We start from the raw sequence: 288,358 nt of genomic DNA, 5'->3' as shown, positions 1-288,358 counted from the left end.
ACTGCATATTCTTGGGTCCTCTGTGAAATATTAGTTGACTGTCTATGTAAGGGGGTTATTTCTGGGCTCTCCATTGTGTTCCATCGGTCTGCCTATTTTTTTTTAACGTTTATTTATTTTTGAGACAGAGAGAGAGAGCATGAACAGGGGAGGGTCAGAGAAAGAGGGAGACACAGAATCTGAAAAAGGCTCCAGGCTCTGAGCTGTCAGCACAGAGCCCAACGCGGGGCTTGAACTCACGGACCATGAGATCATGACCTGAGCCGAAGTCGGACGCTTAACCGACTGAGCCACCCAGGCGCCCCATGCCTGTCTATTTTTAAGCCAGTGCCATACTGTTTGATTGCTATAGTTTTGGAGTAGAATTTGAAATCAGAAAATGTGATGCTTTTAGCTTTGTTTTTTCTCAGGACTGCTTTGGCTCTTTGGGGTCTTTTGTGGTTTCATCCGAATTTTAGGATCGCCTTTTCTATTTCTGCAAAAAATGCCCTTGGAATTTTGAGAGTAATGGCATGCAAACTGTAGAGATCTTTGGGTAGTATGGACATTTTAACAATATTAATTCTTCTGAAGTATGGACATGATATATGCTTCCATTTGTTTGTGACTTCAGTTCCTTTCATCAGAGTCTTACAGTTTTCAGGGTATAGAACTTTCACTTACTTGCTTAAATGTATTCCTGGTATTTAACTGTTTTTGATGCTAATGTGAATGGACCTGTTTTCTTTATTTCCTTTATAGATATTTCATTTTTAGTGTGTAGAAACACAACTGATTTCTGTATGCTGATGTTTATATCATATAATTTTACTGAATTTAGTTGGTTAGTTTATCAGTTTTTTGGTTGACTCTTTAGGACTTTTCTCCATATAATTTCATATCATCTGCAAATAAAGACCATTTTACTTCTTCCTTTTTTATCTGAGTGATATTTATTTCTTTATCTTGCCTGATTGTTCTAACAAAGACTTCCAATACTATGTTGATGAAGAATGGCAAGAGTGGGCCTCCTTTTCTTGTTTCTGATCTTAAAGGAAAAGCTTTTAGCTTTCCCACCATTGAGTAAGATGTTAGCTGTGGGCTTCTCAATTATGATCTTTATTGTGTTGAGCTATGTTTTGTTTTGTTTTTAAACCAAATCTGTTGTGAGTTTTTATCATGACAGAATGTTGTATTTTTGTTGAATGCTTTTTCTGACTTTATTGAGATGGTCATATAATTTTTGTCATTCATTGTATTTATGTGACATATGACATTTATTAAGTGGAGTATTGCTTTGCATCCCAGGAATAAATCTCATGTGAACATAGTGTAAGATACTTTTGACACGCTGTTGAATTTGCTAAGATCTTGTTGGAAATTTTACATCTAGATTCATTAGGGATATGGGTCTAGATATGGGTCTAGGTATTGGTAACAGTTTTTCAGATAAGACTTTAAAAACACAAACAACAAAGAAACAAAGAAATGTGTATATTTATTGCAGATAAATATGTGGGACTACATCAAACGAAAATGCTTCTGCACAGCAAAAGAAACAATCAACAAATGAAAAAAAAAACAAAAACAAAAACCTAAGGAATGGGAGAAAATACCTGATAAAGAGTTAATGTCCAAATACGAAAAGAATTCATACATAATGATAAAAGCAAACAATCTGACTTAAAAATGGGCAAAGGAACTGAATAGATGTTTTTCCAAAGAACACATGCAAATGGCCAACAAGTACATGAAAACATAGCTCCTCATCAGGGAAATACAAATCCAAACCACAATGAGATTTCACCTCACATGTTAGAACGGCTGTCATTGAAAAGACAAGAGATGATAATTGTTGACAAAGATGTGAAGAAAAGGAAACCCTTATTCAGGGTTGGGGGAATATAAACTAGTTCAACAATTCTGTTTTATAAAAACAGTTTGGAGTTCCCTCAGAAAATTAAAAATAGAACTACCATATAGTTCAGCAATGCCAACACTGGGTATATATTCAAAGGAAATTAAAAACAAGATATCAGAGAAATATCTATCCTCCCATATTTATTGCAGCATTAGTTACAATAGCCAAGATATGGAAACAACCTAAATGGTAATCAATGAATAAATGGATAAAGAAGATATGAAATATATGTATACACACAATGGAGTAGAATATTATTCAGCCATGAGAATGAATGAAATCCCACCATTTGCAACAACAGGGACGCACCTTCAGACCATTATGCCAAGTCAGAGAGAGACAAATAACCTATGATCTCACTTATCTGTAGAATCTACAAAAATCCAAACTCATAGGAGCAGGAGGTAGAATAGTAGTTACCAGGGTGTAGAGGGTCACAGAAATGGGGAGATGTCGATCAAATAGTATAGACATCTGGTTAGAAGGTGAATAAGGTCTGAATAGCTAATGTACAGCCTTGTGATTATAGACAACAACACTGTTCTCTGCCCTTGTTTATGCTAAGTTAGTACATCTTAAATGTTCTCACCACAGAAAATAAAGGGTAGCCATATGACACGATGGGGGTATTAGCTTATACAACGGTGGTAACCGTATGGCAATATATACATACATCAAATCAACACACTGTACACCTTAAAGTTACACCATGTTGTATGTCGATTGTATGTCAATAAAGCTGAAAAATATTTTAATATTTTTTTAAAGCAACTGAGACTTTTTTTTTCTTTCTCATAAAAGCCTTGTCACTTTCTAGAATTCTTTTAGGTGTGTGTGGGTCTTATTCTTTCTGATGGATTTTAAAGCTATGCTCATGCAACCTATTTGGCTGGTTTAAACATAGGGATGAGAACAATGGTCTTTTGAGATATCAGCGTGTAAACCAGAAGCACCTATAATGATTTTTAAGTCTTTTTAGCAACCTCTGGCACCTAATATGCAATGCTATAAAGTAGGCACTCAATAAATGTTTGCTGAATAAATATGGATAAGAAAGCAAATTTATTCCATGTTACATTAGAGTGCAGCAGGACCAGAAACAAGGACTGAAGTTATAGGGAGGTAAATTTTGGGTCAATATAAAAATGTAATGTTTAGGAAATACAGCTAACTAAAAGTCAAGCAGGCTTACATGTGCGGTAATCATTTCCAAGTTATTCCAAATGTTTAACAAAGATTTTAGGGTATAAGCAGAGCTACATGGACTGCCTGAATGCTCATCTTTCTTTGTTTTTCTTTGTTTTTTTAAAGCGAGTATGAGCAGGAAAAGGGTAGAGACAAAGAGAGAGAGGGAGAGAGAAAAATCCCAAGCAGGACCCATGCTGTCAGCACAGAGCCCCACATGGAGCTCGAACCCACCACTGTGAAATCATGACCTGAGCCAAAATCAAGAGTCAGACACTTAACCTGCTGAGCCACCCACAAGCCCCTACATGCTTATGTTTACATGATTCGTTAGGTCTTTATAACTTAATAATTGTATATTATTGCAAGAGAGCAAGTTTTATATTTGGTTTTTTTTTTATTTTTTTTTTACATTTATTTATTTTTGAGAGACAGAGAGAGACAGAACACAAGTGGGGGAGGAGCAGAGAGAGACGGAGACAGAGAATCTGAAGCAGGCTCCAGATTCCCAGCTGTCAGCACAGAGCCCGACGTGGGGCTCAAACTCACAAACCGCGAGATCATGACCTGAGCCGAAGTCGGAGGCTTAACCCACTGAGCCACCCAAGCATCCCCTTTTTTTAATTTTTGTTTTCACATTTATTTACTTTTGAGAGACAGAGAGAGACAGGAGAGCAAGTTTTACATTTGTAAACCATGTAAAAGGGACTAAACCTTTGCACACATCAAACAGATGTACAAAGAAGATGTACCTTCTAAATTTTTCAGAATCTTTTTTTTTTGAACCGGCTCCTATACCTTAGAGCAGCTGGAACAAAAACAAACGATAACATTGTTCACTTGTCCAATCAATATTATCTTAATTCCCAAGGGCTTTAATAGGCCCTGGAAGGATTTTCTGTCTCCTGTTTAAGCGCTCTGTCATTCAGATCCCCCAACTGCTTGATCTTCCCCTTCAAATCCGGACGATAGCATTCAGGCTGGCCTCTGTCACCTCTCTCTTGTGCTACAATTGTATTTTGAGGTGTCTGGATTCTCACCCGCACAGGTGTGAATGGTTTTGTGTGGCGTTTGGGGTACATTGTAGAACAAAGTGGAAACTTCTGTCTTACCTGAACCGTGGCCTCTTTGTCTAACGCCACACTTTCTCTGGTCTATCAGCCTTCTCAACTTCCGCTAGGCTCTGTGTCCACCCTGGGATGCCCGATGAGCCAGAGGCTCATCTGCAGACTAATCTATCCACTCATCCATTCAGGATTTTATTTTTGAAGTGGCTCCTGGGAAGGCTTGACTTAGGGCCTTTGCAGGTTTTATCGCTGCCAGTCCTTGCCCAAGTTTGAGGTTTCCTCCAACAAAAGAAAAGTGAGGACCACAGGTTTGACACTCAGCCCTCAGACCCCATGTATGGCTATCTCTTCTTCCGCCTTTGTTGGAAGGAACAGCCTTCTGTCATGTGGGAAATGATGCAATGGTGGCCTCTGAGTACATGGTGAGGTAAGTTATACTCAAGCCATGGAACAGGAAGGCTCACAGACCAAATTGAAATGAGTGATGCCCGTAGCGTATTTGATTTAGAACACAAAGCGAGACCCACGTGGAAAGAAACACAGTAGCATTACCTGGATTCTGGGTTATGCAGTGTCCACAACTCTACTGCGTAAATGTTCCACCAGGACGGGTGTGCTTAGAGCAGCGTTGAGGTGCCACAAGAGATGATAACAGACAGGAGTCACCGGGCGGCAACACAAACACCTACTCTGTCGGAGCAAGACCTTAGGGGCAGCTCTGTGTGGTCAGAGCGCAGAGCTATAGTTTGCTGATGGTCTACTGAGTCGCCATGGCCTTTTCCCTGAGTGTCTCAAAAAGGGGACACTTAGAGTCACGTGGGTATCACCACTCGGTTCTGGTTTGAGCTTTTATCCATATGAACTGCCTCATGAACCTCATGTGTATCTAGTACATCATAAATAGTTACTGTTTACTTTGTCTTTCCATCTCTTTCTATCTTCGTTCACACACATCAGTTTCACTTATTTAATAATTGCGTGACATGAGCAAGGGTATATAACTTAAGGGAACATTAAAATACATGCTTATTGGGACACTTGGGTGGCTCAGTCAGTTAAGCGTCTGACTTTGGCTCAGGTCACGAGCGTCTGACTTTGGCTCACGGCTCACGAGTTCGAGCCCCGCATCCGGCTCTGTGCTGACAGCTCAGAGCCTAGAGTTTGCTTCAGATTCTGTGTGCGTGTGTCTCTCTCTGCCCCTCTCCCGCTCACGCTCTGTCTGTCTCTCTCTCAAAAATAAAGTCACATGCTCCACCAGCTGAGCCAGCCAGATACCCCATATGTTTATTATTTTAAAACATCCTTATTAATGAACTCTTTTAAAACATCCATTGCATTCATTATCTGTTGTCAGAAATAAACAAACGAGTAATTAATTTACTCAGTTAATGTTTAGTATGGGCCTGCTTAGCTTCTGACACTGTACTTGAGCATGTAAAATGCAAGTGAACTGGACTGTTTCTTAACTCCTGTTTCGTGACCTTTAAACAGTGCCAGTACCTGCAAAAATGCTCCCCAGTTACATCGATGATCCACCGAATTGAACTGATAACCTTCAACTTTCTAAATATCACAATCTGCTCTTAAAGGAGTATTAGACATGACTTTGGTCCTCAAGGAGTTTTAAAAAAGGCGTATTTATTCTTTCTTTCATTCACCTATCCTCAAGACTATAATCAGGCATTGCATAGATTATAGTTTGTAAAAAAATCTTTATTTGAATTCTGAATGGATTCTTAAATTAGGCAGTATTGGTGGGGTAGGGATCTGGGATATCAATGTAGAGGAGACAATTCTTAGAATTTTTAAAGGCGCAAAATCTGAGCACAATGGGTGTACTACGCTCAAAGTATGTATGATAGATAGTCACCTTCTCAACTAACCAGTTCTCTCTCTTTAATTGTGCATGCAAGTTTTGGAAAGAAGAAGTCGTGCCCAAGAAGCCAAACAATTTATCTGCAAAAAACTAAAATAAAAGGGCAAAACAAAAGAAGGAAGGAAGAAGAGAGAAAAGAAAGAAGGAAGGAGAGAAAGAGAGAACAAAACAAAACAAAACAAAACACGTATCTGAGATGATGCATTATAGCCAGCCGGGACGCATGAAATACCAGAAATAGCCATTTCTACCATGGTGGAAACCTATCAGCTTACAAAGATGTCATACTTCCATTACCTGCCACATGAGCAAATTTGGATAAATTCTTCACCCCTATTTCCCAGCTATCTTGTTGACTTTTCTGCTTCTGGTTTTACTTGCTATCATTCTTTTTCGCATTAACATTTTTCATTAAAAAAAAAAAACCCACAATTTTCCACCACAGATAATTTCCATGAAGTTTTAAGGGTTGTAAATTTCCTAATGATATGTATTGCAGGGTCTTAACCTTTTCATATAAGTGGTTTCAAACCACAACACTCTTCTTGCAGCCATGTAGGTGTCTTCTGTAACTTCATCAATACATCCTTATTTGATGAAAACAACCAATCAGATCTTGTCTGTTTTTCACGGTCTTTGGATTTTTTGGTTTGATCAGCTTTCTCCTGGGTTCCTGGAAATGCCAGTTACGTAAGGAAGCCTGCCATGCTTTTAACGTAAGATTTTATTGCCTGTTGGTGTGGACATCTGTCCTGCTGCTACATCTATGCAGCCGTTGCATTGCAAGTCCATTCTGTGTCTTACTCTTGTTGAATGATCTTCAAACGGTGCCAATACTTATACAGATGTTCTCTAGTGACGTCGATGATCCACTGACTTGAATTGAGGCCTTAAACTTGGCTAAATATCACAATCTGCTCTTAAAGGGATAAAACTAGTAACTAAGCGACTAGCGGACGGCTGTTGGATTTGCACAATGGTAGCTCATGTTGATGGGTAGAAAAGATACCTAGCCTTTGACAAGTCAGACACACTCAGAGCCTCCTACTTCGCCTCCACGATAATAACCGTACACTCTTCCTAATAGTCTCTGGCTCAGTGAGCTTTGCAATCCAACGGGGTTCGGAACACGAAGTCATTTAGAAGCCACTAAAAACTTCAGTGGCTGACCAGTTAAACAGAAGTTTGATTTTTAGGAAATTCTGCCTTCCTTGAGATAATATATGGAAAGAAATGGGCATTCAATATTTATGCTCACTTTTGAAAATTACTGTGAAATGATATACAGTCCTACAGTAATCCCAAAGTAAGACAGGAGCAAAGGGACACAGAGAGTCTCGTGCATGTAAATCCTATTTTAAGCTGGGGTACTGGGATTGCTTATATATGCCAATAAAATCTCCACATGTAAGCTGAGGAAGCTCTTGGCTGTTATAAAATGTAAATCCTCTCTTAAGAAAACAACTGATTTGAAGTGCATTTCTATCTGTGGATCATGCTGTCAGGATTTTAGTGTTCTAATAACCCAGTTCTAATGAGTTCTTATGATTTATTCAATAAGGACTAAAGGTCTTTTATATAATTGTTACCTTGCTGGCTAATACCGAAGGAAAAGTTACATAATTCTACGTAGATATATTATTTAGTTCACGTCTTTGAATAATCAAAACAATTAATCATAATTTCTTATCAAATAAGTCACCACTGTCAATATTACTTTTATTCCTTAAGGCTGGAAATCTCTGCTTAAAATTTGCCAGAAAAAATTCTGTGAAGTATAAACTCTCTTCAGGTAAATAAAAGTCATTTTAACTGTAAAGAATTGTCAGGTGAGGGACACCTGGGTGGCTCAGGTGGTTAAGCATCTGACCGGCTCAGGTCATGGTCTTGTGGTTTGAGAGTTCGAGCCCCATGCCAGGCCCTGTGCTGTCAGCTGGAGCCCAGAGCCTGCTTCGGTTTCTGTCTTTCTGTCTCTCGCTGCCCCTACCATACTCGCAGTCTGTCTCTCTCTCAAAAATAAATAAAATAAAATAAAATTAATTAATAAAATAAAAAATAAATAAAATAAATAAAATTTTTTAATAAATTAAAAATTATGAATTTGAAATTTTTTTTTCAAAAATAGATAAAATAAATAAAATAAAATAAAATAAATAAATTAAAAATTTTTTTTTTAGAAATAAGTGAATGAAGTCAATAGTTACAGATTCCATTTTGTTCAGGGAATTATGTAAATGGATAAAGAGAGGGAATTCAGCCCTGAATATTAGTATTACCCTTTTTAAATTTTTATCTGATTTTATTTTATTTTTATGGTTTTTTGATTGTCAAATGAAGTTAAGTGACCTTTTGTCCATATCTGCTAGAATAAATAAGGATGCCCATACTTCTTATTGGTTCCTCTGACTGCGATGAGACAGTCACTCACATTGATATAGTCAGTGTAAGGCGGACCATTGGGTTAAGGGGACATCGAACTTAAAATTCATGTCACTGGGAGTGTCGGTACCACCTTAAGAAGTTAAAGTACTCGTGAAATTTCTGTGATTTGGATTTGATGTGTGTAGTACCATTGTCATTTTCTCCTACGTTCTCCCCTTCGCTGGGATCATGCTTCTAACACGGTGTCTGGACTTTCTCAAATACATTTACTCGGCCAACATCTACAGTACTTCTCTATGCCAACCACTGAAATTAGCATCGGAGACACAGGTGAATATGTTAACTAGACTTTATTGCAGTGATCACTTAACAAGGTATAAAATATAGAATCACGATACTGTACACCTGAACCTGACATAACGTTACATGTCAATGATACCACAATAAAACAATTTCTGTGGAAATGTTTAGAAGTTAATAGGTGCTTGAAAATTGAATAACTTCAGTCGCTGATGAGACATTGAAGCATTTTGTTCGTCGGTAATCGGTGGAAGGGAGGCTGTTTGGAGTTATGCTTACGTATTTCTGCACCCTGATGTATGAAGGAGTCATACATGTAATTTCATGTGTAATTTCACAGGTAATTACATGTGTCAGTCATGTAATTTTCTCTGGCTTCCGTGCTATTTCAGGCCATAAATTCCTGTACTGTTTTCTTAGAGGTTGTTTAAAACAGTTCTATGATTTGTTATGTAATTCATACAGAAGAATATGTACAGAATGTATATCATCTATGAAGCATATCAATAGTATCTATAATACTTTTACGTATACATAAAAACTTGCCACTGGATTTAAATTAGACTATTACCCATATAGAGAGCTGTTCCTAATACTACATTTTTATTCTGTATTTATGCAACCCTTCCCTGATTATATAACAACATCCAAGTATTTTAAAGTTCCTGTTATTATTTCTTCCTTGATGAAGCAGTTGAATTTTATGTAAGTTGTATTTTAATAAAGCTATTAAGAAACAAGACATGAAAAACAAGGTGAAATCAAGGTTATTAATAATTTTGTTGAATTTCTCAGATCTTTATCAGGTTTCTGTAGGCAAGACCTATGTCTTGCATAATTGACAGGATAGTTTTGAAACTCCAAGTATGGTGCTATGTTTTTAAACTTATCCCTATGTTCTATAAATTTTTCCTTTATATATTTTAAAAGTATTTTCAGGTGCATATATTTTTCTGGTGTGTGGAGTATTTTCTCACATGGTGACAATATTCTCTACTGCAAAAACTATTCTGTCTTAAAGTCTATCTATTCTGACATAAATATTGTTCTCCCGATTTTCTTTTGGCTAGTGTTTTCCACGTTTTCCCCACATTTTTCAATCGTACAGTGGCATTATATTTTAAATGTATTTCTTATGACTAACATAGCACAGAGCTGTTTTTGAATCCAATCTGTTTTGAAGTACATAAATACATGTTTCAGTTTATCAGTTTAAATATAGTTTACATATTTAATTATTATATATATTTATTTTATATATTTAATTATATAAATATGTCAATATTTAAATAAGCATAACATATTTTAATACCTAAATAAATACACATTGAATACAGTCAGACTTTTCAGTTTTATTTGTGCTTCCCTTCTATTCTGTTTTTTTCTTTCTTTTCTCTCTCATTTTGTTTATATTTTCTTAATCTCTTGCTTAGTTTGATTCCTTTTCCTCCTTCTATCCCACTAATATATCAGATAAAAAATCTATTTCTAGTCATTTATTATTAATTTTTGAAAACTGATTACACTTCCTTAGCTATACTTAACTTATCAGAGCCTATAATGAATTTGGTCTTAATTTTTTTTTTTTTTTTTTTTTTTTTTTAATGTTTTTTATTTTTTATTTTTGGGACAGAGAGAGACAGAGCATGAACGGGGGAGGGCAGAGAGAGAGGGAGACACAGAATCGGAAACAGGCTCCAGGCTCCGAGCCATCAGCCCAGAGCCTGACGCGGGGCTCGAACTCACGGACCGCGAGATCGTGACCTGGCTGAAGTCGGACGCTTAACCGACTGCGCCACCCAGGCGCCCCTGAATTTGGTCTTAAAACACCTTGCCCCATCTCTCGCACCATGAAAAAAATGTAGAGACTTTTTGATACTTAAGATCATGTATTCAACTTAAATCCCATTTTCGTCTATTTAATTCTCTCATTTGTGGGAGGGAATCTACTGTAGGCTGTTCTTGTTTAGTTTAACATACATTTCTACTAACTTATTTGCTCATCATTCCTTCTTGTATTTCATTCCTCCTACCCTAGGTCATTTTTATTCCTGTGAAATTATTTCCTTTGAGAGCAAGTTTTGTAAAGGCATTTGGTAGTAACCTGTTCATTTTAGTTTCATCTGAAAATGTCTTTGTTATGTCGCTTGTAAGACAATACACAAAGTATTCCCGTGTGTCAACGTAAAGTCAATATTAAGTTTCTTTGCCTGTTTTCCACTCATGAAATAGCTGTGGGATTGTGTCTTCACTATCTCCTCTGCTAGCTGCTTATAACTTTACCAGAGTAAACTTGTTTGCATTTTATATATTGGTGGGTTTCATAAAACTATTCCCCTGCTACCAAATACCTACTTTATAACCCAAGGAAGTAATTTTGGAGGTCAATTCTTATTTTTCTTAAAGATTGTATTTTTAAGTAATCTCTACATTCAACATAGGGCTCAAACTCACAACCCCGAAATCAAGAGTCACATGTTTCACCAACTGAGCCAGCCAGTCTCCCATGTCAGTTCTTATTTTTAAATAAAATGAGTATTCTGAAAGCCTCGTAGGAATATGTTACTAAAATGTCATCTATCTTGGATGTCTGATATTATAATCTTTAGGATTTTATCACCCTATCTAAAGAAAATTAACTGACCAAACTGTGCATAACACAAGTGATGTATCTCTTAGAAAGAAAAGTCTTTGTTAATTGTAGTCCTAATGGCAAGCTTTGAGAAAGTTTCTCATCTTACACATGGTTTTGTTTATTTCATTTTCCGTGTATGCACTAAACTTTTTATAGTTCGTCATAAAACACGTAAGGTTTATTTTGAGACTGAAATGGATAATCAATTACAAATGATAGACACAGGTGTCTGCTAAGTGATCAGTATGATGGTTCTTCCTTTCTTGGGTTCAGAACCAATGGATTTGTTTTTCTTCACTGAATTTATTATTTCTTTAGATCAGGATTACTATTGGTAAATGAAACTAAAAATTCTCACTGTGGATTTATAGTCAAGACTATGTTTTTAATGTTTGTTTTTGAGAGAGAGATAAAGAGACAGAGTGTCAGCGGGGAGGGGCAGAGAGAGAGAGGGAGACACAGAATCCGAAGCAGGCTCTGGGCTCCGAGCTGTCAGCACAGAGCCCGACGTGGGGCTCGAACTCACGACCTGCGAGATGATGACCTGAGCTGAAGTCAGACGTTTAAACGACTGGGCCACCCAGTCGCCCCAAGACTATTTTTAAAGTCTCCTTTCTAAGCCCAAAACTTCAGTCAGATGAAATCAGGAAAACCTTGAGTCAAATAAATAGTTTCTGTCTTCTATTTTTTCTGTGATAAAATAATGGCGTCCATCATCCTACCTCTCATTTTACAAGGTGCAAGGTCGGAAAGGCTGTTATAAATCTAGTAGTCTAAACGCTTCAATCTTTGGGAAGGAAAGGTAGTCCCAGATTAGTGATGCAGAAGAATGAGAGGTAGCAAAGCTCATTAACTTGTTTGTTAGTCAAGAAGAGAACCCATTTGGTGCCTGGATCTTTCTCTCTCTCAAAAATAAACATTTAGGGGCGCTTGGGAGGCTCAATCAGTTAAGCGTCTGACTTCAGCTCAGGTCATGATCTCACGGTTGGTGGGTTCGAGCCCCGCATGGGGCTCTGTGCTGACAGCTCAGAGCCCGGAGCCTGCTTTGGATTCTGTGTCTCCCTCTCTCTCTGCCCCTTCCCCCTCGCACTCTGTCTCTCTCAAAAGTAAACATTAAAAAAAAATTTTTTTTAAAGAAGATAACTCATTTTTTTTTCCATGACGCAGACTTGTTTCTTTTTGCTTCAGGAGCCACAAAACAAGCAACAGTCTTAGCTTATCGATGGATGGAAAATAGCTAACATTTACCATGTCACTGAATTCTCAGAATACTCCTATGAAATATTTACTATTGTTATCCTGATTCTGTAAGTAAGCACATTGGGGCACAGAAAGGTTGATTAAGTAACTCACCCAGAGCTACATAGTTTTGGTGAATGGCATGGCTGCAAACCCATTAGTCAGACCCAGAAAACCGCTCTCAACCAACGCCAAATATGCCTACTTCCTGGATCGTTTAGTCAAAGGGAAAGCAAATTTTGAGGAAAAATTCTTGGTTTTAAGTCAGGTGAATATTCACTTTGGGTTGAATTTTTCTTTTCCTGGTGAAAGAGTGAAAACGCGAAAGAGTGAAAAGTGGGCTTTTGTTCTGGAGAAGTCCTGAGAAAGAGTTAAGTAGATGGAGGCTGAGATTTCATCCAGGTGGCTGGATTGGAAAAAACCTAACTATTCTTCCATATATTCAGCTAGAAGGGCGCAAATGTGGACCCAAGAAATAACGATAGAAAACAAAGAGAAAGAGAAAACTCTCCACAGAAAAGCTCCAGGGAGATAGAAGAATTCAGCAAAAAGAATTTGCTCCTCAAATGCAATGTGATCCAAACTGGGGAGCTTGACTCATATTTGCTTCCAGGTCACTGAGAGGAGGCACTACAAGTTTCAGGGATTTTAAAAAATTACACTGAGTCCTGGATTCTTATCAAAGAACATGTTAAAATATCTTGGTGATTCCTAGAGGTGATGAGTCTTTAACTGATTTTAACTGTATTTGCTAAAGGCACACAGCGAAATGGACTGCGCTTTAATAAAGGGCTTAAGAAAAAAAAAATCATTGAATTTGGGGCAACACCAAGTGAATTCTACCAATAGTTCTGCCAACAAATATGCCTGTAAGCAAATTATAGGAAAACACTGACGGTGTTTGGCTTGAGCAGGGTCTCAAACTAGGAGCCACATCAAATCCACCAGCAAAGATGGTTCATCGGGGCAGCGTAGGGTTTTTAAAGATTAGATCTGATTTGTCCTTGGGCAGACCCGGCACGTCAGTAGACTGTGGCACCAGCACTCCCAAGTGGTTTGTGCTCTCTGCCGTTCCTGGCCCCTGATGCCGTGCGGATTTCTCACCTCTGGTTTAAGCGTGAGATTTGTTCAAGAGGATAGCGACAGGGGCACTGAGACTTGGCAAAGTTGTAGAAGAAATCCACTCCTAATCAAATACGACCACTACAATTAATGAAGTGGATGGAGTCATCGGCTCTAATTCTCCCCTCCCAGCAACTGTGCTCTCTGCCAGGAAATGCCTTAGTGACATCCCTCTGTGAGTCATGTCTCGGCCTCCCGTGTTCGAGGTTGGGCACAAGACTTGCCTTCCCAGATAGAATGAGACAGTGGTGACGGTGTGTTAATGCTAAGCCTCGGCCTCCAGAGGCCTTGTGTGTTTTTGCTTGCTCTCTTGTGTTTCTGCCATAACCATGGTATCAGGATGTTTGGGCTAATCACTGGGCTTCGGAGGAGACAGTACACAAATGAATATGCATGATGAACATGCATTTAAAAAATATTCACATGTTCAAAATCGCTAGAAAAATCAAACTGTGCAAATTACATCCCTGAAAGATCATATGTTGCATATCAAATTAGGAATTAAAAAAATACTGTGTGCTCCGTGTGCTTAGTTTTGGGATGTGGGAGCAAAGATAGGGTGTTAATACACGTTTTTGTAGGTTTGTGGATTACCTCCACCTTTCCGGAAAACAATTCGGAATATAGTGTCAGAGACATTCAAAATATTCCTAAGAATTTTTTACCTTAATAATTCTACATTGAAGAATTTTGCCTTAAAATAGAATTGTGCAGACCCAAAGTACACAGATCTTCATAGCTTTTCACAGCTTTGTTTATAATAGCAAAACATCAGAAATCACAGTAGGTAACTGAACTTAAATGATGACCCAAAAATATAATTGGATTCTATAAAGTCATTAAGAATATTGTTACAGACGTACATGTCCTGACTTAGAAAGAAATAGAGAAGAATTGGATAAATTGCCAAAGAAAGAAAGTTACAGAACCATATCTAGATAATTATATCTCTCTTTTGTGCAAAACTATTCAAATATACTTTAGATAAAAGTTAAAAGTCTATGCCACAAATGTAAAACAAGTAATATAAATTTTATCATCCATGCCTATCTGTACTTTGCAGTTTTTTATAAGTATATTTTTACTCGTGTAATTAAAAATTAAATAACAAAATGGGGTGCCTGTGTGGCTCGGTCAGTTTAGTGTCCAAATCTTGATTTGGGCACAGGTCATGACCCCAGGGTCATGGAATGGAGCCCCAGTTGGGCTCCATACTGAGCATGGAGACTGCTTAAGATTTTCTCTCTCTCTCTTTCTCTCCTCCTCTCCCCCTCTCCTCCATCTGCTCTCTCTCTCTCTCTCTCTCTCTCTCTCTCAAATAAAGAAAATTAATTAAAAAATTAAATAACAAAGGCACCCCTCTCCCCCACTTAACATGGCTGATTCAATATTTTAGAGAAGCTAAAAAACAGATCACACCTGTTCTTTGGCTGTAAATTAAATCTTGAATTGTATTTCTACTCTTTTATCCTGTGTCCAAAGTCTCTCCTCCTTGGTGGTTACTTCTGCTCCTGATCCTACTCTATTTTAGGTTTAACATGAACAGTCAAGGGATCCTTGGGTTTTGGTTTTCCCTCCTGCCTTCACTGCCGAAATATAAAAAGGTAAAAAATAAAATGTGGATTTTCAAAATTCACCTTTATAATCACAATAAAAATTTTTACTTCTTATTTTCATTTTTCTAAATATTCATATTACAAATCTTCCTAAATTATCTGTATTATACTTATAATAATTTCATTGTCTACAAAGGATAGACTTAGAAAGATCATACATTTGGGGTGCCTGGGTGGCTCAGTTGGTTAAGCATCTGACTTCAGCTCAGGTCTCCGACTTCAGCTCAGGTCATGATCTCGCCGTTTATGAGTTTGAGCCCCGCGTGGGGTTCTGTGCTGACAGCTCGGAGCCCGGAGCCTGCTTTGGATTCTGTGTCTCCCTCTCTCTCTGCTCCTCCCTGACTCACACTCTGGCTCTCTCTCTCTCAAAAATAAATAAACATCAAAAAAAGGGGAAAAAAAGAAAGATTATCTATTCAACAATAAATATTTGTTAGTTTTAATCACTGCAACACCCCTCACAGTTCAAAACATGGCTATGTTGGTGGCTCCTCACATGGAAAAAAATCTGTAGAATTAGGGGGGAAAATGAATGTTGAACATTTATTGAGTGTTTAGCTCTCTTACTGACTGTTGCTAACGTTAAGAAATGAAGGTAGGCAACCTGACTTTGCTAATGACCTTGAAAATATGGAAATTAATTTCATGCTTGTATTTCTCTTTCTAATAAGTGGCATCCAGACAAAAGTTTTTAGCATCATCTGGCCCAACCACTGGAAGGAATCTTAGGCTAGAATACCAGGACAAATCAAATGTGAAGTCAGTAATTTTCTCATCACTCATGGCTGCTGTGAAATGCAGTCAATGTCTAATCTTCTGTTAACTACAACTGTGTGCCAATTCCCTTAGTGCTCTGCTAAATATAGAATTTTACTTATTTTGATTTGGGGTCTTTTTTGTGATAATCTTTATCAGTTTTATCTTTTCTTTCAAACTATTCATACTTACTTCCATTGCTCAACCAACAAAAGGATTTCTTTGAAGAGAAATCCTCAGTCATTGAGCTCAGAAACAATTCCTCTCCCTATTTCCAGGAATCCAAGTACAGATTGAATCTAGCTCTTCTGATAGCTTTAGTTTGGTTTTATTTTTTCCGTAGTTCTCAGAAGAAAATAAACTTTAAATGTTGAACTTACTAAAATAATTATACATAAATTAGAAAATAGTGATTTCTGAGTCTCTTTAAGAATATCTTTATTTCTCTTTTTAATCTCCACACCCAACATGGGGCTTGAACTCACGACTCTGAGATCAAGAGTCACATAGTCTACTGACTGAGCCAGCCAGGTGCCCCTATTTCCATTTTTTAAACCACCAAAATAAAAACATAGGAAAATATACATAGGAATAAAACACACGTAGGAATAAAAGCCATTTCAAGGACCCAGATAGGCTTCTCTCTAATACTTAATAATGGAGATGTAGATATTTATCTAAGGAATAGAAACTTCATTATTTCTTTATAAGAATCTAAGTTTAAGTTAAGAACTTGTAAGTTATTAACATTTTTCCAAGAAGGTCTTGGGAAATATGAACCAGATAGTTTAAGAAAGCATCAAATATAACTAGACTTTAATGTGTTTTTCCACAGAAAGGGACTTCTTTCTTCTCAAAGTTGAATTGATATTATAAATTGAATTATTTTATTTTGCCAACGAAAAGTAATTGTAGACTCATTCTAGTTACATGACTATCATCATTTAAATAGCTGTATGACTTTTGAGTTATTAACGTCTGCAATTCCACGTGTCCAGTCATGAAAGGAGGTTAAATATTACCTCAAGTATGCATTCCCTCAGATATTCGTTTGTTCTGCTCTCATTCAAAAGTCATTTTGGAGTCTGCGTTCATGACAGAGCCTGGAAATACAGCCACAAACAAGTAAGGCATTGTGTCTGCTTCCTCAAGCTTCCCTGCTGATAGGAAAATCCAATCCTGAAGACAATTGTCAAAGAATATTAATGGTAGAGTTAGATCGAGGTGCCGTGGAGCGCTGTGGAAGGTCAACCCACTCACTGTCCAAGGGAGGTTTCCCAGAAATACCAGCGTTAGGACCTAAGGTAGGAGCAGTTCTAACTGGTGCTGAAAAATCAATAGTAGCTCCTATGAACTCTTCTAAAACAATTAACTGTATGGACAAGCACAGTCTAAGTGAAGGGGACCACGTGGTGTAAAATCACGAACATGGGCACAGAATGAAAAGACAGGAAGGGAAATATTAAAAAAATTTTTTTTTAATCTTTATTTTTGAGAGAGAGAGAGAGAGAGCGCAAGCAGGGGCGGGGGCAGAGAGAGAAGGAGACACAGAATTCAAAGCAGGCTCCAGGCTCTGAGCTGTCAGCATAGAGCCTGATGTGGGGCTCGAACTCATGAACCGGGAGATCATGGCCTGAGCCCACGTCGGACGCTTAACTGACTGAGCCACCCAGGGGCCCCTGGAATATTTTTAAGATACACCAATTCCACCTTTTGTCCTCTTCATTTATACCTTAGAGTACTGTTGACTCTGGACATCTGTGTCTGATCTTGAAAGATATTGAGGTTAGTAGGGGAACAACACTGGCAGTTTTCTAAAAGGCAAATTGATAGTATTCAAATTGTGTATGTATGTATATATATGTGTAATCGAGCATGTCCATTCTTGGAATCAATCTTCAACAGGTGCTCATATATATATAAACAGAAATTTATGCTCAGTAACAGCAAATATTGGGATAAAACTCAACAATGGGAGAATAAAAATAAATACATTTTCACAATATACAAAGTTAGAAATGTAACGCTCAGAAAGTTTGTGTAAGTAGTGAAAAGACATCTCAAGTGGGATACGACAAAGCTTTTCTACACTGATTATGTATTATTTGAATAGTAAGAAAATTAATATAATGTGCTCTTTTAAAATTTTTATTTTTAAGATACCTATACATCACTTGAATCAGATCATTCTGTAGGGTTGGGAGCCATCTCCACCTCGCTAATATTCTAATCTATTGAAAACCTTTAATTTACAGCATCTCATTGAGTTTACTTCCCAAGCTTGAGAAAAAAAAAAAAAAAAGGCCACACTGGTAGCTTCTAAAGTGGTAGAAATCCGTAGAATTGGAGGGGAAAGGAAATGCTGAAGATTTATTGAGTATTTATTTAACACTCTGGAAGATACAAAGCTCAGCGATGTACATCTATGATCTGGTTTAATCCCTTGCAACAACAACAGCACCACAAGCAAGGTGATATGAAGCCTCTTCGTATATCGGACAGGCTGACGTTCAGAGAAATCAAGCGACCGTCCCAAGGTAAGGGGGCGAGTCTGTGACGGGGCTGGAGTTCAAAACCAGGATGCTTGAAACTGCAGCCCGAGCTATTACCAAGTTGAACTGACGCTATGATGACACTCATCTTGGTGATGCAGAAACTGAGGTTCTTAATCCTGAAGAAACGGAGCTCCTGCGTCCAAACTGTAATGCCATACATCTCTTAAAGCTCCTGCTGATTTTCAAATCGATGTGTTCTGAGGCTAAATCTCATGGTTTTGCCCACTACCTTACGTCTATGTGCTTGAGATGCAATGTCTTTTCAGTGACCGGCAATCGCTGAATTTTCAAAAATAAGTAAAGTGCAAGGGACGGCCTGAGGGTAGCAATGTTCCTGGCGATTTCCCTGTCGTCCTTCCTAACTCCATAACTTGAACAAATAAATATGCTCTGTGGTTGGTGTGGCCGGAAGCTCTGGGAGCCTGGTGTCATTCATTTCAACTTAGTGCAAGCCCTTGACGGATTTCTTCTTGAGACCCTCCTGTGTTACCTCCAGGGCTACAAGGTGGTATCACCATGGGCTCTGGACCTTCCTCGCCTTCAGATTCTTGGGTCGAATGTCAGCCGTTTAAAATATATATCTGGTCTGATTTGATGACAAAATACGTGAAAATATATTTTAAACAAATAAAAACTCAACTGGTATCCCAGGTAGTTAATTAGAAATGAAGCACCGACAGTAACAAAGACATTATCTGCCCATTTCTCAATTGTCTTCTGATCCACTTTACCTGGAAAATAAAGCTTCTGCGTAGAAAGGTAACGATAACAGACTACATCTGATAAATAAAAATAAGGAGTTTCCTCCGCTCGTTGAAACGGGGCCATCCACAGCTCATCACTGAGGTGGAAACCAATCATCTCTCAGCCTACAGTAATGTCATGATATTATAACTGTGATCCACTCAACGGTCTTCTGCAGGCAATTTTTTTTTTAATTTTTTAATGCTTATTTATTTTTGAGAGAGAGAGAGAGCATGAGCAGGAGAGGGGCAGAGAGAGAGGGAGACACAGTATACATGTGAACTGGTGTTTACCTCTGCCACGGTATGAGAAACAAATTAAAAGCATCATTGCAATTTGTGTTTGTGGAGGAAGATTACTCAGAAAACAAGCTGACTTTACAGGACTTTAAAAAACTATGTGGCAGGTATTTATAGCGTTGTGCTAGCAACAAAGTATTTTCATTTCCTCATTCAGGCACGTGTGGAATTTCTTTTGGAAATTCTTTTGGAATAGTCCTCCCTTAGTCCACGATTTGAACCTTAATAGTATTTATTTGTAAATATTGCACAAATCAAAATTTTCCTTTCTGATTCTCCTTTCTTTTTACTCATCCCAAATTTCAAAATAGTTCAGCTTCAAAATAGCTTCTTTTTGTTGTTTTTTTAAAACTTGTAGGCTGTGTTCTATATGCGGCTTGTTCTGTATTAAACGTGTATACTGTGTTCCAAATGGAGCTTTTTCTGGAATATTTCTGTATGTAGTCTCTGCTCTGGGATCCGCTTATCTGCCTCATTAATTTCCCTTTTTCTGTTAGATCACATTCATTATCATACCCACGGGCTCCAGCATTTCCCATCATAAAAAATAGACCTGGACTCCAGTGTTCTCCTCCCAAGAGCCCATTCCTTATTCACAGAGAAATTCAGAATTCACTTCCTTCCCTTTCTGTTCTCTCTTGCATTCTTCCCTCTCCCTCTTCTTCTTCACTACACCGATGTTCTCCTCATGGCTATCAAAGTCCGTGAGCCTTACAATTAAGGTATATATATCCATTATTCGCGTTGGACACGGGATCCCAGCAGCGTCGGCCATAAAGGCCAATCCCTCTTTCACGATACACTCCTTGGCTTCTGTGAAAGCACCCTTTCTTGGTTTTCCTCCTCCCTCTCCTTAGCGAATGTCTTGTCTCAAAATATGTGTTACATACTTAATATTTGCTTCGTTAAGGGTTTTTTGGTGAGGTTTTTATCTTGTTTTTTTTCATTTGGAACAAATTCATCTCTTTCTTCATTTTGCTTGGCTGCATGAATTAGACAAAAAAGCCATATACCACATTCTTGAAAGGGTGGGTGGCCCCCAGGGGCGTCTGGCTGGCTCAGTTGGTAGAGCATGCTACTCTGGATCTTGGGATTGTGGGTTCCAGCCCCACACTGGGAGTAGAGATTACTTTATAAAACTGAAAGAGTGGCCTCCTATAGGAGAGGAGACTTGCCATTCAGCCTAGACTTAGCACTTGGCTCTTCTCAACCCTTTGTGATTGTCTAAGCAGCGGTCTGATGAAGTTGCTTCCAGATTATCTCTACTCTCAGGCAAAAGACCCCAAACCCAAACAACCCCCTCCAGGCAGTAAGGACTGCCTTGAGCCAGCAAGACCCTGCCCATTACAAAGACCAAGTTGACCTTCAATGCCTACCAGCAAGTCTGCTCTGACCTTTGCCTCACGCTTTCCTTTAACCTGGAAGTATTTTCCGCACTTTGGTAGACCCTCTTTGACATGTTACTCCACCGTTTTCCAGTGTTGGCCTCACTGAAATAAATTCCTTTCTTAACTAATCAGTGCTTGCTTCTCTGCCTTTCGATTTGGCTGAACCAAAGGGCTGAACCCCAGAGCCCTGAGCTCCAGCTCCAGCAGGCTTTTAAGGGCTCTTTCTCTGTTGTCCTGAGGAACCCACAAGAGTAAGGCCACTGGCCACCAGAGCCTGGCGCGATGGAGGTGTGTGGGGGGGGGGGGGGGAGGGGGGGCAACCACAAACAGCAGGGTTTCAGAAAAGTGTATAAGCTCTTTTCTGGGAGGCAGGGGTGAGCTGGAGCCAGGCAGAGGGGGGGCGCCAGGCTCCGCAGCACCCTGTTCCCAGACAGTGCCTCCTGGATCAGGAGTCCTGTGCCAAACTGGAAGCCTGCCTCTCCCCCATCAAGGCTTGAGAACAAGAGATCCTGGGGGAAGGGGGAGGGGCCTGTTTCAGTCTGCTATGTGTTCCTTGCAGGGTGGCGGTCGCTTAGAACTGCCCCTCTGCTTGTTACAGTCCTGGGGGGAACCAGGCCGGAGATCGAGGGCTACCCTTGGAGGCAGCCAAGAACCATGAACAGGAGTTGCGAGCTGCATGTGCAAACTCACCTCGGGAGACCCTCAGCTCCGGGGTAGGCTGGCTGGGAGGGGAGGGGAGGGGAGGCCTTGCCTGCGCAGAACGACGTGGGGGAGCACACACCCGGCGCCCCAGAGGAAGAAAAAGGACGGAACTCTAGGCTAGAGCAAGGAAGGGGAGATGCGAACACAGGGCCCACGAGCCAGCGGGCAGAAGACGGGTGCTCAACTAGGTGCCTGCCTCTCGGGCTGGTATGAAGATGAGAAAAGGAGCCAGGGTTGCAGAAGGAGGTGCGGGTCTGCAGGGCCCCCCCTCTGCGCTGCACCCCCGCAGGTGAGTACGTGTGTGGTGGGAGCCCCTTTCCAGCCACCTCTCGGTTTCTTACAGTCTCCTGTGTCTGGTAGAACACCGCCCCAGGGGTTTTCAAAGCTAGATGGTTGGGGGCTCTTCTCTCAGGTACAGGCCTCAAAAGTTGGGGTGTCCGATGAGGGGTTCAGCCCCTTCCCTCATCGGGGAGAAGCTCCGGGTTTTGAGTTCCCTCCGGATTGCAGGCGGCGGGCTGTGCAGGGAGCGGAGTTCACGTGGAGAGAGTGTCCCAGCCTTTGCCACCTGCTTCGGTGTGGTTTTCCGCTCACTCAACTGATGTGCGGTTTTGCTCAGCTAGCATTTACAGTCTCTCTCTCTTTATTTTTTTTTTTTTCCAGGGGGAGCTCTTCCATTTGTGGCACACACTTGGTGTGCCCCTGGGAGAAGGTGAGCCTGGGACCCTCCTGCATCACCACCTTGATCTGGAGCCCCCCCCCCCCCAAAATTTCCTAGTTGTGTTGTCTCCAGGGCTCTGGCATAGATCCCCTATTGTCTCTATATTTTTTCTTGCCTCATGGCCTTAAATACCACGTGAAGAGGCTTCCTACTCCTCAATCTGTATTTCCATCTCTGACCACTTCTCTGAGTTCCAGACATAATTCCTCAACTACTTTCGTGAAAACTGTAGGTTCTTGTCTGTTAAACATCACAGACATCCTTACCGGTTACCAAACTGAACTCTTGTGTCTACAACCTTCCTGAATATTTTCTGCCTCTTTTTATTTATTTACTTACTTATTTATTAATTTTTTTTTAAGTTTATTCATTTATTTTGAGAGAGACAGAGAAAGCATGAGTGGGGAGGGGCAGAGAAAGAAAGAGAGAGTATTTCAAGCTGCCAGCACAGAGCTGGGTGTGGGGCTCAAACCCACGAACTGTGAGAGCATGACCTGAACCCAAACCAAGAGTTGGGATGCTTAACAGAGTGGGATGCTTAACTGACTGAGCCACCCAGGCACCCCTCTACCTCATTTGGCTAAACAACACCATTTACTACTGAGTTTCTCAAGCCAGAATAGTTCCCACGAATGCCTTTAGGAAGAATGAAATTTGTCTCCATAATAAGTCCCAGAGTCTCCGTTTGTCTACTCTTTCTGTTCCGTTGTTACCACTCTAGTCCAAGTCTTCCCACCTCCAGTAAGCTTTTGCAAATCCCACAATTGGCCATCCACATCCACCGATGACCTCCCCCCAGCTTATTATTCATACAGCAACCACATGAGCTTTTTAATAACAAAATTCAGAACATGCCATTTTCTAACTTAAATCCCTTTGCTGGCTTCCCATATCCTTAGGATAAAACAGAGTTCTGACAAGGCATGTCAAAATCTGCCTTTCTCCCTGTATCTGCTACCACACTCTATACTTTTCCTGCTCTCCATTCACACAGACTTCCTTTGAGGTAACTACGATACTTTAAATATCCCATCTGAAAATCTCCCCCACTCCTAATTACTCTCTATCACGTCATTGTGTTTATTTCCTTCAGATCGCTCATTTACTGCACTTTATAATTACGTTGTGTGTGTTTTACTTAGGGATCTTCTAATAGGAAGAGGCATTTATATTCTGGATTCCACCAGACAAGGGACTTTGCCATACTTCAACTATTTTTTCTCACCACCTAGAAAAGTGCCTGACATATTGTAGGTGTTCAGTAAATATTCATTGAGCCAACAATAAGGCCACTTTTATTCCATTTTGTTTAACTGTAAATGTATCCATTCACGAGTACTAAATGAAAACTTATGTGCTGCATTTGGTAAGAAACTAATATCACTCGGCATCTAGAACAGAGGTCAGCCTACTATAGGTTGAAGGCCAAATTCTACCTGCTGCCTGTTTTTACAAATAAAGTTTTATTGGAACACAGCCCTACCTATTCATTTACCTAGTCATTGTCTGTGCCTATTTGTGCTGTGAAGTTAGAGTTGAGTAGTTGTATCAGAGACTGTCTTTCTCGGCTTGGGAACGCTGAAAGATTTGCTCCCTGGTCCTTTACAGGAAAAGTTTATTGACCTCTGCTCGAAAAAGATCCCAGTGTGATCATTGCTTCAGTAGAAAATCTTTAGTTAGGTTTTCTTTTTTAAAATTTTTTTTTATTTTTTCTTTTTGAGAGACAGAGCATGAGCAGGGGAGGGGCAGAAAGAGAGGGAGACACAGAATCCCAAGCAGGCTCCGGGCTCCCAGCTGTCAGCACAGAGCCCGACGCAGGGCTCGAACTCATGACCAGTGAGATCATGACCTGAGCTGAAGTCGGACGCTCAACCAACTGAGCCACCCAGGTGCCCCTAGTTGGGTTTTCAGAACTAACAATCAAGCAAAGAATTTTAAAGACAGCATAATGCATCCTATACAGGATCAAGATCAGTGCCCATTCTTCACCTCCCCATATGTATAGTCCTGAGTCTTCTGGAGTTTTCGTCTAGGCTTATCCGTTAACACTTGACAACCACCAGGCCCTAAATGTTTTCTAAGTTCAGTCTCATCATCTGTGAGGTAAGCAGGATAGCATTTGCTTTGACTAACTGAGCGCTCGTGAGGAGAGAGTGAAGAGTCCCACACAATGGCTGGGTTTTGATCTTGACTTCATCTTTCCGATGGCTCCTTCCTAGCGCCGTCCTAAACGGTTCCTTCTCTCTGCTTCACTTCTGGGGGATGCTATTTTGATTACAGGTTATGATCATGACTTGTGCAGTTAGACTGTCTGGATTTAAGTTGCATATAAGAGTTTAAAAAATCATTTTTATTAAGACATGATTCACAGATAACGTTGGATAAGCTTTGGGTGCAAAACATTGATCTGACATTTTTATGTTGTGATGTGATCGCTATTGTAGCATCAGCGGACAATCACATCTCAGAGTTATCATTTCTTCCACTGGCAGGAAAAATTGGGATCTAGTCTCTTACCACGTTTAATGTCTATAATCCAAGTTTATTGTCTGTTATCACCGTACCATGTACAGATCTCGAGAACTTATTTATTTACTGGTTGCAGACATTGATAAGTTCATTTTTTTCAAGTCTTAGTAAAATGAGGAAATAACAGCTAATGTTCATATCAAGGTTACTGTGAGTCAGGTGGTGCTTTAAGCCCTTTAGATACATTCATTTGTTTAATACTCTTAGCCACACAAGTCAGGGTTATTATTATTCACATCCCATTTCATAGATGATCACATTGAGGCACCAAGAAAGTTTAAAAACTTGTCCAACATTACGGACGCAATAAATCAAAGAGCTGAGATTTGAACCCAGTCCTCGGGCTTCGCTTTTTATCTTCACGTAAAATTCTGGTTGGGATGAAGGAAACGATGAAAAATTCTTGGCCGTGCTTACATTAGAAGGCATGCCATAAATGCTACTTATTATTTTATACAATCTTCTGTAGGCTATTCTGAATTGAAAATGTCCCATCCTATTCTTCCAGAATTACTTTGATTATTTCTGAATAAATTAAGTTGAGATGAATATATTTAGTTGATCCATTTGCATGATACCATTTAAATAGCCGCAAACTCACCTTTAATTTTTATGTGTGTGTGACGTCATGCCCTCTAGGAAAAGACCCTAACATCCAGGTAAGCCAGATTTCTTCGCAGCCCCTCTCTCTTCAGCCTGGGTAACCAAAACAAAGTAAAAAATTCCTTCTAATTTTAATCTTAAACCTATCTGTCCCTACGATGTCTGCAACACATAATAGGCCAGGAATTAAAATCTGGGAAGAATAAAGTGAGGTGAGGTGTTCTCAACTTGTGTCTTTCAACTCCTTATTTTCTTTTAATGAGTAAATGTGTTCCCCAATAACAAATGTACCGTTGTGGCAGGACAGGCCAGATCTTCACCGAATCCTCAAGGAAGCCCCATGACGCACAAACACGAAACCAAACACGAAAGTACCTGGCTTATGTAACGACTGCACAACAACTTGTCCTCACAATGTAATAACATGGAGGAGGCAAAACAATTTGAAAAATCTTTTGACCAGGCTGAATTCGGGGTTTCAATTCCATCCCTTTGCTGAAAATGTGAAAATCTGACTTTTTGCGTAGTTCTGGCATCATCACTGCCAGCACAGGGATGGCACAGGCTTTACTGGGGAGAAAACTGAGGACACACAGAGAGACAATGAATGCATATGTTTTGAAATGTTTCCCAATTATGCCTCTGCACTTTTTGACAGAACATGTTCTGGATCGCTGAGAGTAATACGTTGCAAGCTAGATATAAAACATGGTGCATTGTAGAAAAAAAAGATTCATCTTTTCCGGTTCCCTCTTCCACAAAATGGGACTTATGGAGAAGTGGAAGATGATGTCTCATCTGTGCAGAGAGCTGGGGCTCCCGAATGCCTCGGAAGAAAGCTTACCACAGCCCACGTAATGGGATGCTAGTGGAAAAAATGTCTTTAAGTTGAAAGATACAATAGGACGTATATGGTGGGCGTATTGCACGAGCTCGGGGACAGAGACCAGGATGAGCAAGGTGTACTCGGAAGAATTTGAGGTTTGCTTCCTAAAGGAGAGATTGAACACCGACTGGTAGCAGGAGATACTGTCGAATGAGTGGATTGGGGACCGAAAGCACAGAGCTTTGGATACAGATTTAAGAATGTTAGAGTTAAGTGGGAACTGTTAGATATTTCTCTCGTAATACGTTATTATGGCGAAGACTGCAGCATTTTAAAACACTTGACACTAAGCACAATGTGTTACTCATTTTGTTCAAAGACATAATTGCAGCCCAAAGGAACCATGGATTTTTGTGTTTTTCTTTGAGCCTGTAGGGGGCTCCAGTATCACTGCATTATTAAGTAGATTGGCCATTGTCTGGAGTTTTGGTTTCCGGACCTTTTTTATACTTGTCTTAGTTTGCTCAGTCGTGGCAAAATACCCGAGACTGGGTGGTTCAAACAACCGAATGATCGTTTCTTTGTTCTCACACTTCTGGGAACAGGAAGTTTGTGATCAGGGCACCAGCGTGGTCAGGTTCTTGTAAGGGTTTTCTTTTTGGCTTGGAGATGCTACCTTCTCCAGATGTCCTCACATGGCCTTTCTTTGCTCGGTGTGTGTGTGTGTGTGTGTGTGTGTGTGTGTGGAGAGAGAGAGAGAGAGAGAGAGAGGAGTGAGAAGAAAGAGGAGAGAAAGAGAGAGATCTCTTCTTATAAGGCCACCAAGGTCACCAATCCTATCAAATTAGGACCTCAATCTTATGATCTCCTTTAACCTTAATTACCTCTTAAACGCCTTCCCACCAAATAGAATCACTTTGGGGCTTCGTCTCCAACATACGAATTTAGCAGAAACACAATTCAGTATGTGGAGATACTCTTCAGAATTATTGAGGATCTCAAAGAGCTTTTGTTCATTGGGTTATATTCGTTGATACTTAGTATGATAGAAATTAAAACTAAGGAATTTTTAAAACAATACGCAGCGTGCATTCCATTAGCTGTCTAGAAAACTACACTTTATACTTACGGGAGAGTAGAGTGACAAAAGCAAAGAGCACTTTAGTATTGTTATGAAAATAGTTCTGCCCTCACAGATGCCCTAGAAGGCTCTCAAGGATTCACAGGCATCCCAAACAAACTTTGAAAATAACTCACATAGAAGACATTTGAGCTGCCTAGATATTTTTAAATAAGCAATTCTTCCAAAAAGAAGCATATATATATATTATATATATATATATATATATATATATATATATATAATCTATCATCTATCATCTAAATGTAATACATATATTGGAAGTTATATCAAAATCTGAAGATCTCCTTTTTTGCTCCAAAGTTAGGATAACACACAGAAATTGCAGGGCTACACACCCCCACTTCCTGCCACCAGCATTTGAATACCCAAACCCAAAGACAGTTACAAGCTTTCATTCTTATCTGTATGACAATATACTCTTCTTTTAAAAAATCAACTTCATGGCTGTGCTCAGGGGCCAGACAAAAGATAGGCAGATATTGATTTTCCCAGGAATGACAGAGGGCTCATATTTTCCTTTTCTTATTTTACATCAAAACCTTGTCATTCTTAAGGCACTCTGCACACACACACACACACACACACACACACACACACCCCATCTTGATCTTCAAAGATAGCAAAGCATTCACTGAAACTATTTTAATAGGGAAAGACCATTGCAGTGTTGAATTCCAAATTCTTAACAGCACTGCATTCTGTAATAGCTCATTTTTTTCTAGCACTGGCTGTGAGTATTTTGCCACCAAAGATTTGGCCTTTTCATCTTTTAGTTTTATATTCTCTCTGAATTTCTTCCAATATCACCAGTTGAAATGCTTGGGGCAGACCTTCATTCTAGAATATTGTTCTCTTCTTAGACATCGATGTTTTAAATAATTATAAAAACCACCGCAAAGTTAGTGCCAAACCAGTGAAAAAAAGGTCTGTCAGCAATTTTGCATGCAGGAAGAGTATATACTCAATTTACACATCAGAGTTTTAATATTATGTTGACTTTAAAACCGAATAAAACATAAAGTTTACATTTTGACAATTTGAGTCAAAATTAATCTAAACAAAATGCCTGAAGTGATGGTGATTTACTAAATAAATAGCAGGACTTGGGTCGGAGAAAGACTAATTCTCAGCATTAAAAGAGCCTCAAATATTTCTATTCCCCCTCTTAAGCAGATGTTAAGATGAATGGGCCGGCTCCCCCCAGTCTACTTTATGATCATGTCCTTAAGAAATGATTCCTTCCATGTGCTCAATATTTGAATAACGTTAAGAAGAATTTGCCACCTTCAGAAAGGCATTACCAATGGGAACTGCAGACACTCGGTAATAAGATGACAAATCATTTCATTGAAGCAAGATTTTCCTACGTGTGTGTGTGTCTTATTTAAGAGGTCAGGACACAGAGCTGGTGTCGTCAGAGGGGCAGGGTTAGTAATCGTGTAATCAAAGTCACATGTTTTTTAAAGTTTGGAGTGCACTGAATAGTGTATGCGTTGATTTAAGTCAGTTAAGTTTATGTGTGAAGTTCTCTTTTCCTTTAGAAAAGAGAAAGGCATGAAGAAAACGGGTAACTTCTCTACGGTCTTTGTGGTTGGAGGATGTAAAAGAGATCATGCTTGGTATCAGCTTTCTTTAGTTCTCTCAATCCAATCTTGCTTTTCTCCTTCTGCCTAATTACTCTAGGAAAAATATCCAGTTTTTTCTCCCTTTTTTTTTTAATTTTTAATGTTTATTTATTTTTGAGAGAGACAGAGACAGAATGCGAGTGGGTTGGGACAGAGAGAGAGGGAGACACAGAATCCGAAACAGGCTCCAGGCTCCGAGCTGTCAGCACAGAGCCCGATGCAGGGCTCGAACTCACAGACCGTGAGATCACGACCTGAGCCGAAGTCGGACACTCAACCGACTGAGCCACCCAGGCGCCCCTTTTTCTCCCTTTTAATATCTACTCTGGCTGGCAGAGAATATGAAGATATAAGGGTGAGTGAAAAGCTCGCTGGTTCTTCTGGCTCACATTAGAATATTTAGAAAGTTAGAGAAATCTTAAAAGTCTACCTCACCCAGATCTCTTCCACGTTGGGAGGCCAATTAATGTATTGGGTTCTGTTATGTCCTATTGGGCAATGTTCTGAACCCCGGAATGTCATTCTGAAGCATTATTTTTAATGACAGAATGAGGAAAATAAATAAACACAGAGTCATTTGCCCCTTGGTTGCAAACGGATATCGAGTTCGGAGAGATCTGATGTATCAATAGAAGAAGGCAGTTCTGAATGCTAAATCAAATTACACCTTTTCCTGTTGGGATTTTAACATCTGCCTCCGTGTAGATTGATTAGAATAAAGCAACCATCAGAGGCCCTTTGTGTTTGACTGGGCGAAACAACTGACGAGTGGCCATCAGATTACCCACAGAGGGGCAGCTGTGAGATGGGGTTTGACAGCTGACTTCATTATAATTCGTGGGCTGCAGACTGCAATGGATTTGTCCTTTAATTGAGCTGGGCCAGCAAACTGCCCAGAGAGGAAATAGGAGGGAAATGGTTGGATGCTGATAACACAACAGAGGACCTAGCAGGTCAATCCCACTCTAGGACAGAACAGACAGTATCAGGACAACCCTGGAAAGCAATGTTTGGAATGGAGAGGGTTCCAATGGCTTTAACTGAAATTGCCCTACCTGGCCTTTTGGAAGGTCTGCAAAAGTCCTTTTATCCATCAGGGATCTTTTTCCCCCCTTAGCAGGCAATTTCCAAAATATGTGCCTATTGCTTCCTTTGTCACGTGCTCGTGAATGCTGTCTACCAAGAAAAGTGTCTTCAAAAGTGTATGAACAACGATGTGTAAAGAAGGAAAGAAGGTTTGCTACGGTTTGCAAGATTCTGGAGGGGTTTCTCATAAAACATTTTTTTTTTTTTTGCAGATTGTCAAATTATTGTGATTTACCATGATTCAGCATATATATATATATATATATATATATATATATATATATATACATATATATTCAGGAACATAAAATAGTATATGGTCAAACATTCCTAAGTGAAATCCTGCCATCTGAACCATCAAAGCCAATTGGATTTAATAAAACACAGAGGCCAAAATAATCCACCATTTCAAATTAAAAGAAAGACAACTGACAACTGCATACATTGTGAAAATGTTATCGATTTTTGCTTTGGGAAAATATTGGTAATAGCCTTTGGCATTTAAATATATGTGCTTCTGTGATTTGTCTTCATTTGCTTCTGGTAGGTTTTCTTCTGTTCACAATAAGGAGCCAACGTGAAATAATTACTAAAAAATTCACACTGGTCATAAATAAAATAATACACACTGTTCAATGTCACCGTCACAAATGCTTTTTGCAAATGTTTCCCTTTACGTTATCATCGCTTTACTTTATACAGTGGAACTGTATAGTGGGACTTCTTTATTTACAATTATAGGGTTAATTGAATAAATCAATGGGTGGCATTATTACCATGTTTTTTATTGCTGTGTTCAGCTTCCTCTCCCACAAAATTTTTTGCGAGTCCGTTGCAAGAAGAAAACTCTTTACATTATTATCATGGTTCAATCTTCCTGTTCGTGAATGCCCAACCAGAAGTGTACAGCAGTTAACAAGCAATCAAAAGAAAATCTAGAAAAATGATACTTTGATAATTGCTTTTAGAATCATAGAATTTTAGGTACTCAAATATTTAATGGTCATTTACTCAAATAACTCATTTCTCTCTGGCGGTAAAAATCAATGTGGAGATGGGGTGACTCCTCTTAGGACTTACGACCTAGTAACAGAGATTTTCTGAATAGAAGAAGGTGAGATCTGGTTTATTGAGGCCCGTAGCTGGACGTTACTGTCAGACCCTTCACAGAATGTCAATACTTAACTCATGAAGGACATTTCCTCAATATGTATAATGGGTAAGTATAGAGGTTAACTCCTATATACTTTACAACATAAACTCCTAAGAGCGAATGTCTACTATTCTTCACAGAAAATTTATACTATTATAAAGGTAGGCAATGGTAACCTTCTAATTTTACAAATGAGGAAACTGAGGCACAGAGCGATTTTTTTTTTTTAAAGTGACTTGCCCAATCTCTTTGTGGCTGTTTCATTTGTAAAATTAGGAGGCTAATATTATCTACCTTTATAATATTACAAATTCTGTGTGTGTGTGTGTGTGTGTGTGTGTGTGTGTACGCGATGATTAACACATGTAAAAGCATTAGAACAAATAGAAAGTCGGGCACCTCGGTGGCTCAGTTGTTTGATTATCCAACTTCGTCTCAAGTCATGATCTCATGGTTCATGAGTTTGAGCCCCGCAACTCCGCATCTGGCTCACCGCTGTCAGCACAGAGGCTGCTTCGGCTCATCTGTCCCCCTCTCTCTGCCCCTCCTCCACTTGCTCTCTCTCAAAAATAAATGGACATTAAAAAAAATCTTAAAGAACAAATATAAAGTAAGCCTCATATTAAAGCAAGTGTTAACTATGGCCCACCCTTCTTTCTCTCAATTAGCCTCATTGTATTTTTTGCATGCTAATGTATTAAATATAAAGAAGTGAATAATACATGAATGCTTTTTTATGAAAATAGCATCTAGTGATAAAATTTACAAAATTATCGACCTGTATTTCTTGAGCCAATAACCATTCCAGAAATAAACATTCCAGCCCTATAACCAGTTCTAAAGGCAATTTCTGATTTATTCTCCATGAGATTTTGCCTCATTGGTGTGCCCTTTCCTTGAAATGGTTTCCGCAGTTATGGAGACATTGACCTCCAGAGGGGGGAAAAATGGGGAAAATCAGCCAGGCTGATAAAGCTGTATCTCTATATGACCATGGGAAATTATTCCCAGTGAAGAAAACCTGGATCTATTTTACACCCTTATTTGAATCATGTCCATGGCTTTCAGACCCTATCTTATTTTTTGCCACCTGTAATCTGGTCTTCCTAGATTTCTTCAACCAAATGCTAATTACTTGTAAACAATCCTTAAAACACATTTCTCAGGATTCCCAAACTAACTAAAAATTGGCAGTATGAGAGACATGGGATTGGCATCACTTTATAAAATAGTGATGAATGGGGGCGCCTGGGTCGCTCCGTTGGTTGAGTGTCTGACTCTACATTTTGACTCAGGTCATGATTTCACCTTTCTGAGTTCGAGCCCCACGTTGGGCTCAGTGCTGACAGCACAGAACCTGCTTGGGATTCTCTCTCTCTCTGCCCCTCTTCTCCTTTCTCTCTCTCAAAGTAAATAAGTAAACATTAAAAAAAAGAGATTTAAAAAATAAAATAAAATAGTGATGAATAACATTAACCCCCCAAAATAATTCTTTAAATCGTTCTGTCCCTGTCCCTGAAACACACAGTCTAGTAATCTCCTAAAAGGCCTCCCATAATAGGTCACAGAATAATAATATGTTATGTCCTCAATATGATAATTTGCATGCAACAAAATTCAGCACATGCATAATAAGTTTCTGTATGTTTTTCCACAAACTATAAAGCAGCAGTGGGCATTTTTAGAAAGTAAATGTGTCCATTACACAATGGCCACTAAATTAGGTTATATATATGCCATGCACTAGAATTCCTTACCAAATAAGATAATGGAAACTAATAGAGTTATTGACCACCAACCACATTTGCTTCATTGTGCACACTAAATCTCTTATGGATAGAGAGTGCCACTTTAGATGTTACACGATTTGTGTTCATATGGAGGAAAAGATAGAAATTAAAATCAAGATTTTATATGCTCTGGGTCCCAACTCTCTCATCATTGTCTAAAATTTGAATTGCTAAATAAAGTCAACTAATTATAAACTTTCTCTAAAACTTACAGTGTGAAAAACCCAAGTCTTGCATTTGTTATCTCCATGGGTTTGTCTAGTGTCTGTGACTTGGAAATCATGTTTCCTTTGTTAGGTCAAGGCTTATTCCCTCAAATCAGACATAAACATTATATACAAGAACCATAGAGGTTCTCTTTCTTATTCTGAATCCAGGCATTCAAATGAGTAGTTTACAAGGTTCATTTGGGGAAATCACACTTAAAGTTTGGAGGTTCTGTTTTAGCTTTATTTGAAGGACGTCTGTGAATCAGATACTCATATTCACGTTTGTTGCTAAGGGTGAGGTTTGGGTATGGAAAGGACGTCTTTAGGAATAGCACACCTTGGTCCTTCAGAGTGGTTGCATTTTAATCTTCAGAAAGATCTACGGGACTGATACATCGACAGTACCCGTTGACATACAAAAAGGAGATCACTGAATCTGACTGAAGATTAATTCAGCCTCCCTTACTCAGGAACCATCAGTGAAGGACCCGAGATCAGGAGATGAGGTGTAAAGAAGAAAGATATGGAAGAAGGAGGTCAATTCAATCCAAATTTATACAGTTAACTAAATAGGAAGACTTTCTTGGACTGAGAGAAAAGAGAGATTGAAAGACTAAAAAGTCCAACTTTATAAAACTATGCTTTTAACAAAAACATCAGATAAACTGTTTTAGCCTTGGGGGATTTAAATTTTATCTCATTCTGTTGGATTTCTCCTTTACCTCTGTTGTAGAATGATCATTATTTTATCTCTAATAGAAGTATTTAAGGCTATAATTTCCCTCAGCACTTATTAATCTGTACCTAACAAATTTTCATATCCTGCATCATTATTAATATTCAGCATGAAATGTTGTTTATTTCATTTGTGATTTCTTCTTTGACCCTTAGATTATTTAAAAGTTGTGTTTTTTTTGTTTTTTTTTTTTTTACATTTATTCATTTTTGATAGAGAGAGACAGAGTGAGAGCATGGGAGGGGCAGAGGGAGAGGCAGACACAGAATCTGAAGCAGACTACAGGCTCTGTGCTGACAGCCCAGAGCCAGATGTGGGGCTCGAACTCATGGACTGCAAGATCATGACCTGAGCTGAAGTAGGACACTCAACTGACTGAGCCACCTAGGAACCCTTGGATTATTTTAAAATATATTGTTTAGTTTGAAAATATTTGTGATTCTCATAGATATCTTTTTTTTTTTAATTTATAATTACACCCCCTTGTGAGCAGAGAACATACTCTGCATAATTTAAATTTTAAATGTGTTGGGGCTTGCTTTATAGCCCTACATAATGTCTGTCTTGGTGAACATAACATATGCTCATGGAAAGAATATGTTTTCTCTGGGGCGCCTGGGTGGCTCAGTCGGTTAAGCATCTGACTTCAGCTCAGGTCATGATCTCACAGTCCATGGGTTCGAGACCCATGTCGGGCTCTGTGCTGACAGCTAAGAGCCTGGAGCCTGCTTCAGATTCTGTGTCTCCCTCTCTCTCTGCCCCTCCCCTGCTCATGCTCTGTCTCTCTCTGTCTCAAAAATAAATAAAAACATTAAAAATTTAAAAAAATTTTCTCCTGTTGTTAGGTGCAGTGTTCTTTTTTTTTTTTAAGTTTATTTATTTTGAGAGGAGGGGAGGGAGAGACAGAGAGAAGGGGGGAGAGAATACCAAAAAAGGTTCCACACTCAGTGCAGAGCCCGATCCAGGGTTCAATCCCATGATCGTGAGACCATGACCTGCACTGAAATCAAGAGTTGGCACTTAACTGACTGAGCCACCCAGGTGCCCCACATTTATTCTTAAAGGACAACTTTTCTGAATATAGTATTTAGTTTTTTTGTTAATTACTTTCAAGATACTGTTCACCGTTTTCTCATCTATAGATTTTCTGATGAGAAATCCATGTTAATTCCAACTGTTTTTCTGTAGGTAATGTGGTGCTTTTCTTTGTCTGCTTTTGAGATTTCTCTTTCTTCAGCATTTGGTGTTTCAACTATAAGGTGACCTTGGCTTGGTTTTCTTCATATTTATCCTACTTGATGTTTGCAAAATTTCATGAATCTTTAAATTTACATATTTCATTAAATCGGAAAGAGGTTGAACATTATTTCTTCAAATAAATTGTCTTCTTGATTGTCTCTTGTCCTTTTCTGAGACTCCAATTACATGTTTGTTGGATTTTTTGATGTAGTTCCACACTTTTGAGCTCTCTTCTTTTTTCTCCTTTTTATTCTGTTTTTTTTTTCTCTCTGTTCAAGTTTACTGACTTTCTCTCACTCATATTATGTAGGAATTTTTTAAATTTCAGATATTGTGTATCACACTCATTTATTTCTTTTCCTAATTTCTGTTCCTTTCTGCTTCCTATCTATTCTTTGTGAGCATACTTTCCCTTATGTGCTTGAATATTGTTATAATTGCTATTAAGAATAGCAATTGTCTGCTACTTGTAACATATGGCTTGTCTTGGGATTGTCTTTTCCATTCAGAATGGGTCTTCATATGTATAGTGATTTTGGATTGTATTTTGAGCATTATTACTGTGGAAGCCGACTCTGTTTTATTCATTTTAAAACATTTAAAATTTTGCTGTTATTTTTGTTTGTTTTAACAGGGAATTAACTTGTAGAAATTAAACTCCAAATTCTGCATCCTAAATCTCAGTATAGGTTAGTCTATTTATCCTTTGCTGATGATTATCAGGAGCATGTATGGTTCAGGAGAAAAACAAATTTGGGCAGAATTGATACAAAAAATTTCGGCATTTTTTTCTACTTCTTACTTTCATTGGATGCCCCTCACTTTTAAGCAGATGTTAAGTGCCTCAGATTTTGTTCCCTAATTCTAATTCTTCAAGGCACAACAATCTTAGGTTTTCTACAAAAAATTAGTTGCCATGTGTGCAGATAACTTTGACTGAATGCCTTAGGAATACAAAATCATCAAAAGTATACTTTTTCTTCTATATTTTCGCTCCTGAAAGTATCTGTTGTATATTTTTAGTGTCATTGTTTATTTTTAAAAATTCGTGTGAAGAGAGTAAAAAGAAATAAAGTCATGAGGATGTAATATACAACATGGAGACTGTAGTTACGAACACTGTATTGTATCGTAAAGTTAATAAGAGAATAGGTCTTAAAAGTTCTCATCACAAGGAAGAAAAAATTCTCTACACAGTATCAGATGTTAACTAGACTTACTGTGGTGATCGTTTCACAGTATACGCAAATATCGAATCACTATGTTTTACGCCTGAAACAAATATATGTTAATTATAGCTGAATATTTTTTTAAACAAAAATGTTATTTTATTTTTTCTTTTAAATTTTTATTTAAATTCCAGCTAGGTAACATACAGTGTAATATTAGCTTTAGGTGTACAATATAGTGATTCAGCACTTACACATAACCCCTAGTGCTCATTACAAGTGCTCTCCTTAATCCCCTTCACCTATTTCACCCATCCCCCCACCCACCTCCCCTCTGGTAACCATTGATTTGTTCTCTACAGTTGAGAATCTCTTGGTTTGCCTCTCTCTTTTTTCCCCTTATGATTGTTTGTTTTGTTTCTTTAATTGCACATATGAACGAGATCATGTGGTCTTTGGTTTTCTGTAACTGACATGTTGCACTTAGCATTATACTTTCTAGCTCCAACCACATCATTGCAAATGGCAACATTTCATTCTTTTTGATGTCTGAGGAATATTCTATTACACACACACACACACACACACACACACACACACACACACGTATGCATACACATCACATCTTTATCCATTCATGAGTTGATGGACATTTGAGCTCTTTCCATAATTTGACTATTGTTGATAACGCTTCTACAAACATCAGGGTGCAAGTATCACTTCAAACTAGTATTTTGTATTCGTCTGATAAATGCCTAGTAGTACAATTGCTGGATAGTAGGGTAGTACTATTTTTAACTTTCTGAGGAAACTCCATACTATTTTTCAGAGTGGCTGCACCAGTTTGCCTTCCCATCAACAGTGTAAGAGGGGTGCCCTTTCTCTGCATCCTTGAGAATATCTGCTGTTTTGTGTTCTTGATTTTAGCCATTATGACAGGTGTGAGGTAATATCTCCTTGTAATTTTGATCTGTACTTCCCTGATGATGAGTGATGTTGAGCATCTTTTAATGTGTCTGTTGGCCATATATATATCTTCTTTGGAAAAATGTCTATTTGTGTGTTCTGCTCATTTTTAACTGAAATATTTGTTTTTTTGGATGTTGAGTTTGAGAAGTTTTTGTACATTTTGGATACTAACCCTGTATGAGATATGTCATTTGCAAATATCTTCTCCCATTCTCTAGGTTGCCTTTTACTGTTTTGATTGTTTCCTTTACTGTGTAGAAGCTTTTTATTTTGATAAAGTCTCAATAGTTTATTTTTGCTTTTGTTTCTCTTGTCTCAGAAGCATATCTAGTAAGAAGTCACTATGGCTGATCTAAAAGAGGTTAGTGCCTGTGTTCTCCTCTGGGATTTTAATGGCTTCCTGTCTCACATTTAGGTCTTTCATCCATTTTGAATTTATTTTTGTGAATGGTGTAAGAAACTGGTTGAATTTCATTCTTTTGTATGTTGCTGTCCAGTGTTCCCAACACTATGTGTTGAAAAGACTGGTTTTTTTTCCCATTAGATATTTTTTCCTGTTTTGTCAAAGATTAAATGACCATGTAGTTGTGGGTTCATTGCTGGGTTTTCTATTCTGTTCCATCGATGTACGTGTCTCTTTTTGTGCCAGTCCATACTGTCTTGATCACTAAAGCTTTGTAATATAACTTGAAGTCCAGAATTGTAGATGCTTCCAACTTTGCTTTTTCATCTTTAAGGTTTCTTTGGCTATTCAGGGTCTTTTGTGGTTCCATACACATTTTAGGATTGTTTGTTCTAGCGTTGTGAAAAATGCTGGTGGTGTTTTCATAGCAATTGCATTAAATGTGTAGATAGTTTTGTTTTATTTCTTCTCTAATCTTAATTATTTCTCTCCTCCTGCTAGGTTTAGGCTTCATTTGTTGTTCTTTTTCTAGCTCCTTTAGGTGTAAGGTTTGGTTGTGTATTTGAGATTTTTTTTGTTTCTTGAGTAAGGCCTACATTGCTATATATTTTCCTCTTACAATTCCTTTTCCTGCATCAGAAATGGTTTGGACCATTTTTTCTTGTTGTCATTTGTTTCCATGTATTTTTAAATTTCTTTTTCGATTTCCTGGTTGACTCATTAATTGTTTAGTAGCATGTTGTTTAACCTTCATTTATTTGTGGTATTTCAATTTTTTTTTCTTATAGTTGACATTGAGAATCATAGAATTGTGGTCAGAAAATATGTATGGTATGATCTTGATCTTTTTTGTACTTGTTGAGGGCTGATTTGTGACCCAGTATGTTGTCTGTTCTGGAGAATGTCCCATGTGCACTTGAAAATAATGTGTATTCTGCTGCTTTAAGATGAAATGTTCTGAATATGTTAAGTTCATCTGGTCCCATGTGTCATTCAAAACCATTGTTTCCTTGTTGATTTTATGCTTATATGATCTGTACATTGATGTAAATGGGGTGTTAAGGTCACCATACTATTGTTGAATTATTATTGTCAATGAGTTCTTTTGTTTTTGTTATTAATTGTTTTATGTGTTATAATAGTTAGATCTTCTTGTTGGATTGTCCCCTCTATTATGATATTGTGCCCTTCTTCATCTCTTGTTACAGCCTTTTGTTTAAAGTCTAGTTTGTACGATATAAGTATTCCTACCCCAGCTTTCTTTTGACATCCATTGGCATGATAAGTCCTTCTCCATCCCCTCACTCTCAACCTGCAGGTGCCTTTAGGTCTAAAATGAGTCTCTTATAGGTAGCATTTAAATGGGTCTTGCTTTTTTTTTTTATCTTTTCTGACACCCTATGTCTTTTTATTGAAGTGTTTAGTTCATTTACATTAAGAGTAATTATTGATAGATATGCATTGACTGCCACTTTATTACTTGTGTAGTGATTGTTTCTGGAGAGTTTTCCACTCAAAGTATCCTCCTTAATATTTCTTGCAGGGCTGGTTTAGTAGTCATGAACTCCTTTAGTTTTTGTTTGTCTGGGAAACTCTTTATCTCTCCTTCTATTCTGAATGATAGCCTTGCTGAATAGAGTGTTCTTGGTTTCAGAATTGGCTTCCCAGTCAGCTCGTTGAATATATCATGCCACTCCCTTCTGTCTTGCCAAGTTTCTGTTGAGAAATCAGCAGCTACCCTTATAGGTCTTCCCTTGTAACTTATGGACTTTGGTCTTGCTGATTTTAAGATTTTTTTTCTTTATCACTGTATTTTGCAAATTTAATTACAAATTGCAGGGCTTCTTGGTGTTCTCCTGCTTTTGTTGGTTTTGATGGGAGTTCTTTGTGCCTCCTGAATTTGGATGTCCATTTCCTTGCCCAGATTAGGGGAGTTTTCAGCTATTATTTCCTCAAATACATGTTCTAGCCCTTTGTATCTTTCTTCTTCTTCCATAACTCCTCTAATATGAATGTTATTATGTTTGACGGAGTCACTGAGTTCCCTAAGTCTGTTCTCACGTGCCATAATTCTACTTGTCTCTTTTGTTCAGCATCATTATTTTCCATTATTCTGTCTTCTTTATCCTTTATTTGTCCCTCCGCTTCTTCTAGCCTTGTGTTCATGGCAACCAGCCTGCTTCTAATCTGTTATTGCATTTTTCATTCCTGACTGATTCTTTTTTAACTCTTATTTCTGTCATAAGGGCCTTTTTGAAGTCCTCCATTCTTTTCTCAAGCCCAGTGAATATCCTTATGATCTTTGCTTTAAATTCTCCATCAGGCATGCTACTTATGTCTGTTTCACTTAGATCTCTGGCTGTGACCTTATCTCGTTCTTGCATTTGGGATGAATTCCTCTGTCCTTGCATTTTGTCTAAGTCTCTGCCTTCTTCTGTGTGTTGGAAAAGCCTCTTATGTTTCCTGCTCCTGAGAGTAATGGCTCTATGGAGAAGAGATCATATAGTATCCAAGGCACGGTGGTTCAGGAACTGTATCTGGTATGCCCTGCATGTGGTCTGCTGTTGTGTTTTGTCTGCTGTATCTTTTAGGTCAGTTATCTGCAGAGCCTCTCCTTGCTTGCATTGGGCGGTGTTTGGTAGTTGGCCAGAATGTGGTGAGTTTTAACTAGGTGTGCTCTGGTCTGCTTGTTAAATGAGAGCTGATACTATTTCCAAAAGAACTGAAGCCCTGCAGAACTCTCTGGTGGCCATGGGTTTGTGCTGGTCTTCTATGGGAGGGGCCTATTGGCCTGGGATTGAGGCAAGCTTGATGGAGAAGTGCAGTCCTGCCAGAGAGCAAGTGGTGGGACTTGGTGTGAGCAGCTTAGGCAGGCAGTGTAGACACTGTGCTGCTTCCTACTCACTGAAGCTGAGGGGCGGGGGAGGGGATTGGCACCAGCCAGCTTCTTTGTCCCTGGAGAGGTGTCTCCCTGAATGCTACCTTGAAGGCATGCATTCCAAGGGGAGCAAATAATCTCCCCCACTGTGTGCCTCAGGGGCTCCTCATGTCTGTTGTTGCAAGCCATCTGCCCCCGGGCCGTTTGCCTGCCTACTCACCCAGAGTAGGGCAATGCTCTCCAGGCTCTATCCCAGCCAAGCCCTCAGACCTTTAAAACTCCAGTCTTTAAGCCCTGCTGGTTGCAAGAACTCACTAAAATCAGCCCCTCTCATTTTCCCAGCCCATGGCTTTGGGGAGATGTTCTTGTGCTTTTCCTCGTGTGCTCCTCTATCTGTCACCTTTCTCTGTGACCATGGCTCCCTCCTCTCCACAGCATCTGCAATTTGAGATCATTTTCTCCTCCAAACCATGCCTCCAAACTTCCTAACTTCCTCCGTGTGGCCTCTTCTCTTCCTTTAGTTGTGGAGCTTGTTTTGTTAGTGTTCAGGTTGATTTCTGGAGTATTTAGAATGATTTGAGAGTTACCTATCAAATGGGATGAGATGAGTCTAGGGTCCTCCTACTCCTCTACCCTCCTTCTTTCCTTCCTCTTAATTAAAACAAAAATTTAAATGTATTGAGAGTTTATAGCTCTTATCTGCAGTAGGATTATGTCCTTTAGAAATTACTTGGTTATAGCAGAAGTGGAAGAGTGATCAGTGTTTCTTGAAACACAAGAAGCTCCAACTACCCAAGATTATTTGATCTTTTTTGGGCTGGTTACCTAAATGCTTACATGATGCTTAGTTATCTTTTTCCCAAATGTCTGTCAATAAATGGAGCCTGAGAAAGAAAGTCATTCTGAGGCAGTAGCCATGCTGTAGCCACATGCAAATATTTAAGGAACCCAAGAAGGTGCAGTGTATACCCTTGCTATAATTTTAATAATGAAGAACTCTTTAGGAATATGAGCAACGAAGTAGGAGAATTTAATGTTTAAGGGTATTTCTGAATTAAACTCCTTCTCCCCATTCACCTAAATTGGTCAATACTGCATAGAAAGTATGATAAATCTTCCTTACATTAAGATTGGACTGCCATTAAGAATACAATTTGAGCCACATTTTCAGATAGTAGTGATGCTTCTGAGCCCATGATTCATAGCACCTTACTTAGCAATCTCATCGATAATAGAATTTACAGAACAGATTACTAAACTAGAGGCTGAACACATCGCCACAGGAAAATAAAAAGGATAAACGGGATTGGGGGTTGGGTTGCTCAGTGGGTTAAGCACCCAACTCTTGATTTCGGCTCAGGTCATCTCAGGGTTTATGGGATCAAGCCCAGCGTCAGACAGATCCTACTTGGGATTGCTCCTCTCTTTCTGCATCCCCCCCCCACCCCCAGCTCATTCTCTCTCCCCCTCTCTCTTTCCTTCAAAATAAATAAATAAATTTTTTAAAAAGGGAGAAATGGGGCAAAATGAATTAATTTCAAAACTAAGATATTATTAAATACATAGAAAAATAAATGTTTATGGACAAATATAAGTATGTAAGCCATCTTGCTCTAAAATGCTTTTCGAGTATATAAGCTACCCGACACTCAGGACGGGACTAAGGAAAAGTAGAGATGTGTTTTATCCCACAAAAGGTAACAAAATTTATGCAGTAATGGAAACAATATTTGGAGTTTAAGGGAAGTGTGTGTGTGTATGCTCTTGTGTACGTGTGCACAAGTTTGTCGTTGAATGTTTTTAAAGCAAGAATTCTAGTAGAAAGGGTATCTAACTACCGTCATTCTTTTATGTGGCTTCTTCCCTATTCATGTAATTCTAATTTATCAATCCTGCTGAGAAGCTTAAAGAGCAAGGTTTAGTTTCTTCCTGAATATAATTTTCATTTTTACTGTTTAATCCAATATGAATTTTTATTAGACTTGCTGAATTTTAACACTAGTTTCTTTGCAATATCCTAATGAATTTTTGTCACTGTGGGGCACTTTATATTGCTATCAGATTAGTAGGGGGAGCACATGTTAGTTATTAGACTTCCTATAAATAATGTATATTCACTTACGTGGTACCAGTCCATACTGAAAATTGTTTCTTAAGGAACATAGAAGTTACCAAGTTAAAGAGTAAGAGAAATCAAGTTGACAAAGAGAGAACGTGCTGAATTTTCGAGGCTAGGTTAAGAATGTCTGCTAAATGTCAATATTCACTCCTGGTGACGATTTCTATTACACTTTGATATATAAATACTGAACTTTATATTCAAAAGCTAGTCAGTTGGAGAGGATTTTATGAAAGCTGTAGTAGAAAGACACTTGGCCAAGCTGCCCAACAACTTAATTCTCTGGGTTTTATTTTATATAAATCAACTAAATGTGGCAAAAATGACAAAGCCCAATGCTGGTTAGAGTTAGAGATTTCTCACTGAGCATCAGCAAGGTATAAATTATAACTTTATGATGGGAAATTAGTCAAAATAAAGGTAATATCATAAAAAAATTATAAAGTCCTTAAATACAGCAATTCTGCCTCTACTAACAAGCATTTCTTTGCTTAACCCAAGGAAATAATTAAAAACATGATGAAGCATTAGATACAAAGACGAATGTCAATTATGGCAAAAGAATTAAATGACAAAAGAATTAAAATTCTTCCATTGTGACTTTTGTTGAGATCAAGGCACTCCACCACCAGGAGGGCCACCTGGATACACAAGGTCTGAGGAAGGAGCAGGCAGGGTGGGAGTCTATGGAAGGACATTTGGGCCCTGTCGCATAGCCCTTTGCTCAACTGGAGTTTTTTATTTTGTCTTTGTTGTTGGAAAACATAGGTTAAGTCACTTGTTATTTGGAAAACTATAGGAAAAGGTCACCGCAGTAACTGGTACTAATGGAAATTTATTTCTATAATTTCTTTTGCAGGATTTTGAGTATTTTCAAGATTATGAATAGTAACTTATTTGTGCGTGTTCAAAATGTGTGAAGAAATCATTTTACCAAATCATTTTACTACAAATGTCAAGTATAAAGATGCATAAAATCGGAAAGCTTATGTAATGTGCTCTTGAATAACTAGCAAATAATTTTCCTCCTGGAGAAAAGTTAGGAATGAACCTAAAAGATTGCACAGAAATCTGATACATATGCCGTTTTTCTCAAGCCATTGAAAGCTGAATGGTTGTAAACTCAGGGTCATCTGTCTGATAGTAAGCTATGTACATTTTTTGCCTGGAGTTGTGCAATGAGGAAAGCCCTCCACCGACATCTGTTTTGAAGAATCTGTAGCTATTCATTTATTTCATTATCCTTTTAGCAAAACCAGAGCATTTCAGAGCTATTCAAGTCACGGCTTTCAATACATTACCAAGCCATGATTTAAGCTCTGCTACAAGCCCATATATTTGAGGGGGGAGAAAAAAACCAATGGGGAAATCATTGGCTCGGGTCCTCCAGTTGAGATCATGGTTAGAGGTGTGACAGTTGCCAGAAACCTCGGAAAAACATCACATATTCTCACATCACTCCACCCTTCACCACAAGAAAAAATAAGGCAATATGAGGCTAATATCTTTCCACCTTTCCCAAAAGTCAGGGCGTTAACGGCCACTCTGTGTGGACTAGATTGTTAAGTTTTGTGTCCGAATGCACAAAGAAACGGCATAGGTCACAGGTGAGATACAACATCCTGCAATCCACTGTAAAAATCGATTTTTCACGTGGCATTCTCCTTGTACTAAGGTTGACCGTTATTAAACACAAAAATATCCTGACATGTAACTGCCAAGATACTTACAACCATATCCTTGAGGAAACTGGAGTGCATGATTTCTCTCGAGGTCAAAACTTGAAGTAGAATTAAATATAAAGTCTCTTGCTCCAAGATAATTTAGTTTGTTGCCCTAATTTACTGTGCTGGTTTAACATTTGAATAGACTTTGGAAAATATTCTTCTTCTTCTTCTTCTGACTGATTTGGAAGACAGAGGTAGAGAATCAGATTAAACATTACAACCATTGCTTTAAAATACACTCCCGTTCTGCTCTGATGATATCTAATTATTTTATTATTTCTAATAACATAAAAAGTACCCATAAACCACTTCCCAAACCAGTGGCCAAAATTGTTTGATTATTTGTTTGTTTGTTTGTTTATATTTTTAGGAGCTAATATCTTAAAAGTAAAATACAGCTAACCAGTGACCTCTCACAATGTGTAACTCTCACACTCTCTCTACAGGGGTAAATAAATATCATCCCAAATATATACTTGTCCTTTTCTTGCTTTCACTTTTTGAGCAGCTTTATTGAGATATAATTGATACAAAATAAACTGCAAATGTGTTTTTCCAGCTTTACTGAGATGTAATTGGCATAAAACATTGTATAAGTTTACGGTGTACAACATGATTTCACATATGTATATATTGGTATACACAATGTAACACAATAAGATTATTTCACATCCATCACTTCCCATAGTTATAATTTTTTTCTTGTATTGAGAGCTTTTAGGATCTACTCTCTTAGCAACTTCCAAATAAACGGTGTACTGATGTCTGTGCACCAATGTGTTTGGTCTGTGATCCATCTTGATATACCTTTTCTATGATGTGAAGTACAGACCAAGATTCATTATTAAATTGGGTATCCAGTTGTTCTGGCACCATTTAGAAAAGCTTATTCTTTCTCCCCTGAATTAAATTTGAAATTTGGTCAAAAATCAACTCACCGTATACATTTGGATTCATTTCTGGAACTCTCCATTCTATTCTATTGGTTTATTTGTCTATCCCAGTGACAAAACTACGTCTTCGTGATTGGTCTAGTTTTGTAGTCAGACTTGAAATCAGAAAGTCGTTTTGATTCCATTAACATCTTTGCATTTCCACCTGAAACATATAATCAGCCTGTTATTTCCAAAAACAGCCCTGCCAATGCTTTCAATTGGATTGCCCTAACCTATAGAGATCTATTCAGAAGAATTTACAACTTACCACTCTTGAATTCTCCTGCCCACGAACACAGTGCTCCATTTATTTAACTCCATTTATTTACCTCTTTTCGTAAGAGTTTTAAACTTTCTTTTTAAGAAAAACGTTATTGAAGTGTGGTTGACGTACAATATTATAGTAGTTTCAGGTGCATAACGTACTGACTCAACAATTCCTATGTGTTGCCCAGTTGTTCACCATGATAAGTGTACTTACCATCTGTTACCATACAGTGTTATTACAATATTACTAACTTTATTCCTTATGCTGTACTTTTCATCGCCAGTACGTATTGAATTTATAACTGGAAGCTCGTGCATCTTAATTCCCTTCACCTGTTGCGCCATCACCTTGCTCCACACCTCCCGTTTGGCAACCCCTAGTTTGCTCTCTGTATTTATGAGTCTGTTTCTGTGTTTATTTTGTGTTGTCTTGTTTTGATTTTTAGATTTCACTTAGGAGTGAAATCATATGGCATTGGTCTTTCTCTATCTGGTTTATTTTACTTAATAACCTCTAGATCCATCTATGTTGCCACAAATGGCAAGATTTCATTCTATTTTATAGGCAAGTAATATATTCCATCGTGTATGTGTACAGCTACATCTATGTCTATATCTATCTATCTATATATCTCACATTTTCCTTATCCATTTGTCTACCAATGGACACTTAGATTGCTGCCACGTCATGGCTATTGTAAATAATGCTGCAATGAACATAGAGGTGCATCTATCTTTTCAAATTAGTGTTTTTGTTTCTTTTGCGTAAATACTCAGTAGTGGAATTACTGGGTCACTTTTAATTTTTTGAGGGTTAGCTTTTAAACTTTCTTAACAATGTTTTGTAACTTTCACACTTTGTTTCCAGACTTCTTCCAAAGTATTTAATATTTTTGTTGTTATTTTAAATGGTGTTTTTTATTCAACTTCCAATTTATTGTTATTACTCTTCTTGATCTTAGGGAGAAAGCATTTAGTATTTCTCTGTTATAGATGATGTTAGCTGCAGGGTTTTCATAGATACCTTTTATCAGGTTGGAAACGCTCCCTTATATTTCTAGTTTTCAGAGAGTTTTTATCCAGTGTGGATATTAAATTTTGTAACATGGGTTGTTGTTTTGTTTTTGTTTTTTTCTTGCATCTATTGCAAAGACCAGATGGATTTTTTTGAGTCTGTTAATACAGTGAATTATATTGACTTATTGTCCACATGTTAGATCAACCCCATATTTCTGAGATAAACCCCACTTGATGTTACTGTATTATCCTCTCTCTTTGTATCTAATTCCATTTGCAAAAATTTTGTTAAGAGTGGATACTATAGTTTTCTCATGACATCTCTCATTTTGCTAATATTATTTCTTCTTTAAATACTTGGTAAAACACAATGTTGGATCGATTTGGGCTTGGAATTTTCTGTGGGAAGGTTTAGCCACATATGCAATTTATCTAATAGATCCAGGGCTATTCAGATTATCTGATTCATCTTGAATGCGCTTTGGTTGTTTGTGTCTTTCAAGATATGTGTTCATTTCCTCCAAATTGTCATGTTTATTTCCATTAAATTATTCAGAATATTCCCTTATTTTAATATTTTTAGAATCTATAGCAATATCAGTTTTCTCATTCCTGATATTGGTAATTTTTATCTTTTTTCCCTGATAAATCTGGCTAGAAATTTACCATTTTTATTTATTTTCTACAATAGCTTTTGTTTTCTCTTTTTTTTTCTATTTCTCTTTTATTGGTTTTATTGATTTTTTGCTATCACTTCTGTTTAGGTTCAATTTGCTTCTATTTTTCTATTTATGGAAGCTGGAAACTTAGGTAATTGTCTTGACACCTTTTTTTTTCTAACATAGGCATTTTGTGCTATAAAATTCCCCTTTAATATTGCCTTAGTGGTATTCAACGTGTTTTGATATGTTGTGTTTTCATTTTCATTCAGTTCAAAGTACTTTTAGCTTTTCATATCTTCTTCGGCTCATGACTTATTTAGAGCCATATTCTTCAGTTTCCAGTTATTTAGGGAATGTTTCAGTATCTTTTTGTTATTTATTTCTGATACTATTCCATTGTCTTTGGAGAAAATACTTTGTATGACTTGAATCATGTTAGATATTTTGAGATTTGTTTTGTGACCCAGAATATTATCTTTAAGATAAATATTCAGTGTTCATTTGAAAATAATGTGCACTTTTTGTAGTTAGGTAGAATATTCTATAATAATCTATAATCTATTGAAATTTCTGATCATATTTTCAGATGTGTCTATTTCTTCTTGCATTTCCATCAGCTTTTGCTTTATATATTTTGAAGGTTTATTATTAGCTTTATAAGCATTTAGAATTTTTATGCCTTCCTTTTTTAAAAATTTAAAAAAATTTTTTTCAATGTTTATTTATTTTTGAGACAGAGAGAGACAGAGCGTGAGCAGGGGAGGGGCAGAGAGAGAAGGAGACAGAGAATCAGAAGCAGGCTCCAGGCTCTGAGCTGTCAGTACAGAGCCTGACATGGGTTTCAAACTCACAGACCACGAGATCATGACCTGAGCTGAAGTCGGTCACTCAACCAACTGGGCCACCCCGGCGCCCCCCTTTTTTTAATGTTTATTTATTTTTGAGAGACAGACAGACAGAGAGAGAGAGCACGAGGGAGGAAAAGCAGAGATAGGGGGAGAGACAGAATCCGAAGCAAGCTCCAGACTGTGAGCTGTCAGCACAAAGCCTGAAGCAGGGCTCAAACCCATAAGCCAGGAGATCATGACCTGAGTTAAAGTTGGATGCTTAACTGACTGAGCCACCCAGGTGCCCCTAGAATTTTTGTCTTCTTGATGAACTGACCCCTTGATCTTTAAGAAATAAACTTCTTTGATAATATTCTTTTTTTTTATGAAATCCACTTTGTTTGACATTGATGTAGCCCTTCCAGCTTTCTTTGATTAAAATTAGGATGGCGTATATTTTTTCATTTTTAAACATTAACTCATTTGTCTTTAATTTAAACTGTGCTTCTTATACGCACCATGTGTTGGGGTCACTAAATTATCTAATCTGACAATATCTTCCTTCTAAATGGGATAATCATACCATTTGTTTTTTATTTAATTTGAATACAATGGTTTTTAATTAAACTTTTTATTTTGAGGTATTGTAGAGTTACATTCACTTATAAGAAATAATATAGGGAAATACTCATGCCCTTTACTAAATTTCCTCCAGCAGAATCACCTTGCAAAATTATGACTTAATATCACAAACAAGATATGATACCAGTATACTTAATATACACAACATTTCCATCAGCACAAAGAAGTTCCTTCCTACCTTTTACAGCCCCAACCACTTTCCTTCCACCTCTTCCTTAACCACCGTCAATCACTTACCTAACTGTTCTTTTCTCTAATTCCATAATTTCAAGATTGTTGTATAAATTCAACTGCATGCTATCTTTTGGGACTGGCTTTTTTTTGCAACCCAATTATTTGGAAATTCATCTATGCCATTGTCTCAATCAATAGTCCATTCATTATTACTGTTTCATGATAGTCCATAGCAGAGCTGTAGTACAGTTTGTGTAACTATTCACTCATCGAGGACATCTGGTTTATTTCCAGTTACTAATAAAGAGTGGCTTCCAGACAGCAATGAGGGATCCAGTTTCTATGCACCTCTGTTCGCAGTTGATGTCGTGACTATGTTTTATTTTAGCTAGTGTGATATTTGTGTAGGGAGAGCTCACTGTGGTTTTAATTTGCATTTCCCGAATAAGTAATGATGTTGAACATCTTATCGTGTGTTTATTTGTCACCTGTACGTCTTTTTTTTTAGTTGTGTCTTTTCAAATCTTTTCGATTTGATTTGATTTGATGGTGAAATCACTATTAGTTTCTTTTGCCAAGAGTCTATTTGGATTGTCTTATTTTACAATTGAGTTTTAGGAGATCTTTATATATTGTAGCTAGCGGTGTCAACATTCACATAATTTGAAAATATCTCTTCTCACTCTGTTCCCTTCATTTTGATCTTCTTCATGGTCTTCTTTGCAGAGAAAAAAAATTTTCAATTGTAATGAGTTCCAGTTGATCTTTTTTTTTTCTCTTTTATGGATCGTGCTTTTTATGTCAAGTCTAAGAATTCCTTGCCTAACCCAAGATCCTGAAGATTATCTCCTGTATTTTTTTTGAAAAGTTTTGTAGTTTTACATATTACATTTACTTCTATATCCATTTTGAGCTAATCTTTGTAAGGTGTCATTTTTTGCCTGTGAATGTACAACTGCTCTAGCACCATTTATTAAAAAGACAATATATCCTCCAATGAATTACTTTTGTCTCTTTGTGACATATTTGTGGACATATTTGTTGGACATATTTGTGTGAATTTCATGGGTTTTCTATTCAGTTCTATTTATCCATGTAGAGATCCTTCTGCCAATATTATGCTACCTTTACAAGTATGTGTACATAACAAGTCATAAAGTTGAATAGACTGGTTCCTCCCACTGGTTCTTCTGTTTCAAAATTATTTTAACCATTTTAATTCCTTTGCCTTTTCATATAAATTTTAGAATAACATTGTTTATATGTATAAAATATCATGTTGATATTTGACAGAAATTATGTTAAATCTGTATATTGACTTGAGAGCGATTAACATCTTTACTATGTTGAGACCTTTAATCCATGAACGTAGTACATCTCTCTACATCTTCAAACTCTTTCAGAAATGTTTGGGGCGCCTGGGTGGCGCAGTCGGTTAAGCGTCCGACTTCAGCCAGGTCACGATCTCACGGTCTGTGAGTTCGAGCCCCACGTCAGGCTCTGGGCTGATGGCTCAGAGCCTGGAGCCTGTTTCCGATTCTGTGTCTCCCTCTCTCTCTGTCCCTCCCCCGTTCATGCTCTGTCTCTCTCTGTCCCAAAAAATAAAATAAACGTTGAAAAAAAAAATTTTTTAAAAAAAGAAATGTTTGTAATTTTTAGCATGCAGGTCCTGCATATATTTTATTAGATGTGCAACTAAATGTTGCATTGTTGAGTGATTATATATGGTACTGTATTATTAATTTTGGTGTCCATGTGGTTATTCTTAGTGCTATAGAAATACAATTGATTTATGTATAGAAATACAGTAGACGACGGGGCGCCTGGGTGGCGCAGTCGGTTAAGCGGCCGACTTCAGCCAGGTCACGATCTCGCGGTCCGTGAGTTCGAGCCCCGCGTCGGGCTCTGTGCTGACAGCTCGGAGCCTGGAGCCTGTTTCGGATTCTGTGTCTCCCTCTCTCTCTGCCCCTCCCCCGTTCATGCTTTGTCTCTCTCTGTCCCAAAAATAAATAAAAAACGTTGAAAAAAAAAAATTTAAATAAAAAAAAAAAAAAAAAAAAAGAAATACAGTAGACGATCTATCTTAGTACATCTTCTATGAACACTTGAAAATAAACTGTATTCTGCAGTTGTTTGGAGAAATGTCTGTAAATTTTGATTAGATAAAGTTAGATGATGGCATTATTGATTTCTTCTATATCTTTGCAGAATTTCTGTCTGGATGCACAAGAGGGAGAAGTGCTGAAAAATCTGACTATATTTATGAACTTGGCTATTATTTTATTTCTATCAGTCAGTTTTTGCCTTACATATTCTGCAACTGTGGCTGCATGCACATTAAACATTTCTATATGCTTTTTAGTGGTTTGTTTATTTATCATAGTATAATGTCTCACTTTGTCTCCAGTGAACTTCTGTGCTCTGAACTTTACCTTATATTAATATGAATACTCCTCCTTTCCTTTGACTAGTGTCTGCCTGATGTATCTTTTTCCATTCTTTTACTTTCAAACCACCTATGTCATTATATTTTAGGTGAGCCTTTTGCAAATAGCATATAGTTGGCTCATGTTTTTTATTCCATCCTGCCAATGTTGGTCTATGTATTGATGTATCTAGGTCATTTACATGTAATGTAATTATTGATATGTCAGGGCTTAAGTCTGCCATTTTATTTTTACTTTTCTTTTCTCTTTATTTTCTCTATTTTTTTGTTTCTCTGTTTCTTTGTTTCTGCCTTATTATCAGTTACTTGAACATTGTTTAGAGTTCTACTTTGATTTATTTATAGTGTTTTTCAATATATATGTCCACATACCTATTTTTAGTGGTGGGCTATGGGTGTTAAGTTACATGTACGTAACCTATCCTCATCTACTTGTACAATCACTTTACCAGCTTGAGTGAAGGTAGTAACCTTGCTTTCCTTCTTGTCCCTTTACGATTTTCTTAAATATTTTCACTACATATGGTTAGAATTATATCAGACAGTGTTATATGTGCTTAACTTGTAAACCATAATTTTTGGATTACTTGAGAATGAGAACATATTGCATTTATACATAGTTTTACTCTTCTTGTTGCCACTTCTTCTTTCCTGTTGTTACGAAATTCCTTTTTAATCATTACTTTCTGTTTAGAAAACTTCATTTAGTCATTATTTTTAGGGTTCAGATGCTGTTGACGAATTCACTTATTTTTATTCACCTGAGAATATTTTACTTTCTGCCTTATTCTTAAAGAATATTTGCATCAGATAAAGGGATGTTGGTTGACAGATTTTTCTTTTAGCATTTCAAAACCATTGTGTCACTTTCTTCCGGACTCCATTGTTTTCTGATGAATAATCTTCCTGAATTCTAATTGTTTTCCCTCATTGGTAAAGCTTTCCATTTTCAATATTTTTTTTTTGTCTTTAGCTTTCAGATGTTTGATTATGATGTGCTTTGATGCGCAATTCTTTAGATTTTCTTTTGGGATTCCTTAAGCTTCTTGAATTTCTAAGTTTATGTATTTTGCTACATTTGAGACATTTTCAACCATTATTACCTGTAGTATTTTTTAATCCCCACCTCCCTACCCTAGACACCACCCATCTTTCTCCTGTCCTTTTGGGACTCTGATGACACAAATGTTAGATTTTGTTGTTGTTGTAATATTCTCACAAGTCCTTGAGGCTCTGTCTTTTGTTTATTTGGTTTTTGGTCATAAAAAAATTCTCACCGTTGTTTAGATGGGTAATCTCTATTGTTGTATTTTTCAGTTTACAGATTCCTTCTTCTCTCCTCTCTATTCTGCTAGTGATCTACTGAGTTTTTCATTTTGATTTTCACATTTTTCTGTTCTAAAATTTCCATTTGGTTCTTCTTTATATCCTAATTTCTGTGCTAAGACTTTTATTTCCATTTGTTTTAGGAGTTGAAGTACATTAGAGGGGCTGCTTCAAAATATCAGATAATTCCAACAATCTCTTATTTCAATGCTGACATCTATTGTTTCTTTTCAATCCACTCGAGATCTTGCAGGTTCTTAGTATGAGAAGTGATTTTCAATCAAAACCTAGATATTTATGTGTAATTTAATGATGCTCTGAATGTGATTTAAACCTGCTATTGTAGCTGGTTTCCTCTAACACTGTTCCAGCAGGGGATCGGAGGTTATCACCTTGTTTCTGCCATTTGAGGATAGGATTCCAGGTTCTCAACTCAGCCTCTATTGACATCTGAGAAATGGAAGTTCCTTCTTATCGTTGAGTGAGAATGGGAGTCACAGCTTCCCACTAGACTCCCTTGATGCTACTTTAGCTGGGAGGAATAGCAGTGCCTGGTTATTACTCCCACTCTCACGTGGTCTCTACTGATACCACATAAGAATTAGCCTTGTTACTGCTGGGTGTTGGGCAAATCCTGACACTCTCTTAGGCCTCCCCTGACAGAAAGCCAGCAGGAAAGGTGAAATACTTCATACTTACAGGTAGCGGTAAGAGTTCAAGCTTCCATGTGTTCTCTACTGTCACCTGAAGGAGGGGGCAAGTCCCAGCTCCTCACTGGCACTTCTCTAACACTACACTGGCAGCAGTGTTGGAGTGCTGCCCCATCACAGCCAACGCGGATGGAAGTCTAGATGCCCCACTCAACTTCGCTGGTGTCGGTAGGGAAGGGGCCATATTTTTCCGTCGTGTTTGATTGGAATAGAGCAGTTATCGTCTCAAAGTTTTCTGTCTTAATCAACTGCCCATTTTCTGGTGCTTTGATGAGAGACTGTGAGCTTCTGAGGGGTTTACATTTCTGCATGCAATGACATTTCAAGATTGCCAGCTCCTTCGGTTCCAAGTCTGGCACATAGAAGGCCAAAATAAAATAAATAAATTTAAAAAATATATAAAAACAGGAAACTCAGATGATGTCAGTCTTCATATCTTGAGGGCCCCATCTGGTTTTCTTACTTCCCACTTTCTAGAGTCCTCGTATATTTGTTCTAAATACAACGTCCAGAGTTTTTAGTTGTACTTAGTGAGAGGACTAAGAAAAAGTACCCTAATCCATTTTCCAGGGAGCAAAAGTCCTAGGTCCACTTATTTTTAAGGTTATTATTCATATATTTGGGTTAAAATCTGCCATCTACATTTTTTTTCATATCCCATGTGTCCTTTGTTCTTTTTTCTCTTGTCTGCCTCCTTTTGAATTAACTGTGTATATTTTATGATTCTCATTAAGTTGCTTTTTAAAAATCTTATTAATTATAATTTTTCTTAGGTCATTTTAGTGCATACCTTACAGTAACCTAACCTATTGTCTAACTTCAAGTGATAATATAATATTTTAAAAATACTTTAAGAACTTTACAATAATATACTTCCATTTCTCCCTTTCTAATCTTTGGGCTAGTGTTTTCACATAATTTAATACTCTGTATGTCATAAATCTGACAGTAGAGTTCATTATTTTTCCTTTAAACAGTCATTTACCTTTTAATGAATTTTATATGTCACGTGTTCAAAAAGCATGTGAAATTCGGTCATAATATTTGCTTTAGTGTCCTGGTCTATTAATCAGTGTCATTTCTGGGTCAATTTCAGTTGGTTGGGGATTTTTGTTTTTTGGTTTTGTGTGTGTTTTCCTACATCTTTACATGTCCTTAATTAGATATCAGACATTTTGGATTTTGCATTACTGAGTGCAGTATAGATTCACATTTTACAAATATTATTGAGTTTGTTTAGAGACATGCTTAAGTTATTTGTAAATAGTTTGATCTTTTTGGGTTTTGTTTTTAAGTGTTGCTAACTGTTCACAGAGCTCCATTTCCTAACATTTATTTTTCTCCATTAGTGAGGCAAGAGGCTTCAGGGTGTTAGAACTAATGACCCCTGAGTTATAAGATTTTCCATTCTGGCAGGTTTGGCACTTTGTCCTCTAATTCTTTCAGTTAAGTGTTTTTCTGAGCTTGGGTAGTTTTCTCACATGCATGTTATGATCAGTTCTTGACGGAATACTCAAAGGAGATCCCTGGAATTCTCTCTCTGGGCATCTCTCTTCTCTACTGTGTTCTGCTCTATGACATTGAGACTTCTTGGCTTCAGTATACTCCCACATCCACCTGTTCAACTCAGGGAAATGCCTAGGCTCTGAGTTTTTCCTTTGTACACCACGACTTAGAAACTGAGAGGGCTTTAAGGACAATTGTAGTGCTCACTTTGTTTTCTATCTCTGATACTCAACATTTTAATGTCATTATAACACTGTGATATCTTATTTGTATTTGTTATTGTTGCTGTTTTTTTTGGACAGAAGGTGAATCTATTGTTTGTTTCTCCATCTTGACTTAAAATTTCTTGATTTCCTTTTATATGTTTTCTCTTTTAAATAATGTCCTCACATATGCCTAAAGAGTATATATAACCATGTTAGAAGTTTTGTGTTTTTTTTTAATTTATTTTGAGAAAGGGAGCAAGTGTGAGCAGGGGAGGGACAGAAAGAGAAGAGAAGAAGAAAGGAAGAAGAGAAGGAAGGAAGAGAGAGAATCTCAAGCAGGGGCTCAACATCATGAACTGTGAGATTATGAATTTAGCCCAAATCAAGAGTCAGTCGCTTAAAGGACTGAGCTACCCAGGCATCCCTAGAAGTTGATTTTTAACTTTATAAGAAGTATCCTATTGTAAATATTTTCACACTCTTATTTTTCACTTAATTTCATATTGCTAAAACTAATTTATGTCATTGAATTTTATGTGTTTTGACTATGGCATAATACTCCATTGTTTTAATATTTTTAGCTGATTCATATACATTTCTTTTGATTGACATTTGGTGTTTGTGAGGGATAATCTTAGGGATTACCCAGGTTTACACCAATGGGTTAACAAGGCATAAAGAATTACAAAGCCATAAAATGCTCACACCCGAGTTTGGGTAAACCAGATTGGCACCCCAAGAATAGGGTGGTGCAAAGGCACCCTGAGAATAGGGAGGCACAAATGTGCCAGGAATAGGGAGGTGCAAAGGCACCCCAAAATAAATAGGGGGTGCAGAGTCCCCAGAATCGAGAGGGAGGGGCAAACGCCTAAAACAGGAATGGTGCAAAGGCCCCCAATACACAGGTATATGAAATAAACAATATTAGAAATTCAGGGAGGAAGACCCCCAATTTAGTACTATGGCAGAAAAGCTGCTTTCACAGGAGGATAGGGACAAGTTAGGTACATTGGTGAATTGGACTATGGACCGCTGCACTGCAGGCAAAGCAGCCCAGAGTGGAGATGGTTAACAAAAGAAAAGGTGCCTTGTTAATTTCCCCATCTGTCTCATCCCCTAAACTAGCTAAGGTAAAACAGAGGTGCTGCCTCATGTCCACTGTAAACAACCTTCCTCCTGACTGCCGGCACCCAGATTTTGTTTTGTATTAACCCAAATCCCAAACACTGTATATCTTCAAGACCCCCTTTCCCTTACATCCACAAGTTAATGTTCACAGATTCATTGTCCCTTTGTGCACATCCATCAGCATGTTTGTAAGTCTTGTGATCCTAATAAAAACAGGGCAAGGACCCTTATTCAGGGGTCTTGCCTTTTCCCAGACATTAGCCATCTCTCTTTCAATCCTGAGTCCCTTTTTTTTGCTAGACAAGAGAGAACTTTAGACCCAGAGTCTACGACAGGTATTTATTTCTATTTTGAGAATTACTTTTCTGAAATGTTTATAAATATTTCCTGCTATGCATATGCAAGATGTTCTTTTATACGTATGCCTAAAAATTAAAGTGCCCGTGGAGTACATGCGTCTTTAGATGTGGGAGATAATGTCAGTCACATTCCAAAGTGAGTGCAAAGCTTTACACTTCCAATAGCAAGTGTAAGAGATCTCATGGACACACATCTCCAGCATTTTGTGTTGTCACACTTTTTAATTTTTAGCAAATGAAATGGCATTTCATTTTGGTTTTGATTTACATTTCACTGACTTATAGAAGGATCAACCTACTAAACATATTTTCTATTCTTTATTTCTCAAATTATTTTTGTTTTTAAATGTCTCAGTATATTTTATTATTTTATTTATACAAGTGTTTCATAACTCTTGTTAGATTCTTAGATATTTGTTATCCTTGGATGCTACTGTAAGTATATCTTTTTATTTTCATCATGTTTCATTCGTGTGTTCCTAGTGTTTATACTCTGTTTTTTCTATTAAATATATTTTCTTCAATTTTTATATAAATTTTACACCCATCTGCATTGTACATGAAGTTTTCAACTTTCTTTTATGCATTTCCCTTACTTGACTCTTGGTTTTCCAATAATTGCAATTATTTGAACATAACTTTTAGTACCTCAGAAGATCTTTTGCAAACATAGTTCTTGGCCTCTAAGTGCTCAGCTATTTGCTAGAAAGTGAAAAAAATAACTTCTGTGGTAATATTGCCTTTAATGGCTGTCAATTCTTCAAAATATCTGTTTCATCATACTAAATATAACTTAGTGGTATACATGCATCTTGGATACAAGGAAGAGTGCTTTCTTATGCATGTAGTAAACCTCCCATATCTGATAATTCAGTTTTTCTCTGAGCAGAAATATATTGGTGTTGAATACTGTTAGTTTGGCCTAGGAAGCCCACCATAATGAAGATTTCTGTAACCAGAAAAATAATGAAGTCATTGAGTAGTGACTAAGTCACCAATAGCTATTGGGTCAAGGAAGTAGATGCGGGGCATGCACAGAGACACGTCTTTAATCATGCATTTATTTTTAATTCATATACTCATTCTATTCCATGAAGATTGATTGAGTTCCTCTTGTTTGCCCAGAAGTGTGACAGAATGTGAAGTATATGAAAGACGCCCAAGTCTTGCTCTCCTACCGGTGCCACTAAGTTTATGACTGGGCTTCATAGCAGATTCAACAGAGATTACCTTGTGTTCTTTAATCAGTGAGAGACATATTTAACATAGAAATTCAAAATTTTTTAAAGAATAATACATATTATGAGTGTGGCAGTAATACAGATTTTTAAAACTGAAGGTGATTTGAAACTATCTCACCCAACTCCTTTATTTTATTGGTTGTATGACTTGATAAAATTCAGATGGTCCAAAAAAAATAGTCTTGACAGTTAGGCTGCCTGGGTACAATCTGAGACTTCATCCTTCATTTTCAGTAGTTCCTTAGACAATGGATTTAATTGTCAGTTACATCTCTAAGCCTCAATGTCCTTTTCTACAAAATAGGGATATAATTTTAGTAGGACTGAGTAAGTGGAATGCATCACAGGACCTAAGACATAGTAAGCAAGCATCACTTACAAACAATAAACAATAACATGAAGATTTGAACCCACTGACTCATCCTCAAGGGAAGAAACTGATGCTAAATCCCTGGTGTGTATGAGGCAATAATCATAATCTACATAGTGTAAGGTGTGCCAGATTTTATTATTGTTCCCCAATACTTGCTCTCCCTTCTTGTGAGAGAATTATACCTTCCTGAGACCTGGAAGTCGGATGCGGCCATATTACTTGCTTTGGCTTAGGAACCGGACATATACCATTTTCTACCAGAAGCCTTAAGAGTAATTGTCTAAGTTACTCCTTTTCTTTTTCTTTCCCCATAAGGCCAGCATAACCCTGTAAAGGTAGAGCTTATGGCTCCAGAACAAAGAATTTGTGGAGCAGAATCTCAACTAACCCATGACGGATGGATATGTATTGTGGTCGAGGAACGAACTACTGCTGTTATAAACTATTGAATTTTCAGGGTCTCCAGTACCACAGAAATAACCTTTGTTACTACAGAATAATCTAGAAACCTGATCAATGCAGTGAACTACATATGTTCTCTGTGCATTGTCTTGTTACTTATTTCCATGGCAGCAATATGTACAAAACCTGCCAAATCTATAGTTGAATGTTATGCGTTTATTTGGCAATTTTATTTGTAAAGTGTTAATCTTCTTTCTGGATGCAAGGGAAAATATGAATGAGTAAATTTTTTTTTTCAGTTTTCATCCCAGATGTTTGGCAACAAACAGACAGAATAGAATGTTAATGGTTTTGAAATGAAATTAGGCCAGAATGTTAGTTTCATCGGAAAAAACATTGCTTTTTAAAATGGGAAGAATAAGAATTGTATTTCTGATGGTAGCCTCTCATGCATTTATTCAGAAGCTTCTTATTTGTCATCTGGTCTGAGGACAGGTTCATTCAGCTCAGCTCAAGCAAAGTTGCCCGGGCTGTGGACGGATTGGTGACTGCAGGGTGGCCCGCTGACAGTGAAGCTTCTTGTACTCCCGCTTTTAGGTAATTTGGCCTTAAAACTACCTGGGGTATTGTCTGTCGGGGAATTGCCCTCGGCAGGCCCCTGGGAGAAGAACCATTAGGGAAGAAAATAAGGTTCCGCAAGAAATTGCGGGGCCTTACGTTTAGCCCTCGCCATTCCCTATGGAGACTCCTCTTCTTACAGGAAGGATAGCCTCATACGTTTGCCAGCAAATAGGGCCTGTAAAAGAGAGACATATGGATTTGAAAGCCCCACTCCGGCAACTAAGGAGTGTATCTCTGGGCACAGGTGACTTCAACCCCTAGGCCCACCTGGCCCCCCGGAGGCATTCCAGATGATGACTGAACCTAGTCGGTTAAGCTACAGAATGGTTCAGTGGTTCCTATGTGCATTGTCTCTCTGAGAATGTATGAGGCATGGGTTTCTAAGGCTTTTTCAGCCCCTTTCTGGCACCTCGGACGGAGGCAAACACATTGTTCTTCTGGCCTCATGTGGTTAAGAGGTCATGTCCCTGTAACTGTTCCACTTGAGGTGTTGAGAAATGGAGGGCCTTTCACGAGAACAGCAAAGCAAATGCTTTGTAGATTATAGATAAACGCAGATGCATAATGGAATAATGTAAGAAATTAATCTATAATCAAAGGGTATGCGGGAAAGTTAGGGGGAAATCACCATGTTATTTCTTAAAGGTCGTTTATACATAGGAACATTTTCAAAATTAGGTGATGTTAGAAAAACATAGTTGACGTACGCTACAAGGAAATCACTAGCATATATAATGCCGCATTTACTGCAATAAATCAGCCAGTTCAACACATTGCTGTTGTCTGTGTCCATTTTTATTTTAGCTTTTTATTTTAATTTTTTATTTTTTTTTCGTTTTGTTTTATTTTCACTTTTTCGCCGACGCCGTTCATCCTTCGGGAACCCCTGAACCTGCTGGAGCTGGACTCCGGCACAAAGTCAAGTAAATGGGTTAAAAAAAATACTAGTCACATAATAATAGCCAATCAAAATACAGGTTTTGAGGCTTTTAGATCACTGTGTATTATTAAATTCAAAAGAGCATGATGAGTAGATTATTGTGAAAATTCCTTAAAACTAAGAATATTATAAAATCACTTAATAGAAAATAGTGATCATCAGAACCAAATAAATTCCTTCTTATTGTCCAGCAAAAGTAAGCTTTTATAAAACAATATCGTTAGGCTGTCTGCTTTGTTCTATTTTATTTTATTTTTTTGATAATGCATCCGAGGGGGGGATGCAACGGACTAGACAGGGAGAGAACCAATGGGGACTTGAAATGCCATGGTGGAATCATGTTTCTTAAATTTCTGTGTTGTGTTAGGTAGATAGCTATTAAATGCCTCTTATACCTATTTTCATCTCTTCTATATTTAAAAGCATTTTAAAGAGGAGAAATCCAGTAAGTTGAAAAATGGAGAATATCTGTTTGATTTTTGACGTGTGAATTGTGAGTGACAGTGTTGCAGGAGTTGCTTCAGGGAATTGATGAGAGGCAGCCGGACTGGAGACAGGTGGGAAAAGGGCAGAACTGATCAAATGAAGAAACGGTGTGTTAGCGACTTTTTCAAGAAAAGAGATATGGTAGTAAATGGAGAGGATGTGCATTAGCAAAAAGTGGTCATTTGACCTCAGTTTGTAAAAAAGGAAGGATTGGCATGTTTACAGTGGAAAGGAGGACCAGTTGAGAGGAAAAGACACAGAGAGGAAGGATGCCCAGTAGAGAAAGGTCCTTGAGAAGACAGTAAGAGCAGAATCCCTACTATACACAGATGAATTTGCCTTGAATTGGAGAAATAAACAGCCCCTTCATTGTAACAGGAAGTAAGAAGAAAAGAATGTGATTTTTTTCCCCCAGAAAACCAGGAGACAGATGCTTATTTTCTGAATTAGGGAAATAGCAAAGACAGTGGAAAAAGTGTGTGCAATCAAGACAAATTTGGTAAATACTAATATGACTCTGTTGCTGCTTAAGTTTTTTTTTTTTGTCTGTGTTTTGTTTTGTTTTGTTTTTTGTTTTTGTTTGTGTGTGTGTGTTTTTCTGGGATTTTTTTTTTTTTTTTTTTTTTTTGGTGAAGGGGAAGAGTGTGCATGAATACAGAAGAATACAGGAATAGCTAGACTTCTGGCTTGAGTAGATGGATGGATTATAGTGCTGTTTGTTATCACTGAGATCAAGGAAAATGGCAGATTAGAAACCAGTCTCAACTAAGGATCAGACCTGCACAAAAATTCTCTCAGAAGCATAGCTCGGAACAAGCACTTTGTGGGTACTACCTAGCCAGTGCAGTGGAATAGTAAAAAGAAACAAACAACAGGAGTTAGGAGACCTGGATTATTTTCTTCCGGTGGCACCATTACATCACGTTGACCTGAGCCCACCTCTGGTGAACTCATTGCCTTTATTAGACCATGTCCATTGCTGGTCCTTCATGATATTTCAATGAGCCCTACTGAGAAACCGTGTTTGAGAACGTCTTCAAAAATCCAAGTGTCAAGGTTTTCCTTCGAGAAGGTTATCGTGATTTTTGGTTTAAACCTGGTTATAACAAGATAGTGGTAAAAAAAATCAATTGTTTTTGGAGCACAGCTTTGAGATTTATATAATTTTAGTATTCGCTCCATCTCCTGATAAAAATGTGTTGAGCATGGACCATGTGCAAAGCACAGTTTTGAAAATTTAGCACAAGTAAGTGAAGACCCTCCTGCCATAAAAAAAAAAAAAAAATCGGTACCTTCAGGAGGCTTATTTTCTGGTGAGAGGAAGAAAGTAATGAGCAGTAAACCTAATACATCAGTGATGAATAAAAATAGGATAGAATGTTTGAAGGGGACAAGTACCACAGAAAGATACAAGGAGCAATGAAAGGGAGGTCAGACGTGATGAGCAGCTATGTTGTAATTAAAACAGGATTATCAGCACGGGCAACACTGAGGCAGTAACAGTGAGCAAAGGATGAGGGGTTAGCCATTCAGATGTTCGAGAGAAAAGGGAGCAGCTGGGGAAAGTCCTTGGCATAGAGAGGAACAGCAGGGTGGCCGGATGGGAGAGACCCCGGGGAGAGCGGTGGGCGATGAGATGATGGAGAGAAAGATGTGACAGTTCATTGGCTTCCTCTCTTGCGTGAGATGGGGTGTGTGTGTTGGGGGGGGGGGGGGAGGGGCGGATGGTGGGTCTGAGCAGTGTAGACCCAGAAGTCAGCTCTAAATAATTGGAGTTTGAGAGGTCAAGTAGATATTCCAGAGAACCGGCAGCAAGGATGGTGCCGTCCATCTTCCACCTGAGGGAATTCCTCCTTTCGATAGAAGACCCAGGACGGTGCATCTGCGCAGAACGTGCTACATATTTAACGATGGGTCAATATTCAAATTCTTGATATTCTACCAAAGTTGTTCTTATTTGTTTGAATGCATTATTATGGAATAGCTTAGCGTATCCAAAAAGCTAACTCCGATGGAATGGAAATAGGTTAGAATACCCCAAAAACAGATTTAGTTAAGCTCTTTCAAAATGCTCAAAGCGCTTGATCCTTGGTAGAAGAACCTCTCTATATTTTTTAAATGTAATCGAGATTTGAATGTTGCTCTGAAATCTAGCATCGCTCCCCGTGCCAAATTCCCTTGCTTTCTATATCGCAAATTTCTAAAATAATTATTCTGTCATTTTGCGGTCAAGACGAACATTTCAGTGTGTCATAATATAATCATAAAGCAGTGAAAGACTAGGCCTGTCCCATGTTCCTCTTATTCTGTAAGTAGGTTTCGGTTATTCCTGATGAGGAGATTAATTCCACATATTCAAGTCAGTAATGATTGCCAGACAGGTTTATGGCATGGAAATGCTTACAGACCATTCAGGGACCTTGATTGTAGAGTGATATGAAATATATTTGCAATATTTTCTCTCCGTTATTTTTATATGCTAGGCTTATAGACCTGTAAATAAAAGTGGCAGATTTCCCAAAAGAATTAAATTTCAGCTTATGAGTTTATTTTATGGAGCCTCTATTCTACCTGTGTAAGTTCTTCGAGTGGTTACACAGGCAAATATAAAGCAACATCCGATTCTGTTTTATTAGTGTGTTTTACAACAATTCTGCAGATACACAAGCTTCAGAGATCATAAACACCCAAGGTCTTGAAGACTTTACCTTCCTATAAAGTGCTTTTTGAAAAGTGGTACTGCCTTCCAACCTATAAATACATTGCTACCCTTGAGGGAGCAAAGATTTATCTCTTCTCAATTTACAAGTAAATCCATTGTTAACCCACCTCACCTCTTCACCAATAAAGGGCTGATTTATGATCAGCGGTCAATGAGTCCATCTGAAGTGGTTTTTACAAAGGCTAAGGGAAAAAAAAAGTATGAGAAAACCTAGTAAATTGTGCACCATTTAATGTAGATAAAATGAAGTGAGCTGTATTATACTGCGTAGCATTAATCCTGTAAGCACCTGACTGTTGTTTGTTCTATTTTCACGCTGGGAATAATGATGCCAGCCAGTCACCATTCCTCCAATGGAACATGGTTCATGGTGCTTGGGAACTGTGGGTCTGTCACAATTGTGTCTTAGATAATCCTGATGAATTCCTCTTTACAAAAAATTGTCACTTGCCTATTGTGTCTTGCGTTTCCTGCCAAATAATTTTGGCATCCATTTCATTGTTTACATGAATATATTATTCCACGATAAAGAGTAACCAAGAAAAAACCCCCAAACAGGCGCCTGGGTGGCTCAGTCGGTTGAGCATCCGACTCTTGGTTTCAGCACAGGTCATGGTCTCAAGGGTTCGTGAGTTCAAACCTTGCATTGGGCTCTGTGCTGATAGCTCAGAGCCTCCTTGGGATTCTCTCTCTCCCTCTCTCTCTGCCCCTCCCCACTTCCACTCTCTCTCTCTCTCCATCTCTCTCAAAATACATAAATAAACTTTAAAAAATAAAACCAAAACAAAGAGCACATTATATGTTTATAAATAAAAAATGTTAGAACGATAGATTGAAATAGGGATGGTTCTTACGGCTAACAGAAGAGCGTTTTTGAGAATAGAAAGAGTGGTATATGGAGTTAAGGGTTGCATCTCAAACACACCACAATTCTTTTTTAAAATGCACTTTCCCTGGGGTGTATAGCATGCTTGAGTTTTCTTAAAACATATCTTCTGGGGTGCAAACCTCCTAAGAGATCCTTCATTCTTCCTCTTTCTTAGAGGATGAGCAGCCAAACATCCACTAAGAGGATCTCTGTGTGACCTTATTACCTCATGGTCAATGGATCTCAAATTTGAGCCCCAGGATAGATCCCAGTGAGCACTACCTCTTTCCAGTGTCGTGGGGTTAAAACAAAACAAAACAAAACAAAACAAAACAAAAAACACTGAGGAATACTGCATGCTGAGTCCTCTTCTTGAAGGTTTGTAAATCACATGAACATTAAAGGGCTCTGGGGTGCCTGGGCGGTTCAATGGGTTAAGTGGCCACCTCTTGGTTTTGGCTCAGGTCATGATCTCACTGTTGGTGAGTCTGAATCCCACATCAGGCTCCATGCTGACAGTACAGAGCCTGCTTGGGATTCTATCTCTGTCTCTGTCTCTCTCTCTCTCACCCTTTCTCTCTGCCCCTCCCCTGCTTCTGCGCGCTCTCTCTCTCTCAAAATAAACAAATAAATAAACTTAGAAAAAAGCACTCATGCTTTGAGCATTCCTACTATAGGGAATCCCCACTGCATGGGGCAACCTTTCTCAAATATATCTCATCATCGATTTTTGTTGCTGTCAAGTTGAAATAAAATTCACTCACACACTGGTGATGTTAACCAAATCCCACTACTCTGGAAACGAGGAAACAGACCAGGAAAGGTAAATGATATGAACGTGACATCTCAGACTGTGTCACAGTCTACACTAGAGCTGGGAATGGTGGGCTACCAGTTAGGGGCAACTTGGGGGGTTTTGCTAAAGCTCTTGTGAAGGGGTTGAGCTGGGAATCATATAGGGAAACATACAGGGAAACAGAAGAACATGTCCGTTTTAAGAAACAGACTGCTGAGTATTTTAAGAAACAAATAATATATTTTTACTGTTAATGTTTTATTGTTGGGCATGTATCACCTCATTTACCTACCTCTATCAGACAAGAAAGTGTTATACTGTGAACTATCCAGAAACATGATCCTTCTTCTTTAAACTTGGAAAAATTAAGTTGTAGTTTCCTATATTAGTCGGCTCCAGCTGCCATGATGAAATACCACAGGCTGAGTGGCTTCAACAACAGACATTTATTTTCTCGAAGCTCCAGAGGCTGTAAGTTTAAGATCAAGGCACTGACAAGGTTGGTTTCTGATAAAACTTCTCTTCCTTCCTCGATTGTGGATGGCTGCCTGCCTGCTGGGACCTCACATGGCCTTTCCTCTGTGCTCTTCCTCTGCTTGAAAGGACCCCAGCCCCAGCCCTATTGAATTAGGATCTCATCCTTTTACATTTAATCCTAATGACCTCTTTAAAGATCTTCTCTCCAAATATAGTCAGCCTGGGGATTAAGTCCTCACCATGTGAATTTTGAGGGGACACAATCCAGACTAACACATTCTCGTCCATATTTTTAAATTGTCTGCTATCAGTGTTGTTTCAGAAAGCATTCCTATTTCATGCTTGTTCTCTCAGTTTGCCCCAGGTTAGCCTTTTCTTTCTGGTCCCTACACTTACCAACACATACCTTATAACTGAAAATCTCTAAAGTTTTGGGAATTGACCCAAGAACAGTCTTGCTTTCCATTACCTTCAACCTTCATAGCCTTATTTTCCAGCACACACTGATCTCTCCCCAGGCTCTCAGCTCCGGAGTCCTGCTTCAAGGCTGGGGCTGCTGTCCTTGGCATTTTTGGCAAGCCCCCTGTAGAGCCTGCCTAGGGTCTTGCTGCAATAATCAGGTCAACAGTTGTTTTCTGGAGTGGGCCCCTGGGCCACCTCCCACCTGGGTGATCAAATTTTTTGTTTGTACCAGCACGTTAGGAGTATCAATCTGTTCAGTCTTTCTTTAGAACAGTGTAATCTATTGCATCAAGGAAGAAATAAGCATAGTTGCATCGTGATCACTTCTAAGACTCTGCTAGTTCATCCAGGGCTCCATGCATGGTGTGAGTTCCAGGGAACATTGATTGTGCTTCCCATTCACTGTGGCCAAAGAAAGAAAATATGTGATAAACAGACCAACCAAGAAGTCAGTTGTATTTGATTACTTTCATAACAACCTTGACATTGCGCATCATGACTATGTAATTAAAGTAACTAACATCTCCATATTGTTTTCAGTTGTGCCTTTTTTATTGCTTCCTGGAACAATGTTGCAAAGCAAGAAGCAGAGGTAGGTAGTTCTATAACTTGGCTGGGATCACACAGCTATTAAGTGGTTGAACCAAAGGTAAACCTAATTGACTTCAGCTGAAATTCAATAATTAATGCATCCAACATTGACTGCATGCCAGACCTCGGTAGGATATGGTGAGCAAAGAGGCACCAATTCTGCCCTTGAGAAGAATCAGGTGATAGAGACACACAGACATTCATATGGCAATTAAAAACAGATTTTAAAATTGCAGCCCTGAGAAGTGATGCTTGGAGGGACAGACACTGTAATAATAACAAGTCATAAGAGGGGCTCCATCCCATGAAAGGGATTACAGATAGTAACATTCCATATGTTTCAAATAAGCCGGGCTATGTCCTATCTGGAAATGTCACTAGCCATTCAATCCCACTGTTTGTGGTGCCAAATAATCCATCAACCTAACTGATATACCAGGATCACCTTCCTTTTTGATTACCACAAGGTTAGATTAAGATAGATAGATATAGATAGATATAGATATAGATATAGATAGATAGATATAGATAAAGCTCGGTAATTTTTGCTATCAAACATCTATTTCAGACAGAGCTTAGAAAACAGATAACCGATATTCTACCCTGTCTCCCCTAGCCTCAGGTGGAAAGACAGGTACATTTGCATGTGACCAGTAGGGCTATCTACCAGGTTCTTATTGGCCACAGAAATCAGGAAAAGGCATAGAATTAAGGTTGCACAGAGGACCAAAGCAGTTAAGTAGGAGAAGAGCATTCATTCACTGAAGCGGGCGAGAATGGAGCATGAGGTTAGATAGGTAGATAGATGATAGATAGATGGATAGATAAGTGATGGATGAATAGATAGATAGATGATAGATGGAAAGATGATGGATGGATAGATAGGTAGATAGATGATAGAGAGATGATAGATAGATAGATAGATAGATAGATAGATAGATAGAAGATAGATGATGGATAGATAGATGATAGAGAGATAGAAAGATAGATGATAGATAGATAGATAGATAGATAGATAGATAATGATGGATAGATAGATGATAGATGGATAGATAGATGATGGATAGATAGATAGATAGATAGATAGATAATGGATAGATGATGGATGGATAGATAGATGATAGATGGATAGATAGATGATGGATGGATGGATAGATAGATGATAGATGGATAGATAGATGATGGAGGAATGGATAGATAGATGATAGATGGATAGATAGATAGATAGATGATTGATAGATAGATAGATAGATAGATAGAGAAGGTATCAATTTGAGGCAGAGAAGAGAGACAAAACAGGATACTACTATGAAGATTCTTGGAAATATTTTTTCCTCTATAGGAAATACCATTTCCAGGACAGTTAATCATAACATTCACCTAATTTCCAAAAACCTATTTATGTTTGAAGCATATTTTGATTTTTTATTAAGTAGTACCCCTTTGTCTCAATCTAAGAATCTAAGAAGTATTTTCTAAGTCCAGACAATGACCTTCAATAGTCAGATGTTGATGTCTGGTATTAACGTTACAGAATGTGTGTGTGAGTGTGCAGGCCATCAGCCTTAGACAGTGCAAGACACGACATAAACTTGGCCATAGTAACTCATTATCAAAAGCTAGATGTAGGAAAGCCTGGGTGGTTCATTCAGTTAGGCAGCCGACTCTTGGTTTCAGCTCATGATCTTGAGGTTTGTGAGTTCGAGCCCCGCATCAGGGTCTGGGCTCGCAGCTGGAGCCTGCTTTGGATCCTCTGTCTCCCTCTCTCTACCCCTCCCCCACATGCTTGTGCTCTCTCTCTCTCTCTCTCAAAAAGTAAATAAATGTTAAAAAAAATTAAAAAGCTAGATCTAAAGATTACACCCATCTTGAATATCTTTATATTCAATACACTTTAGGGAATAATATTCCTCAATTCATCATTCTAATATTGTACCACTTTTATTTCCTTTATAACTGTTTTCTTTTTTTTTTTTTTTTTTTTTTTAATTTTTTTTTTTCAACTTTTTTTATTTATTTTTGGGACAGAGAGAGACAGAGCATGAACGGGGGAGGGGCAGAGAGAGTAGGAGACACAGAATCGGAAACAGGCTCCAGGCTCCGAGCCATCAGCCCAGAGCCGGACGCGGGGCTCGAACTCACGGACCGCGAGATCGTGACCTGGCTGAAGTCGGACGCTTAACCGACTGCGCCACCCAGGCGCCCCATATAACTGTTTTCTTAAAATGTCAAGAGGTACCTCATTGGTATGTGGTTATAACGTTCGAAATTTAATATTTATTTATTGTCTCTACATCATTCACATTTATAGAAATATCAGTAATATCGGGGTTTTATCTTTTTAAGAAAAGTCTTAGTTTATTTGATTTTCTTGCAATTTACTCAGGGACATATCTACTATTTTCTTTCAGACACAGTTCTATGTTCAATAATTTTTTTATGATTGTTTGGTAGAAGAATCATCAGTATATTTCTTTATAATTACTTTATACTTAGTTCATAATTACTTTAAACTTACCTTTTGAAGCCTTCCAGTCAATGCAATATTCAATACTTAACTGTGTGCCATCTATTAATCTAGTAATGTAATTCAGCAACATGGTGACTTTTTCTCCCTTTTAAAGGAGATTTATTTTGTCTTGCCATAGAAGAAATCAGAAAGATTAAAAGCCCATGCATGCAAGCAAGTAGTTACCAGAAAAGCTTTTTATGATACATGATTGTAACATGCCAGAAGAAAATTGCATTGAAAATGATGTAGTCTAACTAATAAGAAATACATTTGAAATTGAAAATTAAATATACTTTTGCATATCCTGATATGCTACTTGAGTTGCCTCATTTGCATGCAAATAAGGGTTCAATAACTATTTTAATTGCTATATTCTCCCAAAAGCAAGGAGAGAAGATTCAAAATATATGTATTATTTTGTATGGGAAAGAATGTTAATATTCACCAAATAATTACCTAATTTACATAGTGATTAGACTCATCTGCAATAAAGTATTTTTATAAATATACAGAGGGAACATTAGACGTTGTGAAATTTGACAAGTGAAATCACAAGCAAATCTAATAAGGAAAATTATATGCAGGTGAAAGACTCCTAGTACATTATTTTTAATATAACTTTATTACTAATGTCAGAATAATAAGTCAAATCCTTAAGCATTTGGTGCATCATATTTGGTAGGTGAGAGGAGAAAAGCAAATATAATATAGTTAAAAAAATATTGAACATGATCAAACACATCTGAAAGAGAAGAATTCCTCAGGGAAGAATTTCCACCTACATAATTTCAAGTGAAGTAATCTATTTTCTAATTAGCAAGGAAAAAATCCCCTGTATATGACCTTGAATTCTAAAATATTAGCTCAGAGGGAATATTTACAATCCAAAGGCTCAGATGCATAATGAAAATACGGACATGACTTTTACTGTTGTTAAGGTTCTTTTTAAATCATTCTTAGGCATAATCAGCCTATGTTGACTGACATTTATAGTATGGAAATTGGCTAGAATACAAATGCAATGGCGTTTGAAATTAGAAAACATTACTGAGGAGACAGGTTAAATATTTGTGGCGTTCAAAGCCATTTTTCTTGGTAGAACATATACTCTTGCTCATTTTGATCAAGCTTATATTCTAAATGAGTTTTGCATATTGAAATTATTTTAGCTCTCCAATGTTACTTCCTTTGTCATTTTCTATGTCGCTGCTAGTCATTTCAGAGAAATGCATTTTTCAGCTCTCAACATTTTCAGTGTGATAAAGGAGGGAAAACTTTAGGATTTAAACGAGGCGAATTGGTCAGATTCGGAGATAGGTGCTAAGTGAACCACCAGCTGCTTGAATCAATGAGTGAACAAACTGACCCTCCTGATTGTAAACAGTCTATTCACTGATTTGTTTGTGGGCTTATAGCGATCTAGAAACGTTAATTACAAGGTGAAGAGCAAGGCCAGGCAGGGAATATCAAGAATGAGGAGACCTGATGAAAACTTCTAGTTCACAGCCTTTTTTCTCCACAATGTGGGACACGATAGAGATTTCTGGCTTCTGGGAGAATAGTGAGGTACTGTATACACAGAGTTGGAAACTAAAATTATAAGGGAGAGGATGCCACCAGAAAATGTATCTACATTCTGGAGTGAGCCAATGATGACTCCTTCATTCATTCATTATCTGATCCTAGAAAATTACCACTCAGAAGTTCAGGTTCATGTAAAATGAGAATGAAAATACTTTCAGGGTTATTGGGAAGATTCAATACGATTGTTAGCGTAAAGTCTGTAGATCATGGCCAGTTTAAATTTTTTTTAATGTTTATTTATTTTTGAGAGAGAGAGAGTGAGACAGAGTATGAGTGGGGGAGGGCCAGAGACAGGGAGACACAGAATCAGAAGCAGGTTCCAGGCTCTGAGCTGTCAGCACAGAGCCCGATGTGGGGCTCAAACTCACGGACCATGAGATCATGACCTGAGCTGAAGTCGGATGCCCAACTGACTGAGCCACCCAGGCGCCCTGATCATGGCCAGTTTAATAAGTAATGGCAAGTTATGTGTGTTATAGATGGTTCAGGAACATAGATTTCTGCAATATTTCCCTCTTAGGCAACTGACTCTCCTTATCCTTTGAGATACAAGATTCTGCATCTGTGATGGTTTCTTTAAAATTTTTTTAACGTTTATTTATTTTTGAGAGAGAGAGAGACAGAATGCGAGCGGGGGAGGGGCAGAGAGAGACAGAGACACAGAATTCGAAGCAGGCTCCAGGCTCTGAACTGTCAGCACAGAGCCCGACGTGGGGCCCGAACTCATGAACCCTGAGATCGTGACCTGAGCTGCAGTCGGGACGCTTAACCGACTGAGCCACCCAGCTGCCACATATGTGATGGTTTCTATGGTATGTTTAAGAGAGCTGACACTTAACATCCACAAGAGCATAGATCAATCATGTGTGCATTTTGAAATAGAAAACTAATGGGATCATGGGAAATAAAACTCTGTATGATTATAATTTATTGTACATGCTACAAAACGTATATTAATCTAAATGTTCATTCGTAGGTTGTCATTGTCCGTGAACTTGATACTCTTGGTATAAAGTTTTATTGTACCCGACACATAGTGGCAGGTGAAATTTATACACAATTCTACAAGGCTTTCGTAACCTTGATATCAAAACCAAAATAGTACATTGCAGGCCAAACAAAATATTGGCAAGATGAGGGGCACCTGGGTGGCGCAGTCGGTTAAGCGTCCGACTTCAGCCAGGTCACGATCTCGCGGTCCGTGAGTTCGAGCCCCGCGTCGGGCTCTGGGCCGATGGCTCGGAGCCTGGAGCCTGTTTCCGATTCTGTGTCTCCCTCTCTCTCTGCCCCTCCCCCGTTCATGCTCTGTCTCTCTCTGTCCCAAAAATAAATTAAAAATGTTGAAAAAAAAAATTAAAAACAAAACAAAACAAAATATTGGCAAGATGAAATCTAGCAACATATATATTGTGAGCAAGTTGAGTTTGTCCAAAGAATGCAAGGGGGTGGGTGAGGGAGCCTTAGAAAATCCATAAATCCTACTCTCAGTATTAAAAGATTAAAGGAGAAAACACGCAGATGCCTGAAAAGCATCTGATACTATTTCGCACTCATTTGCAATTCAAATTCTTTGCACACCAACATTAAAAGGGGATTTTCTTAACCGAATCACTGGTGTCTATATAAAAACCTCAGTAAAGAAGGAACCACTCCAAATAGAGTGTTAAGATAATTGTTTATTTTAGAAGACTACATTTTGAAAGGCCTGTTTATTCTTTATGTTGCGTGTGTCATGAAACCCGGAGCAAATGTCATAAATTGTGTGTGCTACGGAATCATAATCTCTGTCAAGGGGATGTTGCCTGACCCCTGTCTAACTTAATGAGATGAATTCAATTAAAGGAGAAGGAAGCTAATCTATCCCTGTGCTAGCAGTCAGTGTAAAAAACAAAAAGGACCGTTGTTTCATGCACTTATGTTGATGCCCGTGCTGCGATCTTGCACCTCAATTATTCCTGCTGTCAAGGTGGATGATATTGCTTTAGCCCTTGGTATTCCGAATGCAGCGGGAGAAGAGGCCGCACCAGCGTCACACGGGAGCTTATTAAATATTGAGACTCTCAAGCCGACTCCACCCTCGACCCTCTGAATCCGAGTCTGCATTTTAACAAGGTCCCAGGGCGTTTCTCCGCACGGCGTAAAGCAGGAGAAATGCCGTCTAGGCCCCCAATCGTCCCGAATTTGACTCTTGGCATAGACCATGTGATATTTGGCAGTTTTTGTTTGTTTTACCTGAAGGTGTGGGAATATGTCGGCATAACGGTAATATTGATAATAACGGATAACGATATTGAACTGGCCGCGGCCCTGTCCTAAGCAATTTCGGTGCATTTACTCCTTTTGTTTTCCCAACCTTCCCTGGGAGTTGCAGGACTCCAAGGTACAGAAGAGGAAACACACAGACTTCAGTTCCCTGCCCCAGATGAAAGCGGGTAAGACCAGGTCAGTTTGGGAGCCAGACTCCCTGTCTTGCCCTGTTAAACTCTCCCAGGCTATTTCTGATAAGAAACCGCTTTCACGAAGAATGCCAAAATGCTGGCCACGGCGCAGGATAGAGGTGAAAGGTCAGCGGAAACCATCATCCTATTCTATAACGCGAGGTCCACTGGAAAGACAGTGCAAGCCACAGGAGTCGTTGTAAATTTTCTGGTAGCCGAATCAGAAGAAGAAGTAAGGAACAGGTGGAGTTCATTTCAGTCATATATTTTATTTCACCTACCATGTAAAAACAAGAAACTTATCATTTTAACATAGTGAACAGTAACATTCATTTAAGGAATATTTTATCTGTTTTATACTTTGCCTTTGAAATTGGTGTATATGAATTTTATTTTATTTTAAGTTTGTTGATTTTGAGAGAGACAAAGAGAGAGAGAGAGAGAGAGAGAGAGAGAGGGGAGGGGCAGAGAGAGAATGAGAGGGAATCCCAAGCAGGCTCCATGCTGTCAGCGCAAAGTCTGACATGAGGCTCGAACTCATGAACCGTGAGATCATGACCTGAGCTGAAATCCAGAGTCAGTGGCTTAACCGACGTAGCCACACAGTGCCTGAAGTTGTATATTTTAAAGTGACAGCTTTAAAACATACATGTTACTCTGACCAGCCACAGCTCCAGTGCTCAGGGTCACCTGGGGCTAACGGCTACCATATTTGGCCCATCGGGCAGCTTGTTCTAAAGGCTCTGAGCACCTGAAATAAAAAAGCTTGCATGTTAATAAGGAACAGCAGATCAATAAGTATGTCTAATATCAGAGGAACTGTCTGTAACACACACCAGCACTCTCTTTCCTTCTGGGCTTTGTGCAAACTTATCATTCCTGCTTTTACTTTTAAAACAAATTGGGGTGAAGGGGCGCCTGGGTGGGTCAGTCAGTTAAGCGTCCGACTTCAACTCAGGTCATGATCTGAGTTCATGCCCTGCGTGGGGCTCTGTGCTGATGGCTCAGAGCCTGGAGCCTGCTTCAGATTCTGTGTCTCCTCCTTTCTGCCCCTCCCACGCTCATGCTCTCTCTCTGTCTCTCAATAATAAATACACGTTAAAAACAATTTAAAACAAATTTGGGTGAGGGGCACCTGGGTGGCTCAGCTGGTTGATCCAACTTTGGCTCAGGTCATGATCTGGCAGTTGGTGAGTTCGAGCCCTACATCGGGCCCTGTGCTGACAGCTCAGAGCCTGGAGCCTGCTTCAGATTCCGTGTCTCCCTCTCTCTCTGCCCCTCCCCTGCTTGCTCTCTGTCTCTCTGTCTCTCTCTCTTGAAAATAAATAAAGATTTAAAAAATTTTAATAATAAAATAAAATAAATTGGGACAAAATAACATGCTGTGTGATTCTGTGTTTTTAATGTGGAATTTATGACGAGCTTCATTCCATCACACATTATTTTAAGAAATGATCTTAACAATTGCCTAATAATCTTGTGTGATTGTCAACCATTTTTATTTTTTTAACTTTATTTACTTATTTATTGAGAAAGAAACAGCATGAGCAGGTGGGGGGCAGAGACAGGGAGAGACAGAATCCCAGGGAGGCTCCAAGCTCAGCACAGAGCCTGATGTCGGGCTTGATCTCAGGAAACCGTGAGATCATGACCTGAGGCAAAACCAAGCATGGGACGCTTAATGGTCGGAGCTACCCAGGCGGCCTGATTTTTGACCATTTTTAGAAGAAATGATCTGAGTTTTAGCATTTGGTTTATTTTTTTCTCGATATCAAAAATTACATGATGAAGTCCTGATACCCAAATCTTGGTACCCATGTCTGACTAAACACACACATTTGGAATGGCCTCCATAATATGACAGAATTGCTTTCCAGAAAGAGATTATTAATGGTACCCATCAAACGTGTCCTTTATCCCTCTAACACTACCAAACTTTAGAAAACATCTTTGCCACTTTAAGAGACGGTATATAGTTTTTAAATTAGTGGTTTTTTGTTACAGTTTAGGAAAGTGTGTGTGTGTGTGTGTGTGTGTGCACGCATGCACACGTACATGCACCTGTGTGTTTTACAGACTCTCTGCTTCTTATGCATTTCTTGTTTTTGACCTGGGACAAATTCTTTACATATCGAGGGAATTAACTATTTTTCGATCAAATATGTTGCATATATTTCCTAGCTTGAAGAAAGATATTGAGATGACCTTCGGTATTTACAGTTACACAGTTATAGCTACCAATATTTTCCATCGGTGTGCCCCTTCACTTTTATCTTTACACAGGATCCTTTCCTTCTCAAATTAAAGACGAATCTACATTCCCTTCCTACTGCTTCACGGTTTTTCCCCCATATTTAATGTCTCAACCCATATGGAATTTATTTTTTTTCCAAAGTATGTAAATGAAGTGTAACTTTAATTTTTAAAAAATTACCAGCTCTTTCCACCAAGTATCTTAATATTTGTTGATTGCAGAATTTTTAGGTGTGTGGAATTAGGTATCTCGTTCACCTAAAAAAAACAATTATTTTATTTTCTTAGAAAGTTTTGAGCTAGGTTTTGCATAAGACCAGCGTAAGTCTTTTCCTAAATCAGTCCCAAATGATGTGAGAAGTGTGACGTTTAGAATTAACACAGTATTTCCTGTGCGTGGTCAGTGACCCAACAAGTACAGCAGCAGGTGGGCAGGGAGGAAGCCCAGCGAAAGGTAAGTGCTGTGACAGTGTTTCCTTGTGCTGGAACATTTGTCTATGCTGGCCCAGTGCCTTTTTTTTTTTTAATTCCCTGGCATGTCTTTCTTCATCCACAGCCAGCCCTGGTAATAATCACCATGTTTGCCTGGGATGAAGAGCCACATCAGGGGTTGCCTGGGTGGCTCAGTGGATTGAGTGTCCCACTTGCGCTCAGGTCATGATTTCCAGGTTCATGAGTTCAAGCCCCGCGTCAGGCTCCGTGCTGACAGTCCAGAGCCTAGAGCCTACTTCGGATTCTGTATTTCCCTCTCTCACTGCCCTCCCCCACTTGTGCTCTCTCTCTCTCTCTCTCTCTCTCTCTCTCAAAAATAAATAAATATTATAATAAAGAACCACATTAGCTGTAAACATGCAAATAATATCTGCATAATCTTCAGGCTTGACCTAGAACCAGAATCACTTTCTGGTCCCTAAAGGGACCCAGATGCACTCACTCAGATCTCTTGATTTTCCCATGTCCCCCAAGCCACATGCTTCCCCTAACCTTTCTCTCATTCTCTTTCTCACTCTCACACACACACGCACACACACACAAGCATGCACACACATATCTCACGCCCTCAGAAATACCAGTAGCGTTCTGCCAGGTTTCCTCCCTTTCCTTTCCGGTATGCATGCCCTTCCCGTGAGAAGAGTCACATCCCAGTCCTGAAATTTGCTCTATCTTTAATAAAGTGGATCCAGCAGAAATGCTTTAAACTTCCTGGTATTTGGATTTTTCTCTTCTCTCATTTCAAACATTTTTTTCTTTCTATTTTTTATATTCAATTGGTGCATTTCTTTGGAAATCTGAAAGTGAGCAAGTAAAACACCCGTTACATAGTCATCATATCGTTAACCGAAAGAGAGAATATCGCTGATATACGAAGCGTATTGTTAATGCATAACTATTTAGCATTGGCTTGTGCTAAATGCACGCGTGTCCGAAAACAGAATGTGCCCGAAACCCACATTTGGGTGGTTTTGTGGTGGTCTTTCAATAGCATCGAAAGAGCCGATACATTTGGGTATTATTTCATTTGCCATCAACAAGATCTTCAGCATAGAGAACAGAGTTAATGGATGGAAACTCTTGCTTGCACGCATGGAAGACGCAGACTTTCCCTGTCAGTGGCCATGCACTTGGCACGTATTTTTCAGCAAGGTGATATAAACCTCCGTTGAAAAAGTTGGTTGATGGAATACCATCTGATTTTATCGAGAGCATAATGAAGAGAAAAACCACATTCCTTCTGGTGCCATCCCTGGGGTATCCTGCACACCTCTCTTCCAATAATTGTGTATGGCAATAAGAAGCCGGGGGCTCTTTGAGGTCACTGGTTCCCCCTCACTGCATCTGTAGGTAAGCAATCTGAGAATTACTGAGACTGAACGCAAGCCACGGTGACGGCAAGACTGAGGCCCATATCGATCCAGTAGGAACATGACTGCTGTCAGGTTCAGGCAGAATGCATCCTGTGCCTGGTGGGAGAGTTCTTCCCACGGAAAGGGAATTAATTCTTCTCTCCAATGAAACACTTGAGACTGAAGTATACACACTCACAAAGGAGTCTAATAGAACCTAGAACATAGAAAAGAAATAGCTTTCTTCTCTCTTTTTCTTTTTCATTCATTCATTCATTCATTCATTCGTTGTTTTGGTAGGTCCTGCCTGGCAACACATTACACTGAAGCTCTCTTGGTCTTTCTGAATTTCCTTCGGCCTATCTGGGCATTTTTATTTTCTAATCGGTGTATTCACATTTGAAACTCTGGTTTAAAAGCCTTCAGTTAAAACAGAAAGAGGCAGATTCATTTGGTGTATATGAAGTAGGCAGTAATTGCATTGGAAAACCCCAAAACACACAAACCAGAACCAGCTGTAACCAAACATGTGTGGAAAGCAGCGCACAGAATTTTCCATGGCCTGCAGCAGCAATGTTATACAAATAGTCCCCGAGGTGTCTCAGCAGCTCCACACACAGTGGAAAGAAATTAGATAATGTTAAAGACTTGCCAGATGGATATTCAATCAGTTGTGTGTAAAATTCTCTCTGTAAATTGAATATTGAAGGCATAGCTACACTGAACTTATAAAATTAGCGTCTTTGTTTTCTAGCACGGTTCCCTGAAGTGAATGGGCTGCACTAAGAATACCAAGGACACAGTAAGTGTTATGTAAGTTTATAGGACACATGAAAACAAGCATCAGGGATAACCCAGAAACAATTGGCCAAAAGCACGTGGAGAGTAGATTACGAGAACATGCACAAACGAAGAATAATTTGCAGGGCTCTTGGTTCAAGATTTGAGATAACAAATTGCCGTTTTAATAAGAAACAGACTTTTTGTTTAAATCACTGCCTTTTGGAGAATGCTGTAACTTTCTTAGAACACAGCCGTATCTTGCTGTCCATATAGAAAACTCCTAAACTATATGTTCCTTGTCCCACTAAGTCCTGACCTTTCTATTTTATTAAGTCCCTTTCTAATCAGACTTCATAATAACCTGGGTAAACACCTATTACCCATGCTCACTAATATAGATCAGGCCCAGTCTGTGCCCAGTCTCTTCCATAGCTACTTCAAACCTCAGCGATCTCCTGTCAAAAGTCCCCTACCATAGGAATAATACTGGCTTTCATCAGGCAGTAGGTGAATATTTATTGACAAGCAAGTCGGAAGGACTACCATTCATGGATGTTCATGCTAGGAAAGACAAAAGGTGTTAGATCCAAACACATTGAGATAGGAGTGCTGAATCAAAACCACTACAGTGTAGGACATGAAGACTTCACTAATTATAGCAAAAAATCAGGATGGCCATGCATCCCCATTTGCTCTGGGTGACTCCAGTTTATACCTGTTGTTCCTGTATGTTACCAATGGTACCCTTTACTCTCCAAGTTGTTTCTATTTGGATGATAAATAAGATGGCCACTTTACCAATGCTTTTTGAGCATTTACTACATGACTGGTAATATTCTGAATGCTCTGTGAATTAACTTCTTTGAACTACACAACAGCATTATAAGATGTTCAGTAAAATTATTTTGTTTTTCAAGTGAGGAAACAGAAGCCCAAGGATTATCTTTCAAAAGACCACATAACTATGGAAGTTAAAGCAGCTGTAAAGGACACCCGTTGGAGAATTAGAATGGGTTTTGCTGAATTCTAACAAAATTTTTGAGAATAAAGTTAAAATTAATGTTAAATATTTATGAAGGGGGTTAGAGAGTCCTTGGAGAATTCTCCCCTTAGACTTAAGCAGGTCTAAATATTTAAACAAATAGCACTTAGTGTTTTCTAAACAAAGGCATCTGTGATACTCCCACAGGAAGACCACAGATACTTGCTGAGGGAGATGGGAGGTTGGGAGCTGAAGCAGGAAGAGATTCAGCTACTAATAAGATGGCCTCTAGAGCCCATCAACACAAACGTCACTGCTTGTTTGCATACTGGAGAGTGTCATGCAGATCTTCAGAATTCCACAGGTATTTGGATTTTTGGAAGTGTTCAGAGTAGGGTCGAAGTGGAAGCTTAAAAATGTAATTGCTTTGGAGTAATTTATCTTATTAAAAGCAATGTTAAGATCCATTCCCTTCTGGGTGGCTGTGAACTGAAATGAATCTAGTGGCCAGCTGTAAGATATTAACAGTGATGGTATTCCTCTAGGATGTAGAATTGGCTCCACTGAATCTACTCATGGGAGGTGTGCTCCTAGGTGTTCAGTAAATTCTTTATGGATGATTTTTGAAAGTAAGAAAATTTACATATGCTCATATCTGTGAATAATCTTGCCCTATTAAATGCACCTTAGGAAATAAAAATTCAGTTCAATTTTAATGAGTAGTACATTGGGAATGAATTCATTCATTCAGTCTATATAGTCTATAGTATTTGATCTTTTGGGGACCCAAGACCATGACTATTCTGTTCAAGTGTGTTCTTGTCCTTTGGGTCTATAATTTTCCAGATCATAACCCTTAATCTATTACATAAAGTTTTTAATCTTTCATATTGAGTATATTCAGAGTTTATGCATCATCATTTCTTTTCTCAGGAAGTTTTGTTTTGCTTCTAGAATGGTCTGTGAATTGTTAGATGCCTGCTTTGCATGGTGCCTTGGGAATGATTTCATGTGTCCTTCCTTGATGCTGCAAATCCACATGTTTCTTACCTCAATACTGTATGTCTATCTTTTGTTATTTGGCCTGATAAATCTGTGTTCTACTTCTGGAAGTAAAATGGAGGTAGACTTCACAATTTTGGGAATAGAGTAATTTCTTGAAGAGGGCAAAAACTAAAAATGGATTCCCCTAATGGTGAGAACATAAAGGTCATTGTATTTTGTCTCTAATAGCATAGATGTTTAACACGTTCACGCAAATTCAAGAACACTTACAACAATGTCATCTTAATTAGTGATTACTTTCTCTTCTGTGATGCATTGTGTTTGCAGAGGGGCATTTATATATAGCAACTAAAGCATTCTATTTATTAGCACTTGACATTTTTATTGTTAAGTATCATTATACTTATTTTTTAACACATAGAGTGACAATAATGTGCTTGCTCTCATCTCTAAAATCAGTAGCACACTTCTTATTTCTTCACTTCTTAATGTGAAGATAGACACAAAGTACAGTACTTTGTATTAGACATCATTGTCAAGTCAGCACCTAGTACTCCAATACTCCTGCAGGTATCATTTCTCATTCATACAGTATATATGCTTTAGGGAAAGTGGGTTCCACGCTCAGCCCCAGAGGTGTATCCTGATTATTCCAAGCAATTAGATTGTGAACAATCTAATATCCCTGGCCAACAGAGTAGGTTCAGCTGATGACATTGACATAGCCATTAGGACTTCTATTTGACGCTGAGAATGGAGATACTTTTGAGATAATTTGAGATATCCTAACAGATACAGTCTTAGTGTCCTTGTTACACTAACTACTTATAAGTAAGTTATATAAAACTAATTAAATTTATATAAAATTGAAATAAATTTAGAATTTATGATTCATATTTATTTTAAATTAGTAGTTTATATAAGATTAAATTTAAAAATAAATACTATATATATATATATATATATATACACACACACATATACACACATACACATATATAGACATATATATTCCCGAACTGGTAATAATATTACTTCCTAAAACCTACTGCTAAAGGACGAAAAACCCAAAGTACTTTCAGAGAATTTTATACTTTATGGTAGCTACTACAGCTCTGTAGCCTTTCTTCTAAAGGACTGTTGACTAATACAGGACTTTCTCCCTTAGCAACTTTCTAGACAATGGCACAGGGCCATGGAGCCCAGGCAGAAATCAGGAGTCTAACTAAGCTAACTCTACTTAAGCTAAGCTGGCAGAACTGTGGAAGTCCATTGTTCCAATGGAACTATGGGGAGCAGGGCAATGTCTATGTGGAACTACCCTTTGGGTCTTTGAGGCCTAGATTAGTTTGCAAAGTCTAACAGAAATCAGAGGCTGTGCAACTGGAATTGAAATGAAATATCTGAAGTCACACAGTGCTAGGACTTCTTAGAATGTTCCATCTCATCAGAGGAGAAATGCCACACTGAGCATGCTGGGCATTCAGTGAAGCTCCCAGGGGCAGTTAACTTTATAACTATGTACTTCTTAGAGTAGGTCTATAACATAAGACTAAAGACAATAAAGACAGACATGGCCAAAGAAGGTATAAAACCCAGCCTGACTGGGTTGAGAAAATCCATTAATAATTTAACTGTTTATTTAAAAAAAAAAAAGTCAACCCCTAGAAATGAAGACAACATATTCCAGATTCCTTATAGTTTAATGTCTACAAGATCTCATGCAAAAGAAAAAAAATACTTGAAATGTAAAGAAGCTGGAAAATATGGCCACCAATCAAGGCAAAAAACATTTAATAAACACAGACCCTAAAACGATGCAGAATTTGAAATTAATGGAAAAATGCTACAAAACAGCTATTATAAATTTTTAGAGGATTTAAATAAAAAGGTGAACAGAAGCAAACAAATGACAAAGCTCAGTATACAACTATAAACTGTTAAAAAAAAAAGAATCAAACAGGAATTCTAGAACTGAAAAATATACATCTGGCATGAAAAATTCACTGAATAGGTTTAATATAAAATTGGAAATGTCAAAAGAAAGGGGTATTTGCGTGAAAAAACAAATTATTCAACCTGAAGAAAAATATTACAGAACGTCAATGGAACCTCAGTGATGTATAGAACTACTTCAGCAGTATAATATATATGTATTTGAAATCTCCAAAAATAAGGAGAATGGTGTGTGTGTGTGTGTGTGTGTGTGTCTTTATATAAACATCAGCCTAGAGATCCAAGAATCTCTGCAAACCCAAGAAGAAAAGTACAGAGAAAAATCAGTCAAGTTGTTGAAAATCAAAGGTAAAGAGAAAATGTTAAAAGCAGCCATAGGTAAAAAGACACGTAACATATATATAGGAATAGCAATATGAATGATGGTTAATTTCTTAATAACTGCGAAGCCCAGAAGATGATGAAAAAACATCTTAAAAGTACTGACAGGGAAATAAAAGAATGATGTCAATCCAGAATTCTATATCCAATATTTTCTAATGCACAAAAGCTGAAAGAACTTATCACCTACAATATTGCACTGAAAGAAATACTAAAAGAAACATGTTACACTGAAACAAAGTGATACTACCTGGAAGCTTAAATGTTTAAGGAAAAAGAATATTGGAAGTGGCAAATATAATGGTAAATATAAAACTATATCTCATTTCTTTTTAAAAAAATTTTTTTCATGTCTATTAATTTTTGAGAGAGAGATAGAGTGTGAACAGGGGACAAGCAGAGACATAGGGAGACAGAATCTGAGGCAGGCTCCAGGCTCCGAGCCATCAGCACAGAGCCCGACACGGGGCTTGAACCCACAAGCCGTGAGATCATGACCTGAGCCGAAGTCAGACGCTCAACTCACTGAGCCACTCAGGCGTCCCACCTATATCTCATTTCTGTTGCTAATGTTTAGAAATGACAACTGACGGTTTATATAAAATCTATTCAAAAATAGATTGAAAATTAAAGGAAAAAAGAAAAAAATACAATACAAATAGTGAGCATGAACACTCTGAAATGGTTATATTACTTTCAGATGAAGTAAACATCAGTAGAAAGAATATAATCAGAAGCAAAGTGGAATAATTCATAATGATAAAAGGACTAATTTATTAATGAGCCAAAGCAACCATAAATATGTATGCAGCTAACCATAGCATTTAAATATATAAAGAAAAAGCAGAGGTAAAGGGTGAAATAAATCTGTAATCGTAGATGGAGATTTTAAGACCCTACTTCAATAATTTACAGAAAAAGTAATTTATAGATAAAAATATATAAAGATTTAAATGATGATACTATACTATACAAATGATACTATAAACTAAGTTGACCTAATTTACATTTATAGAATATTGTACCTAGTAACACTCAAATATGCATTTGCTTCCTTGTGGAACATTTAACATGATAAAAAAATATGCTGGTTCATAAAATAGCTCTCAATAATTTTCAAAATATTTCAATCTTACAAAACATGTTCTCTTACCTTTACAGAATTAAAATAGAAATCAGGGGTGCCTGGGTGGCTCAGTCAGTTAAGCGTCCAACTCTAGGTTTCAGCCAAGGTCATGATTTCATGGTTCATGAGAACCATGTCAGGCTGTGCTCTGTGCTGACAGTGCTAGGCCTGCTTGGGATTCTCTCTCTCCCTCTCTCCTCTCTCTCTCTGCCCCTCCCCACTTACATGCATGCCGTCTCTCTTTCTCAAAATAAATAAACTTAAAAAAATAGAAATCAATAAAAAAAAATAGAAATAAGACATCTGGAAAAACCCCAATACTGGGAAATTAGACAACACAAGTCTAAATAACTCATGAGTAAATGGAGAAATCACACAGGACCTTATACAGTATTTCACACTGGATGATAAAGAAAATGCTTTCACATCAAAATTAGTGGAATGACATTATAGTAATGCTTACAGAGAAATTTATAGGTTTAAATATCTGTATTCAAAAAGAAGAAAAGTTCACAAAAATGATATAATATTTTTATCTTGGAAAGCTACCTAAAGGAAAGCAAATTTAGTCCAAAATATGTACATGAAAAGAAATGATACAGAGTAGAAGCCAATGAAATAGAAGACAGAAAAATAACAGAGAAAAAATAATGAAGCCAGAGTTTTTCAATCCTGAATTCTATATATACATTTTCTGATGCACAAAAGCTGAAGGAAATTATCACCAATAAGATGGCACTAAAAGGAATACTGTAGGCAGTCTTTTAAAAGTCTTTCCAAAAAGAGTGATAAAAGGGATAACTCCAAGCAATAGTTTCTTTAAGTTTTTATTTAAATTCCAGGTAGTTAACATACACTATAATGCTAGTTTCTGGTATACAATACATACAACATCCAGTGCTCATCATGACAAGTGCATTCCTTAATCACTATCACCTGTTTCCCCCGTCCCCCCACCCACCTTCCCTCTGTAACCATAAGTGTGTTCTCTATAGTTAAAAGTCAGTTTCTTGGTTTGCCTCTCTCTTTTTTTCCCCCATGATCATTTGTTTTGTTTCTTCAATTCCACATACGAGTGAGATCATGTATTTTTCTCTGACTGAACATTTTGCTCAGCATTATATTCTCCAGCTCCATCCATGTCATTGCAAATGGCAAGATTTCATTCTTTTTGATGGCTGAGTAATATCCCATTATATATATATATATATATATATATATATATATATACACACCTATATATATATATGTGTGTGTGTGTGTGTATGTGTGTGTGTGTATATATATATATATATATATATATGCATGCCATATCTTCTTTATCGATTCATGAGCTCGTGGACATTTGGGGTCTTTCCATAATTTGGCTATTATTGATAATGCTGCTATAAACATCAAACGATAGTTTTTATTTTAAAAAAATGGCATGAAAGAACAAATTACCAGTGTCAAGATTAAAAGAGAGAATATCTGGCTTCCGATTTTATAGTTGTTACAGAATAATAAGGTACTATTAGGAACACCCATTTAAAACTAAATATGATGGGGTGCCTGGGTGGCTCAGTCGGTTAAGCATCTTACTTCCACTCAGGTGATGATCTCACTGATCATGTGTTCAAGGTTTGTGTCAGGCTCTGTGCTGACAGCTCAGAGCCTGGAGCCTTCTTAGGATTCTGTCTCCCTCTCTCTCTCTGACCCTCTCCCACTTGCACTCTGTCTGTCTGTCTCTCTCTCTCAAAAATAAATAAATATTAAAAAAATTTAAACTAAATATGACAATTTAATTAAAATTAAGAAATTCCTTGGAAAATGCAACTTGGTGAAACTGACACTGTAAGAAATAGAAAGTCCTAATAACCCTGTATCTATTAAGGAAATTGAATTGAAATTATCAAAGAGGTTCCCAGGAAGAAAATTCCAAACTCATTTTTATGGGTAAATTCCAGCAAACAGTTGAGGAAGAAATAAGATGGAACATACCCAAAGAGTTGCACAAAACAAAGGAGAAAAAATAAAAACAAAAAATATTTCCCATATCATTTCATGAGATCAGCATACCCCAATACCAAAACCTGATCAAGACAATGTAAGAAAAAGAAAAATTACAAACAAATATCTCTCTCTCTATTAATATATTTGAAGAGGTTACCTTGAAACTCCTCTTCCATGTTTGAAGGATAAAGTCAATCAATACAGTTACTACTCTTACAAGGACCTTAGGACTCTTTCTGAATTTGAGATTGTCTTGTGAAAGTTCACGTTTAGTGCTTGGTGAAAATTAACACTCTGACAAATGAATATTATGGTAGTTATTGTTTGTTGTCAGAAGTTTAAACTAAGACTGGAACAGAGATATCTGGCTGGGAATGTTCTCTGAGCATGGCTTCATGAATGTAGGGCTCAGTTCCTCATGTAGGTGACAGTGGCATTTGTGGGTCGGGGGTACGGTGCCAGATGGAATTCACTGCACACAGGTGACACTGGCTTGCTTTCTGACACATACACTAACGTCTTTCAGAACATGCCTGACTCACTCCATCCTAACATCTCTGAACTAGCGAGCCACTCCGAAGGGATGTTGTACTCACACAGTTCCATGTGACCTGCTCCTTATCCATCACTCAGCTGTCAGCTACCCATCATCAATGCAGACATGCTCTCCTGACACCCTGCCTGGAACCATGGTTTCTCATCCCAGCATACCCTCTTTCAAGTTGCTATTTCTATTTTGCTTTTTATAGAACTTTAGAATGTTTTATTTCTTTTAGAGAATGTCACCTCTACCGAGAGTCCTCCCAACATGACCCTTCCAAGGGAGGTCTTCAGTCACTCTGAGATCAGACTACTTCATATTCTGTAGAACCTACCAAGATTAAAAGGTATTTATGTATTTTTTGTTTGTTTGTTTGTTTGTTTCCCTTGTTATTGCAATGTAAGTTCTTTGAGAGAGAGACTTGGGTATTTTTTTTCTCTTTAATTAATGTATACCCAGTGGATTGAAGAGTGTCTTGAACATTGTAGATCCAAAATTAATACCTCCTAAATGACTGAATGTATGGAAGTGAAACCTGCTGGAAATATAAGTTGAAACATAAAGTTTGGAAATATAAAGTTGAAAGAGAAAATTAGAAGTCTGGTTAGGTAGGGTAATACTTGAGTCTTTTAAAAAACCTTCGCTCAAAAAAAAAGGTTTATTAGTTATCATTGTCTCCAAGGTAAAGTCCTTGAAGGGTAACAAAAGTTTTTTTATTTTTTAAAAGACCTCTGTGAAAGTCAAAAGTTCTCAGGCTTGGGAACATCTTTAACAGCAAATAATTTAATGTGAGTTAATCAACACAAACAGAAAATTTGGCAAGCAGCTAAAAGAGGTTATGTGTGATCCCAGCAGAGGGAAACATAGCCAAACTGGGAACACAGGAAAATACCTAATAGAGAAGCTTTAAAAATTTTTTCCCAGGGCTAATCATGAAAGAATATGATTAAATCTAGCGACATTCAAATTTTATTGAAACAACTGAAGCCTTTTTCCCTCAATCCTTAAAACTACTGTATTATGCAATGACAGTTTCTTAAAATGAAAAAAGATCAATCCCACAAATTTTTTAAAAAATCAATTATCCAATGGGAAAGAGATGGATTATCATTGATTGCATCCTGCCTGTGGTAGAGATGATGGATGACCGCAGTCATGGCATTGATCTTTGGGAACAGGCTTACACCAGTCTTGCATGGCTTATTATAGAGCCACCCACTCAGACGATGCATAGATATACCAAAAAAGACCACATTTTGCATTCTACCAGCGTCTTTCAACTATTCTTTTGTTCATATAACTTCGATACCATGGTCCTAAATTCAAGCATTGTTACTTGCCTTAGGCATTTTTTTCCAGATACAATGACTGTAAAGAACTTCTGGACAGACCCGTGCAGTAACAGCATAAGAGAGCAGCCATATAAATGACCCTCTGACAGTCACTGTGGTTTGTTCCTAAGTGAAGTGCTGAGAGCTCATCTTGTAACTCAGACAAATCCTTCACATTTTCAAATAACCAGGAAATGTGTGAAATATTACAGGTTTATTCCAACCTGCAGCATTTCGAGATGATAAACATTTCCCGTTCAGTTTCCATTTACATACTCTATGAAATATATATGTCTATGTTTTATCAATAGTGACTTGTTAGTTAAGTGGAATGTATTGTGACTCCAAGAAGGCTATTTTTATTTAAATTTATTTAAATGGTACATTCTTTGCGGAAAGGCATCTCAACTTCAGCCTCACGTGCTGTTCCAAGAATCACATGAACTCAGGCCTGGTAACAAGAGCCATTTCAGATTCTACAATGCATCCACTGTTCTTTGGTTGTGTACTGAATACGGCACTGAAGCCACATTGCCCCTTCCTTTTATCACGGCCTGACTGGGTGATGAGCAAGGCGGCCAAATGCACATTTACAGAGATGCTGGGTGCCACCATGTTAACCTTTGGGGTGCCAGTTAAAAATGGACAAATAGGATCTTGGCTTCATCCTCGTGTGTTGCTGTTTACACAAAATACTCAGGGGGAGAAAATGTTGGTGAGGAAGCAGAGGAGAAGAAGTAAGAAATAGATCTTTGTCTCACATTAACCTAAGTCAATTTGACCGTTCAGCATATCAGGTTTTTATTTTCGTAGAAGTTGGTAAATCCAGGGTTAAAAGAAGGAAGAAAGTACATTATTTTTTTTAACATTTATTTATTTTTGAGACAGGGAGAGACAGAGCATGAATGGGGGAGGGTCAGAGAGAGAGAGGGAGACACAGAATCTGAAACAGTCTCCAGGCTCTGAGCTGTCAGCACAGAGCCCGATGCAGGGCTTGAACTCACGGTCCGCGAGATCATGACCTGAGCCAAAGACGGACGCTTAACCGACTGAGCCACCCAGGCCCCCCAAAAGTACATTATTTTTTAAAAAAGGAGCTCTCATAACAAATTTTACCCAATGCAGTAACATGTATTAGCAAGCAAGTACAGAATAGTCATTCAAACTGGTCTGTACTTTGGGCAAACCCTTTGCCCTCAGCGCCTGGAACGAATGGCCATTCTTCAGACACAATGCAAACAATTAACAATAACTAATAACCGACTGACATAGATTTGTGTTAACTAGCACATATATTTAACGCTTGTATTTGATATATGTTGATAGTGACATGTTTGATACTCAAGTCTCTTAACAAAAAGTTACCACATAGATATAATGCTTTCAAACTGAAAAGTTTCATTTGGGGGAATAACAACTTAGCCAGAAGTCACCACCTATATTGTGAGAAGTATTCTAAAATAAAAAGAAGCAGAAGTGAACTTCTTCAAGACTGTGAATGTCTTCACATTTTTTTCTGTGTGACAGTGGGAACGCAGCTTACCATCCCATTTTGTGAGACTAAACAAAATTAACCCTAAATGACAACATGGGAAAGTGGAAGGTAGGACAAGATTCTAGTGCCAGCCATTATTTGGAATTGTATACGAATCATATACGAAGTTCCGGAAATTTGAGGAAAAAAAAATACTTGCATAAGTATAAACTGACCTGCCAGATTTTTGGCAGTTAGAAGGTAGGTTAATGGATCATGTATGTGAACCTATTTTTATGGAAACATAGTTGTAATAAACTAACCACCCAAGCAAACAGATCTGGACTAAGGGAGAGGACAGGGAGCAAACAAACATTCACTGAATGGCTGTTTCAGGCACAGTATTAACTGTACTCACATTACACCCTCTCCTTCATCACTTGGTGGGGCGTAATTATTGTCATGTTGATGGATGATGAGTCATCATGACTCATGGTTGACAGAGCTCCTTGTAAGTATCAATGGATTGTATGGCAAAACTAAGTTCAAAAACTTTTGACATTGGGGTGTGAAACATCTGGGTTTCTTCCCTAAAACACGACTTTTTTTTCACTTTACATCATATAAGTGCAATTGCTCCCCAGCTCTGAAACGGTTGAAATGTTGCCAAATTGCCATTTCTTTTCCTAGAAGGTTTGCTGTGCCTTTTTTTTTTTTTCTTTCCTAGGCGCCATCTGGTCATTTTGTCATGTTTACATTATTTTTGTCTCCTTGGAGACTACTGAAACGGTGTGCTTGTGAAAATGGGTACTCCCTTTTCTTTGACCCAGGACGGCTGAGTGTAAGGTTGCCATCATGGCTACACGGAAACCCCGTGCCCATCTAGGCGCCGAGGTCATGATAGAACTCAGAGTGTGGAGCACCTGCCTTCAAGGAGCTTACGTTTGCCTGGGAATTAAGCCAACTTTTTTTTCTGGGCGAGCAACAGTTGAGGCTAAACAATGTAGACTTAGAATTGATCCCTTTCATTTTAGAAAGCTGCTTCTAGCTCTTTACTCATAAGACCACCTGGAAGCCTAGAGACTCTGTATTGTAGTTGACATTGGCCACCAAAGCCTTGCTACTAGAGCAGGTTGGGGAGGGCTGATGTTTACCAACATACAGCAAGCTTTGTAATGGGCTTGTGGGGAGAAATAAAGATTGGCAACCTTGCTGCTCTGACCCACTCCTCCCTTTTAAAATATTGATACTTGTTCTGAAGTCACTTATCACCCTCTGTTGTGGCTAATTGGAAGCACTTGGTCCCACTGCTAGCTTCTTGCTGTGATAAATATTTAATCACAGAGGGGAAAGTGCCTTTTTGAGAACATACATGGGTCTATGGCTCTTGAAAACAGAATAAAGGGCACCATTACCTGGAAGGAGCCTTCACTCCCTCGTCCCGGGTTGAGAAAGGTCCACCTAATTACCTCTGCTGAGAAACAGCAGTCTCTTCACTGACTGTCTGACATTTAGACATTTCTCCCCTCAACTCTTCCCGTTGGTGTGAAAAGGAACTGAATACAAAACGAAAGTCCACTTTGCTAGCAAATTTTTTACCCATCACAAAGTTAGGCCACGGATATGTGGTATGTCACTCTAACCGTGTCATTTTTCTCTCCAATTAAAAATAATGGATGCTATTGGCCTGTCAGGCTGCCCAGTATTCCTATAGGGAGAAAATTAGTTGGTATCTCCACAGTGCCATTGTCCACTAATTTGAAGTTCAAGGTCTGACTGCACTCCACCTCATGTCTCTCCACGTCTCAGAATGTCGCTGAGAATTCGTACTTCCCATGGGAAGGGGTCTGACAGGCACTGTTACAGCCGAACCCGTTTTTCCTGGACCAGTTTTCATGCAAACTGGGAGTGAGAAAAGATGATCACATCGTTCAGTTACTCAACTGTATCTCCTGGAAGAAAGTCTTCTGAGTCTGTCAGTAGTTGCCTCATCCCTGGGATGTTAATATATTGTAGTGGCCAATTTTCTGTGACAATTGCGCTTTGAGAACAACAACAAAAAAAAACCCAAGAAACTCTTAATATGTCAGGTAGTAGAAGAGAATAAAGGATATACAGCCACCACTGGTCAAAGGGAGCAAAGCATTGTGCTTGTGGATATGTTCTCTTTGTGTTTCGATTTCGCCAATATGAAGAAGAATAAATAAGTTGTCCCTCCTCTTTAGGCAAGTTGGGCTGCTGATTGTTAATAGAATAAATGCTAACAATCTCAATGTTGGATATAAATAATTGCAGAGGTGCAAAAACATTTAAGCCAGAAGTAAATGTTAATAGTTAAAAAACATTTTATTCTTCTTCAATTACATCTACTCAGCCTCAGGGCCTTCTCTTTGAAAGACTACTGTTGCCAAGAGAAGCAACTTCCCTTGAAGGGAATCACGTTCTGTGTTTTAACTATGGCCAATATTAACTCCCGTTTGAAAACTACCCCTCTATACCCATCTATAATGACGGCAAACTATATGTAAAAGGAAGAATGTATTACAATCAAAAACATTAAAGGGATAGAACTTGAATCATTTCAAGACACAATCATTAACCCCAAACTTAGCAGTATTCCAATGACTAAAATAGTACAACGAGGATAGAGCATTCTGAATGGGACACAGCTATCTGTGCCCAGCTAAATACACTAAGTTTCTCAAGTTCATGTCATGTAATATTTTCCAATTATTCTCCTTCAGAAATTTGTTGAGGTGTCTCCAGGATATGAGCTATAATGATTTCAGATACATAGCATGGATAAAGACATTTTTCTTATTCTGAAGGGCTCCTCACAATTATTGTAATGAGTACCTAGCCTGGCATTTTACTTTGTCTGATCGTAAGTTAATTTTCATTTTTCATAAGTATAGATGATTTTTCTTGGGTGTTACATATTTTATTGAGTGACTTATGGAATTTCCCCAAAGAAGAATATAAATATCCCCCTATAAGAGCTAAGATTTAAGGGGCACCATGGTGGCTCAGTCGTTAAGCATCTGACTCTTGATTTGGGCTCAGGTCATGATCTCACGGTTCATGGGTTCGAGCTCCACATTGGGCTCTGTGCTGACAGCATGGATCCTGCTTGGGATTCTCTCTCTTTCTCCTTCCCTCTCTGCCCCTCCCCCACTCACACTGTCTCTCTCTCTCTCTCTCTCTGAAAATAAATTTAAAAAATTAAAATATACACACATACACATATATATGTGTGTATATTATATATGTGTATGTGTGTGTATATATATATATATATATATATATATATATAATCTAATTGTAAGTTAGGAGAGCCTTAACCTTATAAATTAGAGGCTTCCTACCTCAACTGACACCCCTAAGAAAATATTGGAAAAATTTGTCAAATCCTTAGAACATGATAGTTTAGAAGATAATTCCATTTTGGATTCATCTTTTATACTAGTTTTAACAGACTAGAGAAATTATCTGTGTGACAAAAAAAATCAAGTGACTCTTCACAGAAAGCAGTGGGATATTTTTGTTCATGAGTTCCATAAATGCACATCAATTAATTTAATATATCTAGGGGTAGGATCTGGAGGAAGAGAGTACAATAACTCTGTGTCATAATAACTAATTTCTGTGTCTAATTTTACAGAGTACCTTGAGACCCAGTTAAGAGAAGGGTCTTGCAGAGCGTTTGTTCCCTTATTCTCAGCCCCACAGTTTTTGGACTATACCTGCATTTCTCCTTTAATGGAAGAAGAGAAATAAACTACAGAATTTCTGGGTAGAAATAAACCTTGATTTTAATTGTGATTAAAGACCCAGGCTATGGAAGCCATGAATTAAAAATGAGTTTTTAGTGTATTAATACTGTAAGAAATCCGACAATGACACAGACAACATTAACCAAAATGCCGTAATATCATTCAATCCCTAATGATGACAGTTGAATTAGGACACAGTACTTTGTTTGGGTTCCACAGTTGACCAATGGAGTGACCCCAAGAGAGAAGAATGAACGTGATTAATTGCTGAATTTTTTCTCATCTTTTAGGAAAACGCTTTCGACTCTATTAAGCCTGGAGAGGACAAAAGTATTGTTAGGGGATTGTGATTACTTAAGAAAATTTCATGTGTAAAAAGCAAGATGATTCAGAAGTGATAGTGTGACGTATCACTATTAAGACCATAGCAAGAACTGGGTTTGAGTGGATCAGAGGCATTTAGGTTAGACGTAACAAAGCACAGTGTTAGGGATTGCTACACAGCTTCACATTGGTATGAAAAATGTCTTCCCAGGAGAATTGGAAGACACAAAAGGGGAAAAAGGCAATATCTGTCTAGACCATTAATGTAGATGTCTACCTAAAGAGAGGTTTGTGAATTCAGAATTCCTTTCCGGTCCTAGAATTCAGATTACCAGTGACTAAAAATGCAAAATCTCCAGGCTAAACACATCTCTGTTGAGACTTTACATATTTAAGCCAGGAGCAATAAATCATATGTAGACTCCTATACAAAGTCATTTAACTCAAAAATAGAAACAGAGTGATCTCCACTGTTTCATAAATTGGTTGAAACAAAAACGGAAAAGAATTTACGTGAGAGATAGTTACAAGGAAGATGACTTATGACAAATAAATGCAGATTCGTATGAGACGCACGCATGCACACATTCAGGAGATAGATTTGTAACAAAGAAAGCGTTTGGGGTGGCATCTAATCTTATTTTAGTTAAATGGGATACTGAGGTACATTTTTCTATTTTGCAAAAGGAAAAGCTTATTAAAATAAGAACTTTGGAATGAGATTCTAATTTTTTTAGATTAAAATAAAGTTAGATCATATTTTATAGGATATCAATCTGTTGCCATAGTTAACACTGCAAAGGGGCATAGAAGTAGAAAATCTTCAAGGACACAGTTCTTTGATGATATGAAGCTTTTTTAAGCTAATTTAGTACTTTGTTTCCTCTCTCTCCTCTCCCACCATGACACCACTACCCCAATCTGTCCAACACCCCCTTCCAATAGAGTAGGGCACAATTATGCAAAAATATTACAGAACGGAACTACAGGAAATGTGTGTCGCTTTCCTGTTGTTGCTGTAAGAAATCACCACAACCTTACTAGCTTAGCTTAAATCGTGATGGATTTGTTGGCTTACGGTTTTGGAAGTCAGAAGTCTGAAATCAGTCTCACGGGGTTAAAATCAAGGTGCACCAAGGGTGCATTCTTTTCTGGAGGCTCTGGGAAGAATCCGTTTTCTGGCTTTTTCCACCTTTGAGAGCCTGTCCGCATTCCTTGGCTTATGACCCCTTCCCAAGCCAGCCATAGTGGGCTGGGTTCTTCTCACATCGTTTTACTCTGACCTTTCTTTCTGCCTCCCTATTCCACTGTTTATCATCACACTACTCTTATGATTGCTTTCAGCCCACCTGGATAAGTCCAGGATAACCTATCATTTCATGGATGGTGATTAGAAATCATAATTCTGTTTGAAATCCTAAAAGCACTCTGTAATGTGGCCTAACATATTCTTGGGTTCAGGGAAACAGTGGTTCCCTTTGGTCAGGGGGAAGAAGGGCGGTATTCCACCTACCACAGTCAAAATGGCCATTGCGCACACACATACACACTCATGCAGGAAATTGAATCACGGTACCTACAGAGAAACTTGGAGACTCCCCTTTGCCTCAACTTTAGATAAAATAAGGGCTCTTTTCTGTAAAACTTTCTTTGCATCAAAACGAGGGCTGCTGAGTTGCATTTTAGCCATGAGGTCCCTCACCTCACGGTCATTCTCTGAATGATATACCCAAAGTGAAGGAAAAGAGGAAATTTATACGCATCCTGAAGAGGACCCTTTTGTGAACACTGTTTTTTTCCTTTTCTTGACTGACTTTGAAATTCACTAGGAAGATGATGTGGGGGATATGGAGGGTATGGAAGAAATCCCCAACATGTAATCTCATTGTAAAAGGGAAGTACTTCTGTGTTATTCAACATGCTATGGATCTTTTATACGTGAGGTTAAAGAGCAAGCGTATCACTGAATTGTTTTATAGAACATGCTCAGAAATGCAAAGAAATCAAGAAGAAAGGCATCTGCGTGTAATTAAAGTACTAGGCAATGTCACTAAAGAGGTAGTCTTTGTGTGAGCAAATGACCGAGAACTTGATTCATGGGAAGAGAACTATAAAGAAATAAATATTTTTGGTGGGCATAAAAATAGCTGATCTACGTTCACATTGTGGTTTTCTTGTTTGTTTCACGGGCGATTCCTCGGGATTCCCACCCAGACCCCATGTAAATGAAAAGGAAATGCTCTTTAAATATCTTTGAAAAGACTTCCACCCCTTTGTAGTTGCCTTGTAGTTGATCAGCGTGTGGTGTCACATGTAGTGGTGTGAAATGTATACCTTTTGTATAGGTCATGTGTCACATCTAATTCCAGATAATCTGGGAAAGGTAAACTCAGTGTTCCTGATTCACTAGACAGAGAGGGTGTGACCAAATATTAAGATAGTGATGGTTTTATCCATAAGTTATTAAAAATGACTTGAATGAGTGCAATAGAATGTCGTGCTGAGTAATAATTATTCTTTCTATCATGAAATCAGAACATCCCAGTTAGTACCACTCTTTAGTATCCAGTTCTAGCATTCTTTAAATATTTTTAAATGTTTATTTTTGAGAGAGAGAGAGCAGGGGAGGGGCAGAGAGAGAGGGAGACACGGAATCTAATGCAGGCTCCAGGCTCTGAGCTGTCAGCACAGAGCCCAATGCGGGGCTGGAATTCACAAAACGTGAGATCATGACCTGAGCCGAGTCAGACGCTTAACCGACTGAGCCACCCAGGGTGCCCCCAGTATTCCTAAATCTGTATGCAGACAATTGTCAGTTTCCTTTCAAGATTCTTTATAGCAATCAAGAACATTTTGAATGCTTTATAAAATCAAATAAATTCATGATCAGAACTTTTTTCCATGCCCAAAGAAAGATACAGATATGCTAAATGGCTTAGAATAACTCTCCTTTTAACCTCCAGAGGAGTTGATATTTCTAAAACTGTCCACAGTAGTGTCCCTTCCCACATCTGTTCACCTTCTTGTTGAAATATATTGAAGGGGCACCTGGGTGGCTCAGTTGGTTAAGCATCCTGCTCTTGATTTTGGCTCAGATCATGATCTCAAGGTTTGTGAGGTCAGGCTCTGTGCTGACAGAGTGGAGCCTGCTTGGAATTCTCTCCCTTCCTCTCTCTCTCTCTGTCTCTTCCATGTTTGTTCCCCTCCCCCTACTGTCTCTTTCTCTCTCTCTCTCTCCCTCAAAAATAAATAAACCTAAAAAATGTTTTAAATGAATATATTCAGTATGTATGTAAGATGCAGATTGTTTTTTAATGTATGTTCTTTATGAGAGGAATAAAAAGGCAAGGTTTAAAGTGATTTTGAGGGGCGCCTGGGTGGCGCAGTCGGTTAAGCGTCCGACTTCAGCCAGGTCACGATCTCGCGGTCCGTGAGTTCGAGCCCCGCGTCAGGCTCTGGGCAGATGGCTCGGAGCCTGGAGCCTGTTTCCGATTCTGTGTCTCCCTCTCTCTCTGCCCCTCCCCCGTTCATGCTCTGTCTCTCTCTGTCCCAAAAATAAATTAAAAATGTTGAAAAAAAAATTTTTTTAAAATAAAAAAAAAAATAAAGTGATTTTGATGTACAAGCTAAGAAACACAATTACAAAAGCCACATATCCACACGGTGAATCGTAATTTTTGTGCCCAGTTTATTTTTCTATGTGTAAAGTTTCAGTCCTAGAACGAACAGTAAAATCTGGCAAACAGTATACATACTCACATTAATCCCACAGACTCATCTAACGACATGGTCTCATGTGAGGAATTGATGTCAGTGCTGTTTTCATGGGGAAAGTATTTGGGCAGCATGGACTATTAGGAACATAGCAAAGCATAGCACGCTTGTGTTCATATAATTTCGTGTGCTTCCTTTAACATATAATGAAAATATCTTGGCATTTAAATCTAAGACAGATTGATAAAAGTATTAAGAGTGCCTTAAAAGAGTTATTTAAGATTTAGCATCTGCTTATGCTTCAGAGTGAAGTCTGTACTCAGAAGTTTCCTGCATTTCCTGAAAGGGGGGGGGGGCTTGCATTTCCCGAATATATCCCGCCATCTAAACAAAACACCTACCTTGTTTTCAGAAAAGATCTATCAAACAGTAGTGAAGATTAGTAAAGGGCTAAGACAAATCCCATATGCCTTATTTTTTTTTATTGCCAATTACTCATTACTTTCTTACCCTTGAAATAAATTGAGGATACAATTAAAGAGACTACGTGGCTTTGATCTTGTCCACCTCACTCATTATTTTGTGTTGGGAGGAGCACATTAGACATTTGTTACCTAGGTGAGGTCTGGTCCATTAGAGGGGGCCCGTCTCAACCAGAGAGGCTACAGACTTGGAGTTATGCCATCCGCCATTCCATTGGAAAGAAAAGGAGGTGGTGGGAAGCAAATATAGCCTAACTCTTGCTTAAGAAACTGTTTGATTGTGTGTGTGTGCGTGTGTGCATGTGCCTGTGTGTGTGTGTGCTTGTGTGTGGCAGTAAGACTCATGGTCCAGCTTTCAAAAGTCACTTTGGTTGGTAAGTTCCATCTACTGAATTTGGGCTGCACTCCCACTGCTCAAATGTGTTTATTGGGCACCTAGAGAAATAACAGGAACAGTATTGCCAGTTTCTAGTTTGCAGATCCTGGGGGGCAGGGAAAGTGAAGGAAATGAAGGGGAGATGGGCAAAAACACGGACACAGTGTCAGCTTTTAATGTATCTTGAAGTGCAAACAATGAATATGGATAATTGGGTCACTTACACAACCTGAGTAGATGCCTCATAACTTACCGGCATAACTTAATGAGTACAATAGAATGTCACGCTGAGTAATAATTATTCTTTCTATCATGAAAGCAGTCTCTGCTAAAATAAAGGGGAAAAAATTGTCCTGAGGAGTTAAACTAACAAATGCCTGTACCCTCCAAGCCATGTTTGCACTGGACAGCTTTGCCCATCAACCTTCAGCCGTCAGAACAAAATTACCACTAGCTGAGGATTGCTTTTTCATTGAAATACAGGAAGGGCTGCTTTTAACACATCATATCTTTCCTGAAATGTGTTTCCTGGAAGGCTGCCTTACATATGCAAACTTGGGGTTAAAAACCAGGTAATTGAGATGGAAAACTATATGCATACATGCATTAATGATACCCACAAATTGCATGCGTACGTTACTGTTGAATTTCCAAATTGAATTAAATATTTCAAATTTCAGTAACAAAAATGTTATACCTGTTGGATTTTATTCCTTTATTTAGTCATCTGTCTATCATCCATAGCTCTCTATCTCAGCTCTCTGATGCTCACTCGATACTAGACTGGAGGTTTCTTTGCTTTCAACTAAATTAATTTATGAATTAATATCATAAGTCATGGTTGAGCTTTGTGACCATCTTGCAAGATCGTTATTTTCTGACTTACAAGGAAACTGAGACCCAAGGAAGACCCCGCAGGGAGGAGTAAGCCCCATGACAGGAAAGCTCGCTCCAAGACATGTTGAAAGCTGTCTGCCTTCTGCAAGGGGGAGTTTTGCTTGAGCCAAAGAAATGAAAAGGTAACTTTCTTCATCAATTTACCTAGACTTCAATCCTCTCAGGGCAAGTTGACTATCTCATTAGTCCAGATTAGGTTTCTTATAAAATCAAAATTCACAGGACAGTTGCCAACCAGTTCCTATTTATGTTGTGATAGGACAATCTGGCCTAAGAGGCTTATTATATAAAAGCACTACATTGATGGGGTGCCTGGGTGGCTCAGTCGGTTGAGCATCTGACCTCAGCTCAGGTCCTAATCTCACGGTTTGTGGGTTCGAGCCCCGAGTGGGGCTCTGTGCTGACAGCTTAGAGCCTGGAGCCTGCTTTGGATTCTGTGTCTCCACCCACCCACCCCCAACCCCACCCCCAACCCCGTCCCGTGTCTCTGCCCCTCCCCTGCTGGTGCTCTCTCTCTCTCTCTCTCTCTCTCTCTCTCAGAAATAAATATTTTTTAAAAAGTCCTACATTGTTGAAATACATTTATTTATTTATTTATTTATTCATTTTTGAAATTTATTTTTCGTAAGTAAACCCTATGCCCAATGTGGGACTTGAACTCATGACTCCAAGATCAAGAGTCACATGCTTTACCGACTGAGCCAGCCAGGCACCTCTGTTAAAATACATTGATTAAATAGATTTTTTTCCCTCCTTCTCTGAGTGGAGAAAAATGATGTACCATCAGTATCGACGTGCTTTCACTCTACTATTATTCCTGGACCACCTTGAAAGGAAGATGCAGTAAAGGTCCATTTGTTATGTGCCTACAACAATAGATAGATTTGAATGGCTTTTCTCTCTATCCCTGCATTTGCAGCAGATTTCTTATTGTCTGATGTAACGTGATATACACAAGCAAAGGGCAAAATTCCCAACGTGGTTTATCTTTTTACTGAAACAGGGGCGTGAAGGAGTATTATGTTTTATTACTTGTCTCGCTTTCTTGTTTTGATACGCTTCATTATAAATGGTGACCTATTGTTCATCGTCAGCTGGCTTTTAATCTTAACCCAGAGAAAAAAGCAGCAGTCATGTGTACGCCTTATCAGAATCACTGAGCCAATTCAACTGGAATTTCTAAGACATTTGCCTATTTCCATATTGTGTCCTGTATTAATTGGTTTTACTGAATCTTTATTATATATAGGTCAACTATAGGAAAACAAATATTCTAGAAACAAATCATTTCCCAGAGAATCAATTAGGGCATCTTTATGACTCTTTCATTAAAATTATTCCTATTCTTAAAACCAAGCAACATAAATGACCAAATAGGACACCTCAGTGCAATCGTTCTCTCATGCTAACCTCTGACTGCCAATTTTCCTCTAAGAACTTCTGATTGGTTTAGTATTATTAAACTCACATTTAGTTTAAATCAAAATAGGCCAAGTAGAGCTTGACAAACATTTAAATGACATTGATTAATAAAAATTTTTCCTGTGCCTTAGGCAAAAGTCTTTTGTTTTTAAGGATACGTTCTTGAACTTCAATTATTCTGCTCAATTTTGATTGTGGAGGAGAAAGCAGGAGTAATGGTATTAGCAAAACAGCAGACTGTATCTACCGCTGAATCCTCTGACAGTGGGTTTGCTTATATAAATAAGTCCAGACATGCTGGGCTCAGGGGGATCACCGCCCACAAGTGATCAGTCTTCAAGTGGGAAGAGCTGACAAAAAAATGCCAACCTCTCTCCCTCTTTGTTAAATCAATATTCTTGAGTAGAAAGTGAAAACTCCACTGATCTGCCTAGGAAAAACTCTGCAGCAAAAGCTTAGCAGTTGAAAATGATGAAGTATGGCTTTGCCACATTCACACACCCATGCATTTTTCATTTTCAAGGGATCATAAAATGCAGTTTGTGATTTTCAGCAACTGGCACTGGGAATTTATTCACGTGTACTGCATACATTGATATATAGGAAGCAAAAACTAGTTTGAAAAACACTGACCAAAACACCATATTACAATACTTCTTATACCACAAACTAAATGTCTTCAAACATCACATTCACTATTGGCTTCAAAGAAGGATAAAACCAAAGCTATTCACATTAGCGTAAAAATGAGTATATACTTGCTTGATTGGGGTCTCTCTGGTCAAACAGATTACTCAGCCTTGTGTGCCAGGCACCCAGAGGGGAGGACAGATTAAATGTCTGTGTTTTGGATCAGTTAAGGGGGTGGGGGTATGGGGGCTAAAAACTACTACAGTCTCAGGAAAAGTGGTCAAAAGTGATTAAAGACCTAACAGGCAGGAAATCAAGAGCAATTATCAAGGAACCAAAACAAAAAGAGCTCCAGTCCAGAAAGCAGACAATGAAACAAGAGACCAGAGGTCAAGTCCAGGCCACAACAAACGGGGTTCCGGGCATCTACTGCACAAGAGAGCCATTCACTTTGTAGACACAGAGTGATTTTGTGTGGCAGTGGGGGCAGAACATGGAGATTCTGAGCCTTCCAACCAAGCGCTAGAATGGAAGGAGAGAAACACGTCTTGCACAAACCTGCGCTGATACTCACGGTCACACACACACACATGTGCACATATGGGAGAAGACGCTCACACATTCTCACTAGTACTTGCAGGGGCATGGCTGTGCCCTGTCTGGTCACACACCCTTCTTGTTCCCGGCTGACATCTATCCACCACTCCCCAAAGCCACTCCACTGGCAAAGGCAGAGTAGGACCAGAAGTATCCTACTATCCATGTCTTGCCCAGCCTGATATCCAAGGTTGATGAGCAGGTAAGATCACTTGTGAGATTGTGAGAAGCCTGGGTGGCTGCCTGTAGGGTTGAAAGTGACCCCAGCACAGAGCTGTTGAGGGTAATCCATAATATACTAACTTAAAAATATTCTGTTTGGGGAAGGAGTATCTTAAGATTGATTATATGAGCTAGCAAATACTTGGGTCAAGTTCATGGTCTCTATATCCAAGAAGAAGCCAGAGAGCCACATGCAAATAGAACAGTGATGGTAATGGAGTATTTGTCATTCATTGCCAGGAGCAGCTGAGATGTGAAAATCCTTTCCTTAAGGGCTTTGTGTCTGTATGCTACATAACTCTGGCTATTTGTTTTAATTTTTGTTTTCTTTTCTGTTCTATAGATGTGTTCCCTTTTATCCCCAGGGCTTTGGCACATAGCCTACCTTCTACTTGGAAACTTCTCTCATCTACCTCTCTTCACTTCTCCACAGAGATCCTTTCCTTCTTACTAAACACTTAAACATCCAATAGCTTCAGCTCAAGCACCCTGTTCCTGAAGCAAACCTCTCTGACAGGTCCAGTAGAGGTCTGGGTCCTTTCTTATGAGACCATAAAGTTCTGTTCCTTTCTTTCTCATCAATTTGTAGCCATATGTGCATTGAGTGGGATGTTCATGATTGAAATTATAGAGGGGTTGCAATTATTGATAATAACAAAGGTAAGATCATGAGGATGAGTGGATGTGGGTGAGTGAAGGGTAAGATATTTGGAAGTCAAAGAGTAAAAGGCCAGCCTACAGCAAGAGTCATCTCTATGGGTATTCGAAACACTGAGAAGTATGATGGCAATAGGTGGACAGAGAGATAATGAGTTGGGAGCTCAACTCTTCAAGGACCGAAGTGCAGTAACTTGAAGAGAAGTGTGTGTCTGTAAAATAAGGAAGTGGCTGCTATTGTGTGATGAAAGGAGTCCAACGTGGATGACTTCACGGAAGAGAGAGAAAAGATGGTCTAAAATTGACAACAAGCAACGATAAAGGCACTTGCCCCACCAACCTGTGGGGTGTGGAGGCCCCAGAGTGATGAGGAGTTTGGGAGATAAACCATGAGAAGGTAGTACGGAAAGCAGTGTCATGAGGAGAAAGTCAGATTTCGTTTATAGCAAGAAGACCAAGTGAACGTGATGATATGGGGGATTTTACTAATAACTGACTTAGGATTATAGAAGCTTAGAGAATTGGGTTCACAGGTTGGAGCATGGTGAGAGAAGTGGTCAGGGCTTCTTTGGGTGACTACCAGGAGCAGGACAAGGTACAATGAGATTAATCCTGGATGATCCTCACAATCCTAAAGCTGTAAATTCAAGGGGAGGGAGAACTCTAGGACCTGCCCTGGAGCAGGAAGACTTCTCACACACCCACCTGGCTTCTGCTAATGGAAGTAAGGGTTTCAGAAAGAAGTAGTCATACTTTGAACATGGGGACAGTCTCAATCCCTGCCAATGGTGGTCTGCAGAGATCCCACTGCAGTACGTGCAAATACATGAGTGACCCACAGAGTGGGTAAGAGGCCTTGTTAGGGGTCATAGATTCGTTCTTACTTCTTGCTGCAGGAAGCTTTCAGAAAGGTGAACATAGATAATGGAATCATTACTACTCTGTTCTACATTCTGGTGGCTCCATGGGTGACTTCATGGGTTTCTCAAGCCCTTTTTCTGTCCTTAAGGCTAAGGCCTAGATTGAATTGGCCAAACTTTATCCCAGGGTAAGAAGCTCCATTTCTCCTTTATCCACAGAAATTCTTCCTTAGTCTGACCGTTGCACACCTGCCCTATTGTTTATCTGCTGCTCACCATTAAGCCTGTCCTATCATTGGGAGACCCACTCTTACACCATGAGTAGCTTCCACGTAGATTCTCTATCTGAACTCTCTTTTGTTTATTTCTCAAATCTTTGTCTTGCTTTGTAATGAAACAGTGCTATTTAAGAAGGTGGGCTCCCAACTGGTTCTTACTTCCTCCCAATGGATGTCAGATTGGATCCATCAAAGCTCTCAATATCCCAATGAACATAGAGAGTAGCAGATTTTATATTCCCTGTCCTACTGAAGTCAACCTGGCCATGACTAGTTGTGATGCAAAATATGATATTTTACCTAATCAGTCACATGACTTTTCTCTAAACATAGCATACATCACTGCTTGGAGCAAGCAACACAATCCATTGTTTTCGTGATAAAGTTTACCAAAAGCAAACAAATGAGCAGCAGCAACACCCATGGGGTTATTTTTATAAGGATACTTATTTTCAGTATGATTTTTGTCTTTCTATTGATGGCTCATTTCCCAGTAGTGTTTTGTTGAACTTAGGGAAGAAATAAAATATTCCTTGTTTAATTTTTTTAATGTTTATTTATTTTTGAGAGAGAGAGAGATTGGGAGAGGGACAGAGAGAGAGAAGGAGACACAGAATCCGAAGCAGGCTCCAGGCTCCGAGATGTCAGCACAGAGCCTGACTCGGGACTCGAACTCACAAGCAGCGACATCACAACCCTAGCAGAAGTCCGACCCTCCAGAGTGTCTGCACCAGTTTGCATTCCCACCAACAGTGCAAGAGGGTTCCCGTTTCTCCACATCCTCGCCAGCATCTATAGTCTCCTGATTTGTTCATTTCAGCCACTCTGACTAGGGTGAGGTGGTATCTCAGTATGGTTTTGATTTGTATTTCCCTGATAAGGAGTGACATTGAGCATCAGTGTGGAGGTTCCTCAAAAAATTAAAAATAGATCTACCCTATGACCCAGCAATAGCCCTGCTAGGAATTTACCCAAGGGATACAGGAGTGCTGATGCATAGAGGCACTTGTACCCCAATGTTTAGAGCAGCACTTTCAACAATAGCCAAATTGTGGAAAGAGCCTAAATGTCCATCAACTGATGAACGGATAAAGAAATTGTGGTTTATATACACAATGGAATACTACTTGGCAATGAGAAAGAATGAAATACGGCCTTTTGTAGCAATGTGGATGGAACTGGAGAGTGTTATGCCAAGTGAAACAAGTCATACAGAGAAAGACAGATACCATACGGTTTCACTCTTATGTGGATCCTGAGAAACTTAACAGAAGACCATGGGGGAGGGGAAGGAAAAAGAAAAAGAGAGGGAGGGAGCCAAACCATAAGAGACTCTTAAAAACTGAGAATAAACTGACGGTTGATGGGGGGTGGGTGATGGACATTGAAGAGGAAACCTGTTGGGATGAGCACTGGGTGTTGTATGGAAACCAATTTGACGATAAATTTCATATTTAAAAAATAAATAAATAATAATAAAAAAAAGAAGTCCAACCCTCAACCAACTGAGCCATCCAGGCGCCCCAGAATAAAATATCTCTAATTTCTAATCTTAATTTTTGAAAACATCTTGAGCTGTTCTCGTTGCTTCCTTGCATTCATGACTTCAAGCCGTGTGCTCTGGTAGGAGATTTTACCACATGTGGCTATCAACAGCTTGCCATAATCTGTGTGTTGAAATTTTATAAATCAACCTTATATAATATTTACTAAATCTGGAATAGAAGCAAATACTATTTACATGGCTTTTTTTTTTTTTTTTTTTTTTTTTTTTAATTCTTGGCCATAACCTTCTGGCATTACCAAGCCTGTGGGAGATGGGTCCTTAAGGAAGTTCAAGAGCACCACTTTTAATTTTCCCTAATTTTCCCAAATAGCTAAATTGAGCATCTAATATGAGAAACACTAAATATAAAGAAAAAAGAAAAAAGAAAGAAAAGAAAAGCTTATTCTGTGAGTGTTGTAGATAAATCAAGAAGGGATCAAAACTGCCTTCACTGCTATTGTTCAGCCAAGTCTGGCCCCAGGAGTTTGTTTTCCAGAGACCAGCCACGCTCCTGCTCTAGATGAAAGTGAGAGAGGGGCACCTGGGGGGCTCAGTCAGTTAAGCCTCCGACTTCAGCTCAGGTCATGAAGCTGTTGACAGCTCGGAGCCTGGAACCTGCTTCAGATTCTGTGTCTCCCCCTGTCTCTGTCTCTCCCCCGCTCACACGTTCTCTTTCTCTCTCGCTCGCTCTCTCTCTGAGGAAAAAATAAACATTAAAATTTTTTTTTTAATTAAACAAAGGAAAGTGGTTGATAAAGAATGTGGCATTATGGGTCTATCTAAATTATGACTAAGTTCTTTTTCTCCCTCATTGTTTTCTGCTTGGGATGGGAAAGAGATGTCTAGATTTCCACAGAGAACAGGGTGAACATAAAAATAAATGAACAAGTATAGCATGTGGTAAATGTTATAAAGGCAAGTTGAACAGACGCTTACCTGAAGAAGTGATGTCAGAACAGAGACCTGAAGATTAACAAAAACTAAACCGGAGAAAAGACGTGCAAACGACCTAAACAAAAGTAGAAGGAAGTATGGCATAATGAAGGAAAGGAGAAAGTTTGACTAGAGAAAAGAAAGAATAAAGAGTGTTAATAACCACACCGTGCAGTGCCTCACAGGCTATTTGTCATTCATGGAGGAGGCGGGAGAAGCCAAGTAGGCTTTTGGTCAGGAGTCGGTGGGAGACCGGTGACATGATGAGATTTGACTTTGACAAGATTCTTCTGGCAGTAGGATGGAAAGAGGGCCACTCAGTGAGGAGGCCACTGTATGATTTAGAAGAGGGATGATGCTGGCTTGGAGGAGGAAATAAAAATTCGTGTAGAGATTAGAGACGTTGTATGTTGTTGGTCGGTTGGATGATGAGTGTAGTAAATGGCCCTGGCAAGATGCTTCCATCCGCCTGAATGGCTGGTGGTGGCATTTAATAGGATAAGGTACCTGGGGGAGGAACGGACTGGGTGGATGTGGGAGGACAGGCAACAAATTTAGTGTAGACGTGTTAATAATTTGAAGCACCTCTACGGAGATACTGAGCATGTAGTGAAATCACACTCAGATTTCAGAAAGTAGGCCTGGACTTACAATAAATATTTGTGAATCATTGTCAGATACATGATGATTGAATCTGTGGAGGTGAATAAAATTGTCCAGGGAGGCATAAAATGAGCAGTGAAGGGGCCCGGAGTGGATCTTTGGGTAACTCCTACAGGTGAAACCCTTTCCCTCCTCCACTTCCACTCTTTCTCCGCTGTGCGTGCATGTACACACACGAGCACACCCATGCACACACACATGCATGAGCACACGTGCACACACACACATGCGTGCACCCACACGCACATGCATGCCTAACTTCAAAAGAAGGGCTCAGTGCTAACATTTCCATCAGTCCCAACGTTTTTCCATCTGAAGTGGGGCTATTGACTGTCAATATATATTTTTTTAATGCTTATTTATTTTTGAGAGAGAGAGAGAGACAGAGTGTGAGCGGGGGAGGGGCAGAGAGAAAGGGAGACAGAATCTGAAGCAGGCTCCAGGCTCTGAGTAAGCTGTCAGCACAGAGCCTGACGCGGGGCTCGAACTCACAAACTCTGAGATCATGACCGGAGCTGAAGTCAGACGCATAACCGACTGAGCCACCCAGGGGCCCCAGACTGTCAATATATTTTTAAGGCCGAATCATTCTGGCTGGAGCAAAATAATTCTAATCCATTTAATCAAATCATTGTTAAAATGCTGTTTTCCTTTCTCCAATATGATCCAATTAAAATAATGTTTAGGGGTAAATTTCCGTTAGAAAAATCATAAGATTTGCAACCTATTTTCCCATGGTGGTGAAGGAACGCCTTCAGAATATAGTAAAGGGAAGTCATCCCTTCTTTAAGGTAGTGGTTCATCCCTTGGAAAACTTTTAGTGCTGTTGTTTATTTTTGTCTCAATTAATTTTAGGCAACTCCCTAAACTCTATAGCATCTGATGCTGAGCAGGCTTTGAGAAAATACTAAAAATCTCCTGAGTTAGTTTTTATATTTTTAAAGGAGGAAAGGGCTCCTGGGTGGCTTAGCTCGTTAAGAGTCTGACTCCTGGTTTCAACTCAGGTCACTATGCCACGGTTTGTGGGATAAAGCCCTGCATCGGGCTCTGTGCTGACAGCGGGAGCCTGCCTGGGATTCTCCCTCTATCTCTGCCCCTCCCCCACTCTTGCTTTCCCACCCTCTCAGCATTAAGAAAATAAACTCAAAAAGAAAGACAATCACTTATTCATCTATTCAACAAATGTTTATTGTCTGCTAGGTACCAGACATTGTTATAGGTTCTGAAAATATACAATTTTTAAAATGAAGAAAAAGAGAGAAACATGATTTTAACGTTTATGGGGCACAGTGAGGGAGACATAAGTGTATGAAAGAATTATGCATATAAATGTTAAATTAAAACTATGGTAAGAGCTATATACAACGGGAAATTACTGGGTGCTATGGAAGGATTTACTAGTAGTTCTGGGAATGGTGGGAAAATGTTCATGGGGACGTCATAATTCTATGCGTTTTGAAGTAAGACTAAGAGGTCTCCAGGGTGAAGAGATGGGGTGAGGACTAGAGAGAGGAAGGAAGGGCCCCCAGCAGGTAGATTTTTGTGTGGTAATGAGAGTTTGGCTCTTCATCTTAGGTGCAATGACAAGCTTTTAAAGCCACATCTTCTTTTTTTTTTTTTTTTTTTTTTTCAACGCTTTTTATTTATTTTTGGGACAGAGAGAGACAGAGCATGAACGGGGGAGGGGCAGAGAGAGAGGGACACACAGAATCGGAAACAGGCTCCAGGCTCCGAGCCATCAGCCCAGAGCCCGACGTGGGGCTCGAACTCACGGACCGCCAGATCGTGACCTGGCTGAAGTCGGACGCTTAACCGACTGCACCACCCAGGCGCCCCTAAAGCCACATCTTCTTAAGTGGCACTCTGAGATACTTAAAAATGTGCTCACGAGAATTAAAATTTATACACGTAAAGATCTACTTATTTATAAGTAGAAATGGTAAAATACTTCTTGCCTTTTGATTGTCCAGCAAATGGATATAGGGTATGTCTATGATCAACCCCACCCCTCACCCCCAAAGGCCACGGTGGCCTACCTCCGGAAAACCAATGTGGAGTGGAGGCCTCCCGGGGAACTCATGTGATTTTAAAAGGCATACAAACCACATTTTGAAAAAAATAAAATGCAGGGGCGCCTGGGTGGCGCAGTCGGTTAAGCGTCCGACTTCAGCCAGGTCACGATCTCGCGGTCCGTGAGTTCGAGCCCCGCGTCAGGCTCTGGGCTGATGGCTCGGAGCCTGGAGCCTGTTTCCGATTCTGTGTCTCCCTCTCTCTCTGCCCCTCCCCCGTTCATGCTCTGTCTCTCTCTGTCCCAAAAATAAATAAAAAAACGTTGGAAAAAAAAATTTTTTTTAAATAAAAAAAAAAAAAAAGAAAAAAATAAAATGCAAGCTTTACTTCTTAAGATGTAGAACTTTTTTAAACTCTGTTAGCCTCATACCTTCAGGCAGGAAGGAAGAAATGCGATATTGGCAAAAAAATCCACCAGAGTTGGCTAGGAATGATGTGTTTCTGGCACTCTGAGATACTTAACACCTTTCAGAATAGAGGGAAAAAGTGCTTTGAAAACGTTTCAGCAGAGCACACATGGAGAATATTCTTGATCAAGACAGGCTGTCAGCATCGTGCTTTACCACTGCCATGCTCCCACCCAATTCCATCACGAAATATACTGTGTTATTCTCTCTGATGGGGTCAAAAGTCTAAGAACTGGTTCTGGATTCTGCCCTATCTCAAGGAAATGGACTTGCAAATGGCGTAGGAAAGGATTTTCTTTCAAAAGCAAACAGACAGGCAGGTATGTTTGGTGTTTAATTGCACAGTAAAGAGGGTCGTGCATCAGCAATCTCCCGAAACATACACACGAGTTTAAACAATAGGTTCAAGCGAAATAAAATGTTTCTCTTACTTCAGTCAAGCTCCCGGTACTTCTCTTAGAGAACTATTCCGCGACATTTTGCTCCAATAATAGTTTGACCTCTTGATTGTCTTGTGATTTATTATCAACAGATGGACACCTTAACGCGAAGGGTCAGAAATGCAATCTAGTGCGTTGGAGTTCATTGATCGAACTGGGCCACGTTTGCTGAAATTATTTGTCCAGAGGGTGGTAGACAGCGCTTCAAATTTGATCTGATAGATTCAGCCCAATCTTTAATGGCAAGCGTTTGGAAAATGATAAACACATGGGAGGAATCAAATAAGACTGGACACAACTTGCGTCTGTTTCGGTGAACAGTTGTGATTTACAGTGAAAAGAATGTTGGCCACGGAATCAGCACATCTGGATGTGAATTTGAAGTCTGGTTCACTTCTTAGATGCTTAATGTTAACCAACTCACTTAACCTCTCTGAGCTTCAGTACTCCCTATTGTAGAGTGGTGTAACAACACCTATCTCAGAGTGGTTTGGGGACGATTACATTGCTTTCGGGTATTAAAGTGCCCAGCAAGAACCTGGGGAGCAGTAAGCTTTCAGTGACTGGTTGCGGAATCAAAATTGAATGACTTCAACCTTAGCATTGGGAAGTGTGAATTTTTTCTGGATGAACTAAGACATTGTTTTGCGAAAGGTGAGGGGCACAGGGCTGAGGAGGGTGGCCAAACAACGTGATAGAGTGTTTGTAGAATGCTGGCTCTCTCAGGGTAAGATGAGCCTTTCCCAGTTCATACCTCGGGTTCTCAGTGTCATAGTGGGATACTCAGAGCCCAAGGAGTTTCTCTAAACTCATGAAACTATTTGTTCCAATAACCCTGAGATGAGTTTTTCTGGAAAAGAGAAAAAAATTGCTGTTCCAAAGTTTAATCAAATGAATTCCAATCTCACTAACAGTGACTGAATGCTTGCTATGTATAAGGAATATGCTAAAAATGAATATATATGTCAATAAATGTTTAACATACTGCTGTACAGTGCGAAGAATAAAGTACATGCTAAAATGGAACCTTCAATAAAGTTTCATTTGCTCATTGAGATAAGGAATTTAAGAGAAAGGTAGATGGATTTTTTTGGATAGTATTATATTTGAAGAGCAGAGGTTCACATATATGGAGATGTTTAAAAGCATCTAGAACTGAGAGTTGGAGCAAGTGAGCAGAGTCCTAACATCACAGCAAAGAGCTGTCCTAAGCAGACTTCTTAATGTGTCTTTTGGTGCCTTCTGCTTCCTCTTTTCACTGTTTTTTATCCTTTTTATCTTTTCTCTTGTCACCTACAAATTCTCGACAGCCAACACTTGGCATTTGTATCCTGCCCTGATCCCTCTAATCAGAAAGGAAACACATTCAATAAGGCCAATTAGATTGGAGCTACTCCCCCACCCCACCCCAGAAGACTGGCAGTCCATAAGAGGAATTATTAGAATAGAAAATGAAATGAAACCATATTCCATAAATTTTTCCTAAACTCAGGGGTTTTGAGTGAAGAACATGTGGGGGGTTGGTGAAGATCCCAGGAAGGGACTGTAACACTTTCCGCCATGCCACTGTTGGTAACTGGCTGCTTCTCCAGGAATAACCTGGCCCTGGGCTTTTTTCAAGAGATGGCTGCTAAAAGGGACTGGCTTCCTCAGAGGGGAGGTGAGAGTCAAAGGGCAAATGAAGCCATTAAATGCAAAAAAAAAAAAAAATTAAAAACATTTAAAAAAAGTGCTTCTACTATTTTTTACTAGCAAGATTCCAGGTTGACTTGGCCGCCATCGTTGTGAATAGGGTTTTCACAAGAGGGTTGGAACGTAGCTGGTGTCCTTGGCCCTATTAGAGCTAATGGAAGGCTGTGTTTGGGGAGTTGAGGGGACAGACGGGATGCAGGCGGAGAAGCCCTTCTGAATGCTAATCCAAATTTGGTCACAGAACCCCTGACAGAAAAAATTCTTACATTTCTTTGATAACAGGTTGAGATTCAAACAGGCCTTCATTTCCTGCCCTTCACTGCAGTATCCATGCACTTCGTTAAGGCACTGCCATTTTTTTTTCCCCTCCAGAGATGACTGCTTTTCAGTTCTGGGTGAAGTGACAGCTAAATATAATGGGGCATAAATCAGTCTGCAAACATCTGCTCCAGGGGCCTTTGGAAGGAAGGGGAGGAAGTGTACATACATATGCAGGCTCTCTGTAGCAAGACTGAATTTACTGAGATGCTCCCCACATCCTTTCGGGCCCAGGATATGAAAAAACTTCTACCGTGAAACGGGGAAACCTGAGTATTCAGGCCTTCAAATCTTTGCAGCAGGAAGCATTGCATTGCAGTTTTCCATGAAGTTTCTTAGTAGAAGAGGTAATATTGTGTGTTTGAGTGAAAGAAGGTAACGTAAAGCGTATGTTAAGAGTAATATTTAACATAAGAATACATTATTAAAAATCCATTAAAAAATAAACGTGGTTCTTCGAAGGAAAAATGTTACGGGAAAATGCATGACTGCAGCCCATACTTAAAACTCAAATGCCAACATTTATGTTTTCTTCCTCCTGTTTTTCTTCTCTCTGTCTGAAAAGAAGACAATGAAGGAGGTTTCAAAACTGCAAACCTCACAAAACGTTCACGATTATTTTTCAGGGACGCCACTAAAAATAATGTGCATCTAGTTTCTATCTCCCTGGATCAGCATCTGCTAAAAAATATTCAGTCTGCAAGCGTTAGAGACTTTCTGTCGGAGTTACTGAAAATAAATGCTAATACATGGGGAAATTGAAAACATGTTAGAATATGAAGGTAATACATTTTAACCCATGCTCTTCTGGTGTGCTGAACTTACATGAGTGGGCTCATATTTTTATATACTGCAAGTATAAAAGCCCTCAGTGTGTTCGCTAGGAAATATGGAGGCAATTCAAGAGCGTGCTTTGCTGCAAGCATGGATTTTATATGTTTGTCTCCCTAAGTCTCGCCAATAGGTTATAAACCTTAAGACAAATTTGCAATAGAATTTTTTGTCTTTACTAGAAAATCCAACTGGAAAAACTGTTGGCTGGTAGACAGGGTTTGGGTATTGCCCGATCTTTGGGTTGAGATAAGTTTGGAGTACCTACCTCTGATTATTTATTTTAAAATAAGAAGTATACAGTGTTATAAAGAAGAGACAGTAAAAGCCCTTCAGGCTACGCATAATAAGCCAAGAGCAAAGAAGTGTTCCTCATCCCTGAATTGGGTGAAGCATGCCTATGTTACCATTATAACGTCCACACCATCTTGTGGACGTAGAATCCAACAGAAGCACAGATGTAGGGGAGACACCTGAGTTCTAATCCAATGCTGTCAGATCCTGAGGAAGTCACTAATTCTCTGATTCCTCAAATTTAAAACTTACACGCATGACTTCTGTGATTTTAACCGTGCTACAATATGTGATGTCCTGATCCAGTGTGGACCATCGGTAGCTATTAGCTGTTGTCGCCTGGTTAGAAATTATAATTATGTGAAGTGACGGATGTGTTACCTAACCTTATTGTGGTAATCGTTTCACACTACACACATGTATCAAGTCCTCATGACAACATGTACCTTAAACATACACAATGGTATATGTCAATTATATCTCAATAAAGCCGGAGAAAAATAAAAATAACTAACTAACTAACTAAATAAACAAACTGGTTTCACGTTTACAATAGTTGGTCATACTTCCCCTCAAGGCAGAAAAAGGAAATAGTTCAAGAAGTAAATATCGAGTACCTGCTACGTGTTAGAGAATGTGCAAGATACCAGGAAGATAATTGTGAAGGAGAAGGGGAAGGGGGAGAGGAAAAGGGAGGAGGAAGAGGAGAAGGAGGAGGAGGAGAAGGGGGAGGGGAGAGGAGGAAAGGGGAAAGGGGAGGAAGAGGAGGAGGAGTAACATTAATTTAAGACTTGTAGGTACTGATCTCGGTATTCCACGTGTGTTAAGTCCTTGCCCTCCAGGAACTTGCATTTTGGTGGCATACAGATGAGAACATGAGCAGATGTGGTACACTATGGTGAGGACCAAGAGAGGGTTTGCTCAAGGGCATAGGGGTCATATTTCCTTGACAGTTAATCAGAACTTGGGAGGAGCTAGAAGATTTCTGAGAGAAGATGGCATCAGTGAGAACTACTTATGGGGGTAGGAGATGCCCTCACCTTCTGAACTTCTCAATGGTAGGATAAAAGCCTTAGCATTAGAAGCAGATTGCATACCGGCCACCTTTGCGATGGCTTCTCTGCCCCACTGGCTTTGATCTTGACCATGACTTGCTTTGGCCAATAGAATGTGAGCGGTTTTGCTATGAACACAGACTTGAAATACGCTTATGTGATTTGGTTTGTCTCTAGAATTTCTGCCATCTACCATGATGTAAATGTGTCCAAAGCAGCTCAGGGTGACTGCATGTGGAAAAGTCCAGAACCTGACCTGATGTAGAGCTATCCCATTCAACTCAGACCTGTCCACAGAACAAACAAACAAACAAACAAACACATGCTATTCATTAGAAACCATGGAGATATGGGGGCACCTGGGGGGGCTCGGTCGGTTAAGCGTCTGACTCTTGATTTCAGCTCAGGTCATGATCTCACAGTTCATGAGACAGAGCCCTGCATCAGGCTCCATGCTGACAGCATGAAGTCTGCTTGGGAATCTCTCTCTCCCTCTTTCTCTGTCCCTACCCTACCCACTCTCTATCCCTCTCTCTCTCTCCCAAAATAAATAAAAGAAACCATAAAGATTTGGAGAGTTGTTTATTATGTATTTTTTTTTTTTGCAGGAAGAAGGCTGATGAATACAATATAGTTCCAAACAGATACTCTTTATTGTTTTAATTTCTTTAGGAGCCAGGCTAAGTGTTACATCCGAGAAGAGCAAAGCCTAGTTCTAATGGTGGCTGGGTCACAGCTTAGATATTTTACTTAGAAGTTTAGAAGTCCCTGGACTAAACACTCCTTAGCAGTGGTCCCGTTATGTGACGTTATTAACACCAGCTGTAAGAAGTATACGTTTTGGAGTCCGCCTTCCTTGAATAGGACCTTAATTCTGCCACTTCTGCATCAAGCAAAGCTGAGCAAATTACCTGACTTCTCCTGATTTGAGTTTCTTCTCTTTTTCTTCATTTGCATACAGCAAGAGCAGTTTCTTTATAAGATAACAAGGATTATGATAGTGTAGATACAGTGCTTTGTGCAGTTTTGGGCAAACAGTAAATTGTCTACAAATTAAGTAGGCATTACTACATGATGATGGCTTTTCTACTCCCGCCTTAAGGGAAATTTTCAGAATGTTTTATCCAACCTTCTTCTTCAGCCCATTATGTTTCTTGTGATATTTTTGCACCGTTATGGCTTTTTAGGATCCCTGAGATGGTGGTACCTAGAAGAGTGCCGGGATTCCCACCCTTTAATTTCGTAAAGACCTAGAAATCCTTGACAACTTAAACTAGCTTTTAATAAGCAATGCTAAAATAAAATAACAGTTGGATACGCTTGAGAAGACCATGCTCTCAGATTTTTGGCTTCTTGCTACTTTAGATACCTCTACAAAGAAGAAAAGTGGTTGTAGCTTTCTCTAAAGGAATATTTCCCCCCTGGAAAATATACTCTTTTATTGCATAGCAGCATTTAATTCCCAAAATGTCAGAGGGAAATACTGTTAGCTCACTTGGCCCACCAGAAGGAACTATTTTGTCTAATATCAGGTATCTTAGTGATCAAGGCTTTTTATTAATGTATATTCTTAGACAGCCACATGTAACCACCACGTGGCAAGGTTATGTTTCAGAAACATGGCTGTCTTATAATAAAGATGTTTCCTTCATGAGGTAATGCTCCTGAAATATATGCTGGGTAATCCATGATCCACTAAATCCATGAGGTAATGGGTCTGAAATACGTGCCATAAACCACAGAAATTTTCTGATGGGAACACTGGATTTGGATTTTTCTATTTCCCTGAATGTCGGGGCAGTCAGGATGACTAAACACTGGTTTTTCTCCATGTTTCCTCTTTTCTTTCTCAAAGACAGACAAAGTTACAACTACCCATCATTTCAGAAGGACAAGTGATTTATAAAAAAATCTTCCTGCAAAGAAAGGAAGAACAATGTGACAGTTTGAAATGTAGCAAAGTACATTGTGACCATTCCCCTTCCCAACATGCACACATTTAAACCATTAATATGGCTTCTTTTTTTTTCTGTTAATTAAGTTACAGAAATGAGATAAAATCTTCACTTTGAAGGAAAATGCATTAGTATAAAGTCAAGACCAATTGATTTCAAAATGAAGATATCTTTCCTTAGAGTTACCACACCCCTTGCCAGTGGATACCCCTCTGGAGGCACAAAACTGAAGCTACTTTAAACACAAGTATGTAAACATGTATGCACATATACTTCAAAAATCTTTGTAACCAACTGGTTCAAACCCTTCTTCTTGCAGATGATGAGACAATTTTTTAATGCCATCTGTGGTGGTTTTAAAATATATCCTTAATTTTTTATAAGCTTCCCTCAAAAGATAGAGTCTAATTACTCTGTCCTTGAGAGAAAGACAGAATCGGAGACTTACCTCTGAAGAACAGAATGTAGGGGTGCCCAGGTAGCTTATTGGTTGAGCATCCAACTCTTGATTTCAGCTCAGGTCATGATCCCATGATTCATGAGTTTGAGCCCCGCATTGGGCTCTGCACTGATAGTGTGGAGCCTTCTTGGGATTCTCTCTCTCCCTCTCTCTTTACCCTTCCCCCACTCTTTCTCTCTCTCCCTATCTCTGTCTATCAAAAATAAATAAACTTAAAAAAAAAGGAAAGGACAGAATGTAACCAAAATAATAGCACATGGCTTGCAAGACTAGGTCATAAATGGCATTGCAGTTTGCTCCTTGCTTGCTTTTGGATTGCTTTCTCTGGGAGAAATCAACTGCTATGTCGGTATCCATGGAAAGCCAGTAGAGTGTGGCAGGCAGCATTCTAAGATGGTCCCCAAGCTTCCCACCTGCTGGTATACACATCCTGTAATGCCCCCGCCTTGAGTGTGGACAGGACATAAGAATATGACTTTATATTGGGGCTCCTGGGTGGCTTAGTTGGTTAAGCATCCGACTTCAGCTCAGGTCATGATCTCACGGTCTGTGGGTTCAAGCCCCGCGTCGGGCTCTGTGCTGATAGCTCAGAGCCTGGAGCCTGCTTCAGATTCTGTGTCTCCCTCCTTCTCTGTCCCTCCCCTGCTCACACTCTGTCTCTCTCTCAAACTATATATCAACATTAAAAAAATTAAATATGCTATACAGAATAGGTAGGCGGACAGTCACTCCCATGATTAGGTTATTTAGGACCGTCATAGCAGACTGGAGAGATTCTCCCAGCACCTTAGAAGAAGTTATTTGCCATACTATGCAAAGGCCATGGGGCTAGGACCTGAGGACAGACTCTAGGAGCTCTGGGAGATGCTGGCCAACATCCAGGGAGAAGATGAATGAAGGAACTTCATCCCTATAGCCACCAGCAGCTGGAACTGGCAAACAACCTGTATGAGCTTGGAGAAGGACTCTGAGCTCAAGGTGAGAACCAGTTAGCCCGGCTAACATCTCAATTTCAGGCTCAGAAAAGAACCTGAACGGAAGACCCCATTTAACTTGTACCCTGCCTCTTTACTCATGGAAACTGTGACAGAATACATTTGTGTTGATTTAAGCCATTAAATTTGAGGCGATTTGTTACAGAGCACTAGAAAACAAAGACAGAAGGAAACTGAGGCCTCCCACCAATAACTGACATCATGTGAACAAACCATCTTGGAAGCACATCCTCCAACACCAGTCGAGCACTCAAGACTGAAACTCTGGCTGACAGATTAAGTGGAACCTCACGAGAGGCCCAAAGCTAGAACCACCCAGCTAGGCTGTTCATGAATCATGTTTTTAAAATATTTTGTGCTCCTTTGACATCTTGAGGGGCCTAGCTTGCTGGGGAGAGACTATTTCTCTCAGAGCTAGCTAATTTCTAGAGATAACAAACAACTCGCGTGTCATCACAAACTCATTGCATATGCAACTGACCCATCCTGAGTCTATACCACTCGCCACCTCCTTTGTGTAACTCTTATATGCCAAGCCAGTATTTCTTTGCCTTAAATCAATCCAGGGCAACTAAAGACCACCCCTATAGCCCAGAGCCCACTGATATTATTCTGGTAGCCAATTCTAAGCTGTATCCTCTGTCCTCCTTGTGTTTCCTGCAGAAAGAAAGGGTTTGCTTTCTCCTTTTCTCTTTTCTGCCTTCTGCCTGAATCTGTGCTTCCCCATGCAACCCTGCATGGTGTGGCATACCTCCTTTCTCTGAAGAAATGTAAGTAATACATTATTCATTCTTTCAATAGCATTAACCTCTCCATATTGTCACTCCATCATCTCCATAAATTAAAATCCCCTGGGTATTTTTTAACACAGCTGCTCCCTAATTTCTGATCCACAAAACCCATGTGAGGTAATCAATATTTACTTCTATTTTAAGCTGCTAAGAATTGGAGTAATTTGTTACTCAGCAGTAGATGACTAATACACCATCTTTGCTTGTATTCACCGCCAGGGCCAGAGAAGTGGGTCTAGGTTCTTGATTCTCCTGCACGTAGGTTGAAGTAGCAAAAACAGCACAGACTCTGAACTCAGACTTCAATTCAAATAAAAACTGCTGCTTGGGGCACCTGGGTGGCTCAGTCGGTTAAGCTTCTGACTTCAGCTCAGGTCAGGATCCCAGGGTTCATAAGTTCGAGACCCATGTCAGGCTCTGTGCTGACAGCTCAAAGCCTGGAGCCTGCTTTGGATTCTGTGTCTCCCTCTCTTTCTCTCTCTGCCCTTCTACACTCGCACTCTGTCTCTCTGTCTCTCTCTCTCTTATCTTTCTCTCTCTCAAAAATAAAATAAACATTAAAAACAAACAAACAAATAAATAAATAAATAAATAAATAAATAAATAGATACTGCTGCCTATGTTATTCTTGAGTTTGGTCAAGTCCCCTTAATATCACCGAGGCACAATTTCCTCAATTTTAAAATTGAAATAATACCTACCTCATCAGTATTTTGTGAGATTTTTGATAACTGACCAAGACAATGCTTATAAAAAACCAAAGGGTTTTTCATGGCATTGACATTCAATATATATTAGGGTTTTTTTTTTCTTAATGTCTCCATTGTCATTCAAACACAGTGAATAATCAATTGCTCATACAAAGAAATTGTCAGCCCTAAGATCCCTGGGAAAATCTCTGTATAAGCAACTAACATTTGAAGATAATGGTGAAGGACCATGCTTGGAATCAGAACAGGGAAAATAACAAGACTTCAACGTGCAAATGAACAATAAGAGAAATCACCATCACATCTTGAAAAGTTTCAGTGTCCCGTTGAGTACCTTCCACAATCTTGGGTTGCTGAAGTGAAAGGAGCCACTTTGTTCAGATAGAGCTGGAGCATCATGCCAGATCATCACCATTCTGGAAAAGAGGTGGAACGTTGTGCTCTTGTTTGCACATCTCTTATCCATTGCTAAAACCTCCATCCCTATCTTCCTATCTTCTCAGTGACCTACTTTGTCTTGAGACATATCATGTAATTAAAAAAAAAAGGGTCAATGCCAGTTAGCTTACTTATGCATCCCCTTCTCTAATAAATCATGTCAACAAGCTATATCAAAGATGACTCTCAAGGAGTTTATACCTAGTTGAGGTGAAAGCTATAGAAAAGTAAAAATAAAAACCATGAGATAGACAACTAGAACTCTACGGTGATGATGAAGTCCCAGATGGGTGCTCTAGACTGGGTAGTTTGAAATGAGAGAGTCTCCAAACTCTTAGTGAATTTTGATACTTATCCTTTCTTCAATACTGGAAATATGGAAGGGAAACTCCCTACACTATACACAAAATACATTTTTCTCTTTTATAGTTCGTGCTATCAAAGGGATTTTTATCTAAGCAAACGCAATAAAGAAGGTTTGTTATATGTATTCTAGAAGTTTTATAGTTTTGAATTTGATGTTTAGGCCTAAAATCCATTTTGACTTATTTTTTAAATTGGGGATAAAGTAAGTATAAATAGCCAATTGTTCTAACATCTTTTGTTGAAAAGGTATCCCTTCCTTATTGATTTACTTGGGTAACATTGCAAAAAATCAAAGGACCATGTGTGCATTTATGTTGGAAGTACCTATTCTGTCTGATTGACCTGTATGTCTACTTTATGTCAATGCCAGAGGGAGTTGCTTACAGTAACTTTATCATTAGTTCTGAAATCAAGTAGTGCGAGACATCCAATTTTGCTCTTCTCATTACAACTTATTTTGGCTCTTCTCTGTCCTTTGTATGATCATGTAATTTTAAGAAAAATCATCAATGGATACAAAAATTATGTGTCAATGTTGATTGGGATATATATATATAAAGGATATATATATATATATCCTTTATATATATATATTTATATATTTATATATATATCCTTTATCCTTTGATATATATTTGGAATATATATAAATATATATAATATATATAATATATATAATATAATATAATGTAATATATAATATATATAATATATATTATATATTATATAAATATATATATATTTATATATATATATATATATATAATATATATATATCCTTTATCCTTTGATATATATTTGGAATGTAAAATACAAGTATTGGACATGTTTGCTTGTGGTTTTGTTTGTTTGTTTATGTATTCATTTATTTGAGAGAGAGTGCAAGCAGGGGAGAGAGAGAAAGAATCTTAAGCAGGCTTCACTCTCAGCATAGAGCCATGGCCCTGGGATCTTAACCTAAGTGGAAATCAAGAGTTGGACGCTCAATTGACTGAGCCACCCAGGAGCCCCAAGTCATTGTGTATGTTTTTAAAGCAATTCCTACATTTTCACATTATAATGTTATTATAAATGTTCTTTTTAATTTTAATCTCCAAATTTTTCATTTCTTGTCTGTAGAGTTGCAATTTAATTTTATATAGAGAGTTTGTATCCTATGACATAAACTCACTTGTTAGATCTAGTAGCTTTTGTTTGATAGATAATCATATTCTTTGAAAAAAATAGCTTAGTTTCTTCTTTAAAATCTGTATGTTTTTTATTTTATCTTCCTCTCTTGCCACTTTCCCACTCTTTGGGGTAAAACATACCTTTGAGAATGATGTTAGCTATAGACTTTTCATAGATTCCCTTCCCAGGTAAGAAAATTCCTAGTATGGGGATCCTGGGTGGCTTAGTCTTCTGAACATCCAACTTTATTTTGGCTCAGGTCATGATCCCAGTGTTCTGAGGTGGAACCCTCCATGCTCAGCATGGAGCCTGCTTAAGATTTATGTTGAGTGAAATAAGTCAGTCAGAGAAGGACAGATATTCTGTTTTCACTCGTGTGTGGATCTTGAGAAACTTAACAGAAGGCCATGGGGGAAGGGACAAAAAATGGTTATAAACAGAAAAGGAGGGAGGCAAACCATAAGAGACTCTTAAATACAGAGAACAAACTGAAGGTAGATGGGGGAGGGGGTGGGTGTTGGGAGAGGGGGGAAATGGGTGATGGGCACTGAGGAGAGCACTTCTTGGGATGAGCACTGGGTCCTGTACATAGGCGATGAACCACAGGAATCTACCCCCAAAACCAAGAGCACACTTTACACACTGTATGTTAGCTAATTTGACAATAAATTATATACATATGAGAGCAAAACTGGAATCCAGAGAGGTTAAGGCACTACTCCAAGGATACACAGTCAGGAAATGCCAAGCTGAGAGGAAGGACCGGGTCTGCTGATTTCCAGCCTGACTCCTTCCTGTACCACTTTACCATGATGGCTATTTTTATGTGTTGTCTGGCCATGAGGGGCTTAGATTAAATATTATTCTCGGTGTATCTGTGAGGTGTTTCCAGATGAGATTAGTATTTAAACTGGTGAACTCAGTAAAGCAGATTACCTTTCCCTTGTGAATGGGCCTCATCTAATCCACTGAGGGCCTTGAATAGAACAAAAGCTGGACTCACCCCTTCTCATCTGGGGGCTTCATCTGGGACAACCTTCTCTTGCCCTCACCCCTCCTGGCTCTCAGGCCTTTGGACCCTTACTGGTCCCCATCCTCAGTGCCCCCTGGCTCTCAGGACTTTGGATTTGGACTAATTACACTATTGGTTTTCCTGGGTCTCCAGTTTGCAGAGGCAGATCATGAGAATTCTCAGCCTCAGTACTGCATGAGCCATTTCCTTATGAAAAATAAATATATATTTATATTTATATTTATATTTATAAAAAAAGTTTCTCTCCTTCTCTCTCTTTCCCCCACTTGTGCTTTCTCTCTCTCTCTCTCTCTAATAAAAAAATAATTAAAAAGTAAAAAGGAGAAATTTCCTAGTATGGACGTTGAAGTTTATCAAAGCCTTTTTGCATATTATTGAAATAATCATATGATTTTTACTTTTAGTCTCTTGATATGGTGAAGTACATTGGTTGATTTTTTTCTAATATTGAACAAACTTCGTGCTCCTGAGATGAACTCCATTTGATAATTTTATATTGTCATTCTATTATATTTTTCTGATTATATTTCATTAAAAATCTTCTTTATGCCTGAGAGACATCCATATTTTTATTGTAATATCTTTGCCTGATTTTATCAGTGTAATGCTGGCTCATTAAATAACTTGAGAAATGTTCTCTTTCCCTATCTCCTCTTCCTCCTCCCCCTCCTCCTCCTCTTCCCCCTCCTCTTCCTCCTTCCCCTTCCTCTTATTCTCCTTCTCCTTCTTCCATAGTTTGTTTAGAAGTAGTGTTGTTTGCTCATAATTTTCTTTTTGTAGGAATTACCAGTGAAGCCACTGTCCCTGGATTTTTTTTTTGTAGGAGTCATTTGTTTGTTTGGATTATCAGTTACATTTCTTTAGTAGCTATAGGACTATTCAGGTTGTTTCTTTTCGGATTAAATTTGGTAGTTCATTTCTTTTTAGGAATTTGCCCATTTTGTCTAAGTTATTAAATTTTTTGTCATAAATTTGTTCATAATACTCCCTTACTGCCCTCTTAATGTTTGTAAAATGTAGAGTGATATCTTTCATTCATTTCTGATATTGGTAATTTTTATCTTCACTCTTTATCCCTTGAGCTATCTGACCAGAAGTTGATCAGGTACATGGATGATCTTTTTTAAGAATTAATTTTACTTTCGGGGAGCCTGGGTGGCTAAGTCAGTTAAGTCTCCGACTTCAGCTCATGTTGTGATCTCACAGTTCGTGAGTTCGAGCCCCGCATCGGGCTCTGTGCTGACAGCTCGGAGCCCAGAGCCTGCTTCACATTCTGTGTCTCCCTCTCTCTCCGCCCCTCCCCTGCTCGTGCTCTGTCTCTCTTTCTGTCTCTCTCTCTCTGTCTCTGTCTCTGTCTCTCTCTCTCAAAAATTAATAAGCGTTAAAAAGTAATTTAAAAAAAGAATTAATTTTACTTTCATTGACTTTTTTGCTGTCTTGGTCTAGAAAACAGAAGTTTCTATTTGATTAATTTCTCATTTTATCCTAATTATTTGCTCTCTTCTGCTTGTTTGAGTTCAATTTGTTCATTTATTTCTAGCTTTAAGGTAGAATCTTAGATAATTAGTTTTAGGCCATTATTTTCTGTCCTATAGAAACACTTTATGAAATAAATTTCTCTCAAAATACTGCATTAACTTCATCCCATAAATGTCTATATATTTTATTTTTATCTTCATTTGGCCTAAAATCTTTCTTAATTACCCTTCTTTGACCCTTGGGTTATTTAAATATATAACCTTGGGTTGTTTGAATTATAGGATTGCAAAATATTAGGATTTTCTAGGTATATTTTCTTTTTTTTAATGTTTTTTTTAACGTTTATTTATTTTTGAGACAGAGAGAGACACAGCATGAACGGGGGGAGGGTCAGAGAGAGAGGGAGACACAGAATCAGAAGCAGGCTCCAGGTTCTGAGCTGTCAGCACAGAGCCTGATGCGGGGCTCGAATTCACAGACTGTGAGATCACGACCTGAGCCGAAGTCGGACGCTTAACCTACTGAGCCACCCAGGCGCCCCTCTACGTATCTTTTCTATCGTTGATTTCTAATATAATTCCACTGTGATCAGAAACATGTTTGTGTTTGTGTGACTACCATCTTTTTAAATACATAAAACTTATTTTGTGGCCAAATATATGGTCTTAGAGAATATTTTGTACGCACTTGAAATGTATGCTTCTTTTTAGTGAGTGTTAGCGTTTGAATTTTAGTTTTTGAGACAACCATTCATTTCCCCATCCTTGTGCTGATTCAAATGTTAAAAGGAAATGGATTGAAATGGGGAATTGGGGGGACAAAAGAATCCTATGGGTTTAAAATTGGAGATGATATATTGTTTTAAAATAAAAGTCACTGGATGCATTAAAAGGACAATCCCTGGCTAAAAGTTAGGAGGGTCAATAGGATATTTTTTTATCCCCAAATATGGTAGGGGAGAGAAATGTATGAAAGATGGCTTGGTGGAAAGGCATTGGAAATTGTCACCAATAAGATATAAGAGTAATTTTATTAGACACTATATTAGTTTTGGATTGGTGCCATAGTATGTCATGATACGTTTGGTTTAAAACAACACAAATGTGGGGTGCCTGGGTTGGTTAAGCATCTGACTCTTGATTTCAGCTCAAGTCATGATCTCACGGTGGGATCCAGCCCCACGTTGGGCAGCATGGAGCCTGCTTGGGATTCTCTCTCCCTCTCTCTCTGCCCCTCCCCTGCTTGTGCCTGCACTCTCTCCCAAAAATAAAATAAATATGCATTAAAACAACACAAATGTATTCTCTTACAGTTCTGTAGGTTAAAAGTCTAACCTGGGTCTTAACTGGGTGAAAACCAAAGCGTTAGCAGGGCTCTGTTACTTTCTGGGGAATATTCTTCCTTGCCAGCCATCGAGGAGCCACCACATTCCTTGGTTTGTGGCTCCCTGCCTCCGTCTTCCAGGCCAACAGCATTGCATATCTTTGATGATTTTTCCGTAGTCACATGTCCTTCTGACCACAGTCAGGAAAGATTCTCCACTTTCACAGATGCATATGATTATATTGGGACTATTCAAATAATCCAGGATAATCTCACCACCTCAAGATTCTTAACTTATTTACATCTGCAAGGTGTCCTTGCCACCTTATTCACAGCTGCCATGGATCAGGAAGTGGACATCTTTGGGGGAGCCATTATTCTATCCACCACATACTTTTCTCTATATATTTTTTCACAATATATAGTGTTTCTAAATGGTGCTTCTACACTGGTTCTTGTCAAATCCCCGCCTCCTTGCAGGAATGCAAAAACCAGTTAAGCAAATGAGTTTCTTTGGATTGTAAATATGATGCCAAAGCATGCGATGTGACACCTTGGAATGAATCCTAGGTCCTTGTGACACAGGGCTCTTGTGCAAGCAAAGGAGGGGCCTGTGATCCAGCAGAGCAGTGCTGTTACAGACACGCTGGGGAAATACAGCTGGGTTACTCTAAAGCCTGCCCACACTCAGTCAACAAGAGGCTCCTTCCTGATCCGTTCTGGTTGACCCCCTGTTTCTGTAGCTATCCTTATTTTCTCCCCTCCTCCCAAGAAGCATCCAGCAATAGGGGAGGGAAATGAGAAGTGAAATGTCTCGAGAGTCACAGTGAAGCGGACTAGTACACGGCACTTTTAATCTTTCACAATGTACTTATTCTGCTTTGGAATGCTTTCTAAATGTGGGAAGACTGGTGAAAATCTGCTACAACTTTTTATTCTTTACACACCTCCATAATCTGCCAAGATTCACTAATTCATGTCCATGTGGGTGAGCACATATTTCTTAACTGAGATTTTGTATTTTTCTTCTGAGGATGGAGTGAGTACAGTGTTGTAATTCATGGAAAATACATGAATAGCCTTCTAAATGAGCATCTTTTAATGCAACTCTAATGGAGATCTTCGGAAAATAATTTACTCCCCACAGTTTCTTCATATCATTTATGCATTTGGACTCACCACCTTTCCTTACATTAAAATAATTACAAGTGTTCATAAAACCTAGAACGCATGTGTTACAACAGAATCTGTCGTTTGCTGTGTACTAGAGCAAAGTATGTTTGCTGGGATATGCATAGCTTGGGGACTCTGTTTCTACTCCTAAGGGCAATGCTGGCTATGTGCAACTAGAAATACAAACCAGTGGCTTGCTGCCTCCTGTGGTCCTGTGTGTCCAAGGAATGCCACTTCAACTGCCAGTCTCCATCTGGCTTCTCAATTAGAGCCCAACAGGACAACTGGTTTTCTGCCGTTCTGTGATAAGGTAATCGGTTACCTGCTTCTATCCATCAAAACTTGATTTCATAGTGGTATGATATGATTTCTGTTAATACTTGCTTACATACATACTGGCTATTTATGTCTGTAATTTTTATTCCTCATGCCCACCCCATATCCCCTAACAAATGTTTATAACAAATCTCTGAATTATCAAAAGCTGTGCCCTTTACAAACAGAATTGTTTTCAGATTCGGATTGTGAGAGAAAACCAGATGGTTTAATAATCACAATGCTGGGGGGCTCCTGGGTGGCTCAGTTGGCTCAGTCAAGTCCAACTTCAGCTCAGGTCATGATCTCGTGACTTGTGAGTTCGAGCCCCGCGTCAGGCTTTGTGCTGACAGCTCAGCCTGCTTTGGAGTCTGTGTCTCCCTCTCTCTCCGCCCTTCCCCCCACTCACATTCTGTCTCTCAAAAATGAATAAACGTTAAAATTTTTTTTAAAAATCACAGTGCTGAAAAGACATTATCAGGATACAATATAATTTGCATTCCTGTGGTTAACACCATAGATAATTAGAAGCTACATTTGTAAAAAGCTAACTAACCAGTTGACAATGAACCTTGTTCTGTAAGCTTGTTGAGACCCACGCTGTATTTAAAGAAACAGAAGTTTGAGAGCTATTTGCAAAAATTCAAACCAGTCATAATTAAAATTATTGGAGAACCAACGTTTGATATTCTAGCTCTTTACTACAGTTCCTCGGTATAAATAATAGAATGGATATAAGGTGGTATTATCTGCTTTTCCACCCCTAGGCCTTTTGAGGGAAATTGTGATCTCAAGGGCATGGCTATCAGGTGGGAATAGAGAGAGGAAGAAAAGTTGTTGGCACATGCTTCATCTATTTTAAACCAATCCAAACAAGTAAGGTGACATGTGCCTAAATATGTCTTCCCCTCTTTTTCCCAACTTATTCTCAAAGAAAAAGAAATGATCTATCTTTAATCTATCTATCTATCTATCTATCTATCTATCTACCTATCTATCTCCTATCTCTAGGTCTATATCTAGATATAGATCTGATGTTATAGTATCTAAATATAAAGGGATAAATTAGGAATAGACAGATAATTAGATGCAAGTGATAGATGACAGATGGATAGATAGATAGATAGATAGAACATAGAATAAACACAGACACATACACCCTACTTTTCTTATACAATTAATTATCCTACTTATGGGGCATGTCTAGGTTAGATGAATGTATATATACATAAGTGTATTAAATGTGCATTTTTAGGGCAAAAAAAGAATATTGCATTTCTGTAGTTAAAATATATTTCTGAGTAATAAAATGAGTTAGACATCTCAGTCTAACTCATTAGACTGAGTTAGACATCTCAGTCATGGAAAGCCAAGCATCTCACTCCTGATGGCTACTCACTGGAATGTGATGGGAGTCAATCCAGCATAGAAATGTTTGTCATGATTTCAATTAATTTCACTGTCTAGTTAGTGTCTCTGCATTGACAAAATACCACCAGAACTCAGGAGTCCAACAGCACCGGTTTTTTTACAATGGTTTTGAAGGATGGATAACATTGCTTAATACAGAAGCGTACCTGGAAATAATTGCATGCAGCTTTGAATCCATAAGAAACAAGGACAAAATATAAGCAATAAATTGGGGTAGATGAACTGCTGAGAGCCATCTCCAGAGGGCAATACAAATAAAAAGACGGAAAAGCTCCCTGAAAATTATGACAGAATCAGGGCGAAATGCAGATTTTATAAAACGATTTGGTAAAAATAATCTAATGGCATGCATATACACACACAGATAGAATGTGTCTATAAAGTAATGAAACCCATTTAACTAATTTCGCATACAAATGTGGTCCCATTCAGATGCTGTAAATTGGACACTGTCAATTTTCCAGTGGAAAGTTATGGCACCTATCTATAAACAGGCACTTTTTATATTGACTTGGCCATAAAGGATGTTGACTTGCTCTACTTCCTGGTTTCAAATGGAACAATTATGTATTTTCCAGTCAAGCTTAAAATAGGCCACACTGAAAGTTTAATGAGATTTCTTCTCATGAGGAACTTCTTCCTAAAGACTTCAAGGCCACTTTTCTAAGCAACGAACAGGAACTATTCTTTACACCCAGACATTCAGATTCATTTTCTCAATAAATCCATCATCCAGATGTTCTTCTCCACATGAGGCCAAATATTTGGATGCTGCTTTTATTTTTAATGCTTCACATCAAATATGTAAACCTTTTCAAACAATAGTGTGTGGACATACATTGTAAGCCTTATGTGGTTTAAGTAGACCTCTGGCTTTTCTTCCCTCAAGTGAAGTTTGAGCATTGCTGATATGCAGTTCATTTGAATATTATGGCAACCTGTGGAAATTGACTTTTCCCTGAAGAAAATGGCATGAGCCTATATCTTGAGTGATTTCCTTCTGGGTAAATGGCAAAGACAACATCCTTGGCAAATCTAACACAAGAAAGCCATGGTCAATCAGCTATGATTCTATTTAGGAAGTGTGGAATTGAAGCATTTTGAAAACTAATGCCTGCAAAGAAAGAATCAGATGATTTGGCAAATGAACAATATCCTCTAAATTTTCTTCTAAACTAATCATGATGTTTACCATCAGTTAGATTTTCAGAAGAGTTTTTCCCGCATTTGCTTATGGATATCCATCCCGAAGTCAAAGGTCACCAAATACCATTGGCCATCACTGTGGTACTTGCTTTTATTCAGTTTGTCCATTTTTTCTAACCTTTGCTTTGGAAAAATACTATATGTTTTAGAAGCAGGATACAGTTATTATCAATAAGTTGGGAATATATCAACTCAGGCAGTGTTAGTCAAGGGTTGTACCTTTCCAGTGATACAGGAATCCTCAAGAGAGGGCACAAAGCAACTTGAGGATGCATCTGGGAAGGGAGACAGAGAACTCTTTCTTCTTTAAGTATGAACTTGGCTAACCATTAAAAGTACCAGCAATTTTGGTCAAAGCTTTCAATCACATCAGTCATACATGGTCTGGAAATTAGTTCAAGCAGTAATGCCCCAAGTCTGTGGACTGTTTCCTGATGCACTTACCATCCCATTAGTAACCCCAAGCATTAGTGTAATTAAACCAGAATCGATATCGCTATAAACCATGGGGAATACACATTATTACTCGTCTCATGGTTTAAATCTTGGATCCATCATTTGCTAGCTGTGTGGTCTTGCTCAAACTGCTACCCTTCACTGTGCTTCAGTGTCCTCATCTGTAAAATGGGTGACATACTGCCAATTTGACTAAAAGGACTAAGTAAGATAACAGCTAGTCACTAGGATCCAGTACAATCTGCCCCCATACTACATGGCAAGCACATAGCAGCTACAAAACCTGAAGTCCTCTCATTTAATGTTACTCAAGAGTCTTCAATGGCTCACCATTATTTTTAGAGTGAAAGGAAAAGTCTTCAAAATGGCCCCAATGATCCTGTCTGTCCTCATTGCTGATCCGTTATCCCTTTGTCTTCCTTTTCTACAACCCATTCCTGGCTCAGTCTACTCAAGACACACAGTTCTCCTTGATTCTTCACAAACATCATAGCCATACCCATGCCTCAGGAACTCTGCACTGTCTGTTCCCCTGCACAGAGTAATTTTCCTCTGCACCGTCACATAATCACTTCTTCACCTTCAACTCTTGGCTCTGCCGTCACCTTCCCAGTGTGGCTCCATTTAAAATGACAAACTCATCCTGAGCCCTCTTTGTTCTCTTTATCCTTTTCTTTTTGTTTCTCTGGTACCCGATACTCAATTTGACATGCTATATGATCAATTTGTAATATTTATAATTTGCTACGTTCCCCCCAACTGGAATGTTGACTCATGAAGGTGGATTTTGTCGTTGTTGTTGGCTTTGTTCAATAATTCATCCGTCACGCCTAGAATAGTGCTTGGCATAACATAGGTACTCAAAAAAATACCTGACAAATGAATGGATAATGAATAAATGGTAGTGAATTTTTGTGTTATTATTTGGCCAAATTTACCTTTGTCTGACTTGGTTCACTGCCACCTCCTCTACCTTTCATTCTGTTCCAGGCTGTAGCATATGGCAGGTTAATCATTCTTCCCAAGGAGCTACAGCCTGGTCAAGAGTGCAGGCAGCCTCCAGCTACCTTGGAACATAATCATTCCCCATTTCTCCTCATTTGCAAACTAGCCACCCAGCAGTATGCCTTCAAGTGAGCACCCAAGAGCCTCCAAAGAACACTGCTTTCTTTGTCTTGCTGTGGGGGATAAAAGTCCTCAAGCAAACTCAATCTTGCCAAGTGCCACAATTCCACTCCATTTCATGCCCTGCAATACAAAGTCAGCTCAGGATCCATTTGTCAGCCATAGCTGATGGCGCCTTGGTCCCCGTGGTTTTCCAGACACTGTGACCATTGGTTGTGGGTAAAGCCTACGATGGACTACGTCCAGCTTAACTGCTGTTGTCGAGAAGAAGCACACACATTGACACAAAATGCTCCCAAACACGTTTGGATGTGCGAATCATGTTGAAGGATGGAATAAACAGTGAAGTGTTTAAAGATTACTTTCTCTTAAACAAAAGTCTGCAGTTTAACTCTCTCCTCTTTCCTTGTTCTATTAATACAAGGAGTATAAATTAGGTAGAGGGAGATGACAGACAGTCTCAGACAGAAAATGTGAACAACAGTTGCTTTGTTTTCATTTGGGCAAACAAGATGAGAGAAGTTCATACCAGAGCCTGGGAGGGACACGTATCGCTGCTGGAGAATGACTTACAATAGTTGAATAAACTTCTTTGGGATTAAAAAAAATAAATGTGCACAAAACCTACATAGTTCTACTCTTAGCTAAAATTGAAGAGTAAATAAAAACACCGCACCCGGCAACTGGGTTGGAAAGCATGCTTCCGTAAGTTAACACTTTACCAAGTTTAAAATCACAGAAGACAACACGGCTGTGTATGAATAACACTACAAAAAATGATTCCAATCGGATAATCCCTGTAAGTAGGTGGGAATACGAGTAAGCATAATATAGGTGGGGCTCAGTGATTGCCATGCCGACTTGGTGACTCATTCGTGATAGAAAATTTTTCTTCAGCTTCCTCGATTCAGCACTGTGCTAAACTTTGGAGGAAAATGTGGAGAAAATAGTTCTTACCTTCAGGGAAGTCATGGTTGAATGTGGGAGAAAAAACATGAAATATGATTTGCCTTATGTGGTTATGGTCAATGGCAAGGTAGTTTCTGAATATTAAGGGGACATAGAAAGACACTGGGGGTGCCAATCTCAAATGGGAAGGGCATGCATGGTACTTATTTCCAAGGGGATGTGACAGGTCAGGAGAATCTTGAGGAATGCCTCAATGAGAGGTAACTAGATGGAAAAGGAATTGAGTGGGAGAAGATACGATTAGCAAAAGGGGGATCTTGAGCTCAGCATGAGGACAAGAAACGGTATGCTGTAGATATACTTAAGGGGCAAGAGGCAGGCATTAGATTGCAGAAGGTTTTCTCTGCTATCCTAAGGAGTTTGGGCTTGCTATGGAGAACTACTAAGAGAACACCTGCAAGGAAAGACACCACTTACTTTTCCCAAAACTAATACCTCTGGCAATACAGAGTATGTCTCAAAATTCAAGCAAGTGGGCAGATGATAGTTTAATTCATTGAGGCAGAGAAATAAAAGGAGAATTCTTCTGAGTGGGTGGCCGATTGGGACAAGTTGATGCTGAATTTAGTTTGAGATATGCTGAGCTTAAATACTCAAGGAAGTGTTTATGACCATGGGAAAAGATAGAGTTTGAACTTGAGAGAGATCAGAACTTGAGAAGGACAGTTGAGATCAGGAAGCTCTTCGTGAGAGCACATCTAACCTCTGGATACATTCCCTATTTCCTGTCTTCCCTTCATAGAAAAACAAACAAACAAACAAACAAACCATGAAGGCAAAGGCTTTACTTGTTTATTTCTGGATGCTCTGCACCTGGAGCTCTGCCTGGATCACAGTGGGCACATAGGAAATATTTTTTGCAAAGCCTTATTACTTAGAATTGTAGGGGAAGGAGCTGTGTTTGGATAAGATCACTTCATATTTGGAGTGGAAATGAGAGAGGACAGAGAGTGAAATTCTAAGTCAAACACTGGGTGAATGATGTCATTTGATTCTGAGAAAGAAGCCTCAGGGAATCTGGAGATGTTTGTATTGCCCAAGACAATGGAAGAGACTGTGGAAAACCATGTTAAAAGTCACAGAGCACTAGGAAGGAATTTATGAATGACCAGCCTTATGGAGAGATCTAGAATGGGGATGCATAGGTGGAAGAGAGCCAGAGTGCTGAGAACTGAGGAATTTAAGTGAAGTGTGAGTATCATTACTCTTCTCAGATACTTGAGGTGGAAAAGGAGCAAAAAATGGCCACCCAGAACAATGACGGCCCCGATATATTGGAAGGGACAGTTTTACGTCCATGTATTTATTAGGGGCTGGTCAATAACTGTTGAGCAGAGGATTTGTAGTGAAGAAGAGACTGATCATAGAAGACAGAGGGAACTGGAAGAAGAAAACCTACAAGGGGTATAAGACCAGGTTATCTTGTTGCAAGCTATATCCTGAATTCCCTGCAAGCACTGACTAGACAGAACAGTGCATGAATCCTTATTAAGCAAGTCAATATATAACAATAAAATCAATGAGTATACAGGGCCCGGATCTGGAAACAGGTAGCTTTGAATGGGAGGTGGGCTGGTCTGTGTCTCTGCCTTACTTCTTCCAGGTAAACACGGCTTCCCTCCTACACACATTTGTTCTTTTCTGGGTATGTAGGGGCTAATGGTTTTGGGGCCCTGATCTCCTTTCCTTCTCCTAAACTCATACCTTTGTGGTTCTTCTCTCCTTACATAAAACACACACCCGTGTCCACTCACCCCTCCTCCAACTAAGCTCGTCAGTTCCCCCTGGCTCTTTCATGCCTTGCATCACTGATTTTATCCCACTTCCCTGTGTACATCCTTGGGCTCTAGGAGACAGACCACCCTCTTGCCAAACCCATCCACACCCTGCTTGGCTTCCCTATCCCATTTCTGAGCATGGTATGGATTCTTTGAGATTCCTAGGCAACGCTTTCTGTTGTTTTGCAATCAAACCTGTTCCCTACCTCTTGTAAAACTTATGTGAAAACCTCACCTCCCTTATGAAGTTATCAAAGACCCCTCACAAAAAACCCACTCAGTGGTTTAACTCATCTGCTGTTTTTATGACTGAATTGACTTCCAATTGTTTTCCATGGAGACGAGCAGATCCTATGACATTTACTAGCATACATCCTCCTCGAGGGCACACCTGGGACCACTGATCATTTTCCTGAACACATGCTGGTCCTTCTTTTTCTCCTACTCATATGGATGTGACTAAGAGCTATGCTGTGGAGACAGCACTAAATCATCAAAAAATAAATTTCGCAAACTCCAACATAGTGAGCAGTAAAAAAATATTTTTTTTAAAAAATCATGCCCGTACTTCAGACCCTATGAATAGATTAGAGCACAATTAGGTCAGATTTTAGGACTCTAAAGGACAGAAAACTTTATTCTGCATGGCTGTAGCCTGAAGCCTAAATTTGGACTCGCCATCTTATTTGTATGGATTTCTAACAATATGTGTATATAGACAAGGTGTCTCCTCACTAAATTCATCACCAATACCAGAATAGCAATTCAAAGCTTATGCCTTGTTATTGATGGGAATGCAGTGTAGGTAAGTTGATTTACCTTGCATAAATTATACTAATTGTTCCTTATTGCATAAAATATTACCTTAAGATACAGACATTTAACGGGTTTTTTTTTTTTTTTTTTGGAAATTGTCTTGCATCATTTCTGTGGATCAGGTACCTGGGAGCAATTTAGCTGGTGATTCTGTCTTGGGGTGTATTGCACGGGCCTCTGGAGCAAACACAGCTCAGTGTCTTTCCTATTTAGCCTGAGATCACATGCCATCATTTCTGCAATATTTTAGTGTTTGCTCAAGTCAGCTCTATTCATTATGGGAGGGGACTCCACAAAGCCATCAATGCCAGGACCCGAGGATCACTGGAAGTCCAAAGCTTTGTAGAACTAATATAAAAAGGAACTATCTATATGCATATAAAGGCATATCATATATTAAAACATTTTTAGATTCTGTGTTCATATATCTGGTTTTCTACTAGTATCCCTCTTCTAACAAAGATGCCCTGTTTACTTCACAATTATTTACGCTCTCATTAGACTAGTGCCTGCTCTATAATTAGTGCTCAACAGAGATTTACAGATAATAAAGAGAGACGTTGATATATATATTTTTTGGCATGCATTTTTTTTTAGATTTGCTTTTAAATGTTTCAGGGAGAGCTAAAAGTCCAGATTGGCTTTCACTTCAGCCAAGTTAGCTGGCTGTGTTTGCTCCAAATGCCTGTGCCTGATTTCAAGGGCATAATGGATAATGCACAGGTTTTCAGTCTTCTTCCAAGAAAACCAGAACCCCCCACTGGGATGCGGAGAGCAGATGTGTAGTCTTGACACTGGGGACTGTGTTGTATGTCTGGATTAGATGTTCATTAAGGGAAAGTGGTGTGGATGAGCTTTATACTCAGGATTTACCACTAATGCTTTCCAGACCTACAGGAACCTCCTCTACTCTTTTTCCTCCACTAACCTAACAGACTTAAAAACAGCTTGGGAAGTCTGAGGGTATCATCTATGCAGGAATTTGTCAACTAATCCAACTGACTTGAAGCAAAAGAATGGCCTAATAACACCTTGTTCGTGTCCCATGGGTTCATCTGCCTTGATCAGATATGTAATGTGGAAAAATGGGTGCAAACACATTGGGGCAGGTCGGCACTACCCCAGCCCCGCTCCATCCAGTGACATTGTGCTGAAATGGGCTGGTTAGGACTTGGGGCCCAGAGGCATGTCATTGAATGCATCCACATCTCTGCTGCTTCCTTGCCTTGTGAAAATAAAGAGATGACGGCTGACACATCTTTAGAACTCTTGTGACAAATGGCTAATAAAAACCCAAGCAAAAGCCTTCGATAAATATAAAACAGCACTAGATGGAACACACTCTGACCTGATGATACGGTCTAACAGACACAAATGCTTTCAGACACAAATGCATTTCAGTTTTTGACAAGGTCCTCTCTGACACTGAGGCCTGAGTAACGGCATCTTCAAACAATCCATTCTGTGGTGGGCACTCTTTCGACATATCCGTACCCACCTTTCCACTTATTGTGTGGCAAGACCAGTGTTGTTTGATTGGGTCAGGGTGCATAGTGCCAGTGCCAATGACCCATGGTCAGTCAGGTAACCAAAAATGACACGTGGAAAATAGGTTAATGACTGGTTGACTTTGGTCCTAATCCCCTTCTACTCTACCCTCTTGGTCTCTTTTGATTTCTGCTTTGTGAATAATGATATTCTGGATTTGTCTAGTGGAGATTACTGGCTTTCAACCACAATGTTTTCCAGACTATTTTTTTTTAATTTTTTTAAATGTTTTATTTGTTCTTGAGAGAGAGAGAGAGAGAGAGAGAGCATGAGCGAGGGAGGGGCAGAACGAGAGAGGGACACAGAAACTGAAGCAGGCTCCAGGCTCCAAGCTGGAGCCCGATATGGGGCTGGAACTCACAAGCCGTGAGATCGTGACCTGAGCAGAAGTCAGACGCTCGATTGACTGAGCCACCCAGGTGCCCCCAGACTGTTCTGTTTAAAAGGAACCCTGTGCGCTGTTGGTGGGAAGGTAAATTGGTACAGCCACTGTGGAAAACCGTATGGAGGTTTTTCAAAAAATTTAAAAAAAAAATGCCATATGATCCAAAAATTCCACTATTGGGTATTAACATAGGAAAAACAAAAACACTAAGTCAAAAAGATATATGCATCCTTATATTTATTGAAGCTTTATTTCCAATAGCTAAATTATGAAAGCAACGTAAGTGTCCATCAATAGATGAATAGATAAGGAAAACATGTCATATATACACAATGGAATATTACAGAGCCATAAAAAAGGATGAGATCTTGCCATTTGAGGCAACATAGATGGACCCAGAGGGTATTATGCTAAGTGAAATAAGTCAGACTGAGAAAGACAACTACCATATGATTCTACTTATAAGTAGAACGTAGAAAATGAACACACAAAAATCAGAATCAGCACTATAAATACAGAGAACAAACTGATGCTTGCCAGCGGAGACGGTGGGGGAGATGGGCAAAATGGGGGAAGCAGAGAGGGAGATACAGGTCTCCAGCTATTGAATGAGTAAGTCATAGGAAGAAAAAGCATAGCATGAGGAATAGAGTCAATGATATCATAATAGCGATGTAATGGGACAGATGTACTTGCAGTGAGTTTAAGATAATGTAGAAACTTGTCAAATCACTAAGTTGTACACCTGAAACTAATGCAACATTGTGTGTCTATTATTCAAATTGAACAAACAAATATAAACAAAAAAAAAATGAAACGAAAATACATAAAAGGCAATTGTCTACCCCCCGTAAACGAGGGCAGGTTTGTGGGGTGAAGATGTCAAAAGATCTTCTATTGGGGAAGCAGAATGGAGGTGGGAGGCTGTAATCATATTTGATTGTGTAACATCCTAAATCTTGCTTATAAATATGTTTTTTGACAACATACTCTTAGTCGATTGAAATTCATTTTTTTCTGGGGCACCTGGGTGGCTCAGTCGGTTGGGCGTCCGACTTCGGCTCAGGTCATGATCTCACGGTCCGTGAGTTCAAGCCCCGCGTCAGGCTCTGTGCTGACTGCTCAGAGCCTGGAGCCTGTTTCAGATTCTGTGTCTTCCTCTCTCTCTGACCCTCCCCCATTCATGCTCTGTCTCTTTCTGTCTCAAAAATAAATAAACGTTAAAAAAATCTTTAAAAAAAAAAAGAAATTCATTTTTTTCTGAAGGGCTGGAAGAGGGTTAGGAAAGTTGGAAAGAATTATGTTAAATCTGCTATAATAAATAGAAATTTTCTGGAAAGTAGCCCAGAAACATGGAAGGACATCAGAATTGTAATTCCAGTTTTGTCAACTCCTAACTGGGTAGAATGGACATGTGGTTTATCACTCTAACTTCATAGAGAAGAAAAATGAGACATAAATATTAATATCTACCTGTGTATGTGGATTAAGTGAGATAAATGTGGGTCTCTATTTTGAATATTTTGAGGTCAGCAATGGATTAGGGCTTTTAAAAAAATTAAAAGGGCTTATCTAAATGTGTGATTAAAATTTTTTCAGGGGTATATAGTATGGTATTTACAGCAAGTTAAGAATGTATTTAAAATTGATTCTTAATCATATTTTCATTCTTTTAAACTTGTTCTGCCTCATTTTCTCTGTGATAATAACTATAATTATATCCATTCCTCATTATAAAGCTGCTCCTTTTTCTTCCTTGACATCCTGCCTTCATTGACTAATGAGGGTGAGGCTATCCCTCAGGTTATTTATAAAATTCAGGAGATTGCAGAGGAAGGTTATGTGCAGGCTGCATTATATGCAGTACTCCAGTTTTCTTACCACAAAATAAATTTACCAAAATTTGCATCTGTAACATAAGCTAAGCACTGATTTCTACATCTGTGAGCTTCTAAATAATCAAGTCAAAGCTGTCCCGTCAAACTTTGGCCAACGATTCAACATTGTCTTACCTTGAAACACCAAGATAAATTGTACCGTTCTTCTCTCTTCCAGTCCCTAAGGCTTTTCAGTTACTACTGGCCTGTTTTTTTTCCTGCCCCTCTTCCTTCCTTCTTATCTCACGTCTGGAGTCCTCACTAGAGATTTCAGATGGACAACCTTCCACTTATGGTCTAGCTGTTCATAGTTAAAATTCATTTTTTCATAAAAGGAGAAGTCTAGACGATTATTTGGAATTTTAGGGCTCTGGGGAAGGGGACTTATGGAGAAAATGACTTTTCATATTTGCTTATAGATAAATAATCATGTGTCTATAGTCAATAGAGATCATCCATATGCAATTCATCTTTGTCTTCACTTGATCTTAGCCAAAAGGCTGAGAAGTGATAATTCATCTTTTTCTTATGTATTGCCTGTTAAGAACGACCTTGTGTTTCTTGACACATTTTAAAGTGAATGATTTTATAAGGCTGCTTCCGTAGTCCTCCATTGTTTTACCAAGTTTGGCATTTTCTCTCTCTCTTATAATCTAACCCTTTCCTTTATTTGAAGTAATTGTCCGGTTGATACACAACTATTTATGTTGGCTACTTAATTATTTCAAAGGGAAGGAAATTTTCATGTGCAATGATCTTTTTATATATCTCCTATAGACTCAAAATGCATCCCACTCTTACTCCATTCCTTAGCTCATATCACCTCCCTACTCTCACCCCCTGCCCCCCCCACCAGCTTAGTGAGTACACTGACATTATAGTATTCCTTTTCAGTCTGTATCTTGTATTGCAATTGTGTGTTTTTCTAGTCTATTGTCTATAGTCACAGTGAATTCACTGGGGGCGTGGACCCCGCCTTATTCAACCCTGTTTCCAGTACGCAGCAATGTGAGTGACCCCAACTAGTTCAAGAAATATTTGTTGATTATAAAGAGATGCCAGCTACCAACCATGTAATGCTCATTTACATTCAAAGGTAGTTTTGTTTACTGTCATTACTGCTTTTGCCTAATCTCACATTTTGTCAGTTCGTTTCTAACAACATCAACAAAAAAAGTGAAAATCAACACATCCATCTTTAGGCCAACACCCACAATTTAGAAGGAATCTCACCTGATAGTTCCTTTTTTTTATTCAAAATGTTTATTTCTGTATGATTTACTGCTTTTCCCAAAGAAATCTGTGAACATCGACTCATCATATTTCTATGCTGTTATCTTTAAGATACTCTTTAAATTCCAGCAACTAATCTTGGTGGAAACCAATTAAGTTACATCCAAAACATTCTAAAACCCTATCATTTGAAAGTATCTTGGAGTTCATCTAATCTGTTTTATTTTTAATGGATAATGAAGCTTATGTAGATTGATTGACATTTATGCACCTGGGAAAGACAGGTGGAATGTTCGCTCATTCCATACATTCCAAGTTGAAGGTATGGAAAGAAACAAGAACACACTTGAGTTTTCAGAACTGAGTTCATGTTTACAAGCCTAAGAAGTCTGGCCCACAGTATGATTTAAAGGGGACATATTAGTTTGTTTCTGGTTCACACAAGTTGGATGTGTTTGCCAGAGGCTTTTCTCCATTCTGGGCTTCAATCCCACGTGCATCCTCCGGCATGGACATGGCCATGTAAGCAGCTGTGTGGGTGGTATACCAGCTCTTAATCACCTTGGACCAAAACAACACACATCATTTTTGTTTTCCTTATTTGGCTAAAACTAGGCCTATGGGCCTGCCATACTTGACTCTAGCCGGTCTCTACCAAGTTATTCCTCCTGACCACCACACATTCAGAGAGTCTTCTTATACATGGAGTAGATTGACCTCTCTCTAAAGAAGCCAACTCGAATACCACCCAGTCTCTTCATCCAGTGCAAAGGGCAGAGCCACTAATTGGGCCCATCAAGGAGAAAGGGGCCAGAAATGGAAATACGTTGACAATCTCTCCAGATTGTCTTAAGTATGCTACAATAGTGCCTTTCATGATCAAAACACTGTAGTAGGTGGTAAACCAAAATTTTATACATCATGATTCACTTATATGTAGTGACTAAAAATGAAGAACACACACACACACACACACACACAAACCATGGCACCACTTTTTCCATAATTTCTCATAGAAAATATCAGTATTCTTGGTTCATACCCTTAGAAGGACCCGCTACAGTCAGTCAAGATTTGACATCCACTGAGTGAGCATCTTTGGTTTGCTTAACTTTTACTTTTTTATTGTTTTCAGTAAAAACTAAGTGTGCATTTTTAGGAACTAGAACAAAGCAAGGTCCCTGCATCTTCCCCTTTTAAGTGCTGCTGTGTAAAATACAAGGATGACAGAGCAGAGGTAGACTTAAAATTCAGACCATTCCTGGGGAAGCTGGGTGGCCCAGTCAATTAAGCATCCGACTTTGGCTCAGGCCATGATCTCTTGGTTTTTGGGTTCAAGCCCTGCATCAGGATCTGTGCTGTCAGAGAGGAGTCTGCTTCAGATCCTCTGTCTCCCTCTCTCTGCCCCTTCCCCACACACTCTCTCTGTCTCTCTCTCAAAAATAAATAATAAATAAACATTGAAAAATTAAGATCTTTCCTGTGAAGGCTGAACTAATACAATTGTGCAAAGTAGCCTGAAAATAATTTGTTGCATGGTTTTTGCTTTCCTTCTCCTTCAATGAGATCCTCTTGATACATAAAACCCCAGGCTGCAAATTGCAGTGAAAGTGGCCTTATAGCAGTGCATGTTTTAAGGTTTATCTTCTCTGAGTAAGACAAGATCTTTGAGACTGAGTAAACATGGTTATCCGTGGACTATTTCTACTCTGACATTTGACTAAAACATAGGCTCCAGCCAATTAACAAAGTTCAGCTATACAATAACAGGATTAGAGAAATGATTACGGGGCCATCTGACACCTCTTAAGGAAAACAGCAGCTATTAACCCAAACCCATCACTTAAAACTTTTCTAGGAATAACATGTATCAGCAAATAGCTCATTCTGAACTTTCAGTCTGATACTTTCTTGTTGAAGGCATAAACTATATCTTTAAATGTAAATAGGACCCCAACATTGATTTGAGATGCTGCTTAGTCAATTAACTAAGGTGGCCATGAATGGCTTTGTATGCAACCCAGGAAAATTTATTTTCTTTCTGTGCCTTTTTTTTTTTAGTGGACCAAATCCAGCCTCAAATATGGATCTATACTTTGCAGCAGCCAGTGTAAACAAAGAAATGGTTTAGTTGGTGCATATAAATTAAGGAGGAAGGGAGGGAAGGAAGGAAGGAAGGAACAAATGAAAATAGGTGAGAGGGAAAGAAAAGAAAAGAAAAGGGAAGGGAAGGGAAGGGAATACCAGTTTTCTCAGTCCTAAAGTATTTCCTAGAACTGAAAACTGAAAGAAATTTCTCCCATGGGGGCACCTAATACAAGGGAAATGGATTAAATCTTTTAAAACTTATTGACAATAAATGTGACATTAAACATCCAATAGCTTTTTCTTTTAATGTGTCGTGATTATCATTATTAAATCTCATAATGTCCCATAATCCATTTATTCAACAACCACTGGTTGCATATATAATCAGCAGTCAGTATGAAGGGACAAACGGTGAATGGAACACACTGTCCCTAACTTCAGGGTGTTCACAGCTTGGTGAAGATATGGAAATGTAGGCAACTAAGCCCTATGATTGGAGAAGCCAATCCAAGAGGTCAAAGGGAGAGAGCAGTGGTGGGAAGCATCTTCTAAGCCTCCAGTTAGACCTACGGAGTCCCCATGGGAGAACACCATGGCCATTCGGAACAGGGGCCAGGAGAAAAGCTAAGAGATGAGATTGAGATGTAAGCAGATAGTTAGATTAGGAAAAACTGTGTTAAGGAATCGGGCCTTCCTCATGGGGACAGTGAACCCAAATGAAATTTAATAAAAGTAATGCTGTGACTTAAGGAAAAAGAAAAAGGAAAAAAAAAAGAAAGAAAGGAAAGAAGGAAGAGAAACCCGCCACCACAACACTGAACTCCAACCATGCTATTGTGATGACCTTTAATGAAACAAAATCTTCATGAAGTGCCACTGGGGCAGAAGAATTTAATGCTTGTTGCATGTGACCCATTACCAGTCCTTAATAGAGCGGTTGGTTCCTACTCCAGGGGAGACTGGATGACAAAGGACACAGCCAGAGTCCCTTGCAGGCTTGTGTCTCTTACAATAGGCGCACACCCTCCCATCATGCCACATGCCATGTTTCCAGCATGGTTGCAGAAGCAACTGTGGGAAAAATGCACCACGGACCAAGAGCATCTGTCGGTCTTGTGACTTGTGCTTATTGCAGACTCCTGTTTTCTGCCTTCCAGGGAGGCAAGACAGTTCTCTGTATCAGAATTAAAACAACAGCTCTACACAGTGTCAGCAAGTTTTTTGTTTTTTGTTTTTGTTGTAGCTATGTCTTCAGTGAACTGAGGACAGAGCGTTTTGCTTTCCTTGGGAAAAATAGCCCTGGAAATTTCCCTTTCTGTGCCTCAAGAGAAAGGAAAAATGCACATGTTCTGTATGCAAGCCTCACTCTTTCCAAAGATGCACCACGTTTCCCCCACATAGCGGCCTCACCCCCTGCCCAGACGTATCCATTCGCTAGAGACGGCTCTCTCTTAAAGCTGGAATTCAATTTCTTTACCCAATGAAAAATTAAAATACTTAAGTAATAACATTCAGTAACATTGTCTGCTATCTGATAATGCACAGAAGTGGGGCAATTATGCTTCGCCTCGGGTGGCTGATGAGGCCACTTCAAATTTCAGGCATTATCTAATAATACCCTTGCCTGTATCCAAGTGCATCGTTATAATTATTAGCCATAAAGAAAGTACGGTGCACGTATGGGGGAAATAGCTTTAATTATTTAATTTGATGATACGACAACACAGCCTTGCCATTGCCATCCTTGCAAATTCACATCCTGCCCCAAACACACGGCACCTCCCCAGCTTGGTACCTCTCTGCATGGGTTCTAGTTTAAAGTCTGGGAAACCATATAATTATCACTTCAAATGAAGAGGGCTTCAGAGCGCGACTGCTATCAAGGGTGTATTAAAATAAAAGTGAAAACATACTGAGGGACCAGGGAGAGGATTGTGATGTGTTGGGCAGTAGAACAGCCTCGGGGGATTTCCACGCTCCCATGAATCACAGAATCTCTAATTCAGCAGTTTTCTTTTCTTTTAGAGACCCAGCTGTTCACAGATAAGTTAATTTCTCTTTTGGTGGATACATCCTTGGGGGGAAGTCATCCTTACTAAGGTGGACATGTGTGCTAAAGAGAACATGTAGTAATGTGAAAGCACTTGACTTTGAAACCGGTGAGCATGGTTCCAACCCAACCACAATCCCAATGACCTCATAAGTCACAAGGTTTTAGAGTATTTCATTAGAATGCTGAATTTCCAAATATGGTCTGTCCCACAGATGTGTGAGGATAAGCTATTTGACTCAAGCACAGGGACTGGAAAGAACAAAGGTATGCATGTGAATCAGAGAAAAGGTGAACTTACAGGGTGTAATTGTTGTCTTCCATTATCTGCCACGTTGTCAAAAGGGAACCGGGGTTTGATTTATTGGTCTTCCTTGCTCCAGTGGGCAAACTATCTCCAAGAGGTAAAAAGATACTGAGAAGCAAATTTTCCCTCAATATAAGACTTATTTTTTATTTTTTAGTTGGAATCCTGTGACGACCATTTGTCATAAATATTTTGTAGGGAAGTTTTCTGCCCTGGGAGGGGAAGTTGCTTAGAACATCTATGGGGTCCCTTCCAATTCTACACAGTCCAAATTTCATAGAACAGGTAAGGGACAAAGAGAAGCCTATTAGTAAATTTAAATCTATTTCATTGAAACGGGTCTCTGAAATTAACCCAACTTTCCCCATCTTTACCTCCACTTGCCACACCGTCCACTACACGCCCCACTAATGGTTTCCCGTGGCACAAGTCCAAGATAGAGTAATCATGTTTGTTTGATGACTAGACATCCTTTATGCCTTGAGGATCAGCTCTAACAGTCAAACAAACTGAATTAGTGCCTAATGCCGAAACCAGAGCACTCTCTGGACTTGAGAGAGTGGTCCAAATCACCAATATTGCCAGCCTGATTGGTGTCTCCCTAGAGGAAAAAAATCACTTTGTGTTATTTCAGTTGATTATGAAAAGCTTGAGGGGATATAATTGACTGGAAGGACAGTGGATTTAGAATGCATGTTGAGGTTCTTGGGTAGCATGAATCTGCAAATAGTATACACAGAGGCCATAAACTGACACATGTTTCTCCCTCCTAAAAGCAAATGTTTTGATTTGAGTTGATTTGCATTTGGGGTAAGCAGAGTTGAAACAGAGATGAAAGTCTGAGCTGTTTGGAAATAAGGAACTAAGTCTGATCTGAATTTTGTAAATTAATGTAAATCAGCCCTGTAGAGAGAATAATTTAGTGTTATTTATTTGTCCTGTTCATAGCCCAGCTAGGGCTTATGCCAACATAACGTTGCCAACACCACGTTACTTTATGAAATCTCCCTACATTACGCTCCCTCCTAGACCTGGAGGACATGAACTTCTCTCTGGGAATGTGACATTGTGGGGAAAACCTGACCTTAAGGGGTCCTCTTGCTGTTAACTATTTATTAGAAGGAGGAAATACAAGACCCGTTGGTTGTCTGTGAGTCCAATACATGAAGACCAAATGCACACTAGAAGTAAAGGAGAAAGGATGAGAGGAAGCCATACGTGAACCATTTCTACTTAATAATAGAGTTTCAGGCAGACTTTACGATGCAATCCTAATATAGGGATTAATGATTTATGAGGTGACAGTATTGAATGATATCCCTTTCTCTACTCTTTTTGAGTACTTTCCAAGTTCCAGTAACCCTAGCATCAACTGACTTCCTAAATAATGAAGATCACATAGGCAGGAATTATATTATCATGGCTATTCTTGCAGTAAGATGAATATTTAAGAGAAATTTCGCATATAAGACTTTAATTATTGTTCTCCTTAGTATGGAATCACCAATTTCTAGAAGAGCATCACATGTTATTTCTTGGTACAGCCTCAGTATGTCACTGCTATTAAAAATGGTGGGATTCCATTTGAATCGGTTCTAAATTAGTCTGAAATTCTTATCAAAATGAAATACAGTGCTTAATAATCAACTCTTGGTTCCCATTTTCATCACAGGTAGCTCTGAATGTCGCACCCTACCAACATTCTGCCATATATTTTGGAACATATCTTCTTTCAATTACCACTCCATAAATTTACCAACTATTCAGAACTTAAGAAGATCTGCTTTGTTTTGTCTATCTCTATGCTAATCTGAATAATTTATTTTTTTTTAAAGGGGGGGCAAAAAATTAAGTCAGAATAATTTATCTATGCATCGCATTCACCCATAATATGCTGCTTCTTAATTTCTAACCCAACATTTGTCTTTAACGAAGAAGAACACATATATTCCATCACCAGATTCAGTTAGCTTTGTGTTTTTTCTTTATCCCCATCTATTTACGAATAAACGTTATTCTCCATTCATCCTCATATTCAATTAATTGGACAAATCTGAAGACCTACTAAAAATTCTTATTTGACTTGAAAGAGTGAGAGATCAGAAGAAATAGGAGAGATGTAGTGAAAAGGGAATGAGTAAAGTTTTTAGCAACGCTCTTGTCTCTTTAAGCCCCGTGAAATATTTATTCTAAGTACCTAGGATTGCTAAACAATTATGAATATCATTTGATTATCTCCACTGGTGGTAGAAGCCAAACTCCAAATTGCCTCAATCCCTTTCTCATTTTATGAAATCGGGGATCATTCATCAATTCACATTCAGGGGTTAATGGAATCATAGGATACTATTTTCATTGCCTTTTAAAAATTCAGATTTTTCATAGCATAGCCTTCTTGATTCTCCTTCTTAAGAAAGAGTATTAAAATTGGAACCTGTTAAAGACATCTTAGTTAATTTTAGCCATCAGTTGGAATTCAGGTATCAAGTTACCAGTAAGTGATCTCTTATGTTCATATGCAACCTGCAATGTAGTTTCAATTTGGTCGTCATACAATCCTCCCATGTCTGTGTATTTGGACAGCTGAAATGTCAAAATCTTTTAGATGATCAACCAACAAGGGAGAGAGTTTTGAAACTATGACCTGACATTTCAAAGGATACTGCAACAGCATAATAATCCTAATCATTCAAATAATCATCAATAATACATATTGAATATAAACAAAGAATTTAAAAAATTCAAATACACCTAGAACAAAGACATCATGCCTAAGCCATAATCCATATGTTTTCAGAGACATAAGGATAAAATCATAGCTCTTTCTCATCTAAAATGGTTAATGCTCTTGAAGTAAAGAGATATTCAGGGCTGTTTATCAGATTTAAAAAACAAACTAACTAAAGTTGCTCTGAAATGTGACCAGTCTCCCATGTTTTGTTTTGAGAAGTTCTCTGATAAAAAGAAATCAATTAGATCAGTAAATGAAACTGTTGCCTGGACTCTGAAGAAATATATCATAGTAAAGAAATTGCAGACTTTTTTTTCTTCTTCTTAATTAGTTGGTTATCTGAAGACAAGTGTTATTGCCAATAAGGAATTTCTTGAAACAGGTTCTTGAAAGAGAAGCAGTCTGAATTTTTCATTGTTTCATTTTTTGTTTATTTGTTTGTTTGCTTTGTTTTTTTTAAAGAAGGACCTCCAGCAAAGGCAAATATTTTCATTGGATCCCTTTTCATGTCACACATTCTTGGGCCCCATGTTCCTCCCTGTCTGCAGCCCATAACCCTCATTCCCATTTCTTGACCATGTCTTGAGTAGAGAAGAAGAGAGGTGGGAAGAAAACAAGTCATTTATGTAGATGGGCAGATGCTTTGAAAAGGCTGAAGAGAGGAGTATGAAGTTCATTTTCCAGGGCAGTTCCTGAAAGATGGGGTGCCGTTCTAGCCAACGAGTAGTTGACTAATAGTGACATTGGAGAGGCAGTTGTGACTTGCGAGGGAAGAAGATGGGAAAAGACACTTTGGATACTGCAATGCTCTGTAACATCCCTTGGATACTGTTCAAGAGAGTCAAGGAATTTTTTTTTTGACATTACTTTTTTAACTGTTGGACTGTGTTATCTGAATGTGATACAGAGAGAAAAATGGTAGAGTATCATTTACTAGCATGATTAGCATTACAATTATAAAAGAAGATCCCCATAATGTCTATCTTCTAGCAAATCCATAGCTCATTTGTCATATGTCACAGCTCTTAGTGGCTAATAGAATGCTTTGTATTGTATGTTATAGAATTGCTTGGTTTTCCCTCAGAATTTTGTTTAGTTTTTTAAAATACCTTGAAAAATGTCTTGTACATTATGTTCAATAATTATCTACTACTCCATATTTTAAGTCTGTTTTTTTTATGAGAAAGCTGAAAAAGGGACACGTATAGACCTCAGTGAGTCCTTACTTCTAACTACTAAAATGACTTACATACACTCCATCCATTTATATAAAAGGAAAGATAAAAGCCATCTCATTTGTTTATGGGCTTTTGTTTGTTGTTTTGTTTTGTTTTGGTCCTTATCCATGGTGTTTTTCTTTTTAAAGTCAAATTTTAAGGAAAAAAAAACAATGACATATCCTCTGTCATTTTACAAAATACATATGTTTGTCTGTTCAAATTAAATTAAATAAACAGGCATCTATTGGATGTATCTAATGCATATGCAATAATATTCTGGATGGTGCTTGGTTGTAGGAAATATACATTCTCAGCAAATACTGTATTTTTTTGGAAAATAGCCCACTTAAAATGAGAGGTTTTATGATCCTTTACATTTTACATCAGATCCATTATTTGTGGTTTGTTATATGTGCAAGACTATAAATTTCTGAGGAATATGAATATATGTATATGCACATATATGTATAATTTATATATTACATATGTATAGATACATACTTGTGTATAATCTAATAATTACATACATGCATATCTATATATATGTCTTTTAAAGATATATATCTGTATATATAAGATTTGAACATAGTATTGAAAACTAACACTTTTAAAAAACCTTTAAATGAAATAGCTGTGAGAATCTGTGCTGTTAAACTGTTTTTAGTTTACCAGGTGCTCATCTGCATAAATTGGGATAAAACAAATGTCTTGATCTGACATGTTTATTTCATTCAAGCAGGTCTAATAATTAAGTGGTGAAAGCTTAGAACCATTTGGTTTACTCTATTTACTTTCTGTTCTTTAAAGTTTGACACTGTCCTTCAACTAAATGAGAGTTCTATTGAAATTATCTTTCTTCTAAGATATACTGGCATCTTAAAAGCTCACTTCACAAGAAAAGTTTTGATTGCTGTGTTTTTGTTTTTGTTTTAGTTTCAGCAACTATATAAAGAATACTCTCCATGATTGAGATGAATTAAGCCATAATTGTCCTTGGCTTTCATGTCTTGGTAAAACCACAGAATCAAATGCCTGGAGATTTTCCTAGACCTTAGTTTGTGTTTCTCTCCATTTTACAAAGGACATCAAGGGCAACCGCACAAATTAGTTGAAAACCAAGAAATAGTAAGTTTAGAGGGTACCTGGAATTGCTGACAGAAAGTGAAAATATCAGGAGCAACCGGGTGACTCAGTCGATTGAACATCTGACTCTTGATTTCAGCTCAGGTCATGATCCCAGGTTCATGGGATTGGGCCTCATGTTGTGCTCCTGGTTGGGTGTGGAGCCTGCTTAAGATTCTCTCTCTCTCTCTCTCTCTCTCTCTCTCTCTCTCTCCGTCCCTCCTTTTCCTCTGCCCCTCTTCCCCACTCATGCTCTCCCTCTCTAAAATAATAAAAAGAAAAAATAAATTAAAAAAAATTTTTTAATGAAAATATCTGCCATCTGTATTTTTGTATAATGCTAAATGTCGACAAGTCTATCACGAACGGGAGTGATAATCAATGAAATTATCGAACATTGGTTAAGTGCTCACTGGATTTTCTTAAACATATGGATATTCGATATTATATAAGCATGTAATATACTTTCTACCTGAATAGATTGGAGTTCAGCAATTAAGCCTTATATTGTTACACTTTCCACTGATATCACTGCATTGAATGTACTTCAGGGCTAATGTTCTAAGAGGATCTCAGTTAAAAATTGCAATTATAAATTCATTTGAGAGGACTTTTAAAGTGGCTTTCAAACTACTGAAATACATGTCCAAACATTTTAGCTCTTGGTTACCCTCATCATACTCCTTGCCACCTGGATTAAACATAAAATTTCCGGTGTGCCTGGGTGGCTCAGTCAGTTAAGCATCTGACTTTGGCTCAGGTCATGGTCTCACAGTCCGTGGGTTCAAGCCCCATGTCAGGCTCTGTGCTGACAGCTCAGAGCCTGGAGCGTGTTTCAGATTCTGTGTCTCTGTCACTCTCTGCCCCTCCCTGCTTGCTCTCTCTTTCTCTCTTTCTCAAAAATAAATAAACTTAAAAAAACACATAAAATTTCATTAGTACACAGACATAAGACTCTGGCATGAAGCTGTTACCCTAGTTTTTTCTAGTGCTACATTAACATATAAAATGATAGAAATAAATTCTTATTTTTTTAAAGTTTTATTTATTTATTTTAAAAGAGAGAGCACAAGTGAAGGAGGGGCAGAGAGAAAGTAAGAGAGAGAGAGAGAGAGAGAGAGAGAAAGAAAGAGAGAGAGAATATCAAGCAAGGATTTTTTGCTGGGAGCTTAGAGCCTGACCCCGGGCTTGATTTCGGGAAGCACAAGAAGCCTGAGATCATAACCCAAGCAGACCCAAGAGTTGGATGCTTAACCCACCGAGCCACCAGATGCCTGCGTGGCTCAGTCAGTTAAGTGGTTAAGCCTCTGACTCTTGCTTTCTGCTCAGGTCATGATATTCAGGCTTCATGAGACTGAGCCCCAAGTCAGGATTTTTTTTCTCCCTCTCTCTCTGCCCCTCCCCTGCCTCTCTCTCTCAAAAACAAATAAATAAACTTTAAAAAAATACACTTAGTCGTGAGATCTATTGTTTGGTGCTAAATAATAATTTTAAACAAATTTTTGAGTTTTTAACCCACTCTTTTTGTATCAGGTAAATAATTTTTAGAAGGATGAAATTTTTAATGCATCATGAGGATTAAATTATAAATTAAATAATGATAATAGTTGGAATTGATATGACATTAACTTCATTGGTCAAAATATATCACTCTTTTTTTAATAATTGCACAAACTTCAAGGGTCTGTGTTCTAAACGCCCATGCAAATAACGTAGATATTAATATATTAATAGGTGAGTTTGAGTTTTTTGAGAGAGAAGGGGGGCAGAGAGAGAATTAACCCACTTGGTATAGCATGTAAGTTTGAAAGTTTAAAACCAGTGTTTTCATTTATCCACCAGGATTTGACGCATATAGTCACGAGGGCGCATTCCTGGTTTCTATATGTTGACCTATCATCAGGGCAGGTGCAAAAGACTAATCTGAATTTCATCTTGGTGTTTGGTTTCCTGGCAGAATGTCTCTGTGATGTCTGCCAGGCTACACAGAGTGTTCCTTAGGGAGCGTTGTACCTGTTATGGGCAGAATTGTGTTCCTCACCCCCCTCCAAATTCATATGTTGAAGTCCAAACCCCCCATGTCTCAGAATGTGACTGTATTTGGAGATGGAATGTTTACAGTGGTAATTAAGTTGAAATGAGGTCCCCAGGTTGGGCCTGAATCCAGTCTGACTGATGTCCTGATAAGAAGAGATTCAGAAACAGATATAGAGAGAGAAGGGGACATAGGGAGGAGAGAAAGGCCATCTACAAGCCAAGGAAGAAATCAATCCTACCTACACTTTGATCTTGGACTTCTGGCCTCCAGAATTGGAAGAAAACAGATTTGGGTTGTTTAAACCATCCCATCTGGTACTTTATGACAGCAGCTTAGCAAACTAATAGAGTATCAATTCCAAATTTAAACCAAGGCAGGCAGGAGTGTGCAGGAAAAGGGCAGAATCTTAATAAAATCATCACTACGACTTATGTTCTTCTGAGAATCAACACGAATAGTTACTTTTCTTCTTTGTTTATGCTATACTTGCTCTATAATAGTGTGCTGAATAGGTAAAGATAAGCCTGATCAAGGATTTCCAGTTATTGCTCCTGAAGTATTCATATCCTTGAATACTAAGCTTTTGGTATTTTCCATAGAGTTAGAAATGTCCTGATATTGATTACTTTGTACCACTATAGCTTCAAAGCTTGGAAGACGTTTAATATAATGATTTTTTTTCATGCTCTAAAAAGGAATACCTGCCATGAAATCAAAGGAAGACATTGATTTATGCTCTGAGAACAATGAATTGAAAATTGAATAAAGACAAGGGAAAATAAAATTTCCTAGACCAAGAACAAATGGAAATTGATTCAATTTCCTGAAAAGAAATCACCTCTTTGAGTAGTCAAAGCATTACAATCTCGCTGACTACCAGGAAAGGACAAATTAGAATCAGAAGAATCTGTGAGTATGCAGGCTCCAAATTACTCTAGTATCTTTCTGGTAAATTTCCCCATTTTACACAAAACATGACGTAACATTTCGGGGAATCGTGATTTTTCCAACAGTAAAGTATAATGATATTAAAATATTTTCCTTGCCCTGCCTTTTAAAGAAAGATTAAATTATATTCTATCTTGCAGGCATAGGCAACACATGCATTTCTGATAGTGGTGCTTGAAACATATGGGCATTCAGCTGTCTGTAGTTTTCCTGATGACTTCTGACTCCCCTTACATACACTTCATTCCCAGAGCCATGGACTGGAATCTTTGGGCAGTGAGAGAGGGGGATGGTCACAAGGAAGGGATAGATTTCTTGCCAGCATAGGACTGACCCTAAGCAACACTTAGGGTGACAACAACCTGGAAGCCTGCCAACTATAAGAAAGAGACAAGGGAAGCTCAAGAAGAAACTAATATTTAAATACTCTGTTCTGAAGAATTGTGTGGCAGACTTGGAACCAAAGTGTAGCATATGAAAATCCTGATGGCTTGAACTCTTTAAGTCTCACCTTGGAGGAAAATTGCACAGAGAAGCTGCACAGGACTTAGCATAGAACAAAATAAATTTAAGTGTCGGCATCAGGTATGTGGTGTAATTTAAGACAGAATAAGGCAGATGTTGGGAAATAGACACCTGTTTCTATTTGAAGGCCACCTCTAAACTCTTTGTTTTAGGGCTGAGAAATTCCCCCCTAAGGGGAATGGTTAGTCTCAAATCAATCATTTTAGGCGGGAAAGAAGGGACGTCAGCTTGAAGTGGTGGCTAGGAGGGTTGTCTCTTTGGCTAGCTGCACTGGTCTCCACTTTCTATATTTTCTTTTTATTTATTTTGAGAGAGAGCAAGTGCGGGAGGGGCAAAGAAAGAGAAGGAGAAAGAAAATCCCAAGCAGGCTCCATGCTCAGCACCAAGCCCGATGTGGGGCTTGAACTCATGAAGGGTGAGCTCATGACTTGAGCCAAGATCAAGAGTCAGACGCTTAACCAACTGAGCCACCCAGGTGCCCCTATAGCTATGTCTTAGTTTCTTCAAGTCAAAGGTCTTTCCTGCTTTCTCTGTTCTATTGCTTTGTTCTTCTTAGTTTCACTTAATTTAGATTGAAGGCATCATTAATCCAGATTATATTTGGAAGGATATCTCTGATCAATCAAAATTTCATTTTCCCCCATAATTTTGAGGGGATAATGTTTCTGTTATTTCTCAAGTATTTCTTAACGCCATTTTGTCTTCTGATTGCCTGAGAGTTTTGTTTGCTTAGTCTCACAGGATATTCTCAGAAGGTCAATTTGGATCTATAAATGCTCACTTAGTATTTACAAAATAGAAAGCCTGGGGCACCTGGGTGGCTCAGTCGGTTAAGTGTCCGACTTCAACTCAGGTCACGATCTCGCGGTCTGTGAGTTCGAGCCCCGTGTCGGGCTCTGGGCTGATGGCTCAGAGCCTGGAGCCTGCTTCCGATTCTGTGTCTCCCTCTCTCTCTGACCCTCCCCCGTTCATGCCCTGTCTCTCTCTGTCTCAAAAATAAATAAACGTTAAAAAAATTAAAAAAAAAAAACAAAACAGAAAGCCTGAATTTTTTTTTAATTAAAAAGGTAAGAAATGAGAAATCTATATGGAAATGGATAGAAGTATAAACATAACTGCTAAGTCTTCCCTCAGTCACATAAAGTGGCTATGTTCCCAAGGAGTTCAGATATTAAATGTAGTCCCTTCTTCCTCACTTCCGAACAGGTGCTTAAAGTCCGTGCCATCACACCCTTGAAAATTGAACATTGCCTTGAGCATTTCCTCTGACAGGAGCACATTTCTCCTAGGTTGTCCATTTCAATGTCAGGAAGTTCGGGAGGACAGCAAGTTCTCAGTATTGAAATAAGCCATGTCTCCTGGTCCTCATTCTGTAAGCCACACTAGCCTGGCTCCTGTCCTCACATCCCCCCAAATTGGCCACTTGTGACGTTTATGACCATACATCCAGTGCTCTGACGCCAGGATTACCTTATTCTGTCAGCAGCATTTGACCCAGTTGGCATTCTTGACTTCTGGAAGTTTCTGTGTTTTTCCCTCTTGCTATGCCACTTTCCCCTGGACGTTTGCCCACATCTCTGGGCATTGCTTCTGTCTCCTTTGCCAACGTAGCTACCTCACTTCCAAAAGAAAAAAAAAAGTATAATTTCCAGAAATTCTTTGTACCAGACAAAATAGGTCCCTAAATGCTAATGTTTTCACTTAGAAAAGCATCTAGTGTTGGGCCTGTGACATTCAAGGCACTTGATAAATTGGAACGATTCACTCTTCTACTTTGAAGGGTGACAGTAATTAGGATAAATTTTCTTTTGTTTTTGAATAAAAAATGAAATGTCAGCAAAAAATATTAACCAATGATCTCATTCTCCGTGTTTGTTATTGAACTCCATTGCGTGGTATTTACTATTTGCAAAATTTGGAAGCATTTATTTTAGCTAACTGATGGTATAAGAAGTGCCTTAGTGATGGTTAATGATTTCAACGGATTCAGAATACATGAACTTAACCCTTTTTTTCTCAGTTTTCAATTATGTTCCCACCTTAACCTGTAGTAATTCACAAGGAAACAAATCCTTCCATGATGAAGGAAAACTGTACATGTTTTATAATCCACAAATGTGGCCAGGTTTCCTTTAATGGGTTATATGTCTTGAGGAGATAGCTTGAGGCAAAGTGTGTGAAAGATTTAAAGGTAAAGCAAATTCCCTTGTCCTTTTCTTTAATAAACACCATCACGATTGACCTTTAAAGCTGATAAAGCTATAAGGAGAGACAGGAGCATATGCGATATTCTGCCAGACCTATTCGAATGAATTTAACAGATGGCCAAGGCAGGGATTCTTTCTTTATCCAAAGAAATTTCAAGTTGATTTCAACTTCTGTGCCAATAGTTTGTAATATCAAGGTTTTTCTGGCAAAATACATCGAAACAGGAAGTTCACCGGAAAAAAGAAGGCGCTTTTCGTCTGCTGGTGTGAGAGAGGGTTTGAGATCATGAGGACAATGGTTTCCAGGGGACCAGGAGGCCAGTTCTGTGCCGTGCCTGAGGACTCAGCCCCACGTTACCCACAAAGGGGTGGGAAGGAGGTCGCTTTTCACTTGACCTCAACAGTTTTGATTGGTTACGTTGTTATTTAGTCTGTGAAATTGTTCAACCTAATCTTTCCTGACTCTTATAATCATCTCGAGTGCTAATGATCTTCCGATGATTCTCCTGCCTTTGGAAATCGTATACGGATCACAAGGTGCACGCTCTCAAAGATGATCTAACGCTATTCGGTCTGCTCTTAATTATAAATAGTTCTTTCTAAATTTACTACAGCTATAAACATCATATACTGATATATACATATACAGCCTCTCTCTTATATGCCATGCACATTTATATTCGTAGTTTTAGAGTCACATATGCCACTAATTTCACTCCCAGATGTCTCTCTGCCGTATCTCTTCTGTACTTACCATCTAAACTATTTGAAGCCTTTCATATACACCTGGGTGTGAATGAATTGCACACAAGGCTCCCTGAGAAACCCTGGAAGGCAGAAAGTTTCTCTGCTCTTCCTTCAGTATCGTCGTTTTGGAATCTTTCAGCTCTGGGTAAAGTGTCCCTCAGCATCGCCAAATGAAAAGCTGAAATCCAGCACAAAGAACATTCATCGCCCTTAACTATTTTTATTAATGTTTTTCCATTATTGCCTTCCTATTGTCTGTATGTTTTAATACTTGCTGGTGGTAACCATTTGGAAGTGATTTGCAGAGGTGACATTTCACCTCTAAATAGTTTCTCGTGCATTTCCGGAGAGTGAAGACATTTCCGTATGTGACCACAATGAAGTACAACACATGTGATCATTAAAACTAATTTAATTATACCTACTTTAGTCTATAATGTTGAGCCATGACATGAAATTTTTGAAGAGTTCTGGCCAGTTTTCAGTTCAGGCCAGTCAGTTGATTGTCCCATAGTCTGGCTCGCTTTGACCCTTTCCTCATGTAATATATTATATGTATAACATATGTTAACATTATATTATACTTAACACTTTTTTTCAGCAGAAAACACCACGTAGAGGGTATTGTATGTATACTTTTTATTGCATCCCTTCAAGTGGAACTTGAGTTTTATTTCGCGATTGCTGATACTAGATTTGGTCACTTGAGTAGAGTGGCACCACAAGTCTGTCCCTTCAGTTCATAGTAAATCATCCATGAGTGAGTGATAGTTTTCAGCCCAGGAAATAGAAGTCACCCAGTGCTTTCGGCATCAACATGTTGCCATCTGAATTTTCAGCTCGTAAGTCTTTTTTTTTTTTTTTAATTTTATAAAATTTAAATTTACAAATTTAAAAAGTTTGCCAGAAGGTAATGGGTGATATATTCAAATCTAGGGTAAGTGTAAGCTAAGAACACTTGAGAAGTGTTGTATGAGGAGCACCTACCATGTTCTTCAATAAAATAGAAAATGTTCATGTATTTTCAGAGAGAAGCTCCTTGAAAAGTTGCACCGGATCCCTATAGTTCTGTATTTTAGACCACATAATTTCTCATTATTGAAATAGATGTTACTTCTGCTTTCAAAAAAAATGTGGAAAAATGATAATATCTTCTCGTGTGTTGGTTTCCAAATTATTAGTATTTTTCCTTAATTACAAAAATATTTTACATTCATTTCTGAGAATAATAATGAGGATTGATGTATAATATCACATCTGATAAGCAGTTGCTACTAACATTTAGTATAGTTTCCAGTATTTTTTCTAGTTTTGTACTTTTATATTTGGTTCACACTGTATCCTATTTCATATATAGGTTTTTTTTTTTAATTTGTGAATTTGGAATCTATAAGAAGAAAGGCATCTATCCAAATCACATATTAGGGCTTTTGACAAATAAAATAAAAATACAAAAACCCCAGTAGCCAGTGTTACAATTCCTACCTTTTTTTAAAAATTTATTTAAATTTAAATAAAATTTATTTAGTTTATTATGTTTATTTAGTTTTTAGAGACAGAGCGTGAGCAGAGGAGGGGCAGAGGGAGAGGGAGACACAGAATCCAAAGCAGGCTCCAGGCTCTGGGCATTCAACCCCGAGTCCCACACAGGGCTCAAACTCACAAACCTCGAGATCATGACCTGAGCTGAAGTTGGACACTTAACCGACTGAGCAACCCAGGTGCCCCTACCTACAGTTCCTATCTTTCGTTGGCATAATTCTTGGCAGGCATAAGGTAATTTTTCCTTGGATTCAGGGGACCTTCTGGGTGGAAACTTCAAAACTGACGCTGAGATCTGGTGAATGGGTTGGAGAGGCCATGATTGACACCAGGGGCAAGAAAGAACAATGACGGCCCCAGAGAAGAGCTCACTGAACTTTCTACCGGGCTCTGGCACCTCCTGGAGAAGGGCTTAACGACCACACAGTGTGTGGCTGAAGCTGGTACCATTCAGGGCTCAGGTACCGGATGATAGCACCATGTCTACAAAATAATAGCCAACCTATGAGTGTGAATGCCCCAGTCTGGGGCACCGCCAGGTTCTGTGCAAAGAGCTCAGTGGCCAAGGGCACTGTGGTACACACAGCCCCACACAACACCGGGATGGGAGCTACGTAAGCAAGAACGCCAATCGTGGATTCCAATTTCACTCTTTCCTTTTCTGGCCTTTGAAGACAACCCTAACTCCTTTAAACTGAGTATGGTTCCATGGGTCTTTGGACTTAGAGTGAGAGGGAGATCTTCGGACTGCCCATTGATGACAATCAACTATTAGAAGTGGAAAAACAAAAGCAAACAATTCAAACAAATACACTGATGTCTTTCAACTGTGAGGCAATGTATCCAGCAACGTGAATTACATGATTCTTCCCAGGCATGAAGGAAAACCAGGAAGGCTAGTGGCCCGCCAAAGTTGCTTTTGTCCAAGTTAGTATTGCTCTCAGTACGGAGAAAACTAACCAGGTACAGCCATCTGACATCAACAAAGGTACACCCATTCTCCATCTGACATCTACAATTCTTTTAAACTTGGCTTAAAAGAAAAACAAAAGCTCAGCTATTAAATGCACAGAGAGTAAGGCTGTCGTTTAATTTTGCTTTCTTCACATTGATAACTAATGAATATAATTCTATATGTGGAGGAAGGCTTAGTGTTGCTAGTATTTTGAAGGGCATAAGGAATGATCATTCCTACTATACTCTTCAGGTCTACTTGAATGAGAATGTATATTTGCCAAAATCTGCGCCCTGTTTAATTCTGAATCTCCACTTGACTGATTCACAGATCATTGGTCTTAGCATGGCCACTAATCTCTTTATGTTTTATTTAAGGGTGAAATTATAACCCTCCTAACAGCCCATTGTTATCTTTGTTTACTGGCTGATTACCTTAGCAAATGCAATTCTCAGTTTCCAGACAGTTAAACACATATTTTCAGAAATGTAGAGTTTCTCCAATTAATAAGGTCTTGAAAGTTAACTAAAGTTTAACTCTTACCAGTAAAAGACTAATATGTTTCCGTGCCCCCCTCCCCCCTAGTCTTTGTGAATAATTATTTTTTAAGGAAAAAGAAAAGAAATTCCTTGCACACTTAATCAGGCTAGACTAGCCTATTTGGTAACTGTCACTTGAAATAGATGTGGTGTCACCTTTTCATGAATGGATGAAAATGTACCCCCTAAATAAATGATAAACAGGACCCAGCAGCGACGGGGTATAACGAAGAGTGTGAGAAGGTGGGGTGGGTATAATCAAAATAAATAAATAAATGAACCAAAAGGGTATTACAAAGTGCAAAGATAAATCTCCCTGGTCTCTTGGTGTGCATTGATTTGAAAAGACAGGATGGCATCATTTGGGTGCTCCTTGAACCATTTTATCTTTACCTGTGCACAGTGTGACAACTGCCTTTTTTACCTCAGGGACAGAGAAAAAGAAGGAAAAGAAAAACCAAATCAAAAGAGGGCAATAAAGAAGGGACAGAGCTCACAACCTTAAGTTATCACTAACATCATAGCAATGCTCCTTTTAGACAGCTTGTTCCCCAGGATAGGATCCTGGAACTGGCAATCTCTCAGGAATTTTGTATCCTTTCCTTCGTCAACTTTCAAAGACTGGGACAGGCAAGCTGAGTCACTACCTACACAGAAAGAACAGTGAAATATTTAAAACTTCCTAAAAATGGTGAAGCTGATAAGTTATATTGTATCCCTGGCAGCTATCTTCTTCCTAAAAACTCTGGGATGGAAGTAGGTTTGTTTAAAGGGTAAGAAACAAAAATTACTTTAAGGAGATGAAAATATTTGTTCAGAATGTGGTATAAGCACATAGAGGGATAGATCTATTATCATTTGAGAAAACATCCAAAATATAATGCTTTTTTTTTTTCTAAAATGAGGACTGGTTAGAGCATTCGTGTCATTTTTCCTGTCTTCATTAAATCCTATACCTATCAGGGACTAGCAGAATGGAGAATATATCAAAGGGGGAATCTAACCCTAATGCTACTGAGAACCGTATTTTCCCAGTAACCAGTATATAACACTCAAACTTCCAATTTCCATCCAATCAAGATGCACTTTCACAACCACAGACTCTTGTGAGTTCTTGCTTAGTTAGCCTGGGCTGTGAGTAGGAAGACACAAGACAGAGTCTCCAAGGCCCTTCCGACTTGAAGCTGTCACTCAGTCCTAAAACCACTGTTAGTATCTTTAGGTTTTGTAATGGCAGATACCTTCGTACTTCTGTGTACCAAAATCTCTCCCAGTTACTGAGGGCACATAACAAATCATCCCCAAACACGGTGGCGTCCAGTAACTATTTCTTGCACTCGTGGGTTGTGTGGCTCAGGATTTCAGCCAGGTTAGGGCAGAGAAAACTGTCTCTGTTCCATGATGTGTCCTGGGGCCTCAGCGGAAGACTCCAAGGCTAGAACTAGAATCATCTGAAGAGTTAGTCATTCAGTGTCTGGCTGTTAATGCTGACTATGGGCCAGGGACTGTATTCCTGTCCCTGTAGGCCTCTCTATTTGACTTCTCCAAGTGAGCTAGTCTGGGCTTCCTATCAGTGTAATGGCTGGATTCCAAGGGCAAACATCCCAAAAGAAAGAGAGCAAGCCAAGTGGAGGCTGTATTGCCTTTCCTAACCTTGCTGTGGAAGCCACATAGTGCTATTTGTGCCATGCTTTTTTGAGCAGAACTGTCAAACACCTGCCCAGATTCAAGCAGGAGAAGGGAGAGGGGGTGAGAGAAGGCCTCACCTCATCACAGGGATGGGCAAGGTTCTGGAAAAGCATGAGGGACAGAAATATTGTTATGACATCTTTGGGACAAGGTGCTAAAAGGACGGAATAGTTAAGAGATTTACTCAACAGATCTCTGTGTATCTGGTAGTGGGGCAAAGAACCAATCCTCTTTCTCACATTCCAAAATCTTGTTTCTTTCACATACACAGCAGTGAGAGAGTATTACTCTCAGCTGAATGACAGTTGCCTTCAATGGAGAGGTGACATCTTCAGCGAAATAAAGGTTCATAAAGAGACAAAAATGAAAATTCTCAGAGCTATTTCACGAAATTGGCATCATACCAGCCTGACCTATAGGAATTTAATAGTATTTGAATGTGTTTTTGTAGACAGTGTGCTCTGAAGGGGCTCCGGGGTGGCTCAGTCAGTTAAGCATCCAGTGGCCAACTCTTGATCTCAGCTCAGGTCTTGATCTCAGGGTTGTGAGTTCAAGCCCTGCATTGGGCTGTGAGTTGGGTGTGGAGCCTACTTTACAAAACTGTGCTATGGTCTCAATAGTTCATTTTTGTTTTTGCTTCCCGTGCCTCCGGAGACATGTTGACTAGTAAGTTGCTGTGGCCGAGGTCAAAGAGGTTTCTGCCTGCTTTCTCCTCTAGGATTTTGATGGCTTGCTGTCTTAACGTTTAGGTCTTTCATCCGTTTTGAGTTTATTTTTGTGTATGGTGTAACAAAGTGGTCCAGGTTTGTTCTCAAGATAAAAAGCTTCTGCACGGTGGAGGAAACAATCAGCAAAACTAAAAGGCAACTGACACAATGAGAGAAGATATTTGTAAATTACATATCAGATAAAGGGTTGGTATCCAAAATCTATAAAGAACGTATCAAACTCAATACCCCAAAAAATAATCTAGTGAAGAAATGGTCAGACGACATAAATAGACACTTTTCCAAAGAAGACATCCAGATGGCTAACAGACGCATGAAAAAAATTCTCAACATTATTCATCATCAGGGAAATACAAATCAAAACCATGATGAGATACCACCTCAAACCTGTCAGAATGACTAAAACTAAGATCACAAGAGACAACAGGTGTTGGTGAGGATGAGGAGAAAGAGGAATCCTTTGCATTGATGGTGGGAATGCAAACTGGTGTAGCCACTCTGGGAAACAGCATGGAGGTTCCTCAAAAAGTTAAAAATAGAACTATCCTACAACCCAGCAATTGCACTACTAGGTATTTGTCCAACAGATAGAAGTGTGCTGTTTCGAAGGGGCACATGCACCCCAATGTTTATAGCAGTGTTATTGACAATAGCCAAAGTATGGAAAGAGCCCAAATGTCCATCAACAAACGAATGGATAAAGAAGATGTGGTATATATATACAATGGAGTATTACTGGGAAATCAAAAAGAATGAAGTCTTGCCATTTGCAACAATGTGGATGGAACTAGAATGTATCATGTTGAGTGAAATTAGGCAGAGAAAGACAGATATCATATGACTTCACTCATATGTGGAATTTAAGATACAAAACAGATGGACGGAGGGAAGGGAAGCAAAAATAATATAAAAACAGGGAGGGGGGCAAAACATAAGATACTCTTAAATAGAGAGAACAAACTGAGAGTTGCTGGAGGGGTTGTGGTGGGGACATGAGCTAAATGGGCAAGGGGCATTAAGGAGGACATTTAGTGGGATGAGCATTGAGTGTTACACGTAGGGGATGCATCACTAGAATCTACTCCTGAAATCATTATTGTACTATATGCTAACTAACTTGGATGTAAATTAAAGAATAATAAAAAATGTGTTCTGTAAAGTTATATGCTATGTTTCGTAAAGTTTTGTAAATTCATTACTTTGAATGTGTTTAGCCACAAAAAAGTTTTCAACTTACTAGGACTTTAACCAAAGGATACATGAGTGCTGACTCATAGGGACACATGTTCCCCAATGTTTATAGCAGCACTATCAACAATAGTCAAATTATGGAAAGAGCCTAAATGTCCATCAACTGATGAATGGATAAAGAAGATGTGGTTTATATATACAATGGAATACTACTTGGCAATGAGAAGTAATGAAATCCTGCCATTTGCAGCAACCTGGATGGAACTGGAGGGTATTATGCTAAGTCAAATAAATCAGTCAGAGAAGGACAGATACCATATGTTTTCACTCATATGTGGAACTCGGGAAACTTAACAGAAGACCATGGGGGAAGGGAAGGGGAAAAACAGTTACAAACAGAGAAGGAGGGACACAAACCATAAGAGTCTCTTAAATACAGAGAGCAAACTGAGGGTTGATGGGCAGGGTTGGGAAGAGGGGAAAATGGGTGATGGGCATTGAGGTGGGCACCTGTTGGGACGAGACTGGGTGTGATATGTAATCTATGAATCATGGAAATCTACCTGCGAAACCAACAGCAATATATATATATATATATATATATATATATATATGTATATATATATATATATATATATATACATACACACCAATACACACACACACACACATATGCAAAAGACATACATATATTTTAATAAAGTTATTGTACATAAATATTATACCATAAGAAGAGAAACCACTCTATTAAAAATATCATAGCTACAAAAGAGTCAGCAGTAAGAAAAAATAAATGTATTACCAGAGAGAAGGAGGGCTTAACATGGCGGTCCCCACGCAGAGTAGGATACAGATCCTTGTATTCTGCTAGTTAATGTGGGAAAGTGTCCTAAGGACTCAGGGGTACAGAGAGTGGAAAAGGAACCGGTGGAGAAACCACCACCACATGGGCGAGTCTTTGCATCTCTCAACCACAGCAGAAGCTTCTGAGGACACTGACAGAACGGATCTCAGCTCTCTCTGCCTAGAGAAGGAAACCCTTTCCTCATGGGACAATGGTGCTCAAATGGGCATTGACACCCTCCAGTCCTGGGGTGTACATGCTGAGAGCAGAGCAAGTTTCCCAGTGTTGCACCTGGGAGGATGCCATTTCAGAGGCGCCACAGGGTAGGGAGTGAGAGGAATGCAGTCTAGGAGGAAGGCAATGTGCTGTCCAGGTATACCTGTGCAAGCCTGGAGCCTTGAAGTGTGACTTATGTAAAATTAAATATGCAGTTCTTAAGTGTCCAGATTCAGGAGTGTTGATCATTTCCTATACAAGTGAAACTACCACTCTAAAGAAGATATGCCTGTTACCATAGCCCTACAAAGTTCCTAAGGTCTCTCTCTCTCTTTTTTTTTCTTGTTTTAGAGAGAGAAAGAGAGCATGAGACAAAGAGGAGGAGGGGGTGGAAGAGGAGGAAAGAGAGAGAAAGAGAGAGAGAAAGAGGGGGTGGGTGGGAATCTCAAGGAGGCTCCAGTCTCAGCACAGACCCTGATGTAGGGCTTGATCCCACAACCCTGGGATCATGAACTGAGACTTAATTTCCTGGAGTCAAGTGCTTAACCAACAGAGCCACCCAGGTAGCCCCCTAAAATCTCTTTCTTATCAATTCTCCCCAATTTCAAGGCTTCTGATTTCTATCACACTAAATTGGGAGTTTAACTTAAATTGAAATTAGTCTGATTTATATAACAATGTTAATGTAATGTCATCACATGACTTCTTTTACTCAACATAATACTTATGAAATTCATTCATGCTTTTATGTATATCATGCCATTATGTATATCATACATTTCTTCATATTATTTTATTTATTACCCAGTTTTATTGTCAGGCAATATTTTCTTGTTGGAATATATTGCTGTTTATCCATTTTGCCATTGATGGCATGGTGTTTTCCAGTTTTATGAGTAAGGTTCCTTTGAAGTTCCTTGTGGAAGTCTTTTTGTGGACACATGTTTACGTTTATTTGAGTAAATACCTGAGAATGGAATTGCTGGGTCATGGAGTAAATATCTATCACAACATTGATGAGCGGGTCTACACATGGAGATGCTAATTTATACTACCGCCGTTTGCCCCACCAGTTGCCTGCCAGTTACCTTAGTGAGCATGGACTGCGGGCAGAACACCACAGAATGGGTGGCTTAAACAACAAATATTTATTTCTCACAGTTCTTGAGGCTGGAAGACCAAGATCAAAATGCTGGCTCACTTACTGTCTGGTGAGAGCTCTCTTCCTGGTTAGCAGGCAGACACCTGCTTGCTGAATCCTCAATGGGCAGAGACAGAGAGAGAGAGGGAGAGAGATGATCTCTCTCTTATTTACTCATCAAAAAGCATGAATCCCATTCCTGAGACATCCTCCCTCATGACCTAATTACTTTCCAAAGGCTCCACCTCCAAATACCATCTCATTAAGGGTTAGGGACTTAACACTTGCATTTTGACCAATCACAAACATTGAATCCACATCATCAACATTGCATATTTTCTGTTTTGTTTTGTTTTGTAACAATATGCATTCTAGTGGGTGCCTCATTTTGGAGCCAGTTTTCATTTTCCTAAAGTATAATGAAGTCAAGCACCTTTGGAGGTTCTTATCGGTCATTCTTCTATCTTTTGTGAAGTATCTGTTCAACTCTTTCCATTGTTAATTGGACTGTATACTGGTTTTCTCTCACTGTTGTAGCAAAGTATCACAAAATTAGTGGCTTAAAACAATACAATTTTGTCTTACAGCATTTGACACCTCTCTTATTGGGCTAAAATGGAAGTTTCCACAGGTTGCCCAGAGAGGATCTAGGGGAAAAATCCCCATCTTTGCGTCTTTGCTGTTTCCATTTTCTAGAGGCTGCTCACATTCCTGGACCCACGGCCCCCTCCACCATCTTCAAAGAGAGGAAGGTGGCACCCCTCTAATCATTCCTTGTGGTCACATCTTTCTTTCTTTCTGAACTCTGCACTGAAAGTACCTCTGATTTTGAGAACCTTTGTGATAAGACTGGACACACTCAGCTAATCCAGAATAATTCCCTTCCCTCAAGATCCTTAATTGAATCATACCTGTAGATTCTTTTGTCATGGAAAGGGACATAGTCACAGGTTCTGTAAATTAGGATGTGGGTATACTTTGGAGGCTCATTATTCTGTCTACAACAGGTCCCTTGTTTTCTTATTGTTGTAAGAAACAGAAAGTTCTGGATACACATGTGCATACTTACACACACACACACACACGCACACACAATTTTTTCCTAGTCTGTAGTCTTTTTGGTGACTAGAAAGTTTTAATTTTGATAAAGCCCAACTTGTTATTTTTTTCTTTTACATCCTTTGAATTTTTGTACTTTTTGCATCCTGTGAAAACTATTTACTTAACTCCAATACCATGAAGATACTTTCCTATGTTTCTCCTAGAGGCTTGACCGTTCCAGCTTTTATGGTTAGATTTATGATCCTTTTGAATTAAATTTCGGTATGAAGTGATGCAGTAGTCATAGTTCTTATCTTCAATAACAAAATGTAGTTATTTGAGCACCATTTGCTAAAAGATATTCCTACTCAGTTGAATTGGTGCTACGGCCATAATTTAGTTCTGTGTGTCTGCCACCCTTATCTATTTGTGTCTTTACCCCATTATCCCATGATCATGATTATTGTAGCATTACAATCAGTTGTGGCATCAGGTATGTCGAGCCTTCAATTTTGTTCTTCCTTTAAAATGGTTTTAGTTATTATATTCAATAATTCCTCAGTTTGTTAGTATTGATTGTTTAGTTATTTACATGTTAATGTAAATTTTAGAATCAGCTTATCAATTTCTACCAAAATCATGCTAAGATTAAGATTAGGGTTTTACTGGGGGGGGGGGCGGTATAGGGGGATACAAAGGATATATTGAGAACACCAAGTGTCCAGATCCATGGATATAGTATTTCTCTCCATTCTTTAGGTTTGAGAGTAGATATGCCTTCTTATTACCAAAGCTGGGAAAACATTAGCAATATTTCATTATGATACAGTTAGCTGTTGGTTTTTCAAAGATGTCCTTCCTATATTAGGGAATTTTCCCCAATTTTCTAGTTTGCTGAGAAGTTTTATTATTAATGGATATTGGATTTTGTCAAGGGTTTTATTCAGCCCTGATTGAGATAATCATAGGATTTTCTCTTTTATTCTGTTCATCTGATGAGTTACATCAGTTTATTTTTCTAATGTTAAACTAACCATACATTTGGGATTAACCCCCACTGGTCATGATGTATTATTCTGTTTGTATGTATTGGTGGCTTTGATTGGTGCTTTTATTCCTGATAGAATTTTGCATCTGTGTCGTGACAGTTTCTGATCTGAAACTGAAATTTGTTTGTTTGCCTGAATGGTCATCGCCAGGCTTTGTTTCACACTCATCAAACTTCACAGAAATGAGTTGGGAAGTTTTCCCATCTCCCTCTAAAACTTGTATCATTTCTCACTTCTTAAGGCAGAAAGTGAGATAATCATTTTTACATCTTTCTTCTTTCCTAGTAAACATACTTATAGCTGTAAGTTTCCTTTGAAGCATTGTTTTATTATCATTCTATAATTTTTGATATGCTGTATTTTCATCTTCATTCGGTTTGAAATAGTTTTGAATATCTCTTCTGATTTCTTTCTTGACCATAAACTGTTCAGAAGTAATTCTGCTTGATTTCCAACTGTCTGGAAATCACCTGCATCAGTATTACATGATGGACATGTATTGTGAGCCACAGATATAATTTAAAATTTTCAGACATCCATATAAAACCCTCCGAATGAAATAAATGGAATTAAATGTAGTTACATATTTTATTTAACTCAGTATGTCCAACATAAATCATTCCAGCATGTAATCAATATAAAGTGAATAACGAGATATTTTACATTATATTTGTGTTAAGTCTTTGAAATGTGATATGCATTTTACCCCTACAACATATCTCAATTTGGGTTAGACACATTTCAAGTGCTGGATAGGCATACGTGGCTATGGGTTACCTCATTAGACAGCATAGCCCTGACAGGGTGATACTCTGCTTTTTTTTTTCCTGAGTCTCTGCATTTTAGGTCTCTGTCTATGCTGACATACTTGATTTGGAAATGTTAGAAGAATAGGAAACTAACAGCTTATCTCTGCTGGTAGCTAGGGCTAGGGTTTTCTTACTGATCGATGTCTCTATTTTTCCAAATAGAAGTAAAAAAATGGTTGCCTGTGTAGGTAATAGACAGAGGAAAGTAGCAACTCCAACTTACACGGGAAATAGATGAAACCAGTGCATCATGACGTTGAGCTTGGGCTCATCCATGGCACATTAAGAATCCTCAGGAAAAATAATAGAGATAGTTCTCTACCAACTCTATTATGCAGAGTAATTTAGCTTTTCTAAGTCTCTGCCCCAAGCTGCACACTCAAATTATCCTTCACTGGGGCACGGAGGAAACCGTGTCTGTGACATTACCCAACCTCTAATCAGAGCAACTGGAATTGTATGTGGCAATTACTTTTTGTTTGTTTTGAATCGCATCTGTGGTTATTCGCTTTGCACTTCCTTGTTTCTTTACCAGTGACTTCCCAACATTTCTGTGTAAGCTGTGTTGCTTTCGCTCTGTTTTACAACGATTTATGCAATCATTTTTGTTGTTGGAGTCTTTCATCTTTCTCTTTGTTGATCTATACATACATGCATTCATACATGCCTGAAGGTATGTATCTAGACGTGTGTGTGTGTGTGTGTGTGTGTGTATGAAAGATTCTCAGACTCATTCACCTAAACATGGCCATTCCAGGTTTCAGGGTAACATTGTTTTACCCTGATTTTTAACATGGTTTCTCTCTATGGAGACTACACTTTCAGTTAGTTTGCAAAATATCTCACTCTTGTAATTAAAGTACAGACCTTCTTTTCAGCACTAAAGCCCCTTTTCTGTTTAAGAGGAAGGCTTCCATAAATGCTCCTGTAGAAGTACTCTGCTCTTGAAAGATGTTAATATTTAACTGACCTTGGCTTATCATTTTCTTTTTTCAGAGCTTCCAAAACAAAAACAAGAGCCACCTAATTTCAGAGTCCTATTTACAAATGTCCCTGTACCGTTGAGGTGCCACAGCGATCATATAAATAGCTCAATGCTTTGAAAACTTTACTGTGCTTCTGAATCACCTAAATGACTTATTAAAACAGAAATGACCAGGCTGCACCAGCTTACAGTTTCTGATTCTATAGGTCTTGTGTGGGGCACAATAATTTGCATTTGTAACAAGATCCCAGGTGATACTGATACTGCTTGTTCAAGCATAATACTTTGGGAACCATTGTTACAGGAATGCTTCATTTCCTGTCCTGCCCTTCTCCCAGAACTGCGTAGATGAGAAAAATGTATAACTGTGGTACTGCCCAGGGATTTCTGGGGAACATTATTAATATACCTCAGAACAGTCTATCCCAGAGGATAAAGGCAGGAAACATTGATCCACCGGCTCCTTTATCCCACTGGCCACGGTTGGCTCCATGGACATTAACATACCTGACCCTGCAGACTGCCCATCCCTGAATGCAGAATGGCTGCTGATTATTTCCTACCAGATCTTGGCCTGAGATGAGGTTTTGTGTAATTGCACCGTGTCAAGCTGGCTAGAGTCTGCATGAGACCAGTTGCGGCCACAAAGGCTGAAGTTAAGAAGGATTTTGAAGGAAAAGCAAGTGTCCAATATAACGACATTCGTGCAGACAAGATTCTGTCTGTTTTATGGTTAAATCTGAATTTCATTGCACGAGAAGATTCTAAATATTTTTATGACATGGTCTATTGAGGCTTTTGACCGAGGAGAAACTTATCACAAAGGAAGGAAATAACACAAAGTCTTGCCTGAAAGAAATTGATAAGCTTAATTTGGAGGATTTTTAAAGGGCAAGATAAAGAACACATGGAATTACTTGGAAATTCATTCAAAATTTCAGATATATTTTTTAACCTTGTAGTGTCCTGGTATAGAAATCAATAAATTTGGTTAGAGTGTATATGATAGGAAAATACTTAGTGAAGAAGATACAATTTTCAATATTATCTAAATTAGACAAACAATCTTTGGAAATCATGGTATATTTCTTGCTGATAAAAGTAAAATTTTGATAATTTTAGCTAGAAATACTTTTTTGGGGAGGGTGGCGCCTAGGTGGCTCAGTCGGTTAAGCGTCCGACTTCGGCTCAAGTCACGATCTCATGGTTCGTGAGTTCGAGCCCCATGTCGGATTCTGTGCTGACAGCTCAGAGCCTGGAGCCTGCTTTGAATTCCGCATCTCCCTCTCTCTCTGCTCCTCCCCTGCTCACACTCTGTCCCTCTCTGTCTCTCAAAAGTAAATAAATGTTAAAAAAATTCAGGATTATTTTTTTTTAATTTAAAGGTTAAATAGGATAGTAATCCTAGGGGGAATATGTTTATACCTTTTCACTCATTCTTTTACTTTTATGTCTGAGTATATTGGATAAAGGTTATGTTTATAATTGGAGAAAATGCCAAAATAACTTTCCAAGAACTTTTTTTTAATATAGATTACTCAAACTTGAATGCTAGGATTAATAAAAATTCAGTATGTAGCGTAAGAGTTACTGCAGCTCCTATTACAGAGTTCTAGTAAAAAATTAGACCCTGATATTTTGGGGGGGATATTATGTATTTTTTCTAATGCCAAATATTATCACTTGCTTTTTTTTTTAAATTCTAGTTAGTTAACATACAATGCAATATTGGTTTCAGGAGTAGAATTTAGTGGTTCATCACTTACATATAACACCCAGTACTCATCACAAGTGCGCTCCTGATACCCGTCACCCACCTAGCACACCCCCCACCCACCTCCCTCTGTCAACCCTCAGTTGATTCTCTATCTTCAAGAGTCTATAAGAGACCATAAGGGGCTTTTTCCTCTCTCTCTCTTTTTCTTTTCTCCCCACCCCCCATATGTTCATATGTTCTGTTTCTTAAATTTCATATATGAGTAACATCATATGGTATTTGTCTTTCTCTGACTTATTTCACTTCATATTATACCTTCTAGATCAATCCATGCTGTTGCAAATGGCAAGATTTCATTTTTTTGATGGCTGAGTCATATTCCAATGTGTGTGTGTGTCTGTTTACCACAACTTCTTTATCCACTCATCAGCTGATGGACATTTGGGTTCTCTCCATAGTTTGGCTATTGTTGATAATGCTGCTGAATACATCGGGTGCATGCACACCTTCAAATCAGCATTTTTGTATCATTGGGTAAAGAGCTAGTAGTGAAATTGCTGGGTCATAAGGTAATTCTATTTTTAACTTTTTGAGAAACCTCCATACTGTTTTCCAGAGTGGCTGCACCAGTTTGCATTCCCACCAACAGTGCATGAGGGTTTCCCTTTCTCTGCATCCTCGCCAACACCTGTTGTCCCTTGTGATCTTAGTTTTAGACTTTCTGACAGGTGTGAGGTGGTATCTCATCATGGTTTTGATTTGTATTTCCCTGATGATGAGTGATGTTGAGCATCTTTTCATTTGTCTATTAGCCATCTGGATGGCATCTTTGCAAAAGTGTCTATTTATGTCTTCTGACCATTTCTTCCATTTGTTCTTTTGGATGTTGAGTTTGATAAGTTCTTTATTGATTTTGCATACTAACTCTTTATCAGATATGTCTTTTGCAAATACCTTCTCCTTATCTGTATGTTGCCTTTTAGTTTTGCTGATCGTTTCCTTAGCTATGCAGAAGCTTTTTATGCTGATGAAGTCCTAATAGTTCATTTTTGCTTTTGTTTCCCTTGCCTCCAGCAAAGCATCTAGTAAGAAGTTGCTATGGGCGAGGCCAAAGAGATCTCTGCCTCTGTTGTCCTCTAGAATTTTGATGGCTTCCTGTCTCACATTTAGATCTTTCATCCATTTTGAGTTTGTTTTTGTGTAGGGTGTAAAAAAGTGGTTCGGGTTCATTCTTCTGCATGTTGCTCTCCAGTTTTCCCAACACCATTTGTTGAAGAGACCGTCTTTTTTCCATTGGATATTCCATCTATTGAAGAGTAGTTGACCATACCGCTGTGGGTCCATTTCTTGGTTTTCTTTTCTATTTCATTGATGTATGTGTCTGTTTTTGTGCCAGTACCATACTGTCTTGATGACTACAGCTTTGTAATATCACTCAAAACCGGGAATCACGATGCCTTCAGTTTTGTTTTACTTTTTCAGAATTGCTTTGGCTATTCAAGGTCTTTTGTGGTTCCGTGCAAGTTTTAGGATTGTTTGTTCTAGCTCTGTGAGAAATGCTGGTGGTATTTTGATAAGGATTGCATTAAATGTGTAGATCGCTTTGGGTAGTATAGACACTTTAACAATATTTTTCTTCCGATCCATAAGCATGGGATGCTTTCTTATTTCTTTGTGTCCTCTTCAATTTCTTTCATAAATGTTCTATAGCTTTCAGAGTACAAATCTTTTACCTCTTTAGTTAGGTTTATTCCTAGGTATCTTGTTGCTTTTGGTGCAATTACACATGGGATAGATTCCTGGATTTATTTTTCTGCTGCTCATTATTGGTGTATAGAAATGACACAGGTTTCTGCACATTGACTTTATATCCTGCAACTTCATTAAATTCCTGTGTCAGTTCTAGCAATTTTTCCGGTGGAGCCTTTTGGATTTTTCTATATAGAGTATCATGTCATCTGCAAATAGTGAAAGTTTGACTTCCTCTTGGTCAATTTGTATACCTTTTATTTCTTTTTGTTGTCTGAGTGCCGAGGCTAGGACTTCCAGTACTTTGTTAAACAACAGTGGTGAGACTGGATATCTCTGTCATGTTCCTGACATTAGGGGGAAAGATCTCAGGTTTTCCCCCATTGAGGGTGATATTAGCTGTGGGTTTTTCATATATGGCCTACATGATGTTGAGGTATGTTCCATCTTTCCCTACTTTGTTGAGGGTTTTTATCAGGGAAAGATCCCATATTTTGTCAAACATATTTTCTGAATCTATTCACAAGATTATATGGTTCTTATCATTTCTTTTATTAATGTTGTATAGCACGTTGACTGATCCTATTGCTTGGTTTACTAAGCTAATGTGACTGGTCAATTCTCAGTAGGATGTGAGTTATGAAGAATTTTTCCTGTTTTAACATTTTCTTTCCATTTATTTCATACTGTGAACTGACTCTCCAGAACCCAGAGTCATGCCTACTTCTTAGATGGGGCTCCATACCTCTCAATAGATAAGATACATAACTAGAGTTATCTTACTTTTTCTTTCCTAAAGATTATACTTTTTAAGTAATTTCTACACCCAACATGGGACTCAAACTAACGACCCCGAGGTTCAAGAGTCACATGCTCTACTGACTGAGCCAGCCAAAGGCCCAAGCTTACTGTCTTGGATGATGTAACCTAACTGGCCCCTAAGGATGCTGAACCTACAACCATATTAGTGTATACCTTTCTAGCCAGCTAAGTAATTACATCAACCATATGCTGTTTATTAATGTACAGATACATTATATATCCGACAACTATGTTTTATTCGAGCGTAATTAACCTACAGCATTATGTGAGTTTCAGGCGTGCAGTGCAAGATCCAACAATTCTGTACATTACTCAGGGCTCATCGCGGTAAGCGCCCTTCACCTATTTCATCCTTCTCCCCACATACCTCCCTTCGGACAACCACCAGCTTGTTCTCTCTATTCAAGAGTCTCTATTTCCCCCATCACCTATTTTTAATATATGCCAGGGCACTTGGCTCTGTGCTCAAACTATAAGAAAAGAATCAGTGTCTCTGCCCTCTGAGAGGTCACCATCCAGTGCAGGTGACACACCCATTCACAACTAATCTTAGAACAACAGTGTGAAATGGAAGGGTGTGTGCCAGCACAGGAGTTCCGGGAGATTGGTGGAGGTGAGCGTCCGGTGGAGGGCGTCAGGGACAACCACCATGGGGGGAGGGGGGGCTTGTCGCAAGGTGTGTATTATCACAAGGTGTGTATTTGCACTAATATACGATCTGCATGGATCCAAATGTCCTGTTCCAGTATCTGCACAATGCACGATTTAGTGACCTCAGTCCTGGGGTCTAGTAGTGACTCTGGCTAACTTATTGACTTACAGTGGTCATTTCACCTCTTTGTGCTCAGTTAACCTTCGCCGCTAAGAGGCAGGCCACCTCATGTTTCAAAGCACTGTTGGAGGTACTAAGTAGAATAGCAGATGAAAGCAACTTCTAAGTGTATAAATGCATCTTACATTCACAGGACAACGTATTATTCATATTATTTCCAGTTCGTAGAAGATGGATGTTTGATGCACACAAGTATCACCCTCGTGTGCAAAAGGATGCAGATACTCATTCATTTGGATGCAGTCTGTCCCGGTGTCCCGGGAGTAAAGCAGGAGAGAACTGACAGAAGACAGACCAGACTTTGGGGGATAAAGGACGTCTTTGTTTATTGCTTTCTTTGTGCAGCTGAGTAAATACTCAGTATGCATTTCTCTGTGATGCTGCCTTTCCTTCGACATATATGTGACACGTTTGCGGGAAATAGCCACAACGTATGACAAGCGATTCCTGGCTTACAATTTCTTTGAGGAAGCTAAACCCTAAATGAGCACTTGAAATGAACTGCTTGCCGACTACATGGGAGGAAGAGAAATGGGAAATCTACATATAATGTTTGCACAAAATTCAAACACATTTTCACTTCCCTAGGCTGGTCGACTCCCCACCCATCACTCCTCACCACCCCCAATTCCGTCTTTCTGTGCATTTATACTAGAGAAAGAAAGAGTCAGCGATCCTGGGAGCTCACCCTCATCTTCCACCTTCTTCGGTCGTCTGTGAGCCACCACACATTCAGGCCTTGCTTTTCCTGTGACCGTGCATAAGACAAGAGGGGCCGGAGCAAGTGACATTTGCAAGTAACGTGCATATAGCACGGGGGCCACCTTCCTGCCTTTCAACTTCCTCACCTTCCACTCTCTGTCCTCATCACACGTACACAGCCCTTGGCTTCTGCTGAGTTTAATAAATGTTCTTAAATGTTCTAGGGAAGAGAGCAGAGTCAGGGGAAAATAGGTGCCATAAAAAATGTGCAAGCCCACAAGTGCCTCGGCTGCCCCAGCTCCTGTGGAAATCAGCGCCGGGCCTCCGTGTAAGCTCTTCCCGCGCCGGGTAAAAATGAAAACAACATGGTCATAAATTAGCTGGAACTGCACTTCCCCAGGGTTCGGTGACAGCCTGATAAATAACCCTGCGCACGTAAGATCTGGCTTTCCCTGTGCCAAGGTTTTCTACTGTAATATTTTCAGGCCTTAAGTCATGGTTATCAATACTTGATTAATACAGGGAGGGAAAGTTAAGACAACACAGGGGACATATTTCCTTGGACAAATACAACGTATTAACGGTGCGATATTGTATCTGGGTTAAGTATTTATTGATCATTATACAGATGGTCATTTATAGACATAATTAGTAGCTGAAATGCTCAAACCCTTCTTGTAAAGTAAATACTTTGAAAAATTCTAGAAGCTCACCTCAGGTTTGTTAATCTCTGATTTCTGAGGTATGTGCCTGGACTTCTTTTAAATTTTTTTTTCATTTCCCGATCTTCGTATTTACTAATTTTGGCAAAGTAGGTGCTTAAACCTTGCGGCATTATTTGTGTGCAGAATTTATTCCTCAGTACATTTTCCATTTTATATATAGAGACAATATGTATGTATATAGAATATATATGTGTGTATATATGTGTATATATATATAAATTATGTATATAGTACGATTGTGTTTTATAAATATTTATATCACATTCACTTAACCTCAATCCATCAAATAAATCCAGTTATATTTGGATAACGTTCACAGGGAAGGAATAACTTTGCCTGTAACTTTTCCAGCTAAACTTCTACTGTCAGAAATAAATCTGTATTTACTCTGTATCACAGTCAGCTTCTTTGGGCGGGGAGATGGGGAGGATGAAAAGAGGTAAGTCGTAAACATCCCTTTGTCATTAATTATTGCCCTGGAGAAAGTGACTGTTCAAGTAAATAACGATAAAACTGATTTTTACTGAATAGCAAAGCTGGATAAAGAAAAAAAGAAAGTTGTGTTTTTATTTTGTATAATTAACTTAACTCCAGATACTGAACATAATGTAGTCATTATACACACATTTATTCCTTGTAGCACTACCCATGTACTAGGCCCTAAAAAATATAATGAGTTCAGACTCTCATGATTCTATTTGGGCTAAGTGTGTTTGCATTATGTGTGCTCATGGCTGTGCTGTGTTTTCTGTGCATGTGTTTAAAGAGCGTAATGAAAACAGCTATTATGTATTCAATACCTAATACATACCAGGTACTCTTCTAAAGGTTTTATATTTTTTATCTTATTTAATTTTCAGAAATGACCATGTGGGTAGATACTCTTGTATCCTCTTTTTAAAAAAATGAGGAAACAGCAACAAGTAATACGCTAGCTGAAACCATTACGTAAGGAAGTGGCAGGACCGGAATTCAAAACCCGTAAGGGTGTCTCAGGAGCTCCAGCCCCTGACCAGTGTATCCCCGTTTCACAAAGAAGGGCTTTGGCATCAGAGGCAGAGCAAACAGCATAATTATCTCAAATGGCTTTTCCCTTCAAATATATTTTCCTTATTTCTCAAAGCTGAGTATAACTGGATCTCATGGAGTCTTTGTAAATCTTCCTCAAGGAGAAATTCTTCTGATTAAATTCATCACCTTCCCATCACTTCTTCACTCTTCTCATTCCACTTTACGTAAACAAAAAGTCAAATGACGATTGGACGGGTCCAAATGATCATGAACATTGCTGCAGTGAATCAAGTTTTATTAACATGGAAACACACTGCTGTTGAATCCAGAAAGTTTATTTGGTACAAGAAATGACCAGGCAAGAGGAGTTTCTTCTGTCCAGCTCAAAGCAAGATGTATGTTTATTTATCTTGGAAAAAAAAAAAAAAAAGAGCTTCACCAGACGGGAATCATGCTTTCTTCGTCTTTGTAACTGTAGGACCCAGTTCTGAGTATGAAACATGACAGGCACTCATGAAATATTTGTTACATTACATGTGCCTAATTGACTCTGACATATTCATCAAAATATTTTATTTCCATAATTTGGATAACAGGAGATTGCACATAAAATAATCAAAGTCTTAGATGTTGGGTTGTAAATGACAACAACAAAAAATCCTTGTTACATCTGAAATAGGAATTTTGGGGGGCAGCTGGGTGGCTCACTCGGTTGAGCATCCGACTTGGGCTAAGGTCATGATCTTGCGGTTCATGAGTTCAAATCCCGCATCGGACTCACTGCTGTCAGTTCAGAGACCGCTTCAGATCTTCTGTGCCCCTTTCTCTCTGCCCCTCCTCTGCTCCTGCTCTCTCTCTCTCAAAGATAAACATTGAAAAAATAAATGAAATGGGACATTTATTGAAAAGGATGCATGGAAATCAAGGTAAAAAATACGAAACTGGGTTTTACCGGACACCGGAAACAAACCAGAGGGGCCCAGGAAGCCAGCTGATTCTCTCTCTTTGGTCCCATGCTCTGACACTGCACCTCTTTGCTCCTCTGTTTGTTGGCAATTTACATGTTCTTGCTACTTTATACACGTGATAGAAAACATTGACTCCAGCCTGATCCTTCTGTGAGCTCCCGGTATTGGTCCCAGCAGCTAAGTGAGTCAGCGTTCCATGTTCTAAGTCTGACTTCCCAGGAGCAAGAATTCAGTCGATCTAGCTCAGTTCAGGCATCAACCTGGAGGCTCCGTGGTTCGCTCCCACTCAGCAGACACCATGAAAGACAAGTTGTGAAAAGTGAGGGCCGGCAGGAGTGTATACGTGTGTGCACATCGTAACTGGTCGAGGAAAAGTGATCGTGTTTGAGCACCTTGCAGGCACCTGGAGACAACAGAACTCTCTGGGGTCTTTACTAAACCATAAACATGATGTCATTTTGCAAGGAAAGAAAAATCCTCTCTTCCCATGTAATTTCCATGTTTGGACATTTGTAAAGCGGTATCTACACAATATCCAACTCTCCAAGAAATTTAGGGGGGAAAAATCAATGAAATATTCATTTGGGTAAAAAATATTCCAGATTCAGTGCTGGAAGAGGGTGTTCTTTCAATTTGCATCAGTGAATCTATATGAAACAGAATAAATATAAAACATCAAAACACTCTGGTCATTCAAGCTCCACTTCGGTTGTCTTTAATACATATCAACCACATGAAGGAAAAGTTACACAAATGTTAGCTCAAAATGCAACCTTATTTATCTGCACTTTAATTTTAATACAACCAGAGGTCTGAGGACATAAGTAGCTAAATATTGTGTTCATCATTCTATTTTCTTTGAAACAAATACCTTTTTGTGATCATGTCCATCCTCATTGTTTTTGTGTTAAATTAGATGTTAGTTAAATTGTGTTAGTTCTGTCTTTTCACATCACTGCTTGGCAAATTAAAAGGTTGAAGTATGCAAGTAGGTACTGACAATATTATTTTTGATTAATTTACTTGTTAATGAAAAAAAATACGACTTTGTATTTAAAACACAGGTACAATGAGGACCTTAACACAATAAAATCAGAACATAGAAAAGGGGTCGTTGCAGAGAAAGGTCAGAAGGGAAAGAAGAATTGGCAATTGTGACAACGGAGTATATTTTGCAGCTCTGAGTTTTGTAAAAGTCGAGTCAGGAGAAATGAATTGCTCCCTGGTTCTCATTGCCACATGGCGTGGGAGGCAGGATAACAAGATGCCAGTGCCCCAGCTCTTGGAGCCTGTGTCCCTGTTACCTTACATGACAACAGGGACTTTGCAGTTATGATTGTCAGGGTGGGGCCAGTTAATCACAAGTCCTCAGAAGTTGGGGAAACTTCCTCAGCTACAGAAAACCAGAACAGGGGCAGGGTAAGAATTCAGCCCCAGTTGCTGCTTGTGTCCTGCAGGGAGCTACATGCAAAGACTGGAAAAGGCAATCAAGTGGATTCTTGCCTAGATGCTTCGGAGAGAATAGAGGCCGACCTTGGCTTTAAGACTTCTGACTCCAGAACGATAAGGTAATAGATTTCTGTTGTTTTAAGCCACTGAGTTGGTGGTAATTAACTAAGGCAACAATAGGAAACTAATGCAGATACAAAGGTGTAGCCTGTTGATGGAAAATTTTAAAAAAAAAGGTTTTTTTGGTTTCGCTGGTCTTGACCTCCAAAAAAAAGAAAAAAAAAAAAAGAAAGAAAAAATATATACCTAGAAGCTTTATAACAGAACAACGACTCTAACTGAAATATTGGAGGGAAATTTCAGAGGTATTCTTAACATGGCTTCCTTATTAATTTTAATTACTAATTTTAATGTTTTTATTTTTATTTTTTTAACTTTTAACAATAGTTTTTTTTAAGAGGGAAAACACAGTAGGAAGAGGGAGCGCTGCAGTTCATATGAAATGTGGTGAATCTTTATGAATAGTTAACATACACCTAACACTCGAAAAAAAAAACTGTATAGTAAAATGCCATTATTTTGTTACAACTCAAAATAACTGAAAAATAATATAAGCACTGTACTGTCCATTAGGATCATGACTTTGGCCTGGACAGTGACTTTCTTCCTTCTCTTCTCTTTCCTTTTCTTCTTTCTTTCTTTCTTTCTTTCTTTCTTTCTTCTGTTTCTTTTCCTTTTTCTTTTTCTCTTTCTCTTTCTCTCTTTTTCTTTTCCTTTTTCTTTTTGGCAGAGAGAGAGTGGGCAAGGAGCAGAGAGAGAGAGAGAGAGAGAGAGAGAGAGAGAGAATCCCAAGCAGGCTCCACGCTGTCAGCACAGAGCCCGACTCGGGATGCCAACCCACAAACCTTGAGATCATGACCTGAGCCGAAACCAAGAGTCTGACGCTTAACCAACTAAGCCACCCAGGCGCCCCCGGACTGTGACTTTCTTGATTTGAATTCCCTGGAACATCAATTATGAAGAACACATTTACAAAATGCCTTCAAGAAAGTCATACCCTGATCCATACCAGTCAGTGTGCCGTTAAGCATATGTGACATTAAGATACATTACAGACTTTAAATATCTTCATCCAAGGAACTGAAATGACAGAACCACGACTTTCCTATATTTTAAACTTTCCAGCTCACACAGCAGTGAGGGGCTGTGAAAGTGATGGCACAGGCTGAGAGCAGGCATTGGAAGCCATGGAAAAAATACAGCTGTTCTGCAACCTTTAAACATTGTGTCAAGGAGCGCCTGGGTGGCTCAGTCGGTTGAGCCTCCAACTCATGATGTCTGCTCAGGTCGTGGTCTCGAGGTTCAGGAGTTCGAGCCCCACATCGGGCTCTCACTGACAGCAGGGAGCCTGCTTGGGATTCTGTGTCTCCCTCTCCCTCTGCCCTACTCTGCTTACTTTCTCTCTCTCTCTCTTTCTCTAAAATAAATAAACATTTAAAGAAACTGTTTCAATACATTAAAAACTCTGAGAATGTCGGTTATAAACGTATAAAGGAATCAAAATTAGTAAAACGAATTTATTTTGTACATCGTAATCTCAAACGTGAGCAGCAACATTGCAGGCATGTGGTATGTTCTTTGCATACAACGCTTCTCAAATAGTCCCTGGAGCAGTGCTTGTTTCCCTATCCAGCACACAGGACAGTAAGGAGTATCTTTTGCGAACCTAGGAGAGTTAGCTTACTGTAAGTTTCCCACAGCTTTCAACATTTTATCTTCTGGTTTACAAGGACTTGAAACAGCTCTGAGAGTTCCTTTGATGTGAAGTTTTATGTTAATGTCATTTGCTCCGGGACATCTTTATCCTCCTTGTCACAACCACATTCCCCGTTCCTGTCTGCAGGCAGGTTCCCTGTTTCCGTACCTAGGGTGGAGGGCAGCTGGATCAACATTCCTACAAGGAGCTGTTTCCCCTACAACTCCATCAACGAGCTACCCCACCTGCACCCCCGGTGTTACCTCCTGCACCCTCAGTGTTACTATGTTTTATTTCTTTGCTGGGCGTCCCTATTTGGTGGCATATCTCCAGCTTCAAGTATCTGTTTTTGTGCAATGTCACCCGGGTTTAGTACTGAGCGATAACAAGGGCTCGCAGCTACACGCTTTGCTCTTTGTGTGTGTGGACGGAACCACCGCTGCGTGGGGACCAATCACCGGCAGAGTTTGAAACAAGGGACATGATTGGTCAAAAGCAAGGATGCTCAAGTGTCGGGAGGCGATTGCTGAGCTGAAGAGTGGGCAGCTGAGCGTGTACTTTATGCGATTACCCACAGCTAATACAGGTGGGACTTGAAACTTGCATGGACCGTTTGGGCACCGATGTGGTTTAACTAAACCGGGATAACTGAAGTCTGTGCCCATCACCAGCAGGCAAAGCAAGGATTGTCTGTCCTGGGATCTGAGGACCCAAGGAGGTTGAATAATGAAAACTACCAGTTTTGAAAAGATGCGAGGGAGAAGAGGGGTGATGATTTAAAGTTATAATAACGTTTTTTTAAAGAACACACACACATTAAACGAAGTAAAAATGTTACTGAACACATATAGATAACCCCATGCAATATGGGATTGAGAGATACTAGCAAGTGGGAGATGATATAAAAGAAATGTCTTTCTCCTCCTGAATATAAGTGACAAAAGAACCCCTAAAGAAATCAATATGGATGGCTACAGAGAAAGGGTTGGGGGAAACCCAGCCGGAAGCTGCATGTGGAACATAAAGATAGTTTCATAAAGGCAAAATGTGCTAGAATTTTCCCCCATGAAGCCCTTGAATTATGATGACTATGAGTGCTATGGGTGTATATTTGGAAAACCAACTATGCTTTCTGCTTTCGTTGCCTTTTTTGCACCAACAATTTCTTAAACAATATTCTATTTCTATAGCAGGGCTCTGTCACCGTGATGCAGCCAAGCTTTACTTTGACAAATCAAGTATTAAATAATTCATTGGTGCTCCGAGGGGAAAGATATCCAGAGCATATCCCTGCAGAAAGTTCCCCTTCCTCGTAAACAGAACAGCGTAGCACAGATATGCAGAAGCACGTCCCCTCCATGCGTAGGCGCCTTCGAAACGAGTCAGGATGGAGTGTCTGCATTAGGAAGGAGCTGGGCCCCCTGGTCAGCGGTCCGTTCGTCTTATTAAATCATCTTTCCTTCTGCTGTTTTTTAACGGAGGTTAATGCCATTATTATTGGCTTAATTAGCTGGGCATAAAATATATTCTTTCACTAAAGAAAAATAGTTTTTCAGTAAGAACTGATAGTAATTTATAGGGTTTGTTTTATGTACTAACAGTCCCTTTATTTCAGATAGTTTTCTTACATTTTCTTACAAGAGACAGGAAACTATAGGAGTAGGGAGAGAACGCATGTGCTTGAACAAAAAAATTATGTCGACACAGAAGGGTGCGGTGGCTCTTGGCAAGGATTAAAATACATTAGATGTGGGGAGACATAGTAAGGATATGGATATCATGCCAATCACTAACGAGGACACGAACAAGGTAAAGTCATTTTTAAAAATGTTACCTTTCCTCAAAATCCAAAGAATGGAGCCAATGAAATCTGATTTTGTTTACAAAGAAACATCAATGTTTCTGCTAGACAAATGCATAGATCTTTCTCTCCCATTTACCAGGTACACAACAAGAGGAAGGAATAATGTATACCATCATAAGATATTTATGTTGCCTATCTCTAGGGGTCTTGAAGTGCCTGACAAAATTCATACCATTAATTCTCCCTCTGTCCCTGGGAGATAGGAAGCAAGCAGACATTATTAGACAATAATATAACTAATGTGCATATGTGGAAGCAGGAAGGCTGGTGAGGCTTCAGCTGGATCAGCTGCTTTTCTGCCTTTGGGGACGGAGAATGGCTGCAGGGAAACTTACTCTTTCCCGATTCCGCCAGTCCCTTCCCCAGCGCCGGGACTTCTTTGCCTCCAGTTCTTCGAGAACTGAATTTATCTGAGTAACTCCCTAAACTGAATACACAGATGAATCTTCAAGTAAGTGAACGCTCTGTCTCTCTTCGACTCACTCTCTCCCACCTCCTAACAGCAGATCGTCCTGTGGTTCTGAGCCGCTTTGTCCATAGCCGGTTACTGAGCCATAACTGCCCCTACGCTGCACATCTCAGGCTCTACCTCCACGGGCTCAGAAGGAACTCAGAGCCCTCTTAATTTCCTATCTGCTATTTCTGCAAATCCGCACAAGCTGCCCCTCTCATGTAGATCCCTTGCGAATTCAAGTCCTCTCAAAATCCTACCGGAGACCTTCTTCTAAGATTCTATACCTTGACATTGCTCCTTCTCTAATGGGCCATGGAGGGCTGGCTGGAACAAAGGTGTTATATTCAGAATCATGTCTGCCCCGACTTCAGCCTTCGCAGGATGGTGGCATTATCTTAACAACCAAATCCCTGTGATAATAATGATCGAAAGATCGTGTTACCTTTACCATGGAGTTTTGCAACGTACTAAACACTTTACATTCATGGCCACGTAAGGTCCTTATGAGGCTGGTGTTTTGATTCGATGCATTTTCAGCTGAAAGCGGCTTTAAACTCCAATTTTACACTGTCCGAAATCACAGGTATGGACTAGAACTCAAACCCATGTTTCTTCCACTATGAGTTATACGTTCCACACCGCTAAATTTTAATGCTGCTGAAAACCGTGTTTGCCGGCCAATGCTAAGAGCTATACGTTTTTCTTATTATTAATAAATAATTTCAAGAGGGCAAGAGGGAGATTCAAAATTGAGGTGTTAGGATTAGTCAGGTAATAATGCCAAACTCCTTATAGTTTTTCTTTTTTCATCTTCACACACACAATATATTTTACCCTGTTGCAGAATGGACTTAGGTTTCACAGCTTATGTAGCTGCGGGCATATGTTGTGGATAGTGCTATCGTATTTCCAACAAATATATTTGCTCCCGGCCCCACCTGCAACTTGAAACCTTGCATTATTAGAAACAGGTTTCACTCCATCGTGATGTGTATGAGGTGACAGAAGGGAACATAATGAATAAATGGAAGTAGGAACATGGCCTCAGCTTCCCGACATTTTCAAGAAGACGTAATATGTCTCTACTGCTTCCCTATCAAGAAAAGAACACCAGATCTGTGTGTTAGCACTGTTTCAGCAATATATAACGCAGTGGCTACGGTTTTGCTCTTTTCTTTCAGTCCTGAAGTTGAGGTTTTAGGTAAAATATGAGAATAATAGTATCATTATGTCAGAAGAAATCATGTATTTGGGATCAAGGTTTCTCTCACTACTTAAGTAGTATATACAACAGAAGCTTGGCGAATGTTGACTGTGCCCTGTAATTTATTTAAATGCGTTCACTATTGTAGGGGATTATTTACAGAATTATTGTTTTGCAACATGCAGGTAATGTTGGGGTATTAAATAATTCTCCTTTTAGAACTTCACACCAGTTTAATTTCATATAACAATAATTGAAATGATCACAGACCTGGGTCTCAGCTTTCAGAGGTACGTTACAGAAAAAAAAAAAAAATCAAACAAAAAGGACCAAATCAAAAGGATGAGTAAAATGGGTTGCAGAGTGTTTGTTAAAATATCCACAGCCATGTTTCAAGTACTGTGAGTCTAGCCTAAAGCAGACGATGTGTACTAATATCCCTTTTTCTCTTACATTTATGTTTTTTTCTGAATGTTATTGCAAAGATGAATCTGTGCATAACTGGTTCTTTATGGCTGTATTCACCTCAACTATTTGGTTCATTCATAATTTCTAAGTGCTCATTTTGTGTAGAGGAAAAGCATGTTATCTCATGCCTGAGGATATCATTTTATATATTAAAATCCATAAATTTCATGGTATTTCATTCTACAAGATTTTTATACTGCAGGATTTTCTTCGTTGTTTAAAGCTGAATAATATTCCATTGTATGTATATGCCACAGTGTTTTTTTAATCCATTCATCCATTGATAGACATTGTTTCCACATGTTGGCTGCTGTGAATAGTGCTGGAATGAACATGCAAATGCTAATATTTCTTTGAAATCCCTAACTCAAAAAAGAGGGAAATCCTGCAATATGCAACAACGTGGGTGAACCTAGAGGACATTATGCTCAATGAAATAAGCCAGCAGCTGAAGGACAAATACTGCATGATTCCATTTGTATGAAGTATCTAAATTTTTTTTTTAACGTTTATTTATTTTTGAGACAGAGAGAGACAGAGCATGAATGGGGGAGGGGCAGAGAGAGGGAGACACAGAATCGGAAACAGGCTCCAGGCTCTGAGCAGTCAGCACAGAGCCCGACGCGGGGCTTGATCTCACAGACCACGAGATCGTGACCTGAGCCGAAGTCGGATGCTTAACCGACTGAGCCACCCAGGCACCCCTGTATGAAGTATCTAAAATAAACTCATTGGAACAAAGAATAGAACTGTGGTTGCCAGGAATTAGGAGGAGGGAGAAGCAGGGCGTTGCTAACCAATGGGTATGAACTTCAGTTATGCATATAAATAACCTGTAGAGATCTTCTATACAACACTGTGCTTATATATAATAATACTTTGTAAGTATCAGATACTTACAAGTCTGTTAACAGGATATGTCTCAACTGCTCTCAACACAGTGAAATAAAATAAGAAAAATATTTTTCTAACATAATAAAGAAGAGCAGATCAAGGACTAAACTCATCTAATTATCAATCAATGCTAATTACTAATGAGTGAATGAAAATAAATAATAAAGCATGATTGATAACCATTTTAAATTTATTCAAGTAATACTTACTGATCACTTATTATGTGTTAAGATCTTTGTGGGACATTGGAAATAGAAAGATGAAAAATTACAGTCATTGGTCCAAGAAGTTTAAGTTGATGCTCAAATCGCAGTAGATACTCAAAGGACTAAGTCATCAATTATGCTTGGGACGGAGGCAGGGAAACATAACAGTTGTTGACAACTGAATCTTAAAACGTGAATAATAGCATATGAGATGAAAGAGGGACTAGCAAGTGAAGAGATTTCTAAACTAACTGAAAATACTTTAGAGAAAAACGATTCGTTTTTATATCTTGAGAGAGAGAGACAGAATGCAAGAGGGGGAGGGGCAGAGAGAGACACACACACAGAATCCGAAGCAGGTTCCAGGCTCGGAGCCATCGGCACAAGGCCCGATGTGGGGCTCAAACTCACAAACCGTGAGCTCCTGACTCGAGCTGAAGTCGGCCGACGCTCAACCGACCGAGCCACCCAGGTGCCTCTAACTAAAAATACTTTTAAAGTCATGAAGTCATGACATGATTCAAGGTCTTCAAAGGTTTTAATGTGATCGGGAGAAATGTAACCAGGACAGCAGGGAGTGAGGTAGGGCGAGGGAAGCCTAGACTCCTAGGCGATGAGGCTGATGGGAACATACTAGGTCTTAGCTCTGGAAGGCAGGCTAAGGAGTTTACTATTTATTCCAGGGTGATAAAAAGGCACCAAAGGATTAAAACGGGCATATATGATCTTACGGTTTTCGCCTCGGTAATTCAATGATAGCAGCAACACGGCAGGAGGTTGGATAGGGAGGAAAACAAGACCAGATTTAGGGTGACCCTCTCATGGTACCTTTTCAGCAGTCTAGACCAGAAGTGATAAAGACTTACATGCACGCGGCAGGACTACAAATGGATAGAAAGAGAGAAAACTAAGAGTCATGTAGTAGGATAGTGTGAGAGGAATTAATAACCAAATCTTTGTAGATTATGAAGAAGGGAGAAAAATTAATAATGGCTGAATTAACTGGTTTAGGTTGCTGTGTTGATGTAGCGCTCATTTAAAAAGGACACGAAATTTTAGAGTATAAACTGATTCCAGGGAAAATAATGAATTCCATTTTGGAAAAATTCATAACGGGGGACTCATAATTTAGAAATCAAGCAACTCATCAGAGTCATTAGCATTCACGTGGTAACCAAATCACTGGAATAGATAAGATTGTCAAGGGATCATATGAGAAAGGCAGTAGAGGGGCACCTGGGTGGCTCAGTCGGTTCAGCGTCTGACTTTGGCTGAGGTCATGATTTTGCAGTCTGTGAGTTTGAGCCCCGCGTGGAACTCTGTGCTGACAGCTCGGAGCCTGAAACCTGCTTCGGATTCTGTGTCTCCCTCTCTATCTGCCCCTCCCCCACTCATGCGTGTGCGCTCTCTGTCTCTCTCTGTCTCTCTCAAAAACAAAAACAAACATTAAACAATTAATTAGAAAAGGCAGTAGAAAACCCAGGATAAACACCAGGAAGCACCATCATTTTAAGAGAAGTAAAGGGTAAGAAAAATGGTCAGAAAGAACTAGAAAGAGGGCAATCACTGAAGAAAAAGATGTTCTGAAATATAGGAAAAGGTTGAGAGAATCGAACACTTACGACAAAATACCGTTAAGAATTGACATGTGTCCACTGGTTTTAGCCATGATTGATTTGGCAGCACCAGTGAGGATAGAAACCGGATGAAATTATGGGAGAAGTATATGTGATTTAAACACATGGAGAGAGCAGAAATAAAAGCAGTAGACTCTTGTCAGTGAGGGAGGAGAGGGGTCAGATACCAAGGGGAGAAACAGAATTCAGACAGTAAGAGTGACTTCATCAAGTTCAGCATTTGAGAAGAAAAAAAAAAAAAAACACTGGAAGAAAGGTAATGGATGAAATTGTGTGGGCGATGGAATACTTACTGGAAAAGATCCAAGAGAAGCTGAAGACAGTGGAATAAAGACTGTGGTTAGAAGCATCAGCCTTCAAGGGGGTCGGGAGGTGATGAAGTTCCAGAGGTCTTGATGTGTGGAGGCAGGGAGGTGAGAATGCTCTCGCCTGAGTTCCTCCCTGTTGTCTGTGCAGGTGCTTTCCAGGGTATTGGCTGGAGGGAGGTGAGGGAAGGGGGAGGCTTGGTCAGAAAGCTTGACGTTTAGAATAGCCCCTGAGAGAAAAGGTAGGGAAAATTCACCAAGGAAGCACTGGCTGAGAACATGTGGATGTACTCGACTAATATTTATCAAGCATCTCCTGCGTCCAAGGACTAGCAATGAATAAAAACAGAAATCTTCACTCACTTGGAGTTGGGGGAGTAAGTAAGAAACTTATTTGTGTACAACTAGACCATCTAGTATGGCACTCTGTCCCTGTTCTCTGACCTTTTCCTGACGGGGATTACCGTTCTTATCTTCATAAGTTAATGTTAACTTTAAATGAGCTGATTTATTTTTTATTATTTAAAAAAAAATTTTTTTTTAATGTTTAGTATTGAGAGACAGAGAGAGACAGAGCATGAGCTTGGGAGGGGCAGAGAGAGGAGGAGACACAGAATCCGAAGCAGGCTCCAGACTCTGAGCTGTCAGCACAGAGCCTGATGCGGGGCTCAAACTCACAAACTTCGACCTGAGTCGAAGTAAGACGCTTAACAGACTGAGCCACCCAGGCGCCCCAAATGAGCTAATTTATTTACTTTTAAAGTTTGTTTATTTAATTTGAGAGGGAGAGAAAAAGTATGAGTGAGGGAAGGGCAGAGAGAGAGAGAATCCCAAGCAAGGTCCACACGGTCAGCTCAGAGCCCGATGTGGGGCTCAAATTCAGGAACCGTGAGATCATGACCTAAGCCGAAGTCAAATGCTTAACTGAATCACCCAAGTACCCCAACCTAACTTATTCTGGAAGCACTTTTTAAACCATAAAAGTATCCCCGGGTGATAACCCATGACCGAGATCTTGAACACAAGTGGCATAGTTGATGAGTGGGATATATGGACTTAAGACAAATAATAGAAAAGAAAAAAATGCACATTCACTGCAGGATAAAAAATTATTAAACATAAATTATGAATGAGGATTAATATCAAGCGAGTGCTTCTTTGTGCCTGCTAAGTTTTATATGTGCCTAAAAACGATAGCACCACAGCTCAGCTATCGAGGAAAGGGAAGAGCAGAGTCCAGTCAGGGATGCAGATGCCTGGCCAGGGAACGCTCTGCCAGTGCATAAATGTGAGGGTAGGGACCCAGAGACAGAGCTATGAGGCCACTGAAAAGTGACTGGATCTCCCTGGTGTCGCCAGTGAAGTCCTCACAGTTAACCGTGCTGAGGCTTACTCTTGAATAATGTGAAAAGAAACGAGTGAATCGGCAGCAGGACTTACAATCACACGCTCTATTTCCACGATTGTATTATGCAAAGACAGGACATTAAAAGTCCTGTGTAATAAATTCGACATTCCTTGCCATAGGTTTCGACTCTTCCACCCCCCAAAAATGCAGTTCCGTGGCCAATATATATTTCATCCTCACGGCTGAGGCCCCACTGGTCTCCCACCACCATTCATGGAAAGGGAGGAGACCAGATAAAATAGTGTGAACAACCACCCTTCAAACACAGAGACAGTTTTGTATTGAATCGCCTCGGCAGACTATCCGGGTCTCCGTGTTCTTCAAAGTATTTCATTTAAATTACCATTAAAGTAAAATTAAGTTGGTATTAACCTTGTCTGTTCAAATGATGCCCCTGAAAGGTAAGCACAGCCTTCTGACATGCACGGAAATGAAATGATGAATTGATACATGTACCACTTGGGATGGATGGAGTCCTTCTAATGAGTGATCACCTGTGGTGTAACTGTATTGATTGTGTTTGTACATGTCAAATGAGGCTGGCAAGGATGAACTTGAAGAAATCAATCTTGGAACTTGCTAGGATAGCAGCCTCCTACTTTCGCAGGTACTAAATCATGAACTTGCAAAAAAAAAAAAACATACACAAAAAACCTGCAAAGTTTGTAAAGTACCAATCTCTTCTTGACACTATTTGGTTTGGCGAAGGATTTCTTGTCAACTTAAAAGACAAACATGTGCTCAGAGAATGATTTGTGGAGGACGAATCATTGCAAGAGTTCATTTGGAGACCCATGTGCTTTCAGCGCTGTCCTCTCGATACCACGAGGAAGAGTTGTTTCCATTTCTACGTACTTTTCTTATAATTACAAAAACACATGGAGAGATCCACATTCTCCTGCCCCCTCTTCTCACACGATAATGATGAGTTTCTGGGCCTCTTTCTTTATGTTGGATGTAACACTGGTAAGAAGAAATGTGTGAAAATGAAGGTGATGAAGTTTATTTTTTTATATTTTTACTGGGAAACGTTCCAGGTCTGTGGGCGTGTTCACAGGTGGTTGTACACAGGCAGCCCCAACCTTGCACACACACGCACTCGTGCAACAATGTGGCAGCGTGTGTCATTTAGCAGCGGTTGGCTGGAACAGCCACACTTGCCCTCTCGTGGCATTGGAACTTCCATGCGCGTGAAATACCGTTTGCATTTCAGGAGGAAAACTTCCTAAGGCAGATTTGGGGAGAGGAATGCTGTCAGAGCAGATAAAATGATGCAAGGCCCACCTCCCGAATTTGCTTCCCCGCCACGACCGAAGGGTGCCAACGCCCTTGATTTCTGAAGAAAGGCTTCTGTAACCTGGGGCTCCAGCGTGCAGGTGGGGTCTTATTGACCCAGCTCTCTCCTTATGCTAGGGAAGGATCTTTTCAAGATGTTGGTTTTTGTTTTTGTTTTTTTTAATTTTTAAATTTTTTTAATGTTTATTTATTTGTTTTTTTAAAATACAAAATTTTTTTTTAACATTTATTCATTTTTGAAAGGCAGAGAGAGACAGAACGCGAACGGGGGAGGGACAGAGAGAGGGGGAGACACAGAATCCGAAGCAGACTCCAGGCTCTGAGCTGTCAGCACAGAGCCCGATGTGGGGCTCAAACCCATGAACCGCGAGATCATGACCTGAGCCGAAGTCTGACACTTGACCGACTGAACCACCCAGGCGGCCCTGTTTTGTCTTTTAAATAGGAAAAAAATAAAAAGACATGCATAATGTCTCCATTCATCCTGACACAAGAGCCTGGCTGAACAATTAATCTCTTCCTCCACACAGTAGTGAAACAGGTGGTTCAGGGACACGTGGACTTTACAGTAGCAACAGAACAGCACCTATTCGCCTGTCACTTCCATTACTTTCGTTGCTTTCAGTTCTGTGTTTATTTTTGAGAGAGTGAGAGTGGGTGCACGAATGGGGGTGGGGCAGAGTGAGGGGGACAGAGGATTCCAAGCAGGCTCTGCGCTGACAGCAGACAGCCTGACACGGGGCTGGAACTCAGGAGATGTGAGATTGTGACCTGAGCCAAAGTCAGCTGCTTAAGCGACTGAGCCACCCAGGGGCCCCTCATTGCTTTTAACTCATGATTTTAGACCCTTTCAAAAACACCCTCGAAGGACAGAATATCTCATATATTGAATTTTCCAGGGATTCCTGTTTGTGAACATCATATCATCGTATGCCATGTTGGGCTAAAAAGCAAACTCACAGAATTACCACTCTTCTGTGATGATCTGGGCTGGAACACTCCGGTGAAGAAACTGAGACACAGACTCTGTTGGCGTTTACATGGACCGTCTGCCTGCAGTGGGCAAGGGGTGTTACAGACTGTAACAGGAATACAGTAGACTAGCGTGTTCACCTCCTTAGCAGTGTATCTCAGTTCCTATCAGTCTTGCAATCACCCTTTCTCAACCTTTTGCTCTTATGAGGAGGAAGGTATGGCTCACCATGGGAGGGGCCAAACATGAGACCATTGCCTTACATGCAGGGAATGTATTCTGAATCTATAACTTAACACATCGCTTTTAGGCAAGACATTCTAAAGGAATCACACTAGATGCATCCCGTCCTTACTATCTCAAATATCACATATAGCAAATCTCGGGAAGACGAAACTTTCACCATGATGAAAGACTTCTTGCAACATTCTCCCTTAACTCGTTGAGAAAAAAGAAAGCGATGCATTTTACTTGGTTTCCCAACTTACAGGCCTATTCATTACTCCTAGTCTCGTTGATGAACAATACTGCAATGTTAAAAAAAAAAATGTTTGAGGGGCGCCTGGGTGGCTCAGTCGGTTAAGCGTCTGACTTCAGCTCAGGTCACGATCTCACGGTCCGTGAGTTCGAGCCCCGCGTCAGGCTCTGGGCTGATGGCCCAGAGCCTGAAACCTGCTTCTGATTCTGTGTCTCCCTCTCTCTCTGCCCCTCCCCTGTTCATGCTCTGTCTCTCTCTGTCTCAAAAATAAATAGACGTTAAAAAAAAATGTTTGAACTCTTAGACGCTCAAAGATTTTCCATCTCTCCTTTTGTCTTTCACCTTAATGAATATTATAAATACTTGAAGAGATGATAGACAGTCAGCTCCTTGAATGAAGTCACATTTATATGGGTTAGATATCAGGCATATTTTTATCGTTTTACAAACCAGCTGAAGGGCTGGGCCAAAGTTTTTCACTTCCAAGTTTTGGATCAGTAAAGGCGTGAAACTCGTATTTGTTTCTAAAAAGCAGTCTGTGTAATTATTGCGGCTACGGATTTTCCATTTGGTCCAATATGTCGGTACACTTAATTTTTTTTTTTTAAGTATATCAGAGTGCTAGTTGTGAGAGAATGGTGTGTGTGTCTGAGTATATACACACTTTCTAAGTGAAATTAGTACTGAACTTGACCTCCTCGAAGGCGGCTACGAACTAGTACTGATCAGCCGTGGAGACACTGTGGAGTCATCCCTCAGATATAATCCTAGGCTGGGCAGAAAAGTAAATAAAATAAAACTTGAGAACCCCCACTAAGGTCTAAGATTTCAAAGAGTAGGAGTATTCACTGGAGCATGAAACACAGGTTTCACTTTCCGTTTCACTCAGGTAAGAATAATGACACCAGCAAATATATTCTCATTAAATCGTGATAGATTATAATGGCAATTTCCAAAATGCAGAAAATTTGGAGAATGCATAGAAGCATCAAGAAAAACAATAAGATCACCTCGAATCTGCCTATCAGACAACCCATGTTGACATCACACCTTCTAGACCTGTGTCCAGTGTTGCCCTGGGCGTAATTTCCTTAGAATTCTAAGAGCTGAAAGCAACTATATCCTGCTCTTCACCAGAATCATTAGGAGAGCATTTTTCATGCCACTGAAAGATAACTGAATGGTGAATCTCAAAAATAAAGATAGAGATTGAAAGAGGGGATTAAAAGCACCGCTTCATTAAAAAAAATTGTTAATGTTTATGTGTCTTTGAGAGAGAGAAAGGCAGAGAGCCAGTGGGAGAGGGGCAGAGAGAGAAGGAGACACAGAATCTGAAGCAGGCTCCGGGCTCTGAGCTGTCAGCACGGAGCCTGACGTGGGGCTGGAACTGACAGACTGCCAGATCATGACCTGAGCAGAAGTTGGCCGCTCAACCGACTGAGCCACCCAGGTGCCCCTAAAGGCACTGCTTCATTAGGTAATGGATTTTGCTTTTGCGTGAGTGTGTGCATGCGTGTGTGTCCGTGCGTGTATGTGTGCATGTGTGCATGATATTTAGGGAAAGTGTCACATTCAAGGCACTCATCATGTGGATCTTATGTTTCAGTTTTGATGGAATGTGAAAATTAACTGGTAAATAGATTTAGGACCATAGACGTCAGTCATGTGGAGTATAGGTTACTACTTGTGCAAGCAGATATCTCATAATAATTCATTTCACTATTTTAAACTTTTCTCATCGAAAAGCAAAGCAGTACACCAAAGACTTTTTGGAACCGTTACATCGCCAGCGTCCCTTTTGCGCATGTGCCATGCTTGTCCCCACCTCTCTGCGTCCCACCCGGCCATCCCTACTTACTTGTCCTGCATCCTCTCGTATCAAACTTTTAAGTATAGAAGAAAAGCTATGGATTTCCTTACAAGCTAAAACTCAAGTTGCTTGTCCTAAAAACCTAAATGGACTCTTACTATTAATTTCACAACCACATCTTTTTCAGTAATGACCTTTCGTTCGACGACTATAGAAATTACTGTTGAAAAATTGAATTCTACAGCTCAGTGTCTTCCTAGTTGAATCCCATCGAATGCCGACTTCCACCCTGTTTCTCTGCTGTGTCCTTTCTCCCTCTCTCTGCTGTCCTCATTCATTTTACCTTTTTGTTTTCCTTCCTGACGGCCTTTCTGTTTTCCTTCATTCTTCCTCTGCTCCTGCTCTCTTTCCATTTGTTATACTTTTATGCAGTAAACTGGCTTGAATGTATTCAACGTGTCGAATTGCCTGAAATGTGTGCATGCACAGTTTGTGTCTTCCCCTGCAGCCCCGAGGCTTGTGCATTAACAGCCATGATTCTGCTATCAGGAACCAACATATCAGTGCCCCAGAATCTCTGTTACAAACCCAACTTCTCCTCTACAGACAGAACAACAAATGAACTGAAAGCTTCACCAACCTTGGAGAGCCTTCAAGGTGCTAATGTCTGACAGCTGAGAATCTTTGCAGGCTGCCTGGCAAAGCAATAAAAGCCTTAAATGGTTTGGGGACCACCCAGTCCCTGCTTTCTAAAGTATTCATGAAATGGAATTACGATACCCGCTACCTTGATATAATTTCTAGTTGCCTCAAGCTCTCTCTGCATTCAGTTTGACCTCCTTTGCTACCTTTGACATTGATCTATTCTTGAGATTGTAGCTATAGGCTTTATGTTTGAACTTGAGATTAAAGTCGGAAATAAAAGTCACCGTAATGTCTCTGCCTGTACGTTGACGGGCTGCTGTGGTTGTGGTCGTTTGTGCTAATCCGGGTGGCCGCTGAAGGGTCCGCTTGGAAAACGAGATCTTGCACGCCTTGAGTTGGCATGAAACTACAGTAGGAGATTGTAGGAAAAGGAGGACGAAAGGAATAGTGTGGTGTTGACACTGCTCCTGAATCAGACAAGGAAAGCCGAGAGTGTTGCCTTCAACGGCCACCTGCTCTTTGTATTTGAAATGGGCTCGTCCAATAAGTTCAGCGAGATATGACCAAATCCATTTTTTTTTCCCTTTCCACTGGGGACTTGCTAAGATGCATGGCTGGGTTTCATTTCCATTACTGTTTCCAGTCTGTTTGCTTTACTACGAAGTAGCATTGTTTATTTCTTCTATGCCCCATTCAGGATAGTCTGGACTATTTTTATTTCTCTGTGCTTAATATCCTATATCCCCCTGTGCCCTTCGTGGCTCTTATCATGATCAGCACTTTCCAAATGGGAATAGATTTCTCTTGCTTCTTCTCTCCTGTGTTTCTTTTTTCACCGTTTCTTCTCCTCCGCTTTCTCCGGGACTGTCCTGCAGGTATTCAAAATAAAGTGAAAGCTGCCCAATAGGAATGTCATGCCAATAGGAAAATATACCTGTACCACCCGGACGTTAAAAGCAGGGGCAGGAGGGAGAGGGAAGCAGGAAAAGAGTCTGAGAACCTGTTGCCTTGCCTTTCGAGCAAAGGGACTCTTTTCTCGAGCTAATTTCTACTTAGAAACAAAAGGTTTTTCAGAGAACACAGAAAGAGACGGGGCTGAATGATGCTCCAATTTGCATTTCTGTTCACATAATAGTCTTGTTCAATTGACTAGAGACAGGTTCTTTTTTTTCCTTGTTACAAACAGAAGCACCTGTTCAAAAATAGTTGAATCAAATTCTATTCACAATTACTGTTTTTCTCAAATTTATCTCTGATAACCAAAGAAATAATTTCTGAAACCTATTCGTTTTCTTTTCTTTTTTCAGATCTGCACTGAATAACTTGAGGTAATATGGTAATGGTAAGGGAACATTGTCAGAAGATGTAGTTTATAATCTAAACTCTATCTCATTAGCTGTGTGATATTAAGTAAATCATCTAGACGTCTTGGTCTCCATTTCTTTTCTTACAAAATTAGGAGTTCGTATTAGATAATCTGTACTATCCCTGTCAGTTAAAAAAAAAAAAAAATCAAGTTTGGTCGTCTTTCACCTTTATCATTCAAAAGCTGTTTTTCCTGAAGCAGAATGAGTCTGTAGCCTGGCCTGTTGTAGGAAAGCCACTCTCATGGAAATTTCAAGCACCACGATTGAAGAGCCACATTTGTGAACTCCTGTTTCTCAGACTCTGGGCTGCCATCTGAAGTGGCTGACAGCAGTCTAGAATACTCATTGGTGCTTTGGAAATGTGGTTCTTTACTGCTGAATTCTGTGGCATCATTCCTTAATGGGTTGTTAGTGAGGTCAGGGACTGGAAATGAGAATTACATTGGTAGTGATTTTAAAAAGAGGAAGTGCATTATTTTATTTTATTTTATTTTATTTTATTTTAAAGTTTATTTATTTTGATGGGGGGAGGGGCAGAGAAAGAGAGAGAGAATCCCAAGCAGACTCTGCGCTGTCAGCACAGAGCCCAATGCGGGGCTCAATCCCATAAACCAGGAGATCATGACCTGAGCCAAAATCAACAGACTGAGGTTCAACCGACAGAGCCCCCAGGCATCCCAGGAAGTGCATTTTATTAAAAAAAAAATGGCCACTTAAAGTAGTGATTCCTCATGACACTAGACTATAGGCTTTTTGAAGGCATGGAAATAATTTTGTTATTATTATGGTACATTCGGTGTCAGGCACTCAGAAATCATCCATAGGCAGCCAGTATACGCGAGATTGAGAAATGCTGAGAATTCTGATATTTTAAAGACAATCTCAAAGTAATGGTGTTCTGAAGGCGAGGATAATTTTTTTGAGCTGTGAAATACGCACTATACCATTCATTCTGTGGAAAAGAACAAATATAGTCTGCTGTGGATTTGCTTATCTCTGTGATTTGCCTTTCTGCTTCCCTTCTCCCCTCCCCCACCTTACTGTTCCTTCCACCTTTGCTCATCTGTTAGGAAGGGATGCAGGACACCCAGGTGAAGTGGGCTTGCCACCCCCACTGCCCCCCGGCCCTTCCCCTAGCCCCCAGCTCACTCCTGTGTTCTCTCCATGACTCAGCTCTGGCTCGCTTCTTTCTGGAACCCTTCTTGAACAGCCAGCCTGCTAAGATGCCTTGCGGTGTGTTTTGCACAGTATCCCGACCTTACCTTTTCCAGTAGCACTAGTCAGACTCATTGCTAATATGATGGCTTCATTTGTACAAATTAGGGAAGTATATTCCCAGAGATGAGCAGTGCTCCCTGGAATATGCCGAATATGACAGCTGGCAACACTTATCAGTGTTATCACATTTCAGTAGAGAGCCTCCAGCCTGTTCCACTTGTTTTTCCCAATTTCCTCCTCTCAGGAACGCCACTTTCCTCCACAATGATTTGGGAAATACTTATTCTTGCTACTGCCCAACATGCTTTATAGCCAAACAGAATCTTTCTCCAACTTCCCTTACTCCAGTCTCCCTTCCCCACCTGGCTCATAGGCACGGGCGACATGCTACCCAGCTGGCTGCCCTTCCCTCCTTTGTGCAAGGAGCTCCTGTGGCAGCCAGATGGCCTTAAGGTCAAACCCAAATCTCCATGCACGGGGTCCCTGGCCAGTGTGACTTCGGGCTGTGCTCCCAACATCCCTTGCTACAGATAACTGCATTTTCTTTTCTAGACACACAACGTTCAATTTATATTTCTCCCATTTTGAAATGGTCACCTCCTCTTGTTTCTTCTCATCCTTTAGAACTCAGGCCTGAGAAACTTTAGCAGCCTCACTGTATCCAAAAAGGTAATTAGAGAAAGACACACACACGTGCGCACACACACACACACACCTCCGATGGCCAGGTTTCTGATAACGCTGGAAAACCGCACTACAGACTTACTGAGGCCCGTGCACATAAACATAAGATAACAATACAGGAAAGAAAGTGATCTCGTTGGCTAGCTTAGGCATATACTACTTGCCTGGAGAATGGGACAAAACAAGTTACTTTTTCATTTCTTTCGTATTTATTTTTGCACTCAAAGGTAACTCATAGTTCCCTTTTGAATTCACTGATATTGTGAGATAGATTCTCCCATCTAATCCTGCAACAGTAAAACACACAGCCGGGAGACAACATTGATATGGTCTGCTGGAAGGATCCTACTAATTCAAGTCATGTGGGATCGCATAATGAATGTGTTTCCAAATATTCTAATATTGCATAGTAAAACACATCTGTAATATAAATTTCAAATGTTTATAATAAGCTATACATTGCAAGACCTCTTGATATTTCAAATAAACGAGGGATACATATTTGTCATGATGTTAACAAGTAGACGTTCGAGCCATACATTTTCACACATATGCTAATTACTATACTATGAATAGCCAATAATTGATTAAAAGGTATTTTGCAGATGTTACGTCTGTACAAATACATGATCATCAAAAGAATTTTAAAAACCCAATAGCTAAAGGCAGAGAGGGAAAAAAATGACCACACTCCAATTACTTTAATATAGGAACAAAAGAAACATATTTCCTACAAAACACGAAAACAAAATGGGTTTATTGCATTTAATGACACCATTGCTGATATTACTGGAGTCATATGTGGGAAAACTGCCTTTTACTCACAAATGTGGGAGCCCTTCTGTTACTCAAATGGTGTCAAGGAAGGTGAGTTGGTAAGTGCATGTAGCTCCAAAAATAAGATAGTTTTGAAATTTATGAAGTAACTAGGAAAATACAGAGTGCTGATCCAACAAGTATAATACCAATGGGAAAATACTGCTGACCGCTTTTAATCTCTCCTTTGATATGTTGACGTATGTTAGGTCCATCCAGCTATAGGATCAGGTGAAGAAAAGAAGAAACTCCTCTTTTGTGCACTCTTTATGCTAAATGTTATCACATAGAAGATTGATCTATCTACTATCTAGTAATCTATTTATTCATCCATCTAGACACCTATTATCTACCTATCATTTATCTATCTATCCTTTCAAACCTGTACGATAGTGATTATTCTTCCAATATTACAGATGAAGACAGCGCAGAGAAAGCCCATCATACCTTGCCCACGGCCACCACAGCAAAGTGGGAGCTTGAATCCACATCAGTGTATTCCCAGGCTAATACCACCTGAGGAGTCTTCTGTTTTTGTGTCTTTGTTTGCAGTGGTGACCACGTTGTATCATAATGGGCTTCCTGAGTGCTGTCTTCTCCAATAGCCTATAGGTGGTAACCTAATTATTAATATACCCGTATCCACTAGCAACATGCCTGGAACTTACAGGCCCTCCCCAGATTCATATTGAGTCCAACTGAAAACATACTACCTGTGCTGGTTTAACTACAGTCTAATCCTGGATGTTCCAACAGTCTCAATCTTGGAAAGGAGGACTTGGATGAACTGACCTAACTATGCTGCCAGCTCTTTTCCAGTGTCCTCGTTGTTAAGTTAAACATCACCTGATATTAATTCACTTCACAGGAGAACAAAGGAAACTTTCCCCTCATGACTTTTATGTTGGCCAATTCAGTTTCCATTTCCTTTTTTTCCACTCAAATATTTATTTCCCCAACACTCAGGAAAATTTTATTTCTCCTGTTTTCCAAGCAATGGCAACCATTGGTTCAGCTTGTAACAATCTCATATCTTCACTGTGGGCGAGTGCGCTTGAAATTCAAGACAAAGTAAATAAATTCTATTAGCACAAGGTTGTTATTTTTATCATTCTAGTCATACATGTAAGGAAATGTTACAATTCACAGTGAATGTTGCTGGCATGAATACAGAGACCACAGTAGAGAGAGATATATTTAAACTGACAGGTGTGTTATGCCCTAAGCTTTATCAGAACATATGGGGGGAAGGTCCTCTTTTCACCAGGGTTCATTGTTCTGGCTTGCACAGTAATTATTTTCCCTGTAGCTACCTCTCCCCCCGCAGACTACTAAAGTAAAACTGAAGCTCAGGTAAAAATGATCACCACGGCCTGCCTAGGAACTTGGAGTGCCATAATCCTGGTTCTTACTGGCCACCAGTCCGTGGCTGGAAAGCATAGCACTTGGAGCCACAGAGAGACACAGAAGAGTAAATAAACACCTTTCTCCTCTGCCCCGTAACTAGCAAACCACACTCTTAGCACAAGGTGAGGGTATTAAGCTGACAGGATATTCCATTGTGTCCATTGGGATTGAAGCCTAGAAAAAATGAGTTTATCTCCAAAGTGAATAAATGGTTAGAGCAGAGGTCACCAAACGATGGCTTCTGCTTCCTTCTGTATGGCTCACAAACAAGAATGTTCCTTTTTCTTTTTCATGTTTAAAGGGTTTGGTAACAATAAACAAACAAACAGGCGTCTTTAAGATTTTTAGATGACTACATTTAATTTGGCTCCAATCTACAGCCTAGACTTTTGACCAAAGATTAGTAAATGTTTTAAGGCTTTGTGGGCCACATACATTTTTTTGAGTTTTCCCCCCAACCCCTTACAAATGTAAAAATATATTATTGTGGGGCAAAAATAGAAACACACGTGTGGGCCAGATTTGGCCAGCAGGGAGGCCCCTGCCCTCGTGGATGGTTGACTCACACAAGAGAATGGAATCACCACATGGAGAAAAGTACCCTATCAACGACGAATTCTTCCCAACAGGATCACCTGCTTTGGACTATTATGAGACTGAGAAATAAACATCCATGGTATTCGAGCCAGGGTCCAGACAGTTCCAAGAAGAACATTCCAAGCAGAGGCCCCGGCTCAGGAGCACATGTCTAGCATTTGTAGAATACATAGGAGGTAAACGTGTCTGCATTAGAATGACCAAGATGGAGAATATGAAGATTTGAGGCCAAAGAAGAAAGAGGCAACTAGATTTTCATAGGTTCTCATGGATGATTGTTTGGTTTGTCCTGAGAGCAACCCAAAATGGCAACCCACTAGAGAGTCCTGAGTTGGGTAAGGCACAATGTTACTCTGGCTGCTGCACTGAAAATGCATACAGGGAATCAGTGGTGGACGTTTGGGGGGGGCGGGGGGAGGTAGAAGACTGTTGCATCACTCAATGGAGCTGGAACTAAATCACAGCAAAGGATAAGGTGGGGCCCACAGCACTTGCTAATGGATTGACATGGTGCACGAGAATGAGGGAGAAGCTTAAGATGACTTCACATATTTTGTACTGGGTGAGGTTGATACTGAATTGAAGAAAACTGGAGGAGCAATAAGGTTGGAAAACATTACGGGCCCAGTTCTCTGCATCCTAAGTGTGAGATGTATATAGGACCTCAAATGGAGGTGTCATACTAGCAGTTGGATAGAAAAGTCTGGGGCTGAGGGGAGGAGTTAAAAGCCTCCCTCTCTAATCTAGACTTTTTTCCGCAGAACCCTTATTTCACTGCATAGGAATATCATGTTTTGTTTGCATTATTTTTCTCTCTTTCTAGGTTGTTTACTCGTTGAAGGGAGGACTGGTTTATTTTTAAATAATTGTGTGTCCTCTACAGTACATGGCACAAAGAATGTGTTTCGCATGAACAAATGAGTGTAGATATGAGTCTACCAACGCCAGAGACAGTGTGTCCCTAAGTAAAGTTCCCAAGCTTGTGAAATACAGGCATTGGCCACAGAATGCTTCTACTCTGAAACACAAAACATTTTTTTTTTTTTTAACGGGGAATAGCTAAGGCCTTCAGAAAATAGTGAAGACTGTATGTCTAAAACATTCACACGAGTTCTCAGGGCAATTTTAGTGCTAACTAAAGTTTAGGATTATTTCTATGGAATTGTGACTATAAGCGTACATTTCTATTATGTGAAAGTATTAATAACGATTACATTCCATACCCGAGTTTCATGGAAAACTACCACCAATAGAGCTTTTATTTTTTTTTAATTTTTATTTATTAATTTTTTTTTTTAATTTTTTTTTTTTCAACGTTTTTTTATTTATTTTTGGGACAGAGAGAGACAGAGCATGAACGGGGGAGGGGCAGAGAGAGAGGGAGACACAGAATCGGAAACAGGCTCCAGGCTCCGAGCCATCAGCCCAGAGCCTGACGCGGGGCTCGAACTCACGGACCGCGAGATCGTGACCTGGCTGAAGTCGGACGCTTAACCGACTGCGCCACCCAGGCGCCCCTATTTATTTATTTTTTAATTTGAGCGAGAGAGAGAGAGACAGAGAGACAGCATGCCCAAGAGCCAGGGGGAGGGGTGGGGGAGGGAGAGAGAGTGAGTGAGAGAGAGAGAGAGAGAGAGAGAGAGAGAGAGAGAGAATGAATCTTAAGTGAGCTCCACACTCAGCATGGAGCCTGCCACAGGGCTCCATCCATGACCCTTGGGTCATGACCTGAGCCGAAACCAAGAGTCGGACACCTAACCAACTGAGCCACCCAGGCGTCCCCAATTAAGCATGTTATTCCCATTCTCACCCTTGAGATTTATTTGCGAACGTTATGTCCACCTAACTGTAGGAAAGTAGCCTGAATTTGTTGTTATTTTCCAAGAAAAATCACAATAGAAAATTGGAAAGGGGACAATCACCATCATGACGTATGATAAACGTCTGAATGTCTGCTGAAATAAATTTACAAAGTGTGCAGATCACCTGCGGAATCTATTTCTTCTGTCAGAGACCAAATCAATGCTGTATTTCACAAATGAATTATAGGCTACAGCTTTCCTTAAAAAAATAAATTGCACCAGATATTAGATGGTATCTTTGGATTCACAATTGCACCTCGGCATCTTTTTTCTAGCCTCCCAGGGAGCGCTGCCAGGGGCCTTAAAAGCAGCGTGGTATTTGCCCTCATCGCACCTGTGAGTAGGCTGCGGTGGGTGGAAATGGACTTCATGATTTAAACAGATTACCCAGGAAAGGGATCTTCAGCAGGTTAAAGCAATTACTTAGTTTTCCTGGTTGCGACAGATTTTCATTGTTCCCGAACATAGCCCTCCCCACACAAGGGAGGTGCGTGTTTACTTATTTCTTCTCTTCGGCAGCTGACTTCTCTTTCTTCTTCCCACCCCCGTCAGACATCAGACTTCTGCGCCCATCAGATTCCTGCCCCCACTGCACCCAGCCCCCCTCACATCCCCACACCCACCGCAACGCCAGCCAGCAGGCTTACAAATTAGCAGTGTTTCAAATTCATTTGTAGTTTGTAATTTTAAAATGCTTCTGAAGTTAAAAAAAAAAAAAAGGTTCAATCATTGACTATCTGTGAACATTCTTCATTTCTAGTTCTAGTCCATTGCGGAGACAGGGGTCTCTCTCAAAGGACGATCTCCCATTACATAGAAATTTTACCAAATCTTTCAGATTCCTGGAGTTTTAAGAGTAAATGACGCCTGTAAGTTTGGCACATGGATTTGCTGTATTTCACTTCTGACATGCGGAAGCGTCAGAGGTCCCCATATGGATGCCTGATTTTTTTTAATTAATAAATAAAGAGGGAGGGAGGGAAATGCAAACTGAATATCAAAATCCAATGAATATGACAGTGGTAACTCAAAACGTTAACCGCAATTTTCTCTAAATTGAGTTTCAAAACTTCTTTTTTCTTTATCGCCAGTGGTCTGGGCAGAGCTCAGTGAAAGAATGACATTCCGTGCCTCCCCCCCCCCCCCCCGCCCCCGCATTTCCTTGGCCACATTGGTTTGGGACAAGATAGATGGTGGGGGCTCAACGTACAAGAAGCATCCTGCAGCTCCCTGTCAAACTAAAAGGTTTAAAAAAATGGTAAGGGTAAAAGCTTTTAAGGACTGTGACATAAATGACATTTGATGGGGTAGAAAGCCTCACTGTACATACAGCTTCTATTTGAGACTGGAAGATATTCAGACCAGGTTTTTCTAAAATATGTTTTAGCATCTAAAAAATGACTGATGGGATTAGAAGTTGGGTTAGTTTTGTCTCTTAAGTTCACAATCAGCTTTTTTTCCCCCCAGATACTCAAATGTCATCCATAGTAACTAACTCTGCTCCTTCTTTATTTACATTTTAAATGTGAGTGGCATTAAGGACTTAGAATGGCCTCTGACCTGTGGCACAATCTGTAGGATTTGTCCCCTTGAAGCAATATTCATAAGCTCTAATAGGATAGAACTCTATTTTCTATCAACATCACCTTGACAGATATGGACTCCAACTTCATTTATAATAGAGCATAGAGTATATTTAAGTGCATGAATAAACACTTAGAGCTAAAAATCATTTTCTTCACCTATGCTGCAAATGGATCCAGGGATTTGGAAAACAGTCTCTTTACTCCCTCTCTTCTAGAGCTCAGGGGCCAGGAAAAAGAAAACGCAAACTGGTTATATGATTGAGTTTGAGCCACAGATATTTTGGTCCCTGATTCTTAGCCTATTGTTGAATGCTGCCCTCAATCTGATAGCAATTTAAAAAGCCCGGTCCAGGGGCACCAGGGTGGCTCAGTCGGTTAAGCGTCTGACTTCAATTCAGGTCATGATCTCACGGTTCATGAGTTCGAGCCCTGCATCGGGCTCTGTGTTGACAGCACGGAGCCTGGAGCCTGCTTTGAGTTCAGTGTCTCCGTCTCTCTCTGCCCCTCCCACGCCCGTGCTCTGTCTCTCTCTTTCTCAAAAATGAATAAACACTTAAAAAAATTTTTTTGAAAAAAGCCAGAAAGCACCAATGCCAATCAGGAGTAGGAAAACTAGAAGTTGTTTTCAGCTCAGCTCATCAAAGAATATGTAAGTATTTTTCAAACATTAATCAGCAAAAAGGGACTTTGATTCACAACAGACATGATCTGTTTAAAATGCAATCAACAAAGACCATGAATAACAGGGGGTCCCCCTCTTTTTCTAATTCAGCATACAGTGATTGGATTTTAGGGGGATTGACGCTCATCGCACTTAGCTCGGTATGCCTGCATCGCCACGTAGAAAACTCCCATGTCCCCGTGGTGCTCTTCCTGACCCACTCATGCACCTTCTCAAGGCAGTAACAATGATTAATTTCAGTATCCTAACCTCTGTCTCTGTTTTGCTATGTCTCTCCATGTCTCTTACTTCTTACCCTCACCTCCACCCATTAGCAGTAAAAGTTCTGTCTCCTACTTGACTGAGAAAATTTCACTCATCAGACGAAACTTTAAGTTCTCATTTTAAAACTTGTGTGTCTAAGGGTGTTCTATCCTCATTCATCCCAGACTTCTATAAGCAACCATCTGACATTTTTGAATGAGAAAAGCCATCTCACCTCAAAGGTAGTCCTCTTACAATTCTGGACCTTTTCTAGGGGTCTCCTTCCGAGTAAGAATGAAAGAATCACTCACACGGTTATGAAAGCCATATACGTGGCTGCCATTATGAAAACCTTCAGTCATGCTCCAGACACCGATACAGAACAAAATCCTTTTGCTTCTATGTCCTCAGTAGAAACCCATCTACTTTCCATCATCCCTGCTACCATCAACATTGTTCCTCTGTCACCCAGTATATGATGACACCTTCTCACGTGGTTTGGTTTCTCAGTATCCTGTCTTCTGCCTTCAATTCTTTCTTCACAGTGCACTGGGATGATCCTTTCAAAATGTGATGCAGTTAAAATAATTGACTCTTCATTTTGCTCTTGTAGATGATCATTTATCTTGATTTCCTTGCATGGTATTGGTATAGACCTGTTGTCCCAGCTGTCCCTTGATTTCTGAATGTTTAATAAAGTAGCATTATTAAGAGTTGCGTTTTTAAAAATCCAGGGGGAGGAGTGCCTGGGTAGCTCAGCTGGTTAAGCATCAGACTCTTGATTTTGGCTCAGGTCACGATCTCAAGGTTCGTGGGATTGAGCCCCACATTGGGCCCTATGCTGACAGCACAGAGCCTGTTTCAGATTCTTTCTCCCTCTCTCCCTGCCTCTCTCTCTCTCTGTGTGTGTGTGTGTGTGTGTGTGTGTGTCTCTCTCTCAAAAAGCCAGGGGAAAAATGAGGATGTGTTTGTTTGTACTCGCAGTTTCTGCCAAATGTCCATCTGGTCACGTGTGGCATTCGTGGGCAGTAGATACAGTTCTCGCTCTAAAGTCTATTACATTTGTAATGCAACCAGCAAAAACTCATCTCCCTTTCTCTGACGCAACACAACACCTCTCTTTCAATTACAACGTGGGGCTTTTGCTGTTTAAAAACATGCATTCAGACACAAGCAGCTAGAGACAGATCACCGAGGTCTACGATAAGCGTGAAGCCTCCGGGCTGCCAGTTGGCATCGTCAACAACAAAAAAATAGGAAACTACAGGTGTTTGTAAAATAAGTATGGGAGCTTAGCCTTCATTCTGTAGAGGTTATGAGACCAGTCTTGACTCCTTTGCTACATATTTGTCAGTTTTTTGGTGTGTATCTATAATGATGGTACTGATTATAAACTTTTGTGTGATGAATCTTCCATCAACCATTAGATTACAAAATAAAATTGCATCTTTTTTTTTAATTTTTTTAACGTTTTATTTATTTTTGAGACAGGGAGAGACAGAGCATGAACGGGGGAGGGTCAGAGAGAGGGAGACACAGAATCCGAAACAGGCTCCAGGCTCTGAGCTGTCAGCACAGAGCCCGACGCGGGGCTCGAACTCACAGACCGCGAGATCATGACCTGAGCCGAAGTCGGACGCTTAACCGACTGAGCCACCCAGGCACCCCTAAAATTGCATCTTTAATGAAAACTTAAACTCCTAACATGGTGTTTCCTTTTCAAGCTGATAACGAATGTGGAACTTACATAAAATGATTTTGTCAACATCTACCATCCAGAATAGGGACAGCAGTGATGTCACAGATAAAATGAAATGAGAAGTCAAAAATCTGCTGAGATAAAAATAATTTATTTTTATAAATTATAATTTATTTTTTAAAATATATTTTTATATCTTTATAATTTTTTATATTTTATATATATTTTTGTTTATATATATATTTTTTTATATATTTATATTTCATTTTCTATATTTTTATAAAAATATATTTTAATAAATTATAACTTATTTATAATTTATAAATAAATATTACAAATAGTTTATCTGATAAGATAAAAATAATTTTATTTTTAAAATAAAAATTTTCCATACCTGTAGCTGCAAAAGTTATATTTACCTATAACTGTGTGAACCGTGACTTTTCAATTGGATGGAATGATTATGTTAATACTTAATTTCACTCATTTTCAGTTCCAAATGTTCTTATGAACTAATAAAATCGAAATGATAGAGTCAATTACCTTGGCCCCATTAGCAGAACTTCAAATTACTGAAACAAGGAAATGCTTCAAAGAGAAAATTATTTAGGTGGGTGATAATAAGAATACATATTTTGAGAATCATTCCATTACTGTAAAAAATGCCCTTACTGAGTAAAATCGCAATGGAGAAGAAATTTACTTGGAAAAGAGAAGCTAAAAATGGCTGCAAATTCCTGGCTCCTCCTCTTTTTGAAGGGTAAAGGCTACTTGCCTTCCCCTAGAATCTGTGCTGGCACCACCGACTTGCTTGGCAATGAAATGCAGCAGAGCTGACATTCTGTCCTTGTGAGGTTAGTTCATAGAAAGCTATCCAGCTTCCACCTTGGCCCCTTCAAAGACACATCCTTGGGGAAGGCAGAAGCTATGTAACAAACTTGGAAATCAACCTTAGCTTCTCCAGCCATCCTCACACAGGCATTACCCATGGAAGCCCCAGTACACAAAATGTGGACAAGAAACAAAAGGGCCCCAGTCAAGCTGTCTGGGACATCTGTAGCCATGTGAGCCACGGCTCTCAGGTTGAGAGCCCAATAATTATAGAGCCAGAAAGGAGTTACGCCCTGCTAAATTTTTATCCAGTCCATTCACCTTCCAACTTCTACCCACCAGCCAGACAGTCCACTGTGACTTCTGACTGAATCAATCAACACTCAAGACGGCCACCAAATGGGAATCCTCGTGCCCATCTTTCTGCCTACATTTATTGTCTGAGATTCTACTGCAAGGAAGGACTTTTCTTTCTCCTCCCAATGTCATATAATTATTCATTTTTTAATATTAGTAGGATTCCAGTTCCGGTCAATAACTTTGGATAGACTCATTATATCTTTTGATTCTCAAATTTCTTAGATTTGGTCCTTCAAGCTGACTCCTGGGTCTTTCTGATGTACTTCCATTGCTATTTGAGAAATTTCTTGGGCACCTGGGTGGCTCAGTCAGTTAAGCCTCTGACTTCGGCTCAGGTCATGATCTCACAGTTCGTGAGTTCGAGTCCCATGTCCTGGCTCTGTGCTGACAGCTCAGAGCCTGGAGCCTGCTTCAGATTCTGTGTCTCCCTCTCTCTGTACCCCTCCCTAGCTTTCTCTCTCTCTCTCTCTCTCTCTCTCTCTCTCTCAAATAAATAAAACATTAAAAAAAAAAGAAATTTAATTCTTTTGAGAAGAGAGACTCCCAGTTCATCTCCTTTCCCTTTCCCAGATATGTCTCAGAGCATTCCTGGTTTTCTTTTTTAGTGAAGAATGATATTTGGAGTACAAATTCCAAATGCTTGGTATGTTCACTGCTACTTGGATATAAGTGCAATTCCAGTCCATCTCACATGGAATTTTTGTAGCCTTCCCAATTACTGTTTGTAAATATTTCTCAGACAGAATAATGACTCCCATTATTAGTCACTTACTTCCTTGCACAGTCAGTTAACATATTTGTTCAATATAACCAGTCACTTATCCACCTCTCCCACCTATCACTTGTAAGCCCTGCTCCTATCCAACTTTTGAACACCGATGTCTCTGTTAGGAGAGAGTGAAGGAAGCAATAGAATTCTAAGTCACCATGAGTCAGGGGCACCTGCGTGGCTCAGTCGGTTAAATACCTACTCTTGATTTCAGCTCAGGACATGATCCCGGGGTCATGGGATCGAGGCCCACATCGGGCTCTGCACTGTCGGTGTGGGGCCTACCTGGATTTTCTCTCTCTCCCTTTCTCTCTCTGCCCTACCCTGCTTGTGCACTCTTTGTCTCTCTAAAAATAAATTAATAAACAAATAAATAAATATGTTTAAATAACCATGAGCCAAACAAAAAAGAAATCACAAGGGAAATTTAAAATATGTTGAACTGCATGATAATGAAGATATGAAACAACAAGCTTGTGGACACAAGTAAAATATCATGGTCTACAGAAAAAACGGACAAATGTATCAACTATTTCAATATTATTTGACTACAAAACACAACTTTCCAACAAACTGCAGATGATTTTATGACAAATATTAAGATAACACTATATTTAAAAAATTCTTCTCTTCACAAATTACTAGAGACAGACATGGCTGAGAAATGGGTTAAAGAATTTGAAGATGTACCATAAATAATTATCGTACATAGGTCATTTTAAGGTTCACGTCGCAATACAAAATGTTTCTGCTTTTAAATTATGCTTTCAATATACACAAATGCTAAAGTTCATTAGGTGTACTAAATAAGATAATAAAATAAAAAATAAATAAAAGCTGAGAGACTGGTATTTGGCGGCCAATTCGTTAGGTATTCCTTCCAAGGAGCACAGTGCTGTATTTATGGGTGGAAATTATGGTGAAGGTATATCTCAGCCTTTCCCACCACTTTGATGTGCCTGTGCTCAGTCTCTGGATTTCTTTCAGAGAGAATTGGCCCAGCTCAGGGGTGCCTTCACTGTGTCCATAGGAAGAGGGGGATTCAGAAATGATTTATGCAACCACTCTGATTAGAACTATTTTAGGGGCGCCTGGGTGGCTCAGTCGGTTAAGCATCTGACTTCGGCTCAGGTGCTTCATGATCTCGTGGTCTGTGAGATCAAGCCCCACGTCGGGCTCTGTGCTGACAGCTCAGAGCCTGGAGCCTGTTTGAGATTCTGTGTCTCCCTCTCTCTGACCCTCCTCCGTTCATGCTCTGTCTCTCTCTGTCTCAAAAATAAATAAACGTTAAAAAAAATTAAAAAAAAAAGAACTATTTTAAGGGTGCTTGGGTGGTTTAGTCAGTCAAGTGTTTGACTTTTGATTTCGGTTCAGGTCATGACCTCACCATTTGTGGGATTGAGCCCCATTGTCAGGGTTTGGGACACTCTCTCTGTCTCTCTCAAAATAAAGAAACTTTAAAAAAAGTTATCTTTAAAAAAAAGAACGATTTTATACACCCACCAATATATTGGTGGAAATTAGTAAGACTAATTTCTCGTTAGCCAATAATATTTCAAAAGTATATTAAAATATCCATTTATTTTATATAATTATATATATTTATTATATATGTATACACATATACATTTCCTCTGATCACCTTCCTTACAATAGTCATTGTGTCACTTTGAACAACTCAGGATAATGTGTTTTTTTAAACATCTTTCCTCAGCTTCAATGCTTCGCCTTTATTTTTGGAGGTTTGCAAACTGGCCTTTTTTCATTCCTTCATTTATCAAACTTCATTTGCCAAACTGTCTTCTCCTCAGGGCCTTTGGAAATGCCCCTGCATTTACATGAAATGTTCTTTACTTTGTCTCCGTATTGCTAGCTTCTACTTATCTTTCAGGCTTTTGCTAAATAGTTGCTTCTGGGACCCATCCTGAAGAGGGAAATCTCCATTATAAAATCTCTCAAAGATACAAATCCCCCTCTTCTCCCTAGTATTTACCACAGTTGGAATTTTGTAGGTATTTATGTGAGGATATGTCTCACATACCATAAAGTAGCTGAAAAAAGACAAGGAACACATCTGTGTTTTCTCACCGCCGATATTAGCCCAGTACCTGCTATTTAATACATGCTCAATAAATATTTACTTGCTGAATAAATAAAGAAATGAGTGACACTGTAAATTAGCCTGCTCTTCCATTCGGGTCTTTACGTATTCAAAAGATCTTGCCCTACTCTCTCCCAGGATTCCTTCGGTTCTTGGAGGCATCACAGACTGCCAGGCACCTTCCTAGATAATCTTTTCTATAAATTGAATTAAATAAATATGTTTTGCTACCAAACAAGGTGTTAAAGAAAATTTCGATAATATCATACTACCTTGAACAATTATATCAGTTATAATTAATCTGTTTTTAATAATGATTTCCACAGAATTTTGGATATCAGGTCTTTTGATCAAGAATGAAACTTCATCACTTAAAACTATTTTAGAAACTCATCTCTTTACATTTACATGACTTTCCAAGGAACCTAACCTGAAGCACTGCTGAAGACAGGTATGCTGGCCTTGAAATAATACCTTTAGTTATGAAGGGTTTTTTTTCCCCTTTTTAAAAATTTATTTATTTATTTATTTGGGGGGGGCGGGGGGGAGAGAGAGAGAGAGAGAGAGAGAGAGAGAGAATCCCAATCAGGCTCCGTGCTGTCAGCACAGAGCCTGAGGCAGGGCTTGAACTCAGGAACCATGAGACCATGACCTGAGCTGAAATCAAGAGTTGGACGCTTCACCAACTGAGCCACCCAGACGCCCCATTTTTTTTTTACACTTTTAAAAATATTTTGGAATTAAATATTTGTTAGAAAAGCTAGTGTTTTCAAAACACCTTTTGTAAAGCAAGGCTGCAGTTTGGGATATCTGGAGAGCAGACTCTGAGCCAGAGTTCAGAGTTGGAGCTGTTTATAAGATCAGCTCACCCTCTCTGGAAGGGAGGGAGAGGAAGCAGGTGCCGGTAAAGTGTGACACAGGCAGCCTGACTCAACTCCACTGAGAGAGGCAGAGATGAAATGACCTGTCACAGTCTGTCCTGCTTTGAACCTAAACGGCGAGACTGTTACACCTACACTCTGATCATCAAGGCGCACGTCTTCCCCAAGGGATGCAGTATCTCTCCGCAGCAGGGCAATCCCAGAAGGCACCGCCAGCCAAATGCAGTCTTCTGACCACATTTACAGCAGGGGGGCCTCAGGTCCTTCCTCGAAGGGGATCTGCACCCACACCTCCGTGTCCATTACTAGCAATTTGTTATTTCATTATCCTTTCCTGATTTTTCAAAAAAAAAAAAGGAACAGATATTTATTAAATGCCAACTCTGAGCTAGAGACTCTAATAAGCATTCTAAATGCATCATCTCATTTAATGCTTACAAAAACTCCATCATCTCCCAAAATTTTAGCTCCATTTTACAGGTAAGGACACTTGGACACAGCACGTAGATTCCCAAAGGACACACAGATAGAATTTAGACCCAGACACTCTAGCTGCACATGCAGAACATTTTGACCCAACTAATAGGAGTATAGAAAGTATGGCTGCTTTCTAAAAGGAATGCAAAAAAACATATAGGCAATAAATCATCTTGAATGTCCCAAATTCATTTTTGGTTCAGTGTACCTGTTTCCATTTAGATTTTATTAAGGTGAGTTACATTTGTATGAAAAAGAAAATTTTCTCTAATTATGTTATTGGACTTAAGAGGGTGACCCTTGTAATGATTAATGTTTGATGTCAGAGAAAGGACAAATACAAATACATACAACCTCGTGTGGAAAAAAAATAAACCAATATCTCCATCTAAAAGTGTTCCATGTGTATCAGACATAAGAATGCAGAATGAAGGAGGGTTACAGAAGTAATTTTATTTTTTACATTTATATCTCACTAGGTAACTGTCAGGAGACATGATGCTAAGAGATATATATATATATATATATATATATATATATATATATATATATCAGATATATATATATATCCATATACGATATATATATATACACACACACACACACACACACACACACATATATATATGTGTGTGTATATATATATATATATATCTATATCCATAAGATTGAATTTAAGGGCCTAATTCTCAATGTAATATCATGTTAATGAAATGATTTAAAGCATATTGCCTTGGATTTTGTAGGCATTTACAAATAGAAAATTACAAATACAAAAAATCTGAAAATGCACGATACACTTATTTCCCTAGAGAGTATTCTGTACAAACCTCAACCAACATATTTTGCTATATACATTAAGGACTAATTTTTAATGTTATTAGAAAAGAAAATACCTAAACATTGAGAGCTATCATTGTGTGGATTTCCCACAGGATATGACAGATGAACCAACATTAGAGTTATTGAAACCAAGAATGGACAAAGCATATTTATGGGGTATAGAAAAAGCAGAAAGGTACAAATTGACCTAGTGGTTCATTTCTATTTCTGAATTCCTAGACTGAAAGGTTATAAATTATATTAAATAGATACAGAAAATATTAGACACAGCTTATTAAATTATTACAACCCATCAACAACCACCAAAACACATTTATTTTATTTTAAGGGTTACCCATTTCATTATGAATGGTTTTAAAAAACTTATCTAAGGTATTTAATATAATATAATGGGCGGTTCTTAAAAATAGAATAAAGCAAATGCATTTGAAATGGCTTGATATGTTGTAATTGCCATATGCCCAAAGAAATTATTTCCAAGACTTTTATATAAACTGGAGTCTACCCACACCATATAAATATATTAGTACATCTTCTTAATTCATTTATAACAATAAAATAACTACCACGGCTATTTCAAAGAAAATGGAAACTAGAGGTTAAAGGTGGTAGAGACTTAAGAGGGACTCAGACTACAGATACTACCTGTGTGTGTGTTTGTGCGCACATGTGAACACATAAGCATGTGTGTTTGTGTGCACATGCATGTGTATGTATCTCACGTATACTTTTCAGGATGCCTACCAACACTGCTCTTCTGAAAAGACGTATGATATTACAATGCCAATGCCAAGCATACTGAGAAAACAAGAGCAGCCAGGAGATAATGATGACTACAAGCTACTTTTCCACCCAAGTGACTAAATGAGAGTGTGAAACTTTTACCTTTCAGCTGCCCGTCGGGACTTACCCCAAACTTTTTAACAGATCCCCATGACCACCTTGTACTTCTCCTTAGAACATTTATTACACACACAACAAAAAGCATCATTTGAAGAGAGACAGTGGAGACTGGATGCCATTGTCTTCTATGGGAGCATTCGTTTTCCTCTTCTTCATTTTCCAGCCATTGCAATACATGTTCTGAGCTTCTCATACATTTTCACCATAATCCTGAAATGCCCCACTGTCCCCTGTGCGTTAAATTCCCAAATTGTACATGTGGGTATCACCTGAATTACTTCCAAGTCAAACCTTTTCAAGAGGATATTTGGCAATTTCTTGGGAATTCCTTAGTCTACACCCCTAACTACAATTTGCTGTCTCCCTTGGGTATCTACATGACAGGTGACATTCTATCTTTTGTGTTACTTTTCGTATCAAAGTCCTTCATTCTTCCTATAAATAATGCAAAGTATACTGAAATTCTATTTCCTAAAGGAACTTAATTTGTGTCTGTTTTGTCAGTGATATACATTTTTAAGAGCAATTAAATAGTGAGCCAAAGAATTCCTTGGTGATCGGGAACATCCTATTTGTCAATTTAGAGTAAAATACCTAAGCTCGTTTTCCCTTATGAGCTCGTATTTTCTGCCACATGGTTTGCCTCCAATTTGCAGCCTGGCCTATGAAAATAATGCATTCGTATTTCTAAACACACCCAAAGATTAGAACAGAATAGATTTGTGGATGACAAAACACTGCTGTCTGGATTAAGCTCTGTGGGCATGACTCTGCATGCAAGCCTGCACAGCCGATAAGGGTGGAAATTTAATTTCTGCCTAAATGGAGCCTTAGTGGGAGAGCATATCTCTGAAGACTTCAGAGGTAAAAATCTAGTGATCATAATTTTACCCAGATGGGCTTTTTTTTTCTTGTATTCTAACTAATATAGAGCAAAATGTCTTTAAGTGGGTTATTCCCATTGCAGGGGTTCAATTCAGGGAGTATCACATTTCTCCAGCATTGATCTGTGTTGTTGAACATGATTTCCAATTTTCTTAGATTTTTTTTTTTGCAATTTGGCAACAGGGTGTTATTTTAAAAAGGGAGGTTGTATACAGAAGTATAGAAGTGAGTGAAACTTTGCTCTTCTAAATATCTTCTATCCTATCATCACCGTGACTGGCTCATTCCCCTAGTCCTGGGTGGCTTTTTTCTTACTCTCTTTAAAGATCCTTTTCCTGCTGACATGGAAGCAATTCACGCAATAAAAACAATTTTATCTCTAACATGCAATGATTCATGCACCAAACAGGCGGTCAAATAGCTGGTTTCCACATCACAGTAAATGAAGCTAAAAGAACAGGGACGTGGATGGGGCTGGAAGCTTTAGAAAGCCTGTGCTGAGCTTAGCTGTTTATTCACATACTCAGTGTGAAATTAATGAAGATACGTTTGGTGGCCAAGATTTCTATTACTTTGAAATACTATAATGTAGGTAAGTACACAAGAGTGCGTTTTAAAACACTATTACTGGAATCCATATCTTGTCTTTTCGGGAAATAAATGCAGATTTATTTCCTTCATTAATGAGAAACCTAATTCCATCTAAGATCGTGCAGAGCACACTACAACGTTAAGGTGTATAGGCAGTTCTGCTCCGCCCCGTAAATGGAACACTACTTAAAATGCAATTTTAATTCTGGTTTAATTCCGCCCCGTAAATGGAACAATACTTAAAATGCAATTGTTCTAAAATTTCTTGGCAAACAGTTTCCCTAAGCGTTGGCCCAGTTTCTTCATCACTGCATTTAAGTAAGTTCCCAACTTTATTAAGACTTCAGGCTCTTTGTTGCCAAGAAGAAAACCCACTGAAAAAGTAAACAACGGGAGTTGGGTTTTCAAATAAATTTGGGTTTGCTTAGGCTGTTTAAAATTTGGTTTGGAAGAAATCAAACATTATTCAAGCTTCCAGAGAGATGAATTGTGTCAGATCCCCCATTTTTATGAGCTTTTCAACTGAACTGTTGCCTTTGGACTGGAAAAATTTATTTTCATAATCATTGCATTTACCATCCCTTTTATTTTAAGTAGGCTTTCATAAGTAAAAAAAACAAAAACAAACAAACAAACAAACAAAAACGTGGAACTTGCCTTGATTGCTTCAGGTTTTTTTTTTTCCCTTTACCAAAACTATTTGGCAATACTAAGTGTAGGCTAAATTGTAATCCCCCAGGAAATAATTTTTATTGCCAATCTGGCTTCATCTGCCAGAAGACTATACATCATCTACCAATGAAATATGAAATACTTCCTAAAGAAAACAAACAATGCATTCCTTTGTGTTATTTTGGTGTGCCTGATTATAAGAGGATACAAAATACCGAGCATTTAAATTTCAATCCATAGAGATAATTGGTGTTATATCAGAAAGGAAGAGGATAGGAAAGGCTGCATGCTTTTCTAGTCAAAATTGGCATGAAGCCTAGGGTCAAACCTGGCAAATGCTCAATAATGTCCAAGGGTCACACACATGGAAGATACTTTGCAAAGTCATCTACTGCTATAGCCTTTAAAAGTGACTTGCTCTCACTCTCTGCCTTTCAACGTCAGTTATCTGAATCTCTTCTCTATTTTTAAAGATTAAATAAAGCGAAAAGAAACAGTATTGTGCTTTGACCATCCATTCCTATCTTTAATCTCTGACAACTCTCCCTTAGTGGCATACTTAATCAAATCTCTCAGGTAGCATTTTGTTGTTCGCTTCTTCTCATCCTGGGGAAAAGCTAGCCACCATTATCAATTAGCTAACACTGGGTACTTCTAAAGCTATTTGGAAACCACTTCTTAATCACCTCGCTTCCAAACTAAATAATCCCAATTCCTTTATCCTACCCTCAGAGGCCCCATTTTACACTCTTTAATCATCTCTGTGGCTCTTCTCTGGAATCCCTGCAAGTTCCCAGTGTCCCTAAAAGGCTTTGAAACCCAAAACTCAGTAATAATTTGTCTCTCTTTCATCTGTTGTCATGCGGTGAGAGCTGAGGGTTTGGCTTCTCCTATGACCTAGATTGTAGACAACTTCAGGGTAAACATTATGTTTCTTTGCATAAGAAGCATTTTTGTTGATAGTAATTTCCTATAGAATTATGTACATCATGGATGCTTTCCATTAGGTTCCTTTGTTTTGTCTTGTTTTGTTTATTGCCCTAGCCTCATTATCATTGAGAAGAACACAATGACTCTCGTGTTATATAAACTTATGTAGGTGCTCTGGTCCCTTTTCCTATTTTGATCTGCCACCTAAAAGTGAAAGGTTGTATGTACTCTGTTGAGAAGGCTCTTAACACAAGTCCTATGCAACGTAACAATTGATAAGTATGACTTTGAGTTTTATATGTGTCTTTAAACGTATTAAAAAGGAAACAGGTATTTGTTAGGAAATATTCACCAACTTCGTTTCAAAATGCAAATGAATAATCTTGTCAACCCAAGCTATAATAAAGACCCCAAACATTGATGTCTCTTTGAATTAAGTGCACTTGTACTAAAACTGGCTAGTTGGAATACATGGAAAAACGAACACACACCAGAAGTAGCATTCATTAATTCTCGGCAAAAAACTAAAAATGAGGGGCGCCTGGGTGGCTCAGTCAGTTGAGGGTCCGACTTCAGCTCAGTTCATAATCTCATAGTTCGTGAGTTTGAGCCCTGCGTCGGACTCTGTGCTAACAGCTCAGAGCCAGGAGCCTGCTTCACGTTCTATGTCTCCCTTTCTCTCTGCCCCTTCCCCGTTCATGCTGCCTGTCTCTATCTCTCAAAAATAAATAAACATTAGACAAATAAAAAACTAAAGATGAAATAGCCTATTGAACATGGAATCTAGATTCTCAATGTAACGATAAATCATAGAAGATAAAATGATGAACAAGGCATTATGGAGTGTCTTGAAGAATTTACCCTAGAAAGAACTGGAAAAATGGACTGAGTGTTGGCTCATGTTAAAGACAGGAAAGGAATACTAGTAATACTTATACAACCTAAATTATTTACTAAAAGTACTTTCCAAAGGTATATTCATAAAAATCAGAGTTTTGTTGATTTATTAAGTCTATTCATAGATTCTGAGTTGCACATCAAGGCCATGACTTTATTAAATCCATTCGTCAAACATTTACGTATTAAGTACCTATGATATGGCAGGGGCTGTTCTAGATTGAGCAATAAACAGAAAAATGGGCAAACTCTCTGTCCTTATTAAAGTTACATTATATTTATGGAATAGCTTAATAAAAGATGTATATAATTCATCAGTAGGTTGTATATACCAAAAAGAAAGAAAAAGATATAGCAGGTAGGAGGAGTTGGGAACACCAGGAATGGGTAGGTTGCTTTCATTTAGGGTGGTCAGGAAAGGTCTCTGATATGAGGCCAGATTAGCAGAGACCTGGAGGAAGTGAAGGAGAGAACTTTTCAGAGTTCTGGGAAAAGAAAATTTGGGCACAAGAATCATCAAGTGCAAAGACTACAAGGGTTGTGTATACTTAGCCTGTTCAAGATACATCAAGGACGTCAGTGTGACAGCAGAAGAGTCAAAGAGAGGCAAAGACAGAGACAGAGAGAGGATTCGAAAGCAGAGGGATGCTAAAGAGGCCAGATCAGGTCATGCACAACCTTTTAATCCCATGGTCATGACTTTGGTTTATACTCTCAGTAAGATGAGGAGCCATTTGAAGCTTCTGAGTCAAGGATTGGTATCACCAACCTTAACTTTTACAATAAATCCTTTGGCAACTCTATGGATGATAGACTATAGAACAGGAAAGTGTAGATGTATCAAGACCAATTAAAAGTCTATTAATAGTTTGGATAATAAGTGGATGGTGGTGATAAAAGTAGAGGAGGTGAGAAGTAGTCAGATTCTGGATACGCTTTGAAGGAAGAGTGGACATGATTTTCCAACAGATTAAGCATAGGTGTGAGAGAAAGAGCAGAGTCAAGGGTGACTCTAGTGTTGGGCTTCCCAATGTTGTGTCAGCCCCAGTGTATTGAAGGTAACACTCTCAGCTAGGAATACCTGAAGCCCTCATCCAACTTGAATTACTGATGAAGAGCCCCCATAGACATTAATCCTACCAGGGCCAAGCCCTTGTAGTTCTTATTACAATCACAGGATGAAGTTCACCAAGAAACCATCAGGGAGCTTTGAGGAACGCGATGTATTACTTACAAGTCCTGTGGGGTACATTTCATGCCTGAGGGCCACATAGTGACTTCACGGGGAGAGACAAATTGAGAGACTGGACTTGGTATCCTGCCTTGATTAGGGTGCAAGGGTGAGAAGTTGGGGGTTTCTGGGGTCACTCATCGCTCGTTCACTTGAAGCATAAGAGCAAGAATTAGGGCATGGGAGAGTGGAGGCAGGGTCACTCGAGCAGTCAATTATTTAGGTCACCCAGGGTTTTCTGAAAGAGGCACGTCTTGGGTGGCACAGCTGGTGGTATATTAATTCAAGAAGAATGTCTCTCGAAACAGATGCCTCAGCACTGAGAAGTTTAATTTTAGGCACTTAGGCCACAACCAAATAAAAGGATGAAGACTCAATGAACTGTCATAGGGAAGCTTGGGTGAAGATCAGACCTTCCTTTGTTGAAAAACAGTTGTGCTAATCTGTATTAATTTGTCCTGTTCTATTGAGTGATGTGTCTATCCCTTTGCCAGGACCACACTGTTTTGATAACTGTCTTGAACCCATGAACTGCGAGATCATGACCTGAGATAAAGTTGGATGCTCAACCGACTGAGCCACCCAGTCACCCCTCTCCATATTCATTTTAGAATCAGCATGTCTGTATCTTCCAAAAACACTGTTAGGATTCTGATAGCAATTACATTAAACCTACAGATCTATTTGGAAAGTATTACCGTCTTTGTTATGTTGATTATTGCAGTCCCTGACCATAATCTGTCCCTCCATTTACTCAGGTCTTTGACTTTTTTCATTATCATCATGTAGTTTCCTATTCGGATTTTATACATGTTTTGTTAGGTGTGTACCTAAGGTTTTAACTTTTGGGGGAACTGTCCTAAATGATATTTATTTTTAGTACCAGTTTATATTTATTCTCTGCTCAAATGCACACGTATGATTATCATCTTCAGATAGTGACAGAAAAGTTTCCTTTCTTTCTTATCTGTATGCATTTAATTTTCTTTTCTTGCTGTATTGTACAGGGTAGCATTCTAGTACTATGATGAATACGAATTCCTAGTAAGAATGGACATTCTTGACTTGTTTCCCATCTGAGAAAGAAAGCATTCAGTCTTCTATCAACGTTAACGGTAAGTTTTCTAGTATATGCTTTGTATCAGGTTGAGGATGTTCCATTCCACTCTGAATTTACTGAGATCCTATACCATGAGTGGTTGTTACATTCTGTCAAATGCTTGTTCTGCATCAATGGGCATGATCACGTGCTTTCACTTCTTTGTGATCTTAATTTGCAGTTTACTTTGAATAATCTTTAGAATATTACTCCATTCTTGCAGTCCCGGAATAAATTCTGCTTGACATTAGTGTATTGTTCTTTTTATGTGTTATCAGATTCAGATTCCATGTGCTAATTTTTTTGTTGATAATTTTGGGGTCTATGCTCATGTGCCCACGAGGGATGTTGTTCTGTAGTTTTCTGATGTTTATTCTCCTGGTTTTTCTATCAGAGGAATCCTGACTTTATGACATGAATTGGGAGCTCCCATATTCTGAAAGAGGTCATACAGAATTAGTGTTATTCTTTCTTTAAATATTTGGCATTGTTATATTTTAAAAGATTGCTCTGGCAGAATGCATTGAGGAGATGTGCAAACAAAACAGGACCAGGAAGGAGTCTACTGAAGTTATTTTCCTGAGAGATAAAGCTGTCCTGGATGTACGACAAAGAAGAGGGATGGAAATAAGTATATATCACACCTAGAACTCATGTTGGCCCATAGTAGGTAGTCAGCCACTTTTTAAGTTTCTTCTCTGTTTCCCCTTAGCTTCATTTTTGTGGAAGAAGTATAAATAAATCAGATGAATCTCTAGAATAAAGGTCAGCAAACTACAGCCTGTGGCCTGCTTGCATGTTTTTGTAAATGAAGTTTTAGTGGGTCATAGCCATGCCCATTTCATACAAATGGCCTATGGCTGCTTTTGCACTACGATATTGGAGTTGCCTTTGTTGCAACAGACGCCATGCTGCTCAGGAGCCTAAAATATTTATTATCCAGCTCTTTATGAAAAAGAGGACCAATCCTACTGTAGAAAAGTCTAAAGATATGAATAAAATTGGTAACTTATACGCAGAGGTTTCCAGTAAACATTTTCACTCAGAATAAAAGCCAACATCCTTACAATTTCTCACAACGACCTACACCAACCTGCTACCTGCCTTGCACACTTGCCCTTATCCCTCTCTGACCCCAGTACTTATTACCTTTGTGTTATTCACTTCATACCAGCCTGCTTACTCTTCTCCAAACATTCAGACAATTATCCTTCTTGGGCTCTTTCTCTGGAGATTTCCTCTGGTTGGAATTTTCTTCCCTCAAAATCCCCCATGACTCGTCCCTCATTTCCTTCCATTCTCTGCTCCAGTCACCTTCTTCATTTCTTCATGAGGCCCACTCTGACCATCCTATTGTCATTAGACTTAACGAACTCTAAACTAATGTCTAAAACTTTGACAGTCCCCAAATCTCTAGAACATTTAAGTTCTCATAAGCCCTTTAACATGAATGCCTAGATTTTATCATCCCCCAGGACAAATCTAGCCATTTCAAGTTGTTTAAAAATCCCCTTTGGTGCACAAAACCTAAATTCTGCCAATAGTATGGAACCACTCAAATATGATTTGAGATTGGTGAGCAAATACTTTGGTAGTGGTCTTGAGCATTTCCTAGTTGCCTCTTCTGAAATTCTTCTACCGGGAGCTTGAAAATATGAATTGAACTAGTAGAGAAGGGAAACATGGGATAAAAAGGCCAACGGGGTCAGTGATATATTTTTTTGTACCAAGGGACTATTCTTTTATGAGATGCTTGACATATAATTGGCTCAGCCTAGCAATTAGCTTTCCTTCACAGAAGCCATCCCGTTAGGAAAAGCATCATCCCTGAATTCTACACATGCACGATCTCTTACATAAACGTCATTCTTATCCTGTGAAGTGTAGAAATGACCATGGTGTTTCTATCTGAGAATGCCAGCTGCGGAATGCAAGAAAGGAGGATGGGAGTTTTGAGAAAAACAAATCATAATTTCATTATCTCAGTTTGGACTTAAAGTTCAGGAGAGCAAACCATCTATTACCATGTCAGTTTCCAAAAAAGATGGTAGACTGAAATGCTTTGACTTCACGATGGCATCACTTTTTCTGCCACCTATTCTGTCTTCTTTAAATTGTGTCTTCAAATATTCAGAAAATCATAAAAGAGTCTGACCCATTTAAGAAAGAGGAGCACTGGGATATCGTTCGAGGAGCCAAACTGTCAAATGCAGAATATAGTGAATAGATTTGTTTCAGTTCGTCTTTTAAACTAACTTGCACTTCATGGGAGAGAAAATGAAGGAAAAAAGAAAAGAGAAAGGGAGAGAGAGAAGCTGGTTGCTAGGGTAACTGTGTCCTGATTGGAACAGAGAGGGTCGCGGGATTTGATGTCACTGAAACAAGCCTGTCCATGGCTGTGTTTTCTCTCATCTGCTTGGGAACAAGAAGACAAAAATCAGAGAAGGCCTGGAAGGATATTATTTAAAGCAGACTACAGAGCAGAGGATAAGATGTGGCAGGAACTCAAGTATTCTCTCAGAGAATTGCGTAGATAGGTAAGATAACAATGTTGTGCACTCTTTTCTTTTTTTAATTTAAAAAATTTTTTTAATGTTTTTATTTTTATTTTTTTGAGACAGAGCATGAGCAGGGGAGGGGCAGAGAGACAGGGAGACACAGAATCCAAAGTAGGCTCCAGGCTCTGAGCTGTCAGCACAGAGCCCCACGCGGGGCTCGAGCTCACGGACTGTGAGATCATGACCTGAGCTGAAGTCGGACACTTAACCGACTGAGCCACCCAGGCGCTCCACAATGTTGTACACTCTTAAGTACATTGCAGTTCGCAAACATTTTGGTGCCTCTCATATTCCTGCAGTCCACCAACGTTACTCCATTCACAAACATCTTCCAGTGTTCCCTAAGAGCTCTTCTGCTGGTGTCTTTCAAAGCGAGATCATTCCTCCCTTCCTAACATTTTTCACGTCTTCCTCCTTCCTCTCCATCCCCATCTCTATTTACCATACACCAGAGCTTTGTCAATTGGCAATTTGGGATTTTGGCAACAGACTGCCAACTGGGTTCCCTGATGGCGGTCTGCTTTCCACCCCTCGATGTAATCTCTCTCTCCCATTTCCATTAGATTTAAATTATATTGGATAGCATACACGAGGTGCTCAGCGCCGTGCCTGGGTTTGAATAAATGTTCGCTGTTATTTTTATTGTTCAGCTTAGCAAACATCTCAGACAACATTTCCTACAATAGGACCAATCACCATTTTGGCTATATGTATATGTTTACATATATACACACATATATACAGAGAGAGAAGGGGGGGGCTCTTAAAGAGTAACCCATTGATTAGCTGCAGGGAGTCTGGATCCTCTGCAATGTACTCACCTGTACACACAATACATTTTCACTTTTATCCACGACTGGCCCCCAAACCTACCACAACCACAGCTGTAGTTTCAAAGCCTAACTAGAACTTCTGGCTCCAAACTTAGTGCCAGAGTCCACTCTACATCTAGCACCAACCCTGACTCTCAGACCCCTGGTGGCTTCCTGCTGTAGGTCAACAGGATTCCATCCAGCATTGAAGGGTCAGCACGATCAGCCTTGCCTACACATCCAACCCGATCCACTCAAGGCACATCTTCCTACACGAGCGATGCTGGCTGTCTCCTTGTTCTGTGCACATTTTCTTCCTCTGCCCCCCATTGCTTTGCTCATGCTCTCCAACCCACCCTGCATGGAACCGCTTCCTGCTCCCCTTTGTTCAAACCCAAACTATCCTGTGAGACTGACCCCAACTGCTCCCCTCCCATGGGCACCCGTCTTACTTCAGTGGATACTTTCTTGCTTTTTCTTCTTTCTTTGATGGAAATATACCACCTCTGTTAGGAATGTGATATTGTTGTCATTTACACACTGGTGAGAGGACTTGGGATATATTCTAAACAACCAGAATCAGACTAAATAACTAGAAGTGATGTGTGAGAATATGAGTGAATATAGAAAGAGAAGACGAGGACCCAGAGTGACCATTTGCTTAAAGCCTTATGAACCCACTCCCGACTTAATGGGTAGCTAGTCTGGCCAAAGAGAATTATTATTCTATCGCCTACCACACACAAGAGATTCCATATGGAATCAAATATCTAAGAAACATAGAAAGTTCTCTATGTGCCCGGAACTAAGATAAGCATTTTACCTACATCATACCATTTAAACCTAATGGTAACCCTACATTTTTTATTGTATTATTCCTATACCAATTTATCTGATGAGAAAATCAAGTCCTAAAGATGAATGTATGTCATGTCATACACTTAGTAGGTGTGCGTGTGTGGGGGAGAGGGAGAGAGCCAGGACTAAAACCTTCGGTTTCCTGACTTCAAAATCTACACTTCTAATCACGGATCTTACTTCTATATATCCCGGATGTACAAATGATAGCAACCCCGATTTCCATTCATACGTTGGTTTTACTGTGAATTCAATCATTGATTTTTTAAACTGGCCTGGAAACACCTTGATGCAGAGGTGTTTAATCAAAACAGAGATGTTCTGAGATGCTCACTTAGGGGCTGTCCTGATTCACATTGACTTTGGTGACAAGTTCTTCCCAGTTATTCTCCTGCAGAAGGTTCTTTTGCCACCTTTTATTATCCCGAATTCCATTACCTAGTAAATATGGATGTTTCTTTCTGAATGCTTTGATTTTACAGTATTTTGTTAATATAAAGGATAGATGTTATATTGCCTGATTTTAGGTCTACTGATCCTGGATGTAGGGAAAGATAGAAAGGAATGTATGTGGTTCCAAGATTTTGAGGAAAGCCCAGATTGATCCATAAATGTTCCAGTATTCATGAAAAATGCTAATTGCCACAAAATTCTCCATGCTCACAAAAATAATATGTGAAACCCTCAAATAAAAATTGAAGGAAGTAGAGGAGATTAGAACTGGGGGAAATCATTAACAAGTGGAATGAGAGAACTCCTATATTTTATTTTATTTTATTTTTTACGCTTACGCCTAAATAGAAAATATAGCCCTTTGGAGCTAGTATGATGGCCTCAAGAACCTTCCCTTTCACAGCAGCCCTCAGAGGAAGACAGAGAGTAAGAAGGATGTGCTTGGTGTGGAGGCCTATTTTAGTACTGACATTGTTTAGAATTGCTGGTGCACAATGATAATAAAAACCGGAGTAATTTTCGTAAAGTTTACTATTGTTTTTAAATTCTCAGCAGATGATGCACTCCCTTATTGCCTGTTCAGGGGCAACCCACTCTCTCTAATCTCCCCACCATATGTCAGTGCCTGTTTAATGCTAGGAGAGGTCAGGACCCCAATTTCATGTCCCGAGGTTCTTTGAACAAGCAGGTTTACTTCTTCCGTATTATACAAGAGAACCCAAGGGAACCACAAAAAACAAAAGGGCCCAGTATGAGTAACAACTTAAAGGCATGGAATTCTATAATATTTAATATATATATCGATTTTGAAAAGTATTCAGAAATAATTTGCCATTGAAAATTCTAGGGTTAATGTCCTAGAGTTCTAGTATCTTCTTTTTATTTTAAGTATATGTGCTGTTGAAGTGAGCACTCCAGTATTTTCTCATAAGTCACATTATTATTGAGTCTGCTTTTGGACACTGGAATGGATGGAAACATCATTGGCAAAGGATAGAAGGCAAGAAGGAATTGATAGAAGAAAAGGTTAATTGCATATTTCTTTTAATGGAATGATTCATAAAATTTAGGGAGAGAAAGTGAACATAGCAACACCTCATAACCCAGTGGATTGCTTCTGATCAAAATTAATGAGTTGTGATCAAGTTGGATAAATGAGTAGCTAGCTAATTAAGAACAAAAAAGTTTTGACTGTTCCTTCCAAGTTGGAAAATACATCTACTTAACGTACACCAAGTCTATCCAAGAAACTGTCAGCTGGGATTATCAGGATGGCCTCTCAAGACTTGACCCATCGCCCGGGAGGCCAATGCATGACCTTGATCTCCGTGGTAAAACAATATCTATAAATAATGCATTAAGCATTTTCACATGCAGGCTGAGTAACATTCTTCATATTTGCTCACGAATTCACGCCGCTTATGATGCTGCTTCAGTTTTCTGTATAGTAACCTTTAAAACGTGATTACATGCTTTCCTTTAAAATGAGAGGCTAGTGCCTGTGAATTCCAACATAAAGCCTAAAGCTGTGAACTGTGTAAGGGGGAAAAAAAATTCCTGTAACATCAAATTAAATGTTTGACAAATTTTTCTTGATAAAAACATTTTACCTTTTTACTACTTTATATGCAAAATGACTTAGTGCCAGTCCAAGTAAGCCTTTGTTTTTGTTTTTGTTTTCTTTTTCTTGCATATTTCTCTCAGATGGTTTCCACCTAGTAGGGCGTTCTGGGGCTCTGGATTAGCTGACCAAGAATATTTTACAGAAACTGATTTTGTCTCCCTCTAAATCCTCAGCAGATTCTGCAGATTGACACAAACACAATGAAAAGGGGTCCTCATTATATCAGGAGCTTTTGATTTGGTTTGGTTTTCCTTCCAATCATCCTACTCACTGTTAATGGGCAATACACATAAGGCTCTGAGTTTGCATCTGACCATCTCTGTCTAGAAAATCCAGGTTAATGTTGCATAAAGGCATCGCCAATCTGCTGGAAGAAGCATAGAATTTGAAAAACACAGAAGCGACTTCCTTTCTTTCTCAGAAATCCACGTTTACCTTCTCACTTAAGCTAAGATTTCTGGCCCAACAAACTTCCTTTTGTAATTAAACTATATCTGAAAAACAGTAACAAACAAAGAAACAAACCAGAAGACCAACCCCCTCCCCCCAAAATCCCCACAATGCCTGAATTTTCAATATTGTTTAACATATATTTTTTTTCCTTACCAGCTTTAATTGTATATCAGCTTTTCTGAATGAATCTTGTACAAAATGAACGGATTTTATTTGCATGTTTTATTCCATATTATCTTGCACAAGAAAAGGTTGTGTGTGGGGGTAGGGGAGACAGTAAATGGACGCCCAAACTGGGGTATTACTGCCATCTAGTGTGATGTGCCGTAACCCAGAGGGGGAAAAAGAAAGAGTATCTAGGAGACAATTCTATTTGAGATTGTAGAGGTTTTGAGGGAGGAAAGAGCACAACTCTGAAGAAAGAGCCACCAGACCAGTGCCTTCACCATGTGACGATTCCTTCGCTACAAAAGTTTTCGTATATGTGGCCACACAATACAAAGGAGTCTATTTCTTTCAGCAAGATGGAAAAACTCTGGTCAACTCTAAAAGCAAGTTCTTTATGAGAAGGCACGTCCCAACTGTAAAGGTTGTTAAACAGCAGGCGTGATTTATTCAAGGGAGGAATGTCCATATCCTCTGAAAACAGTACAGATCCTCATATGTCCACAGCTTTCTGTAAGGATGGTCACGTTTGCACACAGCCAGGCAGACAGTTTTAATGGCCATCTTAGTTTCTTTTCAAGCCTTCAGATTCCATGAAATGAAAATAATATTTGTCATTCAAGCAAGCCCATAAGCGGTTCACAATATACTTGTTGCTGATAGATATAGGAGGTTGACAAAGACTCACTTACAGGATTTTCACAGTTCAACATAAGCACAAAACAAGGCACATGATACACGGCACTCTGGCCAAACATTTTAATTCATTTTTGCTTCACATGGTACACATGTATACATAAAAAGTCAAGAGGGAAGAAACACTGTCTTTCTATAATCTTCCGTCCGTAATTCTCCCTTTTCATAGTTTTTTGTTTTGTTTTGTTTTTCCAGATCTGGGACAGATTCAAGCGGGTATTAGCTGGTACCTTTGAGGCTGACATCCAGCACCATGTCTTCTATTCATCATAGGACAATTCTTCACGTCTTTATTTCACCAACTACAACTTCCCCCACCCCTGCTAACATACACACGCATCCCTCCCACCCCATCCTGCAGCGATTTGTGATGATATACAAGGACTTTGGGGCCCTGGTTATAGTAGACACTTTTGACTCTAAAAGCCCAAAAGGCAGAAACCCACAGGGAAAACAAGAGCTAATTTGGAGAATTGTAAGTGTAAAATCTAAGCTCAGAGGAATTGTATGTCATTACCAATGTCAAAGTAACCTAGAACTGCAAGGTGTTTTTGCTGGTTTAAACGGTGACCTGTAACCCCAGGTGTCTCATTTGAAAAGAGCACTGCTGACCCATGTGAGCCCCGGACATGCTGAATGAGGAAACATCAGCAGCCATGCTCTTGTTAGAGAAAATGTATGTAGGAGGATGAGTTGACCTCATAGCCCGAACTGGCACAATCCCCAGCTTCTCGGGCACCTTTTGGGTTGAAAAATATAGATGGGATTGTGTGTAGAATGCTTCTCAGGTTTTAGGAGGGGAATTCAGGTAAGTGTTCTTCTGGTGCCCTCCTTATCTGTGAGTAAGGAAAGCAAGAGAAGGAGGAAGAGTCCCCTAGAGAAAGGAGACACATGAAGAGGGGGGTCTCAGGTTGATGCGAGTTTCATAACATGCATAGCATGGGGGAATATTATTTACAGAAATAGTATAGAGTTTAAGCAATCTTTCATCAGCCAAGGAGAAGCACAGATAGAACTATAAGTCTTGGTTCACATACCCCAACAATCTGCCCTTTATAGAAAACTATATTATATAGTTGAATACAAAAGTAAAACTGTTCACTTATCATGAAATGTAGATCAGAAATAAATAACATCTTAATCTTGGTTACCATAGAATTCAAGTTGACCTGCTTCATCAGAGATGCTTGAGTTGAAAATTGAGCTCCCCTGGAAAAAAATGTTCCCCTTAGCCTCTGGTGCCAAAGCCCAGATCTCCCTATTTCCTCACTACATTTTTCCTGCCGCTCTGTATTTGTAGGTTTGCATCTGACATGAATAATGTTGCAACCTGGAGAAAACACAGCCCTCTGGTAAGGCACTCACCCAGCTTTTCTAGGATTAATCACAGACTAAAACCCTAAATAATATACTGATATATTAACTCCATTAAAATCTAATTCAGTGGCAATAACTTTTAGAACGCCAACAAAAGGCTTATGAAGAACAAAGTGAGAAAACACTAAAAAAAAAAAAAAAAGATAAATCAGTGCTTTGACTGAAAGTAAATCAGAATTAAAGACAAGAGTATGAATTAAAAGAAACCAGTCTCAAGTCCCAATCCTTACCACAAACTCATATATTCTTGTGAGGTTTATCCTTGAATCTACATATAAATCTAAGCAAGTAATATTGATGAGATTTTAGCTGATGAAAGGCTTGCACATGTTAGGACGCCCCACTCAAAATTTAGGAAATATAATATCGCCAAATGGATTCCATTCCCACTTTCAAAGACCCCTACCTAGGAGTTTCCTTGAATTAATTTTTTGAAGGCTTCTACATGGAGGATGCTCTTCTCAATTGGGGCACAAAGGAGTGAAGGAAATCGAGTATGCCTCAGCTCTCATAGAAGTTGCTAGAATGAAGAAGACATGGAATAGCATTGGAAAAATCCTGAGAGGACAGAGAACAAGATGTTCATTTGAGAAGGTACAGAGGGAAGATATGAGGACATGGGGAGAGTTCAGCCATCTACTAGACAGGCAGAGAAATCTAGAACATGTTCTCCCTCACAGCCCTCAGAAGGGACCAACCCTGCTGATATCTTGAATTTGGACTTCTAGCCTCCAGAGCTGAAACAAGAAATTTGTGCTGTCTGAGCCATGCATCTTGTAGAATTTTGTGATGGTAGCCCTAGAAGAAGAATACAAATTCTGGATCTGGATTATTGACTGGATTCATATCTGATCATAAAATACAGACAAGGATTACATCAGGGACCAGGAGAAAGACATTCCAGGAGGCTGGGCCAGGTTGAGCCAGGGCACCAGGTGGGAAGTCACAATGCACTTCTGAGTCCTGACTCAACGTGACCAGAGGTGCCACTCACATCATTCCTATGTCTCCGAAGTTGCCATTCTTGTGATTTCAATCCTGATTTTATAGGAGAGGAAAATCCTGATATTCCACCAGAAATGCTGTTCGTCCAAATCTGATATTTAAAAGAGTTTTGGACACAGACAAAAAAATATATGAAAAAAAAGAAATGGGTGAGATAAGATATCTCTGAACACTTTTTCCCCATTGTATATAGTACTGGGCTAGATCTAGTTAACATCAAGCTTCTAGACAAAAAAAGGGAAATTCTGTAAGATAGACAGTATTTGGTTTCATTTAACTGCTGCCTCTGTTTTAGCATTTCACCAAGAAACAAAAATTAACGTAAATATTAAAAATAGCAAAACTGAAAGACTAGAAGAAAATGACAATTTTTGGTCCCACAAATTCCCTGTGTCTGTGTGTGTGTGCATGTGTGTGCGTGTGTGTGTGTGTGTGTGTGTGTACAAACCTGCACTAATTTTCCCTGGTCTGATTAATGTGGTCTGTGAGGCTACCAAATGCTAGTTTGTAAATCTGCTGCACAGAGCAATGAAAGAGTATTTGTGTAAGACTCACACATGGTGATTCAAGTTCTCACTGCAACCATTCACATTGTGGCTCTGGGTCAGCTCTTCCTTCTGAGCCTCAGTCACTTCATCTGTACAAGTGTGAATTTAAAAGACCCATCTGGCTTATCGTAAAAGGTTACTGTGAGATCCAGGTGGCATTCCGCAATTGAAAGTGTTTGGCAATAGCAATAGTATGATATTGATAGCAGGTCCCTGGGTCACTATCCTTTAGAAGCATATTAAAAATGCTACCAGTTGTAACATTCAAGGAGCAGTACATTTCAATATCCTTCTTGCTGATGGCATCGGAACCATTGCTTGTACTGAGCACTGTGTTTTTCAAGGAATGTCACGATGTAAAATCAAGGGTGTGATCTTGATACCTGAGGTTCTCAGTGCTATTCAGGAGTGGATCGGTAGCTTCAGGTAAATACCAGAAAGCTCCATGCTTATTAAAAACAAAACTGAAGCCAAAGCCAAAGCCAAATAACAACTCATCAATGTTTTATACACTCAATAATACCAGTTACCTGATACCACTCAGCTAAGGGCCAGGTAATTAGCAGATTGAAGGGGAAAATCTAGAATCTAAGACTTTAATCCACAAAAATAACTTAAATGTACTTTTGGGGGGGCCCATGGAGACCTTGCTGAAGTTCTAAAGAAGTAAAGGCCTGTTTACCTTGGCCTCTGTGTTACTCTCCACTCACACTCTACTTTAGATGGCTGGTGCCTTGGCGATGTGCATCAGGTTTCATACCATCATAAACTCCCTTAGACTACTCTTAGTTTTTTAATCTGACAACTGCTATATGAGAATGACTCTTACAAAGCACCATGGTAATAACAATTATAAATGTAGAGTTGGAGGTCAGTGGAAGCTGTGGATAGGCATACAATTTTCTACGAAATTCTCAGTGTGTTTATTGAGATGTAGATCATATTTTAATACTACACTTGAAGAGGGAAATGACCTCCATCTAGGGATATCAACAGGAAAAGATTTCATTTCACTGGTGTCACTGAGGCTGGATTTCACAGAATGGAAAGAATTGGGCCTTGCAGAAATGTCAGAAGCTTTCAGGCTCAGGGAACAGCATGAATCATCCACGGAGACCAGATAATACAAAGTGGTTATTGAGGAGTGGAGACACTTCTCCTACTACTATGAATTGGGCAAGAATTACCTGGGACCAAACTGTAAGTGATCTAAGGGAGTCTGACATCCTTTTCTTACCGAAATTATTAAAAGTTGTTGATACAAAATGTTCGTCTAACAAGGCAAAAATAGGGAGAGGCTGTAGGTTGGTAGTGAAGGTTTCAATGAGGATTTGTACCTGGAGAATAACAGGAAAAAGGGGACACAAAAGAGCTGTAACAGATGTAACTGGTGTGGCTCATTCATGGAATGCACGTGGACATCATGGCCACTGAATGAATGTGACAATGGACTTGAGTGGCCCCAGAAATTCCAGGCTGTTAGCCCAAGCGAGGGCCAATCTCAGGCCATCAGAAAAGATGGTGGAAAAGGCAGAACTCAAAACTCCCCCTTCTTGCTCATAAACCTGTAAAGGAAAGAATTCACTACTCCTCCCAGGGCAGGGCTGAGTCCTGGGGGGGCAGAGAGAAGTCAGTAGGATGTGTCTGACTGGGAGCACCACCACTTGATAACAGGAAAGAGAAAGTGTTTCCTGCTGCCCCCATCTGAAATGAATACACGGAAAAGAAGATGGCCAAAGACCAATCCTTCATTAACACTCAGACCTGCTCCTCTCCCAGCAGTCCCCATGTCAGTCATCATCACATCTTCAGGCTCAACTACTCACTCCTTCTGTCCATCTCCATGCCACCATATGGACCAGGTCTGGGCCACCATCGTGAAGCTGATGTGGTGTCCTTCCTGGCCTTCTGGCTTCTACTCCTGTCTGTCTACCATCAGTTCACCACACAACAGCAAGGATGAGTTCTTTTACAATATAGGTTGGATTCTGTCACCTTATGCTTCCAATCCTCAAAAGCAGCCTCCAAATTCTAACCATAGCTTGCCAGCCCTCAGTTGCTCACCGTACTGCCCTGCCCACATCTGTTTGAGTCTCCCACCACACTCCGTATCAATCTTGACCACATAACCTCACTGGCCTCCTTTCTCTTCTCAGGGTCGAGCTCCTGCTGGCCTTACGGGTCTGGCCCTTTCCACTGCTTTTGTCTTGAATGCTTTGTTAACGATCCTTGTGACACTGGATCTTTCCCGCAATTTCCAGATTCAGCTCAGATACCATTTCCTCAGAGAGACCTCCTTCCTCCTGAAGGAAGACCTAGTTCATCATTTCAAGTAGCCCCATGTCCCACCTCTCAGTCACTGTCTACCAGGTCACCTAATTTTATTGTCTTTACAGTACTTACCGGTATGTTTGTTACGGGACATCATCAAAAAGACTTGTCTGCCAACTGACCCTTAGCTGAGCCTGGGCCCTGGGAGACGCCTTACTCCTTCCCTGTCCTGGGAATGTAGGCTCCCGCTCCCAGAAACCGCACAAGTAGAGGTGACTGAGCCCAGTTAGGGCTCCTTTATAAACCCTCAAGATTTGGCAAGTAGGTGCAGGGATCCATCCATCTTGCAAGTTCCCCTTGCTTCTTAAAACTGCCACCTACCAACCTAGAGTGGCCTGCCTCTTTCTTGGGTCTCTATCTGCCCTCCCCATAAGGGGGCAAGTTTCAGATCCCTCCGGGAAGCTTCCAAGAGGTCTGTGAGCCAAAACTGTTCAAGTATCTTGTTTATGTGCGTGTTAATCATGTATTATTCTCCCACTGTACCCCCACCCCACAGCATACTGGAGATTAAATTGCATGAGACCAAGGGCCTTTGCTGTCCTGGCTGGAGACTTGCTCCTAAAATATTGATGCTTAAGTGAAAAGAACAACATAAGACGGGGAGATTTGAGTAGAGCTATCTGGACAAAGGTGTCGCCAAGGGAGACTTGGCCGGGTACACAGACTGGTGGGGAGGAACCCTGTGGAGAAGAAGGCAATGGAGATACGTTGCTGGAATGAGGCTTCGTACGCATGAGGAGGTAAAACACTTAATATGAGGACTGATTTATCTGGAGTACAAGACCCAGTTCTTTCTCACAGGTACGAGACTTCCGTGTCTCCCCTCAGGAATCTGCTCCCCATTAGCAAAAGGGATGGGCTAATTGTGCCGGACTTGCAAACAACACCTTGGCCAAAGGGAAGTTTCCTGTTTTCTATTGACTGGCTGTATATGTCAGATGCCCTGAGCACTGGCCCCTGAACTCCCAACATCTGGTTAAGAATTACTGGAGGGCGCCTGGGTGGCTCAGTTGGCTAAGCATCCAGCTTTGGCTCAGGTCGTGATCTCACAGTTTGTGAGTTCAAGCCCCGTGTCAGGCTTGTTTCGGATTCTGTGTCTCCCTCTCTCTCTGCCCTTCCCCACACACACACTCTGTTTCTGTGTCTCTCAAAAAAAGTAAACGTTAAAAAAAAATTTTAAATTTTTAAAAAAATTTTTAAAATTTTAAAAAAAATTTTTAAAAATTTTAAAAAAAATTTTAAAAAATTAAAAAAAAATTTTTTTTAATGTTTATTTATTTTTGAGACAGAGCGTGAACGGGGGAGGGTCAGAGAGAGAGAGGGAGACACAGAATCTGAAGCAGGCTCCAGGCTCTGAGCTGTCAGCACAGAGCCCAACGCGGGGCTTGAACTCACGAACCACGAGATCGTGACATGAGCCGAAGTCTGACGCTTAACCGACTGAGCCACCCAGGCGCCCCTAAAAAATTTTTTTTCAAAGGGCTCATCGTAGCAGAGATAATTTTACCTCTTCCTTAATAGTGCCTTTTAGATGGGACACATGCATAGTTCACCCCGTAATCCAGCTGTTACAGCCAGTCGTGTGAGTTTAATAAGTGAATGTCAGAATTGCATTTTAGAAGGAACCTTAAAAATCATGTGGGCCAGCCACTACCCATATCACAAACGACCCACCCAGCCTGTATTACAAATGAAGAAAAAACCCCAAGAGTTTGACTAAAACTCTCCTTTCTGATTCCTAATGGAAGACTGTTCCCATGCTTCATGCCATGAAGATAAAGCCAAAAATCTTTGCTGTTATCCGTTCCTCTTCCTTCTCTGCCCCAGGAAGGTCCCAAAGTGCCATATAAGCTGGCACAAACAAAGCATGGTGGGAATCCCTCCTGTGGACGTGGGCCAAACGACTTGAGTGTTTCACTTCAAATTCAGCCAACCCCAAGGAAATTCTTTTCCAAGTTTCTCAGGCCTCGGTCCTTTTTCTTGGTGCACTGAGCCCCACTCTTTGCAAGGCTGCTCAGAATACATCCCCCAGTGAAGGCACAACACATCGGCAGGCTGGCGTAGACAATCCACCCGTGCATACAGCGCGGTGATAGCACTCGCTGATTCATTCTTCCTGCTAAATCCAGCTTTTAGGTTTTCAGACATGACAACCCCCTCTGTTCTCAGCACTTGTGGTTGTGTGACTGTGATAGACATAGCATTAAGAAACGTCACCCGCACACTTCCTTGGTCACCTGCGCAGAATCTTCGGGAGATCGAGGCTTCTCTCTGAGCTCCGGGAAGTGTCTCCTTTCTCCAAGGAAACCCATCAAAGACGAAAGTCCCTCCTCCACAGGTCACCCAAGAAATACGAAGAGAGGCAGAAAAGGAGACGGGAAAGGGAGTCACTGCTGAGTGCATTAGCCACGTGTGTGTTTTCCGAGGGCCCCATTCCCCGGTGGCCGCGTGCCATGACGCTAACACTGAAGGGTGACACTGGAGTGTGTGATGTGCTGGGCTGTCCGATTTGTCAGCTCGAAATTGTCTGGTGGAAAGGCAGTTGTCTGTCCCTGCCACCGTCCTCCCCTCCCCTGTACTCAGAACACAGGGATTCCTTATTATCTTCGAGGTCCTTGCTGACTCTTTCTCGTGGTGTTTTGTCTGCTAGAATCTGATTGAAGAGTGTTTCTGTTCCCCCCCCCCCCACCCACAGCACACCGGCAGTCCTGACGCTTTTCTGACATTTCTAAACAACTCAGCCTCTTCTTGCCAACTCCCAGTTGCTCCCTAAACCTTTTTAATCCTGGAGAATGCAAACTAATCTACAGAGAGGAAGGCGCCAGGCCTGGTCTGGCAGCCAAGCTAGGAATGTCAGAGTGGGGAAAATGATAAATACACCTGCCACAGAGAAAGAGAGAGACACGGCCAGACTCCACACCGCAATAAGGTTATTTAATGTAGGGAGATAGGCAGGACACTCTCCAGTACCCTCGAGTGCAAACTGCATGGAGGGGATTTGTTCAGGAAGAAAAATGACAGCTATTAATAATGTGCACGGTCTGGAGGCGGCCATGTTTAGGAAGACAGGCAGATAAGGAGCAGGAATGTTCCTGTGTCCCCTCAGACCACTCTCAGGTTTTCTCTCTTTGATTCGGGGTCACAGAAATCACTCGTGCCTTGTGAATCACCTCTGTGCTGTGGAAGGAGAGGAGTGGCTGCCTCCTTCATAGAAGCAGCTGGATTACATTCGTATCGGGATGGCCCAGAAACAAAAGCGTGTCTGTACTCTGTATTTTCATCCCTCCCAGAAGCGGCGTGGGGGGCAAAGCACTGAGTTTTGAGTTACATTTGAATTGGAAAATTGTGAGAATGCTTCCACCATCTTTATTTATTTATTTTTTTGTAATGTTTATTTATTTTTGAGAGAGTGCAAGCAGGGTAGGGGCAGAGAGAGGGGGACAGAGGATCCGAAGCAGGTGCTCTGCACTGTCAGCAGTGAGCCAGGGGCTTGAACTCATGAACCTCGAGATCATGTCCTGAGCTGAAGTTGGACGCTCAAACAACTGAGCCATTCCGACGCCCCAACTGTCTTTCTTTCTTAACTCAATCCATTGTGCCACGACTATGGCCTGATTACTGTAATTAAGATACAGGCACATGACTTTATGTGTACTTGTGCAAACACACACACACACACACACACACACACACACACCAATGCAACCTTCTGCTCTTTCAATCAAAGGCAGTATATCTGGGAATAGAGACTTGGAAGGGGGCTCAGGAAACAATCACAGTCTAAATCGCAGAAAAAAAAAATCAAAGATGGAGGTCTGCAAGACTGCCTTAACCAAATCTTTCTAAGATTATAAACTCCTAGAGGGCAGAGACCATATCACTTCCCTTAATTTTAAACCTGAAGGTAAGGAGCCATATGTAGTTAGAGAGTTGGGGGAAATTATTTGGATGACAATAACATTGACAAGACAGTTGCAACTGTTAAATGAAATTATGACATAGGCAATTTAGTCAGTTTCTTAGAGCAAAATGAGATTGGTGGATACATAAATGAATAATGACAGACTGAATACTGACAACTAGACACTTAGGCACCACAGGAATATTGAACTTAAATAAAAAGCCATTCTTTCCTTTTCTAAGAATACAGAAAAATCAACTAGAAACTAGACCTTCATATGGAATCAGAGATTCCAGATAGTCTTCTTCTTCTTCTTTTATTTTTATAAAGGAAATATGGCCACAGTTCTATCAAATTTACCTGGATTGAAAACAATGTAGCCTAATGAATAATACGTATCCATTCTTTCAAAATGCTGGTCTTACAGCAATATCATAAAAAACAAAATAACCTGATTTCCTATAATACTTTTTTTAAAACTTTTTTTTATGTTTATTTATTTTTGAGAGAGAGAGAAAGAGAGAGAGAGAACAAGGAGGGGAGGGGCAGAGAGAGAGGGAGACACAGAATCCGAAGCAGGCTCCAGGCTCTGAGCTGTCAGCACAGAGTCTGATGTGGGGCTCCAACCCATGAACTGTGAGATCATGTCCTGAGCTGAAGTCAGACGCTTAACCAACTGAGCCACCCAGGCACCCCTCCTATAATAATTTTTATATGGAAAAATCAAAGTATGTCTTAGGTCCCCAAAATTAATTGTGAGTTATTCTGAAGTATACACTATAGCTTTAAGAAATAGATTTTAGGGGTGTCTGGGTGGCTAGGTTGGTTAAGCATCCTACTCTTGATTTCAGCTCAGGTCATGGTCTCACAGTTCATGAGTTCAAGCCCCATATCGGGCTCCCAGCTGACAGTGTGGAGCCTGCTTGGGATTCTCTCTGTCCCTCTCTCTCTGCCCCTTCTCTGCTTACACGAGCTCTAGCTGTCTCAAAGTAGATAAACTTAAGAAAAAGAGATAGATTTTATAAAACATTTTGTAATAATATAAATACTAGCCACAGTTAAATTTTTCATTTAAAAATTATTTTTCTTTGACATTGAGGCAATATTTTTCAATGTTATAGCCACAAACCTCAAAGAAAATGTGTGTTACTTTATATTTCTGTCCTAAAGCTAATGGAAGCAGCCAAATGGCCACTGAAATCAACAAACAGCAATACCGGATGCAGTATTTTTACAATTCTTACAAATTCTAGAATCAGACATTGGGGAGTCTTGATCAATGCTAGACAACAGGAAATTGAACTCTTTCCAGAACTTTCCATCTTTGAACTCTTTCTGAGTAGCTTTTACTGAGAAAAAAACAAATCATACTGACTTCATGTAAGAGGAAGGGAAAATCTTGGAAAAATGTATTTAAGATTATAACATTTTCTAAATACGTAAAAATTATATTATTCATTATTTTATATAATTACATATTTGTGTATTCAATATGCATTATAGATAAATATATGATAAATAAACATTATGTATATCATATATAATTACTTTGGATAAGATTCATTGTGCTTCTAAGTCAGGCTCAGGGTCTTGTGAGTTTCTGAAAAAGGGAAATAGATCTTGAAAATTATCCAAGAAATGCTATCTTATCATAATAACATTTTATTCCCCATGATCCAGAAAAGATGAAATTCATCACACGGTACGCAGGGCTCTACCTTCAAAAAGTCAGATGCTCATGATAACTCTATCTCCTAAGGTGAACCCGTGAGATTTCCAAGGCATTGTGTCAGACTTCTGCATTTGTTAAAGAAATATCATGAAGTTCATCAAACTCAACACAGAGTTATTGAGCACTTATTAAACACCCAACCTGAGTACTCAGAACACTCAAAAAAGCCTTAAAAACAAAATTACTCCCTAAATGCTTCAGAATCATCATGATACCTCAGGTATATGTCTAGTGAGACAATATTTAAATGCCCAAACAATATATACTCACCTTACATAAATCTATCTCAGCAATATCATTTAAAAATTAATCAGAAAAAAAAATGTATTTCATTTTTGGTCAACTGAACAGTTCAGTGGCCTTCTGTCTACTGAGACAAAATTTTTTATAGTCTTTTAATAAAAATATCTTATCCAGGTAAGAGGGACATGAGGTTCACTGCTTCAGGAACTCAGAGCAGATATTAGGGGATCAAATAACTTGTTTTTGATTGATGAAGAATAATGTATTTCAAAAGAATGTGTTAGAATCCTCCTTCCTGTTTTTTCTGTTTCAAATCTGCCTACTCCATTAATCTCCACTGTACTTCTACTAAGGGAATTCTGATCAATGAAATCTTGTGAAAAATAGCACAGCAAATAATATTAAGACAAAATATTTTAACTGAGTCAATGCTTTCTTCTAATAACAAATTTGAATATAAACTTACTTATTCATGTTAAAAATAAAACAAATAATTATTCATGTATGAAAACATAAGGTTTACGTAGAAGCCACAACAATCCATACAAACTGTTTGAAACTGACAAAATTTGATCTCACATTGCCCACTACAATAAGCAAGCATTATATGGTTTGGGTTGAAGTTGGTTCCAATTCAATAAAACATCGTTCTATGAAACTTGAGATTATACTGAAATAGTTTATTCAATCCTATATCAAGGTAGAATTATCCTTACTACCATGTTACAGAAGGCAAGAATAAGCATCTGTATGAAATTCATAATTTTATATGACCAGGAACATAATTATAATTATTTTCTATTAAAGGCACAGGTCAACAATTTGAAGACCATTTTTCATATCCAGATAATACTACAATAACAGCAATTATCTGCCTTGGCCATTACTTGACTCCGACCCGGGGTTATTAATCGTGTATTTACTCTCCACTCTCCCTTATGTAAATGTGGTCTTTAAAAGTACAAAAGACCACGTTCAAGCACTTAATTACAACACAGGCAAATGTTACTTCTCAAGAGTTGCTCCACATTCATAGCTACGTAATCACTTCTTCTGCCACCTTGTTATTGAAGCAGAATGAGTTTGGAATGACAACTGAGAGATTAGGGAAATCTAAGAGAAAACAATAACATAGGAAGGGTCTCTGATGTAATACCCAGAGAAAGAGGCGGGGTATACCACATACAAATTATTACTTTAAGTCAACATCCTAGGCAAGGAAAATACCCAAGAATCACCTCAATTGGTGTGCTGAGTTGGTAAAACTCTATAATTCCTATTTTATTCATGCTGCTTTTCAATATTGCCAATTTTTCGTAATATCTATTACTTTATATATTTAGTCCTTTTCTGAAAAAGCGAATGTATGTCTTATATTAAGGATTTTAATCATTTGTATTAGTATAGTACAGACAGCAGCATATATTTGTATATGTGTGTGCATATATATATATATATATATATGTATTTATAAGCATGTGTGTTTTTAAGCATAAATCGGTGCTAATGTGTTTCAGTTTTACTAAGTCTCTGAATGGTTTTATTTTCATTCTTATAAAAAGCTCCCTTGGGTGCCTGGGTGGCTCAGTCTGCTAAGCATCCAACTTTGGTTCAGGTCATGATCTCACAGTTTGTGAGCTTGAACCCCGCATCTGGCTCTGATCTGTAAGGGCAGAGCCTGCTTCAGATCCTCTGGTCTCCCTCTCTCTCTGCCCCTCCCCCACTCACGTTTGCTTTCTCTCTCAAAAAGAAATAAACATTAATAAATAAATAAATAAATAAATAAATAAATAAATAAATGAAAGCAAAAAAGCTCCCTTAAAGTAACTGTCTAAGTAGTTGGTTTTAAACATCTACTTAAACTGGAAGAACAACATAACGTTTCACAGGATTTCACAAATGAGAAGTACTTAAATGTCCCAAACATCTGAACCAAATGGCAAGAATAAAAATGTCTAAATGTGCTCTTGAAACCAAAGGGAGAAGTGATAAAGAAAGAACATTAGCCTGTTTATAAGATACCTAGAATCGTTCGATCTTGAGACAGACAGTCCATTTTGCCATAGGAACACTTAAAGAATAAACAAGCAATCACAGAAGCATTATGGAGAGTCAGTTGTGTGTTTTAAAATCTATGGTGTAATAACACTAATTCAATATGAAAATCATCCCAATTAGCCATTTCAGGAAAATGGCAAATTAACCAATCTCTTATTATAGAAAGTGCCATTTTCACAATTTAATAAAACACAAATCCATTATGGCAAATAAGGTTAATGTGGAAAAATGCCATAGAAAGTTTAAAAATGAGACTTTGTAATGTGCTAATGAGTTCTTCTAAAAAACAAAAACAAAAACAAAAACAGTAAGCCATTCTGGCTCTCCTGTGCCATTGTTCTGAAACTAGTCTAGGAAGAAATATAGAATAATAACATCAAAACAGAAACAAACACTAATTATGAATTCATTTAGACTCATAAACCTCTTTGTGTATTCCTATAAAATATTTCTTTCAACAACAACAAAAATGTGTCACTCACAGCCCAGGACTTAGAAAGAGGAAGAATAGAAAGATTGTCATGTCTCCTCTGCAGGTGATTACACAGGAAGTATCCTCATACTTGCTGTCTTGTTATCTGTTAACTATAATCTCCTAATACACTTTTATGACATGCCCATAGAGCAAAACATATTTCCAGGGTGCCAGCAACGCCGGGATTAACAAAAATAAAAAATAAAAATAAAAACACAGAGGTTAAATTTTAGCTTTGATTAACTTACCAAGATTTTTGCAATCTGAAATAAAGCTATTTTTATGTTGCACCATAAACGTTGTGCTTTATAGTTTAGTGTGGTTTCAAGTTAGAAGAAAGAGGGAAGAATGTCATTTCTCATTGTACTTGGTCTATAAGGTGGAAGTAACTGAATGGAGGAACAGGAGAGATTCAGAGATGTTTGGACAGAAGTTATAACATGGCTTTGTGATAGAATAATACAAAGGGTAGAGAATGCAAACTCAAAGACAGTTCTAAGGATTTTAGCTGGAAAAACAGGGAATTGTCTCCAGAACTGAGATGGAAGAAGCAGATGAGAATAAAGATATGTTACCTTTGATCTTGCTGTTTAGTTTGAAGAAACCACTAAGTAGCATCAAACAATTTGGTTCCAAACACTACACATAAGACTCTCCAAATCATATTTGGGTCTGATGATGAGGGAGAGGTGGTCATTATTAGGTGGAGGTGGCCAACTAAAAAATACATTTATGACTTGTCCATGAGTAACTCAAACCTTTCTTAGCCCCCACGCCTAAGGATTTGATCAGATAATATTAAATAAAATGATCATGTATAACAGTAGGCATTATTTTGTTTATGATGGTCCTGCCTGGTTTTGTTTTCATCGTCCTAGGGGTATTAATCTCCAATCTTAGAAACATATGACAATGGAAGATAATCTAAAGTAATCATACCAAGTTACTGGACCCTCTGCCATGCAAATAAACAAAGTAAAACTTATTTGGCTTTTTGGGGGATTTTTTTTCAGTCACTTAGATCATTTTTATCATGATGGTAGCACAATCTTCTAACTAGTTGAATGTACCATACTGGTTGGGAGTGAGGAGGTGATAAAGAAAGAGGGAATTCATGGGTTATTGGTATATTTTAATTGTTGGAGTCAGCTCTCACCTTCTGTTTTGAATTGTAACTATTTTATCAGGAGATTGCGGGCCTCTAGTAGGTAAAGTACGAGGAAAAGAATATTCGGGAGTGAGTGACATTTTGATATGGATGGTGGATTACCAACGTTAAGTTAGATCTCTGTGTCCCCTCTGGGGCTTTAAAATACCTGTGTTGCTAAATAAAAAACGTTGAAAAAAAAATTAAAAAAAAAAAAAGGGGGCGCCTGGGTGGCGCAGTCGGTTAAGCGTCCGACTTCAGCCAGGTCACGATCTCACGGTCCGTGAGTTCGAGCCCCGCGTCAGGCTCTGGGCTGACGTCTCGGAGCCTGGAGCCTGTTTCCGATTCTGTGTCTCCCTCTCTTTCTGCCCCTCCCCCGTTCATGCTCTGTCTCTCTCTGTCCCAAAAATAAATAAAAAACGTTGAAAAAAAAAATTTAAAATACCTGTGTTGCTAAGGCCATTCTCCACGTTCCATGTCCATGAATCCTTCAGAGAGCCCCATTATGTTTGCTTGAAAGGGGATTTAGAATCCATAATCCGCTCTTTTTAAGAGATGATGAAACTGATGCTCAAAGGCCATATAATAAGTCCAGGATGATTTGGCAAAGTAAAAGCATGGACCAGGGTCTTCAGTTAAACTCCAGAATAGTGTACAGAACTTGTACATTGCCACTTCCAAACTTATCACAAGAAAATAAGCTGAACTAACTGAATATCAGTGACTTTTCTTGAATAATCTGAGACCCGTGGTCTTAGGACAAAATACCAGCCTAGAATCTAAAGAGACATGCATCTAGAGAGATACAGCTTCTGAGGTGTGTTTACTTGGAACAGAAGCCACTAGAATCTATAGCCATTGGGAACAGTTGAACGACTGTTTCAATAAAAAGGGATTGAGTTCAAAATAGTGTGAAAGTGAGTGATTGTTGGGGGTAGCGGTCTAAGGGAGGTCCCACACTCCCCTAAGCTTCCCACTGCAAAACCCCCACCAAGTTCTCATGGTGAGGATTGGAGAATGATCCCGTCACGGCCCAGGCTGGGGGAAGGAAAGAGCAGTAATCTTACAGCCCACACAGATTTGGTGCCCTAACAAAAGGCTAGACCCCAGAAGGAAGGGATTCACCAAGAGCAAACTTGAAACCTTATCCCAGTTCAGGAAGGAATCCTGCCCCCAACTCCTGCCTCCATGTCTTACTTAGGAAACAAAATATATCAGGTAAATAGATTAGCAATGTTGCAATCAGAGAAGGGAGCAGGAGAATGGGGATAAAAATCTACACTCCCCGAGGAGGAACAGAAGAACTGTCGGTCTTCACGTCTGAGACTCAGATGTGATGAGGAAATTACAGAATGTCCCTCACTTCTCCAATCCTTCAATGCCAACAAGTATCCAATAAAATAGCGGTGGATGATAACTGAAAGACACTAGTTGAAGGCTTCAACATCCCTGTCAGTAATTGAAAGATCAAGCAGGCAGAAAATCAGTAAGATTATAGATAACCTGAATGACACTATCAATCAACTTGATCTAATTGACATTTATAAAATATTCTATTCAATAGTAGAATACACATTATTCTCAAGCTCCCATGGGATGTTTACCAGGATAGACCGTATTCTGTTCCATAAAATGTACCTTAATGAGTTTAAAATGATAGAAATCGTACAGAATACGTTCTTAGACCACAATAGAATTAAACTAGAAGTTAAGAAGAGAAAAAGAGCTGGAAACTCCCCATATATCTGGAAATTAAACCACACATGCTGGGGGGAGCCTCAAAGGGATGTAAAAAGTATTTAGAACTAAATGAATGTGGAGACGTACCTTCAAAATTTTTGGAATGCAGCTAATCATATTTAATAATAATATATTTTAGAAAAGAAGATATATCTACAATCAGTAATTTCAGCTTTCACCTTAGTAAACTAGAGAAAGGAGAGCAAATCAAACCTAAGGAAAGCAGGAGAAAGAAAACGAAATTTGGAGCAGAAATCACTAAAATTAAAAGTGGAAAAGAAATTTAAAAATCAATGAACCCAAATGCTGGCTCTTTGAAAAGGATAAATCTCTGGTTAGGCTAACCAGAAAAAGAGAGAGGGAAAGAGAGAGACAGAGAGAAAAGAGCACTTTCCCATGTCAAGAATTAAGGAAGGGTGGAGGGGCGCCTGGGTGGCCCAGTCGGTTGAGCATTCGACTTCGACTCAGGTCATGATCTCGCGGCCCGTGGGTTCGAGCCCTGTGTCGGGCTCTGTGCTGACAGCTTGGAGCCTGGAGCCTGCTTCAGATTCTGTGTCTCCCTCTCTGTCTGACCCTCCCCCATTAATGTTTAATGGATAAACATTAAAAATTTTTTTTAAATAAAAATGAATTAATAAAAAAGAATTAAGGAAGGGATAGTCACAACTGAGCCAATATCATAAGGGCGTACCACAAACAATTTTATCAATACAAATTTGAGAACTTAGATAAAACGGACTTATTATCTGATGAACCAAAATACATAAGCAAGGCAGAGACAGGTAACCCGAATAGTTTTATAATATTTATTGAGGATGTTGAAGTAGCAGTTAAAAATCTTTCAAAAAAAAGACAACAGTTGGCCCAGATGGTTTCATCAGTTAATTTTTCCAAACACATACATACGAAATAAACTAATTCTACACAAGCCCCCCCCCCCAGAATAAATGAGGGAGCACCTTACAACTTGCTTTATGAAGACTACATTACCCTAATAACAAAATCAAATAAAGCTATGGCAAGAAAAGAAAGCACAGACCGATTTCTGATGAAGATAGAGACAAAAATCATGGACAAAATATGAGCTAATCTAATCTCACATAACAAAATAAGTCATCACAACCAAGTCGATTTCATTCCTGGAACACAGAGATGGCTCATTATTCAAAATTAAACCAACATAATTCATCAGACTAACAGACAAAACAAGAAAAACAATACGATTGTATCAACATATTCAGAAAGATCATTTGACAAAATTACTTATAGATAATAAAACTGTTAAAAAAACAGGATGAGACGGGACTATCTATAACCTCATAAAAATACAAAAAATACAAAAATCTACAGCTAACAGAATCCTTGAATACAAAAGACTGAACACTTTCATGCTAATAGCAGGCGAAAGCAGGGGAGTTGTCTCTCACCACGGCTATTCAACTTCACACTAGAAGTCATAGGTCGTACAATAAGACAAAAAGAGGTAACAAAACTGTCTTCTATTGCAGGCAGCATGGTTGTCTATGTAACAAACCCAAGATACCTGATTTTTTAAAAAAAATTCCTGATAACCTAAGTTCAAACATGTACTAAAGCTCTGTATCTTTACTCTCCCTCCCCACAACATCTTATGTTTGATTTCACAATTTACATTTTACCTTGTGTTAACAAATTTTGTAGTTAAAGTTATTTCAACTTTTGTCTTTTAAATTTCAATAAAAGTTTTCAAGGGCATACAATAGTTCCTCTCCCTGCCCCCCTCCCCACGCCCCCCAGGTCTTTTGTCTTCTGAAAAAGCATGAGTTTGGAGGATTTTGCATCACCCAATTTCATGACTTATTATAAAGGTACCAGAATCAAGATAGGGTGGTATTGGAAAAAGAAAAGACATTGACAAAGGGAACAGAAGAGAGAGCCCAGAAATGGACCTACACCAATGGAGGCAACTGATTTTCGATAGAGGCACCAGGAGGATGCAATGAAGAGAGGCATCTTTTCTTTTTTTTTTTTTTTTTTTTTTCAACGTTTATTTATTTTTGAGACAGAGAGAGACAGAGCATGAACGGGGGAGGGTCTGAGAGAGAGGGAGACACAGAATCGGAAACAGGCTCCAGGCTCCGAGCCATCAGCCCAGAGCCTGACGCGGGGCTCGAACTCACGGACCGCGAGATCGTGACCTGGCTGAAGTCGGACGCTTAACCGACTGCGCCACCCAGGCGCCCCGAGAGGCATCTTTTCAACACATGGGACTAGAACATTCAGATGCCCATATGCAAAAAAAAAAAAAAAAAAAAAAAAGAGCATAAACACAACTCACTCACAACTTACACGAAAATTAACTAAAAACATATCTGTGATTTAAAGCGTACGATATCAAAAGTCCAGAAGAAAACCTAGGAGAAAAATCTATGTCACCTTTAGCTTAGTGATGAGTTTTCAGATACAACATCAAAGCACGATCTATGAACCACATTGTGAAGGTGGACTTCATTAAAATTAAAAACTTGTGCTCTGTGGAAATCACTGCCAAAGGACAAGTCACAGACCAAGAGGATATATTTGCAAATCACATATGGGATAAAGAACTCGTATCTGGAATATACACAGCACTTAAAATTCGGCAATAAATAAAATCCATTTGAAAAATGGGCAAATAATCTGAACAGAAAACTCACCATAGAAGATATACAGGTGGTAAGTGAGCGTATGGAAAGATGCTCAACACCATTTGTCATCAGGGAAATGCAAATTAAAACACTGAGATACCATTCCACACCTAGTAGAATGGCTAAAAGAGGGAGGGAGGGAAAATGACAATACCAATTGCTGATGAAAATGAAGAGCAGGAAATCTCATTCATTGCTGGTGGAAATTCAAAATGGCACAGTTCCTTTGGAAAACGGTTTTAGCTTCTTACCAATCTAAATAGAGCCTTACCATACAACCCAGCCATCACTCTTGTAAATATTTATTCAAATTCTTTGAAAACTTATGGCCACAGAGAAAACCTGCACGTAAATGTTTCTTGCAGCTTTATTCGTAATTGTCAAACACTGGAACGTAACCAAGATGCCTTTCAATAGGTGAACGCAGAGACAAAGTGTGGTGCATTCATTCAATCGGATAACACTCAGCAATAAAGAGGAGTCAGCTACCAAGCCACGTAAAGACAGGGATGGCTGTAACCTGAGTGTTATTAAATGAATAAAGCCAGTTTGAAGAGGCCACCTCATGTAGGATTCCAAGTCGGAACTCTAGAGATGGAAAACAGATCAGTGGTTGCCAAGGTTTGAGGAGGGTTATGGCTAAAGAGGTAAAACACGAAGCATTTTTAGGGCAGCGAAACTATTCTCTATGATGCTACCATGGTGGACACACAGTAGCACTCATTTGTTAAAACCCATAGAACTTTTCAGTACAAAGAGTGTATCAGTCAAACGAATGAGGGCCTCTTGCAGCAAGGGATGGTTCTAGGGTTGGAGCAGAGAATATGGAGGCTGAAGCTGAAGCTTCATGCAGTGCTAGAAATTAAGAGGTGCTAAACACACACGCACGCACATGCGCGCACACACACACACACACACACACACACACACTGATGACAGTATGTCCAAAGGACACAGGAGCCCACTGAAAAATCTCTTAATGACTAAATCTGGAACAATTTGAGCAACAAAATAAATACTACAGTATTCACTTATAACCCCAAATACATAGTTAATACCCAGGAGCCCATACTGATACAAGTCCAGGGTAGAATAAATAAATGGAACATAAACACATCTCCCATACAGAAAACTTCGAAATAATTTTGGTAAATGCTCACCCCATAATTCTCCACCCTTTAGTGTGACCTGCACAGAGCCAACTTTCTTCCAAAGAGGGCATTATGAACAGCAAGCAAGGAGGGGCTTTACGGGGAGGAACCTGGCCAACACTAATTCAGACAAGTGATAAAGATTAATAACCACAGCGTTAAGTCATGCTTTTAACAGGTACCATGTATCTATCCTCAACGAAGGTTTGTTTAGACCCTCTGTGGTCTTTCTTCCCCAAACCCGCAAACCTTGTTTAGCCATGAGAAAAACCAACAGAAAAAAGACAAATTGGGGGACATTCCACAAAGCACCTGCCCAGTAATTCTCAAAACTGTTTAAAGTCTTCAAAAGCAAGGTAAATTTCATAAATTTTCATTCCCAAGGAGCCTATGGAGCATGCTAAATAAATGTAATGTGGGATCCCATATAGGATCCTGGGACAGTAAAAGAACATTCAGGAACAAATAGTGATATTGGAATAAAGTATGAGGTTGGGTTGTAATAATGTATCAACACTGTTCGTTAGTTGCACCAAATGTACCACAGGAAGATTAACAACAGAGGAAACTTGCAGCTGTGTGTAAAGGGACTCTGAAATAGTTTTGCAACTTCACTAAAGTTAAAAAAAAAAGTATAGCATACCACATACCCTGCTAGCTGCCTCAAATTATCTAGGTACTTTTTAAAATATAGCAATGTAACAATCTATAGTTGTTTAGTGTTACGTTGTATTCTTTCCCCCAGTTCTTGGTACATAGCAGTCACTCAATAAATATTTCCTGAGTCTGAGCAGAGCATCCTTTCTTAAGTTCCTGGGCAAAAATATCATTGTAAGGGGGAAAAATGGTACAGACACCAACAATATGGAAACTCTTCATCACTGCATTGCTTGAAAAGCATTCTTTCCAATTCTAACTATTTCAAAACAGAGGAAGAACCAAACTGATCTCTAATAGACAACAGCATGGAAGCCAGAAACCAAGTTCTTTCGCAAAACTTTTCTTTTTGGTCCTATGAGAACCACAATAAAAGGCCTGAGACATTTTTAAATGGGAGAAGGCAAAAGAAAAATACACGTGAGCTTACACAATTACATCGTGGAGGGGCTCATGAAGGCTCTTCAGTTACAGAATTTACCCTGATCGCTGCTCGGTCTTTTGGCTAAGATCAAGTGTAGAATTCATCCTGGAGTAGAAGAGAATTCCAGATTCTAGAGCTCCTGTCTGAGAAACTCTTTCCCCTTCCACTGGAGCTTTTAACACTGCTTTTAACAGGCAGCTGTTTTAACCAAGTGGCTTCAAGTGGCTGAGGTAAATACAGGGGTTATAGGTCTCACCTGCCTCAACAAAGTCCCAATTCACAAGGGTCTAAAAGAATTATCACAGAATCACTGAAAAATTCAAGTCAATAATTCTCACTATTGAGATACATTTCAGGAACATCTGTCCCCAGATTTCTTGTAGACAACAGAATAGTAGCATACTGTTAAGTCTTGCTTAACAATGGCAAATTCATTAAGGGTCTCTATTTTGCCCATCTAGAAAAGATAAGAAAAGGAAAAAGAAAATGACCTACCATATCTTTTCTCCACAATAACATGTGGGAATATTGCCCTTTGGAAGGGGCAGAAGTGGTGAATCTCTTTGTGTTACTAATATATTAGAACAGCTTGCTTCTATTTTAAAATTGGAGATCTCGCTGGGATCTTTTCTCCCATAGTCACCTCCTTTTATCACCCTTCCCTTTATGAGACCAGGATGCAGACAGAATGGAAACAAGCATGAAAGAGAAGAAGAAGAAGAAGAAGAAGAAAGAAGAGTTTCCACAATGAGTTAGAAAATCCCCAGTTAATACGGTGTGCTGTATTTTTATTTCCTAGTTATACACTTAAGATGCTCCTGTTTAAACATTTTATGGCTTCCTTTTATAAAGCCTTCTCTCTTTTAGTGGTTAAGTACCTTGAAGCCAAGATCTTACATTAAAGTAGAATCTAATTAGACCTTTCAATTCAGACAAGCTACTGGATTCTTTTAGCTCCATTATAGAAATGTACAGTAAAACCCTTTTTCCTCTCTGTGGTGAAAATAGCAGTTATCTTCAAGGAAAAAAAAAAAGAAGGAAAAGACATGAATTAGCCCACCTCAATTTAAGCACAAGGCACAGGTAGGTGACCCTGCCTCTTTGTCCTTCTACATAAGAAGGTTTTCAAATTTTGCTGCAGCCACTGGAAGCAGAGGTGTAGAAAGTGGGTTGTTGCTGCTTTTAAACCCTTAAATGCACCACACTGAAAATGCCTTCACATTGAAAGCAGGAAAATTGCAGTAACTACTTCAATAAGCAAGTAGTTTAAATATAATTTCTGGCAGCACATATATATTCACAGGGAAAATGAGTTAAGAAAGACAGTATGCAGTTTCGTAAAAAGGAAAACATAGAATTCTACGTCATCTTGCCAGCGTGCACCCATGAAAGTAATGTCATTTACACAAAAAAAAAAAAAAAAAGGAAGAATGGGCTATTCACTCGGATTCGTATTACTTGTGCCACATGTCCCTTGCTGTCATATAGCCTATGGAACAAGGTGCAGTGACAGAAAGATACCAAGTATGTCCCAATATATCCTGTTGTGATGTTAAAAGATGCTGAAATCCTAAAACAAGTTTCTTCCAACAGCACTGCACCAACGTAGATAATCAGACGCGCCCGATGTTTATAGCCAACCCCTCGTCGAGCTCTGAAATCCGCAATTAACACAAGATTTGAACTCAGTGGTAAATATTTGGGTTGGGAAAGTTAGACAGAAAGAAAAAAGAAAAAAAAAAACAAGAGGAGGCAAAGGTCCTTTTCACTGTTTGAGGTGGGCTAAAAAAGTGATACTTTTTTTTAAGATGTCAGGATGCAAAGAGGGAGACTTGGGGATTTAGCAAAAGCACCTTGGCCTGAGTCCTGATGTGGGGTACACAGTGGCTGAGTGGTATTAACCTCATTTATTCGCTCTGAATTTCAGAGTCCTTATCCACGAGGTGAAAACAAGCATCGCTTGGGGGTTAGCGTCCTGGGTACAGCGTTCCATGCAAGATAAGGATTCCTGCAGACCTCACATCCTTCATATCTCGGGTCACATGATAGTGACAGACGTGGTCTCTTTTGGGGGTTGCCTGCACCTGGGTGATGTATCGACCCGGTGCGGAAACAGTATAAATCACATCTTAACAATTCACTTGATCCAAAGATCTGGAGTTTCCTGATATGTACTCAAGGCTTGACTTGGAGCTCAATTTCACACCTTTTATGTAAGACTTAATAACTAGTATTATTAATATTGTTCTAAGGGTGTCATTTTTTCACAAAATTCAGCCACACTGCACCTCCTCCTGCTTTTTTCATTGTGATTGCCCCCATCACTATCAATAGAGTGACAAATTCAGGTGAACGAAAGCTATTTTCACCCACTCATCTTCCTCTACACTCAACATGGCAGTGTTTCTAGTATTACGTGCAAAGAGAACTGTGTTACATGGGGCTGGTGTAGTGACAAACACTCTCATTGTGGATATCGCATTTCTTGGGTTAAGCCAACCTGTTTTCTTTTTCACGTGTTCAGAGGCAGCCCTGTGTGTGCATCACACAAAGCAAGTGACCGAGTGTCTTCGGAGACGTGACAGGATAAGAGAGCACGCACCCGTGAGTCTTCTCCACCATGTGTCACAGCAATGCCACCTGTGTGCGTCTGCTAAAGCTGTGGATTCAGAAGGCCACCTGCAGAAAACCCTGCCTTCAGCATGGAATCTTTAAAAGAATCATAAAAAGGCGTGCTTGAGTTTTCATTTATTTGTTTTTCTTGTTATGTCTCCTCCACAGCTACAAACGGCCTTATAAGACACCTCCAGAATGAAAGGGAGTATACAGATGAATATAAACGAGAAAGAACATCACGGAAATCATTTTGTGATGTATAAAAATATCAAATCACTGTGGTGCACACCCGAAACTAATAGGACATCACGTGCCAATTATACTTAAATTTAAAAAAAAGGACTTCTGCGGTTTTCAGAAGCAAGAAATTAAATTGCAATCTTTGTCATATGGCCATAATTAAAACACCACAAAACCTGTTCTATGTAGCAATCTATTTGGCAACGATCAAAAACTTAGAAAGAGGTCTAGGTAGAGGAAAACTACTAGAAATGCAATGCTCAGGTGTACCATGAAATTATTTTCAATGTGTCCATTTTTAGGAGGTCAGACACAAAAACCCTTACATTTGTTCACGTAACACTATTGTGTCAAAAATGTTCATCTGATCCTTGGAAAGAAATTATTACTGAGTTCATCCAAACACCAACTTTGCCATTTTGTCTATAAAAAAAAGGATATTCCAGCAGAATCTGGGTGTATTCGATTTTTTTTTCTTTCAAATGAGGAAATTGATTATTTACCCTAGAATGCCGAGATTAGCAATGATTCGTGAGGGCTATGATTCAATCAGAAGGGATGGTAAAAATGAGGGGAAATAGGTAAAAGATGAATATATGTTAATGTCAATAGAAACAATATGCATTTTTCTTCCAGTTTCCCAATTTTGCACAAGTGTCCATTTCCCACCCCCACCCCCCCAGGTCTCCATTGCAAGACCAGCTCTAAGGAGGATGATCACATCCTCTAAGGGTTTACCTTAAAAATGACCGAAATAGGGGGCACCTGGTTGGCTCAGTCTGTTAAGCGTCCAACTTTGGCTCACGTCATGAATTCGATGGGTTTCAAGCCCTGGGTCAGGCTCTGAGCTGTCAGAGCAGAGCCTGGAGCCTGCTTCAGATTCTGTGCCTCCCTCTCTCCCTGCCCCTCCCCTGCTCTCTCTCTCTCTCTCTCTCTCTCTCTCTCAAAAATAAACATTAAAAAATTTAAAGAGTAATAAAAAAAGACTGCAATGAGACCCATTAGAACACTAGTAATGGAGAAGATCCGTGACCTACACCCTGTAAGAGGCCCTCCTCCACCACTGTCCCCCCCTCCTCCTGATATTCTGGTTCGTCCCTCACTCTCCAGCCATACTGGCCTCCTTGCTTTTACTCAAGACTCCTGTTCTGTGTCATGTTAGAGACTTTGTGTTGACTTCTTTCTGGAAATTTCTTTCCTCAGAAAGTTAGGCCTAACTCTAACTCTGTCATTTCCTTCAAGTCTTCCTGAACATAGCTTTTCAATGTTGCCTACACTGAGAACCCCATTGCATTTTGCAACCCCATCCCAAGGACCACACTCCAGTCAATTCTAACCAACGTCTCTGTTCTTCTTCATAGCACTTCTAACCTTCTGACATATAATTTATTGTGCATTGTGTTTATTGTAAATTGTCTCATTCTTCATTTAGGGTGAAAGGTCTATTTATTATCTTAAATAAATGATTTTAGCTTCCACCCTAAGAAACCAGAAAAACTGGGGCACCCGAGTGGCTCAGTTGGATAAGCATCTGACTTGGGCTCAGGTCATGATCTCACAGTTCGTGGGTTCAAGCCCTGCGTTGGGCTCTGTGCTGACAGCTCAGATCCTGAACCCACTTCAGATTCTGTGTCTCCCTCTATCTCTGCCCCTCCCCTGCTCACGCTCTGTCTCTGTCTCTCTCTCAAAAATAAATAAACACCAAAAAAGTCAAAGAAACTAGAAAAATTAGAGCAAATCAAACCCAAAATAAGTAGAAAAGATAAAATAATAAGCATTCGAACAGACATCCATATAATAGGAAAAAAAAATAAGGTAAATGAAAATTTAAAAAGCTGGTTATTTGAGAAAATCAATAAACCTCTAGAAAGACACATTGGGAAAAGAGGAAATAAACAAATCACAAATAGCAGGATTGAGAGAGGCTCCCCATTACAGAGTGTACGGATTTGAAAGGCTAATAAAAGAATACTATGAACAATGTTGAATTTGAAATTGACATATTAAATGAAATTAACAAATCCCTTAAAAGAAGTAAATTACCAGAGCTCAGTCAAGAAGCAACAGATCAAATGAATAGCCCCGTATAGTTTTTGAAAAACTTAATGCATATTTAAAATCCTTTCCATGAAGAAAGCCTCAAGCTCATATTTTCCAAGAAGCCACATGCTAAAGGGAGAAAACTCATAAACACATAAAGTCCGAAAAACTGAAGAAGTTATTCTTCCCAACTCATTCTATGATGGTTGCATTACCCAGAGACAAAAATCAGACAAAGACATTGTAAGAAAAGTAAACTACTGACTAATATCCCTCATAAATAGAGATGTAAAAATTCTAAGCAAATTTTAGCAAATCTAATCTAAAAATACTTAAAAGTATTAATAGGCCATGACTAAGTGGGGTTTATATTAGAGATACAAGAGTCTTCTAGCATGAGGAAAGCAATCATTATAATTCACCATAGTAACAATCTAAAGAAAAAGAGACATATGATTACTGAAATAGAAACCAAAAAACTATTTAACAAAATCCAGCATAAATACTAAAAAATAAAACAAAACTAAGAAAGCCCTCAGCAAAATACTGAGAGGACCGTCCTCAACTTAATAAAGGACATCTACGAGAAACCTATGACTAACATAATATTTGATGACAAAGACCTAATTTTCCACCTTTCATCAGGAAAACCCAAGAATATCCACTTTCACCACTTCTATTCAACGTTGTACTGAAGGTTCTAGGCACTTCAATAAAGTAAGGAAAAAAAAAAAAACCAGAAGACCTCTATATTAGAAAGGAAGTTGGAAAAAATTGAAGAAAAAAAAAAGGATCTCAGGGTCTCATAAGGTAATAGCAAAACATCTAATGTTTTAGTAAATGGAGTCCCAAGAATAGCAAAGAGAAACACGGGCAGAAAAATATTTAAAGTAATAATGGACCCAAACTTGCAAATTTCAGGGGAGACCTAGATTTCCACTTGTGAGATGCCTACCAAATTCCAGACAGAACAAATAAAATGAAAACCCCCACTCTTGCAACCAAAATACAAAGATAGTAAAGTCCCCAGAAACACATACTAACAGGTGACCGCTGATGTTAGTAATCACAAACGTCTTCACTAAAACATCAGAGACCAGGCATCTGCGAAGGGCTGAAAGACAAAATAACCCCTGACAATCCAGAATTCTCCACCAAGACAAAAATCGTCCTCAAACGTTAAGATCAAATAAAGACATTTTCGGATAGTAGAAGAACTCATTGCCAGTCGATAAGGGATGCTCTGAGGCTGCAGCAAAGTAATAAATAGCAAGCCCCCTGGGAAGAACGACAGCTCCGGAAACGATAAATATTTGGAAAACCGTAAGACATTTCGTTCTCAAGTTAGCAAATATGTATTTGTAGATTCCAAGATGGCTCTCCCGCACACCTGCGCCGCCGTGCGCCCAGGAGAAGCAGGTGTCTGCACCTGAAGCACCTGTTCTCATCTTTATTACGTAGAAAGCTCATTCCTGGACCTGGGTCACACTAATGTTTGCCGGAGGGTAATTCCCAATAAAACAAACAAGCAGGCACGCACACAGAGAGAACCTCTGGGCAGAGGTATCTATGTTTGTTTATTTAAGTCTCTAACAACACAGCTTTCCCAGGCATGTTTCGAATCTTGTTATTTATGGACCTTCAAAGAAAGGAAACAGGTAAAAAAGGAGCAGAGGTGTATGTCTGCGGTCTCTGGTGGGTTTTAATGGTGGCTACTGTAATACCTAAGCCCTTAAATCTCCACGCCTTCGCCCAATAATTAGTCGTCGGAAGTCCATCTGGTCGGGATAGGGAAGTCTTACCCCATCATTCAGGAAAGCAGACATGACAGGGTTCTTTCACCTTCAGCTGGAAGCTTCCAAGGCTACCCTGGCTTTTACATCCAGCTAGGAAATAACATGATGAAATCTGGTTATTCTTCCTCTAATGTCTCCATAGAGTCATGATATTTTTAGGAGACAAAAAAAAAGTAATGAGGAAAGTTTATTTCAAACGATGGAGAATGCTGATCTTTATAAGCTGTTCTAGGCCAGAATTTCCCTCATAACCCTCTCATGTATACCCTTCGTTAACACCGACAATGCTTTTTCAACCCAATGAGGCAACCTGATGGGAAGTGCTCATCTCTATTAGGCGAGCAGAGAGCTGGCGGACGGGGGTTGGGAGGCCACAATGATCAGAATGAAGGGAATAACAGAAACTCAGCAATCAATGAGACACACAGGGAACCAGGTTTCAGCTATGAAGACAGAGAGTAAAATGACAAAGGAGGAAATAAAGCTTGAATATGTTAAAAGAGCAGTGAGCTTTTAGAGGATGGGGATTCTTTAACTCAGGCATAGATCAGCTAGACCCTTGAAACTCAAGAGTCAGTAGATGATGTTTTGAAACGTGAACCGGTTGGCCTGCATCAGCTCTGTTCGTTCTGCACACTCCTGTCACCTCTGTCCCTCCAGACAACAAACGGCCCTTCCAAGCTTCTGGAGTCCTCAGGGAAAGTCTAGGCCTCCGAGGGTTCTGTTGAAAACCCACCAGCTGGTATATAACCTGAGGTCATCACAATGTCCACTGCTATCACTCCTCATTTCATCTTGGGCAAAATCCTACACGTCTCACAGCGACCAGTTGCTACATCACTGTCTGTCCCTGTTCCAAAACCCAAGAAGAATCCACCCCTCTTCTTCTGGACCCTACTCATCACAGCCGACTCACCAGGAAGATTGCTTGGTGTTTCTGCCGATTGTTCAACAGACCATTAGCCCCAACAGCAACGTTATTCCCCGGTGACAGGTCAGGAGCCCCGTCTGCAGCGCGGGCTCCGCCAGTGAGAGACCTCACGCCCCAAAGTGAACAGAAGCCATCTGAATGGTCCTGAGCTGCCCTGAGCAGAGCTGAGCTGACTGAATGAAAGACAGAGTTGCACGGGGGGAAGGTTTCCCGGGTTTCTGGAAGAATCAGTCATGAGGACTCAGAGGACAAGAGAAAACGGAAAGAACTTCTAAACACCACAAATCCCAACTTGTGCCTGACTGGGTTCAATGTTAATAGTCTGAGCCCATGGTTGGATATTTGCCTGTAATTTTTACGCAACAGAAGAACCCACAGTGAGGACTGAAGTAGATTCTGTGCTTTGGCAATCATGGATCTCAGGATGTGTTAAGATTGCTGACTTAGGATTTGGCAGAGTGGGAGGGTCATGAGACAATTGTGTCAAAATGCGGAAAAGACCATATATCCAATACAGGAATGTGAAGAAGAAGGAACACTCCAGACCATGTATTATTTAAGTTTACTTGTTTACATTGAGAGAGGGAGGGGCAGAGAGATTGAGAGAGAGAGAATTCCAGATAGGCTGTGCGTTGTTAGCGCAGAGCCCAACGTGGGGCTCGATCCCACAAACCGTGACATTATGACCTGAGATGAAATCAAGAGTCGGAAGCTTAACCTACTGAGCCACCCAAACACCCCCAGAACATGTATTATCTCAAGAAAAATTACAGGAAAGGAAAATGGTAAATTCAAGAACATTTTTGAACACACACCATGCCAAGCATTCTTGGTAGGTAATTTCCTTTAAATTATTTTTTTTTAAGTTTATTTATTTTTTTGAGATGGGGGGGGGATAAAGAGGGAGAGAGAGGAGAACACGAGTGGGGGAGGGGCAGAGAGAGAGGGAGAGGCAGAATCCCAGGCAGGTTCCACGCTCTCAGTGCAGAGCCCAATGTGGGGCTTAAAGTCAGGAACCCTGAGATCATGACCTGAACCGAAGTCAAGAATCAGACACTCAACCGACTGAGCCACCCAGGCGGCCAAGATAATTTTAACACATGATATGCTCATCTCTCCCAACACCCTGGAGATTTTGTACAGGAGTCCTCTACAAAGGTGACACATAGGAAAGTTAAGGAACTTGTTCAGGACTGTGCACCGGCCATTCACACAGAGAGATGTTCGGTTTCAAAACACGTGCCCTCACCAGGAAATCAAACCTCAGTGTGCATGTCCTCTCATCTTTCTGTTACGGGTACAAAAGCCCTGCCTGGTGTCACACACCAGGATCTCAGCGACAGTTCCCAGCTAGCTTTGGGTACTTCAGGTCAACAATTCTTGATATTTTTGACGTTATTGGTTAGCTTGCACATCACCTGGGGACAGATAACCCCACTGTGAAGGATGATAAATAGAACTGGAACCTTAAGGGCGACGGCCAGGGGACTTCCAGGGAGCTGTGCAACAGAAGGTATATAATGAACAACTTCCCAAATCTCCTCCCCAGCAACACGAAACAGTTCCACGTCGATGAAAACTCAAAGCACAACCACAGGCTCAAAATTACTTGAAGACATGGGGCACCTGGGGGTTCAGTCGGTTAAGCCTCCGACTTCAGCTCAGGTCATGATATCGCTGTTCATGGGTTCAAGCCCTGCATCGGGCTCTGTGCTGACAGCTCAGAACCTGGAACCTGCTTTGGACTCTGTGTCTCCCTGTGTCTCTCTGCCCCTCCCTCACTCACGCTCTGTCTCTGACTCTCCCTCAAAAATAAATAAACATTAAAAACAATTACTTGAAGACATAGCAAAACTAATTGACTGTAAAAAGAGAAAAATTAAGACAAGCAATCTCTAGTTTGCACGGTACCCACGCCCTTGGTATGGCCAGCAGCAGAGATTGAGAAACAAGAAAAAAGGAAACAGAAAAAGACCTCCAGACCAATATTACTTCTTCAATAAAGTCAGAATTCTAAAGAAAATATTAGCAAACTGAGTCAATACCTTAATAATACATTAATCAATACATTAATAATAATAATAATAAACAACTATGACAATTGGCATTTATGCAAAAATACAAAGTTGGTTTGATAGGTCAGACTTTTGTCTCTAGAACTTTGAAAGGAGACATTTCTGTTACATTAAATTGCCAGACTGGGGAACGTGGGTGGCTCAGTTTGTTAAGTGTCTGACTTGGGCTCAGGTCATGATCTCAGGGTTCGTGGGTTCGCCCAACATCAGGCTCTGTGCTGACAGCTCGGAGCCTGGAACCTGCTTCAGATTCTGTGTCTCCCTCTCTTTCTGCCCCTCCCCTGCTCACACTCTGTCTCTGTCTCTCTCTCTCAAAAATAAATAAACATTAATTTTTTTAAAAACAATTGCCAGACTTGGGTTAATGTTGTGGCAACCTTTGAAAAGTAATTCAGACGTATATTCCTTAGTTTTGCTTTCTGTAAGGGTCTAGAAACACTACCATGAGTTCTAGGTTTCTAAGTCCTATTCTCCACAGTGAATGAACCTGGATTTCTTGGGAGAAATTACTGACTCCAGGGCAAAGGCAGAGAATACGCCAAGATAAGTCTTGGACATCTAGTGGTATCAGAAAGGAAAAATGTACTCAGAAAGGATGAGGGCTTGTCAAAGAAAAGGGAGCCAACCTGAGGCTACTCCCAATAGACACGGCTGGAATAATCTAAATGATAAAATAAATAGTAGGACAGTTAGATTTTATTTATTTATTTATTTTTTTAAAAATTTTTTTTAACATTTATTTATTTTTGAGACAGAGAGAGAGAGAGCATGAACAGGGGAGGGTCAGAGGAAGAGGGAGACATAGAATCTGAAACAGGCTCCAGGCTCTGAGCAAGACAGTTAGATTTTAATCTAACACAGACAGACTAAATTTAAAATATATAAAAAACAAATAATTAGGAAAGAAGGGAAACTTCCTCCTTACAGTAGAATTCCAAGTAACAACTACAGAAACAAAGATGAAACATCAAACACCACTATGCAAACACCAGGATGGTAACTGTTGCAGATGAGCTAAATTCAGTGAGCAGAAGACAAGCCAAATTCAGTGAGCAGAAGTTTGAGGAGTCATACAGTCTCAAAGAATCTTCCCTGAGTTATTTATTAACCACAGAGGGTAGGATAGTAACTTCACAGTGGGAAAATCAACAGAAACCGTCTTAACCAAGTAATCAAAGTCAGTGTCACCAGTAAAAAGATATCTGAACATTATGAGCCCCGTGATAAAATGCACCGAAAAGGACACATCATTTCTTTGATATTCTTGCCAAAGGTGTATAATAACCTCAGCACGGTGATTAGGAAACATTGAACAAGCCCACATTAGGAAAAAGGGGGGAAAGGATATTTATATTTCAGTCAAGAGTTAGAAAACATGTTTAAATTAGTTTAATCCCACTTAAGGGACATTGGAAAACGAATTGATCAATAACCTTTAAAAGTGTCAAGGTCTTGAAAGAAGGGAAAAGTGAGGTATTCTTGCAGACTGCCTGGGAGTTAGGAGAGATAACAACTAACCACAAGGTAAAAACCTGGATAGGTTATTGGAACAGAAAAAAAGGACATTACCAGAAGAATTGGTGACATGAAAATACAGGGATTACTTTGTTTACTAGTAATGTACCAACGTTAATTTCCTGATCGTGATCCTTGTGGCCTGGTTATGTAACATGTTAGCCTTAGAAGAAGCTGGGTGAGGGAAGCTGTACTGTTTTTGTGACTTTTCTGTAAATCTCAGTTTAGTTCAAAATTTTAAAAAGTGACTGAACACACACAATAGATGCAAGTAATACAGTTTACTGAACAGTTTAAAAAAATCACATTCACAAAATTAAATACTATTATTAATTTTTTCCTTCCCTCCCTTGCTCACCCCTTTCCTTTTCTTCCCTTTTTTTTTACTTCCTTTCTTTCTTCCTCCTCTCCTTCCTCCCTCCCTCCCTTCTCTCCTTCTTTCTTTCCTTCCTTCCATCTTTCCTTTTATGCTTGATGAGGAAACACATCCCATAGCAGAACATTTGTTCAATCTTGTTCTAGTTTTGGGAGACTTTCAAAAGCCTCATTAGAGGGACTCAAGAGACAATTATTTGATTAAAGTCAAGCCTGGAAGTAATTTGTTTCCATTTGACAAACAACCTCTTTTCTTTGAACCAGGTTTACCTCCACTGCTCAGACTGTTTGGGGCAACTATAATCAAGAGCTATTTACTCCCACTAAGCCAAGGAAAATAGGAAGGGATCATAAAAACGAGAGCATGTTGGAATGGGAACAGGTTTTCAAGAAAAAAAAAAAAGGAAAAAGACAAAGCCAGTAAAATTTCTTTTCAGAAAGCTCTTTTTATTTCATATTAGCACAAAATGGACAGCTTACAATAACTATTACAGATTTGGTGGGTTTTTTTATTTGAGGGAGGATCTTAAAAATGTACAATCTGTGAAATAAATATCACAAGTTTTTGCCTTATTTAAATTATAAGATATAGGACAAAATCCGTTATTCCTTTTTTGCCTATGGGGGCATTTGTGTTATGTGGGAACCAGAGGTCAATTACCTGTCTATTCATACCTCTTATAAAATTTTCCAATCCCCTCATCATCACTATCATCTTAAAAAAAAAAATTCTGTATGTCATTACCTCACTGCCCATGCTGCCCTGACCACAACCATAAGCTGACAATGCCATGGTCTTTTTAAAAAAGGGGGGGAAGAGAGGGCTGTTTTTCATCCTGAAGAAAAGAGGAATCTATTGTCAAATGGAATATTAATCTCTCATATCATATAATTATAATAATGTCAGACATTTTTCATGAAGGGGAGAAAACCAGATAAAATAATTAACAGAAAATTCGAAGGCCATGTGCCACGTAGTAGAGGGAAAGCTTTGTGCAAATAACCAGAACACCTGGGGTCGTGGGTCCTTAGGCAAGTTAACTTTTTCAAATTTCATTTCCCCCTCTAAAATTAGGAAGCATAATTATATTGCTAAATGCTGCCCAGACCTCTAAATTTGTGCAATTTCAGTAAGTCTGTTGAATTTGACTTCAAATTTAGTGATAATTTCGCTCAGACACTTGATTCTTTCCCAAAAGCCTTTTTTAAGTCTCTGCTTTCACTCATATATTTTTCTTGTGTCTCTAATCATCACCCTGCAGTTGAGAAATTTTGATTCTAAATATACAGAGGGAGGGCACATATTATATGTAGTGCACTTACCTAATTCTCCCAAAGAGTGCAAATTACAGTTTAGACTTCTGTTCTTGAAGACCAGAAATCACAGCTTTAGGGGAGTTTTATCTGAGATGATCAGGGAAAGCTAATATCTACATAAATCTCTCATTAGGCATTGGGTCCCACCGTACCCATGAAATACTTGTTCATGGCGTTAGTGAGAACTTCACTTTGTAAACCAGTGGATACTTTTTCAGTCCTTATTTTAACTGATGTGGTTAACAAGTATCTTTATTTGAAAATAAAAAAAACAATATTACTAATCAGGCTTAGCTCTCTCGGTCCTCCTCGTATTCATTCGGCTTCTAATGCCCTGATATACACTCTGTTCCTCAGCCTTCCATCTTTGACCCACACTTACTTCTCACCTTCTCACTGACTGCTTGTTTCAACATTTATTCTCAGGATTTGTTTTCACCAGCAAGGTAACAGACATGAGACAATGCCTTTGAAAGAAGAATTTGTGACTTACATTTCCCGAGAGAACGGGGGCATGGCATACCGCTCCCCCCCCCCCCACCCCGCCAGGCCACATGGGGAAGCACCTCATTTTGCCAGGAAGCATGAGGAGGTGATTAGATTAGGTTACAACTTCCTTTGGGGTTACCTATGGACAATTTAGGATGGGCTAGTTTCAAGGACTCTGGCGGGCCTTCCAACATGGGGCTGTTCCCATTGTCTACTACAGGGTCTTGGGTAGATTTGGGGCAGGAGAAATATGGGTTTGGTGTGTTAGAAAAGGTGCAGAACATAAGTTCTAGATTGCAGGAGAGGTAAACATCCCTGGTCATTAGTTTGACCCGGTAATCAATGGATGCCTGATAGACAAATACAGAATCTGAGAAAACACAGCCAGAGTTTACTGTCTACTTGTGGATTTTTTTTTTCAACGTTTTTTATTTTTATTTTTGGGACAGAGAGAGACAGAGCATGAACGGGGGAGGGGCAGAGAGAGAGGGAGACACAGAATCGGAAACAGGCTCCAGGCTCCGAGCCATCAGCCCAGAGCCTGAGGCGGGGCTCGAACTCACGGACCGCGAGATCGTGACCTGGTTGAAGTCGGACGCTTAACCGACTGCGCCACCCAGGCGCCCCAACTTGTGGATTTTTTTTTTAACAACACTTACATTCATCTCTTAAATCTAGACCTCACTAGAGTCTGCAAACTTCATATATAAGTGTGTGTATATATGTATGTATATGTATACACATCTGTCTACTAGACAGTTCTTTCTGAATATAAGTGAATATCTCAATCCCAAGAACTCAAAATTGGTATCTATGCCTAGTAAACTTGATCTTTGTCCTCTTTTCCCTACCTTGTTGCCATTATTATACATCCAATCACTCAAATCATAAATCTGCAAGACAAGGTTGCCTTTTTAATTATCCTTATACCTATGACCAGTTGTCACTCCCTTCTGTCCTGATCTCTTAAATAATTTTATTAATTCTGCACACTACTTTCAATTCATGATCCCTTAATTTATCAGAGTGTTGTTGCACAACATTGCTTGCCAAATGTCTCTCTCTTTCTCGTTCTACAAATTAGGGACTTTGTGTTTTCCATGCAAAGCAAAAGGGAAGTTAGTTGAAAATGAGATTGGGGAAAAAATTAAATGTGTTGACACCAAAGGCTTGGGTGCTAACTTCTCTTTTGTGCATTATGCTAGTATTAAAATAACTGTGATTCCTCTAAAAAATAATCTGTTATTTCACACTTCTCTACAGTTCTCTAATATGTCCCCAGTATTAGAGATGTCCTCTGCTCCCACCCACGAATTTGGCAAGTTCTTTTATTGAAATGTCCCTCAGAACCTGTGAGGGCTTTCATTCATTTTGAGAAACTTCCCTAACCCATCTTTTTTCTCTTCCCACTCCATGCTTTTCGTTGCAGTTTTCCTGATGTATGGAAAACATGGAAATCCCCTGCTTCAAGTTTTTAAAGGGCGGGGTTATCTTACACATCTGTATCTCACTGACTCCTGTCCACAGTCTGTTTCTTGAATCACCCTGAGCTAAATTTGAAAGATTCCAGAACACTTCTCTGATGGGGGCTCCCCAAATTAAAAGTTATGGAGTAATTTTGCTCCCAATAGAGAAGCAGCGTTTCCTGGTAAGTCTATTGCTAGAACTCTCGTTCAAATATTTTTCTTTTTTGGGTTCCCTATTCGGCAGCTGTGGGACAATGCACAGTTTGCATACATCAAACAAAGCCTTCATTATTGATACGTAGTGTATTCTATGCCAAACGAGCTGTACCCAAAGATGCCCCTTTTAGAGAATATGTAGAGGGGAACATGCTGGGCAGACAGTTTATGTGAATATACAAACAATGATCGAAGAGCAGGGTGTTGTAACAGAGTTTAAAACCCTCTGAAAACATAATTTTCTTTAGGAAAAAAAGGAAAATTTCTCCATGCAAAAAGTATCAGGTTTGAAAGATATCTGACAATAGTGTATTTTTTAAAATTTATTAAATACATTCAATCATGTATTTTAAGCTACAGGCATCAGTTACTAGATATTCAATTCTTTGGAGTAGAACCAAATTTTCTTTTATCTCAAGCTATATCACTAGGTAAACAAGTCAAATATACTTACTTGCCAGCAATAAATGTTTTAAGTCAGTATTCCAAATGGTGCCTTCCCCTCTTGCTGGATATGTTTAAAATAGACTCACTGTAGGGAGCAATATGCTTTTAAAAATGTGTGTATAAGACAAAATCAAGACATGTAAGTTGATATGTGATAGTGAAAATAAAATTAAATAGTCTTAATATTAAGGCTTTCTTAATATTACACAGAAAACATGGTAGGAAATCATGTTCCCTAGATTCAAAATTCTACTAGTACTAAAAAATAGAGAATCAGAGTTCAATATTTATACTATAAAAAGAAATGGAGAAAAAATATTTCTAATCTTTATTTAAAGACATTTTCTCTATATATGAAACCATTTTGATTCTGGAGTAAGGTAGTCTTATTTTGTTCGTTAAAATACTATTTTAAAATATATCCATTTTACTAAAAATTAAATGAACAATTGAAATTACTTTAAAATTCTTAATAGACTTCTTGAGAGTAAGAAAAGTCAACGTTCAGTCGTACAGCTACACAAAGACTTTTATTCTGCAAAATTAGGGAGAAAAAAGTCCTTAGATATTGGTAATAAGTCAAAATCAGCAAATAATACTGCATTTACCTACTAATTCCATAATTTATTAAGTAAAAATGTCAGTGTAGTTAAGGTCTTTTCAAATATATAATCTATCACTCTTTCTTTTCTACTTGTCCTTTTTTGTATAGAATAGCAACCTGAGGAATTTCTGACCCAGTAGTTAGGGTCACATAAACAGATATATGAGGTCTTTTGATGAGAGGTAAGGAATATACAAGAATGCAATATATTTGCAAAATGTCTAACCTGACTCACACTGATCCAGGATGTTGGTTTGCTTGTTTGTTTTTTTAATGTATAATTTTGAGTGGGGGGGTGCAGAAGGGGGACGGCCGAGGATCTGAAGCGTGTGCTGACAGCAGACAGCCCGATGTGGGGGCTTGAACTCACAAGCTATGAGATCATGACCCAAGATGGAGTCGGAGCTTTAACTGACTGAGCCACCCATGCCACCCCAGGCTGTTGCATTTTTATGGTAGCTTAATAAACATGAGTCAATAGTTTAGAAATATTTTTCCCACTGACCAACTAATTTGAGTTCTAGAATGTAATATGGAAGTGTTAAAAAAATAGCCCCACTATTACTAACAATAATAAACATTTTATTTTTTTAATTAGTTTATTTTTTTAATATGAAATTTATTGTCAAATTGGTTTCCATACAACACCCAGTGCTCATCCCAACAGGTGCCCTTTTAAAACCTAATTGTGAAACCACAGGGAGATGATTATGTGTTCTGCACTGATCGGAAAGCATGTAGCTATTCTGAAAAAACACATTTTTTTTCAAAAAATATTTAGAAAGCTGAATAGGGCAATGAAATATTCTTGGCATAATATTTTGTGAACAAACCACCATATAAAAGTGCATATACATCATAAATATAACTGAATGCATGTATCCAGGCAAGAAGAAAAGTGTTATCAAAATGGTCAAAAATGAAATGCTTACAACTTAATGGTGGAATTATCTCCTCCACATTGCTCTTTAGAATTTTCTAATGTTTTAAATAAATTCATGTAATCTTTGCAAGTAAAATGATATTTAAAGAGAAAATTTTAGCAATAGCATTTGGGTTCAATCAATCAGTATATTAATTAAAAGCAAGGGATATCTGTATGGTGACAAAATTATAATATTCCTTAGAATTAATAATCTCTCTGTTATGTATTTCATAGCATGTTTGATGTTCTTGAATGCAATGGAAGTACATGCAGTCATGAATGTTCTGCAAACCATCTTCTTTGAATTGGAATGAACTTACTACCAACTGATGATACGATATAGCACCAAATCTCTAAATTTTGAAGCCTGTAATGTGCCACAAGTAGATTCACCAGTACAAATACCGTGAGTGACAAGTAAGAGGCATATTACAAAACATATTACAGTGACAAATAAGACAAAGTGAGGTCCGGGGAAGAGAAACAGGCTTTTAACTGTCTACCACCCAGTAGTATAGTACCATAAAAAAACAAAACAAACAAACAAAAAACAAAACAAAACAAAAAAACCCCCAAAACAGAAAGCAAAAACCAAAAAGCCACCTGCTGGGTGACTGAGCTGGCTGAGCATCAGACTCTTGATTCTGGCTCAGGTCGTGAGATCGAGCTTCGTGTCGGGCTCCTTGTTGGGTGTGGAGCTTGCTTGGGATTCTCTCTCTCTCCCTCTCTCCCTGCCCCTCCCCTGCTTAATCTCTCTCTCTCTCTCTCTCTCTCTCTCTCTAAATAGTAAATAAACATTAAGAAAACCCCAAACCAGAAAATAACAAGTTTTGGCAAAGATGTGGAGAAATTGGAACCCTTATGTACCACTGGTGGGAATGTAAAATGATTCAGGCATCATGAAAAACAGTATGGTAGTCCCACAAAAAATTGAAATAGAACTACCATGTGATCTTACAATGCCACTTCTAGGTATATTCCTAAAAGAATTGATAGCAGTGAATTAAAAAGATATTTGTACACCCTTAAGGTTTATGGTAGCGTTATTCACAATTTCCAAAAGGTAAAAGCAACCCAAATGCCCATGATAGATGAATGGGTAGACATAATGCGATGTATACATACAATGGAATACTATTCAGTCTTTTCCTCAATTTAAATTCAAGTTAGTTAACATACAGTGTGGTATTCATTTCAGGAGTAGAACCCAGTGATTCATCACTTGCATATAACGCCCCAGTACTCATCCCAACAAGTGCCCTCCTTAGTACCCATCACCTATCTAGCCCATCCCCCACCCAGCAATCCTCCAGCAGTCCTCAGTTCATTCTCTGTATTTAAGAGTCTCTTATGGTTTTTATCTTATTTTTCTTTCCCTTCCGCTATGTTCATCTATTGTGTTTCTTAAATTCCACATATGAGTGAAATCATATATTTGTCTTTCTCTGTCCAGCTTATTTTGCTTAGCATAATACATTCTAATTCCACCCACATTGTTGCAAGTGGCAAGATTTTATTCCTTTTGCTTGCCAAGTAATATTCCATTGTGTGTGTGTGTGTGTGTGTGTGTGTGTGTGTATCACAACTTCTTTATCCATTATTCAGTTGATGGACATTTGGGCTTCCTCCATAGTCTGGTTATTGTTGATAGTGCTGCTATAAACATTGAGGTGCATGTGCTCCTTTAAATCAGCACTTTTGTATCCTTTGGATAAATACCAGTAGTGAAATTGCTGGGTTGTAGGGTAGTATCCCTTAATTTTTTGAGGAACCTCCATACTGTTTTCCAGAGTGGCTGCAGCAGTTTGCATTCCCACAAACAGTGCAAAAGTGTTCCCCTTTCTCTGCATTCTCGTCAGCATCTGTTGTTTGCTGAGTTGTTAATTTTAGTGATTCTGACAGGTGTCAGGTGGTATCTCATTGTGGCTTTGATTTCTATTTCTCTGATGATGAGTGATGGTGAGCATCTTTTCATGTGTCTGTTAGCCACCTGGATGTCTTCTCGAAAAGTGTCTATTCTTGTCTTCTGCCCATTTTTTTTTCAGGTTTATTTCTAGGTATCTTATGGTTTTCAGTGAAATTATAAATGGTTATCAATTCCTTGGTTCCTCTTTCTGTTCCATTGATCTATGTGTCTGTGTTTGTGACAGAGATCTTGATGATTACAGCTTTGTAATACTGCTTGAAATTTGGAATTGTGATGCCTCCAGTTTTGTTTTTCTTTTTCAGAATTACTTTGGCTATTCAGCGTCTTCTATGGCTCCATATAAATTTTAGGATTGTTTGTTCTTCATTGTTTGTGAAGAATGCTGGTGTTATTTTGATAGGGTAGATTGTGTTGTGTACTATAGACATTTTAACAATATTTGTTCTTCTCATCCATGAGCATGGGATGTTTTCCATTCTTTGTGTCCTCTTCAAGGTCTTTCATAAACTTTCTATAATTTTCAGCATACAGGTCTGTATTCTCTGGTTAGGTTTATTTCTAGGTATCTTATGGTTTTCAGTGCAATTAGAAATGGGATCTATTCCTTGATTTCTCTTTCTGCTGGGTCATTATTGGTGTATAGAAATGTTACTGATTTATGTATGTTGATTTTACATCTTGTGACTTTGCTGAATTCAGGTAATCAGTTCTAGCAGATTTTCCACATAGAGTATCATGGTGGAGTCTTTCAGATTTTCCACATAGAGCATCATGCTGCCTGTGAAGAGTGAGGGTTTGATTTCTTTCTTGCCAATTTGTGTGCCTTTATTTCTTTTTTGTTGTTTGATTGCTGAGGCCAGGACTTCCAGTACTATGTTGAACAACAGTGGTGCGAGTGGACGTCCCTGTTGTGTTCCTGACCTTAGGTGGAAAGTTCTCAGATTTTCCCCATTGCAGTTGGTATTAGCTGTGGGCCTTTCACATATGGCATTTATGATGTTGAGGTATGTTCCTTCTATCCTTACTTTCTTGAGGGTTTTTACCAAGAAAGGATGCTGTATTTTGTCAAATGCTTTTTCTGCATCTATTCAGGGGATCATGTGATTCTTATCCTTTCTTTTATTAATGTGATGTATGATGTTGATTGATTTGTGGATATTGAACCACCCCTGCAGCCCAGGAATAAATCCCACTTGATCGTGATGAATAATTCTTTGAATGTATTGTGGGATTCGATTTGCTAATATCTTGTTGAGAATTTTTGCATCCATGTTCATCAGGGAACTCAGTCTATAAATCTCCTTTTTAGCGGGGTCTTTGGTTTTGGAATCAAGGTAATGATGGCCTCGTAGAATGAGTTTCGATGTTTTCCTTCCATTTCTACTTTTTGGAACAGCTTCAAAATAATAGGTATTAACTCTTCTTTAAATGTTTGGCAAAATTTCCCTGGGAAGCTATCCAACCCTGGACTCCTGCTTGTTGGGGAGATTTTTGATTACTGATTCAATTTCTTTACTGGTTATGGATCTGTTCAAATTTTCTGTTTCTTCCTGTTTCAGTTTTGGTAGTTTACACATTTCTAGGAATTTATCCATTTCTTCCAGATTCCCCAATTTGTTGGCATATAATTGCTCATACTATTCTCTCATTATTGTTTGTATTGGAATACTACTCAGTCTTAAAAAGGAAGGACATTCTAACATACGCTAAAACATGGATGAACTTTAAGGATATTATGCTAAGTGAAATAAGCTCATCACAAAAGTAGAAATACTATACGAATCCGGTTTTTAAAATCCTCACAGGAGTCAAGTACATCCAAAAAATAAAATGCTGGTTCCTAGGGTCTGGAGGGAGGAGGGAATGGGGAGTTACCGTAAGTATAGAGTTTCAGTTTTGAAACATGAGAAGAGTTCTGTGAACAGATGGTAGTGTTGGTAGCAGATGAATGTGATTATACTTAATGCCGTTAAAGGGTACACTCAAATATGGTTACTATGGTGAATTTTACATAATGTGTACTTTCCCACAATTAAAAAAAAAGAAATAGGCTATTAAAACAAACAAATAAATAAAGTACCTGAGTAGCTACGGTGACAAAAACCGATGTAATATAATGCCTAGTCACATTCCTTAAAATATATCTTCCCTGACATGATAAAGACCTAATGAACAAAACCATGTAAATTCCTAATAAATAAGACAAAGCAGAGTCTAGATACCATTGCCTTGTCTTTAAAATGTAGTAAGTATTGACTGAAGGAAATAGATGTGTATCTAAGGATAGCAGGCTTCAAGACAATATTTAGAAATGCATGAATGAGAGATAAAAGTCAGGTGTTTTCCTCTCATATCTATTTTACAGTGTTATTTAGGAGATCAGAAACTATTGAATATTTCTCTTTTATTTTATTTCTTTTTAATGTTCAAAGGAAGTATAAAAACCCTAAGATGGAAGAATAATGTTGGCAAACTCATTTCTTTATTAAAGTGTTTTATATGAGTGCAATTTTTTTTTTAGCATAATGCCTCCCAGTATAGGGGAAAGGGTATATATGAACTCCTAAGAAAAAAGGACTTGCTTTACAATTTTTCACTCATTTCCAGGGCAGCTGGGTGGCTTAGTCAGTTAAGCATCTGACTTCAGCTTAGATCATGATCTCACAATTTGTGAGTTCAAGCCCCTCATCGGGCTCTGTGCTGACAGCTCAGAGCCTGGAGCCTGCTTTGGATTCTGTGTCTCCCTCTCTCTCTGCCCCTCCCTCACTTGTGCTCTGTCTTTGTCTGTCAAAAATGATTAACTGTTTAAAAAATTAAAAACTTCACTCAATTCCTTATCAACAACAACAGCAACTTAGGTATGAGGCTTTCTTCTCTGAGTCTCAAAATTTTCTGCTTAAAATGGGTAAAAAAACTGGCCTCCTGGGTTATTAGGACCACTCAAGCCACATTTAAAAGGCACAGGCTTGGCAATTAATAGAGCTAGTTTTCCAAATAGCACTCAGTGTCACTAAAAACTAATAATTGGATATCTCAGAATCATTCAGCAAATGGTGATGACCACATATTTGAATATTGAGAGAACCAAGTTTTAGTGGATGCATGATTCAAAGGAGATTACAACCTATATGGATATTGAATAAATTTTCCGCAAAACAATGTAACAAGTTACTCTATGCATACTTTGAGTACAGGAAAGAATACTTAAAAACAATGACTTCCAGAGTTAAAGAGAAAAGATGCTCATATTTTTGATGCCTGTCTTAGCAATGTTTCCTTTCAGTGAACGGGGAAAATTGCAAGATATTCCAAGTCAACCAAGACAGCAACAGGGGAGGGTCCCGAGGCCCTCTCCTCCTGTGGACTCACTGAATGTACAGCTACACATGGGGTAATTCCTTCTAAAAGAGATTTAGAAACTAGACGAGTCACTCCTACACATTAGATGAATAAGAAAATGCCCACATCAAAATGGGTAAGAAAAATTGAGGTGCACTTTGCCATAAACCCCACCCCTAACACAGTGCCATACAGTCAGAAAGGGACCCCCCAACTCCTAGTTTCTTCCTGAGAAGTGAGGGGTTTGAACACCAGTCCGACTTTTGAGATGCCCAAGGAAGAGATGGTATCCTAAAACACCTAGCTCTGAAAGTCAATAGGGCTTGTATCCCTGAGACTGGCAGGCTATAGCAACCAAAGAAGCAATTCTTAACAGGTGCATGAGAATTCACAGTCCCCAGGACTCAGAAGGGAAAATCTCCAGTCTCTCAACTTTCACCAAAAGAGGCTTATCTGCATACTTTAAAGTTTCTGCATGAGGTCCAGCCTTCTAATCTAACAAGTCTCTAAGGGCAGCTGTGATTTTTCCTGGAGACTAAGGAAACTGGCAGATGCCTTTCATGCTTTCTCCCTCTAGTCTACTCCAATAATAAAACCAAGTCACCAGTAACTCCACAGAAGGAGCCAGTATACACATGTGGAGCCACAGCTTTTGTGTCAGTCACCTAAGAGAGGCAGACCTGTACTGATGGGTTCTAATAGTCAATGGGACTTGCATTCACAAGTCCTACCAGACTGGAGCAAACAAACACAGTTCTTAATGGGTGTTCTAAGAGCACCTCTGCAACTATAAATTTGGGCCAACACAGAGGGAACATGCAAAAACAAAAAACAAAACAACAAACAAACAAACAAAAAAAACCCATCTATCAGTTTCTCACTAGGAGAGCCTTAATTACATACTTTTCCAGCTACTGCCTTGGGGTCCAGCTTCTAATCAGCCTGCGTCTAGGGTCTGACTGCAATGCTCCCCTTTTGGACACTGATGAGTTTTGGCACACTCTCAACTATAGGGACACACTAAGAACAAAGAAGGAAGCTTGGACAATCACAAAAGTTTGAGAGACAACTAGGAGCTTTGTCCAACTGAGTGATGGGGCTTGTCTCCTACAAGAGATCTCTATTAAGACTGGGAGAGGTATCTCTTTTATCTAATGCACAGAAACTAATATAGCTGCAAGGAAAATGAAGAAACAGAGGAATATGTTCCAAAAGGAAAAAATGAAATTCCAGGAATAGATCTTAATGCAAAGAAGACAAGTTATTTATCTCAAAGAGTTCAAAATAATGGCCATGAAGATGCTCACCAAGGCCATGAAAGCAATACATGAACAAAGTGAGAATTTCACTAGGAGATAGAAATTTAGTTTTTTAAAGTTCCAAACAAAAATTGGAGCTAAATCAGAATACAATAACTAAGCTGTAAAATTCAATGTAGGAATCAACAACAAACTAGATCAAAGAAAGGATCAGAGAACTCAAAGACGATGGAGTAAGATTCATTCAGGGATGCAAAAAGAAAAAAAATAATAGAAAAATAGTCAAGACAGCTTATTGGACTAATCGGACACCATTCAGTGAATCAATATATGCATTATAGGGAGTCCCAGAAGGTAAAGAAAAAGAGGTAGAAAGCTTTTTCAAAGAAATAATGACTGAAAATTCCCTAACCTGAGGAAAGAAACAGACATCCAGATCCAGGAAGCATACCAGACACCAAATACAGGAATACAAAGAGACCCACACTGAGACACATTGTAATTAAATTGTCAAAAATTAAGGAAAAAAAAAACCAAGGAGACAGTTTTAATTGCAGCAAGAGAATAACTTGTTATGTACAAGGGTATCACCATAAGACTGTCAGAAGATTTATTGTCAGACACCTTGCAGACCAGAAGGGATTGGGGTGATATAATTAGAGTGCTAAAAGAAAAAAAAAAAAAGCCGTGCAAAATAAGAATAATATACCCAGCAAAGTTGTCCTTCAGAATTGAAGTAGAGATAAAGAGTATTTCAGACAAGCAAGCTGAGGCACTAGAGTAATCTCACAAGAAATGTTAAAGGAAGGTCTTCAAGCTGAAATGAAAAGACACTAATTAGTAACACAAGTAGAGATAAAAGCATAAAGCTCAGTGAGAAAGGTAAATATACAGTTAAATTCATAATATGCTAATGTTGTATTGATGATGGATAAATCACTTACAAGTCTAGTATGAAGATAAAAACAAAAATATTAAAAATAATCATAACTACAGTAATTTGTTAATGGATACACAATGTAAAAAGATCCAAATTTCAACATAAAAAAATATAAAATGTGGGGATGGGGAAGCTTTTTTATGTGTTCAAAATTAAGTTATTATCAACTTAAAATGGACATCAAAAATATAAGATGTTTTATGTAAGTTCATGTGACCTCAAAACAAAAGTCTAGGGCGCCTGGGTGGCGCAGTCGGTTAAGTGGCCGACTTCAGCCAGGTCACGATCTCGCGTCTGTGAGTTCGAGCCCCGCGTCGGGCTCTGTGCTGACAGCTCGGAGCCTGGAGCCTGTTTCCAATTCTGTGTCTCCCTCTCTCTCTGCCCCTCCCCCGTTCATGCTCTGTGTCTCTCTGTCCCAAAAATAAATAAAAAACATTGAAAAAAAAAATTAAAAAAAAAAAAAACAAAAGTCTAAATAGATACACAAAAGATAAAGGAATTAATGCATGCCACTATTGAAAATCATCAAATTACAAAGATTGAGACTAAAAGAAAAAGAAATGAGCAAAGGAACTACACACACACACAGACACATACAAAATGGGGTTCCTGGGTAGCTCAGTTGGCTGAGCATTTGATTCTTGATTTTGGCTCAGGTCATGATCCCAGATTCGTGGGATTGAGTCCTACTCCATGTTCAGCTAGGAGCCTGCTTAAGATTCTCTCTCTTTCTCTTTTTCTCTCTCCCTCTGCCCCTCCCCACCCTGCTCTTGCACACATGCAGGCTCTCTCTCTCTAAAACAAAACAAAAACAAAAAAACCTACAAGACAATTAGAAAAATGACCATAGAAAGTCCCAACCTACCAATAATAACTTCAAATATAAATGGACTAAATTCTTCAATCAAAAAAACATAGAATGGCTGAATGTGTTACAACAAAACAAAACAAAACAAAACAAAACAAAACAAAAAATAAGACAGAGTTTCATATTGCCTACAAGGCAATCAGCTCAGCCTTAAGGACACAGATAGACTGAAAGTGAATGGATATAAAAAGATGTGCCATGCAAAAGGAAATCAAAAGAAAGCAAGAATAGCCATTCTTGTATCAGACAAAATAAACTTTAAGCCAAAGATTGTAACAAAAGACAAAAAAGGTTACTCAATAATGATAAAAGAGTCAATCATAAGAAGATGAGACAATTGTAAGTATTTGTGCACCCCACATAGAAACACCTAAATATATAAAGCAAATATCAACTGATCTGAAAGAAGAAACAGTCAACAATACAATAATAGCAGGGGACTTCAATGCCCTACTTCCAACAATGGATAGATCATCCAGACAGAAAATCAATAAGGAAACAGTGGATTTTAACAATAGTATACACCAAATTGACCTAACAGTCATATACAGAACATTCCATCTAACAGCAGCAGAATATACATTTTTCTTAAGTGCACATGGGACATTTTCTAGGATAAATCATGTGAGGTCACAAAAAAAAAACTCTTAATAAATTTATGAAGACTGAGATCATAGCAAGTATCTTTTGCAAGCCCAATGATATGAAACTAGAAATCAATTACAAGAAGATAACCACATATCCAATAAGGTGTTAATATCCAAAATATATAAAAAACCTATACAACTCAATAGTAGAAAAACAAATAACCCAATTTAAAAAATGAGCAAAGGACATACATTGACACTTTTCCAAAGAAGACATACAAATGGTCAACAGACACATGAAAAGGTGCTCAACATTTCTAATCATCAGGGAGATGTAAACCAAAAGCAAAATGCGATAGCACCTCACACCTGTTAGAATGAGTATTATCAAAAAGACAAGAGAAAATAAACACTGGCAATCATAGGGAGAAAAGAGAACTTTTGTGCACTGTTGGTGGGAATGTAAATTGGTTTGGCCACTATGGAAAACAATATAGAAATTCCTTAAAAAATATTAAAAATAGAACTACCATGTAATCCAGCAATCCCACTTCTGGGTATATATTCAAAAGGAATGAAATAATTATCTCAAAGAGATATTTATTCTTCCATGTTCATAGCAGCATTTATTCACAAATGCTAAGGTATAGAATTGTCCAAGGTATGGAAGTGTCCATCAATGGATGAAGGATAAAGAAAATACTTTTTTTTCCTGTTCTCCATTTCCCTTACCCCCCAGAAGGAACAAAACTTGACCCTATCCATTTACACTGAGATCATCTCTAATCTCTATTTTTTCAAAATAAGGTTGACTTTCTGGGGGCACCTCGGTGGCTTAGTTGGTTAAATGTCCGACTTCGGCTCAGGTCATGATCTCATGGTTCATGGGTTCAAGCCGCGCATCAGACCCTGTGCTGACAGCTCCGAGCCTGGAGCCTGCTTTGGATTCTGTGTCTCCCTGTCTCTCTGACCCTCCCCTGCTCACTGTCTGTCTCTGTTTCTCTCAAAAATAAATAACCATTAAGGTTGATTTTCTCATCTCTATTTCTGATGGATTTTGAAGGTGAGTACGAATATCATTAAAATGAAGTAGTGGAGAGAAACTGGATGACAGAACACCTCTGCCCCACTCTATAATTAAATAATTAAAAATGCTTTTTTTAAAAAACCCACCAGAAGTTTACTAGCTTACCTAATAAGAAAATAACTGATGGTCTCAAGCTATCATTGTAGCTTACAATGATCATGTCCCTAACTAGAAAGAGATGTGTTTGTGGCTAAAGTTCTAATCTCTCCATCTTGACTCTATATAATTTCTACCCCAGAAAAGGTGCAGAGAAAGAATCTAGGCAGACAACATCCTGAGAATTCATAAACATTCTGCAAATGAAACGCTGTCTGAGGCAGTATGTTTACGACAGCTTTGGGCATGGTTGCATTAAACTGCTATTTTTAGAAGTCCATCAAACCCCTCTAGGACTTTAGCACAGACAAGGGCCTCAAAGGATCTTCCAGGGTATAGTGTTGGCCGGAGGACCAAGTTGAAGGACTTTATAGGTATACCAGGCAGTGATGCAGTTCACTTAAAAAGTAGCTAAGAACATAAAAACTCACTCAAGTCTCCCATCAAGGAATCTTTATACTGATTAAAGGCAACTCAAGGAGAAGCATTACCCATCTCTTAAATGGTAGTTCAAAGACACAGACACAATATTCCAGCTGAGGATAAACGAATATCTATTAAGTGTCACCCACACAATATCAGAGCTATTAACTTTGCTTACATTAAGCATGGGTGTACTGGGGGGGGGGGTGGTTATGTTAATTTTAAAAAATACTATTTGGAAGTAGTAATGATGACTAAAGTGGCACAGCTTGCTATGAAGTGAAAACACCTGATATGAAAGCCAATGAAAGCAATAACTGAAGACAGTGTCCCAGCAGTGTTTTATAGTATCGAAGACTGTCATGAGAATAAAAGTTCAATGAAAGCAGATTTGAATAATAAAATTATAAAATTATAGAATGGGAATTTTTATTATAAATTATAGAATGGGAATTGTCCTTATAAATAAGGAAGCATAATAACATCACAGAGCTAGAATATTATACTGGTTATTAGCACATGTATGGAATAACACTTCCTGAACTTGAAGCCTAACCCCTCCCTGTACTAACTGTGCAATACTGGGAAAATTACACAACCTCTGGGTGATTTCATTTCTCATCTTTGGAATGAGAGTAAAAATACTATCTTCTGCATTTGGTCTGATGTGCTATTGTTAAATAAATTGCCAAGAACACGGAATAAAATGGACCCAATTGAAAATTAATTTACCACAACTAGGAAATGACTTGAGATAATTTCAGCAAGCTTAAAGAAAAAAGGGAAATCAGTAAAATTAAAATAATATGATAGACTTCAAGGGTAAGACATTAGGTTGAATATATACAAATAAGTTCACTCCATTCTAAAAATCATTACAACTATGATGAAGATATTCCTTTAACATGAAGGCATGTGAGAACACAGGAAGTGGCAATAGTAATAATTATTGGAAACTAGAAAACATATCAATGTGCACTAAATATCCAAGAATATTAAAAAGTGTAGTTCATACTCTAAAATCCTCAAAAGGCTCAGAAACCTAGAGGAATTCATTGTGTCCCACTATCCTAGAGCCAGACACTCACTTTCTAGACAGGAAACTGGATGAGTGCTCTTTTTTCTTTAAAACCTTTTTGGGGGCGCCTGGGTGGCTCAGTTGGTTCAGCGACCAACTTCAGCTCGGGTCATGATCTCACGGTGTGTGAGTTCGAGCCCCACGTTGGACTCTGTGCTGACAGCTCAGAGCCTGGAGCCTGCTTTGGATTCTGTGTCTCCCTCTCTCTCTGCCCCTGCCCCCACTCATGCTCTTTCTCTCTGTCTCAGAAATAAACAGTAAAAAAATTAAAAAAATAAATAAATAAAATAAAACCTTTTTGAAAAAATTAATTAATTTTTAGTTTTAACTAGGCTCCATGCCCAATGCGGGGCTTGACTTCATGTCCTTGAGATCACCAATTAAGCCAGCCAGTTAACCCTGAAAGAATCCTTTCTAAGGATGCCAATCAGCCCTACAGAAAAGATCTAAAGATTCTGAACTTGGGTTCAACAAATAGCCTAACAGATTACCATATAGTAAAGCACAGTTTGACAAGCCCCACTATGTCCTAAAAACTTCTAACTAGCCTTTTAACCACACCCCACACACACACACACACCTTAATCATGAGCCTCAAATCTGAGAATTTCCAAACTCTGATATATAGCATAGAGACTCAAACAAGAAAACAGAAGAAAAAAGTGATTTGTAGAGAGAAGACAAATATAGAAAGAAAAGAATTTTTAAATCTATCATTTGTATTATTGGAGAGGTAAGAAAAAAGAATTCATTCAGGAAACAAGAACAGAATGAAATGAAATAGGAATAAGAGGTAAATAAAGACTCAGAAATTTAAACATGTCAGTAATTATTTTAAAAATACTTTCAATTACAAAAAGCTTGCAGTGTAGGATTGAGAAACTCTTCCCAAAATAGAGCAAAAGGAGAAAAAAGAAGAGAAAAATAAGAAAACTGGATAGCTAGTCAAGAAGGTCTAATATCTGAATAATAATAATAATTCTCCAGATAGAACAACAGAAAAAAAATAAAGATGAAAAATCATTCAAGAGCTTTTTGCACCAATAGCACATTATTGTGAAATTTCATAATTCCGGGAATCAAGGGACTAGATCCCATAAAGTTTTAAAGACTTCACAAATTAATAATCAAGACTCAGAATAACTGGATCTTATTGCCAATATTGAAAAGCAAGAAAACTCTATCAAAATTATGGAGTAAACCAAGAACTTTTATAAAATAGGAAAATAACAACTAGAAGAGAGAGAATAAAATAAGAAAAAAGGGAAGAAGATATCAAGAGCAGTAATGATAGGCGAGCCTAGAAAGACCATTGTGCAGGTATAGGAGACAACTAGTTGAAATGGAACACTGTGACCCGAAAGATAGGCCCCATGGTGTTCTCCGCGTACTGTACAATCTATATAACCTCACCATACAACTGCAGAATGGGATGTGCCAACATACAGGAATAAAACAAAAAGAGGACGATAGGAGAGTCATTAATTAGGGACACTGACATGGAATTATGGTGAAGGTTGACAGTAGTCCTGGAGAGCAACCAACCCACATCAAAAGGATAACTGATGTTTCTGGAAAAGATATTTTCAATAAAAATATAAAACATGTTCAGCTGATATGATTAATACTGTGGGAAATCGTAGTGAAAGGCTAAGCTGTGAGAGAACATATACAGCCACACTTAACCTTGGAAGACAAGGGTTTAGTGTCTACCAAGCCATGGATCTAACAGTCATCACTGCAAGTATAGAAAGGCAATAGGCAAACTTTCTCAAATGATAAAAATCAAGGAAAACAGCAAATAGAAGTCCTTTGCAGACAGTTGGAAAAGCGGAGGTGATGACATTCATCCAAGCAATCGCTAGATCAGAAACAGCACAAAAATCAAGAAGGGGGAGGGAACATTAATCCTTCAAACCATAGAATCTGCACTAAACAAGTATAGGAATTATAATTATAGAATATAATGTCATTTTTACACATACAAATAGAAAAGTAATTTAAAAATAATTCGTGGGGAAGTGTTGTTGTCTTATTCTTTATTTCCTTTTATTTCTATGAATTGAAACTGAAGAATGAAGTTAAAAAAATAACATGGCTTCAATTTCTCAATATTTTTCATGGTCATTTACCTTGAGAATCCATAGAAATAGTATCTCTTGCAGCAAAAGGAAATGGAAAAAATGTTTATTGGGGATTTGGGGATTACAGCCCTTTTATTATAATTCTTTTTTCTTTTGTTTAATGCATGTAATATGACACATCATATTTATCATCTTTTTGTAGAAATTTTTTTTAAAGCACATGTAGCATCATTTATTTTTATAAAGTTATTTCTATTTTTCTGTCCACCCATCTATTTGGGAAGCAAAACTCTCTGTCTGGAGTCATGTGTTAACAAGTGGTTACTACTAGAAATTTGGGGAAATTTATTGTTTTCTTTGTGCTTTTATATATATATTGGCTAACAAAGGGTTCATGGATCATTGTCCTTAAAATTTAACAAAAGTTCAAGTTTTGTTTTAAAATCTCTGCATGCGTAATATAGAATAAAAAGTAAACTCTTAAAAATTGAAACAGAAAATTCATATACTCCATTCTTGGAAAACTGATACAAGTTAAGTGGACAATACAAAGTTTCAATGAAACGCATTACCTTGGAAAAGAAGTCCTTGTAATGAGATAGGACTTGAGAACAGGTCTACAGCATTGGTTAGAATATTAGCTTTTCTCTGAGCATGCTTCTCTGGGGTATGTAGAGTGTCCACCTTGAGTTATGTTTTGAAATATTCAGAGTTTGATAGAAACTAATTTAATAGATCCCCACTGGCATCAGGAGCTGTCAACACAAAACCTATTCGCTAGTGAGGGGAGAATATTTTTGACCTCCTCTCTAGAGAGTGAAGTGTTTCTGGAATGGCAAAAGGGTACCTATTCTTAGAAATGTCCTGTCAATTAGAGAGTCTTCCTCAGACAGTACATAGGATGTGTGAAATTCAACAAAGTTTCTCAGGTCTTTATTCTGAGTAAGTGTGTCCATATGGTGAGGTCATATCTGCTGCATAGATAAGAGACACTGTTCCTCATTCCCATATGTTCTCTCAGGAGGAGAGATAAAGCTGACCAACAAAGCACTGAAACCTCTACATATCATTAATTTGAAACAAATTCCACTTGAGTTAATAAGTAATGGGAGAGTTTACACAGAATCACAGATCCCTAAGCAGAAGTGCATAGGTATTTCTGATAAGGCATTGTTTCCAGTTATCAATGCACTATTTATATAGTTGAGATAGCTTATTTGCCTTCCCCAGAATCGGTTACATTGGACTGGCCTTTACACTCCTTGTTCCCCCTGTATTATCATGTTTCTATGTGGTAATCACTCCATCCTCCCAACATGGAATCAATTCCTCTCTGTTGCTTACCTAAATCCACCATTTTTAAAACTGAGATGCCATTGACAAATAACATTGTATAAATTTCTGACGTACAGTCAGTTGATTTGATACGTACACGTATTGCAATATAATTACCACTGAAGGGATAGCTAACATCTCTATCATGTCACTTGTCATTTTGTTTTGTTTTGTTTTGTTTTGTTTTTTTGTGGTGAGAACAATTAAGATCTAGTTTCTTAGCAACTTCTATAATAGTATTGTTAATTATAATCACTGCTGTACATTAGATCTCCAGAACTTATTTATCTACTAGCCTCAGCCCCTGGTAACCTCTACTTTCTATTTCTAAGAGTCTGGGCTTTTTAGATTCCACATATAAGTAAAATTATATAGTATTTGTCTTTCTCAGTCTAACTTATCTCACTTAGCATAGTGCCCTCAAGGTCCATTCATGTTGCAAATGGCAGTATTTCCTTCTTTCTTATGGCTGAACTATATTCCATTGTGTGTGTATGTATGTGTGTGTGTGTGTGTGTGTGTGTGTGTGCGCGCGCGTGCGCGCAAAATGGCAGTATTTCCTTCTTTCTTATGGGCACGCGTGTGGGCATTTAGGTTGTTTCCACATCTTGGCTATTATGCATAATGCCATAAGAAACACGGGAGTACAGAGAGCTTAATCAACATTCTGCTTGTATTTCCTTTGGATATATGCTCAGAAGTGGAACTGCTGGTTCTATTTTTAATTTTTTGAGGAAACTCCATATTCTTTTCCATAGTGCCTGTACCAGACGCTAACAGTGCACAAGGGCTCCCTTTCCTCCACATCCTCACCAACCCTGTATCTCTTGTCCTCTTTGATGACAGCCATTCTCATAGGTATGAGGTGATATCTCACTGTGGCTTTGATGTGCATTTCCCTGATGGTTGGTGATGTTGAGAATAATTTTATGTGTCCTAGCTTAGTTATCCAGAGAATTGCAAACTTCTGGTGTCAAAGTCATTTCTGATGTAATGGTACAATGAGAGGCACTGAGCAGATATTAAATACATCCCAGTTGATTGCTTTCAGCCCAAGGTTGCAAAAAAGTACTGGACCAGAAAAGAAGAAAATAAGGTTTATTTTTCTGCTAGATCACCATCAAGGATCAGAGAACTTGAAAGAGTCACTACCTTTCTGGGCTTCAATGTTCTCATTGATAAAAGTAAAGCAAATCTAAATTTCTAAGACAAGTCATTTATATGAACCATATGGATGATGGCTTATATATGAAGGGAAGATTCCAGAGAGAAGTCCTTTTACTTTATGTTTTGTCTAAATTTAAATGTATGCCTTTCTTTTTCACAGTAAAAAAAAAAAAAAGTAAACATCTTTTACCTACCTAATAACAAAGGAAAACCTACCTCCCCCACCACCCCCAAAGTCAGATATTTCTCATCAAGTAGAGCTGGGTGTAAAAAATTTAACGTATGTCAAAACACATCTTGGAGACTGTCCAGAGCAGTCTGTAAAATTCTGTGAGGTTCAGGCTCCAGGCAGCAGCTTCTAACATGGTATGTTCTGGCTATGTGCATCTCATGCATTTTTTAAAGCTCTGCTTTAAATGCAGGTTTATCAATAAAAATGCCACCAGAAAACAGCTTTGAAATTTTAATCTCTTCCTGAAATAAAAGGTTTCCTCAAGGCAGGACTGGAATTGGTTGTGTCTGAACGCCATCCACTTTCATTATACGAGAGATTTTCTTAACAGCTGCTAAATCCTAATTTTGCAAAAGTTAAAAAAAATGCAGCTCTGTATCTCTCATCGTCAAAAGCAGCATAATTTAAGGCTTTATTGTGTCAGTCATGAATTGTCTCTCCTGTAAGCTCACGATGTCATAATATTCTGTTAGATTAATGACGATCCCTACAATTACAGAGTGGGAACCGACATGGCGCACAGCAGGCCTGTCTAATGGCGGAAATTACTATGAATGCTAATGCATTAGCCAAGAATTACAAGGAGAATTACTCCTGCCACCAATCTAAAGGGCCTACCATGGAAAGATGGTCGGTTTTACCATCCTTCAAAGTGATTCTGGGTGGAAGGTGAACTACCACAGGGGATCTGTTTATTCCTTTTTTACATACTGCATGTAATGCCTCCACTGCCTTGGAGATTAGAAAAGAGATTTTTAAGCTTTTTACATTTATTCATTTATTTTGAGAGAGTGGAAACAGGGGAGGGACAGAGATAGAGGAAGAGAATCTCAAGCAGGCTCCGAGCTGTCAGTGCAGAGCCCGACGTGGGGCTCGAACACACGAACCCTGAGATCATGACCTAAGAGTTGGACGCTTAACCAACTGAGCCACCCAGGCCCCCCAGCAAAGAGATTTTTTTTAAAAGCTTTTATGCTGTCAGGAATTCAGTGCCTTTACTAACTAGTTTGCACAAATAGAATTGAAACATGTGCATCATTCTCGTACATAAACTCTGCACATTTTCCTCAACTCTCAAATCTGGGTTACTGTTTGGCACGTACCATATATATATTAATGGAACACTAGAATAGGAAACTTTGTTCAGGGCTCTCCCTGCTCCAACTCAATTTCCATTCTGCCTCCAGGTAACGTTATGTTTTAAGAATATGATCTCACTTACATGTGGAATCTAAAAATGTCATACTCATAAAAGCAAAAAGTAGAATGCTGGGTTCCAGGGGCTGGGGATGGGGGCAATGCACAGTCCAAGGGTACAACATTTCAGTCCTACAGGATGACAAAGTTCTAGAGGATCTGTTGTAGAGCATGGTGACTATAGTTAATACAGTATAGTAGATGTGAAATTTGCTAAGACAGCAGATCTTAAGTGTTCTCAACGCGCGCACACACACACACACACACACACACACACACACACACAAGATGGTAACGCTATGGGTATGTTAATTAGCATGATTGTGGTAATCCTTTCCCAAGGTGTATGTATATTAAATCCTCAGGTTGTACACCTTAAACGTATACATTGTTTGTCAAGTGTACCTCAATAAAGCTGGAAAGCATAAATAAAAATAAATGTGAATGTTCCACTCTCCTCTTTTACAACCATGGACAAAGTTCACATTCTCCAGCATGGTAACTGAGTTGTCTACAAGTTACCTTTGCAGCCTCGCTTACGCCCAGACCCTGTGCTCACGGTATTGTATGGCATTTCTTTCTCTCTTCTCTCTTCTGTGTCTTCACACATGTCATTTTGATATCTGAAAGTCACTTTCCAGCCCGACAAAGCCCCACTCTCATGTCATTGTTTTTGTGACCATCACTGACTCCACTTTCTTACAAGATGCCCACTTTCATAACGTACATTACACTGAATTAAGGTGACTTGCATTTGCTGATTTCTCCTTATAGAACTGCTCTGTCCAAGCAATAGCTTCCAGACACAGGTAACTACTTAAGCTTAAATTAATCCAAGTGAAATAAATTGTAACATTCAGTTGCTCAGTTGCACTAGCCATATTTCAAGTACTCAACAGCCACACATGACTAATGGCCACTGAATTAGACAGTGTAGACAGAAACAAGTCCATCATCATAGAACATTCTATTGGACTCTGACACTTGAGAATGTGAGAGTGGGGACCATTCTGTCTCTTACAGTCTAAACAGAAAAACAAGACAGTCTGTAGTAGATTGAATAGGGGCCCCCAAAAGATATGTCCAAATCATAACTCCCAATACCTGTAAATGTGACCTTCTTTGGAAATAAGGTCTTTGAAAATATAATTAACATGAGGATCTCAAGATGGGATCATCCTGGATTTAGGGTAGGTCCTTAATCCAATGACTAAGGTCCTGAGAAGAGAAAATAGAAGGACAGTTGAGACAGGGAAACATAGAAAAGAAGGTTGTGTGAAGTCAGGGGCAGTGACCGGAGTGATACATCTACAAGCCAAGGAACATCATGAGTTGGAGATACCACCAGATGCAGAGAGAGAGCATGGAGATTATCCCTTTGGAGCCTCTAGGAGGATCCAACCTTGTGACTTAATTCTGGCCTTGTGACTTTCGGAACTGTGAGGAAATAAATGTCTTACTTGAAACCACACAATTTGTGGCAGTTCATTCACATAAAGGTCCAAGAAAACTAATACATCTACCCTCTTCCTAACAAAAGAGTATTTCAAGGACACTGTAGTTGCAACAGAGAGAACGGAGATAGAGAATCACACAGATGGTTAGTTTCTGAGAGGGAACAGGGGGCAGTAAGGCCACCATAGCTTGGCTGTAGCAGGAAGCCACCACCACACCAGGCTGAAGAGATGAAGGGCACAGAAAACTACTGAGAAGTTTCTGGAACCCTGGGGCTGAGGCCACACCTGTCTCCAGTAGGGACACCGCAAGCCTGAAGCCAAGGACGCGATGCACTGACCTTATTAAAATGTGACAAACTTCGGGAAAACTTATGTAGTTACATATTATTTCAGCTGACTTGAAATGAAAGTTTACAAATACATTTGTTCTTTCCTTTGTCCCTCTTTCTTGATTCCCCATTAATTGAGAGTAAAATATCTTTGTCTTTTCTCTTGATTTCTCCAGGCACTTCCCTAAGTTCAGATCTGACGAATGCATTCCCCCCCCATCTTTGGACATTTCGAGTGTGGCATTCAGAGCCTGTATACTTCTGATTTTATTTTTAAAAAATTACTCTAAAACAACAGCAAAAAAATTTTCTTTTCCCCTGCATACTCAGTCCCTGCCCAGTTCTTCTGTATCCTGGCCGATTTCATGGCTGTGAAACCCGATATGCTTTGACCTTCATTTCATCTTGCTCCCCATATGCTCCCTCCAACTGGTGTCAAATCACCTTACCTTTTCACCACTACTTTCCTTTATATTATCGTTTTAGCCCATGCTTTTCTGGCAGCATCCTTTGCTTCTGTTCTGAAATGCTCTCCTCGTTACTGACCTCCCTTGCAACTTTGAATTCCCCAAAGCTCATATTTCCATATATAATAGCTTCTGTGACTAGATCGGGTCTTACTTAGTTAAATGCAGGTTTAAGGGAGAGAATAGTTTTCTTCCAACTTTCTATCAATTTATCTTAATTGTTTAACTTGGAGGAGAATCTGAATGTATAGGTAAATTCTAACTCATGGGATATTCTAAGATCCTCGAATTGTCTCAACAGTAGTAAGTGACGAAGAATATGTGGTTTAGACATGAATGGTGGATTTGAATCCAGTTCTGACTTTGACCGACTGTAGAATTGGAGACAGCTCACTAAGCTCCCTGTGTCCTAGTATTCTCCACTCCATATATAGATAATTAAAGAGCCTGCCACATAGGTTGCTTAGACTCAATTACATAACACGTTTTACCCTTGAACACAGGACCCTTTGAACTACACGGGTCCACTTACGTATGGATTTTTTACAGCATAGCACTGGGAATGTATTTTCTCTTCCTTATGATTTTCTTAATAGTATTTTCTTTCCTCCAGCTTACTTTACTGTAACAGTACATTATATAATACCTACAACATACAAAATATGTGCTTGTCAACTGTTCATGTTATTGGTAAGGCTTCTGGTCAACAGTAGGCTCTTATCAGCTAAGGTTTTAGGGAGTTACAGGTTATACACAAATTTTTGGCTGACTCACCCCCGTGTAGCATAGGCCAACTGTATTTTTAAAATATATACAACGTAGTAAGCACTTAATTGATATCCCCTATATGACGATTCTTCTCATCACTATTGTTACTTTGGGAATTAGGACAAGAACTGATGGGCACCTGTGGGAAGAGTAGTTTGTAGAAATATCAGGGCTACAAGTTGAAAGATTAAAGCCAATGGAAGGAGTGAAGTGTACTCAGAATACTTTGGTTCTGAGATGCAGACCTCAGAGAGGCTGGGACATCTCATCTGGTCATGTGTAAGATGCTGTACCAGGCACTTATTTGTTTGTTTGCTTGTTTTGTACATTATCACATGCAATCCTCACTGCTGTGAGCTAGATTTTCACACCCTCATTTCACACATGAAGAGACTAGGGTTCAGAAAACCAAATATTGCACAAGGAAAACATGAGGGCTTTGGATCCAGGCAGATACCAGTCTCGGTCCCGGCTCCACTATTTACCAGCTACATAGTGTTGTGAAAGTCACATCACCTTTCAAAGCCACACGTTTCATGTGTCATGTGGAGATAATACCACTGATACCACAGAGTTTTGGAAGGATTCAAGATGCTTGTATAGGCCCTTGAACAGTGCTTCATGCATAATAGGTTCTCAGCAAATGGCAGTTATTTTTATTGTTGTAATATTGTAACCATTAATACGTAAGCTAGTTTATCTGGACACCAGACAAACAGGCTAAGGGGAGATAGCCTACTTATAGCCACCATAAAATTCTGAACTTCTCCTTCGTGGGATCTTACTTGTAATCATGATTCTTCCTTGCCAGAAAACACGCTCCATGAGAGCAGGGACCCTATTTATCTTCCTCCATATGCCCATCTGACTGGCTGACTTTCAGAGTGAGTGGTGTTCTGAGCAGAGAGGAACGCTGGCTGCCGAATGAGCCAAGCACTGAGCCACGCTCACACTGAGCATCAAGGTCTTTGGGAATCACCATGCATCGTCCACTGGGAGAAAAATGCGAGATTTCAGAGAATGAAACTGTACACATAAATGTCAGGGAAAGTGGAGCTAAGAGATCCATCTGGAAGTGTCAGTGTGTATTCTAAGATAATTTTTAGAATTGTTTACAGTCCTTGATTTCTTCCATCTCTCCTCTCCGTGTGTAGGTCTAGCTCGATAGTTTATCCCTCTCACATCGTGTTTCTGCTCTCAGGGAGTGTCTTCTGTTCCCTTAGGCATAATTAGCAATACCACACAGGAAATATCTGCAACATAACAAATGCCACATCATATGTTTGTGTCTGTAGGGAGCTGACTGAGAGAGAACTAAAATTTAGAGCAGACCATATCCAAGCAGGCTCCACTTTTGCTACCTAAATAAAGTCTTTGTGATTTCAACCTAGGATTCAGTAGTTTCCACATATACAGGGAAAAGAAGTGTGCTCCTTATAAGCAGATGAACAAATGCAGGCCTCAGTTTACCTGGGATAGTCTAAGCATTCCTGAGATAGTAACAGTTACACCCATTATTCTATAGTAATTATTAATGGTCCTACTTTTTTTTCAGTGTATTTATTTTGAGAAAGAGAGAGAGAGAGAGCATGGGAGAGGAAAAAACAGAATCCCGAGCAGGCTCTGTACTGTCAGCACAGAGCCTAACACAGGGCTCAATCCCATGAACCATGAGATCATGACCTGAACTGAAATCAAGAGTCAGACACTTAACAGACTGAACCACCCAGGTTCCCTAATAGTTCCTGTTTTTACTCTTAAGCATATCCCACTTAGGATAATAAAGTTCATAGTCTCCCTGCTTATGCGGAAATTTATAATCAGGTTCTTCTGAATCTACCCTAATTTATCATCCATGCCTTGATATAGAACCCTTTGGGTTTGGATTATCCCCTTTGGGACCTCTTCCCCAGCTCAGACCCATCCTGATATCTGCACCTAATCTGACCACGTTGGGAATGCCTCATTGGTCTCCTCTGTGACTGTGCACCCTCCTCCTGTCCTTCATTGTCAGTCTCTGTCCCCCATCCTTTACCACGTCCTCCCCATGTCCACTATGCTGATTGTCTTTGACCGTGTGTCATGAGGGCAGTTTAGTTGACACATACAGTTTGGTTTTCCATTGATCTCTGTGTCTCCCCAGTTTGCAAATTTATCAACAACTTAGAATGATTCACAAATTTTGGTCCCATTTTATCCTTTTATTTTCTTTTCCTTACAGAGTACCAGGTACTGAACATGCATAGGCTAAGGAATCAGAAAAACTGGAAAATCATTTGAGGTGATTCAGTCTAGCTCTTGCAACTGAAGCATGAGGAAATGCATTCAGAGGTCCTGAGACATTACAGTCTCAGAATTTACCAGGGAAAAAGTTTGGCTAAGAACACCTGTGCCTCCAATATTCAGTCCTATACTTTTCCAGGTTACGTTTCTCTCCTGTTTAGTATTTTTAACTGACTTTGTTATCTTACCCATGTTTTTCTTTAAGATGAAAGTATGTTTCTCATTTCATTTCTCAGAAAGAGATTCAGTGCGTCACTTCCAAAGCGAATGGGACAACCACGCTGGTTTCACAAGTAAACAAACAAACAAAAAATACATTGTGTGAGATCAACAGTGTCATCTGCCCCCACATAGCCTAAGTACATTCTCAATGGCTTCCCTGCACTTAGATGCTACAAGTCAGAGATGCATTCTTTTGATGTAACTCTTACTCTTCAACTAAAACAGCCATGAGAATGATAGCTAATTAAACCTTACTCTGCATTTGTATGTAGCTATTCTGATTTATTAAATTCTTCACTGAAGTTTTGAAAGGTTGGAGAAAGAAGAAAACAAAGTAATATTAGGGCTCTGTGAGAATAGGCAAAGGAGGATTCTCTAAGGAATCAAAGGGCACCAAATGGCGGGGGGTGGGGGGGGGACCTGGACATATATATATAACAACTCGAGAAATTTATAACTGGGTCCAACTCTGAGGATTATGATCCATGATATTTAAAGAAAAGCTATCCTTTTTTATGCACTGATTTCCAGGGGGGGGATGTTTTCTTTTTCTCTTGTTAGAATGGCTTTTCTTATTTTTATAACTCTCTTCCTAAAAAGGAAACATGCATTGAGTTTGTTGCTAAAACATGAACTATCTTTTAGACCAATTTAGAGTTAGCAAAGGGATGATCCAATAACTAAATGCCTGAAGTTAAGTAAATAAACATTTTACACTTCCATTTTTGGAAAGCCCTATAAACCAAATGACTTGGGAAAGATTAATAAACTTTGGGAACAGTA

At 39.1% G+C, this 288,358-nt stretch overlaps 2 long non-coding RNA genes across 3 annotated transcripts; both read right to left on the bottom strand.

Annotated features, from left to right (window-relative positions):
• Positions 1-43,218: 43,218 nt before the first annotated feature.
• LOC131513700 (uncharacterized) lies at positions 43,219-59,855 on the bottom strand. The gene is made up of 3 exons (XR_009262724.1): positions 59,628-59,855; positions 45,628-45,787; positions 43,219-44,865 (listed from the first exon to the last, which is right to left on the bottom strand). It is a non-coding gene; the product is annotated as an uncharacterized LOC131513700 (long non-coding RNA).
• A 54,266-nt stretch (positions 59,856-114,121) lies between these two features.
• Positions 114,122-253,501, bottom strand: LOC131513699 (uncharacterized). 2 transcript variants are annotated; one of them, XR_009262722.1, is made up of 4 exons: positions 253,309-253,501; positions 249,281-249,462; positions 247,385-247,483; positions 114,122-118,883 (listed from the first exon to the last, which is right to left on the bottom strand). It is a non-coding gene; the product is annotated as an uncharacterized LOC131513699 (long non-coding RNA). The 2 variants fall into 2 exon arrangements; XR_009262723.1 differs by lacking the exon at positions 114,122-118,883 and adding an exon at positions 186,014-186,233.
• Positions 253,502-288,358: the final 34,857 nt, after the last annotated feature.

This window comes from Neofelis nebulosa, chromosome 6 (assembly GCF_028018385.1).
Source record: "Neofelis nebulosa isolate mNeoNeb1 chromosome 6, mNeoNeb1.pri, whole genome shotgun sequence".
Lineage (NCBI taxonomy): Eukaryota > Metazoa > Chordata > Mammalia > Carnivora > Felidae > Neofelis > Neofelis nebulosa.
Note: the sequence above shows the minus strand (reverse complement) of the source record. Positions and strands in the feature narration are given on the sequence as shown.